The following is a 288,358-nucleotide window of genomic DNA, read 5'->3' on the forward strand; positions in this document are numbered from 1 at the left end:
CCTTCTTCCTCAAACAGTATCTGTCTCTTATTTCCAATTACAGTGCTTCACCATATTCTAACCCTTTTTGCAACACAAAATTAAACACTTTTCATGCAGCCTCTGCCTGACCCTAAGATGGATGCTTTTTTAGCACAGATGTAATACCGTTTTCATATACAGCTTGAAAAGGTTTTAAAAAACATAGCAATTACAAAGCTGTGTAAATGTGAGCTGGGATTACAAGTAATGGTACAGTAAGATCTTAATGCATCTTTTTTTTTTTTTTTTTGTTACAGCTATTTCATGGAAAAAGGAACTCAATAGGCTGTGTTATACAAAAACAAATGGGAAGCAACAAAGAGATTGATTGGTGTTCTTTATCTGAAGATTGGGTTTAAGTGCTAAATAGATTGAAGCTTAGAGAAAGGGCTTGAGAATAATCATAATTTAAATTTTCTTTCTATTTTTCAATTTGATCACAAATTTCTGGTCTTTTAGATGATTTGAAATAAGAAAATCAAAACCTAATACCATGGTAGTTTTTTGGATTAAAAAAGAATCCAAATATAATAGAGTAAAGAAAAGCAAGGCATCTGGGGAAATGTAGCTTATTTTAGCACACTTCTTTTTTAGAAGTTTCTGTCTCCTGCTGGAACATGATATGTAAAAATGAGGAGTCCTGAGTACTAAGATGGTTCCTTTCTTAAAAAAATAAAAAGGTAGTAGTAAAGTTAATATGTTCTGGACTAAGAGAACAGAAACTTTTATGCTGTGATTTTAGTATTAAACATTCTAATGGGTAGGAGATAAAATAAATAGATTATAATAACCTATAAAAAAATAGATTTTCATATGTTTGTAAATGTTGAGCTTATTTTTTATTGCCTTGCACTGTATGTTGGTTCGTATTGACTGATGGGACATCAGTTGATCTGTGATGTTTAATGTTTAAATTTGTACCATTCAAGCATAGGAAAGTATATGTTCTTCAAAATACCCCATCTGTATATGTGCATGACCATGCAGGTGTCAAGTCAGTCTCTGCAGAATGTGATATTAGAGGGACACCTAACACATACATAGCGTTCCTAGACCATGTTATGAACCTCCTGGAAAACAACCTAGAAAAACTGCTTCTTCCATTTTGCATCCTGTGAATTTTGTCATTAGCAGTTTTATGAATCTTTGGCTATGAAAGCTGGTACCTTTGTGATCTAGTTTAAGGAATACTTTAAAAAAAAATTTAAAAAAAAACCACCCCCACCAACCAAAAAAAAAAAAAAAAAAAAAACAAAAAAAAAAAAAAAACAAAAAAAAAAAAACAAAAAAAAACCAAACTCAGAGTATATATTACACATCTTCCTTCTCTCCCTAGAATTAGACAGTGTAGATGATTTGGAATAGGTACAATGAGTTGAAAGGGAAACATAAAATGAAAGTACATTTCCAGTGCACAGAAAAGTGGGCCCTTCTCTGCTCTGTGTGTATAGAAATCAAATTTTGCCAGTAAGCATCCAGTCTGAAAAAATCCATCCTTCAGCAGGCTGACTGCTTAAATGGGCCTTAGCTTTCTTAGTATTTCTCATTGCCCACCAGTGATTCAATAAGTGCCTTTCTACTATTAAAAGTCAGTCCAAGATTTTAATGAGACAGAAAAATTGGTTCAGTGAATTCCAGCTGTGCTTTTTCTAGAGTCTGAGCAGCATTGCTGAATATGAGAGTAAATATAGTTTATCTGCAGGTGCGCTGCCCTTTTTTTTTTTTCCCCAACTAATTGATCCCACTCTTCCTTTTCTCTCCCCTATGACTGAAGACAGCATGTCTATCAATGCTGGCCAAAGTCGTGGAGAAAATGTTGCTGGCAAAGGCCGATGCAAAGAGCACCACAAATCTCTGGCACTCTCAACATGCACACCCAGCAGCGGTGTTGGTATCATGACTCCCATCAGCCATTCCTTCCTATCACACCCCCCTCCACCTTCCTTTTTTTATTCCCTATGTTGTTCTCAGGCCAGCAGCTATGTGTAAACAGGATGTGGGAGCTGTAGTGAAATGTATTCGAGTCCTGTACACCTCCCTCCTCACCTCTGGCTGCAACGTGCATCCTGCCTGGAACATCTGCTTCAGATAAATACACGGAGAGTTCAAGCTGTGCAGGGAAGGGCACAGCCTGGAGTTCTTCAGCCTACTCTTGCCATCCTCATTCTTTAACATTTAAAAAAGATAGAAAAGGCATTTTACTTCTAACTGGGGGGCAGGTTTCCTAAAAAGGTACTGTTGAATAATTGTAGGTAGCCTTCTGCCCTAATTGAAAGATATTCCAAGCCCATTAAGAATATGCAACCTACTGTTTGTTTACATATTATTTCTAGTAATGTTAACAGAAAGGTGCACATTCTTATGCTGTTGATACTCTTGATGTAACTCAAGAGGGACTTTCATGGTTGGTAGTGCAGTTTTTAAAAAAACTGCCTCTGGTAATATGGTTAAAATAGATCATAGCACAGTCACTCAGAAAAGACTTCAGTACAGCTTGAACACTAAAAGCCAGAATAATGTAAGTGGTTGCTACTTTTCAGTAGATTCCACTGCAGGCAGTCAGGGAGATCCTGCGAATTCTGCGGTGAAAAAGGGCAGCTTAGGAGTCTTTAATGACCAGGTAACCCTGAGTAATATACAGCCAGTGCAGGTATAAGGTACAATATCCTTACTAATCCCAAGGGTAACAGAGACCATAAATCCTTGTATGGCCCCAATCACAGAGCCCATGGACATGCACGTCCAGCAGGCTGCCTCCTGACCCAGAAAGAGAGGTTGAAGGGCTGTTGCTGGCACCGAGGAGGCCATGAGGCCGCACCTTTACTTACACTTGAGAACAGAAAGGGAACCCCTTTCCCTTCCTACTTGTCACCAGATCCCCTCCTGTTCTGGCCTGACCTCTAACCCTTCTTGCTTCCCCATCCATAGGGCATAAGAAATGAATTCTGTGCCCAGTCCTGAGGAGGTTTCGAGGCAGTACTGCCCATGCACACATGTACACGTGTACATGCCCATGCACAAATGCTCACAAGGGAGTTAAGCAGGAACAGGGCTCCATGCATAAGAGAGACAAAGGCCCACAAGAAGAAATTAGGTAGAAAATAACATTAACAAACCTACATTTCTACTTTGACTGACTTAAGGAGGATTAAGGCATCTTCAGAGATATTAGAGGGTGACTAGACACTAATGGGCTTTTGAAACAAAACTCCATTTAACCTTGCACACATCTCTTGCATTTATTTTCTGAAGCTCCTGTACAAGTATTTTGATCAATACAGCTGATCAAACACAGCCGCCTGCAATTATACTGTCTAAATCTGGATTATCAACATATTCTGCCTTTACAATGAACTGACAGAAATAGCACTTCTAGAGTACCATTCACCTCTTGTTAAAATAGATCTCTAATGTTCCTATTAAATAATGTTAAATAATGTTCCTATTAAATAAGTTTAGCCACAAGGTGCCTGCTTTCTCCAAGGTCAAAACCCAGACCCACGTAACCTTGCCTACAGACGAAAACATTTCAAATATTTGAGAAGGCTCTTACACTTACTGACAATTTTAATTTAAGCAAAATTTTGAGGAATATACTCTTAAAGGAATGAAGCAAAATTGAAATCCTGTAAATTAAATAAAAAGTACCTCTTTTTTATATACACTGTACTCACAAGAAAACTTGCAGATGCTTTTGGAATTTTTTTATTTTCTATCATTTTATATATATATGTATAAAGGACTGGTGGAGCGGGGCAGGGACCTCTGTTGAGTTTTGGGGTTTTTTTTCCCCTTTTGTAGAAAAAAGATCCACAAAATAAAGCACTTAGTTTTAGTTAGACATTAGATTCAAAATTACAACAGCCCATTCATTCAAACGTCTTTTGCAATATATCACACTCACAAAGGTCTCACCTTTTTCATCATAGAGAAAAAAAAATCATCAGTGGAAGGAAGACATTTCAATTAATAATTCTATTGTAAGCTGGGATCTGACTTGGGTACTTTGATTCAGCTGAACTTACTGAGAAAGTATGGATGAGAAGACAAGACTGATAGCATAATCTCTCCTGCAAAAGTATTTTGTCTGGAGAACTGCTAACCCTATACCACATGAGAATATTTCATCCCTGCAGAAGTATGGAAACTCAGACTCTCCATTTTTGTACTCCTTTCAAACTGTACCAGTATCTAACAATCAAGATGAGATCAGGACATATACCACAAGGTGCTATAGAAAGGCTTAAACAAATTTTAAAATCAAAGAGAAAATGAAGCGGCAGCAATGGGGAGTTGCTCAAGGTCACTCAACAGGTTTGTAGCAGGACTGGAAGTTGAACACTTGAGGCCCCCCTAGAATCCTCTATCTGCAAACTATCCTCAATTCCTACTATCACATAAGCCTTTTAAATCAGGGCTTCATGCTTACCATCCCCAAGATAATAAAGTTATAAGTCTTCTTTTAAAGACAAGAAGCACATTTCATCCTTGCAGAGGGAGCAGCAAGGCCCTTGAGAGTGTGATATTTCAATGCAAACAGGCTAAGCTCTGGGGACATAAAAGACAGACTACTCACAGTAAGCAACAACAGATCAGTACACTCTGCAATGGGAGTCAGGATTATAATTTCCTGCATAGACATGAAAAAACTAATGCAGATATTATTCCTTGTGATGTGATCAGGCCTGGGTCTAGGCTGTAACAGGTCCTGTTTACTAGTCTTGCTTAGTACAAGGCTCAGTATGAGCAGGAAATTTATTACAAGGCCTAGGATGCTCTAGAATTTCTTTCTTACTCATCCCATTTTTAAGGGTAATTTCAGCCTTCTCTAGCTGTCTCAAATCCGTTTTGGAAAATGCTTATTTAAAAGGACTTGAAATTAAACAGGCCAAAAATTAAAATCTACAGACATTACAAAACAGTATCCTTCATCACTTTTTACTCTCAAGTCACAAGAATTGCAAGTGCCAGCTTCTCTGCAACCACCCCAGCAGCACTAACTCAGAGCACACTTGCTGCTAAGCTGACATTCAGCTCTCCAAAATGTATGTAAAGCTTCATAAACATGTTCTCTCCTACAAGCACAGAATCCTTGTTAGTCTTATAAACTACATACATCTTCCAGGCAGAAGGTAAAGGCAACTTGTAGTGGCCACTGCTGCCCAAACTAAAAGGAAAGGGACAATGTTGTTTTCTTTACATTTCTGACATGACACATCACAAAGAAATGCCAGATCAGGGTCAAGTTACACTAAGCTGCACTGTGCTTTTTGGTCTTGTGATGTGACGTAAGCTCTTACAAAGCAATGGAAGAATTGTAATGTAAAGAAAGGCTTTTGAAAGGTCTGCTAGAAGGAATTAATTGTTGAGCATGGGAAGAAACTAAGTGGCTGGTGTTCCCCAAGAACTAAGTGCTGGCTCCAAGCTGTGCTCCAGGGTTGTGTCCTGCTGGAATGAACAGACCAACGCACACGTCCCATGTCAGTATCAGAGGCCACCCAATGCCACTGGAGAGTGCCAAGTGGCTGGAGGGGACTCTGTTGCCCAGCTGTACTGCACTCTCTTGCTCTGTACTGCATGGTAGCTGCAGTACAGAGACCATGCAGCCCACACTCTCCTCTGCCCCCTGAACGTGGGTACTCCATTTTCCTCCCCCTTTGGGTGACTCAACACTGTCCTAGTCCATACTTTTTTTAACCGGTAGATGATATGTAGTCACTCAAGCTGGGCTAGCCAAAGCATGAGTGCTCAGACACAGAAAAACAGGAGAGAGGCAGCAAAGCTGTGATGCTACCAGCAGAGCACGATAATAAGGAATCAAATGGAGCCCTTGTATCCTTTCCCACCCTTATGTAGTTTTCCCCTCTTTACATTCAAAGCCAAATATCTTAAACCCTGTAAATTTTAAACCCTATTACAGTTGGAGTGACTCATGAGGATTATGAGACAAGGAAATATAAAGGAGTCAGAGAAAAGGAAGGTGAAAGAACGGCAGGAAACAAAAGTGAGGGTAAGGAGAAAAATCACAGAACAAGAAGAGACAGGATATATCAACCTTAGTAAAGGCTTAAAAAGAAGGTATTTTATACTAATTTCATGCACAGTAAAGATAAAGGTGAGAACCAAATGTAAATTGGTTCTCGAGCAAACATCATTCTTATTGTGCAGCCCTGGTTTCAGAAGGATCACTCTTGAGCTTCAAATCAACTCTTTCATCCTATGCAATATATAAGATGTTTTTTCCTTTATTTTTTAAAGCACTCTATGAACTTCACCACTTATGGGAGGCACTTTTTAAAGCAGGGTTCAACATACAAAGGATGGTATGTCCTTTGTAAGTCCTTCAAGAGTACTGTGTACACAGCTCTGGAGAAGGTGATGTTTATAGCAGCATAACTGGGGCTTTAGGTGTGGAGGCAGAAACTGAAAGAGAGAAGGGCTTGGAAAAGAATCAGAAAATCAACCATGACAGAAACAGATGCAAATTATAATGGAAAGATCTGTTAGTACAGAGCCAGTCAATAATAACACTTACTAAATCTATGCCTTGTAGTACTCAGAACGTACTAAAGGACACTTGCTTTTCTGGGATTTCAGGAAGGAAGTAATTCCAATACTCCTTATGCACGCTGGGACAGTGACAGTGATTATAGTTGCAAGTAAATGGAAGAGAAAGTTTCCTTCTTCTGTTTGCACCTTCCATAATCTCTACAGTGGCAAATCCATATTTGGAAGTCTGTTGGGTAAGCTTTTTTTAGAGTTGTTTTATCTTTAGCAAACACTGCTCTCTTTCACAGAATAAAAAAAAAAAAGTCATAGTTCCTTCTTATATTTTTAGATTTAGTTTGTTTTGCTCTTTGTATTTTAAAACAGAAGTGTTTATTTGCAACTGAGCATTCAAGAGGCCATTAGAAATATATCATGTGACAGCACACTGTGACTGCACAGTACTGCAACTCTACAGTACAAGAGGCTAACACCAAACACTTCTGTTCTCCAAATCCCCATTTTATACATCCTTCCATTTTTCTACTAAGTCATATCTTACAATTTTGCTGATATGAGATGCTGCTTTGCCATGATGCTCATGTATTCATATTTTTTCTTTTGAATAACTACAAGTTTTCATTAAAATTATTATGAAAATGAGAATACAATTTGAAGCTAGCCAAGAAAAAAGTTATGTCTTATTGCACACAGTTCAAACCTCTTCCTTAACTAGTTAAAATGTCTGAGATGTAGCTGTATATATTGTAATAAAGCTCTAATCCACATTCACAAAATGTGATTCACAGGATCTGGGATGCCATTAGGTGGTAAGCACTAGTAAAACTACTTTTCTTTTTCTTATTTGTTTTTTGTAGTAGTACTTGTAGAATTTTTGCTGTTTCAAGCTATCTCTCAGAACTGAATATTGATGTGACAATTGCAGGTTATAACATGCAACAGGATGTATTATTGTTGTATTGTGTTTTTATACCCCGTAACAGTTCTGTAATGGTTTGCCCCTTCACCCCCCCCCATTTTCTCACAGTGGTTCCACCCCAAGCTTTCCCTCAATGCCAATCTCCCTGAAAATGCTCAGTCATTCCCTTGTCCCCTCCCTGGTACCCTGTCCATCACTCAGCTCCTCATCCCACTCTGCCAGAATCTTCCACCTTGGGCATCGAGTGAGTGGACGAGGGCCAGGGGTCCCTCCCTTGAACTTCCCCCATTGGTTTGTGTGTCTGTCTGTCCCTCCGCCTTCCACTCCCCTGAATCCCCCCATTGGGTGGTGGGCATCCCTTCCCCCTGGTTACCGCCATGGTATTTAAGATGATTGCAAAAGCCGCGAGAGCACTTTCGACTGTCGGGACAATGGCATTCGGAGCTCCTCGGAGCTTGCATTAAACTTGAGACCTTTTCCTTGGCCTTGAGTCGACTCCTTCATTACATTCTCGGATGCCGCCTCTCCTCCTTCCAAGACAGACAGCAAAGCACTCTGTCTTAGCTGCTCCCCTAATCTCCTCAAGAAACAGGGGAGTGTCCCCCGCTGCTGACTGTGCCTCAGCCGGGCAGGTGAAGCCAGGGAGCTTCAGGGCAGGCACAGCAGCATATTATGCTGCTGCACTTGAGGAATAGCTCACAAATCAAACACTAAATGAAAAATGGAACAGAAAGAGAGTGCTGCCTCTTTCGAGTAATACATTTCTTCTGAGTTCTGATTTATTTGTAAACCCAACCTTCGGGTCTTCTATGGACTGGTTGCTGGGTCTTTTCAGACTAATTCACAGCCACTGTCCGAAAAGTTCCTTTTCTTACTAAAAAAAGTTTACACTTTTCCTCTAAAATTCTCAGAGCGAAACTGCTGAAGGAAGCATCACACACCCTAACTGTGATGCTGGAGTGTGGCCACCTCTGCTGCCCTTTGCAGATCAGGTCCTGTTCTTCCTGCTGCCTTGGAGTTCTGCTGAGCCAGCAGGGTCCTGGTGCATGGAGCAGGGTGACCTCCTGCTGATGGTTCTTGGGGTTGCTGGGCCGGCCAGCCACACGCAGGTGCCCTAGAAAGGTGGTGGGGAGCATGGTGGCCAACAGGGCTTCCCAGCTGCTCACCTGTTGCACCCCTTCCCTGCCTCAGCTGTGTTTCCCGAGCACTCTACTCCCCATGCCCCAGAGAAGAGTCCTGGCACTGCCTTGCCTGCGGCAGCGCTGAGGGCCCATGGCCAGCTCGCCATGATGTCCCTGCGTGCCTGGCCTGCACTTGGGGAAGATGGGCAAACGCAGCGCACCGGCACGCCGGTACATCCCGCATCTTGACAAACAAGTTCATTCCTGCCCACACAGCCAGATCAAACAGTGTTCAGGAAACAATCTGGGATCCATATTAGCACTGGGTACTGCCGCCGCCAGAGCAGCATAGCGGGGTGGGGAGAGCTCTGCTTCTAGCACATTCCAATTGACAACAGCTGGTACAGCTCTGCTCCAAGCAGCTGCCTCCGCCACGGCCCCGTTGCACTAACTTGCTCTGTGGAAAGCTTTGTTTTGGCTAGGGACGAGTTTGTTGAGCTTTCTTGTGCTCAAGTCTCACACAGAGACTTTCCCTTTGCCCATGGCATGCGACCCTGCCAACTTACAGGGCTCACATCCCCTAAAGTACAAAAAACAACAACTTTAAAAAAAAAGAGAGGGGGAAAAAAAAAGGAAAAAAGTAAGGTTAATTAACCTTAGGTCTGTTCTCAGCAAAGCAAGGCTGCCATAGATAAGTAATAAAAATAGCTTCTCAATGGTCCTTGTGTCTGTCAGAGTCTCACTCTGTGATCTTTCAGTCAAAACCATGAAAGCAGGAGGGGGAGGAGAGGCTGATTCGCTACTGTCCTTTTCTTGTGCGTGTGTTCCCAAGGCTGCCTGGCTCTGTCCTTCAAATCATCTCCACCAGTAAATCATTTAGCTCAACCTGTCACTCTTGGCCATTGTGAGGAGACAAAAGCTACCCATTTAACCCCAACCATAGCTGATTCACGCGGTGGGGAAGGCAGGCTCACAAAGGGAGGCTAGCAGGGAAGGTAGCAGTTGGGTTTGATTTCGTGTAGACTGGTGCTGGTTTTCCCTCTATTTATTTTTTTCTTTTTACTTTTTTTTTTCCCTTCCCCTCTGTTATTTTAAGTTAGCAGCACCTCTCATACTGGGATTGTTGTTTGAAGACCACATGTTTGTCAACAGAGCTGTTCTGCTTGAGTAATTTGACCTCAGCCTGGCTTCAAAGGTTTGAAAGGGCAAGAAACACACATATCAGCATACATCTATTACCCCTTTCACCTGGACAGAGTTTTGGACCGTTTTTGTTTCTTAAGGAAAAAAAAAATATGGTAACAAAACAAAAACACCCAATTAGTCACAGGGTACCAGACCTATTTCAGTCAACCTGCTATTTGGGGAAATCTGCACTGCAATTATCAGGTTCATTTCACCTGAAGTATTGCACTAAACTGTCAGCTAAAACTTTGAATCATAATGCCCAAAATCTGCGCCTCAAATGGGTATCTCTTGAGTTGCAACAGGTTCTTCTCTCTGCCAAGCAATCACTCTGCCCAGGTATTTTAGAATTAAAAATTAGTCCTCTAAAATAGAAATCAACTGTTAACACTTCTTTCCCTTATTGGCGCTGGGCAAAGTTTAATCTTCATATACCTCCCACCCACGAGCAACAAAAGCCATGAAAAATTAAACAGGCCATCAGAGAGCAACAAATTAACACTGTTGATAGTAGAATAAAATGCAGAGAGAAATCAAGAAATATTGCAGATAGATCTAAGTTTTATTCCTTTCCCCCACCAAATTCCAGAATATCCCTGATGAACACAAATCAGCCATGAAGCAAACTGTAATTTATGTATAAATTACTTGCAAATATCCACACTTTTGATTTCTAACGATACTGTTGTTAATCCAGTAAGTCAGTAACTACCAACCAAGTGCAGTGCTATGTTTTAAGAACCAAGCACTGAAGTTGACAAAGACTCAAAAACACAAAATATGCCATGTCTGTGCTCCTCCTGGGATATTTCTGATTTTTGTTATGCCTGTGAGATCCAAGAAATGACTATGTACTATACATTTTTTGTAATCTTTTTTAATGTGCCTTTTACAACAAGCAGTTCAGGATGTGGTTATTGCTCAGTGTGTTAGACATGTTTATTCTCCTGTTGGGCATTTAAAATGCCTTAAGTCCTCTTTTCACTATGAATTGTGTGTCAGAATGTTGGTTTGGATATCAAATTCTCTCATAACCCTGTCATTAGGAAGAGTCTCTGTCTGCCTGAGTCACTCTTTTGATTCCTTTGTTTTGTTTTTTGTGTTTCCCTGACAGGTCTATCCTACACCTTTCTATAGTTAGCAGGGTAAAGCAGAGTTGGGAAAACGTGTTTTGCATTACTGAGTTTGCAGTCTCACTGTAAGCTTTCTCACAGATTCCTCTTCAATGGAGGGTGGAGGGGTGGAGAGAAAACATGCTTTTCCCTGAGACTGTAGAGTATGTGAATTGTCTTCTCTTTCAACCTATGGGGCAGTCTTCATAGACTTCAACACAAATGGAAGAAATATCTGATTTCCCATTCCATCTGGATTCAGTTTCTTTCTTCCTCTTTGTATAGTTTCTTAGAGACATTATGGAGCTCACTGGAGGGGCTGCTTACATATGAGTATGGCAGCTCTGGGCATACTGCCAGAATTTCACTCCAGGAGGCTGCAACAGGAATCTTTAATTAACTTGAACCAAAACACTGAATGGCAAAGAACAAAGGCATGGGGCTGGAGAAGGAGAGGAGGAAGGGACAGAGCAGAAAATAATGTTTCCCATACTAAAATCTCCATTTTTGGCCATGGTATGACATGATCATAATGTCGCCTTATATGTATTTACAAGAGCGTAGGTAATAATTCCCAGCTCCTGTCTAACTCAGTATATTTTGCCTTTCTTTCTGCTCATGGAATTAAGATCTCTGATTGACTTTTGCTCAACTGACAGAATTCTCTTGACCCTTGTATGAACATACAGTTTGATTACATATATCCTCTATAACGTACAACATTAGAAATGTGAGATAACTGAATCTCTCACATCTTGAGCATTGCAAAACTACCCTGTAATATTGCAAGAGTGCACAGGAGTTCCAGACGCTGAACAAGATCCCACTCTGCACGGCATGGTACCAGTATGGTATGTCCCTGTTCTCAAAAGTTTACATTCTAAGCATAAGCAAGAATTAGATACAGACAGATGAGTACCATAACTAGTTACTGAAACAGCATTGTTCATTGTTGTGAAATGTTTTCAAAACAGAATGGATAATGTTTCACACTCATTTTGCAGAAACATAGAAGATGCAAAGCAGCAGAAAATCAGGTCTGAAATACCTTTCTCACTTGAGCTCAAGGAAATGAGATGAGTGATTTTTTTGCTGTCCATTTTCTGGTTAAATATGTGTGCAGAATAATTACTCTAAATGCAAAACTAATGGTGATTTCATGCATATTCATTCAAGTGAGTTTGTGATGGAGGCTCTGGTACTGTTCTAGCTAATGAGGCACAGTTGTTCAAATATTTGTAAAAACAAACATAGAAAGGACTTGTACAAGCTCAACATGAACTTATTTACGCATTCAAAGGAATATTCGAGTGTGAATTGATTTGCCAGTTGGTGGCTTGGAGTGTATTATATTTGCATCTCCTGGCTTAATGACATCCTAAAAGAATCCAGTTTGTGGTGCCTCTGATGTGAACCAGCACATGGTAGCTGGCAACAAGCAAGGGAGTCCTTAAAAGCACAGCACTGACCCACACAGAAATGTTAATGTCAACGTACCCAAATTCCAAGGAATTATTTCATCCTCAGAAGCATATATACTTTTTCCTATCCTAAATTTTCAAAACAAATTAAACCCCAAAAAACAATCTTTAATTTCCTGTTTTAAACTTATGTTCGGTATTGCTGCCTAAATATTTATGGGAAAGAAATCACATTTCACTGCTCTGTAAAGCAATCATGTACTTACTAGGTATGGTTTGAAAACTTAACATAGAGATGACTGCCAGAATCCCCTCAAGGCAAGCTTCCACCAGCGCCTGAGGTTGTGTCATGTTAGGAGCACCTGCAAAGGAATGCAAGAATCTTTAAAGTGAATATAACATCTTTGATAAGACTCTGCTCAATTTTGCAGAAATCAGGGGGCCTGGAATAAAAGAATCATGGAATACACCTTAAAGAAGTCTCTGAATTTTTTTGCAGCTACCTTTTTTAGAGCAGACCTGAGGAGCGATTTGTAATATATTTGATTTTTTTTCTTATTTTCTTCATCAATTTATTTATTTATAACTGTATCTATATTTATAAGTTTTGTATGAGTTAGTTTGATTTGCCGACTTAAAAAGAGCATTGCATGAGCTGTACAAGGACTGCATTTATACTGAGAATCCAGTTTACATAACAAAATTTCTATCTGCCAAAATACAAATTTGGCTCTGAGGTAGCGTAGTTTAACTACAGAATAGCTAATTCCAAAACATTCAATTAAATTTAATAGCATGAGCAGAAGAATTTATCTTTCAAGTTTTCTCTCTCTAAATATATTTATATATATATTTGGGTGTGTGTGCATAGATAGATACATATGTGGATAGATAGAGAAATAATCTGATAGGCAACCAAAACACACTCAATGAAAAACTGACCATGATTCTTGAAACCTGTGAAGAATGAGCATGATACAAGTGTTGTTTTCCACCTAATCATTAGTATGCTAGCTCATTCTGGATTACATATGCACTAAAATCTGTTTAAAACATTTAAAGACATTATATATTTACAATGAAGACATCATTAGTAATTTCTGGCTTTGCTCTGGCAGATGGATTGATTTAGCAATATAAACCAATCTCTCAAGCACTACAGTCCAACTTAGGAGTTTCTGTGAAATCCTGTGTTGTTATTTACATTCCTAAAAATACCAAAACGAAGAGTGGTTTCAAATCCAAAGTGACAGCAGAATAAATCCTTCTGAAATCCCTAATCAGGATTCATTCCTCATGTGATAGGTTCCACTGACAGTAAAGATAGAGCTGAGGCAAAGTCAACTCACATTATTTCATGTGACAAACAGCCCTGATCATTTTGTACTGACTGATTTTTAATTGTTCTGAGTGTTCATGATTAAAAGAAAAATTATTGATGTGTATATTAATGACCTTTCACTACAAAAGTGAATATGGGCTATCCTGCTCCATTTTGTTTCACATAAACTTCTGCTGGAATTTAGCAATTCCCTTTTCTTATGAAAATTAGGCCATTTTGAGTGACAAATGGCTGTTAGAAATACTGAATACACAATAAAAATAAAGTCACCATCATTAGAAATGTAAAAGTAATAAAATGCCTTGGCTCAAAAGAGATTACTCAATGAGAAGACTTTTTTATTACTAGCTGACATATCCCCAAGCTCAGCAAGATTTCATTCCATGGGAGCTGCTCACTGGTGTGCCAGTACTGCTTTCCAGTTTGTTCTAATTCCCACTAGTTTCCAGGCATTTCTGAATGAGGCCCAGCACTTCTCTACATTAAAGTTCTGCCTTACATCAGACTCCAGCAATTTCCACTAAAAAAAAATGAGGGGAATTTCTGAGAATTCTCTTAGAACAGAATTTAAATTAAATCTCCTTATTAATGATGTATGGATTTCTTTCATTGTTTAGGAGGCCTGTGAGCAGTTGAAAGAAACAAGAAGGCTTTTAGTAATGGGCACTAACAGCACCATTGTCCTTGCATGGAAGCTCTTGGCCATTCAGTGTCACAGGTCAAAAACAATCCAAGCTCTCACACCAAAGCAGTCTGTAGAAGGCCACACAGACCTCACAACACTGATTCCTTAGAGCTTGGGAGAGGTTTTGTGAGAAATGTGTTAAGTTCAGCATTGAAAGGCAAAGAAATTAATTTTTACTAAATTTTACCATCATTTTTGTCCATTTTTGATTTTCTGAGTTAGGTTGGAACCAGCTAAAGTGTGGATTAGAATTTTAAGACAGCCTTCTCTTCTAACAATTTAACTTCTGGCCCATTCTCTGTCCAGCACTAGGCAAAGTGTTACTGCCTTGCAAATAATAGTGATAGAAATCATGGAGGTATACAAAGCAGGGGAGGGAGGAGAGAAAACAGGACTAGGAAAGGAAATTGTTTGACTTCATGAACCTTATGAACTGCTGTATTTAACTGCTAAGAAAATATTTGAGTCTCTTTTTATCTGGTTGTCCTCTCCTTTTCCTAGCTTTTGCAGTGTGTGACCTGGATGGATGCTTTAAGTTGCAGATGGCAGCCCAAGAAGTCTCATGTACTTCAGAGGGAAGCTAACTGCATATTCCTGTATAACTGCTAAATAAAATTCAGCCACAATTAATATTGAGTCATATAACTCCACAATATGTACAAGTGCTAAAGCATGGAATTGTTGTGCTGTCACAAAGCACAGAATTTTTGGTGTTTTGTTGTTTTGTCAGTGAAAAAAAAGACTGTGAAAACATGAGAGCCCAAGTGTTGCCATTATACCAATAGATTATAAAAACTTATTTTCAAAAATCATGCTGTCTCATTCTCACTGTCAGAGAAATATAATAGGATGGGAGAAATAAAAATCTTCTCATGCACAAAATACACATCAATATTCCTACTCGAAATGCATGTACAGCACAATGCTATCTTTCTGAAGTTTACATTCTCATACATGAATGGCTTCACAACTCCAGCAAGACTTTCTTTTCAGTCTTTACTATTACCCTATCACAATCTTTACCACATGAGTTTGAGAGGGAGGTTTTGTTTCCTGGGGGTTCTGAGATAATACACTAAACCCAATTTTTTTTCAATCTCACACCAGAACCGCACAGGAGGCATTCGGAAGCAGTGGGAGCAAAGCTGGTAACTGAGGACTTTTATTTTTGACTGATGTTTTAATGCAAAGAATGTTTACCTCATGTTTTGAGTAAAACTAATGGTAAACCACAGCAGTTCTGTTGTACAGTGATGCTTCTAGATTAAGAGGAATTTTTTTGTGAGGGGGCTAACAATACTGCAGGGGGCCATCTTGCTTCACTGAACTGGAACATCCAGTCTTTTGAGAACACTCACATTAGGTTGTAAGATTACTCTCACTATAGCAACACCCTTCCTTTTTTTCTCCCCTGATTTTGGTTTTTCCCTTTTAAAAAGATGGCGTTTTACAAATTAACTCTGCCACTACCTATTATCTTCCTCAACTCTTTGTATCTTTTCTCTTCCTAAACCTCCTCTTTTGCACCCGGTTTCAGCTTGTTTTTTCAGTGTTTGGCTGCTGCACTTCAGTTTTTATAGAGTTGATTTTTTACAGAACATGGTGGTGTTCTTTGTCCTGCATTATCAGTAATTTGTCAAATTAAAAAATTTAGAGCATTTCTTGATCACTTTGATTCTCACTTTCTCTGAGAACTAGGCTTTGTCTCTATGACCCTCTAGCTGAGCAGTTGTGAATGGAAAATAGGCACTGTATGAATGGTTTCAGTCTTATATATCTGACAAAACTGCTGCACTATTGAAGCTGTCAGGGTAAAATTAATCACCTGGTTGGTACAAGAACAGAGAAAACCTACATATCAATGAACTGCTTGTCCCTCCAAATAAGAACATTTGAAACAGTAGCATGACTGAAGTCTAAGGAGGAAGAAAAAGGTAGATCTTCAAGCAGTCTTTGAAAGTCCAGAGGAAGCTGTTTGAGCCTGATCAGATGCATGAAAACTTCAAGGCTCATGGATCCAGTACTCATATCCAAATTCAGCTGCCTGAAAAAGAGCCTCATCTTGCATGAAGACTTACTTGCAGTTAGTCAGATCCACAGGGACAATGATGGGCACCTGTCCTGAATATAACTGTTCCTGAATATTACTGATCCTTCAGCCCACAGAGATTCTTCAAAGGAAATGGGACAGAGAATAAAATTTGTGTCCCTGTTTCAATTTTTGCATAAACACACAAAAAGCCATAAGGACATATTTAGGGCAAAACATGTTAGATATAGCCCGAGAAAAACATAGACCAGTTATTACAAAAGGTGAGATACACTGTAAGTATTTGACACAGTGCAGTTTATCCTAATAAAGATTTTTCTTTCCTCTGACCTTTCTAGCCGACAAGTGAAATCCTGTTAAGAAACTGTGTCAAAAGAACAAACCAGACATGTTGGGAGTATTGTTTGTTTTAACAGAAATATACAGTGACATATATATATATCTGTCTGACACAAGTACAGAAAGCAAAAGTCTAGGTTATGCAATGCACCTGAGAAGAGGTTTTCTAGACCTCAGTCACTGCAGGAAGGGAGGGCCTTTATCTTAGTGGTGAAGTCTGTTTTTGTCCCTGGAGAAATAAAAAATGAGCTAGCCAATTACATATGAGCTGGATTTAGGTTGCCGACCCTTGACTTGGTGTTGACAGAAGCTGGGAAAAGGAGGAGGAGAGTTTCTTGGCTTGAATTGTGTGTCCTGCCAAAGCTATTTTGAAACTAAGTTGGAAATTTCCTTACGACACCATATGTGATAACAAAAGTGACCTTATAGGCAAAATATTTGACTTGCTGCTTCAGGAACCCATACAGCTGTTCTTATAGCTCAGTGTAAAGGGCAAAAGAAAGAAGACAGTGTACCATACTCTGCAGGACTGCAGAACTGCAAAATGCTATGAAGACTTAAAAATATTTAGTCATACATCACTAATATGCAGTACCAAGGCACCTTGGGTAAAATATCTAATGTAGCCTTAATTTCTTTCTTCTTTTTTCCTAATCTTTTTATGTGATCCTTCATCAAATTACTGAAGCAAAGAGAAATGGCCCCTTTAGCAAGAGCAATACAGTCGAATTTGGGGCCAGTAATATTAAACAGAAAAAAATGTCCCCTTGCAGCAATAATTTTTAAGTAGCTCTGCAAATGCAGGGAGTATTTTATTCACTACAGCTTCTTCTTGCTCCACATATTATTATACCTGATGAGGATATCACTGTTCCTTCTCTGTAAATACAGGGCACTGAAATGAGATGTCTGGCACAGCTGGCTTAGGAGCTGGGCTGCCCTCAGCCAGCACAGCCCAGTGGAGCAGGAGTGGGGGAAGCAGAAACACCTGACAGAGGAGCTGTCATTGCCTGAATCCAACCCATCCCCACTGCCATCCACAGAGTAGCTCCATCAGTCCCTGGTACAGGCCACAGATTTTAAATTACAGTTGAGTTGGCACTGGCAAATGCTTTTGCTTCCAGTGAAGAACAGTTTGGTGACCTCAAACCATTTCCTAAAATAGAAGCCACACAGCACAGAGTAACACATAATTGGGCAGTCGAAGGGCAGACTCTGTATGTTTATCACTGTACAGAGATATTTATCTATTAACTCTAGGGATAGTCCAAGCAGATGACTCTTCAACAGCTGGAAGGGCAGTGTGAGAAAGCTTGTTGCCCTGCACTAGGGCCTGTTTGGTACTGGTTCTGTGGCTGGACAGAGGTGCCAGTGTCAATGTTACAAACAGAGAAAGAAATAGTAAAAGTTCAGTCAATAAAGGCTGTTGAGGCCAGAGTCAGGCAGCTTTGGTCGAACACTAAACTTGGAAGTCTTTTCCCCCAAGGGCTTCCTTTTTTGTCTCTAAAACAAAGGAAAGTGAAATGAAAACAAGAAATGCTGACTATATAGCAGTGCATTGTGTGACTAAGCCAGCTGTTGCTCTGACACTGTCATTTTTGTAGCCCATCCTGTTCGGACTGAAGGCAAAGCCTAATTTGTCCTAACAAACCTGTTGCTTTTGATAGCTAGACAGGGCAATATATACTAGCATGATATTCTTCAGCCCTGTAAACCTACACATGATAGGAAGTCTGAGCTGCCAACAATATATAATGACTGAAAAAACATTTACTATTTATTTACCCCTACTAGCAAAAAAGGCTGGTGGAAGTAGTTTGACTAACTCTGTTATTCAGCTACCCTTTCATTAGATGCTTAGTTACTTTTAACACTTCCAAAAGTGCAGAAAATTATTTACCAAAGTTTCAAGCTTTAGCAAAGATGGCCTCCAGCCCTGAACCTACAGCTATTCATGCAGTAGTGTTTTAATGAAAGCCAGGCCAAGTATCTAACAGGGCTGGGGTGAGGAATTGTGGGGGGAGGTTTATATTAAAATGCAATACAGCACCAAAGACAGCGATAGAGACTAAACAAGAGGACAGTCTTCTCTCCCTGCAATCATTTAGCAAGCACATGGAAATAATTGTTGGCCCAGAGACACATATCCATAATTCCCATTGTGCTTCAAGAGCCAGCACACCAGCCCTGTGGACCCTTACAGAGCACAGAGAGTATTGGAATGCAAATCCGCACACCAAGCATCGGGATTTGTGTACTGTGTTCTCACAATGAGCAACATTATCAATTAGAACAAGGCTCCCAGACCAGGTCAGCAGCCATGGATCTTGAAGGAGTTCATCAGCATGGGAAAGACTTGTAAGCGAAGCAGCTCTCCTGCCTTTAAAATAATTGATTTACTATTCATGTCTGATGAAGACTGAGTTTAATCCAGTGTGCTAAAATAAGGAGATGCTTGTTGAAACAAGTAAGGGCTACTCATAAAATTCAATAATGTGTTGTTGCTATTTTGATAGATGTTAATTTTTAAAAGTTCATGGATAATTCAACTAAAAGTGCGTGTTTCTTTTGACTACATTATAAAATGACCAAAGCCAAGAAGTTTATTTTAAGATCTGTGTCAAGGAACTGAAGGCTCAAATCTGTGTGCCATGTTAAGTTTTTTCTCTGCACGTGAGCCAGACCATTTGAAGTGACAAAAGCAAGGGGGTAGGTGACAAGGCTGGGGAGGGGAGCAGTGATGCTCAGCTCCTGCCAGGAAACATGCTGTCCAAGCTTTCCTATTTTTCCACCACATATGGGTGACAGCCAGCAGCAGGTCTGCATCTCCATCCCCAAAGGCATTACCTCCCTACTGCTTTCTGACCCCACATGCTGTATGTCATGTTTGCATTGGTAACTCACAGACCGGGCTGCCACACTGCCTGACGTTGTGAGAGAGGAGAAACACAAAGTTATTACAAAAGTGCCATGGACCTAGCTACATGAATCATAACATAAAATTCCACAGGTCTTGATCCTTGACTCTGTTGCTCAAGGCAAGCAAGACAGATTGTTTATCATTTAGATTCAAAATCAAACATTTAATAGACTAAGGTTAAATTTTGGGTTGGAGGCATGGAAGATTACTGCTCGGATTTGAATCAAGGTTCTTGAAAACACTTAAATTTACATAATCAGCACCAAAACACATTGTTGCAGACAACACTCAATTAAGGGGTGTGTCAAAATCAGCACTTTTGCATTCAACAGGATCTCTCAAACTGGGACCCTTTACTCACACTGGAAAAATAGGTTGCACTTAGGAGGGCACAATAACTAATGGAAACAGAAGATTCATATTCTGGCCCAGACTGCTATGTGTTTATTTGAGGAAGAGATGAATTTAGGTTTTTAGCTCTGCAGTTTTTCTAGCTCTGGGATAAAACCAGAAAGGTCACCCACAAAATGGCTTTGCTAAATTCAGATTAATGACTCAAGGCAGTCTATAAACTAGATAGAGTCACAGTAGGTGCATTTGAAAGGTGTCAGTGGAAGACTGAAAAAACTGCTTTTCACAGAAACATAGAAATAATTCCTAGACTGACAGGGAATTAATATATTCTTAACTAGAATTCTACTTTCAATGTTCCTTTTCATATCACACGATTTCAAAACAAAAATTAAAAACTGGAAGAAAACACCATATATATATTTATATATAACTTGATAGAATTTTAAAATTACTACACTGAACTAGGTGCATATGGAAATACAAAAATAAAAATACTGATGCTTTGTATCAGAGAACAATACAGGAAATTATTAATGTAAGGTTTTATCATCCTTCCTGACAATAGAAGGGTCAGATGTCCCAGTGAACTCTTCTGGTAACTTTCTAACATGGAGACCATTTTCAACAACTAAGAAGAAGCAAAAGCAGGGTTCAGATGTTTGATTTCTCCCACATATTTCCCTCTGCTTTGCTGTTACTGCTGTTGCCTCATTCTCTAGATCATAAATTGGAGTTGTTTATAACTTAGAGCTCATCAGTGCTGTAAGTTTTCTTGACAAAGGTTCCAAGGGATGGTTTTCCCATATGCTGCACAGCTCTCCCTTATTGGGGTGGCACTATGACCTGAAAACAAGAAAATAAAAAATGACCGTAGGAGGAATATCGTTGCATTTCAACAGAACCTACAAATTGAGTCACCACTAGGATTTAGCTGTCAAATGATCCCAGAATCAAAAAGAAGAGCTCTGACTCTAAAGTTGTGGTCTTAGGACAGTATGATTGCATGCACTTCAGGGCACACTGTTGGGCTGTTTGCTCAGCAGCACTGAAACTCCAGCCTCTGGTAACATGCTAGTGCCCTTATGAAAGATCTATTGTACTTCCTGCTGTTTACAAACAGTACATGCAACAAGCCAGGTTTCAGCCTGTGTGAAGAAACAGACTAGTAAACAATATCGTTGATTGTGCTCCAGTATTTGGGAAGAAGTTGGAAAAAGAATTAGCAGTTAAAGTTCTACTAATGATAATGCAGTTTGCTTACCTGCAATCAAAGTCAAAAAAAAAAAAAAACAAAAACCAAAAAAAAAAAAAAAACCAAAAAAAAACACAAACAAACAAACAAAAAAAAAAAAACAACAAAAAAAAAAACAAACAAAAAAAAAAAAAAAAAAACCAGTCACAGTTCAGTCTGTGATTTCTTCTTCTTCTTCTTTTCCTAGACAAAATATTCTGCACTAGACCCTTGAGTGGTGATTGAAGGTCTACTCTCACAGCCTACATGTATGACAAAGGGAATGTCAGTCCGTTTGTCTTGGGTTTGTCCCCTCTGCCACATGCAGGCAGCACAGCTAATCTGCAGTGGTGGACAAGCTCCAGCTGAGCTCAGTAATGCTACACCTGGCACAAGGATGTGAAACACCTCCCCTAGAAAGCACAGAGGTGTGAGGAATTGCTGCATTCCTTCCTCACCACAATTTCCTTCCACTTTTTTTTTTTGTTTTTTGGCGCCAAAGGTGTGAATGCTAGCCAGTAATTTCAGCTGTATGTTTTTGTAGCTTTCTAGGCCTCCTTCACCACAAGTTCATTCAGAGATGAGTGTCACTACTGTCACTGCACTTCCAAGGCGTTCTTGTCTTCTCTAGGCTCAGTCTCAATGCCTGTGTAGACTGCCAGTCATACCAAAGGTATTTTGAGTCACTGTTTGTTTCACCAGCTATCAAAACATTTCAAGGAGCAAGATGGGTTAAAAAAATAATGTAAAGAGCCATTAGCAAGTCTTTCCCTCTCCCCTACCCCTAATCTGCAGAATAGAGACCACTGAACCACGCTGCAAATTAACTGTAATGAAAAAGGAGGGGAAGGGGGAGATAGATAAGCAAAACATTAAAAAATCCACTCTGAGCTTCAGAAAGGTCATTTCTCAAAGGACTATTGACATTGGCGAGGAAAGAAAACACATCAACGTTTTTAAGGGGTTAAATAAATATTTTCCAGATGAATATTAGGTGTCCATTAATATCTCTCTCTGTGTAGTCCACCTTAGCAGCTATCCTTTAGTTATCCTGTTACCAAAATAAGGTGGGGAGAGAGAGAGAGAGAAAGAGAGAGACTTTCCTTTTAATTCGCTTTGCACTCTGATGGTTGAAGACAAGGGAAAAAAAAGAAAAAAAAAAAAAAAAAAAAAAAAAAAAAAAAAAAACACCAAACTTTTTCTGGCTCTTTTGAATGAATGGTCAAAGGTACCTTTGCGGCTCCTTCACAGGGTGAACTAATCTGTGACAAGTGTAGCTAATCTGATAAGGCGGCCGCATGTGCGCTAATGTGCTAATATGGGGGATTCAGAGCAGCCAGCGGTCGGGAAAAACCTCCGCTTCCTAAATGGGCCCTCGCCTGCAATAGCCCTGGCAACATATGCGCATTTTAACACCCGCTTAACAGGGACACAATGCGGTGGCCTTTGTTGTGCGACACAGAGGCGCGATTCCCATGGTGGGAATTTCTGCCTCACAGGCGACATTCTTTCAGATGGGCTGCAGGGGCTGGTGGCCTGGGACGGCTCGGAGCAAGGCGGCACGGCCGGGCGGAAAGGCTAGAGGACGTGTGTGAAAGGAAAGCCCCTCCGCTTATTCCTGCGCTGAAAACCTGGGTATTGCCACCATGCGACTTAGGTAGGGAGATGAAGAGGCAGAGAAAGCTGGGAAGGAGGGAGGAATTGGTTTAAACATATTGGATCAGGTCCCCATCTCCTAGATTATGGTGCTTTATCTAAAAGAGAGGTTGACACCGTTTGTATTGTGATATGCTCCATTTTACAGATTTTCTTTAGAGGGGAATTCTTAAATTTCCCACTGGAAAGATTAATTGACATTTTCTTGTCCCCCTGATTGTTTTACTGGACCCTCAGGAAAATCTGTGTGAGAGAGGATTAGCAATTTACTTTTAGTTTAGCCTGTGCAGCAGGGAAGAGGACTTCATGGACTCTGACAGCTCAAGAGAGAGGCTGTCAATAGACTTCAACACCGGTCATGGTGGTGGTGCCTCTCTGGACAAATAAATACGTGCCCTACAGACTGCTTGGGATCCTTGTGGGTTCACAACACTCCTTTGTTATCAGGTACCCCACAGGTATCCCTAATGCAAAATGGATACAAGAGTGTGACCCTACTTATGTCTGGAGAAAAAGTCTACTCACCTAAGAGGGAAAGATTGCTAACAAGGTCTTGTGAGTGGGGAACAGGCCAGGGCTTACCAACCACACTTGTGAGCATGCCTTTGTCTGCTTTCTGCTATGGCTGGTGTCAAAAGAGCACAGTTACCATGAGCTTGACAAAAGCACCTGGACAATGAAAAAGCACAAACTGAAATACAGAAAATTACATTTAAATTAAAGGGCAAAACTTTTTTTTTTACCATGAAGGTGACCAACGTGACTGGAGCATGCTGCTCAGAGAGGCTGTAGAGTCTCCCCTATTTGTAGACAATATCTAAATGGACAATGTCTTGGGCAAGTTGCTTTAGTTGGCCCTGCTTAAACCAGTTAGGATGAAGTGATCTGCAGAGAGCTTTTCCAACCTCTGCTATTCTGCCATTCCAAGAGCTCAGCCTGAATCCGTAAGTTCATTGAAGAGTTATTTCGTTTGACTGACGATACAATGACAAAGGCAAAACAACACCAATATTACCTCCTTTTATCTCAAACAATATTCCTGCTTCATCACAATACAAAAAGTAAAACTGTAGGGACGCCTCATCTGTAAATACGTCCTCAGAAAAGTGCTTATCCAGAGCAACTAAGATTCAGAGCAGTTTAGTCCAAGAGACAGAACAAACTTGGTTGAGTATTCCCATGAGAGCACAACTCTGGCTTTAAAGTTGCAGCCTTTTTAACCTTCTTCCATTTAAATCATATTCCCACATCAGCCACAGACAGATATCAGGGCTGAAAAAAGTAAAATTTGGTAAATACTGAGAGGTGTGTTTGGGATACACGTAAAACAATATTATCCCAGCTACTTGACTTGTCGGATTTTTCTCAGCTCTCTGAAAGCATTAGTGAGCAAGAATAGCTGTGGCACATTTCTAAATACGTAAATGGACAAATCTTAGTTATTCCTTTCCACTTTGTTGAATTCAGTGGTACTATTTTATGTCTGAGTTTTGAATACCTAACAATTGACCCCTAGTGAACAGTGACGACATTTCCTCTCAGAGGAAGTCCTGAGGGAAGGAAGGTCCCACATAAACAAACTTCCACTCAGTACAATAGAGTAGCCCACGAATGTGACCATTTTTTCAGGGCATGGGTGAGGCTGACACTCTCTTCCTGCTCATGTAGTGCAGGGCTTATCGCAGTCCTGTTTCCCTGTAATTTAAATGCTTGCATACTTCTAACTTCATTTGTATTTTTCCCCACACAGTGCAGATGTATCCCATTTTCCTGTTGCTGTGGAACACAGCCACAATTTCCAACCATGTTATATAAATGACCATCTGTGGTAAAAAAAAAATGCTGATGCACAAGATTGCCGTGTGAGAATTTTAGCTAGCTAGCAAAATTTAGGCTATTAATACTTCTGACACTTCCTGACAATAAAGGCAAAATGCACTGTTCCCTCTGTTTTAGCATGCTGCCGTTTTATGATAGACAGCCACAGTCACTGCGTATAGGGAAGAATCTCCAGGGAAAGCTTAAATAAAACCTAGTTGGCTATGCCTAGCTTTCCTTAAGCTTTTCAGTGCACTAAAGGCAGACTAAACTAATCAAAAGTTATTATACTGATAAAGAGAGTGGTATCTAATTACATGTAACTAAAGAAGAATACTGAGATTTCATTAGCATGTTTTTGGCATCTTTGCATTTGCTGGAACCCAGAATCAGCAGTGCTGGAAATACTGAGATCCATGGCACAGATCTCTGCAACAAGCACAGAAGTTGTAATAGTAGATGGTGGCAGTAGTAAATTGCCTGTGCTCGTGTGGATGGACATAAGAGGAAATGAGGATCCTCAGTGATTTTCACAGACACCTGGTGAAGTTCCAAGTGCTGGAGGGGCACAAGGCTGGCGTTTTTGTGATCACTCCAAAACTCACACTTCGTGCCTCATCCTCTTCAAAATATTGCTGTAGCAATCTTTCCTTTTCTCTGCCTCTGACTCCTCATCCCATGATCACTCACTCATCTCTCACAGTGAGTCTCTCTTCTTTTCTAAAGTGTCACCCTGCCCAGATTGCCCCAGCTATCTGGTGGCCCCATATCAGATTTCACTTTCCCCCACCTTACTGGTTTCTGTACGTTCTCCTAGTTTGATTTAAAGTTCCCTTCAATCCATTTTGCTATTTTGAAATTTAAAAGCCACAGTGACCCAAATTAAACCTTTCCAGGATAATTGATTAAGAGTGAAACAGTGCATGTTTTCTCAGGGTTTTGTCTATCTTCAGCAAACACTGCACTCTTTTGTTTGAAATTGTGGCAAAAATGAAAGGACTGGCAAATGTACCAAATGGATAAAGTTTGTGAAACCTATACATCAGAATCAGATGTGCTTGGGTAACCTTAATGACTTGTTCTGGTAGGCACACACAGTAATATACACACCCAGTCTTCTGATAGTCATGCCTGAAGTACCTGCACAAATCAGCCTGTTCATGCACCAACAAGCAAACGTGTGTACATAACAGAACTCTGGGTGTTGCATGTATCTGCATGCACTCAGGTGCTGGCTTTCTCCAATGTGCACTTTGCACATACACTTCTTTTTCTGCTCTTACAAAACACTTTGAAAGTATCTGTGCTCACTCACATGTAACTTCTGAGTCCTTTTATCTGCAGCCCTTGAGGACCCATCAAATAGCTTTCAATCCTCTGTTAGAAAATTTTTCTGCTGTTACTTTCTACAGTTGATTTCTATGAGCTGCAGAATGGGATTTTGTTCATTCATAAATTGCAGCAATAGGCTGACATCTATTAATAATAGATTAATAATAATAGCAAACAGTACATGGAGCAGAGCAAATCTAGCAATCTAGGGAAAATTAATAAAAACAATGAGGTTTTCTTTACCAGTAAAATTCAGATTTCATTTAACTTGATTTTTTCCTTTTCTGATAAATTTTTCCTGTATAGAGGAAACTTTTGCTTTGTGGTCCAAAGAAAAAAATGTGAATGAAGAATACATGCTTCACATAAACAAATATGATCACACACAAGAGACACGTAGTATGAGTTTCTCAAAATTTTAGACGCATCTCCTCTTTGCAAATTAGGCCAGATTTCCTTTGAATTTTAGAAGTGGTTAGACAAGTTTCTCCAATTTTCTCAGTAGCCACTGTCAACTGCTTGTCATAACCTTACAAGATTCTGGGAAATCAAAGCATCTACAAAACCACTGCTTTGGTATTATTTTGAGTAAAATCAAATATTCTCAGTATGCAGGTCTGGAAAAACAATGAATGTAAATGTCACATTCAGCCACTCACTTTTAGTTCAGAATGCATGTTTTTGTGCCAAAGGACTGTACATGGTATATAATCCTTAGGTCCTTCAGGATTTTAATCTGCCATGAAGCATATGGTAAAAAGGTAAATGTTCTTTAGAATCATTAACTTGCCTAAAGCAATGTGGATGTTCTTTATTTCTTTCTTGAAAGACAAAGAGCATCTGAAAGTAGTTAACAGCTCAAATCCTGTAGTTTGCTGAGGCAGCAAGAAATGAACCTGGAAATGTCCCTGCAGGGCTGAGCTTTATGTTAATTAGTCAATTCCCAGGGCAGTGCTTGTATCGACAAGACTATGTTATTGTTCTGTTTCCTCAGTACCGAGAATGTAAGAGCACAACATATAAATACATTTATTTATCATCACCAGAAGCATCAGGGGGTTGTGTTATAGCAAAACTACAGAAGAAAGAAAAATTGAAGAAACCCCAATTCTGCTCTCACTTTAGTAAGGGAACAAAATTGTCCTTTTCATGCAATGCTGCTCTTTGCAAAAGAGATTCCTTTCAGAATATCAAAAGTCTTAGGTCAAACTTTCACTTTTAAAAAGCCCGTTCAGTGGCGTTCATGAAGAGTGGAGCTTTTAAAAGTACTGGTCTCACTCTGCACCTGGGGCTGAGCGAGGGTAAGACAAAACCACCAGAAAGCAGTCCAGAAGAAAAGTAGCTGAGGATTTGTTTTCTTCTAAGGGAGTTACGGAGCAGCTCAGCCTGGAGAACGTGGCACTGCTGCTCACCTCCTGTCCCAGCAAGGATGCTGCACTGCCCAGCAGTGTCTAACCAAGATCTGGAAAAGCAAATGCCAGTATGGCACCAGCACCTTTGTGTTTCCTCATCCTGGATTAGTGTGGCCAGCTCCTGGAAACATAGTACTGGTGTGGGATTTTAGGCAGAGGACCTGCAGAAGAGAGCATGGACTCTAATTCTGTCCACTGCAGTACTGTTTAGCTCTGCCCATTGCCATTTGTTGCTGGGATCAACTCACATGCTGAACAAGGGTAGGAGAAATTGAAAGGGGAAATGAGGAACTACAATAGAGCTCTAGAGTAAACCCAACTGAAAACAGAGACTTCATTGCAAAAAAGGTGATTTTTGGATAAGAATTGACAGAGGCATCCTTTCTGCTAAACCTTTGGCCTGTTAATGTGTCCAGAGCCATTCTCCAGCTCTGAGGATGAATGGCATTAGAATGCTCTGGACTCACATAACCAGCCCTCCTCTTTGTACTTAAATCCAGTTGCCAACATCAGTGCTACCTCTTGGGAAGAGCCTTAGTTCCACAACAGTCACCCAAAAAATGTTTGGTCATTAACTGGGAGAAGCTGGAAAAAACACAAGCCAAAATTTCGCCAAAAAAGTGCAAAGAAGGAGACAGATTGTTTGACAGTGCTTAAAATGGCCAGTTTGCCATGAGAAGCAGAGTCTTTTGAGTAGAATAACAAGATACTTTTAAGTCCATTCCATATATTATGTCCAGAGACTGTTCTAGAAAAAGCCTAATTCAAAGCACATCAAAATTGTTTTCAGTTTTCCCAGAGGTTTTAATGGGCTTTGCAACCTAACCTTCCACATTTGATAATAATCAACATTTTTCCTAGAACATACCAGAAATCTAAATAAAAGAAGTGTTCTCATAATTTTGAAATCCTGATCTGGATCTGTTTCTGATTTAAAAAAAAAAAATTAAATTCATTCTTATTTTCCTCCAATGAGTACATACATCTCTGGTTATAATAACAGAAAGCAGAAAAAGATTTTTGAGGTGATATTTCCAGTGATGAGTTCCAAATTTTTTGTAGGGGGTAGCATGAAAGAATGGAGCATGAGGGCTTTTTAAACTAAAATGACAGTTAATCTAGTTTGAATGTTAATTGTGCTAACTGATTTCTTTTCAATCTGAGTCTTTCTAATATATGTTCTTTCAGCTTGTGTACAATATTTAAAGATGTGTTACAAAACAAGTTACATAGCACAAACCCCAGCTGTGTAGCCTAACTTGTTAGCTTTTCTTTTTCTTATGCTAAACAATGAAAAGCCACTTCCATAGAACTGTGATGTGCAATATTTCTGTAATCTTAATATAATTTAATTTCAACCACAGACTTTGTGTGTCCTCATGCTTTTCTGGGATAAAATTTTCAGAGAAACAAAATCCTTAAAAAAGTAATTAATCATCTGGTTCTGGTTACAAAAATGGCCCAATTCTGTGACCTTCAAACCTTCCTCCCCCTCAAAGAAAGCAATAAGAATGTAAAGCAGAGACACAGATTTTGAGAGGTATTGAGGCTCTGGCTCCCGCTGACTGTTAAAACATTCTCAACACAGCACAGAGTATGTGCTGTGCCATGCAGCAGTGGGCTCTCAGTTTGCTCATGCACTTTGATTTCCTCTTATGGATGGATGAAAGTCCTTCATAATTTTACTTTTGAGTTCTTTACTTGTAATCCAAGCAAACTTTCAAGTACAGTTTGAAAGTTCGTGATGATCAAATTAAAGTTTGCGAATCAATGTTTACTAAGGACTGCTTGAGAGTTACAGACTTTGCTTGAAAATTTAAATTCAGTAGCAACCTACTGCATTGTGCTTCATACATTGCTGAGTCTCCTCCTTGTGAAAAGCTCATGGTCATATGTGTACAATCTTCACCTGCCACACAAATTCTCAATTTGGTAGGCTCCTGATGGACATCCCTGATGCACTCTACTGACTTTCCATTACTTGACCCACAGCAAAGCACCACAAGACAATGTTGTTCTCTGGGAAGGAGTGGAGGACAAGTTCTGGGAGTGCTTTACTCACTAGTAATGACAATGAATCTATCAGGCCCACACTTGGTCCCAAACCAGGTGAAGCTTCCAGCTCAGCTCCACAGGGAGGATTCAGACATTACCGAGGCAGCCCACAGGCATCACCAGCCATGGTTGGGGTGCGGGAACCAGATTTTAATGATGCTGGGACAAACTGCTTGCTTCTCGAGAGTGGTAGTAAGAAAACGTGTGTCTTTCCACCCTCAAAAAATGCTGCTTATATCCAAGCACTAAGCATTTTGCATAAGAGAGATTTTCAAGCAGTCTTGCTCCCTGGATACTTTATTTCCAGACAGCCCTACTACAACTATTGCAGGAAACATGGGACTCAGTTCAATAGATTCTCCAGGAACTTCAGAATTTTGTGACTTTGTATTTTCCAAGGGGAAAACAAGGAATCATCATTGTGATGCACTGAATTATAATTATTCCTGTTGAAATTAGGCACCAAAATATTATGAAATAAATTGAGCTGTTGTGCCTGTTTTATTTTAAGGGAATCAAATACTACCTGGTTTCTATAAATTCCAATCAAAATTAAGGCCTCACAGCCAATGAACATTTCCTGACTAAAGAAGTTTTAAAAGATTAAACATTTCTACACTGTAAGAACAAATCTATCCCTTTTAGACCAGTCTAAACAAGCCTCAAATAAAATCTTCTGTTTACCATTTCTTCAACAGGAAATTGAAATGTAGACAGTATAAGTTACTTATGCAAGGATCACGTGGGAATTGACTGACAGGAGCAACAGTCAAACTTTGATCTTCTGCATCTCAAATTAGATCACAGCTACAAGACCATGTTTCAAATTCCAACCAAGGGCTACAATGAATTGATCTTTCAGAGTAGATCTATATATCCTCTCTATAACCATTCAATTGGCAGCAATAGATTAAAAAAAATTATTAATGGTTATGCTATAAAGCAGTTCCATTAAATCTCATTATCAGTAATTCCATACTGCTCTCACTTTTACTTGGTTCTGAACCAAGGGGATTCATTGCATGAGAGACAGCAATAGATTCAATTGGCAGCAATAGATTAAAAAAATTATTAATGGTTATGCTATAAAGCAGTTCCATTAAATCCCATTATCAGTAATTCCATACTGCTCTCACTTTTACTTGGTTCTGAACCAAGGGGATTCATTGCATGAGAGACACAGGATGCATGAAAGCAGGACGAGACCAATAGTTTTATAATTGCACATCATAACACATTCTTTTTTATTCCTTTCTCTTTTTTTGTTTCTTTCTCATATATTCCCTGAGTGAACTCATGCAGAGCTAAATTACCCCTTTGGGAAAGTACATACGTAAAAAAAAAAAATCTTCACTCCAGATGTCCAAATCATTTCCAGTCAATCTGTAGACTCCTCTTTGGAATTTCTAGGCCTGTGCTTTCTCAGAAGTTGTAACATGCTTGAGTGTTGGTGACTGCCTTATTGTTTATGTGATTAGTCACTCTTGGACTATTTTAGGGAGGTGATGTATATTTTTTATAAATTTTAGATAAAATTCATTTTTATTCTGATGATTGATGCTGAAAAGCTATCTGGCTAATTGCATTTGCTAGTATATTTTCTCCAGAATTTGAAAAGGATTCAGAATGGACAAAAGATTTCTTTTTTTCTTGCTGGTCTGCTCACTTTTGGTTTTTTTTTTGTTTTTTTTTTTTTTGAGGAGGAGGGGAGCTGTTCCAATAAAGCTAACAAAACTCTAGCTGAACTACAGCTTTATAATAAAGCTTGTGACAAGTTCTGGGATCTAAGCCAAAAATCAAACCAAATGTACAGTTTACGAGGGTGAAAGGTTTTACTGGCCAGTCTGGTTCTCTTCCAAAATGCCTTCATTTCACATGTAAATGCTAATAGAAACAAACAGTGGTAGTACCATTAACTTCTATTTTTGCATCACCACCTCCGTGTCATGCAATAAGCTAAAGAAAGAAATTGCAAGTAGGAAATCAGGGTTTGGGAGGAAAAATCAGGAGAAAAAAAGAATTAAACAAAACTCTATTAGATCCCTCTCATTGAATTCCATCTGGCCCACTGAGACTTCCTCAAAATTATTGGCAAAGTGTGTTATTATTTTGGGAGGAGAAGCGGAAGGTAAAGGAAGGAAAGGGGAGGGTTCAGGCTAACTCAAAAATATCTATAATTACAAAAAGCTGTGCTTTTTTTTTTTTTTTTTTAACACTAAGCCAGCATGGTGAGAAGCACATTGATTCATTTGTACATACCTGAGCATCATTTTGTGATGAGCCCCAATTTCCCCTCCATGGTTCTGTTTAAGACAAAACCCTTTCAGAAGTCTGTGGGAGCTGTGCCTAAATAAGCCACAACACAAAGCAGGAGACTCCCAGGGCCCCCTTGCTCACTGAGATATTATGCACACAGCATGTCCATGAAAAAGCATGCTTGCACTATGCTTCCCACATCCTTCTCTGTTTCAGCTCCTATCCATTTGTCTTTTTTCCTTCTCTGATTTCATCATGTCATAAGCCCAAGACTGGTAGCTCATTAAGGCAGTGGCTTTCCATTTACTTCTTGTTTACAGTATACTTCTGCCAAATGTACATCCTTGTGTCAAGGTTATATATCAGTGCCTTAACATGATATATTTTTAATCTTTAATTTCAGAGCTTTTGTAAGTAACTGTAAGTAATCGTGTGATTTCCGGCAATTAGATTTTCTTCTATTTAAACAGCTTGCATTCCCACTGATTTTCCTGTGTGCAAAACTGGTGCTGAGGCTGCAAGACCTCTCACTCTATGGCTCATACCAATGATATCTCTGCTCAGCACAGTCATTTTCCCCCAAGGAGCAGACAGCATAGAGAATTGTGTGCTCTCCTTTTGAGGAGCCATAAAAACACTTATAAGTATTACACACAATCACATTACCAAGACAGGGCATTTTCATTTGTCCATGTGCTGTAAGCAGAGAGTGTAGGAACTCTTGAATTAGCATTTGCATTGTTTTTTTTTAATGAAAGAATTAATTGCTTCAGACCATCTATCTGGAGTCCTGCATTTGCAGAAAACTGAGTGCAGAGATATAAAATATGTCAGTTCTTGTCGGATCCTGACCTCTTAACTCTGGGAATTACCATAAAGTAGTATTCATATATGTTCAATGATACACAATAAATACAACTATAACCTTAGTTCAGAGGAGAGTTTTGCTGCTTCATCCTTGCTCTAACTGGTTTTATTTCTTGACCCTCTCTGGGTTAACAGTGTATCTTTTCCTGGAAACTGAGTGGAATCTGACAAAATTATGCTTTCATCAAACTACCAAAATATATTTTGTGACAGGAATCAACTTCATATCATAGCAAAATGAGATCTTTACTGACATTTCCTTATCTTGCCTTCCTTAGTATTAAACTATTAAGTATGTGGCATTTTGTTTGCAGAATGTCATATCAAAAAAAGGTCATTAAATCACTCAGCAGCCTGTTAGAGAAGCTGCAAAAATATTGGTGGTGTCTTCTTGTTGAAGACACTTCCCAACATGTCTCCTGGCACAGACGTGCACCAAGGCACGACTGCACCCACCAACCCGTCATGCATGCTGCTCTCAGTCCTCGTGCAGTTTCACAACACACACAGGATGTCTCAGGACTGACTCACATTATGTCCACACAGCAATTAGGATGTGCAACTCCTAACAACATCTCTTTAGAGGCTTCAGTAGATTTAACCTAGTCTGAAAATGTGTGGTATCTCTTTCTGACGAGTTTGTGCCCCTGAGTTTTAGGAAACTTGAACCCATAGGAGAGGGTTTTGTCTCTTCTTTGTAGGGACTTGCAGAACCTAGCTAGGAACTTTTTAAATGTGTAGCTGCAACATGTATAAGAGAGCAAGCACGAGCAAATAGGAACAATGGAACCTTCTAAAACCACTGTTGCATGCAACACTTATTTTTGTTGTTGTTTTCAGAAGTTTTCCTCTTAAGAAAAAAATTTAATAAAGAAAAGTATTTATAAAATATAACACTGTGCCTGGTTTTATTGAACACAATAAACTTAGGTTTGATTCATGCAACTGGCAGGCTCCATATAAAGGATTAAATTAAAGGAAGTGAGTTTAAATTAATGACCTACACCTGATACAGACTTACTCATGATCACTTTTCATACAACTAACAGATGTACTATGTTACAAGGATTAACTTCATTTTCACAATGTCCTCTGCTGCAATTATGACATTAAAAGCTGCTGGGAACCAGCAGCAGTCATACCTTCAGTGCCAGCCTCATTTGCCACTCTGCTAGAGTGGATTAACTGAATAATAGTAAGTGACCCACACCAGGATGAAAGCAACATGTGGGAAATAAAAACAAAAAGAAAAGAAAGTACTGTGGAAGGCCCAGAAGAAGCAGAAATTAATTTGATGATTAACACTCAGACTGCACAGCAGCAACCTGGAAAGGAATGCTGTAGTGAAATCTATAGGCCAAAAAGTGAGCAAGTGAAACTGTATGCATTGCTGCAAAAATTGTTTCTCAATAAATGTAATTTAACACTGTCATAGATGTACAACTAACTCATCATGTCAACCCCAAATTAAACAGCAGCAAGACAAAGAGAGTTTAAGTTTATGATAGTTTGGGTTTGTTTTTTTTTTTTTCCCCTTCTTTGTTTAGTCATTGTTTGAAATTGGCCAAGAAGCTGAAATAATTTCAAAACTGGAGAGGGTAAGTGGTAAAGCCAGCTTCATGTCTACTTCCCAAAGGTGCAACTTCACGTAGCCATTTACATTTGACTTACACTGAAAGTTAACTGGACTGACCATAATGGGTCAGACACAAAACCTATGGATTATAATCAGATTTCTGTGGGCTACCAACACCAGCAAACTCAGAGAAGTTTAAGAGTTCAAGAGTAGGCAAAAGGGTGGCTAACTCCCTTCCCTCCTGACTCAGCACAGCACTGATTTCAGCACAATTGCTCAGATCTTGAGATCGGTGCTGCTGCAGTGCCTTTAATTGTTACTGGAGTTAGATCAGCTGACAGCAAGTGGATATGCTTGGTGTAATGGGGCTTTTGAACAACAGTGTAGACTCCCTCCTTAAAAACTGAGGAGTGGTCCCAGACCCAAATCTGACTTCTTGATCTAGACAATTATAACTGGGGATATACTTGTTACTGATTTAAACACAGTTATTTGGACTTCCAGTGCTCCAAAGGTGCATGCATGCTTCCTGCAGTTATGAGGAGTCATTTATCCCTCTCCTTATATTAACTTGAGAGTTAATGAATCTTGCATTCCCTTTCTATGTAATAAATTCAGTTTAAACAGAATGATTCACTTCTAACTCCAATGTCTTTGAAGGTCAGAAATATCTTTTAGAACTCTAAATCTGTGCCAATATCTGCCATACAAAAGACAGGTGGGAACAGATCACTGCACTGCAGCTCTGGACAGAAACCCCTGCCCTTGCAGAGACATCAGCAAAGAGAGAAGTTTTCAGAAACAGCCTTCTCTTTTGCATATTTTCTGATTGGCCTGTGGTGCCCAAGAGTCTCTTACTGAGGAAGGTGACTCACTACTAAATAGTGCTCACAAGTGCTTTATTTTCGTGTATAAATATGACCCTGTGAATCAAATGCTTAAATTCCTTAAAGGATATGGACCCTACAGCTCTTGTCTGGCTGCTCAAAAGGAATCTAATTTGCTTTAAATAAAAAAAATCTATGTCTCTATTAGCTCTCCTGGGACCTACCTTTAGGTACTAAACTAGAGTTTCTGTACAGACCTAGTTATATATATTCCTTGCTCATGAGGCATAAAATCATGTCTCCTTTTCTTTAAAAAAAAAGTCCACTTTCAATGCTACAGCAATGAAAGGATATTAATGGAGTATTTTTTTCTCTGATGAGAAAACAACTCAGGGCCCACTCTTAAAGGGACAGAGAATCCATGGCTCTACTTGAATACAGTGGGAGTGAGAGCAAAACAATGAGTGTTCTTTTAACTCTGTAAGACATACAGAAAAAAAAAACCTGAAATATGAGCAACCTGACAAGGTGTCAGAATACTAATGTCCTGTTTATTCAGTTTTTTCCTGTTCCCTTTTCATCTCGGACAGCACAACTCTTCCAACCTACACTGGAATGCTTTATCACAGTGTTGAATTCCTAAAGGTTTTGCTGTTTCTCTATTCTGATTGCTTCAGGAGTGTCTGATGCCAACAGTCCCCCAAGGGAGAAATAAAAGGTGCTGAACAGCAAGGCATCCCACAATCTTGTCTCATCAAGGAGCCTGGGCAGATATTAAAAGCAAACTGATGCCAGAACCCATTTTTGTGTGTTAAGAAGAGGGTAAAGGTAAACCAGAAAGGATGAAAAGATAGATAGAAATTAAATTGAAAGGAAATAGAAGTTCAAGTTGCCAATATTCAGCCAAAAGTATTCAGCTCAGTGTTTTCTTTCAAAGTCTTGTTTACAAAAAAAAACCAACAAAAACTAAGAGATAAATTTATGGGGTGGGAGAGGGGAAATCCTGTTTATCATCATTCATCTTTCATTTTTCTATCTCAAGGAGACACTCTTCATCTCGCCAGAACATCAGTCCACTTGGCTGGTTATTTCAGTTCTGCGATATTCTGCTGATAGCTATAATGTAGATTCGCATGCCAGATACTTGAGTTAATTAGCTCGTGGGCTGCTAGTGTCAGACTTGTTTAGTGCAGGAAAAACAGCTGACAACAAATCATCACTGTGTGAGATCTTGATTATTGTTTGGATGCAAACAGAAACATGCTGGCATGGCCTTACAAGTGTTTTCAATCACAGAAGGATGTTACAGTGCTAACACAATGAGGCTGGCTTTTCTTATGAGAAAGGAGTGGGATCATTGAAAGTCTAGCACAAATACTTGCTATTTACTCAAACTTCATTTAGGTAATCCTGTCTTCTCCTCAGTGGTCATAGGGTTGAGGTCCCAGATCCTTCATTTCTAAAGAGGTTCCCAATAACTTGTTGCCAGAAAAGGAGAGTAACCGCTAAGGGTGCTCTATTGTGAGTCCATACTCACAGAAACACTGATAGGATCATAGAATATCCTGAGCTGGAAGGGACCCAAAAGGATCATCAAAGTCCAGATCTCAGCCCTGCACAGGACAGCCCCAAGAATCAGATCATGCGACATACGTGCATTTCATTACCTAAGGAAGTTAACCCAAACACAAAGCTGCATACAACTCTCCTGCCTCCTTCATGTGTGACACGCCAAATTATTGCCTCCTTCCATGCTACTTAGTTTCTTCCAAAAGTGCCACTATTCTTTTGAAGAGAACATACATTACTCCCTGTAATTATCCTTGCTTTAAGACTCCCCTCTCCAGCATAATATCCCCATGAGGTACAACACAGATGAGATGATCAAAGTCTGCAAAATACAGGATTGGAATGACTGTACAAAGGAAGAACTTCTGCAATTCATCTCTGCAATCTTTCCAACTTTGGGGTTAATTTTAGAACAGTGTGCCAGTTTTCGATAATATCAAGACATTTAGATTCAGTGGTGTTAAGATCAAGGAGATATGCAAAAAGGTGTAGTTTTGCTTTTGCACTTTGATCTGGACATTCCTGCAGTTGTTTGTTGTATCACTCCAAGTGTTGTGATTCTCAGATTCCAGACAGCTACCCGCCTAAGTCCTGGTTAGAAAATGAAAGGGACAATTATCACCTGAATTGTTGGGTAAATTAATTTTCCAGCTTCATCAAGATATCCTCTTGAAAATACTTCTATCTTTTCCCCCCTAATAGCACTACATTGCTTTTGTAATAGTGTCACAAACAAGTGTTTAAAAGTTGATATCCAGCTTCTAATGAAGTGTCCTAGCACTGAGAATCTCACTGACTGCAATAAAATTGTACGGAAAACATGCCTCTCTAACATATACTTACTTCCCAACAGTATTTTGCAACTTCCATGGTCTAATCACAAAAACAAAGGAAGGTCATGAGTCTGAACCAAGAATCAGAAACCTGGCTGAGTCAGAATGTAAGAAAGCTGCAACTTAAATCTCCAAGGATACTTCAGTGACCTGTATTGACCTTTGGAAAAGCTGCTTCTGAATCACCAAACCTCAGTAGGCTGATAGCTGGAGAATCATGGTATAGATAAAGGAGGTGCTTTGCAAACTTGCACAAGCAGCAACAGGCAACTCTGGCCATGTAATTTGCCTCTTTATATGTAATTAGTACAATATGTAATTTGGAAGTCTTGGAATTAATTATACAAGGTTCATACCTGAATTTACTTTGTGGGTAGCCATTTGTGCACTGTGTTGTATGCCTTGAATCCATAAACAGAAAGGTTTTGGTGATAAAGCGTGTCTAGGAGTATTGAAACAGACTGAAAAGGAAGCAGGGAATTCTGCGTATCTTTCAGGGGAAGCAGCTAATAGCAGATTTTGAGATATGGAAATGCAGTGCAAAATTAAATGCCACTATCAACCTATTCTTATTACATTCAATAGAAAAGCTATAGCAGAAGAGCAATGAACATGATAAAAATTTTACCTGGGACTTGTTTGAAAAGATCCTGATACTGACTGACTCAAAATTTTCCCTGTTAATTTTTAAGCCTCCTACATTACTCAAAATACAAGCCCAATTTTAATGTCTTCATCCCAAGGGAAATAAGGATGCTCACTGAAAAGATTAATTATGTACTTTCAACAATTACATTCCTCTTAAAACATAACCTTTTCAGCTCAAGATTGGTGTATCTAGATTGCTAAACAATACCATGGGGTAAACCTATTTCTTTAAATTACATGTGGGGAAAGTAAAGAGCTGGGGAATTCAGAGAGGTTTGAATTATTCATTGCAAACATTTACTCTATTAGTTTAATCAGACTACAAGGATATAGCCAAACAGATGTGACCAGGCAGTTGGACAGGGGAAAAGGACAGGTTTTTTTAAATACCAGCTTGTCAAATGCACTTTCTGGACTGATTTTCCAACATACTGCATGACTGTTTGTGCCAGCTCATCATTGGGAACACTCAAAAGCATCTGAAAAGGAGCTGATGGTTACAAAAAAGTTTCTGAGACCAATCTTACAAAAATGGTCCAGTAAACAGTGAGAGAAAAATAGCCAGGTATTCTAAGCCTCAAAAGTGATCCTTGCTAGTCAGGACAGTGCCAGGTGCTACACTGATGGTGTTAAATCTAGTGATAGAAAATGTTTAGAAAGTATTTGCTCAGACAGTACAAAACCAAGCCAGCTAAAAAAGCATCACATATCAGGTGCTCAGAGCAAAAAAGGAAGGTAGGGACCAGTGCCAGCTACTGTTCAGAGAATATAAAGCAGTGTAAATCACCATGAAAATTCCTATAAGGCTATGAAAATTCAATAAAGTCAAAGTTTTAAAATGGAAATAAATATAACCTCTGTCTAACAGTTTTTTTAAAAACAGAAAACTCCTACGCTGAAATGAGAACCCAATAGAGTTCAACATCTACTCAAAATAGCCATTAGGCAGAAAATCCTATGTGATACCTGCAGCTCTACCCACCAGAGAGTTGCAATTTAGGTAAATAATTTCCTTTAATTAAACAAATACACCTATCAAATTCCCATGTTGCCTTTTAATATGCCAGGTCTGCTGCTTTAGGACAACCCCTTTTAGGAATGACACTCCGTGTTTTCAGAATATTACTGTTTCTTTCAAATAAGTCATTTGCAGTCTAGCCTGCATTTTGAGAAGTAAACTGGGCAGGTATATACTCTGTAAGCTCAGGCCACAAAAAAGGCAAGCCATTTTGATCATTTGGAGCTGTGATGCTTCGGACTGTGTAGAAGACCAAAGCTTACTCTGAAGAACTCTGTTTTGCTTCTTCCTCGTAGAGTTTTCAGAGGAATGATAAACAGGAAAATTATCTATGAGGTTACCCAGTAAAGTAAGTGAGAGCTGTAACTGTTTGAACTTTATTGCTGAGGGTAAGATAACCATGTTGGTCTGGATCTAAATTAATATCAACCTTGGATTTAAGCACAGGGATCAAGAGTGAATTAATGATACTTTGGGTCCCCTTGCACAGAAAACTGTTTGAGACTTAGCTGCAGAGCTGTTAATTATGGATCCCACTCAAAACTGTGGCTTTCCACTGCTAAACACAGAGACAGTCTGCTCTGAAGGGAGAATTTGGAAATAAGTGATAACCCATAATGTTTCTAAGGCAGGGTTTGTACTGTGAGAAAGAAACCTTTTAAGCCAGGTGGTAAAGTCAAAAGAAAACTTTCAGGTCCACAAATATGTTTTTAATGTGTGGCAGAGATTTATAGCTTTTTCTCACCTATATGAAAAAATCCTCTTATTTCCTATACAAATGGTAAGTGATGCATCTGAGTCCAGAGAGAATTGTCAAATGCTTTAGATACTCAACTTTAATCCCTCTCTGACAAGTGGGCAGTGTGTATATCTATTTTTCTGCACATTGCCTGAGCAGTCAGCAAGTTAAGCATTATCTTTTGTCCTGATAAACATCAGAACTTTATATGAATTGCTACCATAGCTACTTCCCCAAGCTAGGCATTTCCTCCTCACCACAGAAGTTCACAAGTCAGGTAGATAATCACATAGCATATTGAGTGAATCATGCACATGAGCAGAAGGGTTTGAAATAAAATGCTGGTATAACACAGCTGTAATTAGGGATAACCTCCCACCAGCTCATGAAACTGTCTCTTCTCCCTGTGATTGCTGACAGAAGATTTCCAAATTCATGTTGGGGGAAGGGCGGTACACAGCATAACAGAGTGCTAAATGCAGAATTCCTGTAACTCAGGATGGTGTTAAATAAGACCTCTGACTAAGTAACTGAGTGGGCAGGCATCACACCTTTCATTCTGAAACAATCACCCTCCTCAGGTTTCTTTCCCTTTACAGTCTAAGTTGCAATGGCCGTGACTGGAAATGAGTGACTGCAGATGAACTTTTTGATACAACTAAGTTACAATGATTCAAAGACCTTTTGGAAAGGTCTGTTAAGTCTGCATAAGCAAAAATCAGGAATCAAATCTGCAAGCTTTGCCTAAATCAAACATTCAGCAACCTTAAAGAGCACTCATAGCTATTTTCCTTCCCAGCAAAATGCTCCTAAGAGGACAGCTGAGAGGGAGGTGTGGGGGGAACAAAACCCACATTTTCTGTGTCTCTTACTACTTTTTTGTTTAACTGTTGCTGTGCCTGGCCTGTTTTTATGACTGGTGTCTGCAAATGTTCACAGGGTTGAGTTTTACTGGCAAACATGCTCGCAGGATATGGGGGAGAGTGGCAGATGTGGCTTTCCAGAACCAAAGGTTTCATTTGCATCCTCTGGCCTGCATGCCAGAGCAGCATGTGAGCACACACAGGCAGAGAGCAGCTAGACAGCACAGCTCATATTTCCAGGGCTTGGAAGTTGCTCATCAGTGTAAAATAGTCCCCCTTCCAAATAAATTTTCTTGAAAAGATCCTGAACCTAAGCAAAATGTATCATAATAATTCACTGTGTCATTATTCATTCAGCTCAGCTTCTGTGGGTTTGCTCCCACCAACATTTTGAAAGACAGTTCAAAATAATGGAGCCTACCTATGCACAGTGTGTGAGTCTATGATTCATGAAACACAATTTTGAATTCAGAAACAAGTGTGTTTTTTTAAAAAACTGCTTTCTAGCCTTACTCTGAAGTAGATTAGCATAAAATACCCCTATTTACCTAGTCAATGAAGAGTTTTTGGACACTAGATTTGACAGAATTTAAAAATCAGCTTTACTGCTGGCTACTGCCCAAGGCAGCAGCAGGACTCTACAACCTCTCTAGATCAAAATTTCAGCTTCATGTGTGCAGACATAATGGATCTCTTAAGTATGAAGTTCATGCTGGTTTCAGCCCAGAGGAGATCCAGTTACAGATCCCTGACAGTAAAATTATGGTTTCCAAGGAATTTCACAGAATCACAGCATAAGCCTGAAGGGGCATAGTTGAAAGGGGCCCTCAAAGATCATAGCGTTTGACTCCTGCACATGCACTGTACCATGCCCAAGACTCCCACCATGTGCACTGCCCAAACACTTGAACTCTGCCAGGCTGGGTGCTGTGACCACTTTCTTGGGGAAGTGCCCAGCCACCCTCTGGGGAAAGAACCTCTTCCTGATATCCAACCCAAATGTCCCCTGACACAACTTCAGGCCATTCCCTCAAGTCATGTCACTGGTCACCACAGAGGAGAGATCAATGGCTGCCCCTTCTCTTCCCCTCACAAGGAAGATGTAACTTCAATGAGGTCCCTCATCAGTTTCCTCCTATCCTGGCTGAACAGATTTCAGCCACTCCTCATATGGCTTCCCCTCAAGGCGCTTCATCATCTTCATAGTCCCCCTTTGGACACTTACTAGTAGTTTAATATCCTTCTTATATTGTGGAATCCAGAAGAGCCCCCAGCACTCGAGGTGAGAGCTTTGTGTTCACTTTGTCATCAACCAGGCCCCCCAGGTCCCTTTCCATGGCACTGCTTTCCAGCATCACATTCCCCAGTCTGCACATCCAGGGTTGTCCCATCCCAGATGCAGAATCCAACATGTTCCCTTGTTGAACTTCACATGGCTGGTGATTGCCCAGTCCTCTAATTTGTTGATGTCTCTCTGCAGGGCCTCCCTACTTTTGTGGGAGTCAGCAGCTCCTCATCCTTCGATTTCTATTACCAGATGTCACACTAAGGACCACGCACTATCAGAGCACCCATTGACTCTAAGAATGAATTTAGCCATGACAAACACCATGAACTATTTTGGGTACTGAAAATGTGTCATCAGGCCAGCCAGCTGATAATTTGTCATTCTTCACAGCATGCATTTTGCCTCTGGGCTGATTTGAAAGAGCCAAAAGCAAAACCCAGTAAGGCAAGAATGTCTCAAGGCTAGAAACAGTAGAAATATTGTATGAAAGCCCCACCTGAAAGGATTCCTTCTCAATTTTCAGAGCAAAATAACATGCCAATAAATTTGCCAAACCAAAACCAGCACATACATTTCTTGGCATAAATACCTTTTTCACGACTCTGGTAGATCGTGTTGACCTGGGTCAAATATGAAGAGACAAAATCCAGATGGCAGATGGCTTAGCCATATCTACAACAATTCATATTGAATCAGAGGAAGTCTGATACATCATTAAAAATCCCAAAGCCAGTATTTATCTCCAAGGCACAACATATATAGGCCCCACAACCTACAAAAGGAACATGTTCTCTCCCCCTTCCTTCTAAGTTATTTGATTCCCAAGGAGCTCACTGGATAGCATATAACAGATAGTACAAAAAGGGCATTTATTATGGAAACATTTGATGAGAGGAAATAAGATGATATCTCTGTGCAACTTAAGGATCTTAGACATATAGTATTACAAGCAAGAAGCATGGATGGCAGGCAGAACTCTACACATCCTTCTCAAGAATATTAAAATCCAGCTTCTTCCCTGATAGCCATGAATGATCAAAAGGCATAAACAATCAGGCTTTCTATGCTAATGATTGTACTGAAATACTTTCTTAAGTAGTTTAACCAATTAGAAGGAGCACCAGCCATTAAAAGGAATCCTAATGATGGATTAGTTATTCAGAATCCTCTAAAAGAAAACTACATAGTTTTTTTGTCTCGTGTCCCTCATTTTTTCTTGACTTTGGCTGTTTTCCATTTTTAAAGTAATAAACCCACTCCTCAAACCTTCACAAACTCTTAGAAAGTATGAAGCTACTAGCCTCCTTGCCTTTATTTTCATTGGCTTAATTTGTGAATCATTGAAAGTTAATATATTTGTGGTTCATGCATGAAAAAACTTGAAATTTTAAGTAATACAAGTCTCCTATGTGGGCTCTAAAGAAAAGCATTTCTAATTGCTATGAACTAAGACAGAGAAAAACCTCTTAAAATGAAATCACATTTCTTTAATTAGATTTCACATAGAAGGAATATCAGGGTTAAAGTCTGTTTGAAGTAACACAAAAATCTTTCAATAAAAAGTTTCTGTGTGTTATTCAGATGGGAGCAGAGAAACAGCAGTAGTTTATTACTCAGGAACATGTTGCCTGTAACATATTTCATATAAAAAGTATTCTTAGCTAAACATGTCCTCCAGTACTGATTAGATTAATAGCTGGCAAAATTTGGCCATTATACATTGCATTAACAGAAAGTCACACTTGGCTGTTAACTCAGTTTAGGCTGTATGTTGAGCCATCAGTGCTACATATTGAGCAACACCATGGGCAAGTCAGAATTAGCAGGAGCATCACATATGTTATTGCTAGCAGAAGAAATGCAGACTGTTTAGAGGACTGCAATTCCTCTGTCAGCTTGTTTAGCTCTAGAGTTAAGCAAAACCACTTAACTTCATCTTTGTTTCTCTTTTATATGGTGTGATTTTCTTTTTTATGAAAAAAAAACCAAAACCAAAAACCCCCAATAACAACAAGAATAACCACCAAAAATCACAACGAAAAGAAAAAAAAAAAAAAAAAAAAAAAAAAAAACAACAAAAAAAAAAAAACCAATGCAGACACACACAACAGATTTGGCCAGGGTTTTTCTCCTGGAGGGCTTCCTGCTGTGTCCAAATTCACATGTCATCATGGACTGGCCTCATCTGTGGCTCCACAGGTAGTTCTGCCTCACAGCTGCACCTGCAGCCAACTGCCTGAGCTCATCTCCCCTGCAAAGCACACCTTAAGCACTTCACACAATTCCTCTGGAGCAGGTGGGACATATCAGTCAAGCCTAGCTTGAAAAGCTCCCAGTGAAGTCCTGCATGACAGCTATAGAGCAGGTGACTATGAGTCCCAAGTCTCCCAACCCAACATTCCTTCCCAAGGGGAATTCTCACTCAGCCAGGCTGCAAGGTGTGTTTTGAGGGCAGGCTGGGTAAATACACGTGGGGCCATGCTCTGTCTTGATTCCTACAAACTTCAGACTTCTCATGGCCTTCATATTAACCTGCAGGGCACTCAGATGAAGGGCAGTGTCCTGCTAGTATGCCTGTTCAAGATCTGGAGAGAGAATGAAATCACAGAACTTTTTATTAGCAACCTTTCCTTTGGATGGGGAAAAAATTAGGTATTTTGAAGCTGAAACTTCTGGGGGGTTACATACCACCACTCTCATAATGCTAACACCCATGTAGCAACACAAGCATGAGCACTCCTGCCTTTAAAGGGGCTTGGTTTCGTCTCAGAGCAGAACAGAAATGTTCAGAAAAACACAAAAGTTGTGCATGTTAGGAAAGTATTTCCCACACAGCTCTAGTTATGAGAGGCCTCTAATGGTATTTAATATTTCAAACTATTTTGGTTTCAATTAAAATAATAGATGGGAAAATAAAAAAGAAAGGGATGGGAGGCGGGTAATTTTTTCCTATCCTGCAGGAAAATTCCAATTACTTAAATTATTCTTTTGCAGAGAAATGAAACAATTGCTGCAAAGGGGAACATGAAATGTCATCCAATCTACTTCTGAAATGCATTTTATGCAATGAAGCAACATTTGTGTGTATTCCACTAATTCACTCCATTTTAGAACGTCAGCCAGACAGTTTCAGTGTCACTTGAAAACTATTATGATTGCTGACAGCCAGGGTCCACCTTCACCCCCCTTTCCCAGAAGCACCTAAATGTTTTAGGACACAAACCAGCGAAGTTTTAGGAACAAATCTTCACAAGGCAACATAAGCATTTCAGTCCATTACTCAGAGGCATTTTAGGCACACAGGTTGCCCCGATGGCCCAAGAGAATGTAGGAGTTGCTCTGGAAGTCTAAGCCCCAGTGTTGAAGACTTACAGTCCTAAACACAAGATTACCTAGAGTACTTATTGCTAAAGATACAGTGCAGCTCTTTAAAGATGGGCATTAATCCCTATAATCATACGATCACAGTATGTTTTGGAAGGGACCTTAAAGACCATCCAGAGCCAATCCTCCTGCTATGGGCAGGGACACCTTCCTCTAGACCAGGTTTCTCAAAACCCCATCCAGCCTGGCCTTGAACACTTGCAGGGATGAGGCATCCACAGCTTCTCTGGGCAACCTGTTCCAGTGCCTCACCACCCCCACAATAATAATATTCAGCCAGCTATTGGTTATCACAGTACAGAAGGATTAAACACCAAAGCACTGAATGTTCTCCAAAATTCTTAGGTCCTTCCAAACCACACAGTCACTTGGGAGCATCAGTTATATCTGAAAAACCTGGTCTAAATATGATCTCTGACTTCCTACAGGCTCTGGTAGTTATTATTTGGGATTCTCTGGATGGTTTCAGAAATGTTACTCAAGATCTAGTCCATTGTCTTCTGCAAAAGCACAGAATAAAAGTATTTTCAGTGAGATTATTCACTTTCCCATTGTTTTTAGCAAGAATTCTGCTTGTAGCTGACAGGAAAAGTGCTAGGAACTCATATGCAGCAGTCAGGACTTTTATTCCAGAATATGTGAGTACTGTTTCAAAAAGAGCAAATTAAACCAAAGCCAATAGAATAAGTACTGCAGCCAACATCTTACAAAATATTGCCACCTTCATCTGGTCATTGAATAGTTGTTCTATCATAGATACCACTTTCTGGAAACTATAACTAATAAGAAAAACTCCAAGGAGAGTAATCTTGAAATAGCCTCAAAGAGCTGTGAAAAGCACTGTAAGCACACTCATTCGGAAAAATAATCTAGTTTTCACTAAACCAGTACCTATATGTAAATAAATATGTCTCCCAGACTTCAACTATAAGCACAGGCATTAATTTTGTTAGTTTCACTAGGCTTTGTCCTTTCTTCATCTGAAGCAGCACGTTTGCAAAAACAATCCCGTGCTACTAAGTGAATCTCACATTTACACTGAGAGTGCCCAAGTGCTTTTCAAGTCTTGACTCTGCTTTATCTGCTTCTGTCATAAGTCTGCTTGGCAAAAAAACCCACATGCAGCTGAGACAGGGGCATGTTCACTTTCAAAAGTCAGTGAAAGAAAGGGGGTGTGGAAGAGAAACTCTTTAATATTGCTCAAGAAAATAGTTTTCAGTCAGACTCCAGTACTGCCTAATTCCTGTCTGCATCAGCCCAGTTAAAGCTGCCTGTGCTTAGGGGCGATTGGCAGTCTGCTCTGGGTTCCTTCACTGCACTGCTAATCTCCACTAATACTCTCCCATGCTTCATTTAATTTCACTCTCAGGGCTCTTTTTCAAATTCTTCCTCAAATCTTAAACCAATGCCCTCATTGTTTAGGATTCCTTTACCCTGACAAGTCTGACCTCAGATATCCTTTCCTCTTTCCTGCTCTGTAACTCAGGCAGTCCACTTACTCATTCATATGGTAACCTCACATAATGGTCTCCACATTAATTAAGTAATTTTGGTTCTTTAAGGTACTACAGAGGGGTTTTCAGTGCCTTTCAGGCCAATTGAACTATTTTTTTTGTTGAACAGACTGGAGAGTACATGGTAGAAGAGCCAAGGAGAACATGCCCGCTCTCCCTCTGGGCCATTCCTTTCATGCTGCTTCAGGGTTAGGCCAAAACAACATCAGCAAGTCTAATTTGCCCCAGCAGCGGATGGGAAATGACTAAAAACCCTGCAGATTAATTTGTGTCAGATGTATGTTTTAAAGCAAGTGAGAGCAAGAGAGAATGTGAGAGCATTTACAGAAAAGCATGCTCTTTCTCTGGGATTTAGAAGGGCCCTCTTGTTTCAGATCTCTTGGGAGCTGAGTGGCCCCAAGCAAATGAAAAGTCCTACCTTTGCTTTATGTTCTCCTTTTGTATTTGATGCTTTTCAGTAATCAGAAAATTCAGGAAAAAAATGGGAGGGATAAAAAGAAGCAAAGCTGTACAATGCATAATTGGTTTTGCAGTATCTGCTGATTCTTCTAGCAAAGATATTTTGCACCATACAGGTAAGATGGTCAGAAAAAAAGGGGCCTGGGGTTTGTTTTTTTTTTTTGAGGGGTGAGGGTTGTGTCCCACATCACTCCAGGAAAAGCAAAATGTGGTGGAAATCTCATGTCACTCTGGAAAATAGTAATGATTAGTGTTACATAATCAATAACCTAATAGGACTGAAACTGCAGATCAATACATGATCCTGACTAGGAAGCACAGGTCCAAATCAATTTTTCTGTTGAAACAGTAGACCTCAAGTTGCTCTCTGATGGCCAGATGTGATCACCCAGCTGTGATATCCTGACAGAATGAGTCCTGGAGTGGCCGTGGAAATCCAGCAACCATAATAGTTTGGTGCTACTTGGTGTGACTTAGATGGGAATAAATTTTTCTGTATGTGACTAACACATGGGTTGAAAAACAGCACAACTGGCACTGGTTAGGCTTCTTACTGGTATTCCCAGCAAGGCCAAGAACAGTCATCTCTGTGTCCAGTCTCTCTGGTTAATGGTGTTGCGACACTGGAGATGAGTCATGTGTGTGCTATCATTGTGCAGTAACATTTCTGTTGCTAAATTAAATAGATTTAATTTTGTACATTCTTAGAACTCATATCCAATCTGATCTGCTCACCACATCTAAAAGGATTTGTTTACTTTTTAGGCAGCCTTGCTGTTTAGATCTCAGATGACTGCCTCAAAAATTCTAGGGAAACTCAAAATAAGTCTCAAAGTGCAACATCAGCATGGACTTATTTCTGGTGAGTGACAGGTCTGCCTCAAAACCTTCAAACCTTTCTCTTCATTCACACTGTTCCTAATCCTTGTCTTATTATGAGACAGAAATAATAACATCCAAAGTCTGAATCCCAATCTGATTTGGCAGCATAAATATAACCACAGACAAATCTTCCAAGAGAGCCAAAGAGACAAAAAGCCCCAATCTAAAAAGAGAGCAAAGTTTTGTGGAATTAGACCTTAAATCTCAGTTTTAGAACAGACTAGCACTTAGGAGCCTGTCACAACTTTCAACAAGACATCAGATATAGTTAATACAACATTTAATATTGGTGCAGTTATACTGGTACTCTTAGCAGTATCACCTATTTCAATCTAGAAAGGAAATAGTACAGGGAAGAAACAACATAGGATGTCTTTATATCTATAAATGTTGTTGTAGTGGGATATTTTTCAATAAAAACACATACCAGTAATCTAAATGGTTGTATTAGTGCCAGATCTTCTATATGAGACCAAGTGTCTCAGAAGATTTAGATGTCTGTATCACACCAGTTTCACTAGTGTTTTGGCAGGTAATAGCATTTCCAGACCCACATACAAGCACCAGGTCACATCTGAGAAAGAAAGAAAGTCTTTTGTTACTTGACCACTTTGAAAATATTCTTCTTAGGGTTGCTGAAATGTATAAGAATTGGCAAGTTTGAAAAATAAAGTAATCCTCTTCAAAAGAACAAAATCAAACACAGCCATTCAGAAGAAATAGTAACGAAAGAGAAATCTGTATTAACGATGATTGTATCGGCAAGTCTTCTCTGTCTGTAACACATACTTGTGGAAAATGGTAACTACAGCTGTAGCAATTCACACAATGTTGTCTGAATATTTTTATCTGAGACAAAACTATGCTGTTATCTTCATGTATACAGGAAAAAAACGAGTTCTGGAGCAGATTAATTCAATAATATCTAGATTCCTAATTCCCTGATTTAGGTCCCAGGAGAAGCTTAGAAACTTTCAGTGGAAGGAGAAAGAGGAATTTCCTTATTTTATCTGATCTACATGAAAACCTCAAGTTCATTGAGATAGTCTATCAGTTTTAGGGTGCCTAGTGCTGAAAAGAAAAAAAGGCAGACCAAGCCTGCAGGTAACCTGTTTGACTGACCTCACTCTACAGCTCTAAGTTTATTCACCACACACTCACATCTGTGGTAGTTCCAGCTCAGGAGAGCAGCTCAGGCACATAGCCAGGGGTTTGTAGGGCAAGCCTTCTCAGCCCTTGCTTGGAGCAGCTTTAGGAGCCAGGAACCACACCCTTGCTTCCTGTCAGAGCAGAGTAAGCCTAGAAGTCACAAAACCTATCTATTGGTTACACTGCCAGAAAGTGCATGTGTGTACCCAGTCCAGTACTAATTAGTCTTTCTGGCACCAAAGCCTCAATCATCTATCCCAGGCCAAACCTGTCAGTGCTATGGGACTGACAGTCCTCCTGAGATACACATGAGGTTGGAAGAAAGAGCATCAGCCTTTCCCTCCTCTCACCCATGATGAGCTCCTCTTCAGATAAGGACCATGACTATTGCTCATCTTGGGCTGGGGAAGCAGTCTCAGTGAGGACTTTGGAATATCTGATCCTCCAAGACTAGCAGGATTCAAGAGATCAGAACCTCATGCCACATAAAAGCTCAGTGAGTCTTTGCTAATCTGTGCCCAATCTAAACTCAAACTTGCAATTCCTGGACAGTACCAAAAATACAATTGTAACCTTTCTGAGAGCAGAGCTCATAGTGCTGGGCTGAAGAGCCATGAAGAATGCAGGGTCTTTGTGCATGGTAAGAAAACTGTACATGGGGAAGGCAATCTGAATGACAGTTGCAGCTCTCTCAACCTTCGTTCTGCCAGGAAGCCTTTCAGCCCCACCAAAAGTCTATATCTGTTGCCAAAGATTAAGCAGCACGGTCAAAAAGACTTCCAGTATTTTCCTGACTTAAATATCTGAAAGGTATAATTAGCAGAATCTCAGCTAATTACTCATCATTACTATCACTATGATATTTGCATTATATTTTTAATAATACAAGAACATTGAAATAATTATGAAGGCTACAGATAACTTGAAATCTGATATCCCTGAGAAGCTGCCTGTAAATATTTCCTTCTATTATTCCACATTTATTTATCCTTTGAAATAATTAAGCACTTAAACATCATTTGATTGCATACCAATGCACTTTTCTGACATGAATAAACAAAAAGTGAAAAGTAACAAATTGCTTATCAGGAAGGTACATTTGTTCTGCATTTTGAGGAACATCTGTAGAAGCCTGAAGGACAGAAATCAGATCCCTGAAAGATAGTTTACCATGGCTAATTCTTAGGAAAAAACCCAACCACTCACATGTATTTAAGAGGGCTAGGAGACTATATTTTTGCTGTAAGCCTCAAAGATTTCATTTTCAGAGAACTCAACTAAGGATTCTGCATTCTTAACAATTCTGAATAATCAGGTCCAATTGTCTGAAATCAATGATTGTGAAACAATAGACCCTAAATTTTACCCAAGTGCTTTACATGAATGCCTTATATTTCTCTCTCTTAATTTTTAATTTTAGATTCAGTCAACTGTTCACATTTCTAGGCATTAGTAGACATTTGATTGTTATTTTTCTCTTATGTTCAAACTTTTAGGTCCTAGGCCAAGCCGTGGCCTCAGCTGTGCAAATGTAAATCAAGCAACTGTATTCACTTGAGTGAGTTTCCATTAGCAAAGGCACAAGCAAGACTTGGCTCTCACACCTGATGTACCTTACCACTCTAATAATCTCATGTTGGGATCTCAGGAACAGAAATACTTAACTGTTCATAATGCTGTGCTAAATATGTGTCTAAGTCTATTCCAACTCAGGCTTTTACTGAAGCACCATTTAAGAATTGTTTGGCGAAGAAAAGGGCTAGATTCGTTGACCCAAGGTTCTAAATTTACCACTTGACTATATATTTTTCTGTAAATACGCTCTGACTCAGACACGCATTCATTGCAATTTGTGTACACAGGTTTCACACGCTCAGCCCTGTTTGCTTTCTGCGTAAAACTGAAGAGGTCACTGTATCTGAAACAAAACTGAACTTACAGCTAGGCTAATAAGTAACTTGAATGCAAACAAATCAAGCAATCTTGCCCTAAATTCAGTATGAACCAGTTGATTTTCCTCACTGAATCCCTGCAAATGAGCTAAGTGGAAGAAGGAAAGCATCTACTTTGGGGAAGACAAAGAGGAGCTTTTAGTCTGATAAATGCAATTTCACACAAGAGCCGCTCTGCCTGACCAGGTGACCCCATTTCTCCCTCCCCAAGGTCCACATACTCCAGCAAACTCCAAGTCCCTTCTCCCAGCTCTTGGAAGGAGGGGAGAAGTTTACTACTGGGAGAAAGACTTTATAGCTCACCAGCTGTGTGAACAAACTCAGACATATTTGGCTTCTGTGAACTTGGCTAAATCAATGAAACATCAGAGCTCAAACTTGATGCTTTATTTCCTTTAGTCTGAGGTTCTGCTCGCTATAAACGTGATCTGGAACAACACATGTGAGACTGTAAAGCAAAAAAGAAATGAAAACAAAATGTGATTGTACATGAGATCAATTCCATGCTGACGTGATAATACGTTCAAAATTCTCATTTCTGTAGAAAGCTGACCACAGGCACTTCATCAATCAGTATTTCGATTTGTAATGTGTTCCGTATGGTTCTCTGTCATTACTTAATGGGGAACATCCCCTCTGAAAACATCTGACTCTGAGCTCTGCATCGAGAGAGCTGCTCGTGTTTCAACCACGTTTCCCAGAAACTGAACACTCAGCAACATATTCATTTTAGTGACAGCCACCACTAATGAGAAACAGCCATGGGTTCATTGAATCTTTTACAAGCCAAAGAAAGTTATATTAACAACAGAAAAAAAATCTCACTACAACTGAATCTCTAGAATCTCCAAAATCTCGATTTTAACACCCTAAAGCTCATACTGGGTTGGTGCTTGTACTTCTCTATTTTTTTATAGCATTTTCCTCTAGTTTTTTGGTGGTTTTGTTTTGGTTTTTTTTTTGGGGGGGGGGGTTAGGTTGGGGTTTCTTGTTTTTTGGTGGGTTTTTTTTTTGGTAGGTTTTTTTGTTGTTGTTGTTTTTTTTTTAATTTCCAGTTAGGCCAGTTGTTCTGACATGTGTTCTGCATATCATGAACAGGAAGCTGGGGCATGAATTAGAGGGTTTATCACAAGCTGAGAGGTGGTGGAAAAAAAAATAATTCCATCAGAAGTAAAAAGCTCATACAACACTCAGTGATGGCACTGGAATAAAAGGACGTAAAGAAACCAATCAGAAAATCTGTGGCATTTTGTTGGAGAGCTATATTATTTTCCTGAATCAGTTGTCTTTGCTCAGAATATTAAGGAATTACTAATCTCAAAACTTCTTGGGTTTCACTGTTTTGTTTTAGGTTTGGGATTTTTTTGGGAGTTGGCTTTTTTGGGGTGGGGAGGCATTTGTTTGGTTTTTTAATAAAGAGGAGCAGCTGTGCAAAATTTTGACCTGCCAATACATGAAACTTTTTAAAAATTACTGGACCCACAAGACTTGCAAGCTGTGAGGAAACTAACATTTCAGACTACATGAAAAAAACGATTTCAGAAGACTGGAGGGAACAAGGGTCGTACCTTTATTTAGAAGAGTCTACTGGTTGTTCAGGCATTACTTTGAAATAGTCATTAAAAGCAAAATAATAAAATGACTGGATGTTCTGGGTGCCACAGAATCAAATCAGCATTCTACAGAGAAAACTGTGTCTCAATCTTCTAAGACTTATTTAGCTCTACCAACAAGACATTGACAAAGGATAATTTATTTCCATAGTGAGCCTGACAGACACAACGCAGGATACAGGCAAGACACAGCTATGGCAAAAATAAGATTAGCAACTCTCCCGTATCATGGGCCAGATCATCCCTTACTCCCAGAGACTTAGCAGGATTTATTCCAAGAGTAGAAATAGAATAGCTTAGAAATAGAAGGAAGGGTTTTACAACTGCCTGAATTTATGTTATGATGTTCTCCAAGGCAGCAAACAAAGAATTTCTAAAAAAAATTTAAAATAGTATTATAATTAATAGTATTTTGACAGCTAATCAAGTCAAAGTCAGAGATGAAAAGTCAATTCATGTACTAAATTCAAAGCATGGTTAATTAAAACTTCTCAGTTTTTCAAGCATATATCAAAGGAACGCATTACGCTTCATCACATTAAGAAAGCTTACATTTGCCTCCTAAATTCACTGCTTTTAAAGCAATTGTCCCTCCTGAACCTCAGTTTAGCTCCAATGGCAATATTTCCATCTTCACTATAGAAATCAATAAATTTCTTGGTTGTTTGTAAATAAAGAAAGAAATTAAATCCCAACCTCACAAGTGACACCAAGGCCACCTAGCTTTTTTTAGATTACTTACCTGACTCAAATGGAAGAGTCAAGAATTCCATCTGTCAGAGTAGTAACCACCAAAATAAAAAAAATCATAGAAAAAACATGGTGTGAGGAGCTGAGTCTCTGAAAAAGCATATCTAAGCAAGAACTTTTAAAAAGCATCAGAATATTCCAAGCACTTTGAAATATAAGAAGGAACACAGTTCAAAAGTAGAAATGAAAAATCTTGCTAGCTAAAGAAAAGCATTTGAGACAAAAAGATGAGGACAATACTAAAGCTAGAAATTAAAAGAAAGCAATTCAGAGAAAAACATTAAACAGAAATCAAAGCATCTTGATGAGCATTTGCAGGTTTACATAAAGGACATTTACTGACCTTCAAGACATGAGAGGTATCGTCTTACAGAAGAAAAAAGGTAGACAATGAAAAACAAAGAAAAAAAAAATACAGGTTCATTGATAGATTTCTGGAACCAAAGCCAAGGAAAAGGGAATACAATGTTGTAATGTATAAGCAAAGCCTGCAGGACCCCAAGCCCAAGTACCAAGGACAAGCATCAACACAGCCTCAGAAAAAAGAGAGCAAATTCTCAGGGCACATGTTAAGTATCAGGCTAATCCAGATAACCAGTTTGCAGGTGCAAAAAATTAGGTTGAAATTATGTTCTCTCAAAACAAGCAGCTGATTGGAAGCACACCTGAAGTTGACATTTGGTGTATGCCTCACCACCTTGCTGATCACTCAGATGATTCTCTTGTTTCTCTTGACCTTTCAGTTACCTTCATTCAGAAAGTTCATGTGTGCTGAACTAGATCTCTTTTCTTTCATTTCATCTCTTAGCTGTTACAGAATGACTTTTCCACGTGGTAAAAAGCTTGTAGGCTTTATGCATCCCTTGTTCCTGTGGGGTGTTTCAGTGTGCTTCCCAAAGATGTCATCAGAGGTAAACTTCAACAACTGCTGAGTGTTCAGGAGTATTTTCTTCTAAGAACTCACATGTTTGCCTCTGAAAAACAGATTAGGCCAGAGTTGATGCTGGCTAAATTTTGAAATGAAACTTTTAGAGATGTTCCATTCTTTTTCAGTAGGTTAAAGCTTTCAGGGATGCGCCCAGCACATTTGAACTGCTTGGAACCCAAAAACTGCAGCAGTCGTAGTAAAAGGTCTGCTGCTACCAATGTCTTACCTGATCTGGTGCAAACAGAAGTGTTATCCCAATCCTTCTGCAGTGATAGGGAGCAAGGTAGAAGTGTTTGGCCATGCATGTGCATAGTACTTGTCTGTCAGAATGAAACTATTCAATGTTTAGTAAACAAAAAGGTAAAAGTGAGATGAACCATGAATTATTTTAGTCACAACAGTAAATGTTTAGCTAGCTTGCTCAGATATAATCCTGTTCCCATTTATTCTGAGAAAATTAGAAAGGCTACATATATGTATGTGAGTATTTCTAAATAACAGCAGCAGTAAATGGTAATCCCTTGGTACCAGAAAGTGTGCAAAACATGTTTTTCTTTGGATTATTGCATTCATATTAAATGTCATAATACTGCCATCCTCATAGGAAGTGAACAAAATGAGAGAGCCAAACTCTGGCTAGTTGTTTGTGGGCACAATTTCATAAAACTGAACTTTGGATACTTTTGGATATCCGAAACTGTCTTCCTGATTTTATGTAGAAGGTATAGTTCAGGACTTTATTTCCTGCAGAGAAAGATAAAAACCTGATGTTGGAGTAGCTAGGCAAACTGATCCAACCAATATGAATGGGAACAGCATCAGGCTTGAATTTAGAAAAACAAATTTCAGTTATTTTTTCTTTAAAGGAGTTCAAGGCTTCTTACCACAGGTAAAGACAAAGAGCTTGCAAGGACCCATTTTCAATTTAACGCTAAACAGAATGGAAGCTCACCTTGCTCCTTCTGCACGTAATCATGTTCTATAAAAACACCTGGGACCTTACTGACACGCAAGGGATAAATGAGTAGAAAGAAGTCTTTACAATGCCTTTACAACAATGTCTTTACAACAGCAAGTAGTTCCTCTGCTCTGTTTCAGTAGTTTACACCTCTCACTCAAGCCTGGCGAGGGGAGAGAACATGGTGTGTGCCTATCACATTTCATTTGCCAGGTACCTGCTGGGCACCAGCCTTGGGCTCCTGCTGCTACCACAGGCTTCCCATTGTTGATAATTAATTATTTATAACTAATGGGTGCTGGCCCTATGTTCACATTACTTATTAGGATTATTGTTGTGACTACACTGTTGCAGAAGGCTAAATTCTAGGTTCCAAGCTGGTTTTTATTCACACAGAATTATTCTTAGTAGGTAAAACCTGACTTTGGCATGATTATTTAGTCAGCATTACTCTTCCATTTCCAGAGCTATGTGGCTGCACCATTCTATCCACCAACAGTAATAAAAGTACCAAGTTATTTAAGCAAGGACAGATAGGTTGCCACTCTCTTCCTTCAATCCGAGGGTAGAGAAAGTAATTTCTAATAATATTATTGTTTTGGTTGGGTTTTTTCATTCAAGAGTGAGGGAGAAGGTGACTCACATTATGTTTGCAGTTCAGCAGCTGCCTCCTACTGTCCCCCTGAATCATCAGTTTGGTTGCAGCATTTCTGCTTTGGTCTTTATTGCTTGCAGAAAGGGCCTGATTAACCAGCCCTTAGTTTCATAGACTTATAAAACATTCTTGCACAATTGGGCCAGCCAGCTTTTGTTAAGAAGGGATGCAGTGAAATCTGAGAATTAGATTGCGAGGGGAATTTGCAGTGTCAAAAGAAATTTAATCACAATTATTCCTTTCACTCCTTTTGGCACTGATTTACATAGTTACTTTGATATCAGGTTAGTATAGGAAAGAAGAACGGTCATTTTTAAAGGGATCTTTCTGCAGCCATAGGTGAATATTTTAAACAAGTGCCATCAATGACATGTCAGCCTCTTCGGTATTCTGAACTTTCACTTAGTGTAGAATATCCTCTTAGTTCTTAAAGATCACTATATATCTGTCGTGCTCAAGGTTAATAAAAAGGTGGCATAAAAAGTAGATGTACAAACGATGAAAATTTGAAACCTTTGAAATAAATTTTTGAAAAAGGAATTGAAAACTATCAAAAAATTGATACAAAATTTCAAGTATAGCCTCCTGTCACAGTCTTATTTTCCACAGAATCACCAACAAGGAATCCCTGTAAACGGTTGCTGATGACACAGATGAATTAGAACATCAGAAGTGCAGGTTCAGGTTCCACATGTGAGATTACAGAATGTTATTTTGATCCTCTTTTCATTAGGTGTATTTACAAGAACCTCCTAAACACTTCTGGGTCCTATCACAAGCTAAACTTTGTGAATGTAGCTTTGAGTGCATAAAATAGTTTAGGAACTCAGTAAAGACATCTTGATTTTCAATACATTAGATGTTCACTGTGGGGATCTGAGATTTATGCCCCATTATTAAGCCTGACCTTTAGCATGCCCTGATGTTCAGCATCCTTCAGTAAGTTTGAGAGGGAATTTATGCCATGCTGCTTGCCATGTGTGACTAACATAGCAATGGGTTGATTTTCAGCTCTTGTTATGCGCCCTCTCCTTAAAAAAGTGCTCTACAACAGCAGCTATTAGTGACAAAAATAATAATCACCACCCTAATTTATGTTATTAGTTACACAGAATCACAAGACATAATTTAACATTGTCTCTGCCCATAAAAAATTGTAATTGCCCCCCAAAATACAAATTAATTTTGTGTCTAAGGAAGACTGCTAAGCAACAATAAAAAATGCCATATTTATTAGGATTAGCCCACTTAAATGGAATACATGAAGCTTCATAAATCTTATGTTGCTTATGCAATATGCAAACACTAATTTTATATCAAATATGTGACTTGACATTAACAACCTTCTCAGTGTGTCAAAGTAGGTGTTACTATTAAAAAGCAATTATTGAATATATTCCTCAAAAGATGAGAAACAGAAAACCTTAACTTGGTAAAATGCATATAAATGTCTTCTTGGCTACCACTGTTCTACTGATTTGACCCTAATTCCAAAATACATAAAAACTTATGCCATGGTATATAAATATAATACATCAGAATTATACAAGTATAGTAATAGCTATTTTTCATTTAATATTGTCCCTCCATAGGCAGTAAAAGCAGAAAAGTGTACAGATCTCTATTCCTGCTTAAGTTCAGCATAAGATAACCAAATTTTCAGCATAAGATAACCACATTTTGATGAAAAGCACTCTCGTGCTTGATCAACATAGCATATTTTAATATATAGGCAGCATGATACTTCTGTCATCTTTTAATTGTACTGTTCTCTGTTTTCAAAATATTTCGATATTTCTAAAATGTGGTGTCAGGTACTTTAGTTAAACTGATATTACCTAATAAGCTGTATTTGAATTCAAATCATCACTTTTTCATATATCTTTAACCATTCCCTGAGTACAACGGACTTATGAATCTTTTGTTACAATCAGTAAAGGAAATAATTTCCCAACACGGCGCATATTTATTCAGGGTTCACAATCCCTTCCATTAATAACTGTAAGTATATTTCTCCGAATTTGTGTTGGGGAAGTTAATGCCCCAAAATCAGCATTTTCCACATCAGCCCCATGGATGGTGCTCAGCCAAAGGCACAGCTGTTTGAGCAGCTCTTTGTGTGGGTTACCAGGGAATGACCACAGAAAGCCTGTTTGTGTGCTTCTCTGGGGGAAGGGCTTCTGCACATGCACTGAAATGTATTTTCTACTCATGTTGTACAATCTCCTTCCAAGTTTTGAATCTCCTGGCACATTTTTATGCATCCTGATGACCTCATCATCATCATCATACAAAACATGTCTTGAAGAAAGAGAAAACAGGTGAAGGCTCAATTTTAATGCTTCCCATTCTGCCCTCACTGCTCCTTCCCACCAGGCTGCCCTCCTTTTCCTCCTCCCTCCCCACTTCAGTTACCCAACAAAAACCAACAAGTGAAAAACTAACCAAGAAAATGTTTCATAAGAAAAAATTCCATGGCACCCTCTTCCTGACACACAAACACACACAAAAGGCAGCTTTAGTAATAACCACAACCATCCAGTAAATCCAAAAAAGCCAACATAATGAACATACAAAAGTGTGAACTGCTAAACTGTGATATTCAGTTAGTTCTTGGCAGAACTCTTTTAAAATAAGTAGGGTTGACACTTGATTAGAAATAGACACTTTTTCTTTCTTTTCCCTTCTCTTTTTTTCTTTCTCTTACTCTTTTCCCCCTTCCACCCCTCCTCTTTCTTTTTTTTTTTTTTTTCACTAGAAATGAATTATATTTGAAGCTCACTGGAGCATAGATAAATGTGAGCTAACATATTTTTAACTTGATTACATTCTGCAGTGATATATAGAGGCACATAGCTACAGTAAGTGATTCCATGGAGAGAAAGGAGGAGGAAAAGAGGGAGGGAGGGGAAAGCCCTCTGCGAATATGATAAGGAAAGCTGGGATGAATTGTGGTCTCTGTTCTCTGTTATCCAAGGGTGGCTAGCTGCTGCTGCACTAAAGGCCTTTATTCCCTGCCTGTGGGAAAGTGGTGGGCGAAGGCTGCATTCTCAGTTACACTGCACATGCAGATTTTAATTAGCTGGATTAAAAACAAGACCGTATCATGTCCTTTAGCAGTATTCTATCTAGAAACAAAAGATTTTCTTTCCTGGCTTCTGCAAGCAGCACAGTACAGCATTAATAAAAAAAAGGTCATGGCAGTTCAAGATGAAAGGTCACACATGATAGAAACTCTATGTGAGGCGGACATCATGTTTATCTCTGTGATAAAGGAGCTCTGTCCAGGCAGGTCAGCATGCCATGCCTCAGCAATAGGAAAATATAAACATATGGAGTGGATAGATGGTGGAATGGGGAGTTTGGAAAAGTGAGTTCAATTGTGGAAGTAGAGAAGGGGCAGGGGGGGAGGAGAGCAATTGCTTGAGAGAGAATATAAGCTGAAAGCATCCACCTTTAAACAGCCAAAGAGGGTCAAAAAGAGCCTGAGATGAAGCCTGGGGTGATGGCTGCAGAGCACAGCTCAGAGCCTGTGCAGGGTGAATGAGCACTGAGCCAGCAGGCAGGGACTACCAGCCCAGGCCACTGGGCTACGTCCTTGCACACCAAAGCCCACTTGAGCATGGCCAGAGCCTGTACCTTTCTTCCACAAAGAGACCATGGACTCATCCCTGGATCGAGCTTCAAGCTCCTAATTCCGAAGCTTCCCTAGACTGAATGCTTGGGCTGAGACTGGGGTTTTTATGTTTTATTTGGACCACCACTACTATTGTGTTGGGGGTTTGTATCTTAGGTTTTCACTGTTTTCTTTTTCTTTAGTGGGGAGCCAGGCTTTCCCCACAGTGAAGGCCAAAGGAATCTGCATGTGCTTCCAAAGGAGAGTTAGCAGCTCTCTAACCTCCAAGGCTTTGCCCTGGAATGCACAGAGCTCTTTCAACACCACTGTTATCAGTAGGAGGGAGATGCAAGACCTCCTCAGTTTCTCACAAGATCAGGCTGCAAAAATAAACACATTGTGGCCTTACAAACCTTAACTGATGCACTGGCCTCAGTAGGACCACTGCCTTATGCAAGCATCCATGGGAGAGGGCTTGAAGACTGAGGGGCAAGACAGAAAAGGGAAGGAAAAGGGAGGCAAAATTAGATAAGGTTAAATGTTCCTCCTCTGCCTTACCATACTTCCTGCTTTTCAAAATCCAGCTCACAGAAAAATTACCAATTTCTGAGTATATCATTCTGAGCAACAACTCGATTCTTTTCTTCATAATATTTTCATTAATAAGATTTACACAGCCTATGCCAGGTATGACTATACACAAGTAGGGCTCTACAACCTCCTTTATGAGACTGACCCATGAATAAGTAAATTATGAAATAGACTTTTTACTCAAAAAGGAACACTGGGTAAAAGCACACAGTCAAGTTCTAATAGTCAGCAAGGTGCTGTACATCAAATGATCACATTAATTAAGAGCACACTCATCCTGTAGCAAACCTGAGGCAAAACATGCATTGCTCTAAATGTTGTTGAAATCAGTACCTGTCAGCTTCAGAAATTCAAATATATGCCTGAGGTCTAAGAAAAGTAAGGGCTAGTGCTAGAAGTTAAATAAAGGCTAGTTTCTGGATAAAGCTATACCTTTTGTTCATTCTGAGCAGCAATTCAGGGTACTAGTTACCTACCAAATTGATAATGCAATGATTAAATTGTCCCAGTTCTGCTGCTGCTGCTGAGATCATTGGAAAATCATGGTTTAATTCAATACACGTAGGTAATTTTCTGTAATCTCAGTAATACAGCATGGCCTAATACAATAATTTTGTACAATGAGCTTTTTAAAACTACTTGGCCTTCACTGCCATTTATCTTCAGAATAGAGAAAAATATTCAGGCATGATTTGCCTGATTCTGATTTATATTGCTGCAGGCTTCACAGAACTGTGAAGTACAGTGTTCCATAGGATAATGAGGGTACCATTGCACAGAGTTAGCTCTAGAAATACAGAGCACGAGTTCTCCACTACCTCACACTGTATGAAGGACTTATCAGGCTTATCCAAAGCCAGCCCCAGAGCTCTGACCATGAAAAGATCCTGGTATAACAACGTACTCATGTCCTTTTTGAAGGGTTTAAAATAAATTGCCTTCCCAGACATATGAAATAAGTTGCCACAGCAATCAAGGGGAGTTTTATGTTCACAACAGTTCAGCATGCTTCTGTGACCTCAAGCAAATGGTGTGTTTGTATCTCAACACCTCATTGCTTTTTACCCCTGTATCCAAACAGGGCGCTGGTCACACAAGCTCTTAGCAACTTGCTCAAAGCCATAGGAGACCCTTCATCAGGGAGGAGAGCTGAAACTGGCTTTTACAGAAGCTCAACTTGTGTGAGAAATCTCTTGGTAGTTCAAAACCAACAAGTTTTGTGCAGGCAACAACCCGATTTTATTACTCTATGAGATTTCAAAAAATTTCAGTGCTCATTTGGTAAAAAATAACATGAGGAAAAGAATCCAAATGTGAAGGAGGTGAACAACCTAATATTTATACTTCTCAGCAGCTTCTGGTTGCTGAGGCCAGAAGGGGTTTCCTGTTGACTCCTGGCAGAATTGCTGAGGTTTCCCTCTGACATTAAATAAACTAAACAAGACCAGCAAGGCGTGGGCCCGAATCCATCCATACCACTAAATTGGTCCCTGGCATGGTTTTGGTGCAAGCCTGCTAATGCTCTTCCAGACAATGCCAAAGCACAGCTTGGGTATTGACCCAAGTCAGGCACCATCTCCAAAAGATATTTTGGAAGTGGCCACCATGACTTGGAGGGCAAGAGAGTTTATCTGCATGGATTCAAGCTCTTTCATGCCAGCTGGCCTCCAGGAAAATTCTCTAATTTTGTTTAACAGTTTAGATGCAGTCAATGTGTCCAGGTCTTCCTTTCCTTCCAGTCTTGCAGAAGCCAGCAGTCAGTGCTTCCAAGCATTGGCAGTGTTACATGGCATTCAGCAGGTTGACAGAAGTGACATGAGTTGACCATGCAGCTCTCTGAAATGCAACAGAGTTAATTATATTTTTAAGAAAAGCAGTATAATTGAGGGAGTAGATCGAAACAGATCCACCGACGTAATAAAGAAACCAAAACAGAAAATTATATGAACAATTGAAAAATGAATAGGCCAATTTGTTTCATATAATTCGAGGCTAGTTCTCCAGTACTATAAAGCTGTCTGCAAAATAAATAAATAAATAAATAAATAAACAAACAGTATTTTAAAACAAATACAAACTGTGATATTATGTAAATTCCAGGTACACTGTTAACAGCAATAAAAATAGAAAGCATTGCTTTAAGTATAACTCAACCTGGTAGATTCTAGAGGGAAGAAAACATTTTTAAACAAAGACCTCCTAGTTTAAAGCAATAATTATCAACATGAAGCTTATATATAGTATATGGCAGCTGTAACAACATTCATACCTCAGTGTGCCTGGTCTTAGGCAGAGCAAGGGAAGTGCTGAAAACAGTAGCATTCCTCATGGATCTGCTCCAGATCCCACAGAAGTCAGAGAGAATCTACACTCCATGCTTGCTTTCACTCTTGGGCAGCACAGCTAATGTTGAGCAAACAGACCACAGATATGTGGCTCTCTCAGCAAGTCAGGCACATAAGAAAAAAATATCTGCTCCGTCCCTAAAGTCAGGGTTTGGGTGAGGGGGAGGAAGAGAAACGCAGAAGTGGCACTACAGGTACCTGGTTCTTTCAGCAGAGTCTGTCTTGCACTGGCCCTGACAACTGTAAAAGCTTAGAAGCCCCTCAAGACCCACTGGGTAAATAACAGTGGAGGTTGTTTCTGGGGCAGAAAAGGGAGTATGGTTTTATTTATTATTATCATTAATATGATGTTGCAAAACATTGTCCCTGCTAGAAGTGATCATAACAAAATATCAAATCATCAAAATGAACATGAGTCTTGGGCTCAGCTGGCTTACATGTTCTGGAAAGGTCATTAGTTTAAAGTTTCTGCTGCTGGGAACTGAGAAACAATGCCATCTCTCAGGAAACAAATCCTTCTTTTTAATGCTGCCCTGCCCTCCTGATGTTCCTACCACACTTCAGATTGTCTTAAGGGGAAAGAGAAGAGAGCTGATCTCTTCTCCAGAGAACATGGCCATTGCACTGGATAAGAACACAAAGGCTGGCTCACAAGGAAGATCATTCTACAGCTTCCCAGTGACAGACTAAGGACTCCAAACAGTGAACTCTGGCGATTTAAGCAGTACACCAGAGAGACATCAAAAGCACATGTGTTCTTCCATATCCTCAGCCTACATGAGCCTAAGATCCTAAAGGAGAACTCCAGCAGACTAGTTATCTACCTAGCAGAGAAGCAGACTGAAAGTTTATTGTGTTCAGCTTGCTCAGCTTTCCCACAGTATTTTGTCTCAACATGAGTCAAGCTAAGAGCACAGATTCTCATTGCTTGATAAGATGCATTCACTCAGATGTTTTTTCCTGCCTACTCTACACTAGGAAGTCAATACGAGGTAAGAAAAGCAGCACAGGAGACCTCCTATGGTGGTGCACATTAAATTGAAGAAATGTGTGCAAACTTACAATCACACTTAGGAGAGATGACAGAATGTAAACTAATTTCCAAGTCATGCCTAAAATTACTAATTCTATCTTTTTAGTTCCTGGGCTTCTGTTTTTAAATTTAACAGCATTTTTTAGATTTAATTTCAGTTTGATGGTATGTATTCCAACCAAAATTATGCTCAGATATGGACTTTGTAAACCTCTGACCTATATTTCTGATCCGAAACCCCAGGATTACCTCGGTAAGTGACAAATCACTAGGAAAAAAAAAAAGCCAACAATCCTCATAACCGATATTAAATGACAAAATAGTGCCACAAATGAGAAACCAAAATAATTTTTGCAAAATATGTTCTCTATGGATGTAGATTTAATAAATATTTACTTTATGGCGTCAGAAGTGATGCTACTGTGGCAAGCCAATGCAAAGAGACTTTGCTCCCAAAGACCTGACACCAGCACTGCTACTGTGTAGCACAGCTTTAAACCTTCACTGAAGCAATGCTGTAAATCAGGACTCATTCCACCAAAGTCAATGGAGCTAAATGACCATAAAACTGGTGTGAGAGAAAAATCAGGTTGTTAACCTCTAAGGAGAGCTTGCACTTGTCTCACAACTTGTGTTTGGTCAGGCTGTATTTTATTCATTCAAAGTGTAAAATGAGAGCCTCAAACTAGGAAATAAATATTTGATTGTAGCTGAGCTATGCTTGATATATTTTCATGATACTAAACTTCTAGTAACTTCTAACTCTCAGTAACTTCTCTGCCCATATCCAATAATATTGCCTGAATTTGAATGGAAGTGTCTGATTCTAACCTCAGACAGCAATTTGCCCCATCTTCTGACTACAGTCTAATGATATGAAAACCCAAAAGCAACTACAAGCTTCCTTCTTTGACCTGGAAGAGAAACATGACAAGGTTTCTCCAGAAACAAGAGAAATTACTTACCTCTCAAATAGTGGTAGTAGATTGATTCTGGTTCTTTTTCTTGGAAAAAACTTTGCAATTTATGTTACACTACTATTGAAAACAGGAAACTGAGGCCAGGAACCAGAACCTCAGAACATCTACCATCCCCTCTACTTTTTGAATACAGGCTTTACTTTCTATTTTATTACTGAGAACATAATTTTTGCCTAAATTTTCAATGGGCTGAGGCACATAATATTGACTGTTGGATTCTGTGGAAGGGATTTCTACTTCAGGAGCACCGAGGCACATTCATTGCACTGTAAGTTCAAAATACAGGTATGAAATTTAGTCTAAACTGCCCTGCAGAGAACATAAAATCCTCTGAATTCAGGTAATATGGCCCTATGAATCCGTGGGCCATGAGAATAAATCCTCCTTAAAATGGACCTTTAAACTCCAAAAGAATGTCATCCCAATGCTCACTATCAATCAGAAAGCACACAGCATGTCAAGAGTCCTTTTGAGGGGAAGAATAACAATGTTGAGGATGTTCAGAATGAATACTGAGCACACCTCTGACCCCTCACCTCCAGAAAGGCATAGCAGAAGGAGGAGAGCTAAAGCAGGGTCCAAGGATTATCTGATGTGTAGAAAAGCTTCTCTACATGGAGAGTTTAGGTGGCAGAGGATTCCTTGGCTTGGAAAAAAAGATGACTGATGAGTAGTTGACATAATATTATTAAAAAACAAGAAAGTATACAGGAAAAAATATTCAGCAGTTCTTAGACCATAAAAGTTAGGCAGACTTACTAGGAGGACTAGTACTTGCTAGACTAGGAAGACCAAGGGAGACACTGTTTTGTTTTATACAGACACTCAGTATTGTATAGGCCAAAACTGTAAAAAAACCCAAACAAAATACAGTCAGATATATTCTAAAAACAAGGACCCATAAAGGGATACTGACCATGGTGTTATGGATTCCTTCACTCTTCCTTTCTTTGCATGTATTTTGATGATGGGATCATTTCACTCTACAGAGATTCCAAAGTTCATATCATTTGATTATTTTTGTTTTAATTACTTAGTATTCCCCACTGTCCAAGTTATATATTAAGATAGCAGATTTACATACCTATTCAATGGAAAAATTATTAACTACGTATTAAGAAACTGAGACATCCAGATCTGGATTCCAGGTTCTTAAATGTTCAGAGGTGTCTGGAACATATTTAATTATTTGTGTTATTAGCTATATGTTGTGTAGTAATTTAATACATAACAGGAAGTATGTGCAAAAATTGTTCAGCATGGAGTTCCTGATTTCTGATTTCCAGCTACATTGTAATTTTAAGGCATTTATTCATGCACTTTGGTTTTGGCCCTTGTGTGCGTAGTGGAAAATCATGATAAAAGAGCCATCAAAAATTTGAAGAAAAAAATCAAGGAAAATACACTTGGGTTTTTTTTTTCTTTTCTTTTTCTTTTCTTCTTTCTTTTATTTTTTTTTTCTTCAATCAGAAATCCTAAAGAGCAAAGGTAAGCCCAGAGTTTTTGCAACTCCAGCCCATAAGCCTCTGTCACTGTACAGAGGGGAGAAATATGTTGCAGAGGAAAGGGAATAAGGCCTGGCCTGGGTCAGCAGGTGCATTTCAAGGGTTTCACTGAGCTTGCACCATGGCTGCCAGGCTATCCTTGCACTAAGTGCCCTTTCCACCCTGTTTCAGTTTCTGTTTTGTCCAGATGTTAAGGAGCTTTCTGTTTTATCACAGGGTAAATCTGGGTTTGGCAGATAGAAAAAAAAAATATAATAAATGTGCATTTCGTTTTCTCTGGGAAATGTAAACAGCATTCACCCAGCCAGCACTACCAGTTAGTGTAACAGCAGAGAAAGCTCTGGTTGAAATCTGGATTTCACCTCCTGAGTGGCACATACAGATGAAAAAAGTAAAATAATTACTTTGGAAAGGCTCATCCATTTATCTTGCTGGCACAAAGACCTCCTTTACTTTATTTTATGGGATCTTAAGCATCTTGATTCCCCTTTTTGATTAGGTAAAAAAAAAAAAAGATGCTACTATGTAAAAAAAAAAAAAAAGCAGCAAACTCTAAAAGCATTCAGAGAGGGAGCAGTAGCTTTAGCCTTCTGTTTGTGCAATTCCAATAGGTGTATTTAAATGTAAATGCTACCCTTTCACCCTTGAGCCACCTATTCTTACAGCCAGCAGAAAGAGAGCATTCATGGTATAATGTCTTTATGAGGACAGATCTTACACTTAATTTCTCATGTGAATCCAACTCTTTTATAACACATTTTTGTGAGATTAAAAGAACAATATTAGTCTAGTGGCTCAGCAGCCAGATCACTGCTCTGTCACATGGGAGACGTGGGTTCAAAGGGATGGCAGGCAACTGTGCAGGGAAGTGCTTGATGGAAACTGCAGCCACAGAAAGATTCAGTCCTCCACTCTCACAGAATTGTTTAACTCCACATTATCTCCTCCCTCGGGCCAGACAGAGCCTCTCTCTCTCTCCAGCTCCTTACTGGAAACCATCCAGCTGCTGCTCCCTTACACAGAACTATTGGAAGGGTTTGAGACCCCAGCTCTTTAAACCATTTTCATTAGCCTGCATTTGCACAGTAGGGAGGATTTTTGAGAAGAACTTTCTGAGGATGCATTTCCAGACTAAGTCGCTTTGCCTGCCCAGTTTCACCCAGTGCCCATGGAGTTATCCGTGCTCGTGGCATGGCTGCACTGCACAGCCCACGGATGTGCTGGTAAGAGTGACAGTGCAGCTCAAATCCTGATATGTCAGGGCAGAGTCTCACAGAACCTAGGGAGCCCTAAGTGCTCTGTATTAGGAGATTTATTTCTTAAGTAGGGAAAAACCTCAGTCCATTTTGGCTAAGCAAGTTGAAAAATAAATTACTTAAGCACAGGCCAAGAAAACTGTATCTTACTTTATCCCTACTGAATCAAAATAAGGCATAATTTTTTTTTTTCCCAAATAATCTTTTTGCCTCAGTCTGGAACATGCTTACATGTGCCAGACATCGGACTTTGGCTTCATGACACCTCCATGAAGGAATAAATACATTTTGAAGCATGGCCCTAAGGCAGCTGCAAGACAGCTGTGCTGTGCTGTGCACCAGTGTATGTCCAGCCCTCCTGATTAGTAGAATTATTATACTTTTTGTGATGCTTCTCAGAGGACAGAATGATAAGAGATCTCTGTGCAGAGTGACATTCAAATGCTTAACAATATGATATTTTTCTCTTTGGACCTTACAGCCCAAGTACAAGCCATGTTATTTTCTCCTTCTTTAGCAGCTCTGTGACGCAAGACAGAGAGGTCGGTGTATGCGGCAAGCACCACCACCAATGTCAGGCATCCCACTTACTTCCCTCACTTCCCCTTCCCTTGATACAGAGCATATGTTTCATTGTGGCACCAAGCACAGGAAAACTGAGGGGAAATAGCCTATTATTTTAGGAGGTGCAGGACTAAGCACCTGGAACAGTGAAGTACTTGGAAAGCACTTCTGTAAATGTTTTAGGCTGCAATATGTTAAACAATTAAGAGGTGTTGGTATTTCTCTGCTCAAGGGCATTTAAACAGGGAAGTTCCCGTTAAAGGCACCAGAGCAGAATGTGTATGGTCATGCCCTTTAAAACAAAAACTACCTGGTTTTCCCCCCCTTTTCAGCAAAATGTCCAAATTTCAGCTGACTTGCTCTTTCAGCAGAAGAAATTAAGCAAGATTATTTTAATGCTGCTTTAGATTGTTAACGCCTCAAAAAAAAAAAAAAAAAAAAAATCAAAAACGAAAAGGAGGGCGTGGGGGGGGGGGGGGGGGGGGGGAGGAAAAAAAGTCCAAAGAATAGAATCAGTTACATTGAAAGCTCAATTCAGGTAATTTAGAAAATTGTTTTGCTAATAACCTTAATGCATTGCTTGTTTACCCAGGACTGTCAGCACTACAGGTTACTACAGGTTAGTCAGTAAATTGCTGATACCAGCTACAACCAACCCTGAAGAAATCCTGCATCTCTTACGTCTTTGCTTCTATTTTCCTGACAACAATACATGAGTCGCTATGCAACACCAAATTAGCATGAAGGAATAAGAACTTAATACTGACATTTCTTAGCCAAGAACATAGTCAAAATTAAGTGCAATTAATGAATGCTTAGTTAATTCTTAGAAAGCTCTTCTTCATGCTCTTTACAGCACAGTGAAATGTAAGTTCTTTCAGACAGGTACACAGAGAGAGACATGCTTACACATACATACATGCCCCATGCATAGGTTACCTATATACACATATACACATTTAGATAAATTCCAAATAGACAAACTTTAGGAAGCTTTGTAAGAGAAACAAGAGAAAAAATTACCTACTGGTCTCTATAACACCAAGTCTCTGGAAAAACTTCAGAATTGCCTGTTCAAATATTTTCTAAGATTATGTTAGCAATCGTTTTCACCAAAATATTTTTCTGACCCAAAAAATAAAGACTTGATAGAATCTTAAAATTGTTAAGAGTGGAAAATGCCTGCTTCAAGTTTCTTGTAAGAAAACAAATATAGGAATTGGCAACTTCTGTGCAGTTTTAGCTCCGAAGAAATTATGTCAGGCTTTTGCTTTTATCACTTATCTCAGGGCAGCCCATCAGAGTAACAAGAAGAAAAAAAAAAAATATTAAAACTTGGTGAGTTACTGGAATCTTCTGGAACTGAAAACTATACAGATGGTCTGCAACATATTTGTATAGAAGATGCTCAATTGTTGACGGGTTCCCAACTATTATAGTGGCATGGTAAGGAGGCAGATACTGGGCACTGAGCACTGAGCAACTGTTGTCACTGAGCCTTCCCCTCTTGGCTGCATCCCCACTTGCCCAACGAGCAGTTTTGGTCTCCCAGAGCAGAGACAAAGGTTGCTTTGGAGAAGCTGGGAAGCCTAAGAACACCATGTAGATTTAGGACTGGATAGGAGGTATTGTGCGGAGGCCATGCCCATTACTCATCCGCTGGCAACGGGCTCTCTTCCTTTTGTCTGGAAAGACGGTAAACTTTCAATGCCATCTGAAAACAGAAGGCCTTTCACAGAGTGCAAGAACTCTGCCATCTCAATCATGTGAAAATATTGTAAACACTTTCCCAGCCCCCATTCAGCTGTCCAAAAAAGCAGAGTTAGAAAACACCAAACAAAACAGGAAAGAAAGAAAAGGGTGTGCATTGCGCACTTCGCTTTAATTTATATTTCTTACTCTGAATAGGAATTTTTCTTGGAATTTCCCTTTTTTTTTTCCTTAATGTTAGTGAACAAGTTAAGTAGCTATTATAGAGAAAAAGCAGTTAAAAGCCTATTCTATGTTTTATTTAGAGGAGAAAAAAATAGGTCCAGTGCCCGGCAGTTTCTCTCCAGCAGAGCAGCTCTCATATTTCCTTACAGCCCCTGCAAGAAAAGATTTCAAATGTGCTATGGGACTTGAATTTCTCTTTCAATACTTAGGTTGACCCACCTCTGTGAACTTTTTCCAGGAGGGTCTTCTCCTCAAACATTTAAACATCACAAGTGTTGTATTACTGATACACCACAACATGTACAGAGTGGGAAGGGAGTCACATTCACAAAGAAGACTATGTTCAGAAAATACCTGCATGTGTGTACATATATATGTTTATATGTATATCAAACATACAATATAAGCAAAAGTATACCTGTCATTTGCACAAAATTCTTAAACTACTGGTTTGCCTGATGACACCATCTATGTACATTGTGCTCTTGCACTATACCCTTAACTCTGGACAGTTGTTTTCACAGATGCTTTCAGCACATCACTTAGTTATGTGAAAGTGATGTAGTTCCTTGCTCAAAAAAGGTTGTGTTCATTCCGCTGAAGCCAGGGACTACTTGAAATTTCACAGTAACTTTTAGCCATGGTAACACATTAGCACCACAATTCTTCACTATTTGAAGTATGAGGTTTTCATTTAGATTGGTCAACTTAACACCAGAGGGACAAAGAAAAACAGCTCTGCTGTGGGAAATACACTTTGTTCCTTTTTGTTGAGTTTGGTCCTAAGTCAAATCTGAACAGAGCACAAGTAGGTAAGCCTGGATGTATTCCTGTTCCCTCAAAGGCAAACACTCTGCTCCTAACCTAGGAAAGGGTCAGCTGTCATCTGTGACTTCCAGAAGGATATATCACTCCTATCTTATTTCTTGTGAGTGTTTAACAAATAGTGCACACTGATGGAAATGAGTCCAACAGTCCAACAGGACAGTGAGAACTGATAGCTGTAGGAGTACATCATGTACTGGGCAGGCTCTTTTACCTTCACTCTCTGCAAATGCAGACAGTTTGCATAAGTAAGAAAGAAGACTTTCTTACTTAAATAGACTGATATGACATGTCTTACACACACACCATGAGAACACAGGCTCATAGGTTGGAGAGTCAGGAAAAGTAGTTGCCAATATCTGAAGGAGGGGTTGATAAACTACTCAACATTATGAATTCTCAAATGCATTCCTCAGTACTGCCTTGCACATGCTATCTCAATACTCCCCTCCTTCCCTCTGCATTTTATAAAAAGAAGCTGCAATAAATTAGAATTTTATGAGACTCCAAATAAAAACCTCCACTAGAATTGAAAACAAGACATGGATGTAGAAGCATATGGAATGTTTATGAGAGCAGAGGAAAAAGAAAAATTATCCCAAGGCAATAAAAAACCTGTCTGACTCTTGGTCTTCACAAACCAAGAATTACTAGAGACAGATGAAGTTTTGAGCAATACAGTACTGGTACATCTTCCAGAAAAGGACATTCTAGTTTTTTTTTTATTCTTCTGATGCAAGGCAGCCTGGTAAGAAATACTCAAAGGCACATTTTCTGAAATTTTTTATAAAACACTTCAAAGTTATACATGGACATGAGATACCTTTCTGCTTTGATCCTTGGTATAAGGCTAACCAAGCAGAAGTGGCTTCCTGGCCTTTCATACAGTTTTCTTGGGAACTAAACACTGCACCCTCTGAAATCTTGCACTAGCATTTTAAGTTTTTATGGAATAAGGCAGTTTTGTTTAATTTACATTTTCGTCTTTGTTCCAAACCTCAGAGTGATTAATTCTGGCCACTGTATATACAGTTTTATTCCTAATGCTTTTTTCTTTCCACTACTTCTCCCATCCTCACTATTCCCTGCTTCCAGAATGGTGTGGGTATGGGATGTTGTTTAACTAAATGACAGAGTGGCTATTAAGAATTGTTTTGCTTTATTTTTAAATACAATACTCCACATTCTAGATATTTCCACCAAACACAGCAGTTTAAAAATGAAGAATTGTGAAAGCAATGAAATTTGGGTTTGGTTCTAAATTGCCAAAAAATACTCTAAGAATTTTTAGATTTTTCCTCTCTAAAATGACTGAAACCTAGGGGCTAAGTTATAGGGATATTGTTTAGCATCTTATGTTAGAAGTGAAAATCCTGTAGTACATTTTGTTCTTTGAAAGTAAATGCAATTTGGACTCAGTGCCCAAATAAAGCCTCTGAATTTCTAATTTTCATTTATACAGGATACAAATGATACTGACCCATAACAAACTATATGGTACTGGCTTAGAAGTATACTGATTAGAAGTATGCTAAACTGATCAGTTGTGAAATGGTTAAAAGTTGTAGTCATTAAATCATCTTTGCTTCTGATACCCAGTTAAAAATTAATTCAAAGTGTGTTCAAGTGTGTGCAATGGATGGCAAGGATTGCTCATCACGCCACATCCATCAGCTGCCAAAGGCAAAGAAGTTCTGGAAAGAAGTTGAGAAAACAAAGTTGAGGACATCCCATATCAAAGTGGGAGATGTGTTTTTACAGCACAGACAAGCTCATGGTCTGGGGAGGTGGTGTTTTTACAGATAAACTGTAGAAGCTGCCCAGGGCTCTGTGTTCATAAGATTCACTCTGTCTTGGAAACCAGAATGTACCTAAACATCATAGAAACAAATATCTGAGGCTACCTGGGGTTTTGCACCTTCTTTTCGATACAATCTTACTGAAACTCAGGAATCCTCTCCTCAGTGCTATGACTTAAGCAAACACCACTGAAATATCATTCTCTCAAAAGAAAACCAAACAATATTGTGACACACAATTATTAAGAGCCCTTGTTTGCATGGTACCTTACAGAAGTTGAGAATTAAGATTCTTTGGTCTTCTTCTACATTAGAGAGGAGAGGTGATGAGAGGAGAGACAAGATATTCAGAACTTGAATAGGATTGTGCTGACTTCTATTTTATTAGTTTTGAATGTTCTTTTTTATTTTTCTTATTTCAGCCCAGTCCCTGGTTTCCTGTGTGCAGTCCCACTAACTCATTCAAGACATTCTCCTCTGGTATCTGCAGAGATGGCAGAATATCACAATTTTCAGATATTGGACAAGATATCCATAATTATTCAAAGATGGGCCTATAAACTCAACTACTGAGCAAAAACAAACTATACACTTTCCTTTATGCCATAGAGGATGAACTTACACAATTCTACAAGAATTGTTATTAGTGATTTGAACCTAATGACAAAAAGTTTGTTTTCTCGTCATTTATTACAATAGCTGTAACAATTCTGACCTTTTTTCAGAGACCATTCCTAATAATTATTCTTCCACTCTAATTATTTTGCCATACAAAATACTCATACCTAAACACGGCAAAAATTAAGAGCACTACAGGGAAAATCAAGCAGTCCTGGGAGTCTATTAAGATCTTGTGGATGCCAATCCCAAGCAAAGGCTGAAGCATGGTGCCTAGCTAGAGCTCACACCTTTCAACAATGGTGACAAGTGGCCATGAGTCCCTCCCTGAGGCACTCAGCTCTGGGTGGAGCACAAGGGACCAGTAGCCCCTTCATCTCTAAGGAGTCTCCCAAAAGGAGGGTGGCCTGAAGTTCATCATTGTGGATCAATTCCACAGTTTCACAAGGCAAATCTTGACTCTGTTCCCTTCACACAGTTCATGTTGCCTGCTGCCCCAAACATCTCTATTTCCCCCTCTCTGTAAGAGAAGTCTAAACACAGCTGTCAAGTTCTAAAATCAGCATCAAAGCTCAGTAAAAGCAAGAGGGGAAAACAGTATGCTTTGTTAAACAATACTGCCTCAGATCTCAAAGGGTTATATAATGAAAGTAATACTCACTTTGAGTTCTGTCTGTGGCAAGCATTACCTAACATCCTCAGTCAGAACCCCACTGTTTATGAGGTGATGAGAAAAGAATACAGCTCCCTCTTGTCAGTAGGACAACTCCACTGCCCTGCAGGAAATTTTTTTGCTATATTTCAGATGTATTGAATCTTCTAGACTTTAGAAAAGTAAAACATGCACTGTGCACTCTGGAGCCATCACCTCTCTTGGTCAGTTCATAGGTTTAGCAAGGTCATAGCAAACACTCTTTTACATCATAAGTCTTACCTTTAGGCTGTTTCACTCCTCCTCAGGAACCAAAAAGGATTAAAACAGGTTTAACAAACCTGAAATAGAAATATTTATGTTTGGTACCATTGGTATTTCTAAACATTTCTCATTTCTTCCCTTTCCCACTGATACCAATTCCCAGTCTTTGAGCCATGTGAAGTAGCTTAAAAGTTACTTCTCAGGGAAAAAAAAAAAAAAAAAAGTTTGTCTGCTAAATCACCCCACACACATAATTAAAGCTTTCTGTTACACTACAGCTATTACAATTACCACTGTGTATGTCTATATATGATATATTTATGTATTTGTGTGTTACATATTCATTTTGTCCCATACAAGTCAGCTTTCTTTTTTCTTAGTTTATAGACATCCATTTTTATGCTTAGTATGAATCCTTATGATTGTCTAATATGATCATCTGTTTAATGTAAGCTACTGAATTCACCAGTTTGTTGACATACTGATATCAGTATATTCCTTTAAACTCCAGTAAAGATGCAGTAACTCACTTGAACAACTTTTATTGGCAAAATCCATTTGTCCTCTCAGCTGAGCAGGAAGAGAAGCTTAGAGTTGACATCAGAGATACTCAGTGCCTGCTTTTCAGGAATCTGAGGTGAGCATGGTCTTCTCCACAGCCTCCCCAGTATTTTTCTGGGAAGGGTCCTGAGCCACTGTGTTGGCTCAGAGGCAACAGGTTCAGGAAGAAAAAATAAGTATATTGAATGGCACAAGAGTTTTTTTTAACACCCAAATGAACAGGTGAGTTTTGGCCTAAAGGGTCCCCAAGTGGACAAATCAACCCCAACATTTGCCTGTGCAGCAGGATGGATGCAGCCACTGGAGGAGTGAGAGACATTTTAGGGCCCAGGCAGGAAGAATGTTAGGATTTTAGCTGATCTTCAATAAAACAAAAGTGGAGGAATGAGGGGAAAAGGATTACTTTTCTCTTGGTACAAAATAGCTACTCTAAGGTGTCACTTTTCACAGTCTACCCTAAATAAGCATCCCAGGCCATCACCCAAATAAATATGTGATTTGTGTATTCCAGAAATACAAACACTTTCACCAAAATAATTCTTTCCATTCATTCCATTTCCAGTTTCTTCACCAGAGAGGGATTGTAAAAGGATGAGCTCCCTGGGACTATTTCCCCATCTGTGACATCATACACAAAGCACCTTATCTCTGCAAAATGACTTGAGGTCTGCAGAGGAAAAAAGTAAACACACACACCACCCTCATCTCCTCCTCCCAGTGCTTGGGCAGGCTTCTAAAACTCAGCCTGGCCTTTGCTGTTATGCCCAGTTTGAACCCAAGGAAATTCCAATGCACTCCTCTTCCTGAGGCTTTCATTTATTTAAACAGGTAGGGACCAGGATCTCTGTGCTTCCCAAAGTGCTGATGCAGCTGAACCAGCAGCTACAGGTATCAATTAAGAATGTGTAATGGGACAGGAGAAACACAGCAGCCCTTTCTAGAGCTTAAGTGCTGGCTAAGTCAAAAACATTGCTCAGATACTCTATAACTTTCTTAACTCAGAAAACCATTAGCTGGCATTGTTGCATAAACTCAACAACAATCTTTTCTTTAAGTCTATCCCACCATTCTATTATCTGTCATTAATTTTCCATATGTTCCCCTCACCACTGCTCTTAGGCTGGGTTTGGTTTACAGGGTTGGATCAGATTTCTTTACAAGCCAGGACATTTGCTGGTTTGCTTACTAGCTTGAGGCCAGTTATGTTTGAGTGAGGCCCAAGCAAAACAAGTAAGATCTGGTGATGTTCCAGTGAGTAGGCACCAAATCTACATGATCCAAGGTTGTTGTTTTTTAAAAGTTTTAAATTTTTCAAGTAGAAGGTTTTCCATTATTTCAAATTATTTTTTAAAATTTTTGTTTTAGGGTTAACAGCTTGTGGCTGATACTTGCTCAAATGTTGCAGCATCCCTCTTCTTATAATAAAGCAGAACTTTATGTTCTGATTTCTTTGCACTAACCATAAGGCAAAAGTTTCTCAGTTATCTATACTTTCAATCACAGATGGGCAAATGCATCAGTATATTTGGAAAAGAGTAGCTGATGAGAAGAAGATGAATAAACCATTTTGTTTCTAGTCTTTCTACAGAATAATGAAGTCTAGTGTTTGCAACTCTTTCTTTCAAACACAGTCAGTTCATGTAAAACCCTTTAATTCAAATCTGATTTCTAGAAATATTCCTTATGCTGTCACAATATAAGTCAATAAAAAATTAAAAGTGAAGTGTCCTTCCATCCAAGCCTTAAAAATAAATTGAAGTGTACCCATATAATCACTGATACAGTAACTATATCCTGGATTATTTCATTCCTTTTCTCTCCCTCCTTCTAGTTTTATTATTCTCAGCACATCTGAAATGTATCTTAAATGCTTTGGGACAAGGACTATTGTAAACTGCCAAGAATACTTGGGGCCCTATGGAAGTGCTGAAATAGAATTCAAAAAGTAATTTGACACTGAAGGACCTTCAGACCTTCGAAAATCCCCAATTTCATATTCCCCACTGGATAGGCACAGAAACTTACAGTAGCAGAACCAGAGCACAGTCCAAATGTGAGACAAAATGAAAATACCAGTATTATATACTGTGTTTCAGGCTGAGTCAAATGCAGGGTATCATGCTAGTAAGCAGCAGTTTGAACATATCCTGAATGCAAAGGGGTTCTTTCAAAAGTATATGTCTTGTCTGTTCCTAGCTGGTGCAAAGACATTCCCCAGGGTTTTGCTCCATAAATTCCAGTATGGTGTTATAGATGTTGTAGCAGATGTTATATGAATGCTGCACATAAATATCAAAATGTCCATATTGTTATTTTTAGAAGCACTTATCAAGGTAAGCAAGCACAGACCCTGTAAAGCTAAGCATTTACATAAATACAGACAAATATTTTGCTCTGGACACAAGCAATGTTTAGGCCCTACATGGCTGAAAACCACAGCTCCTGACTTCCAGGAGTGTGCTTGCATGCTGGGATCCAGAGGTTTGGGAAGCAGAGAATACAGACATCCCAAACAGAAAACTGAGCAGGAGCTGCTGAAGTGAGCCATTAGGAAATGCAGAAGGTATTAGAATTAGCTTAAGCCTCTCTGGAATTTAGTCACCTATCTCCATGCAGGGATTACCATCCTCCTCCACTGCTAGCCAGACCTCCTCCACCACAACAATAAAGGAGTGGGTGCTGTTGCTGCCAGACTTGCTTTCAGCAATCAAGTTACAACCAGAGCACTCCATCAGACTGCAGGAGAGCTGGGCTCACTTCCCTCCAGGCATCAGAATCTGTATTTTCCCCACCTATGCTGAAAACCATCATGCTATAGGTTATCCTGCTCTAGAGAGTTCCTCCTTTTCCTTCTCTTTTGGCAAGTTTAGGAAATGAACCCAACAAAACTGAACATCATATTAAAACTTTTTTGTTTTTCTCCTTCACATTTAATAATCTTAGAGGGACAATTTATTAACTATATAAGGTTATTTACAAAATAACAGCAAATACTTCTTTAAATACTAATATCCTAAATTGCGAGTGTTTCCCCACAAAGCAAATTAGGGTTTGATGAAGAAAGGGTTAAATAAATAATCCAGCATAGAGATGAGAGAGTAACTACCATAGTCAGCCCTCTCAGGCGCTAGAAGTATTCTGCACAGCCCAGTAGCTTGTCCAACCACATCACAGAGACATCCCTTTTTCTTATGTTTGCTTTATGACTTTTACATGTAAAAATGTATGTACATGTGCTACATGGGGAAGAAGGGAAGGAGACTGGAAGAAAAGAGCCTCAGTGATGAAATGAAAAAGATCATCTAGGAAAAGACAACTTTGCAAGTCATTGGCAAAAGTGCAGTTTTTTGGTTACTTTGCCATGTAATAGGTTGGACAGAGAAAATAAAGGGAAGAGAGAGGAGTCCACATACTGATGTCACTGAAATATTTTCAGAGGTCAGAACTACTGTGGAACTACCAAAAAACACCATCCACCACTAAATGTGGAGTTGAACAAGAAAAGAAAAGAGAAAATTAGAGGAGATAGCTGGGAAAGAACAGTCACAGAAGCCAAGAAAGGGCAAGAATTCAAAGAGTTGGTAGGGTGAACAGAGAGAGCAAGTGATAGGTAAAGAAAGATGAGGTTGCAGAATAGACCTGTGACTGGATCAGGAAAATCCCAGTAGGGGATTAACTACACACTAGGGGTTTCTGTGCTTAGGTACAAAAAGCTTTACAAGCCAGATTTTTGGCAAAACTTCATGAGTTCCACACTGGAATAATTAAAATAAAAGCTGTTCACTGAAGTTATTTTTGGTGGGCATGTTTGGATCAGAGAGTGGAGTTGTTGAGCACAGTATAATACATGCCAAAAGCCCTATTATGTGCCTGCCACTAAACTCTGCCATACTTGGAAATGTGTTCAAAAACTGTGGTAGAGAGTCCTTACTGGCTTCACACTTGAAAGACAAACCAATGCTACACATTTAGTTGGAGGTCGCGGCACGGGTCCCGGGACATTTCTGCTGGCGGTGAGGGCCCTCTCAGGGTTGAGTCTGAGCAGGGAGACATTTGCTCTGGAGCAGACCTTGGAGAGGGCAAGGGAGTAGTCTAAATTGGCTATTCCTACTCAAAATTCGTGTGTATATATATACATACATATATATATTCTAGAGTGACAGGGGCACAGAACGAAAGGTTATATATACCATGTGTTGCTATACCATGTAGTGACCCTCCTAGGTGATGAAATAGGGTGCTTATGCCAAACATCCCTTCACAGCTGAAATAGGCAGGCAAACTAGATGGTAAAACATTAAGACCTATTAGAAAAATATCACTCCATTCAGGTATAACATTTTTGTTTTCTTGCAGTGGAGTTCCTCAAAGGACCCTGCAGAGAAGCTGGGTGCTCTTCTGAGTGTTCCTTCACCATAGGCTTTTTTCCTTGAAAAACCACATAATACTAAAGTTCCTGTAACTGGAGACCAACGGGATACAAAACAATTCCTAAGAAAACAGCCATGAACCAGAAATTTCAGAGGAGTTCACGGAAGGCACCTTTGGATTAAGGATGTACCTGGCCCAGAACCTAATCATTGTTTGTATGGGAACGTTGTAGACTTTTAAGCAAATTCAAACTTCTTTAAACACAAACACCAGGTATAGGGCTTGAAGTGGCTAAAACAACCTGATACATTGCAACAAACAACTGTCACTATCAATCTACCAGGGAGCACAGCCTCCTGAGAGCACAAAAACAGGGCACATACCAAATTTCCTAGTGGAATTATATCCACAGTACAGTACTGCTTCTCCCCTGCAGTTGACCCACGCCAGATATATTTTCCTCAAGAATGTCTCCTTCCTTCAGCACCCAGCTCCTGATAACTCACAAGAGCAAACTGCCTTCCTTTTCTGTGAAGGTTTTTCTTTTTTTTTTTCCTCGACACTGGACAATGCAGGTTGACTCTACTTCCTTTATGCAAATACAGCCTCCAGACAAAAACTTTCCAAATCAGGCTATTACTGAAAGAGAAAAATAAATAATCTGAGAAGGTTCTTTAAAAAGAAAGAGAAGAGTTACATACATTTATCTGTTCAGTGGGGGGGTGGGGTATGGTAGTGGTTGTAATTTACCAAATTCTTCTTTAAGTGACTCAGAGTCTCTTAGCATTTTACTCAGCCATGAATGTGTTAACTAGCATGTGTGAGGCCTGAGTTCTTATGAACTGTTGCATTTCTGTTATCTGAAAGCTAAACACTGCATTAAGAAAGTCCAAATGGTGGCTTCATCCTCAAAATGACAGCAGAAAGAAAAATATTTGCACTTTTCCCCTGCAGGGGAAGACTGGAAGGGAGAAGTTCTCTCAAGACACTCCTTTATTCTTTTGATAGCAAGATCTGTGCTTCTGAGACTGCCTCCAGTCACATGTTACTAATACACCAGCTTCTCCTGTCTGGAGCCCATGCTGCAAATATTGTTTTTCCCAGAAATCACAATGTTCATTGGCTTTATTTTGTGAACACCAGACTCCCTCTGCTCCATACCCCAGAAAAATCTCAGGTTACTGCTTTTCAAAGCTCAGAAGCTATACAGCAAAGTTGTCAAACCTGGGATTTGTCTAGAGTTTGCAAACCAGAGCCAAAGTCTTCCTCCAGCTGCACCATATAGCTCTGATACACCCTCCGTCGTCATGGAGGTTATTTTGTAGATCAGAAAAAACAATCATCTCAGTCACTGATCTTTTTTTCTGTCCAGCAACTGAATCCGAGGCTTCTGGGGCCAACTACGTTTTCCTAAAAATGCAGTCTGGATTCAGACAAACTGTTTTCTCCGACACTGTTTCTCACTAGCTTTAAAAAGTACAAAAACATCTATACAAATAAGCTCATTGCCCTCTCTCAAACCTTCTTACCTTGAAATACTCATTTTCTGCAACATCCGCTTGAAATCTTAACTGCTGGCTTAGGCTGTGCTGATCCATAGTGCTCTCTTGGTACTCCTGCCTCTTGTCTGTGTTCATCTCCTGACTCCTCTTGCACTGTGAGTTCTTTTGCACAGCGATTGCTTTTATCTTTTTTCTCACTTTGGACAGGAACAAGCACCATCAACCTAAGCACTAAGCTGATATAAAGGATCAACAGGGAAGACAGCTTTGCTTTGTTTATGAATGGCTAGTCTCTTCATGACATGTTGAAGTTCATTGTGCACAGATAGGAAGAATATTACTTGTACTATAGGCATTAAACATCAAATCTCCAATGTTCAAAATTAGAAATTACTGTGAATCCTTTGACCTCTTGTTAAAATTCACCACACCTTAAGAACAATCTTCTTTTGACATAGAGTAAGTCATAAATACCACTTCCAAATAGATCTTTTCAATTTCTCTCTTTTCAGCTTCTCCTACCTGGAAAGAAGTATTGATTTTGAAAGATTCAGGGGCCCCAGACTTTGGGCCAGATTCTGTTCTCCTTGGCAGGTCTGTAAACCAGTAGCAAGTCCTCTGACCAAAGCTGAGCCCCAGGAGGAGAGAACAGCATTTAATACTTCTGGTCCCATACTTTGCTATATTGTCACCTCTCTCCACAGCCTCTTTAAAACTCAGCCCCAGAATACCTGGCAGTTTCTGCTGTCCTGAGCACTGTGAATAGCAGGTGCTTCCATCAGCTCCCTCGCACTTCCAAGGGGCTGTCAGCAGGAATGGCACAGCAGCTCCAACACTGGGCCTGTCTCTGTCTGATTTGGCAAAGTCACCAGTGATAGACTCCCTGCTGCCTTACTTATTTTCATGGTGCAGGAATATAAGTTACTGTGGTAAGACTTTCCACTGAGTGGAAGACTCCCAAGCTGGGTCTTAATTGGTTTTCATTTCTTGCTAGCAGGGCCTGGGTGCAGTTTACACAGACTTGCTGATGGGCTCCCACATTGAAACCAGCCAGCCAGTTTGCACAAGTCTCTCCTCCTAAAGTATGTGTAATTTATTTGAGCTGATAGAGAGGATAAGAATCAACTGTCTGTTTCCCAGTTAATAAAAAACATACAATGAGAGCAGAACTCTGCCAGCATATCTTGTTTACCCAAAAACGTTTGGCATTAAATGTGAAATCGGAAATGAACTCATTATCTGATTATTTTCATTTTGAAGAATTAACTGCTTTGGGGGAAAGGCTTGTCCTAAACAGTCCCCTCGTATGGATGACTAATTGCAAATACATATCTCTGAAGAACACAGCAAATGCTCGTGACTCCCAGGGCAGGACGTAGCACTATCAATTTGGCCAAGAACATCAAGAGTATCCTCTCACGTGGCTTATTTCAAAACAGAAGGAAATACATTTAAGCTAGCAGCATCATGCCCAAGCAGGTGAGAAGAGTTTCAAAAGAGGCCGTGCTCTGGAATTCTTATCCAGGAAATACAGATAAGAAGTGCTTAACAATTACTTGTAGTGAATTTGCCCTTTCTCTGCCAAAAATAAAATTATGTAGCAGTATGGATAGTTATAACTTCTGAGAGGTAAAATTATGTGGAAAACAAGTTCCTTCAGTAATACAAATGAACACACCTCAGTAAAAATTGAGAAAATTGAATCAAATACCCATTCAGGGCTAATAATGTTTTGGGAAACTTCCTATTCTAGGATAAAACCCAGGTCACTATGGATTAAGAGAGAACTGAGTTCAAGGCAGTGCATTGGGCTAAATCCCCTTGTTTGTCTCCTGCTGTTTCTTTGATTCATTCTCATTTGTTTGATCTCAGCATTCAGTGTTTTCTGGTTAGCCCTCTCTGTAGCTGGTTCAACAGCTGCTGCTCCTTCTAGGGTTGCTGAGTGCTTCCTCTGTACTCAAAATCTGTACTTTTCTTACTGAGGACTGGAGTGAATTTTAGAAAGGGTACTGTGGAGCCCTCCACTGTGTGTCAGCACAGTGCAAGCTAACAAGCATGTGTTCCCTATTGAACATTTGTCTCTTCTTTTCTTATTCCAACTGAAATATTCCCATCCTTACATGCCCTGTGAACCTAAATGCAATAACACCATGTGAACATCTTAAATTTCCCATTCTTCTTAGCTACATCTATTTGGGTTTTTTTGGGGGGTTTTTTGGGTGTTTTTGGATATTGTGGGTTTTTTTGCTTGTTTGTTTGGTTTTGTTTTTTTTTGTTTTGTTTTGTTTTTTTTTTTGGTTTTTTTTGCGGGGTTTTTTTTTTTGGTTGGTTTTTTTTTGTTTGTTTGTTTGGGTTTTTTTTTCTTTTTTTTTTTTTTTTTTTGCTAGCCCAACAATCCAGAGGCAAAACTAGAGGAAAGCAGCAAAAGTCCCAAGATGATTCTGGGCTGCCCAGCAAGCCAACACATTCCTTCACAAGCTTCATGCAGCCCATGGACTGTGTGTAGTGCTGGCAGGGATAGCCTCGGTGCCTTCCCCTCACCTCAGCCAGTACAGAAAGCAGGTATCCAACAATTAGTCAGCGGAATCACTACACACTTGGTTCCTATCACTCAGGTCAGATCTCTTTACAGAGCAGATCCAGTTAGGAATGAGAAGTTACCCTGTCTGGGCCACCAAAATGCTACAAGTCCCATTTGTCATTCTTTCTTAGTCTATGTTCTTCATTAGTTGAAGTGGAAAGGGAGAAAGCATCTCTCCAGAGCACATTTTTAAACTTCTTAAGGAATTTTAAAGGACAAACTCCCACCAACTGCAATACTGATCTCTCTGATCACGTGCACAGGAAAACGCACAGGAAAACAGGTAGAATTCTAGAGGTGAAATTATGTATCATTGCAAATACAGATTATAAAACAACATTATGGAAAATAAATTAAGTCTGGAAACATTACATTCCCACCAGCAAAGACACACATTACAGCCAAATCCTGATATGACAATTTTCATGTACTCTTGCTCCTTTTTCATGTGGCAGCATGCACTCCAGTGCTTGCCTCCTTCTCTCCAGCTGGTCTGAGGCAGCAAAGGGCCACCAGTACTGTTACCTTTCAGTTCCTGGAGGCTCTCTGCTCTGGCAAAATGACACACTTCCTGAGCAATTCTGTCTTGCCCTAGAAGCTGAAGAAATATTCCCTAGCTGAACTGTTAGACTTTCATTTCCTATCTGATGTTGTATCAGAATGAGCAGCACTTTAAAGTCTATTTCGGTGTTTGCTCTTTTTTTCTTTAAATTTCTGAAAGATCCTACTTTGGATTGAAAGCTAGAAACAATCATGAACTTGATGAGTTTTTTGGTATAGCAAACAAAGAATTTGAGATTTTCTTTCCATTAAACTGTAGAAGGCAATTAACAGGGAAGTGTAAACAGTTAGCAAATTGTGAACGCAACAGAAAAGGCTGTTTGACTCTTATTCCAAATGAAATGGAAAAGAGGAGGAGCAATAACTATCTTAAAGGAATTTGTCACATGTTGTCTGCACTTATCTTTCACATCTTGTTCTTTCACAGCCTATTAGATGCTGCAAGAAAAGCTGCCTTCTTCAACTTCCTGCAGTAATTCAGATCAAACCATGTCATCCAGAGCTGTATTTTTATCTCCTTGAATATTGACGTTTTCACTGGTTTGGGTGTTTGGGAGGTTTCTTAATTGTTCTTACTATGACTTTTCAAGCATTTTCTAAAAAGTTGAAAGTCATATCTGCTCCCCACATTACCAGAAAACATATAATGGGACTGGTTTCCTTCACTCTTAATGTTGCTATTACTGACACCTTTCATCACCTCTAATAGTCTAAGGACTTATCTCATTAAAGAAATGCAATCAGAATATAATGACAATCACCTCATCTCCATCACCACTGCCGGTTAATAAAGCAGCCTGTTGATCAATATTCACGCACAGAGAAGAGCAAATGTACCCTAAATTGTCCTGGACACAGTGCCACTTGAAGTGTTTTCCTAGAGCTTTTGAATTTTAAATTGTTTCTCTCAAATTAATTTGCTTTAATCCAATTTTGTATTGAGACTCCTACATTGAGGTGGTCCTGTCACCTGCTCCGTGAAAGGGTGAAACCATGGAGAACCTGCAGCTGAAGACCCAGCATGGCTTTGGTTAGCGTTGATCAGAGACCCCTGGTAACTTCAATCCTCAGCAAACCCGTTGGTTTATTTCTAACACACGTACTGTGTCACGTAGGCACATGCAGGGTGAGACCATTTCCTTCCCCTGCCTAACCCTGGAGCTGAATGGGTGGGGATGTAAACAGCAGGTGGGAGGAGGCTGTGGTCTCCCTGAGGAGTCCTGCAGCAGCTGCCATAAAAGACACTCAGATACACAGCCTGCCATGGGGAGCTGGGGACTCACTCACAGATGATTTTAGCTATAATGAAAAAACTTAGTTTGAAATGTTGAATGACTCAAAAACAAACTGGTCTGTCTACAGCAGGGGCATATTTTCATCTGTAAGTTTTGTACATCTCTGCGGGGGCTTTGTCTTGTCCTAAGTGGTAATGCCAACAATGTGTTCTGTTTCATACAAGCTGAAGTCATTGAGAAAAGTTACCTTCCTGTGCTACTTCATTGTTAAAAGTTCTGAATCAAAATGTTCCTCTGTGAAAGCAGTTTCCCCCTTACCAAAAAGCTGGGTCATCAGAAATACAGACACCTATATAACAGAACAAAACACAAAATCCATTGAAGGCAGTAGGAATTCAACTTTTAGCATGAAAGAGCTTTGACTTTCGTGCTTAGGGTTGCATCCCAACCTCATTTTCACAGTATTCTCGCTTCTTTTACAGGTCACAAGAGGCATGGTGTACGCACATCTCCAAGTGGATGCCTGGTCAGTAACAACTGGAACTGTTGGCATCACAATCTGAATAAAAGAGCAGATCTAGCAGGTCACTAAGTTGCACATCTACTGCTGCTCCTGTCTTCAAGGAGTCATGAAGAGGAGGAATAGGAGTTCTCAGTCCTCTCTGTTAAAGGATTGATCTATTTTTTGCCCCAGAGTGGTTTTTTTTCATGAAACTTTGTTCTCAAATATTTGATTTTGCTTTCCTGATAAAAATATGTTCAGTGGAATTGTCTGTTAGCACCTGGCATAGTCAGTGGTTTTGTTTGTCAAATTTTTGGGCTAGGGATGAATCAGCTTTTCCATCAGTATAATTTGCCACATCTTCTGGAACCACTTAGTGAGTGTGGGTACATGGGCTGATTTCCACATTGCTGCCATTGTTTTTCAGGTTTTCTCTGATTCTTTACTTGTAACTGAATGCCACATGCCTAGACAACAGGGAGGAGACATTGGACCAAAGATCAGGCACACAAGCCATCTCTCACAAAATTTTTCAGGTTTTTTCTTCTGATTTTTTCCCTGTCTAGTTGCATGCTCAAGTATGCCATCAATTTTTTTTTTTTTTTTTTTTTTTTTTGCACATAGGGTATTCTCTGGTCTTAGTTAACCAGATCCTTGGGGAGCCAGTTTTATACAAAATACAAAGCAGACACTACTAGGACAGCCAAATATATCGTCTCAGAGAAGTAGCAAATAAATAGATCCCATTTGTCTTCAGGTTAATTTGGAAGATGAGGATATGTAGCAGAAAACACATCAAGTCCTATTGCAGGCTCTTGGGAAAGTTATGTTATATTAACCCAACTCCATCTGCAGCTCTGGAGCTTGAGAGCAGCAGCAGAAATGGCCAAGTAGCTTCCAGCTGAGTAAGCACACATTTTATATAGCAGCTTGTTTTAATAAAGCATTGTTCTCTCTTATATTGAGGGTCCTAGGGCTGTAAGCAGCACAAAATAAAAAAAGTCTGTGTAAAGTTTAAGACTCAAGAAGAATGATCATATTTATTACTGTTAGAATTTACCAACAATGTTTACAAAGGCACTTAAAATGGAAATCTGCCTGTCTCATGCTGAAACATCACAAATGAAGCAAAACACCAAACAACTTTTCAGTCTGACTGGGACATTTGCTCATTCTACCTCCTAGCCCATCTCTGAGGATATCATTAAATAGTGAATAAGAATAAGTTGAATTTTAGTCAGCTGCTGAGGTGCACGATTAAGGACATATTAAAAAGATTTAAGTATTATTAAGAGAAAAGACTGTACACATATTTTTTTTTTTTTTGTATTGCCACAAGAAACATAAATGAAAAGTTTAAAAACAACTTCTGGAAATATCCACATGCAAGGAAGACTGAAACCATATGAGACGCGGGCATTGCCATAAGTCAGGGACACTTCTGAACACAGGTAATGGCTATTCTCATTAGACTTGATGAGATTAATTGCATCAGAGAAGTTCACAAAAGCAAATCCTATCAGTGGCATTTGTGCTGTACAGATGACATCTGTCATAAACAGTTCAGGTTTGTGAAAGGCTTGCTTTATGAACCTTTAGTATCAGACCAAATGACAACAAGTTCCAGACTAGGTGGCTGTGGTGTCTCAGACACATTTACAACATAGGCCTAGTCTGTACATCACATGTTCATTTTCCCATTCTCCATATCCTTGTGCTACAGGACACAACAGGGTGATACTCTCACCTCCTTCCAGTCCCATCCACTCTGAATTTAGAGCTGCAGTAGAACAATGTGGTTGGTTTCTTGTTCCCAAGATACATCATCATCTCTCTCTATCTGTACTTTTTTAAATAGCAAAAGGTTCTCCCCACGCTTTGCACGGATTTTTGTACATTGGTAATTCTTAACATTTTTAAGCCTATCTGCCACCTTTTTTTCCCCCAAGTGAACTCCTGAAATGACAGCATGACTATTCTGCAGAGAAGCCACACGGAGCTGCACAATGCTGATTACAGGAGGCCCTCCCACCCAAGTGCCCTCTTTGGCAAAGCGCTGTGGCCCGCGCTGTCTCGTAATGACTGTTCTCTCATTGCTGCTCAAAGCACTCAGGCTCCCAGGTCAGGCATGAAAATGAATAACCAGCATTTCTTCTGCAGGGTAGATGCAGAGCTAGAATTCCGTGAATAGTACCTCGTAGCCACCCTAGCCCAATCTGGGGCCTCCCAACAGACTTTATGAACAGAAGAGGGTTGGGTCTGGCTGATAATTTGGGAAAAAGATGAGAGGGGAAACCCCCAGCACAGCAGGAACTGATGTTAGTGAAACAATAGCTGGAACTCTGACTCATTGCTGAAGCAATGTCCAAACATGAGCATCAGAGGACACACTGTACTGCAGAAAGAGCCAGCTTCTGTATAAGCTGCACACCAGGAGACCTAAAAAATTCTTAATTTTGAAAAAGTTAAAAATCCTTCTTCACATTTTTCAAGAGTGAGTTCATTATTCCCCCAGTGGTTTTAGATTTGGTAAATACATTTTGCCAGACTCCAGAAATTTTAACTGCATTGTAGCTTGTTCTTTGCATTTCTGTTTTCTGCAGTGGTAGAACACTGCACCATGAGCAGTATTAACAAGTCTCTGTATTCACTTACCATATAGCAAATTAGTTCTTGAAAAGTATTTCCTGACTTAAGCTATATGATCATGCAGAAAGTTTGAAAAGTCTGCTGAGTTCAAGAGCTCTTGGATTTGTTGAAATGCCATAAAGGAATGCTCTGTTTGGGGCAGGCAGACAGTCTGATCATGTGCACAGTATGATCACAAAGCCAGAGGGAAAACAGAAAAAACTGAGCTCACCTGCTTGCCTAAGGCCAATATTTTTGTTTCTTAATCCAGGTCTTGCTCTCACTACCTGAATGAAATCATACTTGGAGAAAGCTTGTCCTTTAGGTCAGAGGTGCAATCACAAGACTGCCTTTTCTCTCTTGCCACGGGTTTTGCATTTCAGGAGTTGATGAAATAATTCCTGCCTAAGGTAAACAGGACTCAGTTCAGCTGAATAGAGCAGATTTATCCAAGATTTCAAGTGAACGCTAAGAAATGCAAAGCAGTTTAGGCAACAAGGTCAGTTTCAGAGAAAGCAGAGTTCTAAGAATGAAAACACCAAGTCAAACTATTTCAAAGCCAGAATATTTTATATACCATCAGCTTAATAAATGGAAAAATGTGTAAATCTGCTCCTTCTAGAGCATTATAAAATGGCATTACATAGGAGATTGATTTCCAGAGCTCCCAGGAGTATGCACTCTTTTCCTGATGCACATGTCTGAGCACCATTAACACAGTTACCAGGGGGACAATATACATGTCAGGATAAAGTACATGATCAGAACCTTCTGAATTACAACTCCCTAATTAGTGTCCCTCTGTCAATTATCCCATTCAGAATGTCAAATATTTCATGAGGATTAAATTTCAAAATACACAGTCTCTCTGATATATAAAATCCCAAAAGGCTGCTCAAACATATATCAATGTTATTATATCACATACAGCAGGTGAAAGATTAAACTGTCTGCCACATAGATCTACAATTTTAAAGCTACCATGCTTTTGATACTGTCTAATTTGGCTCTGCAGTTGCATCCATAGACTTTTACTTGTGGAGATACACATTGTGCCAAACAGGAGAAAAAAAAAAGTATTCAGGTTTTCAGTCAACATTTTCTTTCCAAAATAGTGCCAGGATTGTAATTCAATACCTAAATTGAACCTCTCTGACCCCTCAATCCCAAAAGAAAGGGCAGGGGAGAGAAGGAGAGGAAGAAGAAAGCGGCTCTACAATGCCAACATCTGAGAAATCTTTGCTTCGTCACATTCTCTTCGCTGCCAGGAATGTGTGCAGCTGGGATGTGGGCATATCCAATTAGAAGCATTTAGGCTTTCAGATTAAATCAAACTTCCTCTAAGGAATATGGTACCACATTAATATTCAAGTTTTAAAACAAACTTGGCCTCCATGTATTAGCGGAAGTAGATCTCCAGGTGAGCAAAATAACACTGGGCTGATTCTACGGGGCAGAGGAGCACACCTAATTTAAAATCCCTCTGTAGCCCCCAAATTGAAGTGTTTCCAGAATGAAGATGAACTGGTGAATCAAGACCTAAAAATATTTCACACCAAGGGCAGTTCTAATGCTTCAAAATTTGACATTTTTAAAAGTTTAATGTTCAGTTTAATTTAACCTTTCCCTGTTACTTTTCCACAGATGTCTCAATCAAAAAGTTGCTACATAAAAACGCTCTAATGAGCAAATTTACTGATTGAAACCAGAACAAAGAATCCTAATTGACTATTTAAGCAAATGCACAGAAACCAACTTTTGAGGTTATAATTGTAAATATTGTGTCAGAAACTCAGCCCTCACAATGACACTCATCTATTTGAGATAAAAGCAAGTACCAGCAAGCCTAATCTGCTCACTGTCACTAGACCATGCAATAGAGTACTCTTGGACAAGCAGCAACCCAGATATTAGTTTCAGAAATAATTAAGGAAATAATTTAAAATATCAAAGGAAAGAGAATTGTGTTTGGCTACAAAGAAGCAAAATATACCAAATAAGTTGTCTATTACAAATACCCAGTCAAGGGTTTCTTGCACTCCATTTGTACCATTATAGCATATTGATATATGTTAAAATAAGAGATTAGAAAGAGTCAGAAGTGAAAATTCAATGTTCTAAATTGCAGCATCTTTTAAGATCACAGGCCAGACTTTAGAAGAGGAGAAATTTACAAAAGAAAGTAAATGAAACCAGAATGCCTCGAAATGCATAGAAGAGCTTTACGCATCCATGAGCTACATTTTACCAAGAAATTTCAAGGATATTTCAGAGTCCTGAAGTAAAGGTCCTGCCCACAATGCTCTCTGTAAGCAGGAAGTCCCTTTATCCCACCCCTGTGGGAACTGTGAACCACTGAAGACAAGGACTTTTATTAGACACACACAGAGCAAAAAGTGCAAGTGTGGCTCCTGTCTGTGCTCTCATCTCAAAGCAGATCCTGAACACAATTCCAACACAAATAATACCAACAACCATTGACAACAAAATATTTTCCCATTAAAAATAATCCCTTTTCCAAATTACATTTTTCTTACATTTGCTATTTCATACCAACTCCTTTAATAAAGGCAGACATAATTTTCATCCTGCATTATCCTTTGCAGCAATGCCTAAATTCACCCGTTCATCAGTGTATACTACACTTTAATAAGCCAGGGTCAACCTAATTTCCTCCTCCTAGTGCTCTCTCCACACAACTTCTTCACGTGTTTCAGCTTTACTTTGAAGTGACTTCCTTGCCTGGCATGCTAAAATCCAGAAACAGAGTGCCTGTCATTATGACTGCAGTTCATGCCCTGACTAGTCACAGCAGAAGGAGAATTAGACTATAATCTCCTAAACAATGTAGAATCTGTAAATCAAAACCAAACAGCTTTTTGGCATGTAGATCAATGAACCCATGTGGGGGTATGAAAATCCAAGAAACTCTTCTAAGGTAAAGTTAGCCTCAGTGTATGAAATTGTTCAGCTTGGATTTTTTCCTCTACTCTGCCCCTTTATGCCCTCAGAAGAAGTGTTCAGAAAAGTTTTTATTGCATCCTAGAAACAGCAGCTTCTGCTGGATCAGAGGACAAAACAGGCACACATAAGTTTAGAATACAAACAGTACAGAGATTCACAACAACCTACCTTCAGTGCTACCCCACCTAGTCTTGATGGTAAGGATGTTTGCATTTCTTTGCTCTAAATATAAAAACAAACAACAGTGGCAGCTCTTCTAATCAAAGGAGTATTAACATGTTGCCATGAAAATTTACAATGCATTAAAAGATTGATACAAACCCTAGAGTTATTTCACTGAAGTTATTCACTAACTACCATTGCCATGTACAAAATATATTTGGACATAGTCAAAGAAATGGAGTTGAGCCTGATAGAGTAACATATAGGTTTTTGGCATGGAATAATAATTTCCACAACACAGTGGTGGTTTCTACTTGCAGAATTGAAGCCCTATCATGCTGACTGATATGTCATCATGCACAGCACTTAACTGGGATAGCCCAAGTCCCACTGACACTTTACAATCTAAGTTACTTAAAACCTCACAAGTGTACAGGGAGCTCACTTCCAGTAGCACAAGGGAGCCTAAATATAATCCTCCAAATAAGTGTCCATAAAGACCAAATTTTTCCTTATCCATCCTAATCAAAGATGCTAAATCAAAGGCTTACGGAAAAGAGATTTAAAGTAATTTTTTCTCTGTAGTCCTCTTTTGTTTCTCAGCTTTGATGTCTGCCAGGTTCCTCAGAGTTTCTGGGTTTCTCCCTAATGGCTGCAATGTTCCAGGAATGGAGAAGGTGACAGAGACCAATCTGCTGACCACATACACCCAATATGTGCTTCCTAAGTCTTCCTCCTAGTGATATTTCCAAAATGGAAAATTAACAACGACCATAAACAAAAAAAAATCTGTAATCCTAACTCCTCTTTCCACTCAATTTTTCATGCCAATGTGGACCAGTGTGGAAAGAGAGGGCCTTCAGAGTATCAGCTTTAGTAGATAGGGACGCACAGGATAGCATGAAACAGTTGGAAGGCCAGGTTTAAACATGTAACCTGAAACACTGGAAACTAGAACTCACAGCGGGTCTTAGCAACAAAATCAACAATATAGGCAGTGCATGACATGTGATCACCAAAGCAGAAGCAAGGTTGCTTAAATATAGCCTCTGTAGGTATTAGAATATTTCTGAGAAGTACACATCAAGTGCGAGACAGATGCTACTAATAAGTAGAGCTTTAGACATTTATTTTTGTATTAAAATATCCAGCTATATTTATCTGAAAGACTTAACCATACCATTCTTGACAGAAAGGTATGCAAGTTACTTACTGCTGTCTAGACAAAAAGATTTAAAACTGGAAAAGATAAAACCTTTGTAAAGGAACATGGAAAAATGCTTTATGAATCCATGAGAAGGGCAGAATCTATGCACTTGAGTCCCCAGAGCTCTGGTTTTAAGAGCTTTCTCTGTTGGGGAATTTAGTATATTCACTATTTCATAAACAGTTTCCTAATGCTTGTTCTTGAACCTAAATTGTTTGGTTTTAGGGGCAGAGGTTACTAAGTTATGAAAACTCTAGAAAGCTGGGAAAATCAATCACTCTTACAGGCAGGAGTGTTGTCTGATGATCATCTGACACTTTTGAAGTTGTGGCCACGGTGTGGTGAACCACTTCAAACTAGGATATAAAGATATGAATCATCTATAGTGAGTAAGCTGTCCCACTTCCAAATTTCCTGAAAAAAAAAAAAAATCCAGACTACCTGGACACTCACCATAAGTGTTTGGACAGCTTTAAATGATCCTGTGATCTCAATGAAGAAAATGTTCTTGAAATGAGTTACATGTTTCACCTCTATTTATAGCATAACCATAAACCAGACCTGCTAAACAGAGGTTTCCCAATCTCTGCTACAGATATTTGGTACCATGTGGTACATAAAGCTGGAAGGAAGTAGCATACAAAAGAGTTACCACAGACTTCAAGGAGCAGAAAGGTATGAAGAATTCCACAAGCTTCCCTGAATATTCAGAAACCAATATTTTTTTTTGGATGGTGCAAATATTTCTCCACCACTACACCCTTTAAGCATTTAATCACCAGCCTAAACAAACAGACTGAGAGTAGTGTTCAAGAAACACTTCAAAACATCAGGCCCCTATCAAGAGAGAGAGCTCTGGATAGACACAGGAATGAAATTGATACAGTTTGTTCCTTGATCACCCCATATGCATTGCACAGAAGGAATAACCAAAGAGAAAGCCCAGGTGAGAAGTCAGTGTGCTGGCTTTATACAGCTCATGTCTCCCAGCAGTGCCAGAACACAGTGCTCCCTGTGGGTCTCTTCCAGCCACGAGCTAGAGAGCTGCAGTCCAAACAGCAGGAGTATCTATAAAGGTGGTGTGATTCAGTCATCTCTCTTTTCCAAAAACTTTCCATGGGCAATTGAGTAAGAACTAGCTTTGCTGAATACTCCCCCTTATTCTCTGAGTAGATAAAATCACTTCAGAAGCTACAATTTATATTATTGTACTCATACTAACTTGAAATAGGGATCTTAAAATACTTCCTGCTATAAGTCAACATAAGTTCAACAAAATTCACCCAGCATGAATGTTAAGCAATAACTTCACAAAATTGAGTTCTTGTACAAAAGTAACTACTGCTGTCATTGACTAGGAATTTTTCCTGTGATTCATTAAATCTCTTCATGGAGCAGAGAATTTGAGATAATCAAATTTGAGATAAGCAAAGGTGCAAAACCTATTCCTGTCTTGATAAAAATCATAGAAGTTGAGATGCACAGTACTTTAAAAGGTCATTTTCTTTGTCCTCAAGGCAGAATCAATCTTTGTGTCACTTTTTACAAAAGTGTGTTCTCAATGATTGTGACTTCATCACCTCTCCAGGCTTGGCTACGTTTATGTTTACAAAGGTTTTCCAAGCAACTATTCTGACTCTCCCCTGGTGTAATTTAGCTTGTTCTTTCTTATTACATCTGCCATGAACAAAAAGAACACATTACTCCTTTCCTCTTTACAGCAGTATGGTTCTTTTACATCTTAATTATTGCCCTGACCCTTCCATGTTCTTTTTTGAGTGCTCAATAACTACAATTTTTCAAGTTCTCCTTGGCTACAGTGCTCCAGAGTCCTTACCAGTATAAATTCCTAGAAGATTACTTCTGTAGGCTGCATTCTGGTTTTCATATACATACTAGCTGGTCACTTAGCTTTTTAATAATTCATCAACTCATGTTTAATTTGATTCACATTCCCAGATCTTTTCCAGAGAACTGCTGTCTATTGTATTACCCCATTCTGTATCTGTGCAGATTATTTCTGCCTAACACTTTGCTTTTGTTCCTATTGAACTTAATCCTATTTTTTTCAGATGATGTCTCCAATTTGTCAAAATCATTTGGGATTCTAATTCTGCTTTCCACATGTTCAGAACCACCCCCATCTCCTGTCATATGCAAATTTACTGCATAGAATATTATTCCTTTATTCAGATAATTCATGAGAGTATTTAACAATATTTAATTGAGAACAATCCCCTGTAGAAACTCCTCAGTATATTTCAATTAAACAATATAATCAGGTCACTATAATCTAGTTTCTCTTTTAATCCAGCTTTGCATTTACTTACAAGACTTCGTTTCCTTAGCTTTCTGGTGAGAGAATCATTTAAAAGAGTTCCAAAATTTAAGTAACATAGGAGCTGGAGTCTTAGTCTTTCCTGTGGACCTTTGTACATCATCAGAGCAGGAAGCTAGCTTACTTTGTCATAATTTAACAAGGTATTAGACAGTCCCCCTGTCCATGCTATGTTGTATTTTCTTAGGAATGTTTAGAACATTTGGAATTTTTTCAGAGGGATTTTGGTGATCTTCTCATTGAGTACGAACGGACAATCAAATATTGCCATGGCATAGCATGCAAATTAATTTTATGCAAAAATCAAAAGCACTTTTTAATTCCTTGTCAGCAAAACATATTCTTCAAATACTCACTATTATGGGGACAGCATCTGTAAGAGGTCTTGAGTAGGCATAGCACCATGCATCTCATATAAATGATGTATCTCATTGATCAGCACAGTAGAAACATCCCTGAGTGCTGATTTATGTCTCAATGCCTCAATGTGGGATAAAGGCCCCCACAAAGTATCTGGCTACCATGTGGTAGTGAATCAGTTATGCTCATTCGGATCACACTCAAAGCACTTATGTCATATTGTTGACTCTTCAGCCACCTGCTCTTGACAAGGAGGTCTGGCACACAGTCTTTGGAGCATACTTGATTTGCTCCAGTCATGCCCTGTTCTGACTGTAAAATATATTGTCATCGTTTTCATATTAATATCTTTTGAATAGTCAGCCCTATCTGTACATATGCATAAATGAGATGGAAAAGGTGCAGAAGACACATGGTTTCTGTGGAGGAATAAGTTTTGTGCATCAGTCAGATGGTATAAGCTATCTAAATACACATCTGTCAAATGAAAATTGAGTTAAAAATGAAGTGGCACAACATCCCTGATCAGATTTACAACTAAAATAGATGATGTACTTTTTATCCTATGACAAGTCATGTGGAAGACCAAGAGGCATTCAGATGTAAGAATCTGATAGAATTACCCTTGAAAATAAAGAGGCTGAATTATTAGATTTTATGAAAAATAAAATACAAATGCACAATATACATAAACAACTCCTGCTTTAACTCCACACATAACAATTAAAACAAAATCCTCACTAATGCTAACAATGGTTACTATAGTCATTCTATGTCTAGGTGTGGAGGGTTTCTGCATTAATAGGAGGGAAAAAACCCATAAAAAGTAATTGTTTTAATGAGCCCATGAGAATATAGATTAAATTGTAGATCAGTATTTACAGGATCTATTGTATTTGGTCAAGAATATTACTGAAGTTTTCTGCTCACAGATGATTTTGTGCAAAATGTGTTGCTGGAAGAGCATCTTTTGAAATTATGCTTAAAAAACAGTTGGAAAATACAATTTCACAAGTTGTTTGGGTAAAGATTTTATTTTGAGTAATCTAATTTAAAATTGAGTTATTCCAGATTTATAATAAATAGCTCAAGTGAAAAAAAATTGGGTTTCATACATAGTGCATGAGGCCCTTGCTGGCCATTCACTTCTGGTGTCATTTATGACATCTCTGCAAAGAATTAGATATTTATGGGGTTTTCTACTTGCAAATTTATCCAGAGTTTCAATTGTTAAATTTCTATCACCTAATAATCTCATTCATTCCGGATTAAAAATACTTCCTTTAAAAGTATAACATATTCTTTATGAATTTTCAGTAACAGGAAAAAAAAAATAAGGGAAAAAGAGTCATTGTACTTGAGATTGGAATTGAGACCAAACACATTGATCTGCACGACTGTTTTGCTGAAGATGTATGAATTTCAAAATTCAATAAATATAGACCTGGAGACAGAAACATCTCAAACCACAAATCAAAACTACCGAGGTCTTTAAGAAATATTGATGGTAGACATGGCCTACAGGACTATCAGTTGCTTCATTTGAGATCAGGAGGAGTTGTTCTGTCAGGAGCACTTACAACAGAAAAGGAAAATAATCCCAGTACAATTACCATTTTGAGGATTAAGGAAAATATATTTCCATGTAGCTATGAGTAATGAATATTAATATAGCTAATATTCTGGTCTTTGTCTAATAAAATTTAGCAACTCGCAAAACTAGAAAATTGTAATGAGATCATTTATTGCTATCCCTTCCCTCTTTTTACCCTATTACTGTCTACCTGTAAAAGGTTAAGATGCAGTGGTCTGTGTGAACTTCTTGAAGATGACATCCTATAGAACCATAAATGGAAAAGAACTGACAGATAAAAAAGTTGCATACCTACTTCTTAGTGACTGTCTAGAACTACAGTGGAACAGGGCAACTGTGTTTTTCCCTCACACCCCCCCCCCACCATCCTGAAATCAAATCAAGCATTAAGGCAATTTCCTGAAATGGCACTTTTAGCTAATGGGAAAGCATATTATAGGACACAGAGAGAACCTATAAATGGTAACAAGGCTAAAATCCTCAGCTCTGGACCGCCATAACCTGTTGTTAATCTAGACGCTGAGGAAATGGTGGTATGATGATAATTACTTCTCTGTTCCTCCAGAGGAAGTGCTGTGTGGTACACTTTAAATGGAAGGAAAGAATATTGTCCTTTTAGTATTTTTATCATGCATTGTTAAGCTACTGCATTCCTGGGCTGCATCCCACTGTCATGAAGCCAAGGGCTCTGTCTACCTGATGAATCTTAAGTGGGCAGCAATTTACAGTACATGGGACTGATGAACTTTCTTTCTACCACTGGTTCTTGCTGTATTCCAAATACTTGCAACAAGAAAATAAACCTTTCAGAAAAATATCAGAACTGCAAAAAATTTTCCAAGACTGGCTTTCCATTGATTTCAGCAGGCAGTGGGAAATTATCTAGGCAATGTTATTAAACAGCAAAATTTCACTTATGTGCACTTCTGGGAAAAAAAACCCTCACCAACAGCTGAAAATTCCAGAGGTTCACCAAGACCAGAAAAGGAAGACTCACATAAAATGGGGTTAGAAAGGACTTCAGGTCATGACCCATTCTGTGTGAAAAGACTTTGAAATTCACTGCTTGCAGCCCCCCTTCATTTTGTTTCTTCTCTCAATAGGATTAAAAAAAAAAAAAAAAAAACAAAAAAAACCAAAAAAAACCATGTATTTTTAGTGTACTTCTACTGAAAGCTTTCAGCCACACAGCATTCTAAACATTTTTCTTTTAAAATTAAATAAAGTATGAAATATATAGACAAAGGGACTATTAATGTAGGTCAGGATAGGCCTATATTAACTAGGATGCACATGCCAAATACAACCAGCAGTCACAGTGTCAGAAATGCACTAAACTCAAGTCTTGTGTGGTTTATAATTGTTTGTCCCCTATAGAAAGCATTCATGCTGTGAGAAGATCATACAAGTCTTGACCAACAAAAAGTCACAGTGCAACAAGAGTCTGCTATGCTTTGGTTCTACCTTGAGCTGTTCAAATCTGTCAGTAGTGAGAGCTTGGCAGGGTGTGTCAGAAGACTGGAGAAGCTTTACTTCACAGGAGCAGTGGAAGATTTTATTGCCTGCAATGCATATGTGGCTTGTAAGCACAAATGCCTTTGCCTACTTTTCTATGAAGACACCTGCAAACAGTGAGGTGAAAACAATACAAGGATCCTCAGGTCACAAAGAGCACAAAGATGCCTACTTGCCACTTCCAGTAGGGTGACCCAAGTCCTCTCCAAAGTGAGTCTTGAGTCATGTCTAGAATCTTTTCTTAATTTTGGAAGATTATCCTTAGCCAAACTTCTACAAGCATCTTTGATCCAGAGGGTGAACTGCAAATCCTGGAAGATCAAAGTTACTCTTAAGATTTGAGCAGCTTGTTTCTTCCTGTGAATCAAAATACTGGAAAGTAGTTAATTCCTCATTTTGCTCCTGTAAATTTGCTTCTTCCCATGGAGACAGATTAGGTGGCTGCAGACAGAATTAGACAGTAAAATGTTTTGAATGTGATTTGTGCAGCCAGCTCTACTCTCAGGAATCCAGGGCAGCTAATCTTGAAACGAAAATGAGCACATCCTTCAGAATCAAATACCTGGCATGAGTTATGCAGTCTAAGCTATCTGCCATTAGTTCCAGCCTTAAATAAACTAATCTAGAAAACAGCTTGCTTCCCCAAACTTGCTGCTTCTCCGTCTTTTTGGTTGAATAGCTGTAACACATAGTGAGGACATAATTCCAGATGCATCATAGATTTAGGAGATGGGAATTCCTAAAACCAAAATTTTAATCATGGTAATTGACACTTTATGTATTTTTCTACAAAGCATTTAGTCTCATTTTGTTTTACAATTTTACAAATACCACATACACTATTAAAAATAACAGAGAGAGACTATGCTTAAGAGGTTGCCTGCAGGTGGCTATCATGTGAGCAATAGACACATTATTGAAGCAATTCCTTTTTGCACATCTATGTCAGAACAAGAACCATTAAAGTATTTAGATTCTTTTGTTGGCGAAAAACCTCTAAGGTATCCAGCTCCCCAGTTTCTGGCCTGTAGTGAAGACAACTTACTGTCTTCTAAAATTTTTATGAGCTACAAGCTGTCTCTCAGGACAAACAGTTCCTTTTGCAGGTCAGAATCAAAACCTGTTGCATTAAATTTTACTTGCTGTTGCCATGCCAACATGCTCTCTTTGCTCACACTTCATTTTGCACTCTGAATGGCATGCCTAATAAAAAATCAGGACTTTCCATTTTAGCCATCTCAAATGTACATCTGGACTCCATCCCAGACTGTAGGTTCCTTTAGGAAATATTCTAACTCCGGTTAAAAATACAGTTCTTAACTATTGAAAGGTGGCTAGGCATAATCTCACAGCAGGACTGAATTTTAACACAAAACACTTTGATAGGAAACCAATATTTGTATTTGCTGTTATTGTGGAGTTTGGTAAATCACTAGGGTAGAACATGAAGTTGTTTTCCTATAAAAATTTCAGGCAAAATGTGGGGGGGAAAAAGAGAAATAATCCTGCATCTAGCAAAGAATCTAAAGGAAAAGATGAGCTATGCAGACAGCATGGGTGCACTGGAGATGTGAAAATGTCTGAAGTTTGCCTAGGTTGATGGTGTAAAACCTTATCCAGCTAATTCCACCACGGACAGCCTGTGATGGTTTCTTACTGCAGACACAGGCTGGGCTCTTCTGTTCCCAGCTCATGCTTGGTTTAGGGAGCAGGGCTGAGGCACAGGAATGCTGCCCAGAGCATTCCAGTGGGCAGGGAGGCACTTTGCTTTGTCCCTCACCAAGCTTTACCCCAACCAAAGAAAACAAAGAGCAGGTTTTGAAGACACTGTAAACTTTGCCCTCACAGCTGGGGGCAGAGTGAAGCAGTGGCAGCCAGCAATAAGGGACAGGCAAGAAGAGAACAAAAAAGTGATGGAGAGAGACAGCCGCAGCACAAAGGGTTCATTCTGTGCCTCTATTAAGAAGTCTGAAAGTCCCCTACTGGGGAAAAGAAACCATTAAAATGTTCATTAAAAAGAATATTACCTTGGGCATTTAATATTTATTGCAAGTCTTTATAAGCCATTACTCTTGGGATGTATTCCAGTAAGTCCCCATGTACTCCCTGTCCTGCTCCAGCCTGTCAGCAGACCAAACATCTCACAGCAAGTGCCAGTGATGCTCTGTGGCAGTGGGATGCTCAGTTTACCAGGAGGTTTCTTTTACATACCCAGCTATTTGAGCTTTTGTAGCTGAATCCACAGAGTATTTCATTTTAGATTATCTAAAGGAAAAAGTTACAACAACCAAAAATAAAAGTGAATGTACACCACACAGTTTTTTTTTTCAGCAGTGCCAGTGGTTTTAAGAATAAAATAACATTGGAAGTGCTGGTCATGTACACAGTACCCAACCCACAGCTCCAGCTATGTGTCTGCAATAGCTTCTCAGCCTCATAATATGAAATCCTCTACCTGGTTCATCTCTAGTGCTTGTTTGCCGTGTTTTTATCTTCTCTAGAATTTGCCTGTAACACAGCTCTTCATTCACCATTTGAAATACAGAGTAGGTTGAAAACATACAAATTACATATTAAGGTTATATATTTCTACCTGCGCAGTATGAAAGACAAACACAAAAGACTGCCAGGAAGCTTGACATGAACCCCTACTTTCTCATTTCTTACTGGAAGTAGATGCCAACTGACAGCATACAAAGTTTCCTTTTGTATACTGTTTTGTGTATTTCTTAAGGCAGACACAGCACCAAGCATTCTCCCCATATCCTCTCAGATCCTACTCAAGGGAACATGAGCTGCTGGATCATGACTTTTCCAAAGGTTCTCTGGCCTCAGTATATAACCATAGATCTGCCACACTGCCTCAGCTGAGTCTGCCATTAGCTGATGAAGACTCCCTTACGCAGCAAATGCTGCCAGAGTGCCCATCTGAAATGGAACAGGAACAGCTTTAGAAATTTCTCAGCCCTATTTAATATGTCACTCTGCAACTACAGAACTATTCCTACCAGCTCATTTGGATGAACATTTAGACTCAACTCAGAGGTGAAAAATAACTTTATATTCTCTAAAGAAGAGAACCTTCCAAAGACTTTTCAATTGGTCATACTATCACTTGTGACCTGCACATTTTCAGAAACTTAGGTTTAACCACTTACTAGACCCTACAAATAGACTAACTCAACTCTAAAGATATTAGAAGGGCAGGAAACTGGTTAGAGAAATTAAATACACAGTGCACCTGAATCTAAAGCTCTTGTTACAAAATCCCTATGCATTTGAGATCCTGATCTTCCTAAATTAAGAAGACTGGAGACATCCAATATCAGAGAGACAATAGTTCACATAAATCAAATCTCTTCTACTGATCTAATTCTGCCGCTTTCCCATAAGAATTCCTGCACTCAGGAATTCTTTAATTATGAGAACGATAACTAGGCTGCCCAAACACATCATGTAGCCTTGATGATATACAACAAACAAGCAATAAATAAAATGTTAAACTCCACTTTCATTCTGAGCCAGCCAATAGAGCATTAAACCTAGCAGTGATTCCTTTGCCAAGCCTTTGTTTGACACAGTTAACATCAAGTAAATACTGACACAGTAAGGTGTATTTCCACATGTTCAGTCACTCATAACATTAATATAGGGAATAAAGAAAAGATGTGCTAAATTATAGTGTGAAGAGACACACTCATAGTAAGTCATAGGTATGTTTTTCCTTTACTCATATGCTACATGGTAGATTCTGAGGAAATTTTTTCTCAAGGTACTTTGGGAAAAAAATGCAGTGGTTTACAACCATACCATTTTATTCAGTTTTTCTTTTAGCTGGGCCCATTTAGTCATAACTGTTGATTTGACAAAATTAATTATTTTCTTTGAAATAAGAACTACTTTTGATATTGAAAAATAGATTTTTTTACTGGATTTTCTTTCACAGCACTGAGCCTGAACACAATGTCCTAAGCACACAAACAAAAAAGGATTGCAATTACCTGGCAATATGGCATCAACAAAGGAGTAAAATTTATTTTCACATTAATTATAGAATTGTGTTATTACAGTTTAGCTTGTGGAGATGGGGGGAACAAGTTGCTTTTTTTTCATCTCTCTGTCATCAAAGGAGTTACTCTAAACATGGCTTTCTATCTTCCTTCTTAATGAATGTGTATCTCATAAAAGACAGAAATTCTATTTTTTTCATGTTCAAAATGTATGAAAATTTAGTCTAGGTTAAGATTTATAAAAATATCAAACTCAACAGACTGGAGAGAAAGAGAATACTTTCCATTATTTCATCTTCATCATCAGACAGGACACAATTCCTAAATTCTGGTGCTCTGTTCTCGCCATACATGTAGGTGCTGTCAGTCAGCCAAGTGCAGTTGGAGTGTAAGAACTTCCCTTGACATATATTAATTGACCTCTGTGCCTAAGAACCTAAGGATACGATACATGCTTCTGGTACATAGAAACCAGAGTCAATGTAATAAAATACTGTAAGGAAAAAAGAAACAAAGAATTTCTGTCCAGGGTGTGATTCTGTTGTTACTATTTGCAACTTGCCCACTGTTAAACTCTGGCCCTCCCATGTTTTTTAAAAAGAGGATTGACTGCACAAAGGCCTCTCACTCTCTGCAATAATTCCACAGTATTCACAGGTTTAATCAGTTGTAAAATATTGGTTATATAGTCGATATCTATCAATTCTGTGCGCCATAGGAATCCCTGGCTAGAGACAGATGTCTACTCTGTGTGTTTTCAATGGATTTCCTCTATTACACCTCCTGAAGTTACTTGAAAGAATTTAATATTCTCACTTCCTCCTAGGTAAATAAATCCCGTGTTTTTCCTCCTGGAGTTTATTGTCTTTTTCTGTATTCTGTTTAGATTGAGGTCAATGGTTCTGGTCTCTGTTTCCTCCCCAGCTACCCCAACCCACTGCCACCTTTCCAGGCAGGAAAACCCCAAGTGGCGGTCAGCGGCAAAGTGAAGGTCAGAGATTTCCCTGGCTGTCCTTCAACGCCTTCCCACAGCAGCCTGAGTCAGCAGTCAGCTCCTCACAGATTAGATCTGCCTGCTCTCTTGAGAGCACACACAACAAATAAAACTTCATGACTGATGACTCCTTCACGAGGAATCCAGTCATTTCTAATCCAGTCCTTCATCCCAGCAAAATTCTTTTCTTCACAAAGTGTTAAATGATTTTCTCTTTAAGCTGGTTCATGTCCTATCCCAGGTAGGATAAGATGTGAACCAGCTGAAGTAGGTCTGAACAGAAATTTATATCCATTTCACTTCAGTTAAATTCTTATTTGGATAGCAAACAAGTAAAATTTTATTCACTTTTCACAGTTGGTCTTTTTCTTCAATCTTTTAGCACATCTGTAAAAATTCTGAGTCAATCCACATTTCACAACAGTTTATGTTGTTCTTAAGCACATTTTTCAGTTCAGTCTCTTTCCACATATAATATTTTTCTGGAAGTGGGAAGATTTGTTATAAAACTGTAAATTTCAACTTTTGAAACTGAGTATGGATTCTCATTTCTGATTATCTAACACAAGTCAGTTTATAGCCTTCAAAAAGTGTGTCTTCAGCATTCCCTGATATTCAGTGGAGTTACTGGTGACAACAGGATATAAACTTTGACCAACAGAGTAGTCTTAGTCCAAAGCCAGTCTTGAAGCAGATGGTTACCCAGTATAAATATGAGATGCAAATAGAGCTCAATTATAAGGGGAAGGCTGGCTGACAAAACAAGAAAAATGCAGAGTCTTGCTGCAAGGGATGGATGAATCTCATGCAAGGTCAATAGATGGAGAACATGAAGGACTCTGCAGCATTTTTCTGGAATTTCCTTGTTTGCTAGCACAAGTTCAACTGAGACAGACAAAACCACTGTCACTTCAAAGCACAGTTTTTTATCTACAGCAACATGACGTACCCCAGAGCATACAGCTTCATGGTCCAGGCACTACTGAGGATGCACCTGCCCTCAATTTCCCTGGGTCAGTGCTGCCTGTATTTCAGTGGGACTCATGGTGATGTTATGCTCACTTCTGCTGCCAGGCCCAGTTACCAGGGCAGGCTGGCAAGTCTCAGCCCAGATGGCAATGCCTGTGTGATCACACAGGTGCAATGGAGATGGGATTCTCAGCAGCCAGTGGTTGCCTCAGCTGGCCAAGCTGCTGAAGGAAACACTAAATGGAAGAGTGTGTCAGGAAATCATCATTTCTCTAAGCCACAGATCTTCTTTAAACTCACTGCTCATTGCAGGAAATACTTATTAACCATTTCGGTGTTCAGGGCCTTCACACATCCCTTTGGGTGAGGATGTTTAGGTCAAGCTCACTTCCTTGTTCCAAGACACCAATGTTAATATCACCATTCACCTTAAGCTTTAGCACAGAGGACAGAAGACTTCTGAAGGTAACAGGCAGTCAGAACCTTACACCCACAGTGCCCTTAGGATCCCATATCCATATATACCTCGCTCAGCAGAAAACCCAAGTTTTTCCATGTAAGTGTTCTTATCTGAGGTGAAAGATACAGCTCATACAGAAAGATACAGAACATTTGGGTGGCAGCTTTCAGTGTTGCACCACCAGCACTATCCACACCCCTAAATGGAAGCAGCCACAGCTGCTCATTTCTGTGCTCAAACCACCTCCGTCACCATGAACAGAACTACCAAACTGAAACCTTCAGGAGATGTCAAATCAGGGAGGCCCATTTTGTGACTTCTGATGGTGCTTTCACAATGCCAGGACATTCAGTCTTCTCAAAATGGTATTACTTCTGAGTACTTAAGTACTTTAAATACTACTTTAAAAGAAATTATTTACAAAATTGTATCCCTGGGCTTTCAGAAGCCATGATAACTACAGATAGCCTTGCAAACTTTCAACTTGAACTGAAATTTAGGCATCTGAGTCTCATTAAGGGCCTTGAGTCTTCCCTCTACCCAGTACAGATGAGTTTGTTTATGGCTAAGAACTCTACATGGCCTTGTAGATTAAGCAATGTCAAATGTCTTTCCCATCAAAGGGGTGGAGCAGCCTTGACACAGATGTAGTGTGGGTCAGCTAGCATTTGGGAGAGTGTCAGGTTGCATATAATTCCTAGACACAGCTCAGAAGTTAGTTAGCATAGGCCAGAGACTGCCTCCAAAAGTCAGTTTGGGAGTATGAAGTGTAGAAGAGTTCAACAGTATGGACACAGATCCTGCCAGTTGCAAATATATTTAGAGCTAAACCTTCTAACATGGCAGTGAGTGCCAGACACAGAAATCCTTTTGCGTCTCAGCAACTATGTCCCAGAGTCCAAGTCGGCAAAGCAAAGAGAAAAAAGTATATGTGTATTTGTTACACAAAGAAGGTTTGTCCTATGCTGGGAACTTTCTGTTCTTGGAGACAAAAAAAAATTAAAAATTCTGCTAACGACTGGACATACCATATTCTTAAGCTATAGAGTTGCACTTGTAAAATGGAAACACAGACTCATAGCTGATAAATAGCCAGAGAGAGCATTCACTAAGCTGATTATAAATATGTGCTCAGATAGCTCAGGGACACTGAGGATTGAAATCATGAGATACTCTACATGGCAACACAGTTATTTAAATACCTCCTCTTCCACTGGGAGTTCAGCCATTATTCAAAGAGAGGAAGCATATTCACCCCTGAGTGCTCCAGACATGGGACAGTTATGAAAAGCTTTCTGAACAAATGAAGCAAATGGTATCCCACAGGGAGATGGAACAACAGCTTCTGTCCCAGCCTCAAAACTGACAGTACCTGAATGAACAGGGGCTGAAAGGTAAGGCACTGACTGTACCTGAATGAACAGAGGTTCATAGACAGCAGCATTTATTGAAGCCTGTCACTCCCTCTCAAGGGTTACTGATAAAGGTTAACAACCTTATACAATGGCAATAAATACAGCTGACAGCAAGAAAACAATTAGATTAAGATATAAACAGTAGAGGGTATAATGCTATTAAAAGGGATGTTCAAGGAAACTGCCACCATTGCTACAGCTGTTTTGGAAAGTCTCTCTTTGGCAAAACATGCTGGATTGTCATTCTAAATGTCTGTGCTTCCCATGCTGGTTTCCTGAGGAAGGGTTTGTGGATGAACTTGTTTATTTATGACATTTTTTTACCCCTCTTAGCTGTAGCCGTGGATTCCCCAGCCTTGTGAAGGTAGTCATTAGTTGCCTTTTTTGGCTAGGAGAAATCAGTAAAGAAACTGGCTCTTGTCCAGACGGTTCCTGGAATTTTCTACCAAACTTGTGTAAGAGTTTCATAAAGTCAAATTCAATTTTATGTAAGATTTGTTCCAAGGCCATAGGTGTTTTGTGAGAACAAAGAGCAAAAAGGGCTGAAATTATGTTTGCTGTTCTGGAGTAAATCATACATGGAACTCGCTAAGGTGATCATCCTCCAACTGGAGCAAGACCACAGGTATCAGACCCTGTCATTTTAAATTAGAACCAAAGGAAATCAGCATCACCTACATACACATACCCTGACACTATTTTGAAGACAAGTTCCTTAGCTGTGCCAGCCTAAAGCAGCAATAAACTTCCACAAAAACAATGGACAATCACAGCATTTATGACCTTCTGTCCCTCTAGTGTTGACCTTTTTTTCTCTGGGAAACAGAAAGCAACCTTTTCTTTAATATTTTAAAAACAAACACTTCATTGCAAATGCCTCTGCCTCTGGAGGAAGGCATACAGAGCAAACACCTAATGGATTTTAGTCGCATTATTTAATATGCCACTAGAAGAAGAACAGATGCTACAGCAAAAAGTGCATTCTGAACCCAGCATAACAGCATAAAACATAGTAAAATATTACCCCTTCAAAAGACATTTATGCACTTGGCACTGAACACATGAAGCTTAACAAAATACTGCCTTATGTAGAGTGCAAGTCCTATTTATAGAAATTACGTCCCTGACAAAAGTATCCATCATTTTCTGAAGTCTGCAATCCTGTGCTGATTTTCAGTCACATCCATAATGTCAACAGGTGGTCACCCACACAGTGCTGTACACAGCACAACCACCTGAATGCTGTTGTTCTGATCACTGATTACAGAGTTTGGCCTCTATCATTACATACTTATTGAGTGAGAGCCATGCAAAGTGCTTATTTGTCATTTCAGCTGGCTGGAAGGTCTTGCCCATTCCTGACAATTGTCTGCTCTGACTAAATTACAACCCCTCCTCACTCTTCAGGATATCAGGTGCTATGTAAAGGTTAGAAAAGCACCTACAGCTTGCCCATCTCCTCAAGGAACCGGAATGACAAGTTGACATCAGCCCAGCGCTTCTTGCTGTGGTATGTTCACATGCTGGCTGATACCAGATTCAATTTAAGATCTTGTTCTTCAGATCAAGGACTGGGCCTCGTATATCTCATGTACTACCTTGCTTGACAGCTTACCATGACCTAGCATGACAGCTGTGGTCATTGGTAATCACTGCCAAAAGGGAGGATCATAGGAGTGGGTGGAAAGGAAATCAGACATTCCTGGCAGCTGGCCTGCAGCTCTGAAGCTTCCTTTCACCAAACATCAGACTGAAAACAGATCTCCGCTTGCTGAAGAGAAAAGTATGGGCTTCCACTTTTCAATCACTTTTCCTTAGTGCACCATAAAAATGGTTTCCTTTCTCTGAAAAGGAGAAGAGAGGAAAGGCAAAGGGGGGAAAAATACATGTGTTCACCTGGCAGAGTGAAAGCAAAGGGCCAGAGAAGGTTGTTACTCCCTGGTTTGTTACTGTCATTCCTGTTAGCAACAATAGATTAGGCAGTCAGGGAATGATGGCCTTTGGAAAGCAAAACAGAGAAGTGTTTATCATAAAAACAAGGAATTAGAGTTACACAACACAGAAATGTTTTAACTTGCTATTTGATGAGCATACTACACAGAAAATGATATCTAACAGCAGAATTTAATAGGTGATTTTACTATTAAATTTTCACAGATTCAGTAAATACCTAAAATATGGTTCCTCTCAAGGGCCAAACAGAATTGCCTCTACCTCCAAGGAAAATAACCAAAGTTTTTTTCTCGTAAATAACCCATCTGAATGCAAGGAAATTCTATGGTATTTAGACCCATAAACAATTCTTTTAGAAATGTGGAAGAGTTTCTGCTTGTTTGGCTAAAACTTAATCTTTTTTTAGGGCAGATGGAAGAGAAAGTAAGAAAGAGGAACAGCCACTGACAGCAATTGTGAAATCACACGGTCTACAAACCCACTGATTTGAAAACAAATAAGATTTAGTGGCTATGTCCACCATGGTAAAACCCCAAAATTCAAGAATTTCCCCAGCTTCTGGGCCTGCCAATATTTTCAGAACAGTATTGTGAAATCCTACAGCTATTTGTTCCAGCTGAGCCTGCTTAATTGGAATTCCTCAGCATTTAGACTTATTTCCTTAACAGCATATGATACAAATAATCACTTCTGGAGACAGTTGAATATATAACACGGGCTCTTTTTTAAAAAATCGTTGTTATTATAAAAGACAATAAGCAAGACAGTTCAACAGATTTTTGTCAAACCAAATGTGATCAAAACCATCCCAAAGTTTTTGAGGTTGTACGCACTGACGGATTAAAAGCCTTTCTCTAATCCCATCGCCACAACTCTTTCAAGTGAACAAACATGCAAAGACATTTCAAGCACTATGGCAATGTTGACTCGGAGCATTGTTAGCTCCTACCAAAAGGCTGTGGGAAGCAGAGAAAAATGACGGAAGGTTTCATTTATTAATCTGTGATGAAAACCAGACTTCTGTTGATGAAAGGGGCAGGGGGAGGAGTAAAGATAGGCTTGTCTGTTTAATGCTTGGCCCAGATATAGGTGATTTTTTTTAAAAAAAAAGCAAGCAGCTGAGCACATTGCTTCTGGCTGCGTCTTTCTGTAGGTTGCCAGTTGCCAGCACTCACAAAGCATAAGTTATGTAATGAGCTCCTATCAGGAATCTGAGTTCAAAAACATTTCATGAAATCGAATGCTGTTCTTGCTGGAGCAATTGTTTTTGATAATGAAAAGTCTCCATCACCCTGATTCAGCTGTCTTGGACTTCTCCAATAGCAGCACTTTGTGCTTTCCCTCAATCCCTTCTCCCTCCCTCACAACAATATCTGTTTTTCACGTAAGGGGGCTCTTCCCTATGCCCCTTCACTAGCTTTTGCTAGCGGAAAAGAAAAATAGAGGAGAAAACATGGTTTTGCCCCTCCCACACTTCTGAAACAAGCAGTTTTTCTTTGCTTATCACTTGGAAAAACTTCATTTCTTTGGCAAGTGCAAAAGAAACACTGGGTTTACAATCAAAATATATTCATCACAATGCTGTATTGATAGAATAATAGCTTTTCTGACTTAATTTTGAGAGTAAAAACCTACATTTCAGAACAATCTTTCTCCCAGAAATATCTTTATTCCTGATGGAATTATTTGGAGTGCTTTTCAGGAAAATTCGGCAATTTTTCACAGAAATAATTATTGGGTCACTTCCTGAGTGAGGAATTTCATTTGTAGCCACTCTGCCACTTTTATATCATTAAAATCAATCAGGCACATGGATAAGAGCATGTAAGTATTTAAGAGATCTAAATTAGAGCGCATGAAGAGGAAATAATGCAGGACAGCTCTTTCAATCTGGATTCATTGGGAGTGTTATGCCAGTACATGAATGTATTAATATTAGTCAATATATTTCATCAGATAAATAATAAAACTCTACTTCCTTGGTTAAATTTAAATAGAAGAAATAGATTTAAATAAAATTGCAATAGAGTTAGAATTAGTGTAAAATGTCTGCACCAAATATCAAAATGGAGGCTTGAACTCAAAACACTATTAAATTCTTATGAATGTTTCCTTATGATTCTGTTTCCAGTGCAGTTGCTAATATACTTAACAAACAGCTCATTCTTTAAGAAAGTATGAAAATTTATTCAAGAATGAAAATTGTGTCTAAGTAAATAGAAAATTTAGGCCAAAGTATCTTTGGGTGGTTTGATCCATGACACTCACTGAAAAGATTCCCAGGTCTTTCAGCAGACTTCAACACAGACACTTGGAATCAGGATATCTGGGCAATGTATTTAATTTTAAAGTAAGGATTTGTAAGGTACTGGAAAAGTACACTGATAGGAACCTTCAAAGCACAAAATATCCAAACATAAATTTCAATGCATTTCATCATATGTATTGAAATAAAGGAGATGAAAATTGAGGAATATAAAAGCTATTTCTAATACAGCAACAGAAAGTTTTGTTATTCTATCAGAATAACTCTATCAGACACAGTTAATTTTCAAATAATTATCTTACATGTACAAATATTTTTTTCTTCATTTTACCTTAAATTTCAGGGATTTTGTTGATTTGTCAATTCCAGTTTCCCCAAGTTGAAATGATGAATTCTGGAAAGAAGGGAATAAAATTTATCAGGCACATTTTGTTTTTAAAAATTTAGTCCTCAGTTCTGTTAGCCAAAGATCACAAGTACTTCTGCTCCATTAATTTGTGGTCTAACAAGTCTCAAGCTGTATGTGTGGAGGAAGATTACCCTTTGTTTCAGTAGAAAGAACACTTAAAAGTTACTAATATTAAACATGGATGGATTATAATCAAGGTTCTTTTCACTTTAGTAGCTCCAAACATTAGTTAATTCTTGCAGTGAAGCTAACATCAATTAATTTATACCACTTTGAGGCACAGAAACATTGACCATCTTCCCAAATCAATGAGAGAATCAGCAACAGCAGTCAAGTGCTAAAGGTTTAAGATCTAGTTATAAGAATACCTTAGAAATTAAACAGAAAACAAGAACTGCCTATCATGATTCAGACCTCAAATCCCACAACCACTTCAAAAACCTCATGAGTCCTGTTTCCATGAGTTCCTAGTGAAAACCAGGCAATACCGTTTAACTAACTGCAGGTCACGAGGCTATACAAGACCTGCTTCAGTTTTTATATCTGTAAAATAGGGCTAATGGCACCAACCTCTATTTAAAATGCTTTGCATTTTTTCAGATCAAAACAACACGGAGCTATACTGATTTTGGACCTATGCCTACAGAAATCAAACATAGCTCACAGATTTAAACACTGTTCATAGCCTATGTCATTCCAATCTAGAGCTCTGAGAAAACTGATTTGAAAACATGCAAGTGTCAGCTTGCCACGTCATGGAAAAGCATTGTGAATGAAACATGTAAAAGCAGCAGCTGTATAAGAATAGGAATCCTGGTTTGTAATTTACAGTCATTGAACATCACAGCATAAGGAAAATAAAATAGTTATCGTTCCAAGGTCTTATATAATTTGGATAATTTTCTCCCTCCAGTGTATTAAACTTTGAAATCTTAATGATTCTTTATGTCGCACAGGCTTTGCAAAATAATGCCAGTGAATCTACATAAAACTGCAATTTGCTAAAGATTTTGTTGTCTTTGTAAAGCAAAAGAAAACACAAAAACACAGTTATTGCATCTGACCATAAAATTTTTCAAGTTCCAAATAGAAGTTCTGGAGGAAATTTTGAACAAATCATTGATTAGCTGCAAGAGTTATAACATAATATTAGCTAATACTTGAGATCTTGCCTGGTATGCTTGAATTTGCTTGAATTTGCACAAGACCTATGATACGTTCCTGGGCCTAGTGGTATTGGCACTACTACCAAACAGAAATCATGTTAGCATTGCTCTGAAGTGAGAAGAGAATGAGACCATTCGTGCTTTTAAAATACTCCTATGGAAAACAGAAAGTAACCAGTTTAGATGTTCACATGAGTAAGAAAGCAAGTTATGACCTTATAAAGCAGAGTGAAAAAGAAAAAAGTGTGCTGAAATAAACCCTTTGCAAGAAACCACTTTCTGACTGGTACCCTTGACTTCAGCAGCAGTCACAGAGACAGGAACCTGGACACTCACAGAATTGTTACTGAAGGAAGATAATTTATTTCAGTACCTAATCATCAAAATATGATTAGAACATGTTGATAAAGTCTAACTTCTGTTTCAGAAAATGTTGTCCTACAGCCAAAAAGGATAATGGATTTCAGAAAGCTGGGTGACTGGTGGAAAGCACTGTTGTGAAAGCAGTGAAAGTAGCTACTTTCACCAGTTTGCTCCACTCAGTTTTTCAGCACCATCTGTTAAGGTTCACTGCAAGGATTTTCATCAGGACAGATGCACAACAACCTCCCATTCCCTGGTAAAGTTTCAGTCTTGTTTTCTAAAACAGAATTTTTCCCTAAAACATCTTCTAAACTGAAGTTTCTGCACATTCTGCAAGTAGCAGTTCAAGAATTATCACCAGACTTGTGGCCCTCTGTTATTCTAGATTCCAAGTCAATCACATTAATTTTGTGCAACTAGACAATGAGTTATAAGGCATAGTTGTGTTTGTACTTCTGTTGAATCAAGAAGACTTATTTTTCTTTCAGAGCTATATCTTTAATTAAATCCTTCTACATTCCTCAAAAATATGTGCTAAAAAGCATGTCAGTGGTATATGTCAGTTCATTCCTCTTTAAGTCTCACTCCATGTCAGAGTAGTAGAAGGTATTTGAGCAGTAGAGTTGATATTTGCTTGAATGCTACAGCTGTCTTTGTTGGCAGATTCATCCCATCTGCTTTTTTACCTATGCAAAAGCTGGCTATAGCTTCTAAATCTCATCTAGGATTCCTGCACCCTATTCATCAGAAAAAAATTAGGGGCTACCAGAGATGAATTATTCCATCCTAATTTAGGTAGTTTACATAGTCCAGATGAATCACTCCCTGGACACAGGTTTTTTCTATTAATGAAAAAAAGAAAGCAGAAAAAGAAAATGACTCATAGGCATTTAAAGTCAAATTTAGACCATTAAGTGTAGGTGAAATGCATTTTACCTTTACTACTTGGAACTCCACTTAGGACTGGGCTATCTTAGACTTACATCACAAACCTTCCTAGGTCAAAGTAAGAAAACCCACACTAAATCTCTACCCATTAGTGAGAAAAAGCTTATGGATGCCAGCGACTTCTATTAAAAACTATACCGGTCCCTATGGCATAGTGATTCATGATATTGCATTGTATATAACTTCAAAAATAAAGCAAAATCTCCAAAATAAACACTGCAGAAATGCAATATTAGAGAAGCTTATAATATTCCAAGTAGTTAATAATAAACAGGAAAAAAAATCATGTCCGTATGCTGGCAGAACACCACCTCATGAATCATGCACCTACTGTGAACAAATATTTGTTGGACAGCTTCACTGGGTTTTTTTGATGTGTCATACTGCATTCATAGGATGACATCTGAGAAGAGAGGATGAGCAATGAAAGAATAAATGTTTTGGGTTATAGTAATAGCCATTTTTAAACCTTTGGCTAGATCTTCTCCAAGGCCTTCCAGTAGCACTCCTAGTATTCCAGTGCAGTACTCTGTCCACTAGTACTCCTAGATAGAGAAAGTACCAATCCCATCCACAAAGACACCAAAAAAAAAAAAAAAAAAGAGAATTATCTTAAAGCAGAATAATTATGCATCCCAGTGAACTGGCAATTTAAACTCATTATGTAGGAACTGACAAATGCATAGTAATCTCAACATGTGGCAGAAAATTTTGTAACTGGTATCAGCCTCATTAACTGTCTTCCTAGATAATCTAATGATCTTGTGATCAGCACAGGAGAAGCACAAGCATTGTCAGATGAAAGACCTGAGGCAACTTTCTGACTGTTGGCCAAAATCTCCCCCTCCTCTTTCCCTCCTCATAGCATTCAAAGTATTCTAACTCTCTGCAATAAGGGTATGTGATCTCAAAGACACCTGACAGAAATGAAACAGCCATCTCAGAAGATGGACACATCAGATCTCCTAAATACTTCTTTTGCCCCCTCCATTTCATGTTACTATTGGCAACAAAATGCTACAGAAGACACATGAATTTTTAATTAAAATAAAATAAAATTTAAATACAATATCTGTTTAAATATTTCATGAAAACTATAATACATAAAAACAACTTTTAACACAATGCTGAAAATATTATCTCAACAAGGTCTGAAAAACTTGGAAATGTTATAACAATATCAGTAGCAAAATAAATCTTTCACTTAACATGAAGTCTGAAACAGAAATTATGGTTATAACAATGTCAATTGGGGAAGGAAAGGCTGCTACAGATAAGGCCTGAGAAGACTGTGTACACCCAACACTAGGAAAGGATCTTTCTCTCAGGATTCTTTCTGGCCCTTCCTCACAGTGCTTCTCTCCAAATACAGCATTAGCTGCCTGTAAAGCCAGTTAACAGTCACGGGAAATAGAGAGGACAGCACAAAGCTCAATTAGAGTACATTCTGAGTAGGAATTATTTTATCTTTGAGACAGAGAAAGGAAATAGTTACTCCAGTGGCTGAGAAAATCATGACTGCTGCAGGAGGAGCTCCAGTTAAGACAAAAGCTATGAAGTCCCTACTGGTGTTGTGGACTCTGTGCCTTCCAGGATGTGCCTACGTGGCAGCACCCAGTTCTGGCAACCAGAGGAAAGGTACTTTGAGCAGCATGATCTGAATTTCTTTACCAGATATTCTGCTAAACCCTCATTGAAAGTGTGGAGGGAAGGAAAGCCCAGTTTGTTCTGTGTTATAGTTCTTCCTAAAGGATGTGGGGAAGTGGAAACATTCTTTCACAGATACTAGTGAACAAAAAAGAGGCACAGCCGCTAGAAGACTGCACAAAGGTTGACTCCATCTGCAAGAATGTCCTCATGTATGCCCATGATAGATGAAAAACTCAATGAATGAAGAACAAAGGACACCTAGGAGGGATTGCAGACAGGCAATAAACAACAGCTTGCAACACAGCTGCAAAGATCAATACAACTCTGTGTTGAATGCACATATGCATCTGGAGATAGTGCAGAGTGGACATTTTAACAGTTAATACAGTTCCCAGATGATCCTACATGGAATACTACAGTCAGCTGAGCATCAGATTACCAGAACCATATGATGAAAACTAGTGCAGTTTCTGAGCCAAGCAATGCTTTGTAATAGATTACTATTTAATTTTCTGTATAAACATATTTATAGCACATCTAAGAGGCCTCAGAGAAAGGACTGTAAACAGCAGCCTGGTAGTATTTGCAGTGTAAGCACCAAGAATGAAGAGAGCAAATTACAGCTCTAGGCAGAGAAAAGTAATGCATCTATAGAGAAAAAGAAACTATTGAACAAAGAGTATCAGGCCTTGGAAAAATGTCTTAAAAATATGAGGGAATTTTCATTGCATGAAAACTAGCAGAACAGAAGACCAGATGACTAAGTCATTTCAAAAATATGCTTTTCAGATTTCTACCCTGTACTAGTTTTCTAACTATTGATTGGAATGATGTGAAACCTAAAGAAATTAAGGACACTCACAAACACATTCAAGAGAGTAATAAGGAACATGTCTGCAGTTTTCTGTGTGGACTCCTTTGAGGCTCTGCTTGCCAGAAGAGTGCAGAGACACTGAACTCATGGTAAGATGTGGGGCTAACTCAAGGGCTCCAAAACAAAGCCTCATTAAAAAGTTATTCTGCAGTTTCTTCAGGCAATAACAGCATTTCCCAGCTTTAGAATTTAATTTTTTTAAAGTTTGGAATTAAAATTTTTCATTGTTTTGCATCTTGTGGCTAAGGATTTCTCCAAGGTCTGTTTCTTTTCCTATCTTAAGAAGATACAGCCTTAAGAAATACAGTGAGTCCCACAGAGATGTCAAAAGCAGGCAGTAAAAATCAGCCACACAGTCCTTGCCTTCAGCACACAGCTGACTGACTGTACCTGAAGAACTGATTTACCCAGCACAGAGATTTATAGATTCTGTGTCAAGATTTAACTGTTGGCACAGCAAAATATGTTGCATTATTCACTTCATCCTCTGCAAAGATATATTTCTGCAAAGGCAAAGGGATGCATCATACATCTTCAAGACTCTACTGTTTGCAGCAATTGCTGCTTGCCTGCAGACTTCTCTAATCACTGAGCAGAGAAAAGAATTCTCCTAATTGTTGAGAGCTTTTGGTTTCCCAAAATAGTTGACCTTCTTCCTTTTTGAAGAAAAAACTTTCCTCTGCCTTTCTGCCTGCCTCCCCACCCCCTTCCTGCTGGCAGACATGAGAAGAGAACTGTGTTTGTTTTCACAGTAAATGGGAGGCCGGAGCAGTGACAAGGCTGATCTCACAGTTTCCAGCTGTAATATTTGATTTCTTTACAACTGCACATATGCAGAACTCAGAAACTAAACTAGTCCAGTAAGAGCAAAATGCATAAAAGTCTCTCAGCTCAAAAAAAAAAAAAAAAAAAAAAAAAAAAAAAAAAAAAAAAAAACCACCCTGAAAGGTTTGAGTGGCGGCAGCATGGCTCTTGACATGAAAGCAAATACTCCAGCTAAGACACAAGGATTATTTGGGCCAAAACTGCTGAACTGCAGCTGAGCCTCTACTTCCACAAATAGGGATAAGTCAGCTTTTCAAGAGTTGCAGATCCCAGATTTTACAGTTAAACTAGGCAAAATTCATCATTTTTAGATCACCTGAAACAGCCCTGGTAGGGCTCAGGGAAATAATTTCAAGTTCCACTTAGAAAGAGGAGGAAAAAACCAACTATTATTATAAACTTTCCTTATCTCCCACTAACAGAGACAAGTGGGTATCAGCCATCATGACAATGCTGGTCTTCTGCTTTTAAGTTTGTGTCATTTTAATGTACAGAATTCTTGTCTTTAACATTACTGATATTAAGGATTTACATTGGTCACTTTCAAACATTAAAAGGGTTTTTCTACTTAATTTTCATTTTCATTGGACAACAAGAACAATGACAGAAAATTATCTGAACAGAAGTTCAAACTAGATAAACAGGGTTTTTAAAATAAACAGTTGATTTTTTAAAGTAATGTTTTTATGAACCCTAAAACAGGTCTAATCTTCTGCTGGAAAAACTCAAAATTTCTCCAAATGTGTAAGAGCTGAAGTCTGAGGAGGAAAGGAATTAAATAAATTAAATATAATCACTTGAGTGTTTTTGACAGGATTGTTCTGAATGTTTAGATAATGAGCATCCAAAAGTGAAAATCTGACACTGTACTCCTAGCCCTGGCATTAACTTCATCATCTTTCCAGTTTTTATTAATGCTAAGTTCAAGGCAGAATGATTACTACATATATTTTTATTTTATTTTAATGAAAATGCTTCTCTCATGCACAGACTTTCAAATTGAGATTCACCAAACAACACAGTCCTCTGGATGACTGTGAAATCCTTTCCTTTGCTCTCAGCCCAGCAGCTGGTAGCCCAGCTATCCTGTGGCCCCAGGAAGTTAAGGCCAAGCCTGCAGAGTCACCAGCAGAGACATGGAAGCCCTGAGACCTCCTGACTCCAAGTGAGGCTCCCAGGTTCTTAACTACAGCAGCTCCCAAGCAGACTGGCACGAGGCAGGCTGTGCTGCAGACTATTAAAAGGGTTTCCTTAAAAAGAGGCCCATTTTCTCAGCAAGCCTTTTTCACCTCTATTGGCGGATCAAAGCTGACCCTTTGTCCTAAATTTTGTTTCATTCTCTTCAGCTTTATAGAAGATGTTTTGTTGGGAAAGGCTCTGGACAGCTCTAGCTGTCCCTGTATTCTTACCTTTGAAAGAACTTTTGGTTTTGTTGCAAGATCAGTGACATGGAAAAGATTTCTTGCACACATCCTTGTAATTAGTGTGGTGAGCCCTACCATTACTCTGCAAGTTACCAGGCAAACCTGACTTTTGTTCTTATTTTCTAGAGACCACCTAGACAGAGTTGGTATATGATCCACAATGTGGAATGAGAAGGTTAAAACAGCAGATATTAAGAGCTAGAACATTTCTGCAGACCTGGGTTTTTCCAGCCTTGCCACTACTTTCTCTGGAGCATTTTTTCACCAAGAACTTCACGTCCATGGAAGCTATTCTCATCCTTCCTTGGTATAGATGCTTGCAAATGAAATTACAGGAAACATTCACATTTCTTTCAAAACACAGAAACCTTATTTCAATTTGAATTTTGGAAAAAACTTGGGAAGTACTAATTACTCCAGCTGCTTGATTCCAAGACAAGCAAAGAGAAGAGAAAAACAAGGCTCTTCAGCTCTTGTTGCAAAAGAGCAAAGCAGACTCAAAGCAGAAGCATAGAGAAGCAGAGGTATGAGGTAAACTCCTTGGATGTGCCTTCACCAGACATTACAGCACACTTCTCACTCTCTCTGTCTCTCAACCAGCCCCATTCTGACACAATAAAGTAGAGCAACTTGAGGTGACCCTGGATTAGGCCAATTGCAGGCAGCTTCTCCATAACTGCACACCAGCTGGGAACTGTTCTTACACAGCCACATTCACTCTGCTCCCTTCAAGGCAAACTAGGAGGCCACTGCCAGAGATGCCTATCCCTCCCTTCCTGCCAGCAGCAATTTCTTTGGGTCAACACAGTTCTCAGTTAACTCCTTGCACATCTAGAGAAGCAACATGGAGACAATCCAGGATGAACTGTGTGCCTCAAATACTGACCAAACACATTATTAATTTTCATTAATGTATTCCTGCTCTGTAAAAATGTTTCCCCTGCATAATATCTGGATCAAGTTACTTCCACTAAGCTTCAACTTACAGATTTTCTAGTGTGATTCAGTAATTTTTTTATTCAGCCTCCAAACACTGCTATCTTTCTAAGTATTCATTTGGCTATCTTTTTGGATGTTTACCGTTTGCAATCTTTGAATAAAATTATAGAACTGCAGAGTTCATTATGATAGAGTTATTTTGCAGCATGTTATTCCATACATGGGATTTCAACAGGATGATAAAAAGGAAAATAATCAGTTTATTTTGCTCACACCCCATCCATCCCATTTTGCTCATATCTAAAAGTACTAGGATTTTCTAGAGTAAGAGGTTTCATAGCTAACCTTTTCCTTATCCCTCTTTGGCCCCAGACCCCTATCAAAACACAATCCCCCACACTGATAGAAAGCCCTTATGAATCCAAATGCCTGTGGACAACTTTTTATTTGGCAGCTGTATAGAATTATGGACTTATTATCCACAAAAGAGTTTTACTTTCCTCAAACTGGAATTAAAGTGCATTAGAAAACCAAGAAGAATGTTATTGCACATCACACTGGGTCACGCAGCTTTAGAAAATCCCCAGAAGTAAAGGAGAAAACCATTCGCTTTTTTCCTGTACCATCAGTATCATCTGACCAACTGCTAATTGTACTGCTGAGGTTTTAAAGACCTCTATTCAGGTAAGTGCTGGCCAAAAAAAAAAACCCTCTCATTCATCAAAGCACAAGTACTTTCAAGAGTAGCCTAGTAACACAGAAAAGACTTGAAAATCCTCAAAGTCCAGCCACCTATGGAGTGATCATGTGAAAAAATGTCAAAGAATCACTTTTGTAAACGCTTAAGACAACTGCTACTGAGTGGTAAATACAAAATACTGTTTAATTGCAATTTTCAAAAATTCTTCCTGCTTTCAGTCATTATATGTCTGTCCCTGTGATAGAAATGGGAATTCTTTCAGTTTTCAAGCCTGTGCTCTCCTTTCATTGCAATGAGGACCTAATTCAGCGCTTTAAACTGTGTTCTGCAATGCATAATTAATCTGGCTTCATAGAGACCTGGACAAAAGACCCCATTCAATCTTCAGCTCCTTCCCCCTGAGATTTTGTTATTTCTAAAAACTCCTGCCAGCTGGGCTGGAGGGAAATCTCAGCACTGTGGGAGAATGAACAAACTACAGGCCTCCAAGGGATTTGAAGTAACTATCTGACTAAATTGGATTAGAAAGTAAGGAAGGGGAGGGGAAGGAGGGCTTATTCTGAAGTCTACAAAAGCTCATAAAAAATTCTTAGAAGATTTTCATATGGTGAAGGGGAGAGAAATATGCAAGTTTTTATAACAAAACTCTGAAAGAATTTTAAAACATGCGTGAGCCAATACACTTGGGGATATTTGAAGGGATTACTGCTGGTATTATTTCAGGAAAACTGTTGTGTCTGCCTTGGAGCTTTGAAATGGCATTTCTATGCAAAATCTAGGCTTCCCTGCAATCCAAAATAGTCATACTTTCCTTCCAGGTATTTGATACATATCCTGTTTGAACTTATAATGTAACCTAACCATAAGTTGTTTTAAGTTTCCTCCAAATCACATCGCAATTAAAAGCCTCTGCCTAGAAGGATTTCAAAGGGCTATGGAAAAACAAATTCAGTATTGAGAGCCAGCACCCTGCTTTCATTCCCCCCAAGCTCATCCTCCAAAGTGTGTCAGTTACTCTGTCCAGATCACCTGGCCATCTCTCACACTTTTCACAATATTTTTAGCAGGCACATACTCAGGAATATTGTCCCATTTCCCTTTTGGAAGACAAGGTGGAAAAAGCTCACAGCCCTGCTGTGAGAGTGGGTGCCTGGAGGAAAAGATGCTTCTCTGTCTCCTCTGGCTGGCTCTGCTGTCCCCCCTGACAGGGACCGGCTGCTTGCAGGCTCTCTGCTCCTGCAGCACTAATGCTGTGAGGTTATGTGGGTTTAGCCAGGACAAAATTTGGCTCACTACCTTCAGAAATATTTTCAGAAGTTGGATCTTTTAGCCACCCTAACCAACAGCCCCCATATTAAAACAGGCAGCCCTTACTTACAACAGCAGGGACTTCTCCACAGTCAAAAGGAATAAAAATATTCCCTAAAAGTTGATCTACTCAGAACTCACATGTTGTTATAGAGTAAAAACTGTGGTACTTTTCAGAGGTCTGGCATGCACTGAAGAGATTAGCATGCACAATGAAAAATGCACCCTGCTGGATGATGCATCTGTGTAAAGATAGGTGCACAAAAATTACAACACATCAGAGCAATCCTAATCAGTCCTAACCAAAACCAAACATTTGTGTTTTTTCATTGTCATCATTTGCTATTTCTAGAGTTATTGTCACAGAATAATTTTCTATGATCTCCCTTTGCCCTGGGGAGGAAGTGCAGGGAGGAAAGAAGGGATGAGGATTAAATAAATTTTTTGAAAAGGAGAAAACAAGATTCTGCAATATCTTTCAAAACAGTGGAGGTTTTTTTTTAAGGGTGTCACTTTATGAAGAAACACTTGTATGTAACTTAGCAACAGCAGCAACAAAAGTACTGGTAGCTCATATTCCAGACAAACAGAGAAATGTTTAAAACATTAAGTTGTTATATAAAATCCATACAGCCTCTTTCCAGTTTCTTTAATTCCTGGGGTGTAGGAAAAGCAAGGCAATGTCACCACTCTTGTTTTCCCAGCCAACATAATGAGCCACTTTGGATTGTGTGCAACTGTTATCACAAGTGGTTGGATGTTGTCAAATCCATATTGAGGCATTGCATCAAAAATCCTTATTCATAATATTAATCTAACAACTCTGCATAACACTGGCATTTCTTGACAGGAACAATGAAAGGTTTCACATCTGTGAAAGAGAAAGCCTGGTGGAGGTAAAAAAAAAAAAAAAAAAAAAAAAAAAAAAAAAAAAAAAAAAAAGCATCATTCAGCTAAACACATCCTGAGTAGTGCTAACACTACTTAAAGTAAAAGATCTACCTAAATTAGCCCTGACTTTTCTCAACTGACAAAAAAATCTCAAGGTCTCAAAATTGGCAGTGAAGACTGCAAGGAGCAAAGGACAGACAGTCCAAGCCAGGACAGAAAAAGTCAGTGTTGAATCCCATCCCCATACTCTGGACTCTGCATTGCACTGTTCTGAGCATGAGATCGCGCTGAGAATCTGCTGGCAGACTCTCCACAGGGGCTTACCCGCCACGGTCAGGACCTTTCCTAGCAATGCACAAGCAGCCTGCCTCACTCCCACACTGACCCATCTTCTGCAGGCCACCCATGGAGCTGGCACTACATGGGGAGCGCGTAGAAATTCTGAAGCGCACCCAGGACAGGAGCAGAGCCAGAGGAACCATTATGGGTGTGCAGGCAAAGCCCAAGTCTGCTGCTTCAGTGAAAAAAAATAACTTGTTCTCTCTGCAAGGATGACAGAAGTTTGGCAGCAACACCGGGCAGGTGATGGAGGGGGAAAGGGGAGTCTGGCAAGGCTGCAGATTTCTGCAAAGCGGCTGAGGCTTGCCCCTCTTGCAAGAAAGGGAAAAGGGTATGGCTGGAAAGGAAAGCAGAAGAGACCGGGATTTGCTATTCCTACTCCTGTGTTAAAGGTGGAGAGGGCATAGAGCAGAGCTTGTCTGCCTCCTGAGGAAGAAGGTCCTTGCCCCAGCCACACTACTTCACAGAGAAGGAGTGCGGCATGGGTCAAGACTTTCATTCAAACACCTCCAAGAGTATTTCTTCCTTAGACAAGAAAACCAAGGCGTGACAAGAAGCAGGATATCAGAATCCTGCATCTCACAGAAAGGGTCAAAGAGGAACCTGAAAGTTTTGGACAACACGTCTTCATGCCTATGCATTTGTGCAATGCTAAGAAGCTAAACAGACATCCTGCTGCTCACCCTGCTCCCACACCCAGGTGATGCTCAGCCCAGCCTCTGCCTCACCCTGCATCTGCCAGCTGAGCCACCCTGCAGCCCGCCCTAGCTTACTCCACTCACACACACACACACTCATCTGCGGATAAATACTCCAGCCAGCAGCTGAAGCAGATCAACCAAATAACGCGGCGGAGCACCGCAAGTGGAGCAGCCGGGCCCGGCCCGGCCCAGCCCCGCGGGCACAGCGGGGTCTCCACGCCCCCGCTGCCGCTTCCCAAGGGCCCGCGTCCAGCCGCCTCTGCCCCCACAGCCCTGACACGCTGCGCTCTCATCCACCACAAACACGAGGGGAAATTTTAGCTCGGTTCTGTTAACTCTGCATCAGCTGCCACATTGAAATCCCACCAAAAACACTCTTAAAATGGGATAATTTAATATCAAAAGAGGAAGCAGGGCTTTGCAGCAGTAGCTTTGTCTGCTATGGGGCATTTCAGTGCCACTCCTCCAAACTTACTGTCTGCCTCATCTCTCAAAAATAGGTCATTAACTTCCTTTCTCTTAGTGCTTACTCTATGTTTTCAAATAACTCAGAGATAATTTAGTTCCTTCTTTCCCTTCACCTCTCTTCTTCCAAACCTTGGGCTTTAATTGACAGTAATTTCTAGTACAAAATAAAAGCACAAATCAAAAGGGCCTGATACTAAGAAAAATTGAGGAATGAAAGGCCAAATTTTCCCATCACTTCCTCTGATATAACCTTGGGTTAAAAAAAAAAAAAAAAAAAAAAAAAAAAAAAAAAAAAAAAAAAAAAAAAAAGTTGAGAAATTTTACTGTTACATCCTCAAGAGGAGGCAACACTCTGTCTTCTATATGAATTCCAGATCTAAATAGCCCAAGAAATTTCCATAGAGGGACTGCCACAGCATGACGAACAGAAATATTCCAGAGCACACCTGGTTACAATCCCCTGTCCATCCTTACGAGCACAGTACTGAACATGCACTCTGTGTAACCCCTCTTATTTTCAGCTGCCTCCTTCATAATTTACAAAGTGCAGTGACCCACCTATACCACTTTGTCTTAATCTCCCTGTTGAAATGTGATCCTTCAGAAGTTTGAGTCTAGTAAACGCAGTTACTTAATGTCATCCAAAGTGTTTAAACTGGGCATCAAAACTTCAAAATGGTGCTTAAATGGAGCACAAAAATGAAAAAAAAAGTTTCTCAGCTATAACAGCTAGATGTGCATAGGAAATAACTCAGGATAGAAATTTCTAACTTTAAAGTTCAACAGATCTTGCTGAAGTATGCAATATATAGAGCCATGCATTTTAAGCACAGAAAAAAATGTTCTTTAGAAAACGAACCAGGAAGACCGTGGTGTAAATGTAACACTGGCTTAAATTTTAGGCAAAAGCATTCTTAAAATTTGTCCATTTTGCAAGCGTCCAGTATTATAGTAAGAGCAATTAAACCCAGAATAAATATTTTGGCTTGTCAGCTCTAATAAGGGGGACATTACAGAGACTGTCAGGATAGCAGAGATCCAAGCCCAGAGATCCAAGCCCAGTCTCAGACAGACCATGCTTAGGTCAGAAGATTTCCATTTGCTTGGCTCTATTAGCCTAGGTAGAATAATCTGTTGTACTACAGCTTTGTGCCCAGTCTAGGATGTCCCATGCAACTCCTGCTGCACCAAAACCAAAGTGAAATAAGAACTCTATTATCAGAAAAGTGGTTAATAAACCCTTTAAAAACCTTACAGGCAGCATTTTAAAGAAGGAGAAGAGGTGGGTCCAAAGGCAAACTAATATGTTTGATCAAACATTGCAAAATATTATCAACACCCAAATTCCTTTTTATCCCAGGACATGTTCTTCAGATTGCATAAAGGCATGACATATCCCTATAGTTCAGCGTGGGTTATTGACGGTTCACAGCCCTAAAATGCAGCATAGACCTCTTCTGCTTATGCTGTAAAAATACTCTGTGGTCTTGCTTAATAACAGTTGTGGAGAGCACAAAAATAGTCAGGGGGAAGAGCTGGGAGCAGGATGTACTGTCTCCTGGCGTGGTGCTCGGTACATGTTCCACCAAACTGCAGCTCAGGGACCTAATGGGCAATGACACAAACACACACGTGTGCTCTCCCTCCCACCCAGGTGGTATTTTTATTTCTAACCTCCCTTTCCCTGGGTTGCAGGGAAGTTTGACAGAGCCAGCGAGCATCACACGGGATGCTTAGGAGTTGCAGGCTCTAGCCTACATTTTACCCACTGACCACAAAGTACAAAGCAGTTTAAAGCTCAGGCTGAAGTTTGTGTTAACGAGATGTCATTATAGATGGGGGACATGAGACTGGGAGCATGTGATGAAGCCAAGCCTTGGTACCTCTGACATGATAAATCTAAAGTCAGACCCGCCAGCAATAACACTCTGCAAGAGGAAGGTTTGAGAGGGCCATGTGGGCCCAGGTCCCAGGGCTTTGTGTCCCAGCAGACACATGCCCTGCCCTGCTGCCATCCAAGCACCCTGCAGTCACTACAACAGTCTTGGTGATTAGTTGGTTCAAAGACCACCCCAGTTAAAACAGCCTTGCATGAGCTGCTCAATGCACTAAAGTTCTGTATGAACCTGTGGTTTAATGACTGCAGCTGTGCAGGCATCAACCTTTCTCTGGGCAATTCATGGTGCCTACAACATCCAAAATATTTAAAGAAAAGTTGTAATGTAAGTTGTGCCATTGTGTAGTATTCCAGATATACAGAAACTGATTAAATGGCAACTTTAAAAATGCCCTTTTCTAGTAGATATTTTTATTTCATCCAGATAATGAGTTTTATTTCAAAAATCAGTGCTAAAGGCATACATGTTCCCCATTCCTTCACCAAATTGAGGAATTACTAGCACCAGAAGACACCCCACCAAAACAGAACCTATTTTCTCCTCTGGAACAATGAAGCCACAGCATGAGACTCCTCCTGTGTATACCAGGACCAACTTCACGGATGCCGTAGTCATGTAACTCACACTGAAAAAGAACTGAAGAAAAAAAACCTCCTAGTGGAATGTTTACATATTTTAAGGAAAAAGAAAAAAAACAAACCAAACCAAAAAAAAAGGGGGGGGGGGGTGGGAAGGGAGGGGGGAGAAAGAAAACAGCCCATCCTATGCCCAAGTCTCTGAAGTTAACTGGGATCACAAAGTTGGATAATGAATGACACTTTAAAATGAAAAGCTATCTACATTATATTTTTTGTGCCCTGTAGATTTAATTCCCTTTTCAAGCACTCTTAAAAACTGAATTAGGAAATGGAGGTTAGATCAAAGTTGGCACGGGAAGAAACAAGAAAACAAAACAAAATCAACCACTCATCTGCTATTGAAACGTTTAATCTAAACCTTCTTCTGATTTAAAAATAGAAACTATTTATAAGACAATGTGTGCTTTAATCAGAATGCAAGAAACAAGCTAATCATTAAAAGTTCAAAATAAAGGTTTAAACTCAAACATAGTTTTGCAACTACAGTTACAGCCAGATTACAAAATTCCTTTCACACAATGCACATAGCACCCTTTGAGACTTAATGACATTCTGCAGCTGGGGTAGTATGAATCTGAGTTCTTTCTGTTCTGACTTATTTACTTCTGCAAGAAAATTCCCCATGGCAACTGGCCAAAGGGGCTTGTCTCCTTAGTGTGTGAAATGTGAGCAGATACAAACTTGACACCATATTTCATCCCCTCGCCTTCCCTCGTGTCTGCATTCCTAACTGTAAATTAAGGGGTGGCACTGACTGTTCTGGGGTAGAAGGAAGCAGCTTATTCAGAAAGATAGGAAGTGACAAAAGAGGAAGAAAAAACACATTGCACTGCTTCAAGGCACTTTCTGAAACTATAGTGAGATTCTTCTCACCCACAATCAGGACAAGCTGAAACTGTGCAACAGCTGATTCTCTTCTAAAAATGTGACTGTTTTTCCTTTTATTGACCTTTTAGATATGCACTTATCTCCCCATCTAAAGAGAAATCAGTAGAAATTTGTCAATATTTGATAACGCACATCTGTACTTGCTGCAGCACCCCTCTCAATTACGGTCTCTTTTCAGGAATGCAAGTTGGGTTTTTCCTGTGTGGAAGGTCCACTAAAACACAGAATACTTCTGCAGCACAGTCTGCCAAAGCTGATTATGAAAGAGGCAATTTGGAACATGGAGCTTTCTAAAGCTGGACTTTAGAAAACAAGAGGCACCTGGGAAATGATGTGCAACTCTCAGAGACTAAATACACTCTGGCAAAACCAAAATTCCCCTAAGGACCTCAGTCAGCCAAGGGTGAAACCGTGACCTTGGACACATGTTTACCCTTCTTGGAGCTGATATGCATAATACATCTGGTATTTCAGCTAAGGGATACTATCATCCTGGTTTTCCCTCCAATTCCTCACTGTACAGCTATGTTTAGTAGTGACACCAGTAAAACTTACTTAAAGACCTGTAGTTAACAAGGTACTTTTTCTGAGAAAGCCTGAAACACTCTCAAAATCAACTGCTATCAACTTGCAAACACACTTTTAAATGTACTATAGTTCTGGGTCTATGTCTAGCTGTTGTGTCCTACATACTAAAGACTTTCAGGCAGCTGGCTGCCCTGGAGAGAATCATGTGATTCCTTCCAGCATATGGAGACACACTTCCAATTCTATTTGTAGCCCCCAAAAACGTCAAGTGCTATGGGTGTGACAATATTTTCACTTATTTCACTTGAAATGAGGATGTCTTACTAGAAGTTTTAAGGAACAAGACCAAAACCAAAATTCTGACAGTCCAACCATGTTTTGCTTGTTGCTATTTTAAATTTAGAAATAAACCATATCAAAAACTTTTGTTCAGTCCTCTATTCTCCCTGCAGAGGATCCAGCCATTGGTGTCAATAGCAGCTCACAGTAGCTGTGCTCACACCTCAGTTCCCCACAGGGGCTGGGATCTTGTTCAGACTGGCTGCAGTGAAGAGGCATTCCAGGGCAGGGAAGCTGAGCCAGGTGAGTACAATCTGCATCCACTTATCCCAGCCTGCACAGCACTCCCTCATGCTAGCCCAAGCAAGTGAGAACAGATTAATCTGTGCAAAAACTATGCCAAAACCACTATCAGTGTAATTAACTCTACTCAAAATGTTTGCAAAGTTTAGTGATTTAATTCTCATTTAAAGAAATGGAAAACAAGGTTGGAAGTTTTGAAGAAAAACCCAGGAAGCTGCTACCAACAGAAGGAATCAACAGGCCAAATTCTGAAGATTTTCCTGTGCTAAGGCCTGCTACAGAAAGTCTACCATTAACATCTGTGCAACAGCTACTGGATCTGTGAGATGTAGCAATCAAACATGAATGTGATTAAAGCCTGGGCTTTATAACAGATACAGGGTTATAACAGAAACTAGGGTTTATAACAGAAACAGAAATGCAAATGTCAAATAGTGAATAGCAAATTAGAGCACCCAGATTAGTTTTATTGTTTCAGTAGTTCTCTGCAAAACACAAAAACAAGTGATGTAAGCATTTTAAGAGGCTCAAACTGTAAATTCTTTTGGTACAGCCAGAGAAGTGTTAGATACAGTCCCTTATGCTTTTAGGAGAATACTCCTGATGCAACTGCTCACTACTAAGAAAACTTAACTATCAGCTAACAAATGAAAGGAAGAGAGAGAAAAGCCAGTTCAGAAAAGCAAGCAAGCTTTAAGTGCAGTTTCATTCCTGAGAGGGAATGGAGGCAGGTGAAAGAGAGGGTTTTTACAACACCATCCAAAATAGGTGACAAGGAGGAAAGGGAGGGGGAAAATGATTTTTTCTTTTCTCTGGGAAGCAGACCAGCAATGCCAAGATTTGAGATCCTAGGGCCAAAATGAAAGAGGACCTGTAGTCTAGGGTATTTGTAGTTCAACCTTGCCATACACAGCAGTATGGCAAAAGTCATCACACACTGTTTTGGTATTGCCATCAGTGCTGTAAGGGTGTGACACAAGATTTGTTTATTCTGGGGTGAGAGAAAGGACTGCTGCATTACTCCCTCAGCTGTTTAAGCTCCTGCCATGAAAGAACTTGTGCATCTTCAGAGCTACACACCAGCTGACAGCTGGCAGAACACTATATAACTGCTGTTGTCTCTGAAACATTTCCAAACCAGACCCTCCTGCTTCCTTGGCTGTGAGGAAAGAGATTGTAGTACTTACTTCACTGCTTTACACCTAAGGAGGTGTAACTGGCCAACTGTCACCCAATTCTGCTCTTTTACAATAGCAAAAGGGTCAGAAGAGAATAAAAAGTATTGGCTGGGAGGCAGAGGGAGAACAGCAGAGGGGTACATGCTCAAAGAAATCCTGCATCAGTGTCTAAGCAGCATCTCTTGAAAGACCAGCACAGCATATCCAGAAAAGGACAGGCTTATAGGAATTTACATGTTCTCAAAAGCTGCAATAGTAAAAGACCATTTTGAAAGAAATAATAAAAAAAGAAGAAATTAGGGACAGACAAATTGTTTATCAGTCCTAAAACAAGAATTTGGCAATACTAAGTCAGCTGTTTCATATCATTTCAAAATATATGGGTTTGGGTTACTTTCCTCTTTTCAAAGGTTTTTCCCCCTCCACAGCACCATTACTCAAGTTCACATAAGAGGTCAAAACAGCTAACAAATGGAAAAAAAAAATTACAAACATTAGCTGAGGTTCAAAAGGCAATTACTCTATTAGAACATGATTTTTACTTTTGTCAAAGGGATCTGCTTTACATAAATCCTAAGACAGCACAGGTTGGCACTACTACATTTCTGTCAGGAGGGCCACTTTGAGTCACAGTACCTGAAGATCTGTTCCAACTACTCAAGTTCAGGCTCTGTGGGGCCTGAATCTGTAGAGCTGGGATGAGCCAGATACTTTTTAAATGCTTTTGAGAAAACATATCAGTAGTCAACTTCTTCAAAACAGCTTTCATATTTTAAAGAGTTATCTGTTTGGGCATGTGGGCTGTTGCTTTTTGGCTTTGTTGTTTGTTTTTTTTTTTAATAGAAAAAATTTTCTAGAGGAGTTGGCACTTGGAGAGTGGGTGACATGGGCTGACTGAAAAGCACTCCCTGTAGATGCAAGGAAGAAAGTCTGAAGGAAGTATCAGGCACCATACTATATATTCTCAATTTTACTTAAAACACAAGTTAATTTTTTGTCCTACAAATGTCTTCAAATATACTGTGCAGCAACTAGGATTCCACAAATGACTTAAACTACCCTACTCAATGTACTAAATGCATGCTAGTTGTCCCTCCCCACGCTTCACTCACATTCACCACTTCAGTCCACCCTTTGATTTTGTGTTCCTGAAGACCAGGGTTTCACATTCACTCCAGTATTTAGGCACGTGATGATGGAGGACAAAGCTAGCAGTCTCCAGAACAGGGAAGCCTCTGTTCCTTTCCAAGCAACACAGGAAAGTGCTGTTCCAGAGTGGTGAAGATTCAAAATTTAAGCCAACTTTTACAATTCTACAACAGCAGATGTCAGGTTTCTCTAATCTGGGAAAGAACAGCCCATAGGCCATTACTCTCCCTAGAATTTCTTTTTCAAAGGGGATGAGACACTGAAAGCTCCACAGCTGTTCACTGAAGTTAGCTCAGCCCCTCAGAGCTGTCCCCAGATTTTGATAACTCCACTCAAGCTCGCTGTGATTTTGCCCTCAGACTCCCACTTCAGCATGAGTTAAGCCCATCTAGACAAAGAGGTTCATTAAAGCTCTTGGGACCTCCATGCCTAACAGATTCAGCAAAGATAAAAAGCTGAAAGTCCTTTGAGGAGCTTCCACTTCCATTCATTAACCACAATCATACTGAGTAAGGAATCTTGCCTGCATTAGACTTTGCTTTTAAATTATAAGATAAAGAACAAATCTCAGGCCTTTTGTTCCTGGGTAAAAAAAAGGTGGAATAAATTTTGCATAATTTTCACTTTTGTTGATATTTTCTGCCAGCATTTATACCATTGAGACCCATATTATCATCCATGAGCTTGGCACCTGAGCAACCCATCACAGCTCAGCAAGCAGTTAAATCAGAGCTGAGCCACTTGTCTCAGCAACATCCCACCAGAGTTCTCAGATGGCAGAAATTTACACAGGCAGAAGAGTGAGATCAATGGCACTCTCTGAGACTGATCTTGAGAAATGCACTGGAGTTTAGACATCCCCCCCATCTTGCTGTCCTCTGGTGGACTTTTGTCAAATCAGTCTGCCACATTTTACCCCAAGAAGGACACTGTTATTGACAGGAGATCCCAAGCAACATCAAGTTGATGAGAAATCAGTAGAGATGTCTGCCTTCAGAGTGAGAGCTTCCTTTCTCACTCCTGGTGTTATAATCGCAGCTGTAATAGGATTTCAGAGTATTTCAATTTCCATTCCAACATGCAGCACAAGAATGCCTATGGAGCCAAAAGAATTTGGGCCAAACCACTAAGAGTTTTCATCTTTACTAACATGCACTTGACCACACACTGTTGAGCAAGGCATGTAGTCAGCATTGCTTATATCAACTTACTGTAAAGACCACAGACTTGTAAATTGTGAAGTTTAATCCCACACAGAACTGAGAAGGAAAGGAACTTCTGCTGATGTTGTGCTGAGTAGCATTTTTTTTTCCCAAAAAAGGAAGTGTCCTCATAATAGTAACACTGTTGGATGTATTTACTATCAAGATCACCAAGGCACTTGCTTTTCCTTTTTATGTTATTTGTATCCTTCACCACAATCATATTAGCAGCTGAGCAAACATCATTCCAGCTTTGAGGGAGCAGGTTAAAAATACTGTCTTCTACTCACAAAAAATGTTCTGCTCATTTGGAACAAGTCTATGCTACAGCTCTTCAGCACTTCACATCCACCGATCTCAAAGGACCTCACTCTCAGTGTGAGAGCATATGCAACTCCACAACTTCCCTTCTGAATAGGTAACCAATTTTGGAAGTGAAGAAATATGTACCAATTATTTTTAAAACTGGTAGTCTAGAGTTGGACTTCTAGACTTATTCTTTGCTTTTCCAGAGATAGAAATCTTCCATTATGCATTTTCAAAAATGGATATTCAGCATCTCTGAATTTCAGCACTTTTTTTGGTATTAAGGTTCATTTTCGAAATATTAACACTCATTTCTTTTTCAGAGAGTCATCCAGCTAAATTAAAAGATAATTTCTGGTGCAAGTTATTTATTCAGGCATAAACATTAACTAAGTATTTATTCATGTCTGCAAATACAGATGTAGTGATTTGATAATAGGAAGACTAATTATCACTCTCTACAAGTGAATCTTAAATCTATATAAACAAAGATACCCCAAAAGAAGCAAGATGATCTACAGATGCAAACACATACTTATGCACATACATTTTTAGGAAAGCCACCAAGGACAACTACCCCCATGCAGCCAATTCCAGAGATTGCTCTCCCTACCAAAGCCTTTTAATGAAGCTAGTAAATTGCAAAGACTTAAAAGAAAATACAAAATAATAATCATTCTGGGTATATTCTTATTCTGGATAATAGGAATTTCATCCAAATAAAGCCTGGCTTGACATTCTCTTACCAGAGAAGATTTCGAATGATTTATCAAAATTCTGCTTCAGGTATCAGAGTAGTAACAGCACTTTTACAATCACAATCCCACAAATTATAAATATCAGTTTAATCTATAAACCCAACCTTTCATCTTATTGTTCCAATAAAGCTTGATCCAGTTTGGCTGCTTCCTGAGCTTCCAGGCTTGGAAGAATTGAAGAGTTGAAACCCAGCCTAAGCATATGCAGTGTTCTTCATTTTACCCCATAAACACCATGCTCCTAGAGATTAGTGGAATTGCATTTGAATGCAATACTCTGGGGTAAGGCAAATGCAATGAAATGTTCCCATATGCAATAATCACTCCAACAGTGATATTAAAACACATATCTCTCAGCACCATGACAAGGCACAGCTATAGCCCATGCCAGACCAGCTGGATACAGTAGTTTAACACTATCTTGGTGGACATATCTGGATCTAGAACTCAGCTCAATATACAGCAAATGAACAGGATAGGGAAATTGTTTGCAAAAATGCAAATTAATTTTCTCCCAAGACCCCAACAATATCTAATTCAGGTTTTGATATGAGCCACTATCCACAGCAAAGAGAACAAATTAATATTTTTTCACATGATAAAGATCAGAAATTGCTGTCTTCATAGAAGCATTTATTGCCCCTTGGAAGACCAGAAAGTACAGGAACTGCCAAATCTTGGGAAAAAGTTCAGCCTTCCATCATGATCCTCTAACAACACAGATCTATACTTGCCATCTGCAAGGAGTCCGCTTCTAAATGCATCAGTCCACTTGACTTTTGTGAGCACAGTGAACAGTTTTCCTTTGTCTACTTGCTTACTTAAATTCTAGATTATAAAAATAAAATTTAAAAAACCTAAGAAGAATTCCAGACTTACACTTGTTTTCTCCTTTCAAAGGAAAATTCTTACATAATTTGCAATCTGAATTAGTACACAATAGTAAAGTACAGGGAAATAAAAATTCCAGCATAAAAAAAAGCAGGATGTGTGGAAAATATAAACAACTTGATTCAGTAAGCATGCAAGGGATTGAGGCCTGTTTGTCACCGGATCTGCCCAAGCTTCCCCCTGGAGTGAAACTCAAGAAGCATACATGGACAAAAGCATGTCAGGGCTTGGTGGGGAAGCCAATACAAGAATAGCTGCAGTAGTACCAGTGTTCCACATTCATGAAGATCTTGGGTTACCAAGATAAATTCAGCTACAACACTCACCCTTGTGCATTCTTAACCCTTTCACTGCAGGATGCCTTCACACGTGGCAGTGGGGGGAGTGCAGAGAGTGAATGGCTGTTTCTTCTGGCTGACAGTGATACATCTGCTATCGCTCAGGTTTAATCTTTCTAGAAATTTAAAGTCTTATTTAAGAGGTAATGGATATGGCTGTGGTTATAAAGTATATTGCCATTAAACCATACTGATGTGATTAAGTTGGTTATTTTCCTCACATACTGAGGCATAAGACCTGCTTATCTCAGTCTCCACAAATGAAAAATTAAAATAATAATTTTTAAAAGGTTTATTTTTACTTCTTCCAGGCCATTTTTTTTGAAAGATTGCACTTCCTTCAACTAATAAAGGACATCATTTGAGGTAATGGCTTTCTTTTCCAGTTTCCAGATGTCCTATTATCGATAGTGTTAACACACAGCAGCTACTATTTGCTTATCTTTCTGAATTATAATATTACAAAATCATTATTTGAAATTTTTGGTTTTATGCTAGCTGGAATCTCTAATCTTTGCTTTCAGCAGTACATTAGTGAAGACAATATGGAGGAAAGAACATTCCGTCACCAAGACATCTCATTAAACTTCTTATTTCAAAAAGACACTAAATAAGACCTCTTAATAAATGCTTTATTGTATGCTTGACTGTGGGTTTTTTAAAAATTCCTTTTTGTATTTGTTGTACAAGAAGCAGATATAGTGTAATATTTGAAAAAAAAAAAGAGCTTGTATGTTTTTTTCTCCTGAAATTGATCACAAGAAATAGAGGAAATATTGCAACAAAGCCTATTGATACAGTAATCAGGTCCAAAACCTATCCATGGGTCAAATTTCAGGTATTTCTATCAACAGAGGCTTGCTGCATTCTTGCTCTTCCAGAATTTTATTTTGTGACCACTCTGTCAGTGTTACTGCCTCATGTGTAACATGGGGATCCATAAATAGTTCCCTCCATGACAAGAGAACTGTAGGAATAAAGCCATGAATTTTGGGAAAAACAAGCACTGAAGGACGACGTGCAATTACCAAGACAGAAAAACTCACGTAAGTCTCAAGACTTGTGGTCCACTGAGAAGGATACAGAATTAAGTCAGGTTTGTGCCAGATAACTCACAAGAATAGAAAACACTGAAAGCTCCTTGTGGCTCCTCCTTCCAAACAGCTTTTCTAGGTCTGCAGTGGAAAAAGCCCTGATAACAGACTGAAATCAGCACCATGTTCAAGAGCTGGGAAGGTCAGCTCGATGCTAGCAGCAGCCAGTCCTTCCTCACTCAGATCCAAGCAGCCAGGTTGAATCCCACCCTGAACTCTTCACCTCCTCTCCAGCACGCTTCCCCTCTAAATATAAACTGCACTGCTGACATGATTGCAGCTGGCACTAATCTTTTCAGATGTTTTCCATGTTGCCCATGGTTTTGTTTGCTGTGTTGAATCAGGCAAAATTCTGGTTTAAGCAACAAAGAAGTAGCAAAAAGGTATGTAAATGAAACAAAAAATATAGATAAAAAACCATAAGAACCAACAGATGGGTATAGGAAGGGAGGAAAAGATTCATAGAAAGCAAGTGATTTAATGAGCCTGAATTAAGTTGAGCTAATAATATTCATCTGAAACATTAAATTTCTTAGAAGTGTTAGAACCTCTTTCATCTGTAATTATAATAGAAACAAAGCTGTACACTGTGAACAAATGCGTTTGCATCAGAGATAATTGAACTCTTATTACTCATTAATAAACTAGTGAGAGCTGAGGTTCCCCTAGTACTTGAGCAGCTAGAAGGAAAACCTAGAAGGAAAAGGAGAAAAATTACAGACAGCAGTTGCCTGCAGCTTGTGTCATTCAGTGGAAGTACACGAATTTCAGCTAAATTCTGTGTACACAGCTGTGGGAGGACATAAAAAATTAAAAATTAAAAGCCTTTCTAAGAACTCACAGCAAAATGGAAACTAGGATGAATAAAAGCAGGAAAGCATTATGTACCCTAACAGAAGAACTCTGTCAATGCTATTAGATCTCTAGCTTCTTCATGAAAAGTGATAAATAAGATATATAAGTGATAGCAATAAGAGCCTGCTTATTTCTCTGTTGCGGAGTGGTGAACACTGCCATGGTATGCAGACAATCCAGGGGTGGTTCAGCAATCATCCAGAATTGCTCTGTGTCACTCCTGATTTTTCCATTGCCATAAAAATAGTGGAGGTGTGAGTTTTGGAGGTGAGGCAGCAGGAACAGGGTTTAGAGTTCTGAGCCAAAAAACGGGAATGGGGAAAGACTTGCTAAAAAATTATACCGACCCAAAACACACATGTGAAAAGATGCCAATATTAGCCAAGCAACAAACAGACCAAAGAGAGCTGAAAAATGCCAGTGCCCTGTTTTCCCAATTTAACCAGCTTCACTAACTGCAAGCTTACAAAGAGAACAAAGTTCTGTATTGAAGGGAAGTTTAGGAGACAACGTGCCTGCAGTGGCCTCACTGCATGTTACAGTTCCTCCCATACAGCGCCTGTGTGGCCAAGCTGGAGGGCAAATGGTTAAAAGGCATAATCAATTTTCATTAAACAGCTGAAGCACAAGTACCTACATACTCTAGATGTATTTAGTTGTCATACTGTGGGCTGCTGTGCTTTTCATAATGACTACTAATAAACAAGCTTTTCCATTAATATTTTACACCATTTTCTAACATCTCCCTCTTCTTTTAACATTGCATGCCTCTTAATTCACCCAAACACTTGCACAAACATACAGGGAGAGGAGGGAAGCAGGCTGTTGCTGCTTGAACTAGTGTGCTGTACATCATAAAATGTTTGGGCAGAAGCTAGTATACAAAATCATGTAAGCATATCCAGTTGTAATAAGCATAAATTTATGCATTTGAATGCATTTACACATTTGTTGCCTGCTCAAAAAAGCTTCAAACTTGTAGCTTTATCACTGTGATACCTTCTGTTTCTCTTTCTTCAGATGGAAATTTATCTCAAAGACTGACCCTAGGCACATGAAAGGTCATTCAGCTGTAAAGACAAGTGAGGAAGAGGGATGAGGCAACAAAATAATATTAGCAAAACAAGAGGATTTGGTTGTTTGGAAAACAATAATAATGTCCCTACATTTGTAAAGGACCATGCCCTATGAGCTTTGTTTTGCTCCCAGTCCAAACAGCCCTCTTTCTGCCTCCAGGAGCATAAGGATAACCATCAAAATCCCCACTGAGGGCTACTGTACACATGGCTTGGATGAATGAGAACTCTAATGCATTTAAGAGTTAGTAAAATTATGTACATTATAAATGAAAAGAATAGGACAGTTTTGTGCCTAAAAAAAGTCTCTAAATACTATGTTTCAGGACACAGATTCCCTTCAGTAGTCAGTCTAATTTATATCCTCTATACCACATTATGCAATGACTAGTTGCTCATAAAGAGCCTTTCTTGCTGGAAAGCACTAGATATTCATTGCCACTTGGGTACTAGGACACAAATTGCTGGATTAGGAAAACCACAGCTCCTGTGTTTCTGTGATCTGTCCTTAGCTAGTAAAGGGTAAAAGAATTCAGAGATTAATGTCCTATTAACTGTCCTGCTAGATAACTAGTACTGCACCAGTCATTTCAGTTAACTCCAGAAAGAAACCCCATCCTCCCAGCATATCCTCCTGCACAAGGTTACTCCCTTACCACAGCCAGATCTGTAAAAGAAAACTATCTGCTCCTCTCCTATTTCATTGCAAATGCCAGTGTTTGGCTGCAAATGCACCACTTCCACTGGAAATTTAAGCTAACAGATCTGACTGTGTATGGAAATCACTGAGGGCACACACTGCTTTCCTCAAACCCTGCTGAGAGAGGGAAGCATAAGGCAAGAACAGTAACAGCTTCTGCAGCTTCAGGACTGCTGCAAACTTTTCTGCTCTCTTTTCTGTTCAAAGCTGTGACATCTGGGGTTGCAAACTAGCACCAACAAGAATTTCTAATTTGTCTCTAATCACATACAGACAAAAGTATCTCAGTTTAATAAATCAAGATTACTGACTCATGTACTAGGTTAGAAGTATTCCTTTTTGCGCTTATGAAGGGAGGGAAGGAGGAAAGGAGGGAGGGAATAGGGGGGAAAGGTGCAAGATTTCCCGTAGGCTGTTAATATGCATAAGCAATTAATTTTTCCTAACTGTCTGAAAAATGAACTGAAATGGAGCAGAAACCCAAAATCTATTAAAAACAAACAAAAATCATAAAGAACCTAGATCTTGCATGTTATGTATGTGGTACAACTGGGGGATTTTAGGTGTAACTGTTGATAATTATTGCTGATGGCAGAAGTTCAATTAACACTGCTCAGAGCTGGCAGGGCTCCTGCTCCGAGGGCAGATTTCCATGGACTGCAAAGCGCGGCGCTAGACACTCTGAGTGTGCCGTGAGGGGGTGGAAGGGCTCTGTGTAATTACACTTCTTGCCAGCCTGCAAAAACAACAGCCATCCACCACTCCAGCCCAAATATAAAATCTGGCAGAAGGGGACTAGGCATTCACACTAATCTGCCACCCTTCTGTTTCAAATGACACATGCTTGTAAACAAACAAATAAAAGTATATTTGGGGTTTCAGGCTAAGAAAAAGGAGACTTGTTTTAATGCATGGGCTAAAATCTTAATATGTGAGCCATCAGTCAAATAATTGCCTAAATTACTCAAAATGCCTTGCAAAATTACAGCAAACAATCTACCTAATGGCTAACATGAAAATTAAATTGCTAAACTGCAAATTAATGACAACTCTGCTATGACATTAACAAAGGAGACTTCAAAAAAATGAAAAATTAGATCATTCTGGAGAGCAGACAGAAAAATGCACAGCTTTCATGCATTGCCTACATGTTTGCAATGAAAACCACACAAAATTTGCCTGAGTTCAGATTTCATTGCAAACATGAAACTTAGCTCAAGGGAAAATTTGCTAATGTTTGCATAACTATTCAGTCAACTGGGGCCCAGCCTCAAGCAAAGCTTTATGAACTAAAGAACTATAAGAAATGTACCATTTCAAATCAAAACTAGGTAAAATGGGGAAAAAATTGACAGTTTCATTTTGAATTACGATGAGATTTTAAATTAAACTTCAGAGGCAAATGTAATAACAACACAGACTGCACGAGTACAGGTGAAGACTGAGGATTATACGCTGCTGAAAATAATAATAACAATTTTTTAAAAGTTTAATCTTGCTCTAACAAGGCATGTCAGAATAAAAGCTGTTCTCAGGCTCACAACACCCCTTGAGGGACAGGGCAGGGGACACCCCCAGTTCCATGTTATAGGTAAGAAACTGAGGCACAATGGTTACATGTGAGCAATAAAGCTTGACTGTGAACTTAATTCTCATCTAAACATCCTTCCTCTCACTCAGATTTGCTTCTGCATGCAAAGCCAATCACATACACACACACCTGTTTCAAGCAGCCCATTAACTCCAAAGCCAAACGGAGTCTCACCAGTCTCACTTTGCACATACTCTGAGCATATCACTCAGATAGGCTCCACGTGCAGTTAGTCAGTCACTTGGATATCCTCACATCCTCCCATCAGCATTTGGTGCCATCTATTTGTATGCAGTACTTTCTAAAGCAATTTGCTTCCATGTTTCTGCTTCTGCCTTATTGAGTCATTCTGGGCTTTGACATCACTGAGTTGAATTCAGCCTGCCGGGGATATTCGGTGATGGAAACTCTAATGCTCAATCAGACTGGCCTACAAAATAGTTGGCGACCCTATAGCTGCCCAAAAAAATTGTACTGAGTGTGTTCCTTTACACAGAGTCACCCAACCACCCTCCCACATACTGCATAACCAGAGGCTCCCCTTAAGTAAAGAGAAAAATAACAGTAAAGTGTATGCTTTTTATGTCAAAGTAGGATTTTACACTGAGATAAGTAACCGAAGAAGTATGGCTTATTTTTATCTCAGTATGCAAAATTACAGTCAGACGTATAAACTGTCAACACACTACTGGGGAGGAGGGGGAGAGTAGAAGGGGATTTTTTTTGGCAGGAAAGGAATTACTTTCTGGTTTGCTTTGGTTTCACAGTCAGCTAGTTATCTCAAGATCCATAGTCTTATGTCAGAAAAAAAAAAAAAATCCCCATTTTATGGTGAAAACATATCTTTTAACCTCCACCATGTGAAAGTAACAATGGAAACATTAAGTGTCACTCTCCTTTGAAAGCAATTTGTTGCTGGAATAGAGCAGGCTCTGCCAGCAAGATTACATTCAATAGTGAACAATATTAGAAAATCCCAATGACAAGAAATTTTAGAAAATTACACAGCTAAGAAGTATTTTCTGAATAATTTTGGTGCCAAAGTTAAAAAATGTTAAAAGGTTGAATTCCCCAAATGGAAAGATCACTTGGCCTGGACTATTAAATACACAACAGTTTCTTCTGACACTATTTAAACCAGCACAAAGGTCTAAACCACTTAAGAGAGGGACATTATTATTCAGAAGCATTTTGGAAAACCAGAGCAATAGCCACGTTGCAGCTCTAAAGTCTGAGGTAGCACAATCTCAGTGGGCCTCCCCACATTCTGGTTCTGCAGAGTCACACAAGAACCAGCACAGCGGCATCTCTTTAGCTACTTGGCAGGTCCTGTGAGATCCCCTATAGCACCATTCTAATCCAGCAATATATTTTCCATTTCCAACCCCATCTCTGCTAACACGAACGTCTTGTAGCCCCCTCCACCCTGTCCCCTTTAGCGTGGTGTGGACATGTGCTTTGCACTCAGTATAAATCAGCTCCAAAAGCAGACAGACCCTGGAGTCACTTGGGCATCACAACTTTAAATGATGCCTAAATTTCATTTTAAACCTGAGCCAGGGTCACCGCCTGTCCTGATTCACTTCTCTATTGTATCACCCCAGCAACAGCTGGTAGATATGCTCCGAGCAGTTTGTCTCTTGGCACCTAGTGGAAAACTCTCTGTCCTTGTATGAGGAATTGCTTCAATTCTTCCCCTTGCTTTATTCTGTGCGGGATATTAGGTGAGCCTCACAGATATCACCTGAACTAAGCAGGACATTGTTAATAGCCAAAGAACAGAAATTCTGGTTCTGGAATAAAGCAAAGTGTCTAAGTGACCTACTGTAAACCCATTTATATCACACCCTGAATTGAAGGCACGTGATTCTGTCAAAAGAGGTATCAAGTAAAGGGGTGCTGTCAGCAGCCGCTGATTTTCTAAACTGTTTCAATAAATCTGCAGAGTGTTTCCTTAAACATCTAAGCCTCTCAAAACCCCTGTGCAATTTTCTTTTTCTACATGCATGGAATGTCATAGAGACAATCAAAAATAAATAACTCTTCCTGGAGATGATGTGCACTTGGCAACAACAGCTAGAGTTTGTTCAAGAGCAGACAGGCTAAACAGACTGTTTGAGAGTCATAAGCTAGACACAAATGTAAAGTGGCCAAAGGGAGCCAAAACCCTGACACAGGGAGTGCATCCAAATTTTAATGAACTAGTTCAATCAGCAAATCCTGGAGATTCAGGATTCACCCAATAAACTCAGACTTTGTCCCCCAGATGTCCATTAACTGACGAGACATTTTAAAAAGGCCTTAGGTCTTCTTGGCGTGGCCATTTTTTCCTCTCCTTTTTTCTTTTTTTTTTTTTCTTGGAAGGGAATGACTAAGTCCAAAGCACCAAAGGCCAGCCAGAGCTGCATATGTTTTATGTACATAAATGATCACAAGAAACAAAACACAGAGGACCATTTTATATTATTGTAATTACAGTTGATAGACTCTAGAAGAACAGGCTATATGACACGTCAAAAGAAAGATGAATATGCAGGCTTAAACTATGCACTTGGTGTGAGCTTCATAATTATGCATTTTGAGTCTCTCAGAGCTACAGGCCATCAGCCAAGAGCTACATAACTCATTTGGCAGCAAACAGGTACCAAAAAAACCCATCAAAATCTGTCATCAGTTTTTTTTTCTTTTTTTTTTCAAGGAATGGCTTCAAAGTACTTTGGAAATGTCTTTAAGTCCCCTGGCTGCCATAGTTAAGTCACCTTGCAGCCTTGACCACTGTTTCTATTACAAGAAGCATCTAGAATGAATCTTTTCTGCCATGTTAAACAGGCTGACTTTACCTCATAAAAAGTCTTTTCTTCCCCCTACCCTCACTCATTCCTCACCACAGTACCAAGTAATTCTATTTTTAGCACAGAAGGAAGTGTCAAGAGAGACTGTCAAGGGTGGTGTACCACAGAGCTGACCCACCACATTTTTACATACATTTAATAAAACAATTATCTTCAAAGCTCTTTGTTTTCTCAAAATAGAAGACTTCAATCAGGAAGCACAATGAATAATGGGGGAAAATGCAGTTATTGGTGAGAAAGGAGACTACTGTCTTCTGTTTGCTGCTGCCAAGATGGGGCAAACATAAATGCTGAAAAACATTTCAGCAAAAAAGGGATTTCTTTTTGCTAGTATTTATATAAATATTAAGTGATAAATACTTTTTCACTATTTTTTTAACAGACTATAGCATCATTTCAAAGGTGCTGGTAAATGTTTCAAAACCCATTGGCATAAAGTAATGCAGATCTAAATTTAGTCTTTTGTTGTTTTGATCCTGTCAACCCTTTTTGTGGCAAATGTTTCTCTAGCATCATTCAGGTCTGCATCTGTGCCCCTACTCACTACTCATTTATCTTGCTTTGGGAAAAAAAAAAAAAGAAAAAAAAGAAAAAAAAGAAAAAGACTTTTGGAAGACAGGCAACCAAAACTTTGGAGTTCCTATCTTGTAAAGAATCATGCAGACACAAAAGTTTTTAGTATTGCATTGATCATGTCCATGAGTTAAATGCAGAGGGACAGACTGTGACTTCACATTCAAGAACTGAATTAAAGAAAAAGTACAAGAAAGGTCTTGGCAAATCAAGCCCTCTCTGCACCACCCTAACAGGGAAAGGGCCTGTATTATAGAAAGCCTCATAACTTTTATCAGCTGTTATCCCTATTGCCAAAATTCCCAGCAGAAAGCACAAGTGGGCTGAATCCTTGGTATCCAGAGAAGTCAGTCACATGGCATTAACAGAGTCCTGTTGGCATCTTGATGATGTCAGGTTCAAATAAATGTATTTCACAAACATCATTAATACCCTGATCTTTTACAGCTTTCCTAAAAACACGCAGTACACAAATATTCCAGAAAGAAATTTCACATATAGAACCCATAGGTTATATATATGAAAACCATAAAAATCTAAGCACGTTTCTGCAGGAACACAGCATTTTTCATGATTGCCAGAGGCACGTGAGAGAAATGTATCCCCAAGATCCCTGTCTTTTGGTCTCCAGTACTCCTGGTTCTCCTCTCAATATGCCAAAAGCTCTCCTGCTTCTAATTTTCCACTGCACTGTCGGTGTACAAGTATTGGGAAGAAGAGATCAGATGCAGAACTTGTTTTCAATATCTGCTGCCAGGCTGAGATTTCAGAGAGGTGCACAAAACACACATTACCGTACTTTGTATTATGTAAGAGCAAATGCAGCCCATGTTTGACTAGAGCAGTGGGGTAGCTGCCACCACACCCCATGGCAGAGGCACACACCACCACCTCCAGGACGAGAAGCTGATATAAACCCAGCAAATCAACATCTTCGCAGAGAAGTAATTACGGAATGATTGTAACAGTAACATACATCACAGCATGGCATACTTTCCCCAGCATGACAGTGACTGAGTTGCCATCATTGTCACATATCAGGACCTTCGTAAAAAAGGATAGGAGAGGTTGGCCTTGCACTCCAGCGAGATATTTGAATTTAAGCAGCTGTGTAGTTTCTTAGTCTTTAGTCTGCCTTTGGACAACATTTGAAAGTGAAAGGATCAGAACAATAAATCTGGATGTCACAACAAAGGGTTAATCTGTAAACAGCAACCTACAAATCTAACAGACTAGTCTGGTAACTATGACAAAATAAGAAATGAAATCTCCATGTAGATCATTTGCAGAACTAGCTGCATGAAACTTGTCTCAATGGTGTCTTTATATGTTTACATGTGCATACATATATGTATAAAATCACTTATCAACAAGTTTTTAAACTTTATTTTCAGCCACAAAAATTCAGTAAGTGGCATCATTTTAGATAAACCACCAGCAGTGCAGATAAAAGTAACTTAAGTTTAAATAAAGCAGAAAATCTTGATCGGACTTTTCTTTATGCTTCTCCCAGTTTGGAGATAGTTACTACCAGCAAGAGAAGGATTTATTTCTTGCACTCTTCTTTTAATAAATAGAAAAGTCTACATGACAGATTGCATAGAATTATCATTATAAGTACTCAAAGATATTTTTGCATGCTCAGAACATACAGGCTGAACCGTGCAACCTCAGAACTGCTCCAGCTTGCCAAATTCAAGGATACAAATTGTAACAGTAGTGCAACGAAGCTCTACTGCCCTATAGTACCTTGACAGCAGGGATGACTCTGGTACTGTCTGTTTCCTGTGTCAAACCACAGCAACATCCACTCATGACTATTGAAGCTTGACTATTAAAGCTTGAAAAACATCAACATCACTCACCATTGCAGATGCACAGTCATAGGTGCTCCAGGCTTCTACATTTATTCTAAAAAGCCATTCTAAAAACTGATGTTGGCAAATATCTTGGCTTCAGATGCTTCCTCAGTCCTTCTGAGTCTCCGGTAACAATTATAATTGCTTTCCAAATGAACAAACTGGTAAGTACTGGACCAAAAATACAGCACAGGAATAGTCCCATGGAGATCAATGGACTACCCAAATGCATTAAATTTGGCAGGAACGGTGTCATATGAATATTAATTTGTCATCACATTTATCAACTAGAATTCTCACAAGGTCTTGAAGGATGCATTTCCTTTTCACAGAAAATACCCCTAATTCTTTGCTTTTCAGGGGGCTGAGGATATAAGAAAGAAGGATAGTCTGTATGCAAGATGCTTTTAATTTTGTCCCACTGAACTTACAGGACCCACAGTGAAAGATTAAAATACATCTATGACTTGGATTTGGTTGTTTCCAAACAGTTATTAGTTGTCCCTGACTGTTGGGATCTAAAAAAAAAAAATAATAAAATAAAAAAATAATAATATAACCACACTTTATTAATGAGGCTTTAGGTACATGTCAAATTCTTCAAGTTACCAGAAAAGTCATATACAGAAGAAACAAAACTCCCTAACTAATCTGCAACTTGGAAACACCTTTTAAAAACCACAATTTGCGTAAGTTATTTGTGATATGGCCAGGTACATCTCAAAATCTGATCTCCATTTAGATGTCAAGAGTACTGTGCATCAAGCACCTGCTAAACAAGCGACAAAACTGTTTTTCTCTTTTACAGTTCAATATTAGATACACATATCAGCTATGCACTGCTGCATGGGCATCATTAGAAGTATGCTCCCAGTCTATGTCCCCATTTCACAGCAGGGTACACAAACTTGCATTGGTTTTTGCTGCATCTGCCAAAAGACTCAGAATGACACAGATCTTTAAATCAGAAAACATGTACATTTAAAACCTTGCTCAGCTCTATTTGTTATTGCTAAATTAATGAATAATAACATCCCATTTGTGTGTGTCATTATGAAATGTAATACACTCACACAGACCTAATCATACAGTCTATCAAGTAAGCAAAATTCAGAGGAAGACAATAAAGGCTGATATCAGAGTATGACAATAGCATAAGAACCACAGGGGACTTCCTCCTGAATTTAAAAACTTCTTGGTAACTGCCCTACAACTATGATAACTACAACTAAAGATGGAAATGAACTGGATCACAAACTTCTGAAGAACAGTTTTGCAAATCCCTACCCAGGATCAACAGCCATAAGATCTTCTATTGATAACAGGATCAGCTAAATAACTAGACAAAAAACACTGCTCTGTTTGAAGACAAGTTGCCACAGAGATTTCATCCACATGCATGAGAAGAGAAAATAAGATTTTTTGTATGATGAAGGCAGTAAGTGGAGGAAGAACAGAACTGTTGGAGAGATGCATGGATCATGGTCAGCTGAAAGGCTGCTCACTAAGACTTCAGCAAATCATGACACAGGCAGGCACAGACTGTAGTTTCCAAGAGTTCAAGCAGGGACTCTGTGTAGAGCCAACACCTTCCTGAGGCAGAAGCTGGAGAACAACCTCAGTACCTGGCTTTAGGAGACCCAGCCACCACTCCCCAGCCATGCTACGACTCCAGGGCACCTGAACACACTCTGTAGTGACTTTAGGCCCTGCTGTCTTTCACTTTTCAAATACTGCTGGTTCCCTGCTGATGGTACAGGTCTTGCGTCTTTCATCGTATAAAAATACACTGTTCATAGGGTCAGAGAGGTGGGTGACCACTGAGGCAGAGCCTCTTACAATTCTCCATGGAATTTGTGTTCAATAGCAAGTTTTATGATATCTAATTATGAAGAAAAAAAAAAGAAAAGCTGTATTACAAGACCTGATTCTTCTTCTGTTTAGAGCTTCTCAGTTGCTTATGATGGCTAAGGATCCAGTCCTTTATTGCTGTCCTCTAGAAGAGATTCATCAACTCTAATGGCTTTGGTGTGGATGAAACTGCAGTGCTACTTTATGGCTATTTGCAAGGACCATTTCCCATGGAAATGGGATCACACACCATATGCTTTGGCTCAGTGCAAGGCACGAGAGAGCACGTGGCTTCAGACTGCACCAAGCACACAGCATGTTCTCTAGCACTTCCTACACTAACACTGTGGACTCAAAACCATAGTTCCCTGCTAGGAAAATTTATTTTCACCAACTTGCAACAGACAGGGGCAAACAGACTCCAGCTCAGGGGTCAGAAGACTATCTGAAGCAATGAGGAAAGCCTCACTACAGTTTCAGTCTCCTGCAGCTGTCATTGCATTGCATTGACATGCCTCATAAAGTCAGCATGGTAACTATAATTTTCTTTTGAGGTCTAGTGACAGCAGTTTTCTCTTGAAACATTTTCAGATTCTTGCACCAGCCATATCAGGCCTCGTTGCTATTTCAACAGCATCAGCACAAACAATTTCCTAAGTAGTCCTATACTGCCAGCTCAAAAAGATGGATTTATTTACTCATTCAGACTCATTAAACTAGCTAAATGTTGGCTTTGCCTTAGAAAATATCTTCTGATTATTTGGCAGCCACAAGAAAATTGAGTATCAGTTTTCCACAAATCTGAAATTTGTACTCTGGAAAAGACCCTGTGGTTTCTAGTGTAAGGCTGGGGGGATCAGTGATGGCTTGCAAGCTCAGGATACACATACTAAGCTATTTAATCAGCCTATACAATTCTGTCTTTCCTCTTAAATGTAAATACTTTAGATGCAGGGAAGAAAAGACAGCATATCTGAAAAGAGTAAAGTATCCTTCATTCTTCCTCTAAATCTGCAGTTATTTAAAAGACATCAAAAGATGAGAAGGTCATTATGTGAGAGTTCATGAATGAGGAACTGTGTTCCAGAAAACTGTCTCTCACAGCACATGCACCACCACAAACACCGGGTCTAAGTACAAACCCTTTTCCCTTACAGCACTTGATGCCTTCATGGGCTGGAATACCGCAGGCAGCTGTACTCATGGTTAGGTAGAGCGACTCTATCCTGCATACAAAGCTTTGCAGAAAAAAGTGACAGAATTTTGCTGCAGGCACTAGAACTAGACAACTTTGCTCTGCATAGATGGAAAACGTGGGGAATTTGGAAGAAGCTCAGGAGACATAGTTTGGTTTGTGAAAGGTTCGGGTGCTTTATTTGGAGTTCATTCCCAAATCTTTCTGATATTTTGTGCCTCTTCATTTCAAGACAGAATCGGGACATGTGCACTGATTTTTATTGTGTCTAGCCATTCCATCATTTCCCACATTTTCCTGGACACAATACCACAGAGAACACCAGCCTTGGCATCAATAAAGCTCCAGGTTCAGCAACAATACTGCATGTCATCTTGCATCCCATTTTTATTCAAATTAGCATCAGGTCTTCACACAGAGGTAATCATAGCTAGCTCCCACAAATACATGTTTAGCAAAGGCATAATGTATTATACAACGAAATAAAAGTGATCAGGCAATCCTATAAATTAAATTTGTTTGGCCCATGTCAGAAATCAAATATTTGTGAAAATTCTCACTCTGTTTAACACCTCTTATTTCAAATTTAAACAGGATTACAGTTGGCTTGATATCTTATTAGCTTTATAAAGAGGCAATATGTAAATGACAAAGTAAACAGGTATTTGTGGATATTTTACTCAAGCTGACACTCAAAGCCAAATGATGTTTTCATTAGCAATTTAAGTAACAAACTAATTTTTTGTCCATTTGGCCTTGAAAGAAAGCATTGTACTAACACTTTGCTTGCCTCTCCCTCTATGTAATGTCACTGATTTCCTCTACTGAAAAATGGTGCCAGTGAGCACAGCTCCTGGCCATGGCCAGTGTGTCAGTATACCTGGGAGACATCAGCTGTAACTTGCAAAGGGTAGTAGATCATATCTAGAGCAAAATGCATATAAGGAAGCAAGGATGGGCAACTGGTTATAGATTAATAGAAAAAATAGCCTGCAAAAGTCTTCAAAAAGCCATTGAGATTATTCCACCAACTTACTGTTGCCCCAAGGCAAGACAAATTCTACCTGTCTTTCCTGCCTGATGGCTGTCTAATCTACTGGAATTTCTGTTACTGGAGGTCCTTTGCAGCTTCCCCAGACAATTTTTACCAGTTCTTTACCAAGAATCTATCTATCTGTCTTTACCAGTAGAACCAACCTAAGCCTTTCTTAGGCTAGTTTATGCCCTTTAACTTCCTCTCCTACCTGCCAGGGCTATGGTCACCAAATTGACTTCTTTGCAGCTGCTTGGTACATATTTCAAAATCTATTATTTCCTTTCTCATGTAGGTTAAGAAAATCTGATTTCAATATTCCATGCAGATGTTTCTTCAATCCCTTAAACCTCTATTTTAGTTCTTCTACCCAACTGATTCTACCTGCAACAAAAACTTAAACCCAGGAGAATAATGTGAGATCAGAAGGCTCATTTTATGCAGCTTGAAAAGCTGTGACCTTTTAGAACCTTCCAAAGCACCTGCCTTCATCCTCCTTGCAATCACACAACCCAATTGATGCCTGTTCAGCTGCTTAGCCATGACTGTACCAAACTCTTTTCTATTAAACTACCTTCAGTGTTCTCTGTCCTGCATCAGTACTGCTGCCTATTCACATCATCCTCCTCTGCACTTACTCATATAGAAATACATCCTATTTCTTCAGAATGGTTCTTCAATTTTTCTTCAAATTTTAGATATTCCTCAGTTTGGTTGTTACCTACAAACTTGGAATGTGTCATCATCCAGATTGTGCAAATTTTCAACAAAACCAAGGTCCAAAGAAACCTCCCCAGAGCCCTGCACAGGGGCACACTATTATAACAGAGCATCATTGAAAACGTCCTTCTTTCATTGAGTTTGTCACTGCCTGGAAGAATCTCATTTTCTGTGTCACTCACTTCATTATGAAGGTGTCATATAAACCAGAGTCATAGCTCCAGCAAACTCAAGCTGTTTTTAGCCTTCCCTCCCACAGTCACCACCCAAGGAGAAATTAGAGACACTAAAACTGGACTTGTTACCAGAAGCAACAAGAACTTGAGCTTGTGGTTACACTTTCAGCAACAATACTGATTATTAAAGACTATTAAGTAATCTTAATCCATCTCTGCTCTCAGCTGCTCATTCACACCTTGTACCGCTAGGAACAAGCTGCGTGCACCACGCTTCTATGTGGCAAACAGAATCTGAAAACCAAACAACCCAAATGCCTGTGCGTGACAGGAAAGAGGCAACATTATGGTTAGTGCTGAAAAAGAAAAGTTTCCTAAACTACACTAGTATTTTAATTAGAACATGAAAGTCAAACCTAAGCTTCCAAGACTGAATTTCTTGTGAATTAACTAGTCACAGGTTTCAAAGAGAAATCCAGAGCTGCTTAAGCTATATAAAGGTATTAATTTTGTCAAGAACCAGGTAAGATAAAAGTAGAAATATCTTGTGGCCCTCTTCATCATCTGCATGCTAGCAGTCACTAACCTAAGACTCACGAGAGCAGAGGTGCAAGGAAATTCAGACAATTTCTTTCCAAGTGCCAGTGAAGAGCTACGACACTGCAAGCTGCATCCAGCGGGCCATGCTGACACATTAGGAACCTGTCTTCAGTCAACATGGTTAGATCATAGACTGAAAAAAACAACCTTTTTATAGTTTTTGTGATTCTTCTGAATTTGACATCATACCAATATAGGAAATTCAATGATTACTTCAATTTTAAAGAAAGCTGGAATCTAAAATTTATAACATATAAACAGTTCCTCCCCAAGTTAATGTAAATTTCTGAAAATGCAATAAGTTTACATATATGCTTCAGAACATAATGCATCTTCCACATATCTTATTACATATATAGCATGTATAGAGGACCCAATTCAGAATACCATCTTCACAGACAGTCAATGCAATCACCTTCCCTTTCAAGCCATGGGACAATTTCGCAACTGATTTTCAAGTCAGTGCCAGAAAGAGGATGATAGTACTTGTTTTTTGTTAATGTGACTGTCCTCCCTGTCACTGGATTAAATGGCAGATCTTTAAACATGCTGTCACATCAAATGGCAGAAACAGAAACATTAATTTGCCTTCTGCTATTTTGGATATGACAGCAACTATTTTTAATTACATTTCCATTCATAATCAAGCTTCCAACATGTGAGTTCAATGTTTTCTATTTGATTATTTTAATGGTCCCTTATACAAGCCAGCCAAGGCTATTATTACTTTTATTTCTGTGTGTGAAAAGGCAAAGAATCATGAAATAGCTTGCGTTCCTAAAACCTGTTGCCATTGGGCAGGAGTGCTCTGGATCATCACCACTGGCAACAATAGACAGTGCTGTAAAAATAGCATGTACACATGTACACATGCAGCACAACAGACCAGCTGGCCATCTTAGGACAAGGGAAATGCAAGCTTTTATTACCTCAGCAACAGTTGCCTGTGCCAGTTTAAATCTCCAACAGAGGAATTTAAATGAATATTGATATCTGCTCAAATAGACTCTACCTTCAGTAATGAGATTAATTCTTACTGTTATTGCTAGTTCTGTCTATAATAAAGATGGAAGGTCTTTTCAGTAACATATGGAAAGTCATTATAGCCACAGTCCAAAAGTAATTGCCCATGGACAGTGTGCTGTTGACTCCCTTCAGTTTGTTGCTTCATCACTTCACCCATGACCTGGAGGAATAATTTCTCCCTTGCCAACATAGCAGCAGCTCAGTTTCCATACTCGTTAGTGTCTGATGTCTCTTACAATTATAGTTCTCAGCAAATCCAAAAAGCCATAGAACATCTTAACATCTGAAATTCTGTGTCCACCATGACCATGTGGTACTGAATTCTCAATTAATGTTAGATTTACTAAATTAAATGATACTACAGATTTGGCTTTTGAAAACAAATTTGGGAGATGGAATATTCCAGTTGCCATGAAAAAGCCCAGAGACAAAAATCATGCTGTATTGGCAGAGAAAGATATGGACAGCATTAGAGGGAGCACAATATGCATAATCCAACTTCAAACTTCCCAAAGACAATCACTGATTACACCCTCCATGAATGGGAGCTAGCTGCAAAGTTTACAGCCCTCATGAAGCAGAAATAGAGAAGATCTGAATCTGTGGGGTCAATTCAAAGCCATAATTAGAAGTGTTACATCTTTCACTCTTCCGGCTCTCAAGATTTTACCATGTGTCACTTAGACATGGAAGGGAATGGGGCTTAGCCAATGTGGCTGTTCCCCTACTTCCTGCATGCCTCCCCATTCATCTTGGAATTGGCTGGGCATTTTCAAGTTTAGACAAAGTTTTGTAAAAAAAACTGTGGCTAAGAGATTTCATTTAGTGCTCTCTACTTATGGAAAAGCAGGCAGAAAGCAGCAGCAGCAAGTCCACATGTCATGGCAGTCAACACACACACTCTTCCGAATCAGCATAGCACAGTAGTACCTTGCTCAGCTGGGCTAACTAGGAGTACCTAGGGAGGAGAGAAGAACCAAAGTTGATGAAAGGTTACACAGACACAGCAAATATTGGCTCTCCTAACCCTATTTCTCATCAAATTTGTTTGCAAGTTTATAATTTTAAAATTTTAAAATAAGATGAACTCAAACTGCCTTAAAATGCTATGGATTGAATGAAACACAACAAATCAAAGTGACTTATTTTTATTTTTAATAAAGGAAATCTCTACTTAAAATCAAAACTGGACTATTTTTGCCTTTATTGTTTTTGAAAGATTTCCTCTAGTCCCAAACAGAAATAATTCTAGGAAGTCTTACATAAGTGATCTGATTAGATGATCTCAACAGTCCTCTCTGTCTTCAAAACCTATGAATGTGTTTTCAGACACAGCATAAAAATCAAGAAACTGATTTTTATAAAAAACATCTTGAGGATTCTTATCAAAGGAAAACCAGTTTGCATATTTCTAAGTCAAAGGACATACATAGAAAGAAAGTGTAAATACAAAACAACTGAGATATTTCAATTTTTAAAATCAATATTAAAAGAGTAGAGATAAATTCCCATTCTGAGAGGATAGATGTATAGGCCTCCAAATTTTTCCAATAATCCTCTTGGTTATCCTTACTTCAAACCAGGCTACCACTTCCTTTAAGTCACACCTGTACCTGTCTCTTGCAGCAAACTTTATGACAATGTTCACATACAGTCTGACCTCTTGTGCAGGGCCTAAGAGGGTCCACTGTGACCTGTATGTCAGTATTCATACACCATCTGTTCTTTCACAGGAGGAATAAATTCTTTCTTTCCATAAGAACTCTGAAATCTGACTAGAATTTGTAGTTACAGCAGCCTCTTGCACTGAGAGGTGTAAGGTCAGGGAGAGCATGACCCCCACCCTTTTCCTGATAACGATGCCATAGTTCAGTCAGTGCAACCACACTCTGCTGCTGTGCATGGAAGGGAAATACATTGTAAATGAGTATGGATGTTAGTGATGCCTGGAAAAAGACAAGACAGAAGAACCTTGTCTTTATATGCCTACTTGAGGATAGGACAAAGGCTACTGTAAATCAAGTCCCGAAGATACCATTACAGTAAAAAGTCGAGGAATTTTTCTTGACAGTAATTTCCTCTACCCCTGATATAGATGCAAGGACGCACACCTCCATTTTATTTTCTTATTTTCAAAAAATTCTTCCTGTCAAGTCATCTGACCTGCTTAAAACAGGAAAAAAAAAAAAAAGACTTAAGTAGAGCAAGATATTTTTAGTATTCCTGAAGGAGCTTCTTCCAAATGTCATTCATTATAGAGCTACGTGAAATCATCTCTCTGGACACTCACTCCAGAATCTAGGACAAAGTGAACAACTTCAGCCACAGCCCACCCCAGAGAAATACTGGATTCCCTGTTCCAGCATCATGCATTCAATTCAAATTGGTTTGTTCCTCAGCCAAGGGACATAGCAACATAATTTACTATTTCCCTTTTGAATATCCAATACAGAATAAATCTGATCTGCTGGGGAAGTGTTTTGACAGTCTAGCCTGAAAGCACATCATCTGTTTCCTGGAGCTTCCTTCCAAAGCTTCAGCAGCTAATTTTACACCATTGCACCCATAAGGTCTTAGGAAAAGGCAGGTGGAAGGGAATTAAATAGTTTACAAAGAGTGAACAACAACAGCAAAAGGTTCTAGAAACTTAGTCAACAGTTTATATCCATTATCCTTTTGTTGCAAAGCACCTGCAATGTTGTGCCTCAAAAGTAAGATTGTTAGCTTGCAAATATCATTCTAAAAATTCTTATATAACATCACATCCTAATCCATCACAGCACTTTTTGCATTTTGAACCAAATCTCCACTTGTTAGTGCAAGGAAATACAAACCAAATAATATTGGCTAGCAATAGCATGAATCACGTTTCTCTATAATGCTCTGTTCCTCTCAGGGTGGCAGTTTTCTCCCTACCCAATATTTTACAGGCACTGCCACATGATGAACGGCACACAAGAAAAAGCAACATTTGGATTCAGGCTGCCTACCTGCAGTCTTCCTCAACTCCTCCCTGCCAGCTGCACATAAATTACATATATTGCATCACATCACAGCCTCTCATGATCATTCAGTTGTAGAATGATGCCAGTTCAGCATTCACTGACGCTTCTTCTCCAGCCTCAGTGAAATTTACGTAAGTAGAAGTTGGACATGTGGTACCTTTTAGGATCTGCAAGTATCTTTTTAGTCTATGTGTAGTTTTCTCTACCGTGAATTTTAGGTAGTTTACAGGCAGGGACCAGTTTTCAACACAATCAAGGGGACAGACGTAGAGAGGAATAGTTGTTGCAAAGAAAAAACTCTTGTATGGGCAGCAAAACCAGCTATGATAGGACACGCTAACAATGGCAGGTCAGCTGTACTTCCATTTTATTCTGTATGACTCAGCTGCCCATGCCTGACATTCACAGCACAGAGGTCTCACATTGCTAAAATTTGGACAGGACAAAAAGAACAAAAGCCAATATTTTATTCACAGTCACACTAAAGCTGTGTTTTACTGCTTTTTTCTTGTGAGGTGAAGGAGGAGAAACCTGAGACAAGTTATAATACTTAACTAGCATGCAGCTCTGGAGGAGGATGCAGTACTCAATGAATTTTTCATTCACAGTGAAGGATGTATAAAATACTTATGTGGACCTTTCACAGCCATCAATTTTTTTCAACCTTTAATATTTTTTCATTTCCATTTTAATTTATCCTTCATTTTTTCTGTCCTTTTCTATTTTTCCTCAATTTCCTTCTTTAATTCCCTAGGCCTCCTTTATTTATCATAATTCAAGAGGATTGAGAAACTGACCCATTTAGACACACTTTTAAAAGTTTCTCACTTCTTATGTTTTCAGTCCATACTAATGTATTTGATGATAAGTAGAGTAATCTAAATTTACCCAAAGGACTTCCTGGATTTTTTTTTTATTTTAAAATTTTTTTTTATTGGTGTTTTTGTTATTTTTTTTTTACAGCTGTCGGCCTCTCCAGTGTTGGCAAAGCTTGAAAATATGGACAAAGCCTCAGTAAAACTTTGGGTGAAGATACTGTCAGGAAAAGTAAACCCAGTCTAGCCCAAAGTGATTATTTGTTAAATAAATAAGAGTGCTTTATCATCCTGTAGTTGGGTAAAACTAATTTTTTTCTTCCTTATTTTTTAATGGTCATGAGGTTTTGCCAGCATAAATACAAACATAGTATGAAGAATTTTTAGTTCAATAGTTGTGTAGTTTTCAAGGCTGTCTGACTCAAAAGTAAGGGACCTCATCCTCAGCCCTGTGCATAAATATGACTGGTGTCTAGTGAGATCCAAAATCCTCAATTAGATCTCAATGTCCACTGTAGAGCACATCAGAATAAATTAGTATCAAAGATGGCAACTGAGACAAAAGTGAAGCAAAAAACCATCCAAGTTAGTCAAGAAGAACTGCTGAAAAAGAAGAGATGCTGAACAAGATGATCACCTGTAGAGGGGATTGACAGTCCTGAAACACCTCCAGCCAGTAGGAAATTACACCTGTTGTCTATCACAGCTACAACTGATCCCACTATTGCTACAGTCCAACAAAGATTAAGCTTTCCTCCTCCTACCACAAAGGGTTAACAGTGAAAATATGTTTAAAACGTTTATGATACTTAAGGGGAGGAGAAATATCAGCCAGAACACCTTAAAACTATTTAGATAAGATTAATTATAGTCAGCAGGGACTGATGTAGTTTTATTGAGAAAGTTTCAGCGATTTCAGTCTTCCAAAGAGAGCAAAGAGTACAAAGCCTCCAGGTGAGAAAAGGAATCCAGGAAGTAGAAATGTGACAGCACTGAATGACATGAGGGACTATGGCCTCTTAGGATCTGTGTGTCATGTAGGTCATGAAACAATTTGTAAGCAGATGTTAGGATCTGTGTATCATGCAGGTCATGAAACAATTTGTAAGCAGATATATGAGAGTCATGTCTCAAGTCTTGAACTAAAAAGGCCATCGGAAGCCCTCTAAGTAATATAACCATACATATCAGATCATTTCCAAATGTTATATTTTCACTTGCTCAGGTAGGAGTCCAGCTGTGGACCACTTGGAAACTTGCTCAAAACTCCAGGAGGTACCACAATCCAAAAGTGTGTGATGGGATAAGAAATATTGGCACAGACTTGCCAAGAAGAAACAAAGAAATGTTAATTTAAATTATTCTGCTGATAAACAGGATGTATCCCTAAGGAAATCATAGCATGTGCATCTTCTGTACCCACACACAAACACTGGGTTTTGTGAAATCTTACTTGAGCCCACTAATATTCTCCTAAAGAGATTGGGGAAATAATTATGAGACAGACACAAAACTGGTTAGGAATAAAAAAAGCCACTACTACTAAAAATGTGAACCAGGCCAACAGAGAAGCTGCTCAGCTGAAGCCTTAACACCCCCTTACCAAGGAACCTAGACTAATTCAACAGAAGCAGCTGTCCTATCCTAGATTGTACTGTGCTGGTGCAAAACAGCATCTGCCATATATTTGTACAGAACTTTATCTATGTGATATCTCTAAATTGAATGGAAAGGTTGTGAGGTTCTACATTTGGGCATTTGCAAGGACGTCAAAAGAGAAGCATTCCAAATCCTTCCCAAATTCTCTACGCTGACTCTTTGGTCATTAGCTCCTCCTGTCTCAGGGGCTGAATCATCCAACTCAGTTACAGTTTCTCCTTGGTGTTTTTGTTGATTTTTGTGTTTTGCTGGGATTTTTTTAAAGTCTCCTTAAATATTTGTTGGATTCAGGACAATACCAGATGTGGTTTTAAATGTCTGAGGCATTGTTTGTAATCAAATCAAAGCTTTGTTTTAAGAACAGATGCTCAGGTGATGATCCTGAAGCAGCTTCTGCAACAACTTAGGGTGAACCAGTTTTAGGGAGATCATCCTGCAGTCAAGTACTCTTTTTACTTTATTTCAAAGAACTATGGAAACCTTACATACTTTTCTCCAAATTAAAATTTTAAATCATGCTTTGTTGTTCCACATACTAAAAGTTATGTAAGTATGAAATAAAGCAGAAAATATAAAAAAAGTTTTGTACACTGCATTCTACTTAAGCTCTAGATATCTTAAGTAAAGCTATAGATCTTACTTGATTGCTATGCATTACTATATATGTTATTATGGCAGCTCATGAGTTACGGATACAACATTGGTATCTATCAGCTGTCAGAGCTTCTGCAATCCTGCTAAAATCCAGGAGTGCCTTCAGTTCCCTTAGCTTTCCAAAAGAGAGAACACGCATCTGGCGTTGTGTGCGCTGCATATACGAAGTTCATGGCCGAGCCCAGCATTTTTTAAACAGGAAATTCCTAGGGGCCAAATCTCAAAGCTGTTATTTAGCTCTATGCTGTGCCAAGAGGCTTTTCAATTCTAGCACAGGCCTACAAACCAAAACAAGAGTTGTCTCTCACGAAATTCAGGGTCCAGCTCAATTACTTAAGATTACTTATTTTCCTTAAGTAAAGGCCCCTCCTGAATTTGATCTCTACTGCAAAGACAAAGAGGTTTAGCCATTTGGGACTAACATAGTCAACAAGAATGAAAGGTACTCACAATCTTTGTCTTTCTCTATTTCACCATAAGGTCCCAAGCAATGTGGTATGCCATAGGTTTGAGCACAAAGCAAAGCAGAGCAATGTACGAGGTGTACACACATCAAGAACTATATCTTGGGGCAAAATCTTTGAACCCTACTATACTACGTAGCAGACAATCAACTTAGACAACTCAAACATACATTGCAAGCAGCTCTGGTATTGACCATAGCCCAGTGAGCTGTGTCTTACACCTCCTCTATTACAGTCACCCTTCTTCTATAACGACTGTACAGATTACTCACCAGTCTGGAGGGGTGAGAGTAGTGGCTTTCAAAATAGACTTTGATCTCCTAGCTGACAGACTCCTGAAGCACTCACAGTAATCCATGAGATATTACTGTAGCAACAATGACAGGCTGATAGCAGAACAAAATTTGCACTGAAGAAGCATGAAACATGAATGGTGGTTGTTTGAAAACAAATGTTTGCAAATGTAAACTTCAAAACATAAGGGAGCCACAACTCCACGTGCTACAATTGCATTGAAATCTAACCTTTTAACTATATAAGACAAATTTTGAACAAATCTTGGAGATTCTTCCTGTCTCCAGAAAAAAAAAAAGGATATAAAATGAGAAATACTCTTTCATTGTTTTATTTATTATGCTTAGAAAACAAGAGATACTGCCATTTCTCATGTAAGTACTTACACAGAAGCTCCTAGACAGTAAAATTACAGAGCCAATCTCTCTTCCAATATACATTTTATACAACCCCCTGCAGATACATAGACCTGCGTGGGGTGTAGTATGGCAAAGACATGAGCAGCCACCTTAAATCCAGAATGACCTGTAAACAAAGTAATATTCAAATATTGTTCATAAAGCCTATAAAGAAATTACTAAAAAAATACTATTACTGACTGGAGAATTAGCAATTTTCAGTCCTTCTGCCTTCCAGGGTTGATATTACATAGAATTTAGAGAGCATTTTTTGTTGTACAAGCATGAGTAGGTTTGTGTTTAGCCATTAATCTCTGAAGGCCTCCAACAAAGTGTTAGGAACTTGAATACTAGCAATTGCATTCAGAGCAGTAAACCATATCGCTACTCAACTCACACACCTGGAGTGACCGCCAGGTTAAGTATGCTCAGAGAACAGGGTGGCAGTATGAGTAACATAACCTCCTCTACACTCCATGTCATTAGCAAAACAAAAAAAAAAGAGTAACAATTACACGCAGAGGGAAATTTTGTCACTCTGAGCTTTGAAAGAATGCAATGACCACTGGGGTCTGTCACAGGTGTGTGTTACATGCACATGCTCACACAGCCCTTATCATTATTTATATTATTACTCCCAGCTAGCAGGAGGCAAAATTCCCTCAGGTGTGAAGACAACACAGAGGAAAAAAGTCCCTGACATCCACCACTCAGGAAAGAGATAAAAGCAAGAATACATGTGCAAGTTTTGTTTTTCTGCAGTCCATCTACACTGAATACTGCAAAGGCTTTGCACTCCAGTTTCAGGGTCTTTCTTCTCTGAGTCTCTTCTGCTCCACCCCTCCTTTATTCTGCTCCATTCCCACCACCATTGTGGTTCTGAGTAAAAGGCAAACAATTCCTATTCTTCTTGTTTTCTTGTCCTGCATTCCTGTAGTACAGTATATTCATCTTCTCAGTTCTTGATGGAGCTCTGATTTATTGGAGCAGCAGCTGTTCTTTACTGCTTGTATTAAACAGAAAAAAATAAGGACTCCACTTCTAATCACAAAGTTGAAAGAATCCATTTTTGCCTCTAATCTTCAAATTTTATGCATCAGGCTGCATGATACAAATTTAATTGTACTTCAATGCAGTTATTTCTCTTACATCTTTTAAAACCCCTTTCAAATATCCCCATACAAATAAATCAGTTTCCTGTAAAGGATTCATGACAGTAACTTTGATTAGACTTTAGGCATCAACTTCATTTTAGTGCCCATTTAAATTAGACCACTTTTAAGCTTTATACTGAAGATACCTTCCAATTCAGAGGAGTTCAAATAGATGTTGTGTAGCCTGTCATATAGCTATAGTCTAAGAGAGGGTAGCAAAGTTCACTGAATTTTTGACAGGAAAGGCTTCTTGTAGAGGAACAGAAGTATACAAAGACTCATAAAACCATCAAATCTAGCTTTTTGCTATCAGGTCCTTTCAACTACACTACAACATCACCTTTGCAGTGGAATTCTGTGTTTTTCCTTATCTATTATGTTGTAGCTGATGTTTCCATAAAATCATAATGAAATTTCTTTGGGGAAGAAGTTTTTCTCAAGTCTAATGAAAGCTTTTAATCACAGCTTTAAATGCAGCTTTTGGACCTTTTGGCACATGTTAAGGGAGATGCTTGGAAACTTGAAGCAAGATTGCATATTGTTGCCAGCCAGATTAGAAATAGCAAGGACATTTTCGTAACATTTTTGCAGAAAGAATAAGAGCAATCAGACTTAGGAGAATCCAGTATACACATGTTGTAGCAAAGTATTTTATTAGTTTGCAACATCAGATTAGATTTGTAGTTTAATTGCAGAGACACCTATTTTATCTCAGTCGGAACTGAAACAGCCTTCTGCCTATTCAAAGAATTAATAGTCCAGTGAATCTACCTAGAAGAAGAAAAAAAAATCCAATAGACTATGACAATCAAAAGAGATTTGACCTAAAAGCCAGCAGTCTTAGCCCTAAACATGTCTACAAAAAAACATGAACCAGATCCCTGAGAATGTAATGCTGCCCAAAGAATGTACCCTGCCTAACCACAGTAAAAAGGGATTTAGTCTCCTGTGCTCTGGAGAAAGACCAGAGAACCCAAAACACACACATCAAATTATGACTTACTGTGGGGAAGTTTTTCTTTCGTGACCCCATAGATGACAAGTGAAATCCCCAAAGCATGGCACTATTAACCAAGCACACTTTTCTCTTTTTTTTTTTTTTTTCTTCTTTAATAAGCAGCAGCAGGAGACATCTTTGCATTGGATGTGATAGGAAGTTGAGGTTCAAAGTCAGACCACTCAGGAACAGATGTTTCCTAGTGGAAAGCTATGCATAAGGATTGAAATTCTCAAAAGGAGCCAAATAATCACTGGGTGCCCTTCCATGATAAACTGTAACACTGTAATCATCATTAGTAATGCTACAAACCCAGAGTCCTAATTGTACAATCTTGAGTTAAAGCTGTCTTTGTTCCAAGATCCTTATGTCTGAACTCCACCATTACAAAAGGCCTCATGAAACTCTGAAGAGGGTAATTTCTCAGGTGGAAAACACCCTGCCGACACGTTCCAGTCTGACAAGTAATGGTAACAAGTCATCCTTTCTTCTAAAAATGTTTCTTCAAACACAGCCTGCCCCTAAGTTCTTAAATTAATTTTAACAATGGTAAAATATGATTTTAACTGCTATTCTGATTTGGAGATTCTGTGCTCTCCAAAAAGTAGTGAATGGTGATGAAATTTCTGATTAAGAATTGTTCAGTAAATGACCTAATTTATAACAATATTTATTTCTATTTCTATACAATATTTATTTCTAAACTGTCAAACCCATCCCCTGTTCAAAGAGTGGATACAGCACTTTATAAATACAAGTTGAATTCCTACATGAAGTACAAAACTGAAATCAACATTGACCGCAGATCTGAGAAACACAACAGCTGCAGACTGTGGTTATCATCATGTCCTCTGGAGTAGTTTTGCAGATGCTTCTTTGCAACAAACTGGAAAATTTGATTTTTTGTTAATTGTACTTTCAATTTTAGAGAATGTTATGGAGACAAAGTAATTTCTTACTATAATTTAACAATAACAAAACAGCAATTCAAAAACTGGCAGTTCCTGCATGTCAAACATTAGTAATTACTTGGAAAATCATAATAGCCAGACATGCAGATCTTCAGCGTTTTTCCTTTTGCACAACTTAATTAGCGCAACACACACTTAAATCTGTCCTAAAGCTGACAATGCCTCAAGCATTTACTTAAGAGAGGGCAGTGCGAGTTCAGCTGTGTCAGGCCTCACCAGCTGCCTGGCACGCCAGTCTGGGCACAGAGCAAAATAAAGGAAAAATATAGTGACCCCCAGCCTTCACCAATAGGGAGTCTAAGCTGCACTTGGGTCAGGATAACCTGGCAGCTTCTGCGGCTGAATGGGGTGGAGAGTAGACAGAAAGGCAGAAAAACAAGCAATCCCACTGAACAGTGCTGCACAACAGCCAGCCAAATGCCTTTTATCCAGGCAGGTTGATACTGTGACTGTTCACTGTGCATTAGTGCCAACAAGCTTTAAACTTACTACCAAAAACACCCTATACCTTTAATGGGAAAAGCAACTCTTCTTTTCTTCCCCCATGTAGCCACACATGCCTCCTAGAGCAAAGAAACATCAAAATCAGCAGACTAGATGCTCTACAGTCCTTTTTTATATGGAAAGGGGGTCAGAAATCAGAATTGGTTTCATAAGCAGAGAAACAAAAGACATCCCATGTGATAGGCTAGAGTTTGGAACTTTCTAGAAAGATCTGAATAAAGTTAACTTATAGATGTAAAAATAGATTTCACTGCTAAATGCATGTATTGTTCATAAAAACAGTAAGGCATTTAAAATATTTTCTAGCATTTAAGGTCTAAATTAAGACATCTCAAAGGATGGAAGAGAATACGTTTTCCCCAGTGGGGAAAAAAAAATGCTTACAACCTTTATGTTCCCATGAAACACAGGAAAATCAACAAACTCACATTTCAGGAAAAAAAAGAATACTTGAAATTAATAATTTTATATTTCTAGTTCTGATAATCCATTACAATTATAGAGTATTATGGAGCTCCAGATGAAGGTCAGCTGCACAGATCACTGTACAGCAAAAAAAGGTGCTAGTCCTGAAAATACAAGCTTCCATGAATTTTGTCAAAATTCTCTGATAATCTCACATCTCGCACGCAAAATAATTTGACTGCTTCCATCATAGCCACTTCTGAGGTCAGAGCTCCCTCCATTACCTTAGACTGATGTTGCCCAAACAAGATGAGTCTGTGGCACTAAAGTGGGCGTTTCCATCACCCCTTTCACCTAGGCTTTTCTGAGACAAGCAGCATGAACGTACCGAACGTTCTGCTGTTTGCATCAATTAAACTGTTCTGCCCTTCTGCTGTACTTTGGCACAAGTTATTCTTCAACTCCTGCAGCTGTAACAGGAATTAATTATCTGCAGTTCTGTATTCATTTGATCAGAGGCTTTAGTGCACCCATTCATAGTACTTAAGACAGAGAGTCTCAGCTAACAGCTAAGGGCTCTGAAGGACGAGGTGAGAACCAAGCGTTATGTACAGAAAGCCTCGTCTGTCTTCAGCATCTGAACTAATCTGTTACTGGATTTGTTTCACTTTTTTGTTTTCAGTTGCTTTATGTCTTTGGAAAACCAAGGCTCTCCGAGTCATTCAGCAGTGTTACATCAACCAACACATCAGTGCAGTGGATGTCAACATCGCCACACTCCTGGGAGCATAGCCAGCGCTGGACAAAGCATCCAAAAAGTAATGGGGACCACTTTCCTCCTTGGGAGGTTTCATTTTAATACCCGTTTTAAGGATGCTGATAGCTAAGAGATCACTGCAGAGACAAAGTTCATCATCAAATTCAAGCTTGTAAAACAGATGGATACAAGTCCGGTAGACTAAATAGCGACTCAAACTTGTACAAAATTAAGGAGATAGATTCTATTACATATTTTAATTTTCTCATTATCAATCAAGAGGCCTAGCCAAATTTTCTGCAGGCAGAGAGGGAATAATTCCAATGTCATCTATTACTTCCCATCTCAGTTTGAAACTGTCTTACTGATTCCACTGAAATCATACTTGTGCAAGATCTGGACCAGCAGAGAATCAGGCTCTGGTATTTTTCTTTGGGACATTTTGGATCTAAAAGTGAACTGCAGAGCTCAGATCCAAGAGTTCTGTTTGTATCTTCACTGATTGCATTTCTCTTTGGTTACTTTTTAAAGCTATAAGAAAGGATTCTAATAAGTAACATAAGCAAACCAGTCTCAAGACAGACTAATTATATCACTCTTGCCCTTTGCTTATAGCAGTTTTAACTCATCTCTAAATTCCAGTCATCTGTTTCTAATTCAAGTATATTTCAATTTCCTCACTTGATATGAGGAGCAGCAGCATAGTGCTCACCAGAGACCCTCACCAAGGGCAAATAAGAGTCAGGAAAAACCCTGGTGGCTCTGCAAAGCAAGTTGGCCTGGCAGTTCTCAGCCTGGGCTTTCAGTAACACCACTTGGATCCAGCAGCTTAGTAAGTATAGGGCAAGTAGCCCATATAGGTGCTGTTGCTAGTGAATACAATTTTAGTATTTCAAGTGAGTGTTCAGAGCTTCAGAAGAAAGATTTATCAGATTTCCACTCTTTCTTGTGCTAGTACTTGCTAGAGAAATAATTCCAATTGATAGACAGATGTCTTCTCCATCCGCTGTTGTCCTTCTTTGAACAATCTTTACTAGTAGAATATTACACTGAACCCTCTAAGACGTTATACCTAAATGTCTATGTATGAAATCCATCCAGGGAGATGAGCACCAATGTAGGAGGTTATGGGACTGATGGGGGGAGGATAGATTGGTAGCACAGCTGTGTGACTAGCAATCTATACTGTTGCTCAATAGGTCATATCCCACAAGTCTCTTTTTTGTTTTTTTCAGGATGATAAGAGGGAATGCAATGACCTCCAAAGGGGTTGTGTGAATTATTTTCTCCTTAGTGGGGGTAAAAAATAAATGTCTGTATTTCTACTGTTTATTTGCAAGATGAAGCTGTTCCTAACAGTATTTCCCATTTCAAGGGTGTGTTATTTACAATAGGCTTTTGAATTTTCTTCAAGAATTAGTTCACAAATAGAAAATACTATGCAGGTAAGGAAAAATCAATGTTTCTCAGACTTACTCTACTGACTATAGAGTTGAGAAAAGGATATCCCACATGTGAGCCTGGGATGGGCTTTCCTGATAGGATATGTGGCTGCAAGAAAAAAAATACAATGTCCTCATCACAGTAGGAAACTTTGAACAATATGGAGAGAAGGAAAACTATTAATCTATTCCAAATAATATTCTTTATTGTAGCAATGATGTTATTACTTATTGTTTTGCATTCACATGTAAATTAAGAAGAAATTAATGCAGTCCCAACTGCATTGTGACTTTTCTGAGTTGGGGTCCCCCTAAGACTATTTTCAGTGAATTTTTTTTTAGTCAAAACAGTTAATAATAGAAACAACATCTGCAGCAAAAAGGGCAGAAAGGCAGACTTTTTGCATACTTTGACAGTTCTGTGATTTCCAGACAACCTGTGTGAACTAGGCATAAATTTATCAATGAAAATTTGAATTCAAAAAAGAAGCCAAGTGAAAAGCCAAGTAAAGCATGGCTGCAGATTTCCAACAAGAAAATTTTAACAAAATGAGCCAAGTCCAGCACCCACAGTTATTAGTATCACATGCCTTACCTAGACAGTTTCTCAGTCACCTGCAAACAGCTAAATATAGAGCATTATTCTTAACCATACTTCTCACAGAGGTACTAAAGCCCTAAACTGAAATCCTACACAATTTTTTTGGTAGATTAGCACAACCTCTATGGCACATACCTAAAATCAACTTCACACAAAATCAGAACCATATGCAAAACCTGCCAAGCCCTGAATGAAGAGGGATACTCTCAGCTTCTCTGAGTAGTAGCAGATGTGAAGCCCTGGCAGTACAGCCTCCAGTGAAAAGATTAAAAGGGGTCTTAACTCATATTTGCTGGCAGATTGAGGTGAGTGGGGCTACAGAAACACCTCCAGTTGACTGCTACCTCCCATCTGCCCCCCACTACAACTTCGCCGCTGGCAGCAGGCGCAGCTGAGTAGGACACATACACACTAAATCACTCTGTGCTTCTGGCACAGTTATGTGAAAAGAAATTGGTGGGTACACCATTAGAGTGGCTTGTTGGACACTCTGAATGCAGTTACCAACATTCAAGTAATCTCCCCATTCAGAAAGGGTTGGAAAGCCCCTATGACTGTCCTGAGCTCCCACTACAGAAAACCTCTACAGAGCAAGGCACACCTTTTCCAAGGGCTGGACAATGCCCATATGCTTGGATTTCTAAGAGTACAGGTAATATTGCCATCTAGTGACTCCTGTCATAGCAATATTGGCAAGATTTTTAGTGGGCTATACAACTGTCCTCAGCAACTCTATGGTTCTCACCATGTGAAGGTCCACAGCATGTAAGTTTGCAACCTCTTTCATATCACAGACAGTTATAACAACAAAATAATTTTGGGTCTATTTTTGAATGTAGCTTCTAGAAAAGCAGTTACAGCCCTTCTTCAGCCTCTTCACGATCAAGCTGATGACCCTCAGAAGCCTGCAGCTCAACAGATTTATTCCATAAATTTAGTGATTTTCCTGGCACTAGGCTCTTATCTTGCATCACCTACTTGGACTTCAACAAAAAAAATGAATGATGGAATTTTTGTTAAATTCAACTTGCAAGGTGCAAATAAATTGAAAAAGCATTCTTGTAGCATGCAAGCAAAAATATTCTGCAGCTGTGCTACATCTCCAGCACATTAGCCAAACTTTGATAGAGACATGCTGAAACCATTCTTCTCAGAATGACAGAAAAAGCTCTCTCTGTCATCTAACTCATTGCAGATACAGCAAGTCAGGACTCTGACCATCTTAATGCAATTGTGATGGAGCTGTGATCCAGCCTGAAGCATTTAGCAATCAGCAACTTTTTCTATACACTATAAAATACGCTTCCTGCTTCCAGGGAGTTTGCTGCAAATCTGAGGGAGATGCCATCTCAAGACATTTGGGCTGTTTAGCGTGATTTTTCTCCATTCATTCTTTTTAAACTGGAAGAATGGTAGCAGTTTCCCTTCAACAGACCCACACTGGAGGCTTCACAGTGGCGGGGGAGAAGAGGGTGGAGGAGGGGAGAGGACAATATCAGGAAATAATTTAGTGGGCAATCATGACCACCAGATACAGGAACAGGTAAAGTGCTACAAATAGAAGCACGAAGGGTGGCTGTCAAAGAGGTGGTTGGGCTTGATTACAAAGAAGTGAGGGGAGAGCAGAAACAGAAGTGAACAAAGTTTGAGAGAGCTTTAACAAAGAAAAACCAGTAATACAGGGAAGGCATTAAAGAGAAAGAATGCACGCTCTTGGGCAAGAGGAAAAATGCAGCCCTTAGTAGCCAGGAGACAAGCAAGGCAATAGTCCAATTTAAACCAGGGTCGGACCAGATAAACACCTTTGACACTTATGGAATTTGCTAATGTATAATGATGCTGTTTCATTCTGTGTCCCTCACGCTGACAGTCAGCACTCACAGGTCTGTTTCATGGATTAGACAATAGTGCATGCACTGCAGACGCAGCCTGTGCTAGGTATGACTTTAACATAAAACAGTTTGGAACAGCCCCTGTGCTTTGCTTTCATACCATTCTTGCACTTGAATTACTTTAGGAACAGCAGCTGCATAACTCAGAAAATTGAGAAACCCTGACAACACCTCCATTGCAGTTGGACTAGCTAAAACAACTCAGTGCCTGGGGAAGTTAGTCTGGCCTTTTGTATCACCCCATGTTGCCACTGGCCTCCAGCTACATTAGCTTTTCTCATGCATTCCAAGATTTACTCTGCTATGCTCTGTGAAGTTTGTTCCACAGTGTGTGAGTACACTTGCTCATATGCATGGAAAGGTCAGAACTCACAGATGTTTTGTAAAAAACATAGAACCCATGACTCGCATGAGATCTGTGTCTTATTCAGAGAGAAGGATATATATCCTGCATATGGAAAGCATCACATTTAACTCATTTAAAACATGAATCACATTTCTCATTCTTGCACAGCTCATCCCAGCTACATAATGGCTGCTATCACACTGTTAACATCCAGGTTTAAAAAAATTTTAAAAAAGAGCTTATCACTACAGAGTACAGTTCCCTATAGATGAAACTTTGAAGGCATGACCAATGAAGAATATACCATTTCAGAACAGAAAAAGACTGAACAATGCAGAACACTCATCCAACACTTGTATCATACATATATAGCAGCATGCCTAGATCTCATTTATGGGCTGCCACCCATATTGATGTTTATATAGTGCAGATTCAAACAAAGAATTGCTGCCTCAGAAGACTTACAGCTTAATTCTCCTACCAATCCTTAGGTCAACTCAGCCATAGCAAGTAACAATGACACATTCTGAAAGCAGAAATGGACTTCTTTCAAGATAGGAGAATATTTTAAAATATTTCAAGATAGGAGAATATTTTAAAACCCAGCCTTAGGGAGAGTTAAGGATGCCTTTATAAATGCTCTAACTTAGCTGAAAGTTTTGTAGTAGTTTTTCATTCCCTACCCTTTCCAGCTACACCTTAGGAGCACAGAGTCATCACATCCTGTTGCATCTTAGGTATACTGTCAGTACAAAGGGAATGCCTACATATCTGATTATGTCATTTTTTTGCAGTGTTTTTTTTTTGGTTTTTTTTGTAAAGGACAAGTAGCACAAAAGGTGTGTCACAAGCAAAGCTTTAGGCTTACTTGCAAGTCAAGATTTTCTTACTTGGAATTTGAATTTTAGAGCTTGTTTCAACAATGAAGCCTGAAGCCCTATAAAAATAGTGTAATTTTAGCTCCTTTTTTTGCTGAATATACAGAGCATAGTCGGTACTAAGAAATATACAAATTCCTTACATGGAATTAATAATCACATTTGTTGCCCAAAAATTCACCTATTCTGAGGAAGTCTGATATATTCACCTTTAGCAAGAATGGTTTCCTATCCATGGATTGCCCACACTGACATCTAAATAGGCAACACAGAAACAATAGTCTAGGACAACAACAGTTTGCAGAAAAAACACACAGCACAACAGCTCTTTGTAACATTTTGGTTTGGGTTTTCTTCTCCCTCCTTGGTGAGGATTTAGATAGAATAGCACAAGGTATATGGATACATGTGGAAACAGTCTTGAAAGAGAAAAGCAAACTGGACAAAGGTGAAGATAAAATCTTGGGGACAAACCACAACTGATAGAAAAGTAAAGGAAGAAGAAAATGAAATAAAGCAATTCAGATCAGATAAGATTCAGTCAGGTCCACAAAAAAGCCTGCAGCAGTTTACTTGCTTTAAAACAACAAAAAAATTTGTTTGGGCTTGCCCCACAGAGCCTGGCAAAGTGTCCTTGTAGGCACGCAGTGTCACTTCCTGAGCCACTGAGGGTGTGACCCAGACCACCTTTCCTGCTAGCCCACCTAAGTACTGTGATCTCGCTGGGCACATCATAGGGAGCAGTTAATTTGCAACTGCAGTTTCTTCCTTCTACGACCACACAGCATAGACAGATGGTCTAAGAGCCCATAGACACAGCAAAAGGCTATGAACCTGAGCTGTAGGAAATACTGCAGCAGAAAACCAGAGGAAATGTGGGGTTGAAAGCTAACTTTTTCCATCCAATACCAGCAAAAAGCACACAGGGTGACACACAACATCTCCAGCATGTGTGAGGCTTACCTCTCCAGGTGCTCTCTCCATGCAACAGGCCTGCTCTTATCCTTGCAGTCACACTGGGACTTGATTTCACAGGGGAAGAGAAGTTGGGTGTGAGCACAGGGCACCACTGAAGTGGAATACACAGGAGAGGTGAGAAGTCATTCAGGTAAGCTCAAACATGGACAGTGAAGGACAAGGAAGAAAGAAGACATGGCAGTCTTAAAGACAGCCACTGAGAGATGGTCAGAAGCAGATGCTACAGGGCTTTAAATGCCATTTCTGCCTGAAGGCTATGAAGAGCTGGTATTTCCTTTAATATGAGGGAGAGGGGTACAGCCATATCTGCAAGAAATCAGGCTACAAAATTTGTTCTCTGTATATAATTAACCTAAGTTTAGTTAAATATCAGGTACCTTGCAAGAGGGATCTCTAAGACTGCTAGAGAAACTCTAGAATTTCCCTCTTGATTATGAGGGAACTCTGATGAGGTATTTGGGTTTCTGAGAAGATGTAGTAGACATGCAAACTAGCAGTCATACATCAGAATGACTAGGTAAGAAACTTCAGCTTCCAAATATACTTGTAAAGGTTAAAATTAATTAGGTTACTGAAATAAGCAGTATTTCACTGGAAATAGAAAAAAAAAAGGTCCCAACACCGTAGCAAAATAGCAAGGCCTCCATTTGAACAAATCCAAGTTTAAAATGCAGTCTTGTAAACATGTGTGCTGAGTTTATGTAGGGGGGGAAGGGCTTTTACAGTGGTGCTAGGAGCAACACATTACACTAAAGAGCAGAAAAAAAAAAACATGTACTGGGTAATAGGAAAAGTTTTTCTTCTTAGATCTGTGACTCTACAGGATAGTCTAAAATAAGCATGCTGAAACACTGCTAAACAAGTGAGGCAAAACCTCTAAAAATTCATGCCTAAGTGATGACATTTTTACGTTTTCCACTTGTGCATGTGAGTGCAAAAGAAAGGATTTTCACTAAAGCAAGAAAAAGCTGGCTTTTTTTTCCCCACCCCTTCTGCTCAGTGACCAAGATAAGAGGTCAGGAAATACAGATGCCCAAGCATGTGTCTTGCAGGGACCCACATACCAGACCACATCACCCTAATCAACACACTTACTGCTTAAGCCCTTTTTTTTTTTCCTTCCCTCTTTGCAGTTCCTGTAAGTTTGATAAGTTTTGTTTGGCGTTTGCTGAGGTTTGGGGTTTTTTTTGAAAGAAAAGCTCAAGCAAGCTGTGCATATTTTATAGTCAATACATCCATAAACCAAACACACCAAATGCTAGAACAGTTTGCTAAGAGTCATCCAGGCGAGCCCTAATTAAAAAGAAAAGAAACCTTTGCAAACAGCATGTCTTCAAGAGGTGAAAGGTCCTCATGCTGCTCGGTGAGGAAACACCAGGGCCACCTTTAAACTTTAGAGTTTTATTAGTGCCTTTGTCAGCAGCATGTATCTGTGTGTTGTGTTTTAATCGAGGCTCTGAATTTGTCTGTGACAGACTCAAAACAGGAAATTAACACCCTGCGGTGTGGCGGCAAAGCCTCAGAGGAAGCAGCAGTGGGGTACATGAGGCCGAGGATGAACAAAGACCCATAAACATAACGTCACCCATAAAAGTCACACTTGAAGGCACAGGAAGGATACTAAACAACACTTGGCTGCATTACACATTTGCAGTGAAAAGAAAGCCTTAGGTTGAGAGGCAGAACAGTTGCAAGGCGCTTATTTTCAAAATATTTGCTGCGGCTTTTATTTTGAGCAAGGCAGTTCAAAGTTAGGCATAGGAAATACCCAAGGAGCTCACAAACGTTACGTTTCCACTCGACACGTGGCTCAGGGCTAAGATATTGCTTTTTATCTATCTCCCTGTTTATTTGGGTTGTTTCCTCTTCGTAAGGGGCTCAACTTTTCTGCAGGCAGCTGGATGGATTTCCACTGTTACCATGGCACTGCTGACCTTTAACATGGGGCTGTTAACATGACCTTTGCTTCTTTCCATTCCTACAAGGATATTTCAGTGTAAATAATGTGGAAGCCAAACAGCACCAGGAGATTCCTCCTCTGGGAGTTGGGAATGCAGCTAGCTCAGCTAGGAGAGGAACAAGGCAAGAGCTGCAAGCTGATAGCTGACATCTAATAGCAACATAAAACTGTCTCAAACAGAACTCTTCTGCCTCTGAGAGATGTCTGGCAACTACTTTTACAATATTTAACACTACCTGTGAACTGCCCTATCTTAAAAGCAGAAGATAGGGCAGACCATATGCAGTTTCAGGAGCCCAAAGGCAGATTCTGCAGGGCAGAGCCACCATGTTGAGTGGGGTAACAGAGCCTTAGGATGAAGAAATATTGGCAATATTGCTTAAGATGGCTATTGTAACTCCTACAATTTTTAAAGCCTGAAAGGCTGTCACAGAGGGGAAGTTCGCTTTTTAAGAAAAACATACACTTTAAAGAATTTCAATTAAAACAACACCAGAAACCACCTAATTTACTATTAAAAAAAAAAAAGAGGAAAACCCTCTGTTGTATCCTTTATCTAATATATTCTTTGCCTCAAGCAACTCTTAATATAGTTATATAAATTCTATTAACTTAAATGAAAGGAAAATCCAAAGTTTCATGGGGCAGTAGAAATTGCTGCTGTAAATTAGACCAGTCTGCAGCCTACTGTACTGAGGGGAACTTTAAAAGATTTCTGCCAGATCCTCAGGCATGAAGTAATATTTTGAACATTGTAACAGTGGCTAGAAGCTTCAGGAAAAGGTGTGCATTATTGGGAAAAAGTTTTGTTCACAGTGGGAGTTTCCTCTAATCCTGCACAGATTTAAAATTAATTTTTCAGGAGAGACCAAATAATACCCTAAATTCCACTAAAATTCAATAGGATTTATATGCCTAACATCCTAAGTCCTTAGCTTTTATGTTGGGCTAATGCAGTAGAGCATGAGAGGGAGATATTTCATATATAACTCCAACAGTTCAGATTATAGTCAAGTAATCCAAACCACCTGTGGATCACTGCAGTCAAAAATTTGTAGAACGAGGGGTTTTTTTCCCCCTTTTCTGATTTTTAAAGCAGTATTTCCAGTACCTTTAGGATCAGAGCAGACTCAGAAAAGCACAACCCCTGAGTGAGTGTCAGAGCAGCCCCAGAGCCGTCCTGGTGCTCAGGATGGGGGCTGGTCCCTCAGGCACCCCACGAGCAGCTGCAGCACTGTGCTCATGCAGAAAGCCAGCTGTGCAGAGACAGCACCAGCTGCAGAGCTCCCTGTGCCTGGGGAATCCCCGGCCAGGAAAAGAAGTCGACTTCGAGTTCTCTGAGCTGTTGGAGCAACACATGGGTGCTAGATCAGCTTTGGTATGGTGTCCCCGAATTTCCACCCAGTACTAACACAAATTATGCTACAGAGTTAGAATAACTTCACTGACTGTGCACAGATTGTCTAGAAGTGACTTAAGATTATTTTCAAAAAAGGATAAAATCAAATTACTAATATAAATCAGTAGCATTTTAAGGGGATACTTCTTGTGGATTCCTAACAACTTTTTTTTTTTAAAACACACAGGACTAAAAAACTAAAGTTCACTTGAAATGTCATCTGAACTCTAGCAGCTTGAACACGTGGTTTCTCACATACTGGTTTCAGAAAAAAAAACTCTGCTCTGTTAGATACTGATGCAAAAATCTGCGAGAGAAAGGTACCAAAATAAATATAAAAGCCTTCCACTAGCAAACAGGAAGCTAGAGCAGCACTAAGAAGTTATGCTGTTCACTGAGGATCTGTTCAAATCAGATGTTGTTGAAGAGATTCAACCCAAATGAGGATGCTGTGAAGACAAGTTTAAATACATGTCACAGATTCAAGTGGAACCTAAAATTAGTACAGACTATTTTGTCTCTTGTCTCTATATTGCTGTCCTATGTAATGAGATCATCTTGTTGTTAGAGCCAAATGCTCTCTCTCACTGCTGTTGCTATAAGAGGCTGATAGAAGCTGCCAAGACCTCTCGTGAAGCATTTTAAATGAAAATCTATATCAATTTTTAGCTGTCTTTTTTATCACCATACGTCTTACAGAGTTAAGATTCTGGTATGTCAATTATTTACCTTGCAAAACCAGTTAAGCTATGCCTGATTTCACAGCATATAGCTGATAAGTGGGCACATATAATGCTAGAAATATTTTGTTGAGTAGAAAACCTGAGATGGTTGCTATGGGCTTTTGAGGCACTTATATAAAAATTAAAATTGGAATAGACTCAAATGCCTCATTTGTCTCTCATTTTTACAAGTGACAATCCAAATGAACCCCCAAATGCCAAATTAGCATCCTAGAGTAAAATCTAATGTGACAGGAGGCTAATTAGGCCACCTTGAAAAGTTAATTTTTCACAGGAGTAGGAACTTCAGAAAAAAACATTTTCAGCAAAATAAGTTGGTCGTAATAATGTGTTGTTTCAAAACTGAGTATCATTCATGCTAGGAGAAATATGCTGTAAATATATTTCCAGAACTGACAAAAAAGGAGTTGTTGAGAATATATTGAGAAAATGGCATTTTAACCAGCTGGCATTTCTCAATAAGCAGCTCTACAGTAAAATCTCAGGCAGTCCTATTTCTTAGGTATGCACAGAGAGAAGAGTACAGATATATCCCCTCTGAACTGTGACACAATCCCCACCAGCACATGGAACTCTACTGTTCCTTTAGTTTCTCAGTCTGATGTTTCCTCAGCCAAGTTGCTCAGACAATCCAGAGTTGCAGTAGGAGCTGGTGGTGCTGGCCAAGCTGCATCTGCCATTCTTTTCCAGTAATGAGGCAGGATTCAAGGTAACTAGGTAGAGATCTAGTTACCTAGTCACCTTGATCTAGACCTAGATCCCACCTACTAACTAGGTGGGATCAAGGTGTAATGAAAAAGAACTGGATGATTTTTGAGTCAGATTATTGTTGTCAGTCATAACAGACACAGTGATCATGCTCCCAATTTTTTGAGCTCTTTCTCAGTTCACTCAGTATTCAATTCAGAGGTCAGACATATATATATACCCAGAAGATTAACTGGAAATCTCAAGACAACTCTCCTTCTTCACAGGAAAGTTGTAGCAATGCAAGGGGCAATCTCCAGGCTTCATCTCAGCTTTACACTTCTTTTGCTGATACATGATAAATGTCAGAGGGGATAGGAGAAGACAGAAAGAAAACATTAAACAAATGATGGCCAGATGGATTAAAAGAGATTTTGCAACTTTTCTTAAATTTTTTTTTATCTGTTAGGTACATTCAGGTTAATCTTTGGAACAAGGCTGATGTATATAAGTCAGTTAGAAGACAGAAAAGGGGTAAGAGTTGAAATTTATCATCCAGGATCAGAGATGATCACTATCACAGTTGCAGCTAGAACTCAGGTTTGCACTATCTTGGTTTTGCACTTGCATTTCTGGGGCACATTGTGCCCAAATGAGCCTTTTTGACTTTACATTTACTATCACAATGGACTTCTTCCATATACAAAACAACCTGATTACCTTACAATATAAATAAAGATCACAGCTGCTGAAATCAGAGGGTCATCCATTGGTAGCTAGTGTTAGGAGAAGCAGGTTTAGTATTGGGTTTTTTTCTCTTAAGGAGTCATTCCACAAAGTTTATGCCTGAGAATTATTTTTGATCTGTTAGAGATAAAACTTATTTGGACTAATTTAGAACAAAAGGGTGTTGTGTTCTAGACTAATTACTGAAATAGAGTAGTACCTGGGTTCAACAGCTCATTAATAACTTATGAGGCTTCATAAGATTTTAAACAAAGTTACTCCAAGATCTAGAGAAGACAGCTAAGGAAACATTGCTTCTGAATGGATTACACAACACTTTATAAAACTTTTTCTTAACTAGCACCTTTGCCAAATAGCACCTCATTGTACTTCTTTGACCTTACAATAAAAATACAAAGAACCTGTCAGGCCACTAACAGTACCCACATGAGGGGAACTTCCATCTTGCTATATCCTCTAAGAGGTTTAAACCACAAACTTTTACTGCAATATAAAAAGGGACTGTGCAGGACTTTGCAGAAACATTTCTGTAAAGTACAAATAGCTGCCTTGGGGAAACTCCCCCATATTAATAGAAATAGCTGTTATTGCCCACGCTGAGCGATGGCTCAGAGGGAATCTTTACAAATATTCTTGTAAATTATTCCATTTGAATGCAGCAATTTTCAGGAAGACATCTCAATAAGCAGGGAAGTCAGAAAACGAGCTGATAAAACAAAAAGCAGCAGCATTTCCCAGTACAAACATTGGCAGCAAGGACTGCCTTCCACCAACACAGGAGTTTCTGCCCTAGGGGTTACCAGCATTCTACCCTTTTCTCCATGAGATCAAATTGCCCCTTTCTCTAGGATTTGTTTTTGAAGCAAGACCATTCCTCCATTTCATGGACTGCACTCTGATTAGCAAAAGATAAGCCCAGACCTTAAGGATGTCTAAAAAATTTAGATCTAGGATAAAGAGGAGCGGGAAATGTAGATACCAACATAAACATGGATTCTGACATTAACACATGGCATTTCTTAATTCTCATCAGAGCAGAGACAGCAATAGCAACCTTGTACTCCCTGAAGGCATCAGCTATAGTATCTTCTCTTGTACCCCTGTCCCCAGAGTCTTCAAGTATAATGAATTTCCTTTTCCTATTAGTTGCTCCAAAATAAGGGTCCCAAATGACTAACAGTCAACCCATCTTTACAATATGCCTCCAAAGAACCAGGTGTAAGAATGACCACTTAAAAGTGAGGAATATTTAAACTTGCTGTTATTTATGCTTATAGAAAGGTACAGTTATTACCAAATTTTATTCAGTGTTTCCTAGACTCACTTTTTCAACTTTCAAAAAATTTGAAAAATGTTATCAACACAAACAAAGGAAGCAGCATGAGAAAACCTAAAATAGCAGAGATTAAGAAATATAATTTTTTTAAAAAAATTGAGAGAGCTATTTACCAACAAAACTTAATGCTGAACTAGAACCACATGTAATTAAATCTTCTAAGAGGAGAATCTCTACATTTTTCAGGACTTCTCATATGCAATATGGGCTGCTTGGGGAAGAGAAATCCATCCAATTTGTTTTAACATTTCAGTTGCTGTTTACTGATGTAACTGGTTAAATCTTGTGCAGCAGAAAAAAAAACCCTAATAAATGAGCAACCCTCTGTTGCATGGATATTGCAAAAAAATCAGGGAGCTGTCACAAACCCTCCAGGTTTTTTTAAATGTAGATGTTTTCTAAAGAAACAGCCTTTCAAGTCATTAGTAGTGTGCTGGGTGCCCAACCTGAGGTTAGGGACTCATGGAGTTCAGCCTTTCATTATGTTAAAAAAATAAATCAAGGAACTTGAATGTGACTCTCAGGATACATGATACAGGTTGTAAAGTATAAATCTAGAATTTTCAAATTGTTTTGGGGGAAAAAAAAGCTAGACTTAAATGATGATTGCTTTTAAGAGCTTATGGTTCCAAATTGTTAACCTAAGTATATGTATATTTATGTATGTAAACATACTAAAATGTACCTCTATCCATTCAATCAGCAACCATAACCAGGAAACTGGGATGGCAAACAAGAAAGTTTTTTCTTTGTTCTGATTTTCTTCCTCTTTCTAGGTTTTCTTAGATTGGAAGATCAGAAAATATTTTTAAGGCAGTGGAGAACACAGTCCTACCTTTAATTATATCCAGAGACTTATCCGTATAATGAATTGAAAACAAATTGTTAATTTTTCAAGACTAACAAGGCTGAATCTTTCCATGCTGTGTGTTTGACTAAACCAAATTTGGAGGGGGAAGAAAGGGAAGAAGTTGTGCAGTTAATAGTTTTGCTCCTAAGAGCAAAAAGTGTCAAAAGTAAATTAGTTTTCCAAAGCTCAAATTCTTTTCTTTGTGCATCCCTAACACTTCTAGACTTTGGAGCAGGAGCATTACATTATACAAAAAAACCCTTTGCTTCAAGGATGGGCATTTGTTGTTCCTGAGTACCTGGATCACCTCCAGTCTGCCACACTAAGCTTTTGCAAATGAAAAAATAGTCTCCACTTGTACCTGAAGACATTTTAGCAGTTCATATTTCCTAGCCCCTCTTCATTCAGCAAGCTATGATGTCTTGTCATGTCAAGCCATGTATGCTCTTCAAAGAACAAAAATATTAACACTTCCACAACTTCTGCCTGCAACAGCCACAGGATATCTGAATTCATTCCTGCTTGAAAAGAAGCAGAATAACCTAGATTTTTTTTATTTCTTAATTTAATACCTCTTTCTATTTTCTTTGCTTGGAAAGCTGATGGCTGGGACCTGGTGTCTGTTCTTGGTAATCCAGTGAAACCCTGAAGGACTTCAATATGTCTAAAAAACATTCCTTTAAACTGAAAACAAGGGATTGCTTGAGGGAAGAGAGGGAAACATAACCAAAGTATGAGGTTATGGTCTGAAGAAATGGAATTCTGGGCATTCACATTTTCCCTTGCTTCCATATCCATCAATACCAGTGGATCTCACAAGGTTTGGATTTCATTCCACACTTGTCTACACAGAACAACAATGTGCAGTGATTACTGTTCGGCCCAAGCTAGCTCCAAAGTGCTGCTGGCGAGTCATACAAATTGTCTGCAGTAAAAAGGATGTGAGCATTACATAAATAACAGCTAAGAAATGCAGAGAAGTTTCTATCCACTACAGATCTGGTGTGTGGAACAGAGATGTCCCTCCCCTTTCAGTTCATGTTGCTAACAGAGATTGGTGGCTGCACAGCAACAGCAAACGACACAGAACAGCCCTGTAGGGAAACCCTCTATCAACCTGCCTCTAGAACAGAGGCTGAATATTGTATGTAAAATAATGATCATTTTAGTTTTAAGAACTAGCTCATAATGGGTTTGAATGCATATAATTCATCCTTTGTGGATTCTTTCATTTACCAGGCACTGAATGCTTCCCTTAGCAAACTTGACTGCCCCTAATTTTACTCAATTATTTGGCAGCAAGTTTATACATATGACTTCTGAATAAATACCATCTCCTATTTTCCATGCCTGAAAGTCAATGGCAGTTACACAAGAAGCAGAAACAAAGAAACCTATGACCATTTGGGCTGGTGTCCGGCAAAAACTAAGAAATTTACCCAGTGAATTCAAAACATCTGACAAAGCCAAGCTTATTTTTTAGCAAGCTATCCAGAGTGGAGGTCAAGATTTCAACTGATGGCAAATCTACATTCTTACATAAGTTACTTTTAAACTGAATATTTTAATTACAATTTTGTACTCAGTATTTTAGTATAAATACATTAAATTCATTTTTTTCATACTGAAGTTCACCAAAACCAATGAATACAAAACCAGAGATGGTAAAAACCAGTGTAGGTGAATGTACCATACATTTTTTAAATATTTCATTTTCTATTAACAAATAGTTCCTACACAGCAGCCTGTATATGACCCAACAGACCTTTGATGAGCCCACTGACCTCACCTGATTCTACTTTTAACTACTTAAAAAATGTAAATTACACAATAAGTTTTTGGGTTTGATTTTCGTTTGGTTAGGTTTTTTTAAGATACTTTCTGGTTTGTTGCATTATTTCTTGGCTACTACAATTAAGAGTTTATTAAAATTAAAATTAATTTTACAGTATCCTAGCAGAACAATAAGTTATATGTCTTAAATATTAATTAGAAATTTAAAAAAGCCAAATCTACATTCTTTAATCAAGCAAAACTACTACTTGAGGCCAATCAGTTTTTGCTCAGCAGAGCTTGAAGCTAGCCTACAGGTTTTCAGCCTCAGCAGAGCTTGAGGCTAGCCTATAGGTTTTCAGGACTACCATATTTACAGTGGTACTCAAAATCTCACTTCTCTGCTGCTGCTTGAATGGAGAAAGCTGCCACAGAGACGTGCTAAGGAACAAAAACAAAGGTCTGTTTACACTCTGAGCGCAAGTCAGAAAACAGCAGAAAAACAGGAAGGCACATTCAGAAGCTGGTACCCATTTGGTGGTTTCCGTGCACGGTTTCACGGTCGTGAGGTCATGGGCTGATGTGGAAACGCCGTGCTGCTCGCAGCACCGCGGTGCTCACGGCACAGCCACCCCTGAGGAGCTTTGCTCACCCTGGGCAGGGGGAATGGCAGCACTTGAACTGCCCCCACCACTACAGCCATGGAAACTAGACCTCAGCCAGCTGGTGGCAACCCTGTGGTACGAACGACAGAACGTAGTAAAGATAAAAGCTTCATATAAATGTTCACACACAGAAATGGAAAGTGGTGGAAATTAAAATAAATATATAAACTCCCTGACTCAATGAGAAGCTAGAAGCATGTTTTATGCTCTACTTTAGCAGTGAAACTGTAATTCATCCAATGCTACTGCAAAAGACTCCTTTTTTAAAAAAAATATCACCAGCTGTGAGCCAAAATCAACAGTTCCTATAGACTTTTATATCCTTAAATCTTAAAAAGAAAAAGAGAGAATTGGAGAGGGGAGCTTGGGGGTGCCTGTTACCCTCAACTTATCCACTTCTCAAATGACAGCACTGAAAATCTGCACTGCCTGGGGTACAATTTTGCTTTCACATATTTGCTTTTATAGTGAACAGCACAACAAAATCTCACCCACTTGGGGATTTCTAGAAGTGATAATAGATTCAGAACATATAATTAAAACAAGCATATAATTAAGACAAATATATTCCATTAAGCAAATCAATTTTTCCATTAGCTTCAGTAGAAACAGGTCTATTAGATGTAAACAGATTAAAGATGACACTAGGGTACATGGGCCCAATTTTGACTTCCTGTTCACATTTCACTTCAGCTGAGCTGTTGAGACATCCTCATTTTGTCTAAGAGTGACAGATCATGAATTTGCATCTGAGTGCCTACAGATTGCAAAGCCTTTACCAATAGGCTTAACTATTGTCCATGCAAAGATGGATGACAACAGCAGAGGGCCATACCCAAAGATCTGCTTGGACAGGGACTGGGAGACCATCAGGATAACAATTCTTTTGGTTATCGTTCTGCAGTGTCCCAGTTTAGAAAGGGGATGAAACACTTGACATTTTTATGCAGCTAGCACAGTATGTGCATACCATATACTGAAGAAGTACAACTCTTACTCCAAAGGGAAAAAAATTAATTAGTCACATTCACACATCTTCCTTTTTCGTGGCAGAGTGGGGTAAATCCACTGAATTCAAAGACATTATCCACAAAATTAAGGATTCAAAAGGCCTTTCCAAAGCCTAGTATGTTTCTTCATATCTTTCCAGTTAGTGCTTTAGATGAGCAATTTGGATAGAATTAGGCTTCTAGCATGTCATCAATTTTCCTGTCAGATCTTGAGAGCTATTTTCCTCAGATTAATCTTTGGGCAACTTTCCCTACTATCTCCATAAGCAGAGTAAATACAAGACCGTTCTGATACACCAGCAATCATGATGCAAGAACACACAAGAAAAGCAGACAGTCAAGGGAGCAGGCGAATTTGCAGAGACAACATGCTTTTTTTCCAAGTGGGAAACTAAGCAGCAGGGGGAAAAACAGATTGCACAGTTTGAAGAAAACCAGGTACCTTCAATATTTCCTTCTTGAAGGACATCCAGCCTTCCTGGACTCCTTAGCCTTTCAGTACTGCCTCCCAGGGGGCTCTGTCAACCAGTCTCCCAAACAGGCCAAACTCTGCCCTCTAGAAGTCCAGGGGGACAGTTCTGCTGATCCCTCTACTTACTTCTCCAAGAATTGTCATTGTTATGACCAAGTCAGCATCCAGCCATCACCTCATTCACAAGTTCTTCTATGTTCACAAACAGGTCCGGCAGGGCATCTTCCCTGGCTGGCTCACTCACCAGCTGTGTCAGGCAGTTATCTTCCACATACTCCAAGAACCTCCTACACTGCTTCCTCTCTGCTGTACTGTGTTTCTAGCAGATATTTTCTAAGTGCCCCATGAGAATAAGGACTAGTGGTATATAGCATAAAGATGAAAACTACAAACAGCAGTGCATTTTTTTGCTTACAGTTAGGTACGCCAAAAGGACATCTATTTGTCTACATGTTAAGCCAGTCATTATAAGAAATTATTGAAGGTCTTCACCTTCATCTTCTAAATAGTTGCTGAAGCCTAGACCTTTCCTCTGTTGTTTAGAAGATCCACAGAAACTTTTAGTGCATTTCCCCTTCAAACACACTATCTATAAACTTATACAGTAGAAGTATTTCAGCATCATTTTTCTACCTAAATCCATACATGGAGACTAAACTATCTGATCCAGCCAAAGGAACTCTTTGAAACAGTGTGGGTTAAAACACATGCACGTATTTATCCTGTGACACAGACTTCAATAGAAAAGCTTTAGCATCCTTGCCTAAGCCTGACTGACATTTTTATTACCCAAATCACTAGGAAGAATTATATTTTCCAGTGTACTGCTTCTGCTGGATCTGAAGTTTTAGGCAACATACCAATTATCCATCAGGAAGTGAAAAAGAAGGAGCACAGGTTATTTATGAATGTTAGGGCTCCTGTCACGAGTACAAGCAGTGATTTTATGGATATCAAGGGACCACAAACCACCACAAAATATTCAAACATACCACATAACCCAACATATGTAACCCCTACATTAGTCAGACCCTGCAGTAAAGTGTTCTGTTCCAAAATTTTTCTCTTACTGCAAGTAAAACTCAAAATACTTCTAGAGAGATTATAGTAACATAACATTCAAACATCCTATTGACTGATTTTACTTCTAATTATTCCAGATCAGAGCATTCTAACTAAAATATGACCTTAGTTGGATAAGAAAAAGCAAGCTGTAGTCAACATAGCACTGTCATTACAGTGATGCGTCAAAGCCCTGGAAATGTTGAGAGGCAACCTCTAGAATTTCTCTTATTTTAAATTTCCAGCAGTGATATGAAGTGCCAACTTCCAAGATTTGCAGAAAGGGTAGTATATATTCAGGCTTTCAGTACTTAGCAACACTAGAGGCAAGTACAGAGATTTCTGCAGTTTTGGTCTCAATAAGTGACAGCAAAGGATAGAAATCTCAGCTCAAAGAATTATAGCATACTTAAGCATCCTCATTAAATTTACACCAATTCTTAAAGTTATCACTAAGTCATTGCATCATATCAGTCTCAGCTCAAGGTCCTGAAGCAGGACAATAGTGCCCAGTCCATAGCTTTCTCCACTTTTCCTTTCAGCCTGCCAATAAGTGCCATATGTATTTTCCCAGCCACATCATCTTCTGCTCTTCTTTGTGTCACCTGCAATCAGCACATCCAGCTTCTATCACTGGCTGTCTCAGCCCCTCTTTACAAATAATCCCTCCATGTCTTTCAAGGGTGGGAGGCACTTCTAGGAGATTGAGCTACTTTCAAAGGCTCCTTTTTCCTCCCATCCACCCTAGTCTTTCTTGCAAAGTCCCTCTACCTTTTACCCCCTTAAGATCTCTGTTCTTCAGTTCTCCTCTATTAAAAACAGTGTGAGGGATACCATGGTCAGGACACTTGCTCAGCAAGGAGAGGCTGAGAAACCCAAACTTGCTCAATAAGGAGAAGAATTGGTTTTGTGGTGCTCATCAGTGCCTGTACAGGCAAGGTTGCTGAGGGTCTGGAACATGATAATTAACAGTGATATGTGTTGGAATGATGAGACAGTGGGCAAAAAAATTAAGCAAGAGAAGTTCACACCAGAAGTTAGAAGAAACTCTCCTCCCCATGAGGATGGTAGAATGGGTTGGCCAAAGTGTCTGTGCAGTCTCTATATAAAAGATTTTTATAATTTGTCTGGATAAAGTCCTGAGTAACCTGGTCTGATTTCCCAGCCATCCCTCCTCACCAAGTCAAAAGGTACTCATCTGTGAAAACAGTACCTGTACTTGCTTTACAAAACACAAACAGTGCAGTGAATTTCTAACCTCTTTAACCCCAGGCCCTCAGAATCAGCATATTCATCAGTGGGGAAATTTTATTGTATTCTATTAGGTATTAACATCAGTAGATGGAGTTTAGACTTGCTTCTTCATTCCAAGTTTCTGACAGCTATCAAAAAGCAAAGCTGTCACTTGGTTAGACTTTGCAGGCCAATGTCTTGCAACAAAGTCTTTTCAGAATGCCAGAACCATGTCGTCAAAGACAGGCCATGTCTCTAAATCTTACGCCAAGCCAGGTGCCCGTGGTGATAAAACATTCTCCCAAAGGCAGCCTGACCTTGGCAGCCGCACAGGTGCAGTTATCAATCAAAGTTTATAAACACAAAGCCAGCCCAGCGCCTTCCACACAGACAGACAGACAGAACGGACACCTTGCTGTTTGGACAGGCAGGTGCCAGTCACTTCACCTCCTAGAACCTGCTGCTGGGAAACACAGCGTTGGAATTCTGGAGTGACAGAGGAACTGATGCACAAAAATAGGTGCCTGAAGTTGCTAAAGGACTGGCAAGGTGACAGATTGCTCAGCTGGAGGAAGATCTAGAGAAGAGAAGCAGATCAGGTTGCAATTAGACTTTAAATGCTGTAGCTAGTAAGCAATGTCATCCATTAGGCATCTGTCATCCATTAAGCATCTGAATTTCTCCTTTAGAAGAAGAAATTGGATTCCTGAATATTACTTTAAAAATTATACAGAAACTTCAACATGTTGTCTCTGTGGCCTAGGAAGAGGAAAAAAGTTCAAAAATCTAGCAATTCTGTATTGACCTCATCTGTTTTAAGGCACAATTCCCATGGCCTGAAGTGGCCTAGGGGATTCCAAAGTTTATATTTAAGGTGGGCAGTTAAGTAGAGCAAACACACAAAGAATAAACTATCCCATCTATTTTTTTGAGGCAGTTAACCAGGAGTAGTGATTTAGCAGTAGTATTTTCTTGCATACATGGAACTTTTCCTGAAGGAAACGGGGATACTTCACGGTAGACATTTAAACAAAAAAGCTACAATGAACTGTGTGTCTTACACATTGTAAGACACCCAGGAATCTGCACAGAAAGGACAGAGAAAGTTTAGGAACACACTGCACAAAAACCTTCCAAGACATATTAACAAGACAAAACCACAGGCCATCAGATCTCACTTGTCCTAGCACTCCTAGGATTTCACGATTGAGTATAATCCCCCTCCATGAAACTAGCAGAGCCATGATAGATCACTGACACTAAAACCAAAACAGAGCATCTAAAGCATTTGGAGGTGGTAAAAAAATGTTCCTATAATTAATTGGAATAAAGAATAAAAGGAGTTTCAGTCCTCTGGTGGTTTTAGAAAGGAAGACTTATTTTGTTTTAGTGGAATGGTAAGACTACACAAATTGAGACGTCATTAAGAAAGCCAGAGAACAAGAAACATTTTTCTTTTGCCCCATGTCAAAAAAATGGACATTCCAAGAAAAAAAAAAAAAAAAAAAAAAAAAAAAAGTGAAGTTTTGCTAAAGAGTTCTACAAACATTTCAAGAGTGATTAACAGAAAAAATACAAATCTGCATTTCAATACCACCAAATCTGCTTTTGGTATTGGAAAACAGCCAAAGCAACATTTTTTTTATAATCCTGAAGCACATCTTTAAAGTATTTTCTATCCTTGGACATGTGTTCAAGGCTTCAAAGTCAGTTTTAAAAGTATTTTTAAGACATATCCACATTTTTCCTTGCCCATTTAAATTATTCAAATACAACCACAAAGTTACCCTAGTCTCCTGTTTTACTGATAGATTTCACGTGCCTCAGTTTTCCTAAGTTGATTTCCCAGATTAGCAGGCAGAAAGTTTCAAAGAATCAGGAACAGGAGTTAACTCTCCTGGTTTCCTGTTCGGTCACTTAATGGAGGGGCCATCCTGTTGATCTTGCATGTGTACATTGTATAACTCCTTCGGGGACCCAAGGGAGAGGACATGTGCATGTAGACACTCAGACATCCAAATTAACTACTCTGTAGGATAATGCTGCCCATTTTTCCATAGGACTCCTGCCAGAAATGAACAACAAGCAGAAAATGTACATTAAAATGTGTTCACTCAAATATTCACACCTAAACACTACGCATATTACCAGGTTTTGCAGCCACTGGATTCAGGGACAGTGAGAACACCAGGATTAAAATCACAGAATTTACAGAGCAAATCTTCAATCATATGCAAATACTCCATTTAATAGCTTACCTGTCTGTATAATGATCAAGTATACTAAAACAAAAAAAATAATTTACAAACCAAAATCAGGACCTATATTGTTGTCACAAAGCTTTCGTTGAAGATAAATCATCTCACTCTCAACCACAACCAGACTTTGCTGAAATGACCAGTTCAGCACAATACTTGTAAAAGTCTGTGTATACTTAAAAGCCAGACAGGAACCTAGATGGTCTACCTATAGAGGTTAGTCACCCAATGAAATGTTTAAATGCATCACTCCATACTAAAACCCTTAACAAATGCACTTTTTGTTTGCCTATGGACTGAATTGTAAGAGGAGGCTAATCAAATGTCTCTAAATCACATGGGTGCTGTGGAAAGTTATTAATTTATAGCAAGAGCTTTGAGCATGTACTGTAAAGCTGCTATTCAAGTTCTATGCATTCAGCAGGTCTAGTTTTCCTTAGAAATTCTTGAACTCTTGAGGAACCTGATCTGAGTTTCGACTGTAAGAAAACTTGAAACCAGTTGAGATTTGTGTGGCCTCAGGTTTCATTGAGTATTTAGCGTAACTGATAATGAGCCCTTCTCATACACATTCCATCTCCTAGAGTCTCTTGTTTTACTTTCCAAACTAAGTAGTATAAACATGTGGCACTGCTTTTGCAAGAGAAGTGTGCCCCTATCAAGTTACTCTAGATATCCTAGAGATTGCTGTGTTTCTTGCATTGTAGGCACAGCTAATCCAGACATTTTTGATACTAAAACTGTAGATTCATTAGGAGCATCCTGTTGTATGACCACTCTGCTGAGCAAAAAGCCCGACATAAATATATACCTTGTTGTCTGAAAGAGTGATAAAACTGAATTGAGTTCAGTTGTGCTATAAGTATCGGGCTTTTAATATCCTCATTTCATCTGTCTTTCATAGCGATCCCTTAAGAGCCTTGTGGAGTTTGGGGAAGCTTTACAGAGCTCACAGAACTGAACCTAGCACCTGAGACCCAAAGCCAGCAGCAGATTCCCATTGGGTCACTACTTTAGACTTTATCATTCAGCTGACTCCCAACTACATACCCACAGCATTACAGATGCATTTCTGACTGCTCTGTTACAGCCAGGATGCACATTTTGTAGCCTGTCTGCCCCCATCTAAATCTAGCTCGGTTTAGAGGAGACATTCAGTTGAGTGCTCAGAGTATCTCAGTTAACACAAAAGCACAGAATGGTACCTTGTACATTAACCACAACCATCTAAAACTCTCACAGAGAATAAACTAACACAAAGTGCAGCAATACTCATATGTTAATTACTGAAAAGTTCAGTCAGTTACATGGCTCTCTCTAAGTCATCCTTGTGCACCACAGCCTGGGGAGGAAAAAAAAGTCAGAGGCAAAAAACTTGCCTTTTTCTTTAGCAGTAATAACATCCAGCCCAGTGCTAGAAACCTTGGCATATCCAATATGCCAGTGAAGTCCAGAAAAAACAGTTTTTCCATATTCATTGTGTATGAGTGGCTTAACATCCAAATAAAATCTGAATATCAGATAATGTAATTTTGAAAAAAAATGTCAAGTACAAATACATGACAAGTTTTTCCTTCTGTAAATCAAATAACTTTGCTAGCATTTTTCTACAGTTATAAATATCTAAGGTATGAAGCAAAAAATGGTAGAATATTCTGCACCATAATTAAGAATGAACAAACCTCCACCTAAAAAATATATGTTTAATGAATCACATAGGTATCTTTGTCACCTCTGTATTTCTACAGGATGCTCTTCCTCAAGCCATGTTTCCTTGACCAAGCCTTCTCCTTCTAGGGAAAACCATCTTCCACAGAGCCATAAGACCTCAACCTGACAGCACAGTCTAAATCAAACCCTCCAGTCTTCCTACAAAGCCTAATTCCTACCATCATTTTTGTAGCAAGTAGTCCTGTATTTCTTCCTTTTTAAGGTCAGTTCTCCTTACAAGTCTGCATACAATAGCACCTTCCTGAAAACTCCACCACATGACGATGATTTCTTCTCCTCCTTATATGACCTTCCCCTGAGTGTTTTATTCCCTACAGCTGTGCTCCTTCCTGCACTCTCCTGTCTGCTTTCTACCCATGCTCTGCATTGTTTGCTTTTTTTGAACCCCATCCAATCAGAACAATTTTCTGTACACAGAATTTATGGTTTTTCCTTATTCCTTATTACTCTTCTCACCTCCAATGTTACCAAACTTCCCCCAACACATTAAAAAGTTCAGTTGAAAAAGTTAATAGAAGCAACCCAATTTGTACTTCTTCTAGAATGAAGTTGATGTAGAATGGTTGTTTACCATCTGCTATCAAATAGAGGGAAAAGTCATCTGATCTGAAGCCACTGAACATAATGAGGAAATATTAAAAATTATTAACTAAAAAGAGCTGTGAACTGCTGTAGCTCAGCTATGGCCTTGCAGTGCATTAGCCTTTCCCACAACACAGGCAGACACTCCAAAAGTTCCAAGGGAGTGATAAACATAAAGAAAAATATTGGGTTTGAATTAGGGTCTTTTGCTTCTATTCCTCTACTAAAATTAGGGGCCTAACTTGAGACATCTGGAAGTTGCTTGATTCTCCAGAAAGTTCAGTCATTCACCTCTGACAAAATCACTACCCTTTTTAGTATGCCTGTTTGGGGTACCTAAAATGGAGTTTGGAGTACCACAAATAAAATGTGTTGGTCACTTTAAAATCTTTATATTATAATGATCTGAGATGAGAAATGACTGGCATGGGTCCCTAATCCCACAGCCTCTGAAAAACTGAGCTCCCTAATAAACACGCCAGTTATAGCTGAGATGATTCATAGATTTTCCAATCATTAAGATAATTCAATCTGTTTGAGTAACACAATACTTAAAAGTCTTACATGGTAGTTTATGCAGCACAATGGATCACAAACCACACGGTAATTTTACTATTTCTAGAACAAAAACTAATTAAGTGACTAAAACTGAAGGAAAATAATTTGTAAGGCACACACACATAGAATTGTCTTCAGATTGTCCCTTGACAACGACTGAATCCCATCACAGGAGTTCCTGAAAGAGTATTTTTAAAAGTCATCTGACTCCAAATTATCATCTTTTCCTAATCTCAGATTTTAGTCTGCAAACAGTCACACTGTGGAAGGACAAATAGTTTAAGTTTATGCACTCCCCAGAGGGTATAATCTCGGTAGGGCAGCTGTGCTGCAGCAAGCGGGCTGCTCGAGTACGTGTCACAGATTCCTTCTGGTCTATGCAAGTCCTGCCACAGCGAAATGCAGTCAAGCAGGAGAGGAAGAATGTAGAGCTTTCAGCAGAGGGAGGTATTGACACAGCGTATAACTCAAGGGGAAGGGATCTGAGACTGACTGTTTCAGTGCTTGGCTCCGGTCAAGAGGAGATAAATCCCTCCTCCAGCAGTTTGTTAGGGGTTTTTATTTACTTTTTGTTGTTGTTGGGGAGGAAAGGGTGTATTATTTTTAAAAAGGAATAGCCCTTAAACAGCTTTTTCTTCTTTCTGCAGAAGATGAGTTGCATTCTATTGTTGATGGAAAAGATAAAAAAAAGCATAAATGCGAGGGTGGGGGCAAAGGAAATACAGACATAAATTTAAAGAGAGAAGCCTTTGGTCACCAAAAATAGCCACAACAGATAGTGTAACCAAAACCTGACTAGTGCCTACGCTGTGAGCGCAGTGCACGGGGCAGAGTTACATAATATTTTCCACATTTATTTCAAGCAGGGCAGCCTGCCAGCTTGATAGATTTCTAGAAAGGGTGGGAGAAGGAGAGTGGTTTGATTCACAGACTGCTGTATTTACAGCTCACCCCACAGCCACTACCTTCCCCTCTTTGGGCGTTTACCTTTACAGTTTGCCAGAGAGCAGCGTGAGCATAACCCTGATATAGAAAGCAAGTCACCCTTCAGACTGCCTAAAGCACTACAGCTGCACAAGTTAGCTTCAGTTTTAGGGTTTCCAGGGTGCTAACATGCAGCAGCCTGCTGAAAGCTCAGTCGTTGTAAAAGTCCAGAAATTAACAGTAGGAAAAGCACCTTGACAAAAAGAAAGAAGGAGGGAAGCTTCAGCTTTTGATCCTTCCCTACCCAAACTCCTACAGGCTTCAGAAGGAGAGTCTTCAGAAAGAAAAGGTTACCAAAAAACTGGAGAAACAGAAATTAATCTACTATCAATTAAGTTTAGAACTGGGCATAAATCTATAAAATAGACATGAATTTTCTCAGAAGATGGGGCTGCTCATTTTCAAATGCCTGGATGAAACCAACTACTTAGTTTCCTATGAGAAATTTACTATTGAAAGATATTCATCAAGAACAGTCATACAAATTACTACATGAACAGTTCTGTGTTATGTGTGACAGGACAATCCATAAAACAAAGCATTGGCCTGCATATTTCCTGCATTTATTCTATATTTTCTCTACATGTGGCAGGTTCTCCATTGGGACTTCTCAAATACCTCATTAAGATTTGACTGTTGCTGGCAAGCAATAACACTGCAGCTTCCCATCAACGATAGACAGGAAAAAATTACCAGAAAAATGACAAACAAAAAAGTCTGTTTCTTACATCCAGTTTGCATGAAGATAAAAAGGATGTGAAAGACGAGGAAGAAATAGAACACTGTTACCACTGTAATAAACCCAGTATGTTGTCCATGAAACAGACTACAGAAAACAGAGGTTAGGACTATCCTTCCCTCTCCCATCCATAATGTATATACAGAACCATATATATGACTCTATTCTATTTGAATGGGATTAAATGGCAAAATTAACTGAACCAGTTCTCACCAAACTGAAAGGTACATACACAGTATAAAAGTTGCTAATAAGTTTATGAAGAGTATTAGTACTGGTATCATTAAATCTAGTTGCTACTCCAAAGTAAATTGCTCTGACCACGGCTTTAAACTAAGAAAACAAGAAGATGCCAGCTAAATGCCAACATGTTATAATTTTAACCTGCAAAGAAGAGATATTCCCAGACTAGCATGGAGATAAAACAAAAGAACAGTTCATGAAACAATGCAATGATGTCAAGAGAGGTGTTATAGTTCCTCTTACTAGTAACATTTTGTGCTTTTGAGACTAATGCCTTCGAGCATAAAATCATCCTCCAAAACAAACTCTCTTAATGTCTGTCTCATTAATAGTTTACAACTGAAGCTTGCTAGTTTTGTTTATAGTGACCTCTCCCCAAATTGTAGGGGAGTACATCTTTAATTTTGTTTCTTATGACTGAGCTTAAAAGGAATTCCTCCATTTCTTTTCTATCTTGGATGACATTTTATCATTTCCATATTTTTTTCCAGCCCAAACTTGACACACACTGGCAAATTCTATAAATTTACTCAGAGAGAACTCTGTATCCTCTTTTTCCCCTCTGGAAAGGAGCCTAATTTGAAGAAAAAAAAATAGTATTGAACTTGCAGGATCAGTTGTGAGCTGATGGGAAAAAAAGACATCCTGGTATTTGGAAAAGGGTAACCTATTCACAAACTGATAAAACAGAATAAATCATCTCTAACACAATAAGCAATGAGATTATGTTGCATCATCCAACTGTAACAGTTTTTCTCCACAATGCTATATTGCCATTCATTGAGTTTACTGAATATTTAAAGATTAAATAATGAAGAATGGCAAGAAGGAAAAATAGAAGTGAAGCCAGAAGTTTGCTTGGGGGGAAAACACCAAACCAGAAAAAAATGGAGAAATGGAAATTGAGATGTTTGAGGAGCGCTGAGTCAGACTCTGAAGAACAGAGAGTGACTAGGACAATAGGCTGGGACACAAAGATGCTGGTTCAGTTCCAGACTCAGCCACAAACTCTACAGCAAGCTGTATGACTTACTTGGAGCCTCAACAAACTAGTGGTAAAGAGGACAAAAGGGGACAAAATCTTCTGTCTCAGGGAAGACCTAGTTGTGACTACAAGGCATGAAGTCCCTTGGATGTATGATCATCACATGCTGGACTATGCCAAGAGCATCCCTGTTTGGCTCCAGACTGTAGCTGAGGGACAAGCTGCAGTGTCTGACAGCTCCACACCAAAGTCAGTCAGCTCTCCTGAGCACCAGTGCTACCACCCAGGATGAAATTATTGTCAGGTGGGAACATGCCCTGCAATTCCAATGCAAAGTTTGGGGTCACCACATTGGAGCTTCCTAAATACTCACAGTAAGATTTGCCAAAACTCAGGTTTTGCACTTCTGCTGCAGAACCACACTAAATCATGGTTCTCTTTCTGGAACTTTCAGGACCTAATATATCTGCTCTGTAATATACTTGCTATGTAAAAGTAAAGCCAAATAACTGGCTTTACTAAAATGATTGGCTCGACCATTCAGTAAAAGGAATTTAAAAGTAGAATATACACAGTATTATTTCTCCAAGGGAGACTAATTATCAGCCCATTTCCTAAGGCATTAGTAAATATGTTGCACACTGTAAATGCACATTTTCTTTTGCTTTTGGTTATAACTAAACAAAAAATTATATAATATTTGATTTACCTCATGCTATTTCAGTCCTTTGGAGTTCATACTGCATACTATTTGGAAAAGGAAATTCAAAATCTCTATCTAGACCAGAGGACGTAGGACAGCACCACAGTTCCCAGGGGAGAGCATGGCCTTTCACCACACCCTGAGAGCATCCTTGGGCAGGACCAGCCTGAGTACAGCTTTCTTCACCCATTACACACTCCCACCTGGCCCTCCTCAGGAGGGAGGGGTAAGGAGAGCCATGCTGATGTCACTAAACATGGGCAACCAGGACCAGCTGAGCTGCAGCCACACACAACCCCTTTCCCTGACACAGCCGCAATGCTGGGACATTGGACACAGCACTGGGTTTTGATATAGCTGGATAATGTAATCCACATTTACTACAATTATTAATCTAGGGCTTTCTATTTCAACTATTGAAATATTCTGTTAGCCCAAAATGCAATTACATTAATTACATTCTAAACTTGAGGAAACTACTTCAAAGTTCACAGGCAGCCTCTTTCTTTTAATTGAAAATGAACTTGGGTTTTTCCAGTGGTGTGGAAAAACTCTTTTGAAAGTAATCCTCTCTTTTGAGGCTGTTTTTCAATTATATATTTATTTTAATTACAAGGTAATATTTATAGACTAGGGATTATTTTTACATAGTGCTAAAAATGTGTAGAGCAATTAAAAAACTATAAACCAGAATAGCCTCAAAAGCACTTTATTGACACAGTGTAACAAAGTGGCAAGGGCTCTGAGTTTCCACTGAAACTATTGTGTCACGGGAGTTCCTCTCACCTTGTAGAAAATGAAGGATAGTCACTTAAATACACTGCTAAGGGATTAAATATTGCTATAGGAGATAATTTCAACTTGGTCTGCCAATAGCAAGTCTACAAAGCAATATGATAAGTTGTAACTCAGGAGGCAAGAGGGTTTTTTTTGAGAGTTGGGGCAGTTTTGCCTTAGGCATGACCAAGATGTCAGTGTTTTTTCATTCCATGTTTAACTCATCATTGCTAGTGTGATTCCACCACTACCTAGAAGGATGAGGAAAAAATCTCTGCAATACAGTCAACGACAATATAAAACTCCTCAAAACTAGAATGCTTAATATCATTAGTGTACAACCACAATGAACTCACAAAGTAGTATCCGACCAAGATCATTTTAGAGTGGTGTTGTCCGGGAAGACAAGTCCTATTTATCAACACTGACATCATACAACTGTAATTTCCACCTGAATTCTGCCACAGGAAGAAAGAAGAAAAAATATATTTTCTGAAACCAGTGATGTTATGAGAAGACACACAACTCATAAGCAAGTTACTTTTGCAGCATTATCGTAAACACAAACTGTATGCACTGTAAAACTGCAGAAAACTGCCTTTGGCCAGGGGCTTCTCTGGTCTAAGCAAATGTGCTTTCACACCTACATCTGTGCTAAGTGTTAAGGGGTAAGGTGAGAATGTTGGCTCCTGGAGAAATGTGGCATTTGTGTGCCTCAGGACGTTGGAGTTTCGTATAAGCTGATTCTCCTTACAAATGGTTATACCACACTGTCACAGCAGCCCAAGACAGGACAATGACTGGCCTTCATGTGGTTTCACTGTGTTACTGGATTAGCAGGAATTACAGAGTTTTTCACTGCCCAGTGCCTCTTATGCAAAGGCACTGGGCCTTTTTCCTTCTGGGCCTAAAGGAACAGATCTACTCCCAAAGGGTGTGCTGGCCCTGGCATTGTCTCACAGAGGAGTCTGGACACCCTATGGAAAGGGTCTCACATTATAAGGAGCTATTCAACATATACAGAACATTTCAAAAAAGGATATAGCACCACAAAATACAAGTCCACTCTCTCCTTAATCAGGCACAGTCTACTCAGTCTGACTTAAAATGTTACATGTTTTTTTTTTTAATTAGGCTTCTCTGTAGAGAATGGACTAATATGCCAGAAGACAATGAAAGGAGAAAAATGCAGTACAGAAAACAACAAAAAAATGGCATAGATATATGAGTAAGTTAAGTTGTAAATCTCACTTCAGCTTTTTTACCTACCAAGTATAAACCAGATACACTCATTTCTCCTGGCACAAGATGAAGGTTTTCATGCATTAGAAGTATATCATAATATTTTTTCACCTATCATCAATTTTTATTTTCTCTTTGGCAGTCACAAAATTTCACCTGGGAAAAACACTTTAAAATCTAATTGCATGTACACCTTATATACTTATGTATACCATCCATCTGTATATTAATCTTAGAAGATTGTCTTTATTTCTTTATTATTTGTTTGCATTCTGCAATGTGTAGATATAAATTCTTCTGGTACATAAGGAAATGGAAAAGAAAACAAAGAACTTTCACTGAAAAGAAAAATTCTCAACTGATATCTTAATTATAATAAGACCTACATCAGGGTATTTGGGGTTTAAATCAGGTCTAATTCAGAGTCCAAAACAGGAGAGTCTGCAGAAATGTGGCCAGATGCCTTATGTGTCAGAAAAGCCAAACCTTTTTACTCCAGTGTGTCAGAAAACCAGAAAATTGCAGGGTTTTTTTCACTCAGTTGTTCACTTACACAAGTGAAAATTAAAAGGCACATATGACCACACAGATTTAGGGAAAACAAATTAAAAACAGATATTAGATTCTCCTATCACATACAGCTTGCAAATATACTCAGCCTAACTAGGAAAAGAGCTTTGTAACAAACCAATGTAACCACTAAAACTGAAAGCAGATTGAAACCCACAACATCCAGAGGAAGTTACAGCCAGCATTAGAAGACATCAGAAGAAAACAGTGAACAGACAGGTCCCCTTCTCTGCAACTACAGTCTAGACTAATACAACCTCATGCAGCTGGGGGCTTCTGACTGTGCAGTTCACCAGCAGATTCAGTGGGCATCAATAACCATATGGCAGCAGCCAGTCCTGGGTACTATCCTGAAATAAATGAAAATACAGATCCCATCTAGAGCCTTATTCCTTTTCTTGTTCTGCAAAATTGAAATACAACCTTGTAGGCCACATTTGTGGTTGTCCCATTTAGAGGTTGCCATATTCCTTGGGGACATAAAGGCACACTTGTATCTTTTGTGAGGAAGAGATAAAAAAATGAAACCAACCAAGAAAAGAAAGACAAAATCTGCCCACATATTTATATTGAAAAAAAAGAATTCAAAACCCAGGTACAGGAGTAGGTAAGCAGGACAATTCTGGTCAAAACTCTTATTTAAAATGAAGTTTTCACCACCTAAACACCCTAAACAACCTCTGCTAGGTTTCAGTGTCATGTGAGCCTTTTCCAGACTACTTCATCTATAGGAAGCTGTCACAAAAGGCTTCCACTGGATCTACAGCTATATGTGCAAAATGAGCTCTGTGATCTTCTGCCTTGGGGTTACTGTGAAGAGAGCACTACAAGAGAGCTCCACTTATCCTGAGGTTAAACCATAACATCACCTGCATTAGAACTGCTCATTCCAATTTGTCAAAGATTTACATTTTGTAGATGAAGAGCCCAAAGCAAAACTGGACCTTTAGGTGCCATCCTTTCATTTGTGAAATGAAATTAGTCCCATTCCTAAATGTAAACACATTCCCAGGGTGATGCATTCATTCGAGAGAACATCTTGTTATAAGCAGTAACATAGCACAGTAGGCACATCGACAGTCCCTGAGGTAACACTGGTCACACCTTCTCTTTTTCCACAATGAATTATAGAAACATCCATCCTTCTTCTGGTCTCATGCAGTACAAAACATTTTATCTATTTTCTGATCATGGATTTGGTGATTTTCTAAATTGTGCAGAGAAGCACCACAGCTCAGCAAAGAATTTAAAACCCCATCACTTATAATTATTGTGGGTGGTAGGGAGTGGATCCTGCAGAAGGCACAACTGCTGAATGCAAGCAGAAAGAAAAGGATTCAATACAAATTTGCTAGAGCATCATCAGTGCCTGCACCAGAATATCTGAGAACTATTTCTTGGTTCAGTGACATACACCTCTAAGGAAGTGGTCAGACATTATGGAAGATCTGAACTAAATAAAAGTACTTCAGGTTTGTGTGCACGGAGTTCAAAGAGGACAAGGAAGCCCTGAGAGAGAGGCTCACTGTGCAGCACGAAGCACGCGTGCCGCAGAGATCAAACCTCAGGTGCTGCTGGAACGTGTTGTGCTCCTCAGCCTCTCACCACCTGCTACTATTGGCTGACTCTAGCTATCAAATGGAAATATCACACCACAGCTCACCCAAAACTGCACCCAATCTTTCACAGCAACACGCATTTATGACTTGCACTTTGCGTCATTTATACTCCCTAATAACAAGGGCCTGCAAATCTGCCTGCATTTGCAAAAGAACCAAACCACCTTATCTAGAGGTGCATCCTTTCTTGTGGCTCTTTAAAAAAACCCCAAAACTGTACCAAAAGAAATATTTTCTTAAGTGTTTGATTTCACAGTTATCCTAATGTTCTTTTGAGAGACATTTTGTTCATAAAATTCTGCTTTGTTTTGGCAATATTTGCTAAATTACCTGACAAATAAAACAAAAATCTGTAAATTCATTCCAAGTCTAGACAACTTGAGGCCTTATGTTGCACAGGTTTTTTTGTACATTTACTTCATAAAAATTTCCCTTTTTGCTCTCATTTGCTTTCCCAAGAGACATCAGTTCAAAACTTGCTTCCAAATGAGATGAGCAGGAGTCCTTCTTTTCTGGGACAAATTGCACTTTACAACTGTAATTTACAAATTACAAATGTAATGTGTAAAGCCTGGCTTTATAGAAAAAAAAAAAATTAAACAATTTGATGCCTGCTACCCACACCTGTTAGAGAGGGAACATGTGCTCTGCTTTCTACACTGATAGGATTTGTGCTCACTGTGGCAGGGACTGGGACTTGGATCTTGTTTATCCCTACTGGTATGTAATATTAATTAAGAGGAAGTTGCCAGATGAATAAGGTGGCAGAGGAAGCATACAGAAATCTCCTCCAAAAATAGTTTGAGGGCCACTTTTACATAGTATTTCACAGGGAGGATGTTTCTGAGAGGTGGAGTTATGTGCTGATACTGTGTCCATACACCAGATTTGCACAGTTACATGGGAAGCTACTACTGAAAATTTTACATTTGCTGTCAGAACTACTGAGATCCACATTCCTATAAAATCCGCCTACAATAACAAAAACAGATTACCTAAAATGCGCTCCCAAATTCTTTTTGGTGCCCACGCTTTCAGAGGAGATAAAGGCAGATACCTAATGGTGGGGAAGAGATTTAAACTGAATCAATTTTCCCCCAAAGCTCAGGTCTGTCATTCACTTCCTAACAAGTTTTTGCACAGCATCCTTCCATATGCTCTGCACACATCAAATAAATAAGAATCATGCAGCATAATAAATGCTTTCAGTTCTAAAAGATAAAATATCAAAGCTGTACAGAATTAATCATGATCATGGTTTCAACTACTGACAAACCTTATTTCCAATGAAAAGCAATATCCATTTCAAAATGTTAAAGATTTTCCTTACAGCAGTTTTACATACAAAACAGTATTTTGAGTATGATTGATTTTCTGCAATATTTTGTATATTTCACAGTTCACATTAGCAATTACTTCGATCTCCCTTTTTACTGGTCAAATATGCCATCTTTCCTTATCCTTCAGTTTTGTAAGGAAACAGCCTTATTTCTAAGGCCCAGATGTTCCTCTAGGCCCCGGGATTCAATAAAGCAGATGGATTCAGAAAATATGGCTGATGACAAAGGCCATCCTAAGTTTGCTACATTAGAAGGACACTGTTGTGAGCAGTGTGCAGGCTGGGCATTAAAAATGTAAATATGTAAAGAAGTGTAAAATATTATACCATATCACTGGGTGACAGAGGCAGGATGAGGCACTGACACCCAAACCTTTCTGGATGTAAGCTATTTCCAGTACTAGCAGGAATTGCAGATAATGAACTTGCTGGCTGGTGGAGCACCAGTGAGCCTTGTGCATGTTTTGTCTCAGAGCATCAGCAGATCCAAGGCCACCACCCACCACCTTTTGGAAAGTTTTGAATAACCAGTTGCCAGAGTAATGACTCAGCTTTGTCCTGACATTTTTCCCCATTTCTCTGCAGGGAGCTATGCAAGAATCAAGAGTGGGGACAGAGTTTTGGCTTTGCAGCAGTTCAGAGAAAGCCAGTCCTGCAGTGACACACCCAATCTTTCCTTTAAGCTTTTCCCTTCCTCTCTTTGTGCAAGAATAGAAAACCAAGCAGATTCCTCGCACCTTTAACACCCTGTTCAGTGACCTCCACTGGACTGAGCAGGTCCAGCAGAGAGAAACAAAGATGATTAAGGGACTGGGGCATCTCTCAGGAGGAAAGGCTGAGGGAGCGGGGCCTGTTCAGCTTCAAGGAGACACGACTGAGAGGGAACCTCATGAATATCTGTCAGTATCTGAAGGAAGGTGTCAGAGGATGCAGCCAGTGGTGCTGAGCAAAGGGACAAGAGGCAATGGGCAGAAACTGATGCACAGGAAGTTCCACCTGAACATGAGGAAGAACTTCTTTACTGTGCAGGTGACAGAGCACTGGAACAGATTGTGCAGAGAGGCTGTGGAATCTCCCTGACCAGAGGTATTCAGGAACCATCTGGACACAATCCTGTGCTATGTGCTCTGGGATGACCCTGCTTGAGCAGGGAGGTTGGACCAGATGACCCACTGTGGCCTCTTCCAACCTGACCCATTCTGTGATCCTGTGATTCCGTGACTGATGATCACACTCATCAAATGCCTCTGCATTGTGTTTTGTGGAGTGAGCCATTCATTCACAGTACAGACTAGAGCTATAAATACACAATGCCATAAAAGGCTTGTGTGTAGGCCTTTCTCCTGGAAAGAAAATATGTTTTGAAGATGGTTTGGCTGATAAAAGTTCAGCAACTTTATCTGCAACTCTAAGCAAAAGGGAACAAAAAGACGATAAAATTTTTTAAATCTTTTTTACCTAAGACATAAATATGTATAAAAGAACAGCAGCCTAAAACTATCTAGAAGATTTGAAAGATAAGGCTGTGCTCTGCCATAGGCCACATTTTGCAGTATTTTATTGTTTGCTTCTAGGCTTTCTGAAAGCTCTGTGTATCAGGAGGACACATTATCTATCCCTATCTAACAGCTTCATGTAACAGCATTCACGTAACAGCTTTCACATACAGCTTTCTGCAACAATTTGGTAAGAAAGTTGAAGGAAAACATAATGGTGTGGAGGACCATAGGTTTGATATTTTGATACTATATCATCCTCCTTGTAAATCCATTCCTTAATTTACCTTCATGCTTTGAAACTGGACATGGAGGATTCCTATAAGTCTGCATGGTGCTAAGTAACTCCAGTGAAATGTTTGGTGTTGTGATGGGCATGACTTGAGGTGTTCAATAATTAACATGATCCAATTTCTCTACCATGCAGATCCATATTTAGGATAAAGGTCAATAACTACAGGGATTTGTTTCTGGCATGTACCACTTTTTTCATCTTTTTAAACACACTTTTTTTCTTCTTTCATGCCAGTAATTCACTAGGAAATCTCAGTAATGTACAGCTTTTGTTCTCTCCCCTGAACTAAAAAGGTGTGTGTGCTTGTCCTGCCTGGAGGTCTGGGACAACATCTCCCATCCTGTATGTGCTGATAGAAAGCAGCTTGTTGGGCTTTAAAGTGGAAGCAGCCTGTCTGCACTGAGACTGGAAGTGAACTGTCACAGGCGGCAGTCTCTCTGTGGATGTCTGGCCAGGAGCTTTGGAGTGACCTTCAGAAAAGGTCCGTCTCTCACTCCACAAAGTGAAACTCACAGTATGAGGGGTCAAACTGTAAGCACTGTTGTTGCCCCAGAGCTTCAGACAGTCTTTCAGATGCTAGGCTCTGGCCATTGTAGAGAATCTGCAGACAGGCTCACAGACACCCAGCTGCCTTGCGGGGATCACTTGCCAAGCAGTGGATAAAGTAAATCTTCTGCAGTGTGGCTGAAACACTAACTTATGGGGAATTTGTCTTTCTTTCCCTTTCTCTCTTGCTGCAGCAAAGGTGCCAAATGCTCAGGATTTATATGTGAATAGTCCTGGTTGTTCTCTGGTTGCAGAGGAGAACCAGAGGGAGTAAGGGCTGCATAACTGGAGCTCATTGCCCCTTTTATCAAACACAGTTCAGGCATGCTGATGGTTAGATACACATCAGAATTTCGAACTGTGGTTTATATAGCTGCTAAAACTCACTAAAACAGCACACACAAATTTCCTTCTCTTCTCTCAAATCAAGAGCCCCTGACAAGAATCAGTGCTAATCCTGGTTTGCGAGATGGTTTTTATCTGTCCCAGAGACAGTTTACACTGCAGTCCAGCTCAGTGTAAGCCTCAGAGGCCTCTTATGTAATGTATCTCTTTCACAGCACGGTGTGCATTTCGCTTAGGCTTGCAGTGTGCATTGAAAACCCTGTCAGACTGGGACTCGTAGGAGGAACTGAATCATAAAAATACAGAATATAGCTTTTCTTTAGAAAAAACGCATGCTAGGCAGGGAGACCTTTGGCATTAGGAGACAAAAGATGATGCATTCCATATTTTCACACACCTCATACAGTAGTGATAACACTACCGTACCTACTTCTTAGAATAGAAAATATTTCTCTTTTATTTCCTATGAACCCAGTAATTGCTGAGGACCCTCCAACACAGCTATTCTACCTTTTATCACAACACAAAATGCAGTGTAGAATCAGAGAGCAGATACAAAATCTCCTAGCATTTAGAAAGATTCATTTCTGTTGGTTTGCCCAGAGATATCACCACAAAGTATTACCCTCTGGACTAAGTATAAATAAGTCCAAGTGCACATGAAAATTCATTTGCTTTTTGCTATGCTTCACCACCATCACTTTCTTGTTCCAGCAGTCCAGAGACAAAATACACTCGTCACCCAAAGGTGACTCCTGCATATTTATTTTCTTGGTATTTTTCTACGGAGATTACAGACTTGGAGAAGAAATTCTTAGAGCAGCAGATCTCTCAGGATGATTGTTACAGCCCATGCAAAGGTAGCAACTGCATGTTGCTAAATTGGGAGTAGCTATATTCACTTGTACCAACAGCACAGATGGGGGCAGGGAATGGGGAGACTCTCCAGAGCAGCTGAGTTTGGACTTAGCAGTGAATACAGAGCCTGCAGTGCTGACTCACTTTTTCCATTTTTAAAATAAAAACATAAGCAAAGATATTTTTAAGTAGTTACAGTGCTTTTCTGCTGCAAGCAAAGCCTTTTCATGAGATTTAACTATCCTCACCACCCCCTGAACAGTAACATACTTTAGTAATCACTCTTATTTAATAAAATCCTTTTAGCCATAAAGCCCAAGACAGTTTTAAATGGAGCAGTCCTTAGTCCATAACTTATTGGTTTCTAAGGGAAAACTATTGTCCAGAGAAAACATAGGAGCCCAAGAGCCAGGATCCCTTGGCTCTACCCTTCATGGTTCTGCTGACATGTTGTATTATGGAAAAATGAAACAGTCCTGCTTGGGAAATTGTGGCCTGATCTGTACAAGCAGATTTCTGTGCTCACTGAAGTTGACAGAAGCTCAGAAGTTCAGCCATAGAGAGCAAGATTCTTCAAACACAGCAGGTTTACTTATGCTGTGTATCTCACTTTCTAGCATCATATGACCAGCATTTGCAAAAATCTTTAGTCAAATCACATTTAAAATTCACTCCAGGAGATAGAAAAAAATGCTGTGGCACTTCCAGAAGAAGGACAAGCATATGACAGGATAAGACCACCAGACCTGGGCTATGGAGTTGCGGAGTGCTCTCCAGGTAACTAAAAGAATTTCAGTAGCAGTTCCCAGAAGCTCACAGGTCAAGGCCTCAGGAGCACAGCAAACTGGGAGATTAAGCAGCGATGAACCACAACTGTAAGGTACAGTTTTGGACAAAGTGGAACCTAGGGAGCCCAACAGAGTTTGAGCGGCATCTTTTTTGACCTTTGGGGCATAAAGCAATTTTTCATATGCTCCACCACTCACAAGTGGTGCCCAATTAGGTAGCTAAAGAAGGGTCAGTTTTTTTGAAAGCGTTCAGTACCCAAAAGCTTGCCGCCAGATACTCAGGGCTCTGTCTTTTGTAAAAAGTACACTAAAAGATTTTGAAAGCTTGTCACACACCCTAGGATAAAAGTGGGAATAAAAGTCTTTTGAAACGTGCCTGTTATTGAGGTGGCTATAGGTTCAAAATTAGCATTTTCCCTTGAATTAACTGCAAGTACAAAGCAACAAATTTAAAAAGAGAAATAATTTTTTTAAGTCCTATTTAAGTTTAATTTAGGAAGTCCCCACTTGGAAATCCCCATGGGTTTATGTTTTATCAAACAATTTTGGTAAAATTATCTTCTGTGTACTTTTTAAATTAATATCAAGAAGGCTCACATATAAAAACAAGTATTCCTCCTGCCATCTTAAAATTACCAGCACTATACAGCTAATTTTGAGATTTCTCTTGCTCTCTCTTTTCCCCTCTTCAGCTGTGTTTGTCTGAGTATTTTTCAGTATCATATTTTTTGGTAATTTGAGAAACTCTCAGCTATTGTTTTAAATAACATCCATTTCACCAAGGGGAAGTCTATTTTTCCTATTCCTCTCCAATTGTGCACAAACAGATCCTGGAGTTTTTTGCATGGCTGAGTCTGTCTCTCTATTTCCCCCAGAGTTCCCACAAGAATCTTGCATTCCTCTCTCCCATCCTGTTGTCTGTGGTTGCCATGTACTGTTTAACAGTTGCCACATTCCACCAAAAAGTGGAAGAATTGCTCAAAACAATTAGCAAGTGACTTTAGTTTGCTCAATATCTCCAGACTTTCCTTCCCATATGACTGGTTTAAAAATGCATTAGATGTAGTTTTGTTGTCCTTATAATGATTAAGGTGTAGAAAACATATACTTTCTGAAGTTCTCTCATCCATTATATGGCTAACAGCTCAAGTCTCCCCTGGCTGTAATCTGGCAGAAATTCAGGCACGAAATATTAAAAAAAAAAAAAAAAAAAAAAAAAATCCAGATTTGGGATTAGCTTCTGTCAGGAAAAAACAAAATTGCTAAAACAAAATTAGAGTGCATAAATTCAGACTATCAGACTTACAACAACTGAATTTTCCCAAAGGATTTGGCTCTGACCCAGCAACCTATATTTCCACCTCTGAAGTAAACACAAAATAACTAGGACTGGATTCCAGAAAACAGTGCATCCCCTCTACAAAACTCCCTTCTCCTTCACAGCTCTAGGATCATCTCACCTAGTCCAAGGTGAAACAAGCACGGTGTTCCTCCCTGCATTCTGCATGCCAGAGAGCCCAAGAATAACACAATAGCTGCATCCCCAGCTGCCAGGCCCTGAGCAGGGCAGTTCCGTTGGCTTGGGAAGAGCTGTGCCAAACTAACTTAGGATTTGGGCCCAAGCATGCACAGGAAAGGAGGGTGTAATAGGCAGAGCAGAAAGAAACCACTTCATTTTTGGCACAGCAGTAGATGGGTACCCTGCATATGGGAGGGAGGAAGGGAGAGGTGTCCCCTCCACCTCTCTGCTTTTATAAAGCTTCCCTAGACACTCTGAGAGATGATGTCTTCACAGTGTTTGCAGAAAGCTCAGACCTTTGTCTGCTGCAAAAGTGAGAGTCCAAATGATTTTTTTTTTCCTCTATCAGTACTGATCCATCAATAGTAATGGCATGGCAGACACAGGCGTCTTACTTGAGGTCAAAGTCAGTATCTTTTCTTTTTTTTTTTTTTTCAAACACACACACACTCCCACATATCATTTGATAATAGAGATGCTGACATCATCTCCTACACAGCTGTATTTCCCTCTGTCTTTGAAGACACCACAGAGGTACAAAATAAATGCACTATGTGAACCACTGCTAAGGATGGGGAGGTGAGGGCTCAGATATACCCAAGCTGCTAAACAGCTTTTAGATCTTAAACTTTTTCATTCACTATAGTCACTCTTTGGAGAATTTGCTTAGCATACAGATTTTCTTTTTTTATTAATTTTAAAACCCACATTTTAATTTTACACACTGAAAATTACTAATAATGCTACTCCTATGGATCTCTGATGAGTCCTTGCAGAATAAAATGAATTTGTGAGAGAAATTAACTGAGCCTCTGCTTTATGATTAATTGCACAAAAGCCACTTTAGCTGCACACCACTACACTTCTACATGTGAAGAGTAATATATGTATTTCATGAAGATGGATATATTTTAAGAAATTAATCCCTATTGTGTGATTGTATTACTTTGAACTGTATTTACTAAAATCCTTTTCCTTGTATCTTTTTTCTACCAAAAATCCTACCTTCTTCCTTCTCATAAAAGTGCCTCCTCAAAAGAAATATGGGTAATTTCCTATGCTGAGATCCATGCAGCAGCAAAGACACATGAGTTATTGATATGTTAGAAGCCACAAGAGCTCCTGAGAATGGCTGCATAGGAATCAGGGTTTGTCCCTCACAAAAAAATGGCAAGATCAACAGTTCAGCTGAAGTGCATTTTCACCCATGCAGAAGGAGCTGGAAGCAATTGTGCAGCAGGAAAGCTATGACATAGCTGCTATCAAGGGAACATGGTGGGAAGAGCCACACAACTGGAAAGCTGTGATGGACGGCTAAAAAGTCTTGTGATGGGAAAAGCTTATCAAGGAAAAATTGATAGGGAGGTAGCCCTGTGTGTTAGGGACAGTTTTAGTTGTCTAAATCTTAATGATGGTGGCAACAGGGTTAGGTGTTTATGGGAAAGAACCAGGGCGAAGACTGACAATGTGGATGTCGTGGGGGGAGTCTGCTAGAGACCACCCAAGCAGGATGGAGCTGCAGACAGAATGTTCTAGAAGCAGCTGGGACAGGTCTCACAATCACTAGCCGCTTTTTTTTTTTTTTTTTTTTTTTTTTGTGGAGAATATCAACTTACTAGATATCTGCTGGAAAGGCACTGCAGCAGAGAGGAAGCAGTGTAGGAGATTGCTAGAAAAGGATACTGTGAGGTTATGCAGGGAGAAAATGGCCAAAGCTCAACAAGAATTTAACTTGGCTACTGCTGTTAAGACAACGGAAAAGGTTTATATGAACATGTTAGCAACAATTAGGGGGGCTAAGGAGAATCTCCATTTTTTATTGGATGTAGGGGGCAACATAGTGGCAGAGGATGAGGAAAAGGTTGAAGTACTTAATGCCTTCTTTGCCTCAGTCTTTAATACAAAGTCCAATTGTTCTCTGAGTACCCAGCTTGGGTTTAGTCCCACTTTAAACCCTTTTTCTGTTTTCTTGTGGATGTTTAGGGGTTTTTTTGCTTTGGTTTTGCAAAGTCATTCCACTTCTTTGATTATGTTTCTCTCAACTGTAGTAGTTTACCAAATGAATGCTCCTGGTCATGCCTAGCTCAGACTGTCCTTGTGGAACAGGCAAGGCAAAGTAAAAGGGATAAAACTGACATGAGGTCCCTGTTGCTTTGCAAATCAAAGAAGGAGTTTCCTACACGTGAAGGCAGATGTCAGCTGCTCGAGGTGCACTGCCAGCTTAGGACATGGCAATAGATAGCACTTTCCACTAGAGGCCTTTCTTTTTTAAACCTGAAATATGTGTTGTGTGCGTGGGTATATATTAAATATAGAGATGCAGATATCAAGACAGTCACATCAATTTCTATCACAGACCACTGAGACATGGATAAACAGTCACACTGTTTCTTAAAAGCATATCACACAGTTGCTAAAGTCTCAGTAACTTCTATTTTCATCATCAAAATAGATTTAGACATTTTTAAGATCTGTATTGGGTTGGCTGACAGTAACTGACTCTGAATTACTACATCTATATTTAGAAATCTCTGTACGCACAATTTACTGCACCACAATCACACTTAGCTATTCAAACATTGTTTCCAGAAGTGATGGCTTGCACCAGCTGCTAGGATTCATCATATCAAGTCACCAACAAAACATTTAATTGTGCTTCTCATTGCCCTTAATCATCAAGCCTCAAAACCCAAGATACTTCTGATAATTTGGAAAGAAGAAATTAATACATGTGCAGACTAGATAGATCCAGATGCATACATAGATGATGTACTTTCTGCATTTCTAAAATTAAAACTTTCAACTAGTTTTAATTATTATGATAGTGAAGAATAACTGTTTGCAAATAAAGTCTTGACATGCCAAATATGACTCAGGAGATCTGCAAGCAGCTTCCACCTTGACACCTCTCTGTGGAGTCTGGCTTACATGTAAATGTAAGAATTACAGAAAATTTTCATTTTTGCTTGGAAAGAGGACAATCATAGACTGAAGAACAGGGCACAAGAAACAGAATTACAGTAGGCAAATAAAGTCAGCTGAGTTTTCAAAAGTCACAAAAACTTTTTTTTTTTGCTTAAAACAAAACAAGACAGAATGAATCTCTACCCCTTTAAGACCATTTGCTTATTGTAATAATTTCTTGTCTGTCTTTAAAGATAAAAACCAAAATATAAATATCAATCAATCTTATTTTCAATGTGGAATTTCACTGCAGGACCTAGAGAAAAATAAAACATATTTAAAATAAAATATGTCATTAATTCAGTAGCTTGTGCAACTGAAATAAAGCCAGATTGTCTATTCTCATCATTCAGGATTTTTATATCTTTATATCTTGATGTTACCCCAGACTTCAGTTTTTATACATAAAGAAGAAATAGCAAGGAGAGAGAAAACTTTTGGAAAAGTTTTGTTTCCACTCCTTCCAAAGAACTGTTGTCTGAAGTCCATTCAAATTTACTTGCTCCACAACAGTTAACACTTCTAAAGTAACTTAAATCCAAGTATTCTAATTACTTTATGAACTAAATTTAAAAATGCCACTGAAAAGCAGAGGAAGTTTGAAATCAGAATTTCTAGTCCACCTTAAAATTAGTTTAGGCAGGATTTTCCTGTATGCTTAATCATTTATTTGAAGACTTAGACTGCATATTTTCTGCATTCTTTATTGGGAAAGATTTTGGATAGTGTCTACAGTCTACTGGTAAGTGGAAAGTAACAAAAATACAGAGCAAATTGATGAGGCCCAAAGGTTGGCTTTAATTAGGAATTTTTAGCTTACTGCATTCCTTTCACAGGTCATAAACATGCTAGTGATTCTAATTATTACATCCCACTAACTTCCAATCTCCAAAAAGACAACTCCTTTTTTCTAGAGTGAATTAGAATATCATTTTACACAGCTCGATAAAGATACGTATTTGCCACAGGGCTGCAGTTCATGCAGAAGTTTCTCAGTCAGTAGCAGTGAACTCTCAACCACAAGTATCAGAACAAAGGAAAAAAAGTCAGAAAAAAATTTCCTTCTTTCAAAAATGTTAAATACAAACCTAAGTGCTACAAAAGCAATGTCCCACGGTTTAATCCTACGTAATTCATACAAACTATTTGATTGCGATAGTAAATTAAGTAATGATTTTCCAAGTTTCCCCGGATTTTAAATTATATATCCTATTAGAAGAAAGTTTACTATTCTGAGCATTGCATTAGCTCTTCCTTTAGCAGTATACAGCTAAGAACTTAGTGCCTCAGAGATTTTTATTGTGACTGAGGTGTCCAGTCATGATGATCTTGCTGCAGCTTTGAAAGTTGTTTATTAAGATGCATGTGAAAGTCTTGTGAATAATTCTCAGTTTGATCTTTTTCAGTCAACAGTGAAAATACCTAAAAATATTTGATAATATGGCATAAACTGAAATTCCACTTACTTCAACTTTGATAATGCAGCACCATTTATGGGTAGTGGTGTTATCATTAGCAAACTCCACCCTGCATGCAAATTAACCAAAAATCAGGATAAATATTTGCTTTCAGTTAGAGAGCCACCATGGTGCATTATCACTATTCCAATTGCAGCTGACCTTCACGTTTTCTCCCATAACAGTCCCTGCACTTCAACCTGCGATTATGCTTTCCACAGATTTTTTGGAATTCCTGGATTACTTTGCAAGATCAGATATTAATTAAGTCACTGTTTGTGCCACTTATTGCCAACCAAATCTCAACAATTTACAGAAATTACTTGATTTTAACAAAGTACTGCTGTTATTTAAATATCTATTTAAAAAAATCAGAAATCTTAAAACTTGGGTTTGGACTTTAGTAAATGACATTCCCACAGTATGATTCAAAACTGACTCTTCATGGAGTCGTAAAACTACACATGGAATTTTGAAAGTGAACACACACAAATCATTCCTGTCAAGAGTCCTTCACTAAGCAATTATGTAGCATTCACCTTTAAATCTTTGTTCTCTCAGTTTTGTACCACTTGTGAAATGATGGATGTCTTTTTCTATCCAAATAGAATAGTGGAAAGAATATTTTCCTCATTTAAAAAGATTTAAGCAGACCATAGAAATGTTCTGAATATTGATTAGGAGTTAGCTTGAAATAAAAATGAAATTCAGCTGTAACTTTACAGTTCCACAGCACAACTTAAAAGAGCAAAGATGAACTGAAATGTGTTAAGATTGACAAATATATTTTTTAAAGAAACTGGAACTAATAATAGCTGCATTGTGTATTTGTCACAAATACCCATTAGCAAAAAAAAAAAAAATCGTGTTTGCACAATGCATTACTGAGACAACATCAAATAAAGGCCAGTATACTCTTCATTACATGTCCTTCATAGGAAATTCCGAGCTAGTATGGAATATGTAGTACCTCAGTGTTCATCACATCAGGAGAGAGGAATAATGCCATGCAGCTCTCCAACAATTCACAGCTAACCAACACTGCTTAAAATTAGATTTTCCATGAGTAAACCACATTGCAATTTTTTTTCACGTCATGGCTCTATTGAAAAGATTTTGATCTCCCTGCAGATACTTCATAATTCACAGTCACAAACTAGGTTCTTAGTGTTACCAATTAAAGACACAAAGAAGGGTGACAGTAAGACCTTTTCTCAGCATGGGTCCATCAGAGTTGTGCAGTTTCTTCCTGCCCTCCTCCTCTCAAAAAAAGTCACTTTAGACATCTGTTTGACTGAGTGCAAAAATTATCAAAGCATGAGTGACTCAAACCCTTCAGTTCCAGGCTCAGCCATCAGCTGAAACAGAGAAAGCACCAGGTTTGAGTCACTTTCCCCCATATGGTGGAAATGGTGAGATGTTAGAAAGCCACAATGGCACAGCACTTGATTTGAGTGACATGAACATCTTCTGCCCACCCAGACTGGGTACTTCCAGCCCTGGGCATGGGGCACCAGCTGGGGGATGGGGAGATGCCAAGGCCAGGCTAGAATCACAGAATCAATTCGGCTGGAAAAGGTCTCTGAGATCGTCAAATCCAACCTATGACCAAACACCACATTGTCAACTAGACCATGGCAATAATTGCGTGTCCAGAACTTCCTTAAAGATCTCCAGGGTGGTGACCCCACCACCTCCCTGGAAGCCCATCCCAACATCTAATCTCCCTTTCTGTGAAGAAATTCTTCCTGATGCCCAGCCTAAACCTCCCCTTGGCACAGCTTAAGGATGTAGGCCTGTGGGTGGGCATGGCACACGGGCACCCATTGCCAGCAGGACCACGGAGATAAGTCCTGCTGCAGCATCCATGTCTGGATAGCAACACAGGCACTTCTTGCTGCCCCCAGGGCCCTGGGATAGGAGTCCTGAGAAAAATGTCATTATTTGAGTGGTAAAATCACCTAGCCAGGCCTTTAGAAACAAGCAGACCATGTCTTTATTCCTGATGCCCGGTCTTTTGGCAACTTAACCTTTTTCTCTGACTCAGCTGACCAGTTTACTAAGTGAGCAGAACAATATCTACTTTTGAAGAAATTTGGCACTCTTGATCTTCATGTTCTCAAAGTGGTAAATATTACTACATTGCAGAACTATGAATAAGAAGCCAAAAAAGATTGCTTTATTTTACTCTGTCTAGTTTTGTCTTTCATCAGAAATTCATTGAATATGGAGAAAGAGGAAAAATATGCTGTTGTCCTTCTCTTCTCCCTGTCCCAAAATTAATACATTTACAGGCGCTGTTGAAATATAATTTACACCTTTTAACCTCCATCTGTGTCATTTGCAGAAGTTATGACAAAATTTCAGCAATCCTCTACTCCCATCCCCATGGAAACTGCCATCAAACTGCCAAAAATGGGACAGAATGCTTTAAACTAATCACTTTTCAATGGAGGAAGGCCTTTTTTTTCCTACAGCTGTTTCCATGGGATCAGAAGCCATTGCTGCTTGCTTAATTGTTTAAAATCTTGTCAAGTGCACAGGCAAGTTCTCAGTCTTTTTAAATGTGACTTTCTGCTTCAAATCAGGTTTCTAAAGCAGAATATTCCGTCTGATTCTTCTCCTATCCCACCAGTTGTCCACCATCAAAAAAATGAACTCAATAGAGTTTTAACAGTTGGAAACATGGAAGAAGTTCCATCTTCTAATTTTGGAAGAATGTTTTCAGTGGAATGAGTGAGAGAGAGGACATGTATTAGTTTTATTCCACAAGGTAGCTCAGCACCACTGTAAAAGAAAGAATTCCTGGGCTAAAAGTACCAGCCAGCACAGAAAAAGCCTATGTTTCAGGAGGTGGAGACTGCAGTCAGAAAGATCCAATAGACTTCCTTTGAGAATTTCCATTCTCATCTATGCCACCTTTATATTAATTTCCTAATATATTAAAAAAAAATAAAATTGGAATATCAGGTTTCCTTGAGAAGAACTGATCAATAACACCAACAGGCAACTCCCCTGGCTGCTGTGAATTCAAAAGGTATATTTTGCTATGCAGGTCCTTAAATAAGTACTGAAAGACAAATCAGTAATTTCTAGTTTACAATTTAGCCCTACGCTAGGAAATCCCCATTAGTATAAACATGACTTTTCATATGAATATGAAACTTCTAAGTCCAGTTTTTGTGTTAATGGCAAAGACATTGCAAACCAATCTGTTAAAATTATACAAGCACGCCCATAAGAATGAATATGATTGGCTATGCCTCTGCTCAGGTCAGAGCACCAGGTTCTGCAATAAATCCAATAATTTAAACCGCTAAAGGCACAAATTATTGTTAAATCAGACAACGACACTAGCCCTGCAAGGGGAACACAAAAGCATTTCCAACTACATATCAGTGTTTTATGCATAAAATATTCTAGGAAAAAAATGTTATTTATACAATAAAATTTTTGAAATGCAAAGTTATTTGGAACATACAATCCTGTATTCAGAATTAGGACAAAGTATAACACTCCTGTTAAAACATTTGGTTACTTGTGAACAGGTCTGAAGATATGCAGCCAGCTACATGGATTTCTTCTCTCATAAGATAACATTGTCTTTTGTTCCAAATGCATGAGAAGTAAGATTTGACAGTAATAAGTATGTGACTAAGTAAATACTAAGAGAGGGGGATAAAAAGAAGAAAATGCATCTTCACCACTACTGTAGCGGAGTTACATGCTGTATGTTCCTGGAAGGATACAGTAATTAAGGAGTGGATTTTTCAGAAGAACTAAATATCCCTTAATGAGACTGTATAAAATTTAGGTCCTCCGGGGGTTCCCTGGGTTCCCAGCCAGTCCGGAGAGTGATCCTCGGCTGACCGGTCCGCAGGGAGGGGTAGATCTGAGGGTCCAGGGTTCAAGTCCCTGTTCGGGCGCCAATTGTATAAAATTTAGGTCCTCCGGGGGTTCCCTGGGTTCCCAGCCAGTCCGGAGAGTGATCCTCGGCTGACCGGTCCGCAGGGAGGGGTAGATGAAACCCGGAAAGCTCCACCAAATAAAGACGAGACGTCTCCCGAGCAGCAGGATCCGAGAGGTTTATTGTAGGAGAGGAACAGCAACCTCTCGAAGGGAAAACTGACTCAGGGAGCCTAGTACAAGGGCGGGACCGAGAATATAAGGGCAGAGGGATAGGAGTGGCTAGGGCACAAACCAACCAATGGGTAACGGGTAGAGGGGAGGAGACAGGATGGGGTGACATGTAATGAACCAATCGGGATACAGGAGAGGAGTGGCATTCTAACAGGGTCCAATGGGATTAACAGAACAGAAGAACTTTCTAGAACCGGGGAGTGTGTTAAGCTTTGACAGACAGCCTCAACTGGGGAGGGAAACAGCATGTGATTGACAACTTCTGGCTATATTGAAGTTGCCTCCCAAGGGAGGGCGGGGACTCCTCCCACATGAGACCATCTGCAGCCATTGAAAACCTCATCAGCTTAAGGTGATGGAACAGAGAATAAGACCAATATTTCTCAAGTACAGAAATGGGGCAATCAAATTGAGAACTCTGCCTGAAGTACCTTGCTCTTAGAGGTTAGTTTGATCTACTGGGTTTTAAAACAGGATACAACTTTCTGGATCTCCTGAAACCTTTGCATTGGCCATAAGGTTAGCAATTAGCGCTGGCACAGGACAGGTGCTGACCACACCTGAGATCCAAAGTCATTTGAAACAGCTGATTTTGAAAACCGTTTTTTCGGAATAGTTTGGCACATTGTTATTTATCCTGGTGCATTTAATTGTCAGAGCAGTTATTCAATATAAAAGAAAAACCCTCTAATGATTGGCAACAAAAATCAAATCAGCTTCTCTATTGACTCTTTTATAACAAGTTTTCTAAAGATTTTGATCTTCAAACAAGACCCAAATGGCTGTTGTAGAAAAACACTGTTGAAAGGTTTTCAGATAAAAGCAAAAGAAAGGCAAAGAAAGGCAGCCATGCTTTCTTCAAATTGATGTTAAATGATCAATTCCATTTTTCTGGAGCTAGATGACCACTGGCCCTATCAGGCTCTTTACTCTCTTGTCTCAGGGCCTTATCTGGCCTTTCTTTCAAAGACTTCATGCCTTTATTCAGCCTCCTCTCAGATTCAAAATACAATACCTCACTCTTTATAAACCAGTCTTTTTTGTTCTGAAGAGTGCATAGGAGCTGAAATAATCTTACATTCCTGATTTATACTTTAGCTTTTCTCTAGATATTGTTTGGCAAGCTTGTAAAATTCCACACATGCCACTTCTGCTGTAGAAACTGCACAACAAAAAGCAATGCAATCGTTTTGCCTGACAACTTACCCGTAAAGGAAAAGCAGTATAGTATTAAAATCCACTAGTCAGTATTTAAGTGGGACAAATACTACAATATTTTCTTTTCAGTTATTCTACACTGTACATTTCTGGGATTCTGGAAAAGCTGATATAGAAGTTAATTAAAATTTTGCTGCAGGACTTAGTGTCAGGAATTTTGGTCTTTATATTTCTTGTTATTCATCTGTATCTTCCCAGCAAGAATGCTGGTATTGTTTGCAGAAGTCATTTTTCTGAGTCTCATCACTATGGGTCTTGATACTGTTTTTATTAATGAGTAATCACTGTGTATCAGAGTCTTGCTCATTTGTTCCATCTAGGAGGCAATTTCTGTCCTCAGATGCCATTTGTTTGAACAGGAGACTCCTGCATACATCCAATTCTTTGTTCTTCCTGTTTGTGGGGTTTTGTTTTGCTTTAGTACTTAAAAAAAAAATTTAAAACTCTCTGGAAAAATAAATCACGTGTACGTAATGATAGACCATATCCCCACCCCCCAGATGGGTTATTTTGGGTCACATTTCATTTTCACATCAAGAAAAAACTGGATGAATAGTGAATGGGAAAGTATCATTATAATTGGAATCCTGCTGGTTTATGAAGTCCTGCACATCTGGAATAGGGTGGGAAAAGAGAAACAGAAGAGTGGGATTCTTCTCACTAGACAAAACCAGGGAGTCTGGAAAGCACATGTTGTCTGATTTCTTAAGTTACAGTGAAAGTTAGCATTCAGAAAAGAAAATGTTCAGCAACAAGCCCTCCCTCCCCACATATCTCAGTTCAAAAGTGCTCCTGTTCTCTCTTTGAAGCTGTACCTCCACCACCTCTGTTAGTCACTTTCTATGAATATGTGGGTTATTTTCCTCCTCTTTAGGCCCCAGTGAACACTTAACTGGGGTATCAAAGTAATTCCTCTCCAGCCAGCCTCCTAGTTACAGTTTAACAGGAACTGCCCTCGTACCATACAGCAATTTAGGCAGGCAAACACATTCATTCATGTGACTGATAAAACGTGTTTGCTTTGTGTTAAAGAATCTATAAAAGCCTTTTCTAACACTGTATTGAAAGAGTCGTGAAGGTTTCATTAGTGGTAAACAACTTCAGTGCCTTATCTGGGTCACTATGGTGTTACACACACAGGCCTGTGCCCAGGGGCCTTTACAGCTCTTTGGAAGTTTCATCTTGAACTCCAGCTGAGCCCCCAGGCAGGGAAAGAGCAGGGGCACAGCCTCTCCAGAACTGTGAAATTACACTCTGTCTCACAGATGAGAGGGGTGGCACGTCCACCCCAAGAATGCACGTCTGCATTCACTCCACAGAGGTGCCAGAAGGCTCCAGGGAGCTCCAAAGCATGCAGCCAAGCCACTTCTACACCAAAGTCCAGGACAGGGACAATGCATGCTGTTGGCTAAATATATGCTACAGGAAGAAGCCACGAGACTATATTAGTCTGCATGAAAAGAGTGACAGTGTGGTGATGTACTGTGGGGAAGTATCACATGACCCCAAGAACTATTATTTTTATTACCATTATTTTGTCATCTCTATCTTATTTAGCTCTCCATGCATACTTCCCAATCCATCATACAGCATAATTACATTCAATGACTGAGCTCTCAAGTTACATTGCAAAAAGAAACTCATTCTTAGAAGTTTCTCAACTGAGTCGTAAGCAATTAAAACCATCTCTGAGTGCTTCGTTTAATTTTCTTCAATGGAAGAAGTCTTAGAAGTAGGTAGAAGTAATTTCCTTTTCAGAAGGGCCATGAATTCTTATTATGGCATATGAATAATGCATTGTTCTATTTAAAAGATCTGAAGAGCCAGTGTGGGTCTGCTGAAAGCTGGACCTATTGGCAACATAAAGCAGGGGACTAAAGTTCTGCAAATAATGCAGTGATGAGGGTTGCCTCATCTGTCAGACACAGGGGGCCTATAGAAGAGGGGACCTTGTCTTGTTCCAAGCACAAAGTGGGCTGGAGACATGTTTAAAAAAGTAACTTAATAAAACTAGTCTACTTCATATAGGGCAAGTTATTTGGATGTGTCAGCCACTTGACCATGAGCAAGATCCAGATATTTCCCACTGAAAATAGAAAACTGGTGAAAAAAATACTTCCCTCAGTGCTAGTGTCGCTGAAGCAGCATATCCATCAAAGTCAGCAGGGCCAGTTTTTATAACTAACCCTTTCTAACCCATTTCATTACTCACCACTAAAACATTTTATAATTAACTCTTTCAGATCTTAGACAGAGAACACATCAGGTTTATTCTGCAGCTGCAATTCTGACTGCATAGTTTTACCACCCTTAACATCACTTTGTCTTTGCTGGGTTCAGTAACCCCTACTAACAGGTTCACCTTAAATATATGGTCAAGAGATTGGAGCAATTGGTGCAGAACTGTGTTTAGAAATGTAAACGGTTTTGGGATCTTCTCTTATTTCTGAGAAACAGTGTATTTGTTAAAAAAAATACAGCTATAATAGCAAAATCTTTGTTTCTGAATAATGTTTGCATAATCAGGACTGACACTTAGGCATTTTTCTGCTCTGGCTAATCTCAGTACCTTCTGCAAAAAATATAAAGTGATTCTCCACAATTTCTATTGGCTGTCTGGACAAAAGGCTCTTTGTGCACTGCAGGACCAAAAGCATTACATACAGTAAATATTTGAGCTGAAGGTGTGCTACTGATAGATTTGTATGCACCATCTTTATTTTATGTTATTCATGTTGTTGGCTTGCATCCCACTTTGTGGCCCAGTAAAGTAAATGACTGCTCAGAAAGCTGCTGAGCAGGAAAGAACCTGCTACGTAGTACACAAATTGCAACAGATGATTGCTACTTCAGACAATAAAAATCTTGTTATTTTTAATAGCTGGGAGAATGTATGCTTCTTGGACTGCATAATACACCGTTATGATTCACAAGACATTTTTAAATACTAAAATGCCATCTTAATTTACTTCAGATCCACCTAGCCAGGTCAATATATAAAAAATGTGATCACTTTAAAGAAAAAAAAAGAACAATCTTAATCAACTAGATATTTCTATGAAGGGGTGAACAGCTTTGATGGACCTATTATTCTGCCTTAATTTTTGGAGACAAAGCAACTGCTTCAGAGAGGTGCAACTTCTAAGCAGCAAAAATATATGAAATTAATGCATCCCTTATGGGTGTTTTTGTTTCTCTGATAAGTACTTTATTATAGTTGAAGAAAACTACCCTTGAGAATGAGAAAAAGAGGCAGAAGACATGTCTTTGTTAGAGTGGAATTTATTTCATTGTGTGGGGACTAACAAGTTAAATTTAAGTTACTTCTGCTGGCATTACTTGCCTAAATCCTCCTTTACCAAAAGAATAGCCCTATTGTAGTATCACTGGTATTAGCTAAAGGGTTAGGTAAATAAAGCTGGTAGAGGTGACAACATGATATAACAGTTCTTTTTTCAAATACTACATGAATGTGATTCCTATCATGTTCTTCTTTCACTTAAGTGCCAAAAACAAGCCAAAGATCTCAAAATCTCATCCTCTGTCTCATGACTAGAAAGAATAACCAATCCTGTACATGGTGAATAAAAACTGAGCCATGTGCATTAGATCATTTCAAGATCAAAACAACAAGCATACTTGAATCTCTACCAGGGATTTTTTAACTCACAGAATTTCTAATAGATATCCTGGAACAATATCACGCTATTTCTTCTCTTCCTGTAGTTCTGGCAACTTTAATCCTGAAATACAGCATTTCTAAGAATAATTTTTAAAAATTGCTTATACAACAAGCGAGGTTATTTTTTAGTATTAATCCTTACAATGAGGTAATGGAACTTCCAGATGCCAGACCAATCTATGTCCGGCAAATAACGTGCCCCATGTGGCTCATAATTAACCCATACTCTATAAGATGTGCCCCAATGACTTAGCAGAACCTTCTTTGAATGAGAACAAAAGACATTACACCTAATTTAGGGACGCAAATTAATAATACTGAAATGGAACCAAATACTAGACCCATCAATATTGTCCTCTATACTGATATTTCACCAAGCAATCAGGGGATTTTTAAATTCTATTTGGGGATGTTTTTCTCAGAGAAAGGAGGAAGAGAAAAAAACAGAGTCCAGAAGGATTTTAGTTTTACTATGAGTATTGGAATGGAGAACTTTGAGCTAAGATGTCATCTGGTTTTTAATTCATAAGCATAATTAACAAAATACTGGTAACAGGATAGAACTTTTTAATCAGCATTGTAAGAGTTTCTATGAGATGTATGATTATATTAAAACAAAATGTATTGGCATCCTCAAGAAATTACATGACACAGTTCTCTAGTGTAAGGTGCCAGGGGATCAGAGAATACTTCAGGTTGGAAGGAAGCTCAGAATGTGTCTAGATCAACCCTTTGCTCTAGGCAGGCTCAGGCATGTGGTCAGACCAGAACACTCAGGGCTGGGACCAAATGAGTTTTAAAAACCTCCAAGGACAGAGACCACACAGCCCCTCTGGGCACTGTCTTCACTGCCTGACTGCCCTCATGGCAAACAGGTTTCTTCCTGTGCACAATTTGCTTCTCTCTTGTTTCAGTAAATACCTGCTGGGTCTCACCTTCCCACCACGCCCTGCTGTCCATAGTGGCAGCACTTTCCCAGGTGCTGCAGAGCTGCTGTTGGTCTCCTCTTGAAGCTGCCTCCACCCCAGGCTGAATACCCATTATTTATCTGCAGCAAGTCCACAGTATGTAACACAAATCATCATAAATCTTCCTACACTCAGGCAAACTTCAGCCGACATCACCCCTAGGTGCGTCAGTCAAAGAAAATGCTGACAAGTGACATGGAAGCTCCAATCTGTCTGCTTCCATCAGATGGACTGCATGAACCAAAAATTTACTCCAATTCCTAATTCCACTTCTTTCACTGCAGCCTCCAGCAGCACCTCAAGCATGCCACAAGAACCAATAAATTTTTTGTGCTGTATTAAAACATTCTGCAATTCTAGTCATCATTATGACTCTAAGAATAGTGAGTTGATTGTACAAAACAAACTGTTGACTGCATTACAGCTTCCCAATGCCAAGAATATGCACCTGATGAGGGAAAAGGTAACACACAAAGTCTGCTACAGACCCAGCAGGTACATTATCCATGCAGAAATTATCTTTTACTATGAGTGTAGTCTGATGTGTAATTTCATACCTTTCTACCCACCTCTAGAGAGGCATCAAAGGTCTAGAAATTCAAAGGTTTTTGTGAGGATATGAAGAATATAATGATGAGTTATTTAATGAGTACATTCATTTCTAGCCCATTGTACAATGTCCTGTTATATATTATAATGGAAATTATCTCTGTGTGTGCTTTTTGGCTTCCTCCACTATGACACCAGCCAGCCACCCTCAGGTAATCATGTCCCTGCTAAACCAGACACAGATGGCTTCTGCGTGGAGGCAGATGAGGAACTTTCTTGCATCTCATTCCACCACCTGGCTCAGAAATGTGATAACAAGCAGCCAGGCATAGAGTCACATCTGATATTGCCGCAGCCACTTTTTCTACCATGAATATTTATGATTGAAGTGTAACCAAAACATGGATACACTTTTGCATATGAGAAGCAGAAAGCAACATTGAAACAAAAGTAGTTCACAATCTGCCTTTAAGACGCTGGTCTGAAATTTCAGTTTAACAACACATTTCATATTTTTTAGCATGATCCTATGTGAACCATTCAGTTTCTCTTACCTGCAAAAAACAATTGAAAAATACCATTTTTGATGCCCACTCTTTGTTTCCTGTTGTTGTTTTATATTGTCAACCCTTTGGTGAAAATACATCACTTTCTCCTTGCAAGAGCTACACAGTATGGAAGAGTAAATCTGGTTCAAGTAGATGTTAATTTGGAAGGGCTTTAGATCCTAAAGTTGAGCAGGATAAGTGCATAGCACACAGCAGAAATCAACAGCCTCAGATTCCATTGTGGTGTTTGGACAGGGATTTAGGTCTACTCAAGCAGCAGAGCTCAGAGCATTCTCCCCAGCACCCAGCTTTGCACCCATGAGCTGCATTAAGTTTAATTGGTGTTCTAAGAAATAATGTTACATGAGGTCAAACAACTTACACCTGGAGCAATATGGAAACCTGAAGATGAATGTGGAAACACAGGATACAAACAGTGTGGCAATGGAAAAAAATATCTAGTAAGATGAACGCTGTATTTATAACCTTTCATCATTCCAGTGATCACTTAACAAGGACAATTTAGGAATGCTGTTGGCATTTGCAAAGCCATTTGTAGTTCTGGACACACTTTTTATTGGATCTAAGAAATAAAGTTACTCTGCAGCAATTCTTCAACAGAACTTAGTGATCAAATAGTGTGGCAGAAGTGAGAGGTTTTGGTGAAATACAACATTTAACACTCCTTTGATAGTCTGAGCACTCATAAGGAAAACAGAACTTAGCCAAGAAAGCAATTAAAGCTTCAAGCCAAATCCTCTGAGGGCATAAATCAGTTGCTCTATTTTATACAAGGTGAAGAGCTGGTCCTGAAGTGAATTCACCCTGCTACTGTGTTTTCAAAAACTTCTATTCACCCCTCTTGCTCACCAGCGCTTGAAAGGAAGCATCCCATGAAGTACATGGCAGAACCCACACAATATATCTCTCTGCATTTCCTCATCCTGTCCCCTCTGCTGATGACCTCTGGACCCTTTCCTTCAAATCCTCTGTGTTCTGATACCCTCACAGCACAAACATGGTTACCTATTTCCTACAGAAATAAACTTTGTTCAGTAACCATGGACATAGCTTATCCAGTCAGGAAAACACAAAAAAAACCTGTCCATTGTGAAAAAAATGAAAACGCTCCTGTTCCCATTCAGTGACCCCATCCCCGCTGACACCAGAGCAGCAATTTTTCTTATCTGAGGAAACATGACCACATGGGAGAAGATTACATGCTGGAATATTGCAGTCACATTGAGCAATACCTTTCTTTTTTCCTCTTCTGTAATCACAGTACTGAAGGATAGATCTGACAGGATTTTATTGACACAGACTTTTTATAGATCCAGTTAAAAGGTCCCCAGACGCTCATTCAGCTTCCTGTACATATAGTACAAAAGCACTGCAGAATCATTGTTAATGAAAATACATTTTACTGTGAATAAGCAGGGCAGGAGAGAGGGGAATTCCAAAAGACCTTATTAGACACCACTTCAGTGTGACACATTACCTGTGTTAGTTTGCCATAACCAAACAGGAATACCTTCTCTTATCATTAAGGGAATTGTAAGACATGGCCTCAGTCCTTAGCCCACATCTATCTGATTGAACTTTGGCATATGTCTCCTTCACCTCATTTCCCTATCTCAACAATAAAGACTGGTTCCTTCACTTCATCTATCTTGTCAAATTAGACATGTACATGAACCCTTCCACCCTAAGTAATGTGGTTGGAATAATGTAAGAAAGCCCTAAAAGCCATGTATCCAGCCACAAAAAGATCCTTGCAGTGAAACACAGAAGTCACTAAGCTACTTACAGAAGCAGTACACTACATCACATAACAGTCTGATCTCAGCTGAGCTCCCAGAATTACGTAGGTTAATTATAATTTTAATTTTATGTACTTTGAGATCCTTAGCTGGAGAATTCAGCGAACTATCACAGTAATAGCATCAACTAGTTAAAACTGGAAAATAAGTGCTTCCTTAGCCTCTTGGTTTCACACATTTATCCCCTTTTGATGCTGATTTTTTCTATGCTTTAAGGTAAAAACAAAACACAACACCAGTGCATGTTCCTAAAATGGGAGCAAATTCCCGACAGCTTTTGTGCTATGGAACAGTGGGAAAGAAATACACATACACACACTTTTCCCATTGTAATGAAGCTCTAACCATTCTTGTTTTTGAATAAGGCAACAGCAAAAACAGCTGAAGTTTGAAATGTGACACTCGGCACACACACTGTCCTTAATAAGTACATGGTGTGCTGTGTTTGAGGGAGACACGGGTTTTACTTTTTTTCCTCAGTACTAATTGACTGAAAAAAATCCCTTCCAATTTTAACAGAGCCTAATAAAGCTGTGCTTTTCTGACATCACAACAGTTAGCTTTACCTAGATTGACAAGCTCATGAGCTGCTGAAAAGATTTGTGTGAGGGAAATGTTCATAGATAGATAACATCATACAGTCTGATTCATAAAGTGATAGAAACCTGAGTAAAATCACCTAAAAGTGATCACTGATCCATCACAGACCAAAGATTGGCTCTGGCAGCTCAGACTTAATTCAGTGTAAATCACAGATGGAGTCAGAACACCCATTTCTTCTGGAAAAACTTGTGATTGTCTGTGAACTTCACTGTACCCTGAACTGCCTTTTCACTGAGCTGAAGGCCTTCATTCCTCTTCTCCACTCATGAATTATTTGGAAATTATGGTTCTGGATGTCTCACTTCCTTTGTAAGTAAGCTTAAGGCCCCTTTCACACTTCTGCATGTGGAGAACAAAATGCTGTTTTACACTGGATGCTGCTGCTACCACCCCCACCTCCCTTCAGAGTACAATTCTCCTGCAAGTCAGATAACAGCTATTTTCACAGAACTCTTCTATTTTTAACCTATTTATGGCCATATTTATTCTTCATCTCTGTGGCCACTAGAAGGTCACATCTGTAGTGTACTAAGTCTGATCTGTCTTAGTGTGAGAGTGGTCCCTGAGGAACCTCCTTATCCTCTGGATCAAGGATTTTAAAGAGAATAGCATGGCTATACAGGCCACTTACACACAGGATATGCCATGGGGACCATCAAGATCCTGAGCCATTTTTGGATCAAACCACAGGCACTGAAGATTACATGCAAGACAGCAAGCCAGCACAATGTCATGACTTAAAGGATTTGGAACTTCATCATTTCTCAATTTATGACCACCTGAAGGAATCAGGCTGGCATGGAGGACCACTAGTCTGGATATCTAGGCCCTATTATCTCTAGAGAGATCAAGTGGAACTCAAATACAAAGGCAGCTGAGCATTCATTATAATCTAGATGTGTCAGAGTAATCTGTCCAGGCAGAAACAAGAAAAAGAATATATTTATAGGCTTGTGACCATGCATGTCACTCTTATTTAATGTTGCCTTTTAGTCATGGAAGCTGCTCATTTACAGATTGCTCCATAAATAATTTTAACTTCCCTCCGACCCTGCAACCAGTCTAACACTTTGCAAACTCCATTTCACCTGCCCCTTGCAACACCACAGTGAAAGCTCAGTAGTGTATGATTTTTCATGCACAGATCTTAGCTGGTTAAGTTTCCAGTTCAGCAGATTTAAAACATTGCTAATGCTCATAATTTAACATTGCAGCAAGCCAAACCCAGGTTCTAACCAGAAAAACAGACACCTCATGCGTGCTGCTCTAACTTTCCAGCTCAAATAATTGTCTTATGTCTGCCAACACAGTACACATGAGTAAGACATTGGCACTGAAGTGAAAACTGCAAGATCAGTTATCAGGGTTTGCAAGCTTTTCTTAGCAACAGAAAAGGCAACCATCATTTTCTGTCTGTGCAGGATTTCAGCAGAAACAAGCCTCTTTAATTTCATGAAGAAGAGAGAGCTTTTCAGCCTCACACGAGAGGTCACGCACAGCATTCTAGCAGTGTGCCTGGATATAATCAAATATAGAAGTACCCACTGCCTCTGTCTTTCACTTCTTCATTTCCCATCCTCTAGTCACTGACAACTTCAGCAATTATAGCTACACTTTCTGCTATCTTGTAATTACCTTTGAAACCAATTCTAAGAAGGTCATGCCCAACACCATTATTTGGTCTGTACCAAAATCCCAGCATCTCCTTGCAACAGTCAGTCTAAAGTGTCTGGCATTGCTGTGAGTCTGGGACAACAGTCTAAATCCTGACCTTTTTGCTGAAGCTTTCCATATTAAGAGAAAAATGTTTTTCTCACCTGTAGGTCTTCCTAAGCCTTAAAGATACTTGTGAGGACTGCATGTTAGCTAAGGATCAGAATTTGAATCTGAGATGTGATAGGACAATTCTATTCTTCATATCTGCTAAAGCATGTCATTAGAAGGCATCCACTGTGGCAGAGCCTTTAGTCAGAATACAGGTTTAAAGGCAAGAAGTGATGCCAGGGATGCTGGCAGGAAGAGTCACAAAGTTGTGCCAGGGAAGACAGAAAAAGCAGCTTAGTGAGATCACAGAGGTGATCTTTAACATCCACTGTTCTCAGTCTTCAGCCAATACCAGGTTGGTGGCAACACATGACAAAAATCCTGGGGATGAAAAACTGTAGCAATTACCAGCAAAATGCACACTCCACCATGACAAATGTGCCATTTACATCTTTCAGAACTCTCAGTAATTGTTCCAGCTTCGAAACACAGAAGCAAAGCTAAATTTTCTTTATACCTTTCCTATTCTTTTTCACCTGTCATGATTTAAAATTCAGAGTATAAAAGATCCATACCTCTGTTGTTACTCACTATTGCAGGAAGAATAATTTTCTGGAGAAACATGTAAGTGTTACAGAAATGGTGAGAACTATACTCTAATTCCCAGGTCTACTCCTGCTGATGATGGTTAGGACAAGTGTAACAGACCAAAAGCAAGGAAGTCTCAATTCTAATATGCTGCACAACCTGCAGAAGACCTTGGTCTGTTCCCTTTATGGTTTACCTCTTTTGCTGACCTTGGACACAAAAAATTAGGCTGCAGAGGCAATCACTCATACTAATTAACCCCAAACTCACAAAGCAAAAGAACATTTCTTCCACCAGCCACTGCTGAAGCACAGATTCAGACATGTCTTGGTACCAAGCTCTTGCTGCAGTACCAGGCCTCTTCGGTTTGGGAGCTAGACCCATGGAATTACCTGGGCTTTTGCAAATTGATATGGCAGAGTGTCTTTTGTTTAAAATAGACACACTTCCTTGCTGCTGAAAGAGAGCATTTTGATACAGTTATATTGGTAATTCTGAGTTACAAGTTCTTAGAAAGAGATATTAAATACTATTTAAATGCTGGTGCTTCTTGTTGAACTTAGTAGGGGATTAGATTGCTCACGTCTTTTCAGATTTCCCCTTATTGTACAGAAACAAAAGTGTGCTCACTAAATTGTTTTAAAACTTCATTGTGCCTTACAGAATTTTAGAATAGTTTTCACAGAGGGGGATTGAGGGGAAGACTGTTGGGTTTTGGCTAGAAAAATCTTATTTCAGAACAATGCTAATCAAACTACTAATGACTATCCCATGAACAAGCATGGCCAGCATTGTTCTTTACAAAATATGCACCAGCATTGTTCAGAGACACTAAATGAGGATACTTTTGGCTACAATTCACAGTGCAACATGTCATCATAATATCATTCTGAGGAAGAAGGCTTAATGCTTTGGATATCTACCTGAACATCATTGGTACCTCATCACTGAAAACTAAGATATTGGCAATGCCACTTTTTGCCAGCCTTTCTTCCTTCAAAGCAAATATTGTGGACTACAAGAACAACTGTTCAATTCAAGCTAAATGAGCAACAGGTCATCTCTAAGTATAATAACTATAAGCCCTAAACATAATAATATAATAAGACATTTCTAAACATCCAAAAGATTGTGTTTCATGAATAAGCTGCCTTAAATGCTATTTAAACAAACTTATCTACTACTAATACCAATGTTGACATTGCCCTGGATTTATAATACATTTTCAAAGGCCATTAATATTGTCATCATCAAATATTCAGCATTTCTTCTCTAAAATAAGAGATTTTTTTGTTTTCTTATATTTGATCTGATAGTATCAAAGACAAACATTTCAAATTTTTTTTCTGCAAACACTTTTGACTCAGTTCTAATTCAAGACAAAAATAAACTACATATACTATGAAACTCCAAACATCCCACCAGGCAGGAGCTCAGTTTTCTAAGCAATCTCTATTTTCTGTAAAGACAAGCCATTTTGAATCTTTCTAGGAAGTTTTCTAAATGCAAGCTACCTTGTGCTACCAGGACACTTGGTGTTACAGAAAAAGAATGCCAAATACAGAACACTCAGGCAATATTCCATGTATGCCTTATTCTTCCCTTCAAGATATGACAAATGCTTCTGCTCTTCACCCTACTGACATCAAAGCTTCATTCAGCCCACCATTATCACAGCTGAGCACCAAAGCAATTGCTGGGTTTCCTTTATTTGCTCCAGCTACAAAGGAAGGAGACATTGTTTCTCCTACAGAGAGCCCATCTTAACATCCCTAATGAACACCAGCTAAGACACCTGGAAGGATCCCAGGAATGCTGGAGACAAAAGCATGGAAGGCCTGGAGCAGGTTGTAATGGTGGTGGTTGTGGCAGGTCTAAGTAGAGATGGTTCCCATTGCCTCATGTCAGACTGATCCTGAACACAGACCACTTTATGAAGAAAACATTATTTGTTTTCATACCAGTTCTCACTCCTTAATCTAATCTCTCCTCTCTAAAATGGGTGTTTCCATCTGGAGTCTTCTCATAGGTCACAAGGTACCAAGGTGGATATTTTTATTTTAACGTGGAAATTCTACAAACCAAATCACGGGATGGGAGTTATCACTGAGTCAGAGCACCCCAGACCAAAAACCTGGCATAACTGTTCTCAGTACCATGAGTGGCATTTACATCTACCTCTATTCAGATCTCTACCTAGTTTACAACAAATAATTGTACTACAGTTTGATAGAAGTGGCAATAACATCTACCAAAAAAGACTGGATTAATTTATTTTAAAATTATTCTAAAACTTATTGAACATGACGTGCACACAAAGGTCATTAAGTCAGAATAGGACATCTTAAAAAGACTCCAATAACTGATGAAAAAAATAGTGTTCAAAAATGCCCACTTGACTACAGACCTTTGGCTCACTCAACAGCTGCTGGAAAAGGTATTACAGGACTTGCAGACTCTTGCGAAAATTCTACTTCGGAAGGCAAATACCTCAGCCTGGCACAAGTTTAGAAAAATAACTAGGCCAGTACAAAAGGATGTTTACTGTATTATATCTCCTTTTTAAATGTGGGCCTTGTTTCTTTTATTAAAATAACAGTATGCATGTGCTTTATCTAGGTTAAGTTATCATTTCATCAACAAACAAGTGCTGCATAGCCCCTCCAACCAGCTTTGGAAATAGCCCAAATAAAAGAAAATAACAGCTGTAAAGAACCACCTCAGCTTTATTATTTTACTTTTCTGAAGTACATCTTTTGTGTGACTCACATGCTTTGCCCATGACACCCATTTAACACCTGGAGTGGCTATAGGAATCACTGAATCTGTCTCACACTTGTCTTTATCCACTTGGCTGTCTCACAGACAAACCAGGAGTTAACAAACCAAGTGTATCATGAGGGTCTAATAAGTATATTTATATCTGAAGCTGCTATTCTGGCTTTCAGCACAGCAGGTAAGTCCGGTTTTGATAGTTCACAGCACAGAAATATATCTGTTATGTGGTATGAGGAGCTGTTGCTAATGAGTTTTTGATACCACTAAGCTTTCTTTCTTGAGAAAGGTGACACAAGGCAAGAGAACAGGAGAGCACAGGGCCACTTCTGCTAAAGAAAAAGATAATGTAAAACCTGGAGTTCTAATCTCATATGCATAAGCTGATGTCTAAGGAGTATTATATACATCCTATTGTTTGCTATACCAACTGGAATTTTCTTTATTCCAAAGGTTCTTAGTTACATGACTACAGACCCACATGGTATTGACTGGGGAGGATGACACTTATGTCAGAGGATCTCCACTACAGTTGAATTGTGATGTGAGAGAGACACTGACAACAGGGTCGAGCCTTGTGTTCAAATCAGCCCACACAGGAAACCTTGTGCATAATAGCCAAGGGTATAGCACATGAAAAATACATTCTGAGAAGAAAAAAATGTCATGTTTTATATTGCAGCTACCAAAACCTCCTTCTTCTCCTTTGCCATGTGCAAGTCATTGTTAGAAGAGCCTCTTTGTTCAGGCCAAGAAGGCTGGTGTAAGGAAAGGGAGGTGCCTGGTTCCTCAACATGAGATCCCATTAATATTACTGATAGACTATTCTTTAAAGAGATCCATCTGTTTCTTATTTGGCATATTCAGAATAGTAGCTTGTAACATTTTTACAAGAAACTGTGTGATCCAAGAAAAGCAAAATCTAATGTAATGAAGGAAAAAGAGAGAATACTTATTAAACAATCCCATCAATGCTGTACAATTTAAACATCCATCTCTAAATGGCTTCAGTCTGTTCCATTCACAGCTGTCAAATTTCTTTGCTACAGGGGAAGAGGATAGAAGGTTTCTTATTTCCCTACAGTTTTGCAAAATATGCATAGAAGTAACATCTCCTAAGCACATAATAAATCTTCTGTTCTTGTGAGTCACTGTAAAATGCTGCCCTTCATAGCTGCATTACAAACAGGTTTCTTCACTCAAAATCTTAAGCTGCCTTGCAAGAATTTAAGCTGAAGGTGGGATCTGAGGTAGGATGAAGTTAAGTTAAAACCAATCTATGATAGTAGGTGTCTTTGTTTGAATAACAATAGACCTGACTGGGGAAGTCTAGAAGGTGTGCTGCCAAAGGTGGGCGAAAAAAGTGTTCCAGCATAAACACTAGGTCCTTCTTCAAGCATCAAGTTTGTGATTTCCTGATAACAGAAAAGGCTTATATTCAGCTTGTACTATATATATATATTTTCAAATATCTGAAACAGTCAAGAGCATAGTTTCTTAGTGAATGTTGCTGATATAAAGTTATTTGGAATCAAGTGTTTCTGCTAATGAAGAATTAAGCCTAACTATTAATATTGTCTATCAGCACTGCCCCTTCTTCTGGCTGGTACTTGAATCAACATTGCAAAATGTTATTTGCCTTCTAAACATATAAAGTCATTTCATTGTATTCTAAAATACAGCTAAATTATCTTTAAGGTCCCTTCAACCCAAGCCATCCTATGATTGTAGGATACTATTCCAATTTGTGAGATGAATGTTATCTATTGACAACAGTCATGCATGAGTATTTACACAATATTTAATATATTACTTGAGCAAGGCAATGACAGGATGAGGTTGCAACAACCAAACCTAATTCTGAACCAACAGTGAGAATTCACAGTTGAGGTTTTGAACAGTGAGACCTGTATAAGGTCAAAATAAAAGACTAGGCTTGCGAGAGGTTATTTGATGTTCAGAGACATTATTTTCAACAAGGTTTCTATGACTTCTATCACTTATTTTATGTAGCTGTAGATTCAGGACATGCTAGGACTCAGCTGTAATCAGGCCAAGTAGATAATTCAGTTAAATGTCATTACCATTAGCCTCCAAACAATTGCCTTTTTTAACTGCCATACAGCTGTGTACAAGAAGCATTCTTCTTTTTATAGAGAAGTACTTATTTCATAGGCATGAAGAGAGAGAGTAAAACTGGTGTCAGATAATAGTTGCTGAAATTTTACTGAGTCTGCAGGTACAAATTCACACATCAGCAAAATCAAGTGATCATCAGGATTCAGAAACAAGAATTGCCATTTAACCAAATTTTAGTGGCAGAACCACAAGCTGATATGCTTCCTTTTCAGTTTCAAAATGAAAGTGCAGTCAATCACTTTCATGGGACATGAGAGGAGCAGGAAAACAAAATCTCCTGTGCCTTCAAACGCAAGCTGTTTGTGCCTGACAGAAAGAGGAGCACAGCCCTGCCTCCTGTGAAAACTCCAAGTGCAAAGGGCAGCAAGCACCACACACCCCTGTTGGTCCCTACTCCATTGCCAAAATCTCTCAGTTGATCTTCTACAATGCCTGGTGTTCAGTCAGCCCAAAAATAACACTGGTGTTATGCTTCAAATTTGGGATTTGAAACAATGCAAAATGAACTGGTTAGCAAAAGAGTGCTACTGATTAGCACAGTCAGCAAGGGATGAAATGCAGAATGCTCTGTGACAATGAAGGCTAGTATAGGAGCAGGGCATTTCATCTTGCCATATATTAGGCTAATGGGATATTCCACTAGCTGCTCTTCATGTATTGCCAGTTTGCAATACAGCTGGAAGGAGGTCTTGGCACAGAAAATAGAAAAGACCTCTGGTTTCCAAGGCTGGAAGGATCATGGAACAGATCTTTCAAAACTATTGGAAAAAGATGTATCATGAGGCATCACTCCTCTCTGGGACTACAGAGGAGTGCTGATGGTTTGCAGAGACCACTTAATTCCTCCAGCTCAGAAGAGTTCTCATAATAAATATATCTTCCTCAGGATATACAGACACACTTCAGTGGAGACAATGCATTTCCTTTCAGCTGTCTAGCAATGAAGACATCTTGATCCCAGAGGCAATGTTAATCAGATTCAAAAAGGACCTCAGCCTACTTGTTATTATTTCAAAACTTTGCTTGGAAGAAAAGAAATTAAAAGAGAAACTAAAGAGAAACCTGAGAATCCAAATATATCTACAAGTGCATCCTTGACACCATTGGAGCTTCAGAATGAGTTGTGCTGGAACTTCCTGCAACTGTGTAATGCACCAGAAACCCCACAGGAGACAGGAATTCCTACACACTGCCTTCACATTTTTGATGGAAAGCTTGTGATATAGTTTATTAGCTAAATTTGTTATCTACTTTAGTTATTCTTAGTTCTTTCTCATCTAAGATTGAAACAACAGAGTAGAAATATTTTCAAGCCTGAAAAGCTATAAACCTGTACTTAAGCAGGCAGTTCCCAATTCCTGCTTTCATCAGAAGTGTGATTCATCCCTGATAACACAGACAGACAGCACATCTACCTGAGGAATCACAGAATAAGCTGGGTTAGAAGGGACCCACAAGGATCATCAAATCCAACTTTTAGCCCTGCACAGGATCACCCCCAAGAGTCAGCACGTGCCTGAGAGTATTGTCCAAATGCTTCTTGAATTCTGTTAGGCCAGGTGCTGTGACCATTCCCTGGGGAGCCTGTTAAAGAAATTAATTTCTAGTACACATGTAACTTTTATCTACTTGTTTACAAATTGTGAACCAAAAATTGACATGAAACACTCTATATGGGGAACTTAGGAACACAAACCACAGAACTATTCCAATCTCAAGTAGATGTAGGGAAAGAAGAATCTCAATTGATATCTGACCACTCTTGCTGTTGTCTTATTGCACCAGTGAATAAGGACAGTTGCCCAAAATCTACATCTCATTATAATGCATCAGTAAAGCAACTAAGGTTATAGGATCTTAGGATCATACCTTAGACTTCTGGAAAGTATTGGGAGCCTGGGTTTAGAGTTGGAAGTGAACACAGGTTTTTCACAAGAAGAGACACAGTCACAGTGACTGTGACAGTGTCAGTGACAACTGACAATTCATCAAAACTGAAATTATTCCCATAAGAATTTCCTGTCTTAAAAAAAAAAAAAAAAAAAAAAAAAAAAAGGAAAAACCCAGGTTTTTAAATTCTAGAAATATGTCATTTCAACATTTTTAAAACAAAAACTCTTGGGTTTGTGGTTGAAAACATATTTTCCTGTTGAAACTTAATTTAGTTTATATTAAAAGGTTAAAAAAAGAAAAAAGGGGTCACCATTAAAATGTAATATGTTTGTTTGTTTCTAGAGTCACTCATATATTCACTGAGTCCCATGCCAGGCCTAAAATTTCAAAATCAACAGAATACTTGTAGGACAAAAAAACTGTTCTGTATGCCTACACAGCAAAGGGAACATTAGCAGTTCAAGCTCTTCCCAGTTTCCTTGCAGTGCAGCTCAAAAATTACCTTTGAGAATCCCCCTGATGAATGGAAATATAGTCTAGTTCTCCAACCTTTTAAATGTTTAGAGACCTTTTTAATTTATTTTATATTATTATACTTTTTTGGACAAAAACTACACAGCTAGCCCTTCGGGGACTAAAATGGAGGAGTTACTTCAACCAAAACAATCCCAAACTGTTCTTTTAGATTAATGAAATCAAGTCATTAAATATATACAGTTATATTTTACTATGGCCAATGCATGGAAAATAGATTATTGACTGTTGATGCTGGAACTATTATGGCAAACTGAGTTATGGGGTTTTTTTAAAGGATAATATATTTGAAAAATTTAAGATCAGTTAGAGGCTGAACTCCTCTTTTTCAGCATCCATCTTTTCCAATCATCTTCTCAGAAAAGCACAAAGCACAGTAACAAGAAGAAGTTGAACTTATTTGAATCAGTTCAGGTTATAAATTTATGAAACTTAAGACCAGAAAAGACTGCTTGGTAAAGCAATCTGAGTGCTTCTATAGGACAAACTATCAAATTTCCTCTGGGTTCTTTCATATTGTGGTCCCATCCCTGTATCTGACTGACACAGTGTGTTTGGCTAAAGCAAGTTTGACAACAGCCCTCCACCTGAGGGACAGCTGAGACATCTATTTAGGCACAACATACATATAGAGAAGAAGATGGCCACGTCTTCTTCTAAGGGAATTTAGACACAGACACAAAGGTAACTAGCCACTGACTACAATCTAAAATCTTAAAAACTCCCTCTGGAGTTCCAAATGCATATCCATTTTGGATACAAAATCATCAACCTTCCCTGAAATGGTTGAAAAGCTGTACCATGATGTTTTTTTCAGTTCTTCTAGGATTATCTAGGACATCCCAACTATGCAGTCCTAGCTGTGCTGCCAAACCCAGTCAGCATTGAAGAACTAGTTCTTCTCATGTCCAGCTGGTCAGTCAGGCACACCTTCACCAAATTTTCAACTCTCCCACTGAATTTAGGTTTCTGCAATGCCTGATGCCCCAAAATTCTTGAAATCTGGAGGGGGCAAAAAAAGCTGTTTTCAATTGCAGGACTGCTATAGGAAAAAAGAAATCTTCTTTTAAACAGTGCGCTAGATTATCCTACAAGGAGAAGAAAATGGAAGTTTAGATTAAAAAATCATCTACAATAATGAGAAATATCCTCAGAGTTCCTTCATGGGATGTCTTCTATTGCACTGAGTGAGCCTAGTTTATTGATGTTATTGACTACAATAGATCAGATAGGGAAGCAGCAGCCTGCATGCTTACTTGTTTATACACACTTTCATGAACTAAAGTACATTCTGCTCTTCAGGGAAGAGGAAGGGTCTCTTTTAGTCACCAAAACCAAATTTCCAATATTGTAAAATAATGCTAGTAACATGAGCTGTTGTGACAGAAACATGTAGAAACATTACAGTCTGTAATTTTTTTAATAATTTGGCATAATCAACCTGAAATCAGAAGATGCATTCAGATTAGTGCAGTGGTGATCGCTACTTCCAAGAGTTCTTTGTAAGGTCTTTGTGAAATATAGACTATGGCTCTTAAAGCTAGAAAGGACCACATAGGATATTTCATGTACTTCTCTGTAGCACAACAATATAATTTCACCCAGCTGTATCCATTGTGTGCTAAGGCATATCAAGCCCTCTCAGTTTGCAGATTTCAAGAAATGGTAAGCTCACTGCTCCTCTTCATAATTTGTTCCAGTTGCTGATAACTTCATTGTTAGCAACTGAGGAGTAACTGAGGAGCTGGCAACCCAAAAATACTGGGAAGAGCACTACCTGTTTAAACACTGATACTCAATATAATTAACACCCTTTTTGCCAGGTTTGTTTATTGTAAAAGCAACAAAGTTTTAAGATTTTTTTTTAAGCAAATTTTTGCATTTGTTTCTCATTCATTCATGTTTCTAGAAGCTTATAAAATGTGGAGGCAAATCCATGTTCTGTTTTCCATCTCCATAGGCCACAATGCTTTCAAACAATGACTGGTACTTTCTTCTGTAGCTTTCTGTGATTGTCATGCAGCTTTTTTCAGGATAGAATGGAAGCCGCCTTCTCACAATGAAATTATTCCCATACGGATTCATAGCTGAAAGTTCATGAGAGCTGCACATGCACAAAAAAGGAATAAGAAACGTGAATGTTCTTTGGGATGCTACAGAACACATTTCCAGATAAAATAATAGTCTGCATTTTTGCAGCTCTTTCCATCTTCAAAGTACTGGACGTGCATTCATCATCAGATATTAAATATCCGAAGTGTTATTTTACTGAGGTTCAGCTTCTGACCATTGCGGTCAGATTCAGCTGCTGCAGTTCCAGGGGTGACAAAAACCATTGTGTGTGACTGGCAGACCCTGTAGTGCACCCGACTTTGATACATACGTTGCCAGCAGCATTCTTGGAAATCTCACTCCCTGGAAGACGAGTAGGATATGGAAAGAGCATGTGGCACAAAGGCTGACTGCTACCATTTATTAAGACCAGGTGGTCTTGATGGGTGGGCTACACCCCCTTATCTGCCCGCCCTCTGCAAATCTGTACTTACTTTGAAGCTTTACACTTACAAGTTCTGAGTCCTTTATTAGAAGCTGAGGCTCAGCAGCACAGATGATTAGCCTTTATTGTCTCACTCATGGCCAGGCCTGTCTGAAGGTCCTTTTCTTCTGTAAGAAGTGGTTATTGACAGCAGAATTCCTGTGGAGGATAACTCACAGAATACATCCGTACATGGCAATGAACCACAGTGCAGTGACTCCTGAGCCAACCTGATAGCTGAGATAGTCCTGAAGCACTTGCAGAGGAGCTGCTGAGATCCCAAAGGAGACTCAGATATGTTTATATGGCCCTGCACCCAAGGAGTCAGCCCTCGCTCTAGTTCAGAGTCACCTTGATACAGCTCTACCAGCTCAATGCCCATCTCACCATGACTACAGCAACCCATGCCCAGGAACTGCCCACTGCAGGGGATTGCTACAGCAGTCAGCACTTCAGAAATGAATGCACAATAAAGACATAAAGAAATTAAAGCACGTACTTTAAGGTTTCATGTTTAGCATCTGTTACACTGGTGAGATGGAAGCCTAAGTTTGACTGATTTGATCAAACTAAACAATTCAAGCATCTTCTCCCTAATTTTAGGCCAAAGAAAATCATAGCAATGCAGAAGCAGATGATAAATCAAAAGAAGAAAAATAGAAATTAAAGCTCAGTTCTGGCCTTTCATCTTTATTACCCCTCCTTATGTGCATATGGTAGGTGTTCAATTCTTTCCAAGTCCATATGAAATTCCCTTGTGCTTCAGGAGCTGTAGAGCTGTAGTTGTCTATAAAAAGGCAACCTAACAGTTTCCTGTGGCTGAGAGCTGAATGTGTTATTTGTTACCAGCTGGTTCATAGATAGCTTGAGCCCATGTCTTGGCTTTAAGTGATCAAACTGACTTTAAACCACTCACTCATGGGGTGCATTCATGTATAGAGAGAATTCTGTTGCAGTATTTTATTTCTGAATTATGCCATATGACTTTTTTTCCCTAAACCACTATTAAAACCAGAATCTGTAATATGCCAAACGCAGACCGCATTTTTTTGGAAAGCTGATACCAAACGTAACAGTAAATGAACCCTTCTGAAAGGTTAAAGTTGCTTTCATATAAAACATTTTCTACCAGGAAATGGAAGTGGAATGTTGAACTAAGCATTTAACTTGAAAGAACTGTGCACAGACTCCAATGGTTGTATTATATTTTAAAATAAAAAAAGCAAAGGGTTTTCATGAGCACACATATTTCTAGCTTCATAAAAAGGGTATTATGGTGACAAGGCAAAATGAATCCCAGTATTTTGGATGCTTCTTTTAACTTTCTAAAAGCTCCCTCACTGTCCGTTAACTATTCTAGGGTGAGTTTTCACAATATGGTAAAATTCATCTAACAGTTCTGCTCCCTTCACTTCCCATGCATCCTTTCTTCCCTGACATGCAGGCCCATCCCTTCCCTTCTAGTTTCTGATTTTCACATGGCTCCTCGATGAATTTAATTGGATTACTAAACCAACAGAAATCTATCTATGTTTTTATTTTGCTGAATTGGTTTCCTACTAGCTGGAAAGGTGAACCAGCTCCAGGGGTTATACAGAACTCAGAGCTGGTGCAGAAGCAATGGTTGAGAGCAGCGCCCAAGATTTTCTTGGAAGACCTCAAATCCTTGAAGCCCCTATTCTACACAATGTGATTGTCTCTCAAAAATACATTTCCTGTTTGAGATGGCAGACCTGTTGCAGTAGATTCTGCAAAAAACTAATGGATGAAAGTAATCATACCAGACTTGCTACTTACAGAGACAACAAAGATTAATGGCAAACATACACCATGCATGCACCATTGCCCATTCTCAGATGCAAACACTCCTGCATGAGAGCAGTGACCTCATGAGACATCTTTATAGAAAGCAAACAAAAAGTTTCTGTTTCCTGGGTAAAATCTTTTGCTTTGGAAGGAAATAAAACAATTCCAATTTTATACAGTTTCCTTGAACCTTGATTTTGATTCTGTGATCATTCAGGGAGGGAAGAAGCCATCCAAATGAGCTTGACACATTAAGCTGCTGCTGATTTGCCAGATTCCAGTGTCTTCAAGTGTGACACAACGTCATTATTCAGTGTCCTGTATTTAAAATCAGAAGTGATTTAATCTGGCTCACTGCCATACCACTTGCTGACGTGTTGACACCATGTAAATAATGCATAGCTCTGTGACCACACCACTTTCATGCCACGTGCTGGGAGAAATAGACAACGCCTGCAATTATTATTAGCTACATCTTAGATACCTTGGAAATTTGAAAAATTAACATCAAAATTACTTCAAATATTTGTAGTCTCCATCTCCAAACTTCTTCATTACAGCTCAAAAAGAACCTGTGCATCCACCATGATTAGAAACAGAGATTGCTGATTTATATCTCACATCCTTCAAAGGTCACTCTTCTAAGATTGTTTATAAATAACTGAGTTTGTTAACTGACACAAGAACACTGGCACGACTTATCTCTGCTGACTGGAAAGGCCACCATTTTAGAAGAAACCTCAAAATATAATAAAAACCCAGTTCTAGACTGCAAAATTTGAAATATTTTGACTTCAAAATTTGAAATTTGGTATCACATTGCTCCCTGCTAACAGTACACAGTCTACTTCTACTCTTCAATAATTTCAAAAGGTAAACCTAAGCATGCCATCACAGCATGCTCATCAAACCAAAGTGAAATTGTGGTTTTCACTGGGGAATGCTGTAAAGCAAAAAAAGCTTATTTAATATGCTACCTACCTCTTACATGAGAGTATTTTATCATCCAAATATCACACAGCCTCAGTCATATTGAGGGCAGACAGCAATATAAGCTGCTTTTCATAGGACTTTTAACAAGATTGGAAGTTAACATCTATATCACTGGTACCCAGCTACTGCTCTATACATTCTCCCCTTCAATCCTCTGACTACAAACAGAGAAGGGAATGACTGTATTTTTACCTTTTTTGCAGTTTACAATAATGGAAAAATTGCTCTTCTTTATTTCCCTGGGCCTATGTTGTCAGAGCAGGACTGTGATGTGCATTCTTCCTGTGAAGACACACAGGAGTAACTGTAAAGTCAGGAGAGATAACAGAATACAACCATGAAAGCTAGAAGTTGGGTGGTTACAAGAAGAAGGTTAGAAGTTGGGATGGCTGTGTTATTGTGAACTTACCTTAATCTTCACTCTGTGGCCATCACTAGTGAAATGCAACTATAGAAATATGCATTTGCCTATTGACTTTAGATTCCCAAACCTATCTGGCTTTGGATTCCCAAAGAGTATCTGGCTCAAAACCACTGAACTGTGCAACTGGATCATGATTTCTCAGGGCAAAACAGATGCACGCATCAAAATGCCTTGCCCAAATAAATTAATTTAGAAACTTTGGAGCATAGCAAACATAAAAAAGAAAGGGAGGGGTTATTTTCATTTTCTGCTCCTATGAGACAGTCAGAGTACAGAGAAATTTGATTTCTTTCTGTTCAAGGATGAATACACTGGACAACATTCTGTACTTGTCCACATTGTTCAAAAGGATCAGCATTTTGAGAGTCCCAAACCAAGACCAATTCTTTCTGTTTTCTCCATTAAGAAGACCAGGAATCTTGTGGTCTCTTTTCAAAGAAATGACTTTGTCCAGAATCTTGCCTCAGAGCTTTATTTTCACTATATTATTTAGAACAGAAAAGAACACTGGAATGACTTCCTAATTTCTTTAGTAAATCTGTTCTTAATCTACTTTACTCCAAGCATTTTACAGAGTTTCTTACATGATATTCTACTGTAATTACACACACAGTGGTCAAACTTTCTCTTGACCAGAAAAGACTCGCAGTTATTCCAGTAAATTGAAAGGAAAAGTTTGGGGGAAAGAGTAGGATGGTTGAGAAGATAAGTTAGTGCTTAAAGTGTGATTTCTGTTCTAACAGCTTCTCTGGGTAATGGAGCTGCCCCTCACAGAGTAGTGACAAAGCCCGTCTTGTGGAAGTTTTCTACAGTTTTTGTTTTGCCTGGGGTTTGGATTTCACAAGGCTAACTAGATTGTCCTTGTCCAGGAAGCGCCAGGGGTGAAGCCAGATGGTGTCTGTGTGCAAACTGCAAAGACTGAAAGTGGGAAAAGGGTAGTGGCTGAAAACCAGGGAATAAAAACCACTGAACTAGATGAGTGGGTAAAGTACAACAAGTTAACAAGAAGTTATGAAGTGGCATAACAAGGGTAATGAAGTGTGCTTTTCATAGGCAAAAATGCAAGTATTTTGAGGGGAATGTCAAATATATTTTGGCCTCTTTTCTAAAGTCCACTCAAAGCTTCCTTTAGCACGGTATTCTCTCTTCCTCCTCAATGAATTCTTGTGACAATTCTGTTAGCTACAGAAAATTCCTCTAAATTCTTGTTTCTAGATATATACCTCTATATGCAAGAATAAATTATTCCAAATGAGTCCAGTACTAGACAAGTAGCAAGTAAAAATAGCACAACTTGCACATTCTTACTAAGAGCTAGCTCAGCAGTCAGCAGCACTGCCTGAACAGTCAACTATAAAAGCTCTTGTTTTGTGATAACCTAATTTGATTATTTCCCCTACCAAAATGTCCTATTTCATTGACTTAAAATGTACAAGTCAGTCTCACATTTTGTGCAGCTGAAAGTGCATGCACAGTGAAAGAGCAGATTCTAGGTTAATGTGAGATAGTGAGAGCAGCAATGGGGCTCTGGAGGAAATGGTGCACTCTTCCTGTCATTGTGGTTTCTCGATGGTAGAGGAGGAAGGGACACAGCAAATAGAGACTCTGACACATTTAAAAGCAAGCTTTCTGATGGTGAATGTTTCTAGAGTTTTATCTGGTGTTCATATTCACAAACTCGAGCACATGCAGTTTCACAGACACATTCAAAAGGGAAGAGAGAGGAGATGACCAGCACATGCCTGAGCTGCTGCCTGTGTTGGTTGAGAAGGGTGTGCTGGGTGCCAGGGCAGGCTGGTAGGGCAGCAGTGAGAGCTCTGGGACACAGCTGGGGATGTCATCACAGCTGTGGCAAGAAGCTGGGTGGAAGGGCAAAAAATGCACAAATGTACCTGAGCCAAATCAGAGCCCAGGACAATTAATCTCCTTGCTTCTAAGTTGTATCATTTGTAGAGAAGTCAAGTGACACCCAAAAATAGCATTCTTTTAATACACATTAATGATTATTATCCTATCCATACAGCATTTTGAACATTTTCTTTGATAAGCAGTGCTAGATTTTTTACATTTTCTACTGCCAACATTTTAGGTCACTTCTAAGAAACATGCTCAATTCCACACAGGTGTAATCTCTGCTTGATTGTTCACAGTTCCAGTGTTATACCCTTACTTATCTGTCCTCTTTGGCTAATGTGGCTTGATGATTTCACTCTGTGATTTTCCTTTTCAATCATGTACATCAGATAGCAGATATTCATACTTCCCTTTCCTATATCATGTGACACCTTTTCATAATGCAGTGATAATGTGGCAGACTTGCTTTTGAAAACTAGCCTTGATCAACTCTACAGCACATCTTAGAAATTAGTATTAATTTTTACAGTATAAATTAGGGAATGCAAGGTATTTATGGCTTGAAAATACTAAATTCTATGTTACATCTGCAGAAACTCAGTACTAGTCTGAAGATTCATTTGTTATTAAAATCTAATTCTATTTCTGAAACAGCCTCTTCAAAACTGTATCTGCTTCATCTCTGTGCCAGGCTGGTCTCTCTGATGTGACTGATGCTTTGGAAGACATTGCCCTGAAAGGAGACTGCGCTTGCAGCAGAGCACTTGAAAGCCGGGGCACCACCATCCATCTTCTCCTTTACAGCATGTGCTGGGATAAACAATGGGAAAATCAGACACTTACTGAGGCTGCATGGAAAAGTGGTGAATCAGAGTTTCATGGAAAACTTGGTGAGGGTGCTAGGTTACAATTTTGAAGGTGTTCAGTGTTCCAGATAAATGTATACTTAGCTTTCTGTAAAGACCTTAGGTGTCTTAACTCTGCTTACTTCAGCTCAAGGTGACTGCTTTCAAATCCTCAAAACTGCAAGAGGCAACTACTTGAATGTCAAGATATGCTTAAAAATCTGAACCCCAGCAGTAGTCTCAGTCTGCCAGCTCCGTTTAGTCTTGAACTCTCCACTGTATGAGTGTTGCCTGCCTACCCACTAGAAGTAGGTCATTACCACCCATCTGAACAGTAACTCAGAGTAATGAATGGGAAATATCCCTCTTGGCCTGTATTTGAAGTTGTGACATAGAGGTAAAAAGCTAACCATGCCTTTATAACCTTATTATCCTAACCCTCCAGTCTTACCATCCTTCATACCTCTAATTAAGCCTGCAAAAAATAAATACCTTACTGACAGTTTTTCCTCAGGCTTGGTATGAGTAATCTGACTACATCTGGAAAATTGCTGTGAAAAAAAAAGATATTGTGAGACAATTTTTCATTGTAAGAGTTTTTTTTATTCTAAAGATACCAAATTTTTAAATGCAAAAAAAATAAAAACATTCTAGGCTAGAGTCTATGTGTCTGAAACTAGAGCAAAATATACACACTCCAGTTACAATAAAGAAAATTTTATCAGTGAAAGATCTAACAAGCCAAAGTGCTTTCCTTTTCCATTCCAACTAAATAATACATTATTTGGGGTAGAAATTTGGCAGGAAACCCTTTTGTATTATCCCTACATTGTGGCTGGACTGATTTCTTTATCCTTTTTTGATAGATGGATGTCTAGCTGAGCCCTGAATATCTTCAGCAGTGCTGATTCCAAAGGTTCATTTGTCAGCTGGTTTCCTTGGCTGTGAGTTCTTATGTTTATAAACTTTTCCCTGATATATAATTCTATTTTTTTCCTCACAATGCTTCGAGTCACTTCTTGCTTGCTTGCTTAACTAATGAGAATAATCAATTATCTCTTTTTCATTTACTCTCTATTTCAGACAATAAGAGGTCAGTTTAAACTTCCTGGAATTAACATGATTGAATTCATCTCAACAGCATACCGTGGACCTTATTTTGCAAGCCTACCATCAATTTTCTTACATAGCTCAAGATGTAGACAACTTTTTAAAACATGTATCTAACATCAGTTACAGTACTTCTGCATATAACCATAAAAGACCACAAACAAGACTAAAGTTTTCCTTTCTCATTATGTATATTCTCATGGATTATGTTGTATAAATTGTTATAGTAGCCAATTATGTGGATCTTTCATCATTCTAGAAAATGTAAGAGTTTCCAGAGCTGAAAAATATCAGTGCTCCAAAAAAGAATGACGCTGATTGTTGAGACAACAGTTGGAGAGACTGACTCTATAGAGCAAAGAAATTGCATAGTACATCAGAATCAGTAATGTCACTGAGTTGGGAGGCTGGTGTCTTTGTAACCACTCTAAGATACTTAAGTAAAGACAAGGAAGGAGAGATTTATTTCAAAGAGAATGAAGACAACTTAGAGAAAAGGACCGTAGGCTGTGAATTGTCATTTTTGAAAAGGAAGTACTTTTAGGAGCTGATGGGGGGGTCTAAAACTGGCTCAAATGCTTTGGGAAGCTGTTTCTACACTGGGTAACTACAGCAGACTGTTAGCCATGCAGCACCAAGCTGTGTCACTCAGTTCATGGCTGAGCACCCCAAAATAAAGGAGGCTGAACTGCAACCTGAATGCAGAAAATGGTAAAGTAAGCTAAGTCTACCTTTCCTCCAAACAATTTCTACCCACTAACAGGTTCTTCCTTGGTATGTGCAGAGTTTTGTACATTCCCTCCCAAGGTACCCAGTCATGGTCCTTGGCACAGTATAGTACATCTTTTCTGGATAAATTCTACAGGTGCATTAGAACACAAAAATTCTCTGGTAGACTTAGCCCTGGGTTGGATTTTCACAAAATGCTAATTAAATCAAAAGTATTGAGCACCTGATAGCTTCTGCAAATTCCTCTAAACACATGTTTATCCTGTCTTTGAACAACTGACTGCAAGGGACTGGTCATTGCAGCTTCATGGCTCAGGAAACAGGATGCATGAACACACAAAAAGCTGGATCAGGATAGTATGACTCTGGGAGTCTTTTCTATTAACGGGATGAGCACTTGGTTCAGACTGTGTTTGCTCAAGCTTCCAGACACATCACATTCCCATCAAACATGCTCATATGACCAGTGGGAGCTGTACCAGAATGCATCCCATGCAGTCAATTAGTCTAATTTGCCAAGGCATTCTCACACTACTAACCTGGCATGCATCTTTCTAGTTACCATGTAATTGTTTACATTTTGTCAGTAGTTACACAGTACCACACGTGCCAAGACCATTCAAATGTTTTTGACCATTTCTCTAGTTCAGTTCCACCCATGAAAAGTAACTCAGCCAAATTCCAATTCTAAAAGAACTGCTTCATCTAGCCATTCATCCCTTGTAGCGACAATTAAACAAGTTGTTTTAGAGAAGAAGTGCTATGACCACTGAACAAAAAACTCACAATTGCTCCAGAGCTGACCTCTCCCAGGTAGCTTTTAGCCACTATGCTATTTCCTCTGAGCTGTGAAGCCTTTAACCTCTGCCTGTGCATAGGGAGCATTGTGTTCAAGGAGCACTTAAGTTCTTCTTTTCACTGTAGGACTGTCACTTTTAGGTGAGAAATGTGGTTGTTTTCTTAAATAAAGGAAGTGTGAGTAATTCTGTGAAGCCACAAAGACCAAAATCTGCATATATTTGTTCCAATACCTCATATCATTTTAGGTTTTGAAGTTCTGATGTCCAAAATAACATTACTAAAATTACAGTGCTTTTATGCTTACAAGTCCACTAGGAGAATTGTTTTCTTGACAATGAGGATAAAATTTTCCAAATCAGAATACTGTACTTGCAAGTTTTCTTATTGTGCCTCCATCTGTCTACTTGATAATTTGCTGCTAAGCATTACTACTATATACAAACCACCTGGAAATATTGCTCCCGTGTTCAAGAGCCACTAGACACCACCTGACTTTGAGAAAAGTTTGAACTTGCTGGGATACCTGTTTTTGCATTTAGATTTGTCTCTCTCCCTGGATCATAACTAGAGGATGCCACATACTTAAATGTGTACCTGGAACATGAAACTGCAGGCTTTGACAGAAGTAGGCAGACAAGCCTGTTCTCTGATGGAACTGTCCTCTCAGGTACAGCTGCACTGATGTGCAGCCTAGAGAAAAGCCACTTTGAAGTCACTCCTGCATGAAATATTTGCATGGTCTTTAGGACAGCAGGAAACCTCATGCTCCTGGGCTGCTGCCTGTTATCATTCAGGTCCTATCTGCTTCAGCCAGCTCCGGAAGATTGAAGCTCAGACCATAGTAAGCTCAATGAGAAGCTGAGCACAGTGACCTTGAGGAAACTACTAAGGACAGTCTGTATATGGGCAAACCTCTGGCCACACAAGCTATCCACCTGAGCCTTGCAAAGCAACAAGGTACCCCACCACACACCTGAGAAAGCCAACAGGTGAATGGGACACCCAGGATCAATCAGCAGGAGAAGATAATCAGCTCACCAGCAGTACATAGACCCACATAGGTGCTGAACCTGTCAGGGACAATCTGGCAATATCAGTTTCAGAAGCAGACATGGGTGCTAGTACACCCTGCTGTTCCTCACCTCCTGCCCAGAACACCTTGCTGGAAGGCCTAAAGTGCTCTCAGGATGGGATAACTAACCTTCAAGTCCTGCTGAATCATCTACAGCTTATAAACAGACTCACACCTACTTCCATATCATGTCTGAGGGTGGTGATGCTTTTGAGGCCAGAATCCCTTATTTTAAAAAGGGAATAATGTCTGAAAGCATTCTTCTTGAGGTTCAGAAACTCTGGATCTTGCCAGCTTTAGACAAAACCAGTTAAATATGGTGACATTTCAGGTATGAGCAGCTTTCTTATGTATGATTTGAGGATGACAGAACATATGTTCTTAGGTGGGTGAAAGGAGAAAAATCAAGGCAATTAAATAATTTCCTCAATGCTTCAGAGCAGCAGATCAGGAGAATCAAATTCTAATTTGAATGAGGTGTCAGGGAGACTAAAAGCCTGGTTAATACAAACACCTGCATGAAGTCACTGGTGTAAATGAAAATTATTGTAACCCAAGTCTAGCCACTTAAGTCTATGGTAAAACTTTCATTGACAAATATGGAAGCAGGCTGAGGCCTCACAGAAGCTTCTTTTAAAGAACTTCTAAACTTTCACCTCACCTCTTTAAAGCATTTTTGCAAGCACATGCACCTCAGAGGTTTTATATAGCTGGTAAGCTAAAACATATGAGGAAGAAATAACTTGTTCTAAGCCACAGAGGAAATCTGTATCCAAGCTAAAAATTTCACTCAGTAGTGATATCCTGTTCTTCTCACTGAGCTTTCAAGACCACAGGGCAGAAACGATGTTGTCCATGAGTTAAAGCTCCTTCCCTTCTTTATGAGGAAAAGTGGCCACAATGACATTAGTAGCACTACCATTTTCCTTATTACAAAATGGAAGATAAGCCTTATTTTAAAGCATCCATTCCAGTTTAGTTAGGCTGAGATTTAAGTGTTTAATGCACTTTAAGTAGAGGCCATAGGAACTGTAAAAAGCCTAGCATGTTTAATCAGATCCTTTCAGCGGTAATGTTGAAATACTTACAAAATAATCTATAGACATGGCAGAAGCACAGGGAAAACACTTCAAGTTTCCTTAATATTTTGTACTACAGAAATCAGAAAGATTAATTCTTCTTGAAATGCTTAATAGTTTCTTTGAAAATAAAATTAAGCATGTATAACTACACAGGTGATTTTCAGCATGTGACCTCTGACGAATGTCAGTTCTTTGAGAAAATGATGAAATTGTGTATAAAATCATAACTAAAAAAAAAAAAAAAAAAAAAAAAAAAAAGAAAAAGAAAAAAAAAGAAAAGAGACAACAAAGGAAAAAAAAAAAATCCAGAAAACCAGAACAGCAGAAATTGGACAGTGAAAAAATGGCATTGGGGCAGATTTCAGGAAATATATTTTCTTTTTCTTTTCCAGTGTTACATTCCAAGATATTTTTAAATCACAGATATCGAAAACAGATTCCCATACAATTCTTAATAAGTTACAGTAGCCACCAGAGTTAGTGGTTTCTAACATGTGGCAAAAAATATAATACTTCTAACTCAAGCCATGTCATGCTGGTATTTTACCAGCATTCCTCATGCTATTGTTACAATTCCACTAGTTTCATGTCATTTAATTCTTTCTGAATATAAGAACAGATTATCTCCCTTTCTAATATTAATAGTGAGCAGTATAATCATAATAACCATGGTATATTTCATCCCACTCTCTCAAGATACTTTGATCCTTACCTCTAATTTTGGAGATGTAGAAATTTCAACTCAGAATAATGAGGTGGCTCTCTGGAATCAACCAACAGTAAGGTCACTGTAGGGCCTAGAATGGAAAAAACAAAAGGAGAACTTCACAACTTTATAAATCCTACTAGTCTAACACAGAGAAGACTTATAATTCTCATCACGTTGCCGTGATTGGCCACACAGTGATGCTGCCCACGGGCATCTCCAGGGCAGCATTACCTCCTCACCCTGGAGTTGGGATCTCAACCTGACAGACACAGTAAGTGCACAGCTGTGCAATCCCCTGGGAGGTGACAGCCTCATGGGGGGTCCTGAACAGGGGCAAGTGTCTCCCACAGAGGCCAGAGAGAAGGATGCTCCCCTGGAAAGCTGATGCTGTGGACCTCCCACTTGAGGCTCTGCCATTGGAGAAGAAGGGGCACAGCAATGCTCAATCAGACAATTGTGGGTACACCCACACCAGAGCCATGACCCACCATGTTTGACATGTGTCACATGCTGGTCCTTACCCCTGGGGTATACATCAGATTCAGATGTTAGGAATCCACATGTATTGGGGCAGCATTTTAAGTCTTATTTTAAAAAAGTATAAAATGTATTACTACTCTGTGATACATTCATAATTATTTAATGAAACTTACTGTTTATACAAAACATGTTGAAATAGATCACATTAACAAAAACTACTTGATTTCATAATCAACTTACATCCAATATGTAATATTTTAAACTCATTAAAGATGAGTTTTAAATTAATTAACTAGAACATTGAGATAAAAGCCTTTAAAAGAGAGTTGAGCTATTCATTGAATGGCAATAGAAAGGGATTCTAAAAGAGATCTTGAAAAGCTTGCTGTAAAGCTAAATCAATGTTTTTATCAGGAATCATCTCTAGTTAAGTATTGTCAAACAAAGCAGAGTTACATATAAAAGCTCAAAACCAGAAGTCCTGTCATTAACACAGGAATATTTCAGAAACTACCGCAAACTCCTTATGAGGTGCTATTTACAAAACTGGATGGATTCTCTGTTCAAAGTGGCAAATCACACACTTCCCCAAAAATTCAGTTTGGGGATGACCAAACATGATTATAAAACTGGATGGGAAAGATGGGGATAGGTGAAAGACATGAAATCTGGAAAAGATGGATAATAATATTTCAATATCAACATCCTATTTTTACACACACAAAAAAAGACAAGTTGAGTTTTTAGTTGAATTTCAACCTGAATTTGTTTATTTGGCTTTTTTCAACATTATCACTTTTCCTTACATTCCATGAGGTTAGAGATATGAAAAAACAAGCTAGACATGACCAACAGTAGGGAAAGGCTCATTCCAGGACACACAGGGTTGGTTATCTGTCTCCCACATAAAATACAATCTAACAGTGGCTAGCAAAAGATTGCTGACTTAGCTGTTCAAATGTTGCAGGCAAGTTAGAAATTTTGGGAATACCTTCTTACTTTACAACAGTTAATAATGCACTTCAGATGAAAATTTTATTTTTCTTATGCAGGACAGGAGTTCCTGAAGAGCATGAAATGTACCTGGAATGAAAGTTTTCGGTTTTATTTATATGAAATATTATTTTAATTGAAGTGTTGGCTTTAAAATTCAACATTTTATTAAGACGATCTGGTATTTGCCAAACGTCACCATCAAAGTCACAAATACAATAATTTGACATTTCTTTTTCATGTATTATCAAAAAAATTTACAGAAATGAAACTAAGCCTAAACTAAGGGTGCCTGTTGCTCTGCCAAAAACACTGATGTCCAAGCCCAGCATGTTTCTTTTCTTGCAAGGATGTCAGCAGTACATTTAGCACCAGGATGGAAATAGGGGAGGTTAGACTAAAAGACTCGTATTACATATTGCAGGTCTCATATTCCCACTTTCGTGCCTCTCGTGGATTTATGATCTGGACATTTCATAGTTTCTTTTGAAGAGTTTTGACAAATTGCTTTTCTACCTAAAATTCAAAACCAGCTTTAGTAGGATATATGAGATGCACAGACGAAGCCTTCCCCAGAAAATGATGATATTTTTCCCAAAGAAAGTGGTGGGTTATTTTTTGTTTGTTTGTTTTTAAGTCATAAAAAGCAGATGAAGCAGCAAATGACAGAGAAATTAATTGTATAAACAATAAATGTGGACATCTCTGCTGCATATAGTCAACCTAATTGAAATACAGGGTTACTCTGTATGAGATCAGACACACGGAGAGTTAAATACAGTGGTGCTGTTGAGATACTAAAAGATGAGATATTGCTGCTGACCACAGAGAGCAAATTACAATTAAGTACACATCTTTCTGGGAAGTTTGCCAAGGAAAAAACAGGGAGAGTTGGCCATTACTGCTGCTATGCTTAAGCTAGGGAAAAATGGAAATGTAGCTGCTCTCTTACCAAATGAGCAGTTGCACTTAAGAGTACAAAGCAAATCAATGGTAATGAGACAAATCATGAAACCAGCTCTGAGAATGAGTTCAAAGCACAAAAGTAGAAATGCTTCAGCTCTCTCTGTGTTATCAACTTAGCACTGGGGCAACTGCATCACTGCTGGCTGTTGCTGTAGCATGGTGGTTTTGCACAAAAGCAGCTTCGCAGACTGAAAGACAGAAAAGGATAAACAAAAAGTATAGATGTGGCATTACAGTAGAAGAAATGAGGGAGATTGAAGAAGCAAAAACAAAGTTTGAGCAGCATTTTTACTTTTGATAACAGGGCTACCAAGAAGAACTGAAACCATGGAGATAGAGTGATACCAGCAGAACACAATCAAGAATATTCATGTAGAGCTGAATTTCCTCAGCAGGCAAAGGAGAAGGACAGGTAACAACGCTGGCCACAGTGACCACAATGTGTAAAGGATGAAAAGCATCCCAACCTACCACTCCCCTTAATGAACTTGAGATTTATTCTACTAGGGGATCCAAACTGACAGAAAGAACACTGCTAATGACAGGAAGATGCCACATCCTACATTATTACAGCACTTGTTTGTTTCCTTACAGAGAAACTGTCTGATTCAGCATGAAACAGACTATTCTCACTTTTCAGCCAAGGTATCTTTAGAAATTTTCTACAGATCTTTGCTGGTAATACATGGTACTAATACTTCTATACCTAAGATTTAGAGGAGTGACTGTCTCCTGAAGCCTGAGCATGGTCTGCAGCATTAACACATTCCTGCCATATTCTAATTGTGATGGCATCTAAGCAGAGGGGGACACTTCAGCACCAATCTCTCATGTACCATGGTGAGAAACTTACCTCCTCAAATGCATCCCTGACTGGGTAGTCTTGTTCTGAGTCCAGTGTTAGCTCCAGTTCTCCTGTCTATCGTCCCTGTTGTTACAAGATCTCTTTTCTGTAATTTCTAATTATATTTCCAGTGAAAAGTCATCATTAAACAACATAAATTAGACTATGCTCTACAAGATTCTTGAGTATGTCTTTATGTCTGGATAAAATAGCCTTTACTTTTTTTTTTTTTTTTTTTTTTTTTTTTTTTTTTTTTTTTTTTACTGTGTGAGAAAAATTCCTTTTGGTGTGAAAAGAAAATACTGGGATTTTGGGATTTTCCCCTTGCATGATTTCCTGAGATCTTCAGTAAGCAAAGATCATTTATATTACTGTCTCTGACCATCGCTCATCCTCTGACAAGACTGGGCATCCAAGCTATACCCAGCTATGGCTATTCAATAGAAAAATTTCACAAGGAACAAAAATAATACAGATTGAAAAGTCCAATCTGAAGCCTCAATTTCTACAGAAGTTCTTCTTTGTCATTTTTGCCATGATAAGTTGGACTTATGGGTCTTCTCTTGAGAGGTTTCCCTTTCCAGTGTCACCAAAACAGGGAGCCAGCATTTCACAGAAGTCTCTGGTGCAAAGAAAGCCATGTCATAAGGCATACTACAGAAGCCAAACTCATTCATTAGTCCAAGGTCTCCTTTTAACTCAAATACTGTTTCATAATGAATAAAAGTTTGGGACCCAAAATTTACTTAACATAAACCAATATTTCCATGTGGTTTCTATAAACTCTCAATCCAGGGTCAACATTCAAGGGCTTAATTGCACAAAAGGCAACATCACCAACCTGTCACTCTGGATGACCTGTCTTAACACTGAGTGTCAAATCACCTGCAAAAACAATACCACAATGAAAAAATAATCAGTCTTGACCTCAGTGCACATTTGCCTGCAAAATGTTATCACAGAGTTCAGAAATTTGAAACATCTCATAAATAAAGGTGTTAAAATCCTTTAGAAGCGCACGAGGAAGCAAGCATTTTGCTGCTCTTTGGTAGCAATCTTTTACAGGAGTCCTTTCCCAGTCTGATCATGCACAAGGCTGTAGGCTGAAGCAGAAACTGATTAAAATATGCATAGGCATATGTATGTGTCCATGTTTATACACCTGCACACACATTTCTAAGCATGTGCAAAGGAAAGAATGGACGAAGGGAAGATTTTAAGAAAGCTTTTCTGCAGGCCAAACTTAAGGAAGCCAGGGACAAACTGCTCTTGGTACACTCATGTGAGATTAAGAAAAAAAAGGAACTGCTTGCCTTTGATGAAGGAGTTTAGAATAGGTACAGCTGCATTGAGCAGGAACAGGAACTTTGTAATAAAAACACTCTGATGTGGCATTTAACCCAAAACACCAGTGAGTAAAAATAAATACACATCCACAGAGCTTAGGCTATTCTGGTGCTGTTTTAATCACTTTATCACATCACAATATCTGGAACTCACTGGAAGTTAAGTTTCTAGTGATTATTTAGGGTTGCTGCAACCAGTTACTGGACATTTGTGTCTTTTATGTAGTTGCGTATAACATGAATCAATTACAGCATCTGTGAGCACAAAGTTCTGCAGTAGTAACTGCTCAGTTAAGGAAATTTAGTGCCCAGAGCCAGGACCCATATCACTCACATTCCTTGTTGGGTTCATCTCTTTTTCTTATGGAGGTTCTTTGCATGGATTGCTACTGTCCCAAAGTCCCACAAACTGAAGTCTTTTTGTTCTCACTCATTTGGGCTACTTTTTTCCAGTCCAGTACAGCTGTCAGTCAGGGTGGGATCTCTTTGAGAGCAACAAATGAGCCAGATGCACAGTTCAATGACCAGACACTTCAAGTCATAACAAGCTAGTGAAGCGAGCTAATTTTGCTTGCAGAAGAATTAGCCTTTATTAGCCACTAATACCACTTTTTGCCCTGCATAGCCCTTTAACCAGCTACAGCTCCATTGACATCACATTTTGGAAAGATTACTAGTGGCACATCTGGTTATAGAAAGCTTAGAGGGCTTCCTAGAGTAGTTACCACTTATTAGGACATGAATGAACTTAAACTATCTGATGAGGAATGAGCTGGTTACCATACTGTAGGCATTCATATGGGGTAAATCTTGTCATTCAGACCACAAATTCTGCAAGGCATTGTCTAATTTTTATCTTATGCTTATCACATGTATATATAAGTATTAGAGTTCAAATTCATATTAATAACCTATGAGGCAAGAACCAATGGAGCACATGTACAGAATTGCATCTATACATTAGATATATAGATAGATATAGATATAGATGATGTAGATATAGATGATATAGATATAGATATAGATATAGATATATGATATATGATATATGATATATGATATATGATATATGATATATGATATATGATATATGATATATGATATATGATATAGATATATATAGATATAGATAGATATGCACTTATGATATTCAGTCCTGGGTTTAGAGACAGGGATGAAATTGTCAGTACTTTGGATTTTTCTATCTTCCCTGCTTATGCAGAATTGAGGAAAGTCAATAGCCTAGCTGCTACTCACAGATTCACCTCAGATATGTTCTGCATTATTCACTAGGATTTACAAAACTAAATCAGCCTAAATCAGGTGCGATTACTTTTTTTTTCCTATGGAAGTGGGCAGTGCTACCTTACAACTTTGGGACACTGCTGTAGATTAAAAATCATCTGCTGATCTAGAGACAAAAGATCAAATCTATTTTAATCAGCTATGGCACTCCCTACACAGCAAAACAGTAGAAGCTGTTAAGATTCCAACCAAGTACAGGCAAACTCACTTGATTTCATTTCAAAGGGTTCAAAGTCTAAGTAAGGAGAAAAATTATATTTTATTCTGCATAATGTTTAAAGAAAGACAAGGAAGTATAAGGAAGTTGCACAGGTTGCAATGATGAGAGAGAGAAGAGAAAAAAAATCTCAAAAACAATCCACTTGGAAGTTTTCATTAACTGTAGTTAGCTTTGAAGAAGAGGGAGAACAGCAAGTATTGTAGGTTCTCAGTCAAGTTATTTAGGTGGGGAATCCAAACCAGTTGCATTTTTTAGCAAATATAACCATAAAGAAGACTTACAAAGGTAACTGATGTCTAAAAATAGTAAAAAGGCCAACAAAGGAAAGACGGGGAGATAACTTTAAGAGTTGCCTACCTCAAAAAAAATTAGGGTGCGGGCCCTTGTATACTGGGACTGTGCCTCAGACACTGGAAGTAATGGTTCTGCTGTTTCCCAAATCACAGCATCACCTTACCTCTCCTACAGCAGCAAGACGTCTCCCGACAGATGGACTGCAGTTTCAGCCTCAAGTGATGCCTTATATTTTAAATATTTCTAGACTGCTAAATAATGAGTGGGTCCTGATGTGTTTCTCCTGGATTATAACAGCAATAATGTACAAAAGCAATAATGTGTTCTCTTATAGCTAGAACGCTCAACACCCTTCAAACCTAAACTGAGTAAAAAGAACAAATAAGGTTGAACTATTTCCTTTAAGGTAACAGATATTTTCTGTGGATTAGAAGTATGGTTTGAAACACTTCTAACACCAATTTTTCATCATTTAGAAAACTGTAAGGAAGGCCTCCCTGGGACCAAACTGGAAATTCTGATGAACATATTTCAGTATGGAGCAGCTGACACATGGAATCAAACCATGATTTAGCATTCATGGGTAGGATGTACAATCACCAAAAGCATACCTGAACAAAAAGGGGGAGCCAATCCAACCAGAGTTCAGGCTGTGCCAACAATAATAAGCATATGCCCCTTGACACAGGATGAGGAGGGGTGTTCTCCCTCCTTCTGTCACACACCAACATGGCTTTGATAAGAAAACTGTGGGTCTATAACCCATGGTTACACCAAAGAGAATTTGTCTCTGCCTTTCCTCCTGATCACATTCTACAAACTCTTCCACAATGGATTCTACCCTGGAAATTATCAATTAGTGCAGGTGCAATCACCGTCTTTTTGCAAGTAGCCTGGATAAGTTCCTACACAGCATTTGAATGGGTAGGCCCTTAAACATTTTGTTTGTACATAAAAGGAAAGAATCTAGCAGAAAAAGTCCCAAACATCTCATGGAAATGCAATTCCTTTCCCATCCTAGCAACACCAGTTCTCCCCATCAGTGCCACAAGCAATATCTACCTTTGCATTTTTACTTCACCTGTAACCTCAGAAATGCCTCATGAATGCAGGGCTGGTCTTCTAAATACCACCCAGAGTAAAGCTGAAACACAATACAAAAGCTCATCTGTCCGTTCATCTGGCAGCTCTGCTGTTCCCAGTATTGGTGCCACACAAAGAAGGCAAGAAGGTGAAGAAAAAAGGTTGTGCAGGAAAAACTTCAAGAAAATACCTAGCTAGTCAGTTCCCCTTGCAAACAAAAATTAGCTGTCAAAGGTGAAACCTGCTTTGTACAACACACAGAAAGAAAAGAAACACTATAGAAAGGACATGTGCTGCAGACTAGCAGGAGCAGAAATTCCCATCAACACTGTGAACTGGCTAAGATCACTGGTGAAAGAGAAAAACAATCTTCTAGGAAAAGCAAAGAAACCTAACAACATGGTTAAAGCTAAAGTGAAGAGAAATAATGCTTCCTATCGGTGCAACACACTTGCAACTGAGAGGAGCAGCAGAGAAGGGAAACCACACTGATACACATCCACAGAAAATTCTGATCGTGAGAACAAATTTGCCATGTACCACAGACAAAATAAGTGTCATCTGCATCATGTGATGCTGCCAGAGATACTGACAGTCTCAGCAAGTTTCTGGATTTGATGTATCAGGAACTGAGTTGCCACTGACCCACATGGAAAGGACAAACCTGAAAGGAGGGATTAGGATTGGCACAGGCAACTTGGGTTAAATTTGTACAATGCCAAAAATCAGGTTGACATTTTTGTTTATGTTTCCCCTCTCCCTGCCCTCCTGATCTCTCGTTAATAAAGAGTGAAGAACAATGTCAGATCTCACACAGAGTCAGCACGGCATGACACGGGAAGTCTGCACTAAAGCGATTTTATGGATGTATGATTTCCAATGAGATCAAAACTTCCCCACGACTACAGCCCTTCTGCTTCCAAGGCTTTCCCCAAATCTGGGGTTTTTTAACTAAGGACTTCTTTTTTTAAATAGCTAGAAAGTTGAAGTGTTCTGGATATGTCATAAACAGACGATCATAGTCTAATATGGGACATTTCTCTGGATATCCAGGCAGTTTGGAATCAGAAAAGCCCTATAGCTGAGGCTAGAGGAACAAGAGGGATTTTGCATTCTCATTATTATCTCCTATGCAGTCAGCTCCTGGCCACAGAAAACATGCAGTTGTCCTTTAATTGAGGATTTAATTTGGAGAGATTTTAGCTACATGAAATCTCTGTAGAGGGGGGATCTTCCTTGCCACCTCCCACAGGAAATGAGCGTTTGGAGTTATATGTCTCAGGTCATATTAGCAGAGCAATTTGGCTATCAGTCGCAAGGATATTTAGGGGACTTACCAGATTGTAAAATACTGAAGTATTTTGGCCAGTCATCTGTGGCTTGCCAGACAGAAACTTTGAGTCACAAAAGCAGAGGCTGTTGGCCAGTGAGCCCCATGTGCCCATCTCCAGCCCATTAAAGGATGTGCCACAGCAGAGCTGGGTTGCAGCACTGGTGCACCTTCACTTTCAGTGAGGCACACCAGTCAGAAGCTTTTAATCCTGTTCACCGTGTATTAACTTGGTGCTTATGAGATGCAGGCTCTTTCATAAATTGTTCAGTGAGGGGTTTTGGCAATGGTTTCATATTACAAGGCTTCTTTTTATATCCCCTGTTGCCTTTTTTAAGTCCTATCCACCCATTCCTTACAACTATTAATAAAGTATCCCTTCCTCCAGCTGTCAAACCAGGCTTTACAGTCTGTTTCTAAGCTATTGTTGTACTTCTAACAATTAAGACTTCACAGCTTATGCTGCTTTTTTCCTCCCTTAATCCAAAGTGCACTTTTAAAGGAGCTATATCAGGTGACATCTCGTCCTAAAAATAGGCAATCAAAAAGCTAGAACCTAATGAAAGGCTTCCAGAACTTTTGGTTTTTTTTCGTTCAGCTCAAGTATTTCTCATAAATGCAGTTACTTCAGCACACAAACTGTACTTCTCTGTATTAGCAGGAAAGAATTTGAGGGGAAAGTTAATTCTAAGCCAAGTATCTTGACAGCACCTGTGCTCGTGCTGTCCTTTTAGAAGGCATGTCCTCTTGCTACCCCTGTATTGGGTAGACTCACCCACACAATGGACAGAGAAATGGAGTACATATGTTTTTTATGCTTTATAATACATATCCAGCATAGCTGTTATGCCTATTCCACATATGGTACAGTCAGTACTGATCTCACCACTGTCTTACCAGAAAACTGCATCTAAATCTTTGGTAAAGTTCTAGGGCAGCTAGGAGGTGGATGCCTTGAGAGGCTGAACCTGGAACAGAGACTGAACAGAGGTAAGAGAATAAAGTAGGCATCAATTAAGTCTTAAAAGGATACACCTTGGGCAGCACAAGAGCCTGGCTAGGGCTACACCCAAGATGGACCCAAAAGGGTCACAAAATGGACCACCGGTCACGAGGTTTCACACTTTTATAAGTTTTGGAACCTTTGCGTATTGGGGTTAATTGTCCAATTACAGCTTCAGGTTATGAAGTCTCATCCTCCTTGTTTGCTCCCCTCAGTTCTTCATTGTTTATACTTTTGGACCTGAAGGTCATAACAGTTGTCCTTAGTCTCATGCTGGAAAGGGATTGTTTTTTCTAACTGCCCTGTGAAGAGAGCTTATTGACACCTAATGTGAAGCTCAGAGCTACATACCTAGGCAGCACAGAATCTGAGAAATATGAAAGTTAAAACTGAAGGCATCATGGTTAGGGAAGAGAAATGGAGAGACAGGGTGATGTCACTGCTCAGCTTTAATTCCTTAAGCCTGGATCATGGCCAGGTACATATTCCAGTTTCCAGGACAGCAGTACCCAAATCTTGTCAGCTTGATTCAGAAAACCAAAGATCAGACACCGACACAATGAAAAATGAACAAGGATTTTGTTCACACCCATTTTTTCTTCTTTTGTCTTTCCATGTCATGTTGACAAACCACACAAGCAACTGAGTTTCCCTACTCCAAAACTTCTCTGGTTTGGACCCTTAAAAAATGGAGGTGCTCAAAATAAAAAATCACTTTGAATATCTTGGCCTATATCCCAGTAGGGAGTGAATCTAATCACGTACACAGTAACCTTCAAACTACACAAGCATAAAACACTAGAAAAACAAAACTGTAAAAGGCATCATGGAAATGAAAATCAGTATGACACAGCAAGTAAGATCATGCAGCTTTCACTTATCTATTTAAATTGCAATTGATCCTACTGTGTTTGCTAGTCCCTGCCATGAACTAAAACCCCATTCGTTTTCCCTTCCTTGAAAAGCAGCCCAAAGCACAGTTCTTATACCATCAAGTTTAAACTATGTGCAGTAAGAGCAACACTCCATCTTATGTTTTACCTGTGGTGTTTCCTCTCCCTTGCTGAATATCTGAAGTGAAGGCATCCCAGATTTCTCTTATTCACTGCTGACTGTTCTTATTCCTGTTAACTCAGTCTTTCAGAAGAGTTGTTACCTCTGCAGTTCTGGTATAATTTTTATTTAAGTATAACATAAAGCTGTACAAAAGATATAGACATGATTTGTATTATTCTTTTATCTAAGCATACTCATTCACAAAACCAAAATGCATGGCGAGAAGTAACAGGAAGCATCAGTTCTTGAACAATAAAACCGCTGAAAGAAAAAGTTTTACAAGCCAGCTCTGGTGCACAGACCACAATGCAAAAGCTGCTAGATTAAACTATTTTCATTGTCTAGGATGGAAAAAGGATGAGACAGAATAGAAAGAATAAAATTATTCCTTGTACAACCTTATCATAATTAGAGCTGAAAAAAATATGGAAATTCAATCTGATAAAAAACTTTTTTGTTCAACATTTTTTCCTAACTTGGGATGATAAAGTAAATATCAACTGTTTTGTTTTGTTGGGATTTTTAAAAAGAATTTTCAATAAGAAATAAAACTTCAGGGTTATTTTGGGAAGACATTCGAATTTTTACTATTCATGAATTGAAAAATATTGTTTCAATTTGCTGGGCTCTTTCTCTATTGCATTTTTCATGAGACCCACAGGGGTGATCGTCTGTATCCTTCATCCTCTTCTATGAGACAATGACTGCCATCATGTACCAAGCTTCTCAAAGAAAACTATGATTCTGCATCTTAGTGGCAAATACCAGTTGGCAAGCAAGATCAGACCAGCTGAGACTGGGAGCAATAGGCATGCAAAAAATAAATTGACTAAAGAAATACACCACAAAAGGGAAACACACAATTTACTCAAAACTAAATAGTCTTATAATGGAAGGCTTCATTTTCTTTTCTAAAAGAAAAATAAAAGAGCATAATATTAAAAAAAAAAATTATTTTCGTAGCATGTTAATTTTTCAGAAGTTGTTTTAGAACATCATCCTGACAGCAAATTCCTGCCCTGTCTAGATCTACCCCTTTTAATACCTGGTATTTTATATTCCCTAAAAGATAATTCTATTGTCAAAATTATCCTTGAATACCACACAAAAAGCAGGTTAGAGCACAACTGGTAAAGAAGCTATAGCAATATTTTCTTAAAGTCTGTTCAAGAAATTCTCTGTGTTAGGGTTAGTATATAAAGTTTAGGCCTCTGAACATTTAGGTATCACAATGCCATTGCAATTCAGGGAGGCAGGCCAGTTTGCTAATTAAAATATATAGAACTGGGCAAAACATCACCTAACTTCTTTTCCAAGCTCTGCCACTGACCTACTGTAGCCTTGCTGAAGTCATTTTAACTATATTCAAAAGCACTATTAGGATACATATTTTCTTCCACAAGATGCACAAGATGTAACTCAAGTCTGTGCAATACTAAAGAAATCCAGTCAGAAATGGACTAGAAAAAAAATGGAAACAAAGATAAAAGATGCATATTTGATGCTGTTCTCTAACCTTCTGTGTGATTAAATAACATGTCCTTCTCCTTGCAGTTGAATTGAGTGGTTCTTGCTTCACACTGTAAGAGTTTTATCACATTGGAATTGGTTTTCCCAGCATGACTTATCATTATTTTATTTTTAAAGCAATTTTTTTTATTAGAAAGATAAAACAATTGCATGAGAGAAATTTTCAAAGCAAGTAATCCTCTTGGGTTTTCTGACGTACTTTCTTCATCCAGACTAGACTGGTGCGTGCTTCCACATAACACAGGACCTGAGGAGAACAAAAAGAGAGGAAACAGTTTACACTCTTGAAATGCCCACAGCTGTCTCAGACAACCTCGGGGTTGTCTCAAGGCTCAGGGCCACTGTGCTTTATAGTCAGATGAAAATGCAGCTTGGAGTTCGGCAGGAAACAAGTGTCATGAGCCCAGACCACAGATTGCACGCCTGCCTTCACCATCCAACTCACCCAGGGTTGAAATCTGGGAGACACCATTTGGGAGAGCCCACAGTGGCACTTCCAAAGCACAAGCTGTGCTGTCCATGGGCAAAAGGAAGGCAGGATCTCTGAGTGCCAGGATACAAAAGGAGCCTGTATGCATGAGAGCTCTTATCACTGGCAGGCTCTAGGACTCACAAAGTCAGAGCAGTGAAGCCCAAAATACATATATATGCAAAACAAGCCACAAACTTTCCACCCTGATGAAAGCAAAATGAGGAAAATCTTTCCGACAGATTCACAGCTGGTTTCAATCTACAGCCTAAGCATATCTAATGGGTCGCTTTTATCAGAGGAGCTCTCATAGGGTTCTGGCTGCTACTGAGGGCAGTTTGCCACTGTGCCGACCCCTCAACAAAAGTCTGAGAGGACACTGTGTACTCCCTACACGAACTGAGGCATGGGGTAATAGAGACCATCTGCTCCAAATTCTGGCCCCACTTGCACCTTTATTCATCCATTCCAGCTCCTAAGATCTCGCTCCAGCTAATGTAGCTGCCCGTACCAAAGTATCAGAAAAACGCAAAACATTCCTCTCAGAAATCTTATTTCTTTTTTTATCACTCTCAGAAGTAAATTAAAGGATTCTACCCATATGAGAATAAAGTAATACCTGGTCTCAAACCCTCCTAGGTGAAACTCTGGCTTCTCTAGAGACAGAAGAATTTTCTGTTAGGAGAGGTTTAAGAGAAGCTACCACAGTCAGAAAAATGCAGGACCTTTACCTTCTACAAACTACTGAAAGAGAAAAAAGTTCAAAACGTCACATCCATTTATGAAAATTTGCATGCTAGGGACGTGATGAGAAGTTATTGTAGGCATGTCATGTTGTCAGTAAAAAGTACTTCAAATATATATTACTTTATTTTTCTCCCTGTGGTTTACAGATTTGTCCTGGGACAATGGAAGTTTACAGAGAAGGGGGAGATGTCTGTGATTAAGGCGGCTTTCAGCTCTTCTTCCTACAGATACCCTGTGGATATTGCTGTATTCTCCAGAATCCAAGCTTCCACTTAAAAAACAATGAAGTTTCCAGCCCATCTGGGTTTGCGGAAGCAGAATGTAAACAGATGTACTGTTGTCTTATTTTAGAAGCTATAGCAAGCCAGACTGAAACAATAGCACTAAGAAATGTCAACTGCTCCCATTCATCTCAGTGGGGTGGGGTGTTAACTTTGAAGCCTAATTGTGACCACTTTAAAGTCAGCCTTTTAACCATTTCACTGCTATTACTATACCAGAAACTCCAAAGTAATGAACTTACCCAGCCTCTGTGTTTGTATGCATTATTCGAGACCTTCCATTCACTTGAAAAGAACACTGCATTACAATCGAGCTAGTTTGAATATTCTTTTACTTAAGAAGTTAGCTGAATTGTTTGTTACTGTCTTTCAAAATTAGGGTTAAAAGAAAGTCAAGGGTGAAAGGTTAGCTTCATTGTTGTTGCTCTCAAAAGTGCAACACGTGGGATTTCATGCTTTTTTGCTTTGATCAGGGTGCCCGCATGGCAGTTCATTTCAATAAACAAACAGCTACATACAAAACTAAAAATAATGACTAAACAAATAACACTGCACCATCGATCAGGAGTAAAAGAACAAAAAAGACATCCTAATGATGTGGTAGCATATACTTGCAAGAATAAAAAAAGGGGAAAGAGGAAAAGGGTCTTCATTTTCAGAAAGTTATAGCTGCCGTTACCTTAAATCCAAGGTGTATTAGCCTTGGTTTGAGTACACAGAAAAGTTGCCCTGCTAAAGTTATTTTACATCCCTTTTCCAAGAAGCTGTTGCATTCTTCATCAGTGGTCACTCTGATGTCCGCATGTGGATTTTCCTCCGGGACCAGCAGCTGAAGACTAGTAACTCTACAGACACATTTTTGTAAACATTACTTCAGATGCTCTGAGAACTCATGCTGAAAATTATTAGGGCAAGCTACTCTACTCTAGCTGATGTTTCTGAGCATCCAGAATCATGCTGATGTGAGGAGCCACAGTCACACGGTGCTGCAGGGCATGATGGAGATGCCTGGCTGGGTTTGGTGGGGCTGTTTGCCACACACCTCCTGTCTCTGCTCAACCAGCCCTCCTGCCCACCTCCACTGCAGAACATCTCTGTGTGCCTGCCCATTGTGTCTGTCACAGGTCATGGGTGACACAGGATGGCTGCAGAGCAATATGTGCACTGCATTCATACTTGTACAGTTATATCTACACTGACAACCCTTTTCACCTGTCATTTTCTTCCTAATATAATAGATATTGGGCTGAGAAGTCAACACTAACATCACCACTGCACTACTCTGGTCATCATTAGTACACCCATGCTAGGTACCCTAACCAGGTAATCCTGACACGTCTCAAGATGCCTCCATTGCAGCTACAGCCACTGGCTCAGGGGAAGTGAAAAGGGAAGGGCAGTACCTCAGCTACATGACAGAGCAATGGGAATGGCATCACCCAGCAAAAGACCTTGAACAAGCAGCTGGGACAGGAGTAACCTCTCTAGGTCATGAGGCAGCAACAGGAAGAAAGTAAAGTGGAAGGATCTGCATAAGCCACATTATATTTCTTGAAAGATAACTACTTGAGCACACATTCTCACTCCTGAATAAAACTGTCTTTATTTGGGAAGGTCTTGAATTTATATGAGTTCCTACTGTGGTAAAGGAATAAGGTTATTTTGGTAGAAGGGGGAAAATTTTCCTGCCTACACAATGCCTAGGTGTTTGTGCAAACAAAGGCCTGATTCATCCAGTGCAGGTTCTTTTGCCTGCTACAACAGACAATAACCTGACATTGTTATTAGTAAGTTATGAATGCACAATCCTTCCATGTGTAAATTCTACTGTTAGCTAGATGTTAGGGTGTTTGAAATTTGCCCTGACTGCTAAAATCACCAGATACACACCCCTCTGTTGTCAACTATCAGTGTTTCCTAAATCTTGATCTTTAAATTGCAACATAGGATTTGTGAAATGCTCTTGACATAAAGCTGAAAATAAACCCCTGCTTTCACTTAAAAGCCTGTGTGCACTGACTTTACGCACAAAAGGCCTGCTATGGAAAGACAGACACCTTCATTTTCTATTAACTTCAATCGGCTGCAGCGAGGTGATCAGTTCTCTGCAGAAGGTGCTGAATAAGATCATATATAAATTCACAGAAGTGTCTGAGTGCTGTTGAACATGTTTTCTGCAGATGCTTAGAGGTGCAGAACAAAGGCAGCTGAAAACAGACTTGGTAAGTTTACAATTTTACTTTACCACTGTATTAAATTCCCATTCAACATCCATAAGGCACCACACACTTGTTATAGAAAAAATAAACAGTCTCATAAAAACTAGACTTGCCCATCTTTGCTCTGCCATGCATCCCTCTTCTTTGAACTGCTAGCAAGTAAAAAAACCCTCTGACAGCTGGATGTGTAGAAGTCTGTGCTGGCAGTGTCCTGGTCCAGAGCAGCACTGCAGGCTGGAATGCTGACGCTGGCAGGGCTGCCACTGCGTTTACTTAACACTCATTTCTCTCAGTCTGCTTCAGACCAGAAATGCAGGCAATGAAAACCTACCCAGCCTTTGAGAACCTCGGCCGTAGCGTTTTAGCAGAGCAAGGTCTGTGCAGGTACATGAAAGAGGCATTCAGAAGACACTCCCATTCAAGGGAGGCAGAAAGAGAGCCCCCAGCTGTCTCTGGTTACCTTTTATTGGCATGAAAAGAAGGAGGCAGGAGGGGCAAGGTTTCAGGACAAATGAAAAACAAGCTTTCTAAGATTCACTGTTCAACCTCAAAACAAAAGCTCAGCGAATTTAAGCTACAGGATCTTAGTTCCATTTCTTTCAGTTTAGTAATTTATTACAGAGAAGAGAATGAAAAACCTGCTTCAAATAGTGGATTAAACATTACCCTGAAACAGAACTAGGGAGAAAAAATATATATTGTGAATTCAGCTAGTTTCTGGGCAAAAACTATACATTATGAATTCAGCTAGTTTCCTAAAGAAATAAAAAGCAAATTGGCAAACACATGAGAAAGTCTACCATGTTGTAGGTATCCAAGGCTCCTTGGTTAAAAACATTTACACCATGATGAAAGCAGGACAAAACAGCTGTCACAGAAGCATTATTAAGTAGAGGGTATAATCTGTAAACACTCGCCACCCAAATTAAACCAAGATCTGTTGAGATGGACAAGAAATGCCTAGTTTGGGAAGGCAGGCCCAATGGCCTTCTAGAGAAAGCCAGCCTAGGGCAGCATGAGGGTGTGGGGGCTCTGGCTTGAGTGTCACTCCCTGGAGCCACTGGGGCAGAGGAATGGCCACTGGTGGCCAGCAAACACCCCCACCCCTCAGCCAACAGGGGCAGACAGCCTACAAAGCCCTGCACTGTCCCAACCTTCCTGCAAGCCTGAAGAAAACCCAGTTTTGTGTCCTGCATGACATGGCAGACTCTTCCCCAGGTGTGGATGCTCAGATTAGTTCTGGGTTTGTTGTATGGAGCACCTTGGAGCGAAGAGGGATGGGCCAAAGCTTCCTCACAGAAGCTTCCCCTTAGAAAACCCAGTGCCCCATGCACCCACGTGCAGTTTGAACCACGAGCCGTGCTGCATAAGGGCACGGTATGGGGACCCTGCATGGTATGGGATGGCTGCAGGGACTCTTCCTGCAGGTCGTAACACAGCCCTGTACAGCAAAGGTCAGCACACCTGCTCATAAGGGCTGAAGAGAGAAGTCTTAGTGCAGCATCCAAGTCCTTCCCATTCCATGGGGACAGCACAGAGTTCCTCCTCCACAGGAAGTGTAAGCTCTGCAGAAAACAGAGGAGGGGACCGCGGAAGTACAGATTTTGTGACCAATAAATGTGTTCAACAATTAAACAGGTAATGTCACTTGCAAAAAGAAAAATAATAACCGTAATGCCTAATATTTACACAATTCTCTATACAAACCTATTGTTTTTCTGTAGAGGTGTACAAATATTATCTAACCAGTCACCTGAGGACACATGGTTAAAGCCTTGGCTTCTTGATGAACTGCAGAAGTCTTAAAGTGTGTCCACATGCTCCAAAGTTTGTTGTATTGGATCTAGGCAACACATGTTTAGGTACACTTATGTAAATACCTTGAGATAACTCAGAACCCTTTATAAATTTAGGTGGCCTTCATGACACCTAAATATAGGTGGGTCTGTGAGACCTGAAAAAATTATACATACTAGGTTAGGGGCAACTTCAATAATTTTTCAAAGACCAGTAATTTACATCTAGGTTATAAGTTTTTCTAATGTTTCAATTTCATGATGTGTCTCTAAGGTGTTATCTACCCAGAAAATAAACTATCTGGCTGAAGCAATGATCTGGATAGCATGCTAGCTATCACTTTGATACACAATGAGACAGAAAAACAGGAAGGATTTATCCGGAATTCATTTGGCAGTACTGTAGAATTTTATGCAAGGGAAACTGTGCAGGTGTTTCTGTAATTCCTTAATTCTTTGAAGAGGTGAAATGTATAATTTAGAAAAAGTTCTTAGAAACACTTAAGAAGAAAAATATTTTACTCATTACAGTAACTTCTTTTTTATAGATCATTCTTTTAGTCTCTTAACATATCTTGAAACAAACATGGACTGCCAAATACTTTAATCAGAGTACTTCTGATCTGTAATCTCTTTGATACAGATCCTGTCTTAATAAATCATTTCACAGCCTTGAAGAACCATTAGAAGCAAAAAAACCAGCATTTGCAGTTGTAGTATAAAGTTTTACTTGGCATTCCTGTAGGTGACATGAGAGAGTAGAAACAATGGTCAAAATTCAATATTGATACTTGAATATTTAAAAATTGGTGCATAAGGACTTGATTCCTGTCACTTTTCAAGCCATGCTACTGGAGCTGATCTTAAAACCTGACATTAAATGTTATGAGAGAATATGATAAGGTGCATTCCTAGAAAAAACTGACTGAGGGCAACAGAAATCATCCCACCAGATGAGTAGGATTTGGCCAAAGCCTGTGTTAAAAACACTCTGAGGAGGGAGAAAAGGTCAGAAGCAACAGGACTTTAATCTCTTAGGCTCAACATCAGGTTTATTTTTTTTTTGTCTCAGATCTTTCACACACCAAATACATTTTGGACACTAGATTAGAGATAAATAAATCAATATTAGTCTTATTTTGCTAAAAAGAACATTTACTGGCAGCATATTTTCATCTCAGATTTTATGTTGGGGGAAAATCTTGGAGGTGGGAGAGTAAGTACTCTAGCAGGCATCTGCTAAACATAATGCAGTTGTATTCTGGTACAAAAACTGTATTCCTTCTAGTGTTTTTAATGGCATTCATTTTCTACATAACATTCTGCTTCACTAGTATCCCAATATGACCCTAATCAATTTTTTATCCTAGTCACCTTTTCCCACCTGACTCCTCACTTGCAGAGTCCTTTTAGCACTTAACTGGGTAAGTTACTCTTCCCTTTCTGTTTTAACTATAAGGGGCAATCGTAGGTCAGTCCCTCGTGGAGAATGGACACTGCACCTGCACCTGAGCTCCCACCCACATAACCAACATTGGCAGAGTGTTTAGGAGATTCGTCTGGTTCACATTTCTGTTACAGTGCCAAGTTCAATTCTGTCATGTGCTCACCTCCTCCTGTTTTGTCCTTGATCACGTGCTCTTTCCTTCTCCTCAACCACCCTACCTTCCAGAGCAAAAAAAGGAGCTGCTCACACTGGACATGGCCAGAGCCTGTCCAGAGTATGCTCCGAGTCTGGTCCCACACTACCACAATCTCATTCGCACTAACTTGGAAGTCCTACCCATTTCTGGGGAAAGCCCAGCTCACATATCACATTGGCTCAGAAGAGAAGTAGCAGTCTTTGAAGGGATTTAGCTGTGTTCAAAATGAAATATTTTTTTCCCACTTATACATATGAACAGCTGCACCCCTGTTTTAACATCCCCACTACCCAGGGCAGGATAACAAACAGAAAGCTTTCCAGGAGTGGTCTTCAACAAAAATAACAAAACTGACTTAAGAGGTTCAAAGCCACACGGGAAGATCCGTCCTCTCAAAAAACTGGAATAATGAAAAAGAACAATCCTGGCGACAATATTATTTCCTAGTGAACAGATCCAAGCTCTGTGTGACTTGCAACAAGTAGTAGTAAATGCAAGAAGTTGCAGCACCTCACTTGCAGGAAACGCCAACCAAAAAATTTAGTACTAAATATGATTAGAAAATACTAAAGAATTTGAAAGCTTTGCTTCAGATATAGCCATCATTAATTACTGATTACACGGGAAATTCACATGACAAGCTTGTTAGAAAGGTTTTGTAATCTGTTTCCAAATGCACTGTAATAAAATATTGAGAAAAAGTTTGAAATAATGAAATAAATCAAGTTATCATAAGTCACGCTGATTTACATCAGTATTTACCCACCATGAGATGGTTGGTATTTAGGGAAGTTTTGGTAAATATTTTACTGACTCACTTCTTCAAGGCATTTCTGTCAGAAAGAGACCTTGAAAAGGAGACAAATGACATATTTTAGAGGAGCATGCAAAGGTAGTTGCAAGAGAGGCACAGAAATAGAGGTGAATGAGCAAGACTAATGAAAATTTATATATCATTTGTTGTTTATCCAAAGTTTCCTTTGGTTTAGAAACTAGACTTATGAGAAGGTGTGCTATCTGTCAAACCAGGCATAACCACCAAACTCTCTCACTCCACCTTGACTCCTTCTGCTCTTTTCCTGTATTTCAGTGCTAGGTTGTACACAAATAGAAAATTATTACTATGTTTTTACAATGCTTGTGAGTCCAGAAATGTCCCAGATTGGGGAAATCCTTTCCTCTGGACACACTCACTCAGCATCACTACAATCCACTATAAATATACTACTTACACTTTAAGCTGTTGCCACTGCCTCACAAAGCAGACTGAAATTTTGCACACAACTTTGACTTCTATGAAGCAAACACAAGTTTCACAAAAAAATCCCTTCCTTCCACTGAGACAGAATGGCCTCTGAAATTCATACTGCACAAAACCAGAACAAAACACTTCGGAGGAGGAAGACACAGTTACACCATAACTATTTGATGCTGCAGGGGGAAGAAGGCATAATTTAACTTGTTCAAAGCATTTGGACTGAGCACCTTATTCTTATCACTTATCCCATGTAACAGAGCTCATCCAACTGATCTTTATTTGAATAAGTAGCTTTGATGACCTCCTGGTCATTAAAGTGTTTTTCCCTTCTATCTGTCATTATACAGACTGAGGATTACAAAGTTTTAAGTCCTTGGGAAGGGGTTTTCCTGACAAGCTTTTTAAAAAAAACCCCGAAGTATTTCATAATTCAAAGAAGGTGAAGAGAACTTTCATGAAGATTTTACTTTCCAGAGTTGCGGCTTTTTAATTTCTGCAAGGTAATACAAGCAAGATCAGTTTCTGAGAAAACACCTGAAAATATTGTGCATATAATCACAGAATAATAGAATAACTGAGTTCAAAGGAAACCATCAGGATCATCAAATCCAACTCCTGGCCCTGCACAGGACACCCCAAGAATCACACCATGTGCCTGACAGCATTGTCTAAATGCTTCTTGAGTTCTGTAAGGCTTGGTGCTGTGAGCACTTCCCTGGGGAGCCTGTCTCAGTGCCCAGCCACTCTCTAGGTGAATTTTTTTTCCTGATAGTCAGCCTAAACCTCCCCTGACACAACTTTGTGTCATTTCCTTGAGTCCTGTCACTGGACTGGGCACCACAGAGCACAGATCAATGCTTGTCCCTCCTCTTCCCCTCATGAGGAAGTTGTAACTGCAATGAGGTCTCTCCTCAGTCTCTTCCAGGATGAACAGACCAAGTGACCTCAGCTGTCCCTCATATGGCTTCCCCTCAAGGACTTTCCCCATTCTCTTGTCCCTCCTTTGGACACTCTCTAACAGTTTAATGTCTTTTTCATACTGCAGTGACCAGAACTGCCCCCAGCACTGGAGGTGAGGCCGCCCCAGGGCAGAGCAGAGCAGCAAAATTCCCTCCCTTGCCTGCCTGTGATGCTGTGCCTGATGCACCCCAGGACAGGGATAGCCCTCCTGGCTGCCAGGGCACTGCTGACTCAGATTCAGTGCAAAAGATAAGGAAGGTAACGTGGAAAAAGTCAGGAGATGGAGCTGCACTCAGGATTGTGCATCACGTTACAGATGTTGCTGTGTTACAGCTATCAAGCAGAGATGGAGGTCTGTATGGTTTCTATTATATTGTTGTCCAAAACAACACTAGAAGATAAAAAGACACAGCTGTGAAGTACACTGGGATGGGGTTTCAGAAAAATAACTCCAGTTTCATATCTCAGCTGGGTCATGCTCACACAACAGGAATGAATATTTTGTAATTGCATCAACTGAACTGGACTTGTACAAACAAGACCTGATTAAGTTTTGTCTTGCAGTTTCCAATGTTCAACTGCAGCTTTTTCTAAGAATTTCCTATTCCTGGAAATTATGAATTTTTCATGAGTCTTCTGATGAACTGTGAACACATAATGGGAGATTAGGTGATTGAAATTAATTCTTGTGTCCAGTTTTGAACTTAATTAGCTTGGTTTCAAACACTGAATTGTAAATGTACTGAGAGTATGCTATTCCAAACATTAATTATACTATTTCTAAATTGTTCTAGGACATTTCTATGTGTTCATATACTTTGTTTACAAATGTTTCCAGGGTTTTAAGCAGTTTAACTTAATAACCCCACTAAAGACTAAGCCTAAAGATCACACATGTCAGTGTGATCAAAGTCTCTCTATTCCTAAATGAATATACAATTCAGTGCAATGTAGCTAACACAATGAAATCACTGCTGCCAATTGATATAGACAAACAGATCACAGCCTGGGAGAAGGTCTATAGGCAGAAGACCCAACCATTCCTTTCAATGTCATCCCACACTTCTGACCAGAATTTCAAAAACAAAAAAAAATCTCCAATCCACCTTTCACCCAAAGCAAGAAAAATTAGCCAAAATCACTACAGGAGAATAACATGAATGCAGTAATCAATCTATAATTAAAACACTCACAGATTGTCTAAGCAGAACCTCATTTTTTTTCTTGTCCACAGTGGCACTTTTAATGTAAGGATTTTGGATGAATTTTCTAGGGGGGAAAAAACCTCCACAAACCAGAAAGCAAATGTAAAATAAACCTGTTTCAACATTTAAACTAAGCCATCTTGCTGCCTATATTAACAAAATATAATAAAATATAATATAAATTATAATCTCTCAGGTTTTCCTAGAAAACATATGCATATTTAAATTCCTGGTGGCAAGGAAGGGTGAACAACTGCTGGAAAAAGATACACTGATCTAAAGGGTAAGAAGAGGAGAAGTGAGGATGTATTCCAAAGGCTCTTCCATTTCCTGTTGCCACTACAGGAAAGGACATGAACTGAGAAGGTTCCTGTCTGCTGCTGGCTGCTTTTGTATATTCCCTGTTGCTTCACTGCTTCAGTCTTTCTCTCAACAAGAGTTTTCTCACCCAGGTATCTGTATCAGTTATTAGCAGTAAGACCAGAAAGCAGCAGATTCAGCAGCAGAAAGGCAAGTCTCTTCTCTCTACAGGAAAGAAGTTGTGGAATAGAATCAGACAAAAAAAAACCAAACCAAACCAAACCAAACAAAAAAAACAAAAAAAAAAAAAAAAAAAAAAAAAAAAAAAAAAAAAAACCAAACACCCACAAACAAACAAAAATAATTCACCCTCAAGCTAGATTTTCTAAATTTAAACACTTCTGGCAGCATCATAGTTCATATAGCTGTGTTGAAAGAATGAGACTATGGAATCTGCCTGTGGCCATATCTGAGAACCCTCCTGCAAATGGAGTCCTATGACTGTGTTAGCTGCCTCCTTCAGCTGGTGGAAGAGGGTGGCTGTGTGCAGCCTGCCTATTGAAGTGGCCTCTGCAATGACCAAAATTTCCAAAATGACCAGACTGCTCTAAAGGATTGGGGCAGAGAAGACCATGGCCCAAATGGGAACATTCCCAGGCTCGGTTTAATTCATTGCAGGTACTTACACAACAGCAATGTCTTTTTAAACTAGCATTCTAAACCTTCCTTTTTCAGGAGGCAATCACAAATGACCAGCAATCCTGTTACTAACAAAAGGTGCTTGCAAGAAAAACTAGAGGTTTCTCTAGCTGAGCTCAGGGATGAGCTGCAGGTTTTTGGGGGATACCTAAGAAGCAGGTACACCTCAATGGCATTACAAAGACAGACACCTTAACATGGACTCCCTATATCATCTTATAATTTTGCTTTATGGAACTTTGTGTAACAACCCTTCCAAATTCTCAAGATCTAACACACAAACACATGCACTGCAAACAGCCCTCTCACCGGCTATGTTTGCATTGTTACTCCTTAACCTGAAACCTCAGGTTTAAATAACTGTCAGTCGATTTTATCAATGTTTGGTTTATGAGTCATTCAGCCAGCACAATGGGCCGAGGAAGAAAACAGCTCCTTTACACACATGCCCTAATTTTTCTGCTCCCTGGGAAGCTGGAGAAGCAGAGAGAGGGCACAGGAAGGAATTGTAGGCTGAACAAAAATATATGTCCCAACCCAGAGTTCTACCTGTTAAGCACACATAAACTCATAAATCAAGTCATGAGCAGAACAGGAGGAAAACAGCTCTGGGACATTATACCAAATGTTTTGGTAGAGCTTCAAGTTGCAGCAAGAAACTTTCTGCTAAATTGCTTCCTATTTAAATTTGCTCCTTTGCACAAACCACAGATTTCCATACCTTTTTTTTCTTTTTTTTTTCCCACCAGTGAGTCTCCAGAAATTTGGAAATAGGGGAGGGAGAGAAAAATCACTGCTCTGAATTTAGTTTTATACAAAGGTCATGTAAAGAAGGAAATGTCTGCCCTCCTACACACATGCGCTAAGGACAGTTTTGCTAAAATTAGCCACTGGTGGAAAAAGCACAGAATCAAGTTGTTCTCATGAGCCTTTCTCTTTTCAGCAGAATTCTGCAACATCTCAGAGTCCAGCAGACTCAGCCTTGCCTGGAGCTGAGCACCTCCTCTGGCCACTGCCTCCAACAAAAGCAGCAGAGAGCAAGGCACAGTTGCCAGTCTCAGATTGCACAGATATGCCCAGACTGGAATCATCTGGGATGCATTAAACTGGGAAATCTCTTGTCTGTGCTAGCATACCTGCTTTTTATTCGAGGCAAGTGTCATTGAAACAAGATTTATAGGTTAGCCTGCACTGATAAAATTGTGTCAGACCCTGGGTTGGTCACTCTTATCTCAACATTAAAATTAAATATTCCTATGAAAACTAGCCTTGACTTTTGTTGCACAAAGTAAATAAAAAACTATTTGTTTTGTTTAAAGTGGTGAATTGCAGATATCAGAAAAAAAACATAAGGACAGGAGTGGAAAACTTTGCATTATAGCACTAGGAAATTCATTGTGTTTTATCTGTGCTACAAAGTAATTTTCATATTGTCTGTAAATTGTTATAGCTTCTAAAGCTGATCACAATTTCAACAGTAATAGACCAAAACCAGTATACAAATACTGATTTCCTATCTTATGTTCAGGTCCTGTTGGCAATTGTTCAAGTACAAGTATATTAGATTTATGAGTGTTTACCTTATCTGCATCCTTTATTCAGAGGTGTGGACCCTTACCTACACCTTTGTGATGCCTGGTTAATGTTCTGGGCTTCAAACTCTTTCTTGTATTTTCCAGCACTTCCTTGCTTCAACCAAATCAAAACCATAGGCAGCACTTCAATACTCAAATTTTTACCAGACAAAAAACAGCCCCAGAAAGTTCCCCGGCCTTCCTGTGTGGTCAACTGGAGCAGGCAGACCTTTCCCAGAGGCATTTATTTTCACCATCACCACCCCCACCTCTCCAAAGTAACACACATGGGATGAATTGTCCTCTAGACATGCCTATTTAGCCTCATTGACTATAGACAGGGCTTAGGTGACTAAATGCATTTCTCAAAACAAGCAAGATGAATCTGTTACTGGAACCTAAGCCTCAGGGAAAAAAAAAAAAAAAAAAAAAAAAATTACTGTCAATAAGACCATGGAGAACATGGGTGCCTTTTCCTTTAAAAGCCCTACTTTGTGGATCCCATGGGATCATACACCCAACTGGGCATTCTGCAACTGCCGTAGCTTCCAGTTATTTCTGGCATTGGTCTTGGCATTGATTTTTGACCTTTTGGAGCCCTCTTTGTGTTAGGTAACACAGCTCACTCCTTTCCCCAAAATGCACAGGAGAGTAAAGCAGGAAAGTGAAAGCAATAGCCACATTCCATCATGCAGGGAAAGAGTTAAAGATACAAGGAGCAGGAAAGCTGTCTTTCTTTAGGAGCTCCTACAGTTTCAGTCACTTATTAAAAGAGGATTTATATTTCTGAAGTAAGGATCTGTACTTCCTCCCTCTGCTGAAGCCGTGTGTTTCTCTGCCAGACTGTGATGAAAAGGGCCCTCCCTTACCCATCACCAGCCAACACTGATGTCATCCTGTTATTCTTTTTCACCTTGTACACATGTTGAGGCTTCTCTGTGGAAGTCTTGCTGAGACACACATCTCTTTGTCTCTTGTTTCTCTCTGCTCGGAAAGCGTTTTTTTAATCCCAGATTTCTTTTGCACATAGCTCAAGCAGGAATGTTTCTGAGATTTCTGAGAAGGAGGATCCATACATGTAAATAATGTTTTTCGCTGATGGCATCCAACCACCCATTAAAGCCAGAAGTCATTTCTTTGAAGAGGGTGTTGTACAGAGCTCTAACTAGGAGGTCTTGCTCATCTCTTTTTTGAAAACTTAGACATTGTATCTAACTACAACTGATCCAAGCAGGAAGGTCAGGAGGATGGGCCCCTTTTGCACCACAGCAGGGTTTGGCTGTAGAACTGGTCACAGGGTGATTTAGCTGCAAGACACCCCTCTCTTTCCTGCATTTCTAGAGAAATATTGCAGAGACTCAGTGTCTCACAGCACTTCTCCCTATTGGAAGGGAGAGAAGCAGAGGCCATCCTTGAGGCTGCGTTTAAAGATGTGGCTAGGGATTGTCTTAATTTTTTTTTACTTGTTGGTGTGCATTCTTGGCTGATCTGTGCATGTCAAGAAGACATGGCTGCAAAGGAACTCCTGGCAGCCACTTCCCTTTACCTGGCTGGGTCACTTCCATGCATCCCACTCTGTTCTCCCAGTACAGAGAGAGTCTTTCCCAAATGGGCATCACCATCGTTTGCCAGAGGAGGTTGAGCTTATAGGCAGCAAGAACACTGCACAGCAAAGACACAGTGAGCACTGCAGACCACTCCCAAGATCACTTCAGATACACAAGTGTAGCCACAGGCTTTCCTTGTGGGAAGGAGAGAAAATTGGATAGCTGAATGTTATGTACCTCTGAGGTTTTTAGAATGAAGAGAATAAAGTGAAACAAGATTAAGAAGCATGTTAGGCCATCTCTGACAGATCTTTTCTACTTACTGGGAAGAGTCTCCCACTGAGCTCCTGTGAGGTTCTGAGCCCCTGAGGACTCCATGAAGAAGCTAAAATTTGCAGCCACAAATGGCACTGTTTTTCTGTGCAAGGCTGAGCTATCAGGGAAGGTATCAGTGCAGCCTGTTGCTACTGATACTGTAAGCAGAAGACAGAAACAGTGGATCTTTTGTTTATCAGTCCTCTACAGTGTCCAGCCCCTTTGTGAATAATAAGCCACCTTTCTACAACTCTCATATGGTGCAATGCAACATTTTCAAGTCAGCTTTGCTAAACTGAACCTGCAATCTATTGATATCAGTGGGGTAAAATAGTCCTGATAAGAAACATGTTTGTACAAGGAAATTCTGAGATGCACGATGCAAGAATAAGTTAACCCAGGGAGGACATGTTCTTTCTAATAAATGCAAGTTACTTTTGGCTGGTCTTCACATCTCAGATTTACTGCTCATACTATGGGAATCATTGTATTGCCTTATCACAGGCTCATATGAAGCTGTGCTTACTCATGCTTGCAAAGCATTTAAAGATTAGAGAGAGCAGCGTCTGTAAAACCATAAAGAATACTTTGTTATCATTATTATTTAACCAAAGCAATAGGGAAATACGCTTTAAAAATGCTTCAGTTGGTTAGTTCATAACTTTCTTTTAGCTGCTAAAAGCAAAAACCAGCAAGCTGCAAGGTAGCAGGTTCAGACTTCATTTGTCTCAATATAGGCTTATTTGTTTGCCTCTACCACAGGTGGTGATTATTTTTACACTGTTTTTAATAAAAAGTTACGAAGTAGATGCAGAGGTGAAGGTAAGAAGTAGATGTAAAGTAAAAGCAAATGAATCTGGGACTTATCCTGAAACATCTGTGTCCCAAAATGTTACCCTCTAGCCCACATCCCAAGTTGCTACCCTTCTGCCTGCATAAGCTTCTCGGGTCTCATTAATGCACCAGGCAAGTCTACACAGCAAAGGGCTGTTAGAGACCCTGAGGTAGCTTTGAGGAAACTGGCTTGCTACACGGTACATTGCAATGCCATGCACGGAATCTAGCTTAGATCCCAGAGGCAATATAGCCGTGTCTGTATAGCAAAGCACCCACGCTAATTAGGCCTGCCCCTGAGGATGCTGCAGGAATGGAGCTAATTAGGTATGCTAAGAGGCACCTCTGTTAATTAGCCCAGGGAGAACAGAACAACACTTACAGAGCTTCCGATCATGGCATTAGCTCAGGGATCTCTATAGTGTACTTGGCTGTGTAGCATAGCTGAGCCCACAGCTCTCTTGAGCACCATCCGAAGAATCTAAATACCTTCTTTCAATCCAGTCTCACCATCTGACCCTGCTTTTGCAAGTATTCATAGCTGTGTTTTTCTCTTGATGGTACGAAAATTAAGTAAATAGATTCAAAAGAATGAAGGAAAAAAGCCAGTAAAAACCACACTACAATAATTTAGTGTTATTAAATTCAGCTACAGGTAGTGACATGCCTGTAAGGAAGCACTGGATATTCCTAACCTATCTTGATAAAAGGCATACTTTGGCTAGTGGTGCATGTTTTGCAAGCAGTGTATCTCTAAAGGTACTGTTAACTCAAGCCAACTCAGCTACAAACACAGGCTATGATATATTGAGTTGTAGCCATGCAAGATTTTCCATTACTAGTTCAGGGCTGAATGAAATCATTGAGGCACAGGCACAAACCTAGGAAAGATGAGCAGGAGTTTTGTCCCTTTTCCTTCTCCCCTGGCTGCACCATGCATTAGGACAGAACTGTTCTGGCTGTTTCTCCTGCCCGCAGCTCACCAAGGATCACTGTCGTCCATACCGTGCACAGCACACACAAGGCTGGTGCCAGCGCCAAGCAGCGCACGCGGCCATGCCTCCAGCTCCCAGGGTTGCTATACAACAGCACAGGGGTAAACAATGACCTGTCTCCACTACAGCCAGCACAGATAGGAGGAGGGTGATGTGACTATTGTTAAGGGAACGTTTCCAAATGCCTTTCCAGCCTCCATATCATAGGTACGCATAGCAACGCTGAGTTTATGCCCTTCAGAGAGAAAACGTGTGTGCTTTGTGCCATTCCAGGAGGGGGGTTTATGGTTCTTATTCTTGAAAAACAGAGCACAGTGATTTCCAATTACCTTCCAGACATGTGTGTAAAGGCACCAATTTCTTTCCCATATGTTTCAGAAGAATGTTTTTGCACATGGGTAACTTCTGAATAGGACATAAGCCCTTAAGTCCCATTTTGAGTTCTTGATCAAAATGCAAAAATGCATGGTGGTATTTTAAATCAGCTTCAAAATCTTATAATGTGAAGCTGCTGGAACCATTGAGAAAGTTGAAACTTTGAAGAAGTGGATATTAGGAAAACATAAATACCAGAGAAGACAGAGGTTTCTTCTGGAATTAATGTGGTTGCAGTAGAGAGAATACTTAGGTTTCTTCTAAACATTGCTATGTTTTAGGTATATAAAAGCAAAAAAAAAAAAAAAAAAAAAAAAAAATACAGCTCTTCTCTTTCAGGTTCCCAATAATTTGCTGTTATGATATGAAGTGTAGGGAAGTGTATACAATATATCTGAAAATCAGAGTTCAGTATTTAATCTTTACTTCTTATCCTTTAGAAAAAAAAAATCTTAAAAGTATGGTTTATGTAGATTTATGATAATTGTCAACATAATATAGTGTTTTATAGCATTTACTAATGCAAACTGGGTTATCTCACACAACCTTGACTTTACAACAGGGGGCCTGGATGTATACCAGACACACAAAATGGTTATTAACTTGATATGATATGAGAAAGGCGTTGAAGTTAATAACTTATATAGTAGTAATAGTGGTTCTGTCTATTAACAATTTATCTTGCTTTTGAATGGCAAAAAGATACTTTAACTTGCCTTGTCTCTGGGCAACTTTAGAGTGACCTAGAGACTTCTCAGATTCAGAGTTCAAAATTGGCCCCTCCTTTTATACTTGGCCGCCAGCGCTTAGACCAAAGCTGTAATACATCACAGTGTCTCACAGAGACCTAAAAAATAGAAGAGACTGAAACTCTAGGCAAGAGCATCCCGTAACTCTATAAAAGTCAATGCTGTGTCCCAAAATAATGAAAATACTCCAGCTCAGTTTCCAGCTGTATAAATAACTCAGATTTTCAGCTTTACTGCCAGAACTTGGCTAATACCCTTCACTTTGTTCAGTTTTACATCTACTGACAACCATTTTCTCTACTTCTATCTATTCAAAACAAAACCTGAAGCACAAAGGTTATCAACTCCCAAAACCTCTTGTGCACAGACAGACTCACAAGGTCTCTGTCAATGAACAACAGCTAATCATTCATTCTTATTATACTGGCACATAAATCTTCTGAGTGACCAGGGAAACCAGAAGCCTGCTACCTTCATAACATTCCTTGCATGCCTGCTGAAGGCGTTGTGTCCATACATTGCCCATGATTCCCAGAAACACAGAGTTAAGAATAATTCAAGAGACCTAAGAAGGACTAGGAGGGAAGGATAACCTGCACGTAAACATTGCCAAGTCCTCAAAATTGCTTGCTTGAGGTGGTTATGAAAATAAAGAAAAACGCCTGTGATACTTATCAGTCTTATTTCTCAAAGGCTGACTGGCCTTAGTATAGTTTTACACCATCAAAAAAAAAAAAAACAAACAAAAAAACAAAAAAAAACCGAAATTAGCTTAATACTAGAGCTTATCATTTTATTCAGCTTGAGAGCCCTTAAAGATCTGCTAATGGAGGTGCTACACGGACAACAGTTTCAGTTTTTTGAGGTACCCTGCACTGACCTCTTCCAATCATCCACACAAACTAGAGGTCCAGCTGACAGCAAGCTGACATTCACAGAGCTACAAAATCATCTGTGAGACAGAAAGGTCAATCAAGTAGCCAAGAGTGTGTCCAGGGTGTAAACACAGCATTTCACAAAAATAGCATGGTCCAGATCTGCCTGACGTGTCCATACAGGCACGGCCAATGCCTTTTGTACAAAAGGCATAAGTGCCATTTCATATGAAAAAAACATAAACATCTATCTGCCCTCCAAACTCCTAGAATTATAAATAGTTTGAGTGACAAATACTTCTGTCATAGTGTTCAGGATACCTTCAAAAGATATTCCCAGAGCTGTATATGACTAACCAAAGCCTGGCAGATTTCACCCTTATAAATATATCCTGGATAAGCCTGTTGATTTGAACAAGAATTTGTGTGTCTGTGTCTAAAGGAAGAAGAGAAGAAGCAGGAAGGTTGGTCATGTCAGTCACTTGTGTAACTTTTTCAAGCTAACTGGTAGAGTTTATTACCTATGCTTTGACAGTAATAAGAGCATTGAATTCCTAAATGTTGTGTATTACATTGCACAACAGGTTTTATCACAGAAAAACTGAGTAGTCTTGATGAATGAGGTTTCACATAGGTTACTGTTGAAAAAAAACCTAGACATTATTTGCATAGATTGCATTAAGTTGATTGTTTCCCACCCCTCCCAAGTACCTCAGTACCTTGGAAATAAATTATAGACAGAGAGCTATTAAAATAAAATTTTTAAAAAGTCTTGAAGTAAATTTCAAACCACAAGACAAAGCAAACAGTACTGTAGGCTATTTTCAGACCTCCTCAAAGTTATTCATATTCTAGTTGTCAAACAATCACACGACTCCCAGACATTTTTTTTTCCCTGAAATCCTGTTATGGAGTCTTCCACAGACACATTAAATTATTTCCTCTTCAGTATGTTAAGAAAGAAGAAAGAAACAACCATCCTTAAGTCACATGTGTTTCTCTTTAAGAAAAAGGGTCTCCACAGTTCAACAAGGCAAATAGTTCTCTGTAAATGAAGTCATGCTGAGATTTTTAAAGCACCTAGGATTAGGAAAGCAGTATTGGTAGCAGTGTCATTGTCACACAAGCTAGAAATACTCCTTCTCACCCTGTTTTTTAATTCCAGCCTTCCTGGGACAGTGTTTCGACCTGTACAAATCAGATTCTTTGCTAAATTTACAACTGTGTTGAGAAACATCACTACAGAGAAGCACAAGGAAAGCTGTGTGAAATACTAAGGGTTTAAATGACCTTCCAAAAATATTTGTTGTCATTCTGACCCAACTGGAAGAAAAAGGGAGATGAAACATTTGCAATAGCAGCTTGCCTCAGTTGGTAGAACCTGAATATGGGATTTTGACTGGTTTATTTTAAGTCTGAGCAGCTAGCAGCTGGAATATGTCCCACATGCTAACACTTGGAATTCCCCAGGGAGAAGGTTTGTTTCAAATGTACACGCCAGCCCTCCAAAGCTGGTTGTCTTTGTGCTTTATTAAGTTTATGTACTCCATCTTTGCCTCAAGTCCCGATGGTAATGCACCTATTCTGAGCAAGTGAACATTCTTGCCATCTTCATATGGACTGGTTTTGATTTAAATGCAATCTATGAACAATATCTACTTGCACACACATACACACCCCAGGCAGATACTGAACAGACGCAGCCTTGCAGACTGACACAGCAGCTGTGACAACAACTGATGTCACCTCCTTTGCAGAAATTTCCACAAGCGTCTTCCAAAGGCCAAGTTAAATGAGATAGAGCTTATCAGTTTCTTTAAAGTGCTCTGGATGAGACCAGTCCATGTGACCCCCTTCCTGGCCATGGGGGTGTGGTATGTCACAGTTCCCCTATCAGCTGGCACATGGCAGTCGGAGATATGAGACAGCAGAAAAGTGGTAGTAACAACATCACCCAGCCTGCCGAAGACAGAGCGAATACGCTGAGTAACTTCAGTGTGTGCTCACTTACTTTCTGCAAACAGGTGGAGGGTGTTCAGCCCTGACTTCTGCTTGCACATCCCACTCGGCACAGATGGGTGGTAATGTTGCCAGCTATGCTTTGGAAAGGCTATGGTTCATTAGCGTCATATTAACACCTCTAGCAGTGAGTTGCAATATTCTTATTTTTTTTTCTTCACAAACTTTCCCCTTCTTTTGGATATTCTGTGTATAAAAAAGAAATTACTAGCAAGGATGATTTTTCAAAAGCAATTGCTTAAGATAAATTCCCTGCATCAGTTTTTGCAACAGAAAGATTAAAGAATTTCAGAAGATACACTCCTCAGCTTTACTGCTAAAACTACTGAATGTTTCAGGTTTCACTGCCTTTAATTATTATTAAATGATCAGTTGTAAAGAGTTCATTTTTAAAGCTTCTTGCAATGATTATTTTTATTCAAAATACCAACTGGTCAATAACATTTTAATGGAAACAAATATGTAATACTTGTAAAACATCTCAATACCTCATACTTGGTAGGACAAAAGGACTCCTTTACTTGAAGTAATTTAAAAACATAGCCATGGTATTGAACATTGCATTCAGCAGCTTGCAATTTTCACCTCAGGGCTCACCAGTTTCTCTGCATGGGCCTGTTAGCACAGAGGACAGCCTTAAGCTCTTACCCCAAGCTAGTTATCATATTTTGATTAACAAATGTCGGTAATGCAACTTTTTTCTTTGTGAATGTTCCCCTTCAATGTCTGATTTCAAATTCTTGCACCGCTATAATTACCATCACTCTAGATCACTTGGGCACATCCCTTGTAAATTGTGCTATTGGTGCAAGACCAACATTTTCCAGAATACACCAGCACAATGGTATACAGTATTTATAAGTACTCAAGAATTTGTGGCAACAGCACCAAGAGAAGCTGAAATTCAGTCTTATGCTCCATTCCCGAGCTACTTCTCCTAGCCCTGCTACTGAGTACAGAATGACAAAAGTTTGGGAATTTTAATTCAGGTTTTTTTTGTGGTTCTGCCAGATTGTTCCAATCTTACTGCAATCTCACACCTGTTAAGAATCACCCTGACTTGTCTAGCCAGCTCACACTGGATTAAAAAAGCTACCTTGCCTTCACCCATTTCCTCTTTCAAAGTTAAGTGTCTGCAGATAGAAAAATAAGCTTTTTAGGGCACAGACAGCCTCTCCTATTTCAACTGTGGTGTACCCAGCTCAAAATTGTGGCTGGAACCTGGATGTTAATGTCACCTTAAATAATAATATTTTTTCAGGTGCTGGCCAGAGTTTTAAGAGATAGTTCCAGCAATGAGCATATCGGAGCAGCAAAGACACAGCTGCTCGAAGCAGCAACGTGCAGTGGTTATATATGCAATGAAAAAAGACCTCCTTCAAGGAAGCTATTGAAGACAGCTGCAGATCAGTCCTCCTCAGGGTTCATTAGCTTTTTTCATCTTCTGTAAACCAGGCCTGGGCATGACTTTAGAAGATGATTAAACCAAAAATTTGTGTGCCATTACACCCTCTACAACTCCAGCTGCAACATTTTATCCATGAAAGCCCCAGGATTCAAGATCCAGGATAGAAGCCTTCCTGTCTCTCTACTTCCTTGGCATGCTGGTTACAATCTTGCTCTCACCACCACCAATGTCTAAACTATGATTGGTTAAAGACCCTTAATCCTTTCTGGAATTGTATAAACAGAAGCATAGATTGCCAGCCAACTAAAATCTCTGGTGAGCCCTGGACTGGGACAGACAAAAGGTCTTTCAGCATTCTCCCCAGCAAGTCCTTCACAAAGGTAGAGTGAATTTTGTGCCCAAGTTCGCTTCCTCTTTGTGCTGTAGGGATGCTCTAAATGGTTCTGTTATATGTAGGACAGATACATATTTATATGTAATTCTGACCACACAGATGGTGAGATGCCAGCTATGAATTAACAGAATTTACAAAGTTTTGCCAAAGGCACTCATAACTGTGACTTGCACACATGGGTGCTTTAAGTGCTAAAAAAGGCCCTACTCTCTTCACACCTGAAATACAGGTCCATAGCCCTTACACCTACGGCATTCACAAGCCAGTGCATGGTAGCCCATGCAGAGCGATTTTAAATTTGAAATGCAGACACATGATCTCAGATTCTACTCATAAAGGGCTATCTGTATTGCAATGTTTGAGACTTACAAGTACAAACATAGCAGAGGCACTAAGAGCTTATGTGAAAAAATAATTATTCCATGTAGAAAGGAAGTTGGCTTGCTTTGAGCAGAGGTGTTAATAGACTAAACTTTTTCTCCAACACCAGCCTGCTTACCTGAAAATATGAAAACATCTACTGATGCAGCACTGTATTTATTTGAGGTGGGTATCATATCCCACTCATGTTAAATGTCTTGCTGCATTTCAGACTAAGATAGTCATTAATGGGAATACCAGTTATAAGAGTCGTTTAATGAAAAATAAGCCCTGGACAACTGTGCTGCAATTTTAGTAATTTGGGGGCAGAGGCGTGCAGATCATAGCACATAAATACAGCTAAATTTAAAAGAGTAGCTTCAGAATAGACACCTTCCCCCCTTCCACCAGGTTCAGAATAGTTACTAAGAGCTGGATCTTGAATGACAGTACCAAAACAGGGATTTGGCACAGAGAGGACTTGCTTCAGCTGAGTGATATGCCAGAGTACAGATAAAACCATCAGCAACTGGAACAGTGGAAAAGGTGGAAATACTACAAAGATCTATAGTAAAAAAAGGTATTTAGGTCCCCCCCAAAGGCAGCATCACTTTGTTACCTAAACAAGATTCCTTCTTCTCCCCATCTCCAATATATTTCAGTTGCAGTCAATGGTAACTCCCAAGGAGCGGCAAAGGCAACAATACTTGAACAGACATGGCATTAAATTAAATTAAATTAAATTAAATTAAGCACAGGTCCACTGGTTGCTCCAGCTGTGCCTGAGTACTATTTCCCCAGCCACTCTTCTTCCATTAGCAGAAAATTAGTCTCCTCTTCCAGCATAAGCATGCACATAAATAGGCTCCTAACCCTATCAAAAGAAGTCCAGGCTGAAAACTGAGAAGACAAAAAACCTACAGGAAGTGCTTAAACTAAGGCAGACCCTACTGAGAGAACCAAGCATTATGCAGCTCTACCTATGGGCTGGGTGGGATCTCAGGAACACTGAGGGTGTGGGACAATCTCCGCACATGCTTTCCTTCCAGCTGGAACTGAAACAGGCACGAGCTAGAAATCACTTCATCAACAGCAATACAAACGTGTCTAGGAGAGACAAATGCTGTTGATGCAAAGTAAGCAACAGCGATGACCAAGAGTTCCTGCTCTCCCAGCAAATCCCTTGTACCTGAGGGGAATGCGGGACTAGTATGGATGGGCAAGACCTATAACTCTGCATCTCCTTCCTTGCAACTTAAATATGTAGATGCTTCTTCTTCACCCTGAAGTTCTTTTGGATATGCTTTGAGTAGGGCTAGGAAAGGATAAGCTTTGTCATCTCAGATTGGATACTCCCTTCCTTACATTTTTTTTCCAGCCTAAAGGGGTGTAGACAAGGGGTAGTTTCTAAGGTCATTGAAAAACAGACATAAATCTGCTAGGAGACTTAATGGAAGATGTGGCTTGCCAGCTGCTAATCTGTGAGGCAGGGGCTCCCTGGACATCCAGACTTCAGTGGAAGGCTTCCCATAACTCTTTCTCTCAGGACCCCAGCATCCCTAGTGTTAGCATCTCTTCAATAAAATTAAGATCTGATATAAGATCCAAATTAGAAAAGGAAAAACATGGGGCTTACAGCATCTACCCCCTGTCTACACAACTCTTACCTCTGCTTCTTTTAGTTGATCCATCTATTTCCCAGAACTGGAACTGTCTGCACTCGAGGGAGGACTTTGCTTTTGCTCGAGTAATGGAAATGGGTGTGTGTATTTGGAGGTGTTTGTGCTCTTAGTGGGAGGTTTATGTCCTCTAAAATAAGCAAGTTGCAAGGCTTATTTATGAAGATGCACAACACAATTTCTCACCAAGGGCCCAAGGCAGATTATGCCAGGCCATTTCATAAGATGTTGTAGTAACACATGGTATGTATGGGCACCTTTTATATATATCACAAACACCTACTTGCCTGGAAGCAAATCAATAACTCCCTACACCAAAGCTTGCATTTGTTTGCTCTTATTAGAGGTGGAATGGTGCCTGAGGGAGGGCCATAGGCATTCCATTACTTAGGATCAGTGTCTGAGCAAAATGGAAAGGCTGCTAAAAATAAGCAACATTTGCTCATTGGTATAAATAACAAAAGTGAGAGAGAAAGAAAAACAGAAAGATAACAAGATGAAAATGAAAACTGGCCCCAGACCAGGCCTTGCAGAATGACCAGTCACCTCCTCTTTGCCAATTCTCTCACCATCTCCACTATGGGCAAGATACTTTCCACTGCCAAGTGTCCTCAGCTTCTTTCCTGAGAGGACCATCACTTGCAGATTCACAGTGGGCCTGAGCTTACAAGATAGCTCCCACAGCATCTCACAAAATACCACTGTGATCCCTGTGGTAGCTTGTGAAGTATTTATTCTATCTCTATTTTGTTTATTAAGGATATTGGGGGTGGGGGGTAGGAAAGGGGAAAATCTGCACTTCTATAAGGCTATCATCATTAAAAACTTTATCCTTTCTTTATTAAAATAGAAATAACTTTTGAATTCCCATTTTTCTAACAGACTTCCAGAACAAATAATTCCCAGAGCACCATTGGCTGCCTATTTTCAAGTACTAAGGTTGAGAAAGCTAAGCCTATCAATACTTAGAGGAAAATAAGAAGACCAGGCTAATTAAAAATTCACCTTTGCCCTGTATTCCTAAAAGCATTACACACCCCCATGGCACCAGACATTTCAGGGTGAGCTGTCTTTTTATGGGAGAGTTTGAAGCACAGTATGCTTCTGGTTACTTTTCCTTTTAGTGTCTCTTTAATAAAAAGGAATAACAATTGGAAACCAGCTCCCAAAGTACACACTGAATCTTTCCTCTGCTTCTATTTAATGTATTCTATTGTAATAAAGTTCACACACACACAAACCTATTAGCCCTACAATTAAACAAATAATGGCATTAACAACTCCCACCCACCGCCTTAAGCAGGTTTAGCTGGGAGAGCAGAAGCAGCTGTCTCTGTCCTGTGTCTCTGCCAGAGGTCACCATCCTGCAGCAGGATCAGCTGATCCTCCTGGATAAATTCCTGAGCAAGTGTAGTACACAGGCTGGAGCTTGACCATAAACCACCTCCAATTTCAGTTTACTCTGGCAGTAACCTCCTACAAAAATAAGGGAGGAAACCTAAGGCTGGTAACTGTTTCATCTCTTAGTATCAGATAAATCCACCTTTAATTACGTTTCAAAGCCCCAAGAAATGGAACAGTCAAGAGGTTTATAATAATGGTCTAGGCTGCCATGAATTAACATGAATTCTTGTACTGAAAAAGGTCACTAATATAACCATTGAACTAGACTGCTAATATAAGAACTAAGAGAAGTCCTCTGAAGTTTATCCAGGCACGTGTAGACTTTGAACATTTTCAAAGCTAGCTAGCTCTATGAAATTAAGCTATTTTCAAATCTAGGACTAGGACAAGTTTGGGTATCTACAAATGGCCCCCAAGAGTATTTCTGTATCCAAGCTATCATTGCTACCGCATGAAATCTCAAGCAGTAAAGAGACAAGGGAAGGACAAGGTTCCAACTCAAGCGAGAGGTGTATTTTTCACATCAGACCAACAGATGATTGACTCAGAAGCTATCAATGTCTTTTTGGCATCCAAAGTGGAGAGACACATACTTACAGTGGACTTGCTTACTGGTAATTATAGAGAAAACAGCAGGTGGTTACAGTTAAGTTTCTGGTGCAGATTTCACACTGTCAGATTCACATGAAACAGAGAAAGATGTCAGTTTTGAGCAACGGTGTGAATGAGGAGAGTGCTAAACAGTAGACCTACCTTGAAAGCAGGAAAATAATACAAAAGGAATGTCACGGCCTCCATAGTGCAGGGAGTGTGTGCAACAGAATATGTAAAAATGAGGGCAATATTTATTATGCTTTGTCTAGAGCATTAGGTAAGGCATTTGAGGCTGGGAGGTGTGGGAAGACTGGAGCAATGAAGAACTTTCAAAAGAAGAACGATTTGCAATATCTGGAAGGGGTTTGTTTTACAATGCTCGAACCACTTTTACATAGCTGCAATACCACAAAGTCCTGGTGTAGGTGCATCACACTGAGAAGGGAAGATCTTCTCTTGTGGCTTTCACCACACTTGTCCCAGCCTCCTACATATGGTTTGCACTGACACAGCTCCAGGTAGCCCTGAGACATCAAACCTGACACAACCATCCTGTGCACCTTTCTAAACACCACAGGCAAGCCCTGCTCCTCTCAGTCACATTTGTAATTCTAGGCACTTCCCTGCAGCTAAGGGAAACTTGGAGCAGGTATAACTGTACAGAGACAAGCAGGATCTGGTGTCTATCATGTAAATCCTGCCTAAAGTCATCCTCTAAACCTTCCATGATGCATTTTCAAGACTATCTTATTTAAATGAGCACTGAGAGCATGAGAGAAGAGGAGAGGGAGTAGAACAAGGCTGGCACACTGGCAAGGGCAGGCATGGAGCCAGCCAGCTCCCTCAGGGCAGGGGAGGCAGCCCTACTCACAGTGCGCTGGAAGCCACTCTGCCGGCTATTTGTGTCACAGGCCACTCCTGAAGCCACTCTCCCAGCTATTTTTGTCACAGGCCACTCCGCAGAGCCCCTGCCAGCCTCTGGAGGAGGGCACAGGCACATGATAAGGATAAGCAGGAGCTGAAACAAGATGGCACCAAATTAATTTCCCTCTGCATGACCTATGCAGTAGATTTTCTGGCATCTCAATAAGCACAAAGAGAAACCCACTGGAGTAAGCAGAGCCCTGCGTCAGCAAAACACCATCTCTCACATGAAACACTCTGGCTGGCAGAGCTGTGAAGGTGAGGATTACTCACTGTTTCCAACACCGTACCACATGTTTAAGAGATAATTATGAAGGGACAGGGAGAATATTCATCTCATTTTCCTTTCTTCTTTCTTTAAAATAATTTAGAGTGTACCATTTCTGCCCTCAAAAAATCAATTCAGAGAGGGAGTCCACTAGATTATTACAAGGCAACAATTCTACTACGGAACACTCTGTGAATGACATCATCACAAGTATCAAGAAAGCAAAAGGATTTCGATTCAGCTAGCCTAAAGCAAAGAGTTTAATCAAGGAAAGGAAAATAAATCTTGACAATTGCATTCAGTTAAAAATTAAGGAAAATACATCTGAAAACCAAAGTCACCAAATCTGACCTTCTGTATTGTCCAGCCAATGAAATTTCCCCCACTTACACAGTTTTTATTTGCAGCAAGTTTTTTATTAAATATTTCAGCAAACAAAAGGAAATAGCAAAACCAGAAGGGAGGCAGGACAGTATTTTTCAGGGACAGTGGAAACTAATTCAGAAAAGTGGGTCAAAGGAAATACTGAAAGATACAAATTCATGCTACAGTTTAACTGAAGTCAGAAAGTACAGAAAGTACTAGTCTACACACAGTTATTGCAGCACTTAGTAGATGGCTCAAATTTGCCCAGGAAATTAATAGAGAGAAAGTAGAACAGTCACCCAATATGGGCAAATAGGTGAGCATTTGGGACTCAGGAAAGGGCTATGCTAATAAAATAATATACTGGCAAACACATGTCTTTGTCATAGATCGTACAAGTCCCTTTCCACCCATTTTGAGTAGAAACCTGTTTTCTGTTTATCCACTGAAGGTGCATGTTAAAGAATGGTGCCTGACAGAGAGTATAGGAGGGGGCTGAAGGTCAGGAGAAGCTACAGTGACCAACCATCAGCTTTTAGGTAAGGTTAATGGTGGCTTTAGTTGCATTACAAGGGAGAAAAACACTGGAAGAAGCTCTCCCTCACAGCAGGATTAAGAGAGATTGTAAACAACAGGGAATTATGCATTTGCATAGTCTTCAGAGACAAAAAAGCAGCTAAACCAGAAGAAAAGAGGAGTAAGAGTGTAGTACCAGAAGGTAAGCAGGGGAAGAGGGCCAAGGGTGCAGAGCAGCCATTGCCTAGTCCAGGCAAGTGCCTCTGGGAGAGGTTCTCAGTGGCTACAAGCATTGCCTCCTACAGTCAGGGTGGCTGCTGTGAGCCAGGCTCTCCTGGGAGCCCTGGGAGCAGCAGGAGGTGCACTGCAGAGGTGGGGAGCCTTGCCACAGGCTGCTTGGTCCAGCTCCACGGCCACATCTTACACCAGCTTTCTCCATCACTGCTAATTTCATCAAGAAAATGTCTACAGCAAATAAAACCTTTGAAAGGAAACCACAAATACTGAGGAAGGCTGTCAGCAGCCATCAGACCTGTGTCCTAGTTTATAACTATAAATCCAAAGTAAAGAGAGAGGTGCTTTGGCAATGGTGTGAAGAGGCTGTCCCTCTGAAAGTCCAGCCTTTCTCTCTGTTTCAGTCCATGCTATTCCTCCTATTTTACTTTCAAACAGCTAACTAACTTATATCTATGATGCAAGCTAGTAACTACACAAAATTAGCTCTAGCCAGCTGTGAATTCTATTCACAGCTTTTTCTGTTTGCTCTCCTTTGCTGAAACATATTTCACAGCATATTTCACCACGTTTAAGATTATAATAACACCGGCAAAGGCAGGAATGCAAATCATGAATGCAAAAGAAGAACAAAAATCCAGCCTAGGGACTATCATGGCAGCAGAGAAATTCAGTATACCTGAACGACTGTACTACTTTAGTGCCATTTCCATTTTCTAGTTCTACTCTAGCATGTCTAATAAAAAAAAAAAAAAAAAAAAAAAAAAAAAACCAAAAAAAAACCACCCACCCATGAAACTAACCATTCTCCACAGTGATTTGTGGAATAAGACCTTTTCTACAAGCTTTAAGTACCTCTATATGATTAACAGAAAAATAAATATTACTTGCCAAATAAATCTGCACTAATCTAATCTGCACTAATCTAATCTAACAGCATCTAACCACTCTACACGTTTCTCTATTGTTATACCCCTATGGAATGACTTTGCTAGCCCTCCCCTAAACCCATCGCTTCCTGTACCTCCTGCATCTCAAAGGCATGCAAATGAATCCTTAAGAGTCTTTTCCCTTCTTTGACACATACAACTTACTCTTTTTTAAACAGGCTAGAAACAAACAGATTGTATTTATTTACATTGTGATGGTCTCCAAAGACTCCATCCAGCACATCGGTGAGAGCAAAGAACCAATCGTTAAAGCAAGCAGAGTTCAAGCACCAGTAATTGATGCTTGAAGCTCAACACAGAATATTTCAGACGTGAGTACACACAGAGACTTGTTCACTGGACTCCAGCAGCACTGCAAGTTATAATTTTAAGTTATAGTTCGTTTTAAACTGCAAGTTTAGTTTCCTCCACTAAATTTTTTGGTATTTCAAGTATAGGAACGTATTTCCTCTTAAATTGGGTTTCTACCCTTTATGTTGTCATAAAACCTGGTTTCCCACACTTCTGTCGATGTATATGAGCTATTGTGATAACCAAGAACAACCCTTATTCCCAATCAGTTAAATCTACATGGGCAGGTCAAGAGTTATTAGAACAAAACCAAAAAAACACACTGCCAAATGGAAGTATGGCTTCTTGGCTTAGATAAGATTTAAAAAATTAAAAAGTCATGGGCAGCAATTTCAAACATAATAGTAAACAATAGGCTTCTAAGTCTGTACTGGGATACTCTAGTTTAAACTCCAACCCTCTTTAGGAATCCATTTCAGTTAAAGACGATCATTTTAGTTTAATAAGTTTAAGTCTTAGGCAACATACCTATGAAGCAAAGCTGCAAAAGTAACAGCAGAGCACATCACGTAGTTCCAAGAGGACTGAACAGCACAGGAAACTACGGGGTTGTCACTGTTGGCCGAGGTATCCTTGTGTCCCCCTGCAATGCAATTATTCTGAGCAAGCACAGGAAAGGGTTCATTATTTGCCACTCTTGACAGCGCTGTCTCTGTCAAAACTTACTGCAATAACCAGGCTACACCGCTCACCTTGCTGCACAAAGCACATCCCTACTCTGTCTGAATAACCACGGAGTCACTTCTTCCTGGCTGTGTGATAAAGCTT

General features: G+C 39.3%; 3 long non-coding RNA genes across 3 annotated transcripts; all 3 read right to left on the reverse strand.

Moving 5' to 3' along the window:
* Positions 1-61,579: 61,579 nt before the first annotated feature.
* Positions 61,580-69,482, reverse strand: LOC128804739 (uncharacterized). Its single transcript, XR_008436176.1, has 3 exons — positions 69,122-69,482; positions 65,690-65,756; positions 61,580-62,251 (listed from the first exon to the last, which is right to left on the reverse strand). It is a non-coding gene; the product is annotated as an uncharacterized LOC128804739 (long non-coding RNA).
* Positions 69,483-74,215: 4,733 nt separating this feature from the next.
* On the reverse strand, positions 74,216-180,837 carry LOC128804740 (uncharacterized). The gene is made up of 4 exons (XR_008436177.1): positions 180,728-180,837; positions 169,101-169,206; positions 110,671-110,733; positions 74,216-74,268 (listed from the first exon to the last, which is right to left on the reverse strand). It is a non-coding gene; the product is annotated as an uncharacterized LOC128804740 (long non-coding RNA).
* Positions 180,838-255,176: 74,339 nt separating this feature from the next.
* Positions 255,177-274,214, reverse strand: LOC128804738 (uncharacterized). The gene is made up of 3 exons (XR_008436175.1): positions 274,011-274,214; positions 262,463-262,563; positions 255,177-257,529 (listed from the first exon to the last, which is right to left on the reverse strand). It is a non-coding gene; the product is annotated as an uncharacterized LOC128804738 (long non-coding RNA).
* Positions 274,215-288,358: the final 14,144 nt, after the last annotated feature.

Source organism: Vidua macroura, chromosome 3, assembly GCF_024509145.1.
Source record: "Vidua macroura isolate BioBank_ID:100142 chromosome 3, ASM2450914v1, whole genome shotgun sequence".
NCBI classification, from domain to species: domain Eukaryota; kingdom Metazoa; phylum Chordata; class Aves; order Passeriformes; family Viduidae; genus Vidua; species Vidua macroura.